At 33.7% G+C, this 288,358-nt stretch overlaps 3 protein-coding genes and 2 long non-coding RNA genes across 6 annotated transcripts in view; 4 read left to right on the top strand and 1 right to left on the bottom strand.

Annotated features, from left to right (window-relative positions):
* The window catches only part of LOC114343198 (nascent polypeptide-associated complex subunit alpha, muscle-specific form), a 122,643-nt gene extending 23,150 nt beyond the window's left edge, over positions 1 to 99,493 (top strand). The window contains exons 3-6 of the mRNA XM_050649313.1: positions 9,311 to 9,672; positions 9,780 to 10,065; positions 51,656 to 51,786; positions 93,242 to 99,493. Of these exons, the coding sequence (XP_050505270.1) occupies positions 9,311 to 9,672; positions 9,780 to 10,065; positions 51,656 to 51,786; positions 93,242 to 94,938 (2,476 nt within the window). The 3' untranslated portion in view covers positions 94,939 to 99,493. The remainder of the gene's footprint in view (positions 1 to 9,310; positions 9,673 to 9,779; positions 10,066 to 51,655; positions 51,787 to 93,241) is intronic.
* A 55,120-nt stretch (positions 99,494 to 154,613) lies between these two features.
* LOC126883910 (uncharacterized) lies at positions 154,614 to 287,361 on the bottom strand. Of its 2 annotated transcripts, XR_007697750.1 has the most exons (4): positions 287,131 to 287,361; positions 236,102 to 236,424; positions 231,046 to 232,057; positions 230,276 to 230,971 (listed from the first exon to the last, which is right to left on the bottom strand). XR_007697750.1 is itself a non-coding variant. In XM_050649624.1 (3 exons), the coding sequence occupies exons 2-3, from the start codon at positions 236,366 to 236,368 to the stop codon at positions 154,654 to 154,656; spliced, it is 423 nt and encodes a 140-aa protein (XP_050505581.1). In that variant the 5' UTR covers positions 236,369 to 236,424; positions 287,131 to 287,353; the 3' UTR covers positions 154,614 to 154,653. The 2 variants fall into 2 exon arrangements, 1 of the variants encoding a protein (XP_050505581.1); XM_050649624.1 differs by lacking the exons at positions 230,276 to 230,971; positions 231,046 to 232,057 and adding an exon at positions 154,614 to 154,809 and having other exon boundaries at positions 287,131 to 287,353.
* Positions 155,195 to 157,546, top strand: LOC126883912 (uncharacterized). Its single transcript, XR_007697752.1, has 3 exons — positions 155,195 to 155,682; positions 156,315 to 156,472; positions 157,411 to 157,546. It is a non-coding gene; the product is annotated as an uncharacterized LOC126883912 (long non-coding RNA).
* Positions 205,086 to 207,168, top strand: LOC126883911 (uncharacterized). The gene is made up of 2 exons (XR_007697751.1): positions 205,086 to 205,483; positions 206,143 to 207,168. It is a non-coding gene; the product is annotated as an uncharacterized LOC126883911 (long non-coding RNA).
* On the top strand, positions 272,932 to 273,741 carry LOC126883657 (uncharacterized). Its single transcript, XM_050649312.1, has one exon. The coding sequence runs from the start codon at positions 272,932 to 272,934 to the stop codon at positions 273,739 to 273,741; it is 810 nt and encodes a 269-aa protein (XP_050505269.1).
* Positions 287,362 to 288,358: the final 997 nt, after the last annotated feature.

Here is a 288,358-nt window from a genome sequence, read left to right as displayed (position 1 = left end):
GGATTTGGTCCTACTACGGTTTCCTCATCACATTCGTAAAATATTTTATCTAAAATAAACATATTTTATTAATGCGAAAGTGCTGACGCATGTTATGATACATAATACCGATCGTAATGGACAACCAGGCCCCATAAACAAAACCAAAAATATTTACATATTTTAAGTACCTAGGTAAACAATTTGATTACCTAATTTATTTAGTCTAGTTTGTTTAGTTACAGTCCATCAGTATAGGCTTTTGTACCAAAATTTGGAGGATAAAAATTAAATATTATAATAATATAAGATACTTGCCTGAATTTTCCTGTATTGCAAGAGCAGCCTTTGAAATCCTAACACTTCGATTACTGTACATTATGCTAAATAAAAAGTGTACTTTCAACCACTTTTTCACTGTATTCAAAGTTCTTTTTAACTATCTAGACAATCTAGACCACTACTAAAACACATTAAACACGCCGGTAATCCAGTAAACCACACACAAAGCAATACATAAAATTATTAGGGTAGGTTATTATAACTAGAGTTGTAGAGCCCAATATTTGCAGAAAGCTACCAACCCACTTGGATGCAAGTGGCGCTTTATTAAAATTCAACCAAGTGGGTTGGAAGGTTTCTGTAAAATAAAAGTATACTACCAAGTGGGTTGGTAGGTTTCTGCAAATTAGAATATCAGATAAATTTAATATGTGGCTTAGCATTTTTATAGTTTTATATGTTATATATTAATCTAGAGATGGTAGGTTTTTACAGAATGCAGAACTCGTATTTTGTTGTCCAAATATGCATCCAACCCAATATTTGATATATTGAGGGTTGGTAGCTTTCTGTATAACGCCGTCCAATTCAAGTTTACTTTCATATAATATATATTATCATGTCACTTACAACCTTCCATTTCAGTAAGTATAGCTTTTATATTATAAAATGAAGTATTTAAATAATTTTTTCTTTTGAAATACATAATAATTAGTACCCGTACTTATTAGTAAGTAATACTTTTTCAATTTCAATACTCTATAATATGATTTGGTATTGCATTTGAAAAAGGAAACAATAAATATTCAAAATGTAGTGGTTGGAATTTTTACTTATGCGAGGATTGTTGCATGTCGGGATTTTGGCCTGTTATGATTCTGGCGTGTCGGTGTTTTGGCCGTCGGGATTTTGGCTGTCGGGATTTTGGGCGCCACAGATCGTAATCACATTGTAGCCGATTTGGGTACTTTTGGTTTACTTTATATCTTTCAGAGAAATCCTCATTGACCATTTATGTTTTTGTTTTTATTTTGTCTATTGTTAGTTTTTAGTAGTAAATAACCTTACAAGTGAACTTTAACCCTTAACTACAGACATCCGGTATTTTTTACCGGCGGGCATTCCCAAAATGTGGATTTCGTGGTAACCTCACAACTTACAAGTTCATGTGTCTCTGTACCTCTCGGGCAGTTTGTATAACAATGCTAGTCAAAGCGTGTATTGTGTATTGTCAATATTTTCTTTTCTGGTACACATCAAAAATCTTAACCGGTAAAAATTACCGGATGTCTGTGTTAAGGGAGTATTTTTATATGAGTACTATATTTGTAAATCTGAAATGTTTACATTATTTTTTTGTGCTTTTGGGGAAAAAGTAAAGAAATGGACTGTGGAAGACATCCTGGACCTTCAATGAAGGTTAAATTTGAAGATAAAAATTTTGAGGCCACTTTGCAAAAATGGAATTGCCATTTAATTTTATTACAATTTTACCCCTTGCAGATTTTTTCATGGATGTAAAAAATTTTCGTGGATGCTATTTTATATTTCCTTTGTGATTCTATGTTACGTTTATTTGTTAAAAAAAAGTTTAAATTTTTGTCCATAGCATTTATGGCCGTTTGTTTCAATAGACCAAAAATGTTACCAAAATTCTGGTTTAATAGATTATTCTTCAAAAATCTTGTATTATATTATTAAAATCACTCATTTTACCATTTTTCCCATATCTGGAGACTCCATAAAACACATAATGCAAAACGTTTTTGTTTTTTATTATTAACTTTATATTTTGACTCTATTTTATAATGACCGGTAAAAAATACCGGGAGTCTGTAGTTACGTGATAATATTGGGATGTCTGTAGTTAAGGGTTAAGGTATGATTTACCAGTTTTTGGTTGAGAAATTTAATTACGCGTCATTTCCAATTGTTAGTGATTTTTAATTCCGTTTCTGACACCAAAGATATTGTTACACGCTTCAAGTACTGGCCTAAGTTTGACCGAAAGTTCAGACAACGACTACACGCAGCAGACGGCAACTTCAAACGTCAGTTTCAGTTGTCGCCGTGACGGGCCTCACTACTTTACACTATTAATTTGTATGAGACTGATTCCGACATTTGACTGCAACTGCTGTCCGGCAGAACGTAAGTTGCTAATAATTATATAAATTAATAGTGCAAAGTAATGACGTCTGTCATGGTAACAACTGAACCTGCCGTCTGCAGTCGTTGTCGGGATCGTACTTTTAAGGTAAGGTAAGACAGAAACTGCAGACAGTAGTTGCAGTTGTCGGCGTGACAGACGTCACTACTTTGCACTATTAATTTATATGAAACTGATTCCGACACCTAAGTGCAATTGCCGTCCGGCAGAACGTCATTTGCTAATAATTATACAAATTAATTTTGACTTTGATGCAGTGACACACACCAGGCGCTCTTAAAATTTTCGTTGGAGCGGCGTTCCCGCGACCCATCCTAGAAACCATATGTCGCCCAAGCGGTTTTGCGACTTCGACGGCATATCATATATGCGTGTTTCGTGGTACAACCCAGACGTTTGAGCTGTTTTCTAGAGAATTTTGTTGTGAGTGTTGCGAAATCTGGTTTAATGATGGAAATTACAGACTCGAACTATATTTTTACTTGAATTTTGTACTCCCATATCAAATTATTTTTATATGGGACTCATTGTATTTTTCATTTTTTTATCTTATAACTTAAAGGGCAACTTAATTAGGTACATTTCTATCTGGAAGAAAAGTAATCTACTAAATAAATTATTTTTCAAAACCTTTGAACCTAATTTCACAAACAGTCAATTAGAATTTTCAAATCTGTAACCATTAACCAGTTTGACTCGACTTGAGTTATTTGTCAGAAGGATTGACTTTAATAAAAATAAAATTATTGACTCCATAAAAATAAAGATAAAAAACAGTTATCTTACCTTATTTATTATTTTATTTATTATGCTCTACATGCCTTGTATTTACAATTTTACATAATACAGTTTATACTAATAACTTATAAATATAATTTTATTTGATGTCTATTATGTAAACATTGCTGAACCATGGTTCTCCACTATATCCTATTTTTCGCCTTCTCTTTCCAGTGTATAATTTCCATCGATACTATATTATATTCCTGAAACTTTCTTGCGCTCTTTTTCTTGGTCTACCTCGTCTCCTAGTCCCAATTGGTCTTCGTAGCAGTACCATCTTTGGCATTCTTTCCTTATCCATCCCCTCGACATGACCTGCCCACCTGATTATTTATGACTTTGTGTATCTTGTTATACTTGGTTCCTTGTAAAGCATCCTTAATTCTTGATTGATGCTTCTATGCCAGCCGTCTTCTCTATCTGTATTCTTTCCCTTAAAAATAGCTCTCAGTATGTTCCGTCCTCAACTCTCTATCATTTCTTCTGTTTTATTTAGCACCCATGTCTCACATCCGTAGGTGACTGTTGCTCTTATTACGGGTTTGTATATTCTGGTTTTCGTCTTTCTCGATACGTACTTTGACTTTATTTTGAATAATTTTTTTGTTAATATTAATTTGTGAAACATCACTATTTCCCAATTAATGGGGTATAATAGAGCGGCATCAATTTAACACCTGTATTTGCTCAGTGGCGTACCATAGAATAGACAGCCTCTTAGCGTTATAAATAGTTTTTCTTAGGTGATATGCTTTCACCCATAATGGCGTTATTTCTTGAACATGGCTCTTTAACACATACTACTAACTCCTGAAAAGATTTTTTAGACATTCTTGTAAAATTAAAAAAACTTCTCTGGGCCTTTATTATATTAATTTCGTTATATAATGTGTAAAAAATTCCTTATACTTTCGTTATTTTATGATAGAATATATCCAATATCTGCGTTTCTTTTTTTCTTTAATCTAAGGTAAAGTAAACTTGCATTTATTTAAAAAGACAAATCGTCATAACTTTGAGACATCGTATCGTACAGCAGCCAACACGCGACTAAATTTGGCAACAACGAAATACAAATACTTTAAATCGTAGCATAGCTGCCGCTGTTACACCGTGCCATGTGTTTTAAGCTGCCTCGACGTCAACACGACGCTCGCCGCCTGGTGTGTCCTTGCTCTAAACCACAGTATAAAGAGGGACAGTAAAACCACTTCTCTGTCGGCATTTTGATCTCAAGAAGTTATACCGGCAGTACGCAATTGATAATTCACCAGTGATGGATGCGGGTTTTCCCTGTTAAAACCCGTATGTTTTTATGCGACTAGCCTTGCGAGAGTGGGGCAAAAGCGACTAAGAGCATTGCGCAGTCGCCGTGCGCGACTACAAATTTTACTTCCAATTTTTCGGAGAGTGGTTCTACTGTCCCTCTTTATACTGTGCTCTAAACCGAGACAATTTCCCAGCTGCCACATAAATTTCGCGTAAACAATTTTTTGTCTAATTAGCGACCGTAGTAGAAAAGTCTAGATGAAGTTCTTTAGTAAATAACTGTTCTTTTGTTATTCTCAGGGCCGGCGATAACGGGCCTGCAAGGGATGCACTGCAGGAGGGCGCCGTTGTTTAGGGGGCGCTATAATGAGCTTTTTTTCTGCTGATGTTACACAAAATACTAATTTTAAAAAACCGAAGGGCCCCTATGTTAGTTTTGCAGGCGGGCACCTTATACCCTAGCACCCGTATTGGTTATTCTAACCAGTTCGTTTAACCTCTTTCCCGAATGTTCGGAAAGTATTTATGTTAGTATAAAATATAAGAAACGATTTTATATTAGAGGACAGTCTAAAAAAATTCGCGATCAGGTATTGTTTTCGAACGTATGTTTTGGCGGTACCTACAGTAGGAAAAATGAAAGAATACCCATGAACGAACATATAAAACACGCTGTATTTTCCTGTCACCGTGACACACAAAAAATTGGCCAGCGCAAGTACATGTAATAATTATTGTTACATGTACTTGCGCTGGCCAATTTTTTGTGTGACACGGTGACAGGAAAATACAGCGTGTTTTATATGTTCGTTCATGGGTATTCTTTCATTTTTCCGACTGTATGTAATTTGTTCTTGTATCTAATATTAAATATGCATTAGCTATTGTAATCCAAGTAATGAATTTTTACAGAATGGATCGATTTGCTTGAAAATTTGAGGCTAAGTAACCAATAATCCAAGGATAATAATCTATATGATGCCGAAAGGTGCTTTTACCATGGGGGTGGTTGCCACCCCATCTCGGGAATGGAAATTTTTTATTATATTTTGACTGCAAAAGTTGGTAAAATCATTCATTCTAAGCAAAAAATGTTCTATACATTTTTTTGAAAAAATTAATAGTTTTCGATTTATTCGCTATCGAAAGTTTTAGTTTAATATCGAAAAAATCAATGTTTATAATCAGTTTTCTGCTAATAACTCAAAAAGTTTTTATTTTATCTAAACAACTTTACTTAACAAAAATGAACCTTGTGAAAAAATAAACAAAACGGTTTTTTTATTTTCTTTAAGGCCAATAGTAATCGAGTTATATTTTATTATATGTTAGCTGTTCTTCGTCAAATGCTAAATATTGTAGTTTCAAAGTCAAAAGACGGATAAACTATGCATTTTTCGAGGATGGCTTGTCCAAACTAATTTAAAGTATTTAAAAATATCTATCTCCAGAAATACAAAAAAGTCTCTGGCTCAAAAATTAAGCGACTTATGATAAAAAGAATGTTAGTACCTATTATTTTCAGCGAAAAAGTGATTGAAGATAACCTCCTAATCACCGCCCTAATTAAAATTAGTCATTTACATTGTTTGGTCTTCTTTATTTATGTAATAGGTTTGTTCTAGCAAACATTCAAACTAGTCAGAAACCATCAGCAAACAGTTGGTCAGTGAGAGAACATAATACAGTCACCAGTGCTATCCCCTCTACTCGCGCTGGTCCGCTATTCGCTGATGGTTTCAAACCGTTTGAAACTGATGGTAGAACAAACTTATTATTAATAAGTTCTAGAAGTTTGGCCGGGTTAGAATGATTAGTTTTTAAAAAAGTGGAGTTAAAAGCAAGTAACGAATTTTTGTAGTTTGGTAAAAAATGTCCTTTTCTTCAGAATAGCAAGATTAACATCAGAGATACGAAAAATGTTTTTAAATGAAATTGTAGTTTATTTAATTCCCAAAAACTTTGTTTGAAAAATTTTTTCTGCGGCAAAAATTGAGTGACCTATTGACAATTAAAACTTGTAATAACATGCAAACACCACCTTGACTAACCCTTTCAAAATCACCTATTTTTGCGACTAAGGTTTTCAAAAGGGTTTAATATTAATAGCCTTATATATCTTATAAAAATCTACAAAATTATTTTTTACCAAACTTTCTAAGATAAAAAATAAAGAAGTTACGGTTAAAAAAATCAATATTTTTTTGAAAAAACAATGGAGAAATCCAATTTGAGGCACAATAATGTAAGTTAGCGGTGTTTTTAATCATTGGACTTATTCAGTCTTCTTTATTTATGTATTATTAATAGATTCTAGAAGTCTGACTGGCTTAGAATGATTAGTTTTTAAAAAACTGGAGTTAAAAGCGAATTTTTGTAGTTTGGTGAAAAGTGTCATTTTCTTCGGAATAGAAAGATTAGTATCAGAGGTACGAAAAAATGATTAAATGTGAAATTGTAGGTTATTTAATTCTCAAGAACTTGGTGTGCAAAAATTTTTTCTATGGCAAAAATTGAGTGAATCGTAAATGAGTACCTATATAGAAAACATTGATATTTTCGATATTAAACTAACACTTTCGATAGCAAATAAATCGAAAACTATTAATTTTATAAAAAAAATGTATAGAACATTTTTTGCTTAGAATGAATGTTTTTATTAAATTTTGCGATCAAAATATCATAAAAAATGTCCACCCCCGAGATGGGGTGGCAACCACCCCCATGGTAAAAGCACCTTTCTGCATCATATAGATTTTGATCCTTGGACTATCCACTACTTATTCTTAAATTTTCAAGCAAATCGATGCATTCTGTAAAAATTGCGAGGTGAAAAGCTTCGGTTCCTGGACTAATATTAGATTTTGTATATGCGAATAGCTAAATCAGTGTAAATATAAATAAGTTTGTAATTAAAGGATATAAATTCAGTGTTTTTATTTATTTAAATGTAAGTTAGTAAAAATAATAACAAAAACAATCGCATAATAATTAGTGCCAAATATAAATCAGTAAAGTCACTCACGCGTAACCATATAATTAAAAATATTAGAAATAAAATATATTTAGTATCTTCGCGCAACAGAATGAATAATACAAGTATAACAAATTATTAATTATAATGGTCACACTTTAATGAACTAAAACAATGAACAAAAAAGTACACCTACAAACGTAAATTAACCATAAAATTATAAAAAAAATATCTTTAAAGGGAGATTTTTCTCCCATTTGTAGATTTTAATTATTATAATTATGAGAAACAGAGTGGTATTGGTTTTATGTATTATAGTTTCATGTTGTTCAAAGGGTAAATTTTTAACTTTAAACTTATTCAGTAGCATAGTATACATAGAAAGTAGGTGTCCGTTATCTAAGATTTTTTTTTATTAAGAGTCTTATTTAAACCAATATTTTTCAATGCAATTTTATTTTTCTTGAGTCTAGTGAATGAGAAAACTATTTTTTCTGTTTTGTGCATTTTTGTTAATGTTTATATTTTTCTTCTATCTATATCTACTTTTAACAAACAGCTATTTTTTATGACTCCACAGTTTCCATTTTTTTCCATTCTTTTTCTACAGGCCTCCCCCTTTTTGTTCCGGGCTTTTCAGTCCCATGCCATACGTTTCATATTGGTCCTGCAATATTTTCAATGTCATCGCTTCACCGGATTTTGGGTTTTCCTAGTGATCTCTTTGTTCCATAAGGTTTCTAATTTACTAATTATCTGTTACATCTACCATTCTCGACATGTTCGTTGTGTTCAGCCCTCTTCTATTTCATTGAAGCTACTTGTTAGAATAGCATTTGTGGATTACAATAATTCATTTGATTCCATATAACTCTGGGCCGTATTAGAAGGAATTAATCATGCAAGGATTGATTCTAGATATAGAATACTCCTCAAATACACATACGACAATGCAACTATACAAATAAATGTATCAGAAGGTCTAATAGTAAGCAAAATTAGAACGGAGAGGGAAGTTAGACAGGGAAACACTATCTTTCCAAGAACCTGAAAAAGTCGGTTTAAAAATGAACTTAAAACCAATGTGATGACAAATCAAGATATTAAAATCAACTTAGATGGAAGTAAGATCGAAAGTGTCGAAGAGTATTTATACCTAGCTCACACCATCAAACTAGGCAAACAGAATCAAACTGGAGAAATAACTAGAAGAATCCGAATGACTTGGCCAGCAGTAGGAAGACTCAGTGATGTGTTGAAAGACAAAAAGATACTAGTAAATCTAAATAAAAGGCGATGACACTTACAGAGGTATCACGCAATAGATTGAGAATGACACAGAGGGCGATAAAACAAGCTATGCTACGAGTATCTCTGAGGAAACATATACAAAATGAGGACGACCGTGCTCGCGTGATCTTAAATGTACAATGTTTCTCGTCTACCTTTCGATGTTTTGTCGTGCCACGTGTCCTAACTAGACCCATTTCATTTGCGCAATTCTACCAATTACGTCTTCCACCTTCGTTCACATAAACGATGGCTAGACGACATCAAAGCAAAAAATAGGGAAAAACTGGCACCAAATAGCACAAAGCAGAGAATAATGGAGAACTCATTAGGACGTCTTTGTCCAGAAGTGGGTGCAAACAGGCTGAAGAAGAAGATTTGTTCGAAAACGTCTGTTACTTTTGATCTTCCACTAATTGATAAATTAATTTATTGTTCCCAAAGTGAAATGCACAGCATTTATCGTTTCATGACCCTTTGAGATTTCCTCATCTTCCAAATCTGATTTTGTAAATATCTATGTCTGAGGTCATATTTTACATAATACAGCTTTCCAAATGCAGCTCATACCATACAGAATCACCTGCGAGTCCTCCAATCCCACCCGTAAACCCTCCTGAGAGACCTTTAAATCCACAGAATCCATCTGTTAATTCTCGAGACCCCACTCTGAGACCACCTGGTTCAAGTAAATCTCTAGAATTCCCTGCGAGTCCTCCAAGTCCATCTGTAAACCCTCTTGACAAACCATTAAGACCGCAAAGTCCATTTGTTAATTCTGAAGACCCAACTCTAAGACCATCTGGTTCGAATCAATATCCAGAATCACCTGTGAGACCTCCAAGCCAAGCTGCAAACCCTCATGAGACACTTTTAAATCCACAAAATCCATTTGTTAATTATCGAGACCCAACTATGAGACCACGTAGTGTAGATGAACCTGATGTCCAACCTTCAGAAGTTGATGAATAAGTACTACCTATTCGAGCTAATTCTGAAGACTTAACTTTAAAACCTCAAATGAATCTCCAGAATCACCTGCGGGTCATCCAACTCCATCTGTAAACCCTCCGAAGATACATTTAAAATCACAGAATAATTCATCTTTTATTCCACCTTCATTGGTAAAATGTCGCGATGGTGATATAACTGCCCCTTATCCTAGGGACTGTACAAAGTACTATATGTGCCCTTTAGACTTTGTAATTTTCTGCGTAGGTGGTACTCACTATAATCCAGAAAAACGAATTTGTGATTTTCCTAGCAGTTCCGGTTGCCAAACAAATGACCAACCAATACCATTTGCAAAAGCTTCTGGGTAATTTCAGAAAGCGCCTCTGACACCTTCTGAGACACATATGTGTGCGTGAGATTCCAGGACTAGAATATAAATATGAAACTTTTATATTTTAACGATAATTTATTTAACAATAAAAAATACTAACCATTAGAACAAAATAACTACACCTCCCAAAAACCAAAATCCTGATATGGTCCTTTTCATGAGCATTTTTCAGTGCGTCACAAATGATAGAAAAAAAGTTAAGTCCGTGATAATACACATTTATAACATTTATTATAACATGAGATTTTAGTTAAGTCTGACAGTTGTCACATTTTATTTGCAATTTCGCATAAAAACAAATCAATTGTGTTTATTGCATTTATAAAATGGTATTTTCTTTGATTTATATAGTCTTATAAATAGTCCTGTCGCCAGGGGGGGTACAACGGCCTCGTTAATTCAGATGGACTTACTCAAGTTTTTTTATGTATTTTGACCCGTAGAACACGAATTTTTTGGGTAACAGTTGATCCGGATGTCGATAAGATTGTTATAGACCAAGAACTTGAGGAATCAAATAACAGCGATTTTTGGCAAAACAAAACAATATTTTGTATTTTGTGGGCCATTTTAAGTAAAAAATATTTCTACAAGTTTTTTCGTAGGATGCACAGTTTTCGAGATAAACGCGGTTGAACTTTAAAAAAATCGAAAAATTGCAATTTTTGAACCCGAATAACTTTTGATTAAAAAATAAAATAGCAAGTCTGCTTACCGCATTTGAAAGTTTAAGTCAAATTATATCGGTTTTGATTATTTGCATTGGTAAAAATTTATTTTTTTATTGTTTAACAAAGCTATAAACACGTAGGGTTTCCCGTGCTTTTACATGCGTTTTAACGCATGTAACGTAGAAATAGTCTTGATTGCACTAGTACCTATTCTACCTACTCGTTCGATTTTAAATGAGAAATCATAGAAACATCACTCACGCACTAGTTGTTTGTAGCTTTGTTTAACAATAACACAATAAATTTTTAGCAATGCAAATAATCAAAACCGACATAATTTGACTTGAACTTTCAAAGGCGCTAAGCAGAATTGCTATTTTATTTTTTAATCAAAAGTTATTCGGGTTTAAAAATTGCAGTTTTTCGATTTTTTGAAAGTTCAACCGCGTTTATCTCGAAAACTGTGCATCCTACTAAAAAACTTGTAGAAATATTTTTTGCTTAAAATGACCCAAAAAATACAAAATATTGTTTTGTTTTGCCAAAAATCGCTGTTATTTGATTCCTCAAGTTCTTGGTCTATAACAATCTTATCGACATCCGGATCAACTGTTACCCAAAAAATTCGTGTTCTACGGGTCAAAATACATAAAAAAAACTTGGGTAAGTCCATCTGAATTAACGAGGCCGTTGTACCCCCCCTGGCGACAGGACTAAAATTGTACAGATTATATTCGTAGAAATATTATACAGGGTGTCCAGAAACTCTACCGACAAACGAAGACAGGAGATTCCTCAGATAATTTTAAGACAATTTAACCCAATTCACTTAGCCCGAAAATGCTTCTTATGGGAGCTAGAGCTCTTTGAAGATGGCGTCAGGAAATTAGTTTTTCTTAAATACCTCCAGAACGCTTCTATTTAGAAAAATGAAAATTGGTATGCATATTTACTTTTCAGAGATGAATCGATTCCATTCATTGCAAATTTCTAGTACCGGTCATAGGCGTCCGTTTTGGGTAGAACAACGGGTATTTTATCACATAACTTTTTTGTCCTTAACTTTTATGCATTTTTGACACCGGATTATTAAATTGTGAGGTATTCCAGTACTAAAAGGTACTCTTGCTTTAAGTCGGTAGGACACACCGTTTTCTAGAAAAATCGATTTGAAAGCTTTTCGTTTTTGGAATTTGAAAAAAAATTGAAAGAACTTTTCAACAAAAAAAGAAGTATTTTACCAACATAAAGTAAGAGTAACTCTTAATATTCGAATACCTCATAATTTAATAATCTAGTGTCAAAAATGCTCAAAAATTCAAGACAAAAAAGTTATGCTATAAAATAACTGTTGACCTACCCAAAACGGACGGCTATGACCAGTACTAGAAATTCGCAATTAATGAAATCGATTTATCTCTGGAATATTAATAAATGTACCAGTTTTCGTCTTTCTAAACAGTTTTTTTTTTGAAATTTTTTTTTTTTATTCAACAAGCGAAAAATTTTCAAATCGATTTTTCTAGAAAACGGTGTGTCCTACCGATTTAAAACAAGAGTACCTTTTAGTACTAAAATACTTCACAATTTAATAATCCAGTGTCAGAAATGCATAAAAGTTAAAGATAAAAAAGTTATGCGATAAAATAACCGTTGCCCTACCCAGAACGGACGCCTATGATCGGTACTAGAAATTTGCAATGGATGGATTAGATTTATATCTTGAATATAAATTCGCGTGCCAATTTTTGTTTTTCTAAATAGAAGCGTTCTGGCCGTATTTAAGAAAAACTAATTACAAGACGCCATCTTCAAAGAGCTCTAGCTCCCTTAGGAAGCATTTTCGGACTAAGTGAATTGGGTCAAATTATCTTAAAATTATCTGAAGAATCTCCTGTCTTCATTTGTCGGTAAAGTTTCTGGACACCCTGTATAATTCGTAAATAATTTTTTTCGATTAAAACGCCATCTGTCGACAACTAGAATAAATGTTACAAATGTCTGTAATCACCGACATGCCTTTTTTCTGTCACATACAATTTAATGCGTTAGAAAGAAATCGAAAAACTGTGACGCACTGAAAGATGCTCATGAGAAAAAGATTATCTATATAATAAGTAATATAATGAGCTAAAAAAGGAATAACGAAATATATACAGTGTGAAAGGCATTTATGAAATAAAATTATTTCTGTCCTTGTTTAAAAAAATTATAAAAGACGCTGGGACCCGTCGATAAAATTTTTATAAATGTGCACTTTTTAAACATTTTACATGTACAGGGTGATTCATGCAAGTCTAGGAAAGTCCATAAGCTTTATTTTTAATGGACGAGTCTGTTTATTTTTATATTTTAAAAGCTGGTTAACAACCTGATTTCAACGAACCGTATCATATAGGGTGTACCTATTGTAAATAATAGAGGGTGAAATTTTGAAATTATAAAGTATGGAAACCATTTATGAAATAAATTTGTTTTGTCCACATTTTAGAGAATTATAAATAGTACTGGTACACGTCAACTTTTAAATTCAAATGAGTGCTTTATAAACATAAATTTAAACATACAGGGTGACTCGGGCAAGTATAGCATAGTCCATGATCTTTAATTTTAATGGATCGCCCTGTATATTTTTATATTATTAGAAGTTACGTAACAACCTTATCTCAAAAAAAGTGTATTATGTGGGGTCTAGCATGAACAATACAAAGTGAAATTTTGAAATTATTTATAAATGTCGTCAAAACATTAAATACAAACAGACGAAGCAATAAAGCACTAAAATCGGCCTTACCTCCGAAAAAAAAAGACAAGATGGATCTTACTAATTCTTTTTCATTCGATTCGTGAATGCGCCAGGAAACTTTGTGAACCGGAGCCATGATATAATATTGAAAAACTGCATACAAAAATGCATTCTTAAAGTGCATCTCAAACAGACAATAAAAAAATTCAGAACTCGTCAATTATCGGCGGAAATGAGTTCAATTTTGTTACTTGGGGGTTTTTGGGGTCGCTGAAAACGAATATGACGTCAAAAGTGATCTCCGGAGTACATGTTTCCAACAGTACCTACTGTTTACCTCGTCATTAAAATTCATTAAAAAATTAGTCAAAAATCATTACTCGGGTGTTTTTGGGACCGTTAACGACGAATATAACATCGGAAGTGATTTCCGGAGTACCTGGTGCACAGGGTAGCTACTGTTTACCTCGTCTTGTGGAGTTTTCGGCAAAAAATTTATTAAAAAATTAGTCAAAAATAATTATTCGGGGATTTTTGGGGTCGCTAACGACGAATATGACATCGGAAGCGATCTCCGAAATACCTGGGGCCCAGGGTATTCACTTCTTATGGAGTTTTCGGCAAATTCATTAAAAAAATTGTCAAAAATCATTACTCGGGGGGTTTTTGGGTCGCTGACGACGAATATGACATCGGAAGTGATCTACGGATAACCAGGTACCCAGGGTATCTACTGTTTAGCTCGTTTTCTAGAGTTTTCGGCAAATTCAATAAAAAATTAGTCAAACATCATTAGTTACGAGATAAACAGTAGGTACCCTGAGGACCAGGTATACTGGAGATCACTTCTGATGTCATATTCGTCGTCAGAGACCTAAAAAACCTCTAAGTAATGAATTTTAACTAATTTTTTAATGAATTGGCCAAAAACTCCAAAAAACGAGTTAAACAGTGGGTACCCTGGGTACCAAGTACTCCGTAGAGCACTTCTGATGTCACATTCGTCGTCAGCGACCCAAAAAACCCGAGTAATGATTTTTGGCTAATTTTTTAATAAATTTTTTTGCCGAAAACTCCACAAGACGAGGTAAACAGTAGGTACCCTGTGCACCAGGTACTCGGGAAATTACATCCGATGTCATATTCGTTGTTAGCGGTCCCAAAAACCCCCGAGTAATGATTTTTGACTAATTTTTAATGAATTTGCCGAAAACTCCACAAGACGAGATACACAGTAGGTACCCTGGGCACCAGGTACTCCGGAGATCACTTTTGACGTCATATTCGTTTTCAGCGACCCCAAAAACCCCCTAGTAACAAAATTGAACTCATTTCCGCCAGTAATTGACGAGTTCTAATTTTTTTTATTTTCTGTTTGAGATGCACTTCAGGAATGCATTTTTTGTATGCATTTTTTCAATATTATATCATAACTCCGATTCACAAAGTTTTCTGGCGCATTTAGGAATCGAATGCAGAAAGAATTATTAAGATCCGTCTTGTCGTTTTTTTTTTTCGGAGGTTCAGTGCTTTATTGCTTCGACTAAAATCCCAATATGGATACTTTTAGTTCTTAGTTCAGAAAATGTATGTCTTTTTTTAGGTAGTTTAAAAAATAATACCATTACTTAAAGTATGATAAACTATTAATTTTAAAATTTTATGTACGTACTTTTAATATCTTGACGAAAATGATAAATGATTTTAAAATTTTATCACAATAGCGATAAACTACCACAGAGAATGGAAATACTATCCTAAAATAATATTTTCATTAAGGCCCAACCTTTATAATCGTAACTGTAAATCTTAGTTGGTTATCCCTATTTCGAAAATTTCTTTCTGCACGTAAACCAAATCTGTTGAAAGCTCAGGTCAAAAATGCTACTGGAGGCGATTAATAAAACGGGAGACCCCCTGGAGTGACAATACAACGATAAACTTGTCATTCTTCTCCTCAATGCGATTATGATTACTTAGAATAACAGACTTTCATAAAATTGTAAATTATAGTAGAAACATGCAAAATTATGTTTTCGAGAACGATATTAATTAACAGTTCAAATTTTTAAATAGAACAAAATTAACAAACTAATGTAAATATAGCGAGATATTTTGAGGTCACGGTATTACTGAATTCCTTTTTTTATAATGTCGTGTATTTTCTTTTGTTTTTTGCCACTTTTTTACGGACACTTACTTTTTCGTGTCAAGATCCGACTACAGTTTTTCTGCCCAGTATCGGGCTACGTCTACACCCTTTGTATTTGCGAGCCATAACTCATCGAGGGTGCACTGTGATGGGCAAAGTCTGCATACTCTAAGGTGCTCCACGTCTCTATTTCCCCACATTCGCAAAGTGCGTCGTTATCTGTCTTGATACCCCATTTAATAAGGTTCTGCTGCCCCATTTAATAACGTATGCGGTTGAGTGTCTGCCAGGTTCTCCAATCCAGGTTCATTCCATTAGGTCGTTCTGGATGTAGAGAGAACAGTTCGGGTGGTTCGACGCTGACATTTCTCATAAACCTTTTTGATTTAAGTCGGCTGGTTCCTGACGGTTCAGCAAACCAGTATAATTGGTGCCTTTCATCGAAAGTTTGCCTGAACTTCTCCACATACTGTGAGGCGCATCTACAGTCGTCTGGTGATGCGAATCCAGCTGCCCGCCAGAATAGGGGTAGGCTTCATACAACCGGTAATTATTCTACATATTTCATTTAACGCCGTGGTGACTTGTTGGGCGTGTCCAGATCTACCCCAGACGGCACAAGCATATTCCCCTGTTGAGAAACATAAGGCTTCAGCAGTTGACTTTAAGACCTGAGGATTTGCACCCCACTTGCTCCCTACAAGTTTCCGGAGAAGGTTGTTTCTCGTACAAACCTTTTGTCTTGTGCTCCGACAGTGGAATTTATACGTTAGTGGCCAGTTTAGTATCACTCCAAGATATTTGGGCCTATCAGTATGTTCCAAGCGTTGTCCCTCCCAAAAAACATTCAATTTTACATGCGCCAGATGGTTGTTGAGATGGAATGCACATACTTGGGTTTTAGTAGGGTTTGGCTTTAATGAGTTTTGTTTGTAGTAAATTGACATCATGTTTAAAGCCTCTTCCATTGTCGACTCTACTTGTGTGAGTGTTTTCCCCTTTACGGCGATGCCAAGGTCGTCAGCGTAAACAAAACTCTCAGTCTAGGGGTGCATTCGTTGGTCGTTGGTGTAGATGCTAAATAGAGACGGCGCTAGAACGCTTCCTTGAGGTAGGCCATTTTTTGGTTTCTCCATCTGCTCTTCTTTCCATTTAGCACAACGTAGAAGCGTCTATTACATAACAGTGATCTAATGATATTTACCAGGTCATAGTCAAGCACAGTGTTATAGATATTAGTTAGCAAGTTTCTGTGGTTATCGTATCATATGCCGCTGTGAGGTCTATCAAGGCCACTTCCACTATATATTTCTGCTCAATTCCCTCCTTTATGTACTCTGTTAGGTTCAGCACTTGGCCTGTGCATGATTTACCTGGCCTGAAGTCTGCTTGTTGTGGGATTAGTTTTGCATCTAATTTTTCCTGGATGCGGTTCAAAATGAGGCGTTCATACAATTTATACAAATGGTATAGGAGAGATATTGGACGGTAGCTACTCGGTAGTTCAGGGTCTTTCCTAGGTTTCAGAAGGGCTACTACTTTTGATTTACGCCAAAGTTTTGGAATCTGGTAGGTAGAGCGACAGATGTTAAATAGATCGAGCACCCATTGTCTCGCTTTTTATCCGAAATGTTTTATCTGCTCTGTTAGACAGGTTATTTTCCATTCTTCATACAGTCCATACCATTTTTGAGCTTTTCGATGGTAAATGGGTTTCGCAAAAGAGTTCTTTCCTGTTCTTGAGTTCTTATAATCTTTGGCGTTTTGCAACGATGGTTTGCTTTGCCATTCAGAAGCAGTTGGTGGGCTATCGGATTTGGCGTTTTTGCACATGGCTCTTTCATTTCTGTGTGATCACCGTTAAGTTTTTTCATCATATTCCAAGCCTTCTTACTGCTGTGCGTCATATCCATTTTACGTAATGTCTCGCTCCACCGTTCTTGTCTGGAGGCAGACAGGAATGGTAGACTTATCTTAGTGTATTTGCTGCAATCTCTCCCCTAACTCTGCCGTAACTTCGCTAAATGGGTCTTTACTATATTCTTCCTTTGTCCTTTACGGACAAATTGTCTCTCTCAATTTTAACGTAGCGTATATTATAGTTTGGAAATGTAATAAATTTGTGTAAAATGTTGAGAATGTGGCGATACAATGCTCTTGTTTTTTGTCATGTCTGGCTCATCTTTGTGACTTTATTATTTTAACTATATCTGGTTAGTTACATTTATAATTCTTCCGAATGGTAGATTCTTATTTTAGTACAGCTGGATACATTCTTGGATTTCATTATTTTTTGTAACGCAAACCAACAATTATTTGCACTTTGTATCTTGTTTTTAATCTCTGTTTATGAGTAAATTTGTTGACAGAGGTGATCGCAGGTTCCAAATGTTTAAACTAATGAACCCTTTTAAAGTTGTACTGGTCCATTTTAATGTTTTGCCCCATTTTGTCTCACTGTTTCGTTCGTATTGTAGCCATATATTTTGTTTTATCCTTATTTATTTGGAGGCCTATTTGTTTTGCGGTATTTTCCAGTCTAATAAAGTCTTCCTTGATACTTATCGTTGTAATTCAACCCCTTTCAAGCCCTTGTGTTATATACAATGTGAGTATCATTATGTGCTTGATTTCCTCACAATAGTCTCTAATACGCTTCTCTTCAACATGAGAGCACAATACGCTCTCATGTGGAAGAGGTGTGGGCATAAGGTATCTCTCTGTTTGAGGCCACTGTTGATTGTAAAAAATGTCGGCAATTTTCCTCAAATTTTTACAGCACTCGTAGATCCCTCTACATCTATGCTTTTGTGAGATTTATTAATTTCTTTGGAATGCGTCGTTCTGCCATGGCATTCCACAGTTCCACTCGTATAATACTATCATATGCCTGCCTAAAATCTATTAAAAGCTGGTGTAATGTTTTGTTGTGTCCCTAATATTACCCCTTCTTTAAGTGACATCTCCGCGACGAAGGTTGGCAATTTTCATGGCTGGCTATTTTGACCTTCGAGGCCGCTGCTCTGAATAGTTGCCTTGAGCTGCAACCAAACCATTATCTCAGGTTCTTCAACCATGAAACGCCTCTCCTTCCTACGGTTCTCCTACCCTCTCTTTTTCCTTGAAGTATGAGTCTCTCATAGACTCAAATATAACATAAGTTATATCTTTCGCCTCTCATCACATGTCCGAGATATTGCAATTTATTTTCTTTTATTGTATTTTCAATATCCCCCTCTCTGCCTATTCTCCTTAACACTTCTATATTCGTGAGTACTGAAATCCCTATCTACCCGTGAAATCCTTATAAAATCTCTGTACCAAAATGTCTCCTCCATTTTTTTAAACATTCTGCAGATAAATATATTTTCGATTCCTGTGCTTTGTGGTTTTTAAGATTATTGATAGCTCTAGAGCAGTGATACTCAACCTGCGGCCCGCGGGCCGCATGCGACCCTCTAGCGTTTTTTATGCGGCCCTAAGGCTAACTAAAGGGCCCGGTAATCAAGTTAATTGTCTTTCACGTGTTTTTTCAAATTATTTGATAGTGTGCCGATGTGTTTGAGGCGTGTTTGGGAGTGAGGCAGACAATTTAATGACTTTAATTTTAAATTATATTGAGATTTTTAAAAACTCTGATTAAAAAGCAAGGTATTATTAACTTTTAATAATACATTATTACAGTTAATGAACAAATACTCATTTTAAAAATAATCAATACTTACTTGCTACATTGCAATGACCTATTTAGTAATCACAAGGAAAATTCAGGTCCGGATTAACAAAAAAAATTAAAATAAATATGACCTGGAAACAACACCCTGTATATTAAAATTTTCAAAATTCGTCTGCACATTTGAAAGAGCACAAAAACTAAGTTTAATTGCTTGCTTCAATTTTTTGCGCAGACAATTTAATGACATTCATTTTGAAATTATATCGAAATGTTTGTTTTAAAAGTTCGAGTTCTTAAAAATTTCGACATAATTTCAAAATTAAAGTCATTGAATTGCCTGCGCAAAAATAGAAGCTCCAGTAAAGCTCTTTTCAAATGTGCAAACGGGTTTTGAAAATTTCAATATACAGGATGTTGTTTCAAGGTCCCGATGGATTTATTATTTTCTTTAATCCGGACCTGGCCTTTTCTTGTGATTAGTAGCTGGGTGGTTTGGGTCGTAAATGTGACATATGTGTACCAAATATCAAAAAAATATACAAAGTGGTTCTAAAGTTATGGGTCCAGAAAGAATTGGGCAAAATCGATAAAACACCCTGTAACTCGGTTATAACGTCGGTGGAGCAATAAATTTAGTATGTCTAGAACCGCCTCATTTACCTCTATTCACCATTCAAGTATTTTCGTTTCCCAATGAAACACCCTGTATACTACTTCATCTTGATTGCGTCCCGCAAGCTGTGGCAATAGCTACTATGTGGCCCAGGATAGAAAAAGGTTGAGTATCGCTGCTCTAGAGACTTCTTCGTGTATTATGTTACACTGTGTTGCAGTATGTTTATGTCGAAGTTGGAATATGTTGGGTGTTTCCATCTTTGGCGGTAAAGATAAAAGTAAATCTTGCCACATTGTGCAATAGCAACAAATGTTAACATCAGTGTGGGCGGCTTATAGCTTGTAACTAGTCATAGTCGCTAGTTGTCGCATTTTGTGGGCTTGTGTGAACTTGGGTTGGATAGGATTCAACACGATAGACTTTTTGAATACATTAGAAATTATTGGAATAGGTGATAAAGATCTGAGACTTTTACGACATCTATATTGGAATAACGAAGCTTATATTGTGGTAGACGGCAAAGAAACAGACAGCACTTGCATTCAAAGAGGTGTCAGAAAGGGTTGTGTATCATCCCCAACTTTGTCTAACGTTTACTCAGAAACAATATATAACGACGCCTTGGAAGGGCAATGTGGAGTTTGAATTGTGAAAATGGAGAATGCTCCAATAACGTACTTAGCATAAATACATCAAAGATTTAGTAAACAAGACCTCGGCTCTATGCTACTAATTGTCAAAAATGAACGGATTACAAAAGTTAACCATATTAAATACCTAGGATTTTTGATAAACGAGACACTATATCATGATGAAGAAATTAAAACTCGGATAGAAACTGCAAGAGGAGCATTTATGAAACAGATCTATACTGAGAAATTATCAGCTGAATTTACAACTAAAAATCAAGTATTATTATATGGATGTGAAACCTGGACCATTAAGGTTATTATTATTATGATGAACAAATTAGCCTTCGAGATGTGGTCATATCATAGAATGCTCAAAATATCATGCGTTAAACGCATTTTAAACATAGAAATCTTATACAGAATAGGTCAAAGCGAAGGTGACTTGATGAAGATGGTAAAATCATCATTTATTCTATGACTGGACGAGCAAGTGGTGAATCAAATTAAATGAAATAAAATTCATGTAGGTATGTAAACTTTACGAACAAAAAGTTTCAAAATAAATTTTAAATAAAAATATAAATAATAATCAAACTCCATAATATTCAAATACTGCAATAGCTATTTGTATAACAATGGAGGAAAGGGAATCCCGAGAATGAAGTTTATTGCCCGACGCGTAGCGGAGGGCAGTAATCATTCAAGGGAGGAAAAGGCACTTTACTCCCATGTTATACATATTGTTTTTCCACCTTCCTCAAATTAATAACAAGTCATTTTTACTTTATTTATTTAACTAACCAACAAAATTTATTAAAACTAAAACTAACAAGTAGGTACAACATAACTGTCAACTGTCAAATATAAGTCAAATTATTAATGTAAACATTGTTAAATCAAAATAACAATTTATTGTTTTTTGCCATTCTGCAAAATACATGTTAAAATTTATAGATACTTAAGTAATAGGAAATAGATTTTGTACAGGGCGTCAATAAGTTATATGTATTTCATGAATGAAATGCCATGACGTCACTTTTACTTTTCCTCCCTAGGGAGGAAAAGCACAACTTTGGTCCCTACAATCAGGTCCTGAAAAGTATACTTTCGGTAGAGGTAGGTGGAAATAGCTATTTGTATAACAAGGGAGGAAAGTGCTACTTTTCCTCCCGAGAATGAAGTTTACTGCCCGACGCGTAGCGGAGGGCAGTAATCATTCAAGGGAGGAAAAGGCACTTTACTCCCATGTTATACATATGGTTTTTCCACCTTCCTCAAATACAAGTCATTTTTTCATTTTTACTTAATTTATTTATGTAACTAACCAACAAAATTTATTAGAACTAAAACTAACAAGTACGTACAATATAACTGTCAACTGTCAAATATAAGTCAAATTAATAATGTAAACATTGTTAAATCAAAATAACAATTTACTGTTTTTTACCATTCTGCAAAATACAGAGTGTTTTATAAATAAACGTTAAAATGTATAGAAACTTAAGTAATAGAAAATAGATATTGTACAGGGCGTCAATAAGTTACATTTCATGAATGAAATACCATGACGTCACTTTTACTTTTCCTCCCTAGGGAGGAAAAATATTTTCCTCCCTAGGGAGGAAAAGTACAACTTTGCTCCCTACAATTAGGTCCGGAAAAGTATACTTTCGGTAGAGGTAGGTGGAAAAATATTTTACTGCAAAATACATGCTCTAAGCTTATGTAAAGAAGAAAAGAAAATAATTCTAATTGAAATACAAAAAAATGTACTGGCTGCAATCTACAATTATTATTAAATAAATAAAACTGAACCATAGTATTTTTATAAAAACAGTATAATGGTAGGGGAGCCCAAGCGGGGATTTTTGCAGTTACTCGAGCGCGTCATATTATCATATGGGGAGAAACGTGGTACCCTGCAGATGTACCTCTGCCATATATTGGCTCTTAACACAGGGGAGTTCGTTTAGGGGGGCCCGAAAAAAAAATCTATCCTTAAAAATACTCGAAATTATCAGATTAAGATAAGGTAAGTTAAGTACATGCAAAACAGTGTATATTTAAAAAATCTGACGATTTGAGCGGGACGTAAGGGAATTGGTGAGTCACAAAGTTTCACAATAAAAAGGCGAATATTTCGCGAAATGAAAGTCAGATCGAAAAACTAAAAACTACACGTTCAATATTTTTCAAAAATCTATCGATAGATACCAAACACGACACCTCGCCGAGAGGGGTGGGGGGTAAATTTTAAATTTTAAATACAAATCCCGCGATATTTAGTAAAATAAACATCAGATCGAAAAACTGCAAAATACACTTATTTAATATTTTTGAAAAATATATCGAATGGTACCAAACGCGACCCCCCACGGAGGTGGGGTGGGGGGTTACTTTAAAATCTTAAATGGGAGCCCCCATTTTTTATTGCAGATTTGAATTCTCTGCATAAAAATAAGCAACTTTTATTCGAAACATTTTTTCGAATTATGGATAGATGGCGCTATATTCGGAAAAAACGATTAATGGAAATGGAAAATTAAATTAAAAAATGGCAAGCGCCCGCTAAAATGGAAAATTTTACTTAACTTTTTTTGGTTTTAGGACCTAATAATCACAATCCAATAGGTCCCCAAAGCGCTCGAGTGACTGCACATTTAGCATACTTTGCTCCCCTACCATAACAATTTAGAAGGAAAATTCCAAAGATCAACAGAAAATATTTCTATTCAAACAAACAATTAAATTAAATAATAGGTACTTCCCATTGTAAAAAGTATATGAACACACTGGTTTGTCAAATGTCTGAATAAGTATTTTCAAAATATTTGTGACTCTACCACGAAAAGAGAGAGTATATATCGTTGTCGATATATTATACCTGTCGGCTAGATATCGACAAGGACAACCTGTGCCGGATCAACAGAGATAAATTTTACCAGAAATTTGAGATTTTTTTAAAAGTTTAAACAAAATATCTGTTTTGTGTTACACTTTATCTTAAAATAAAAACAGATTCGGAAAAATTCTATAGTGCCGTATTTATGTTACTAATTTTTTCTACGAACATGCAAAAATGTCTACTTTCGCGCACGCATTTTAGTTTAGAAAGTTTTACTTTTCCGCACGCGTGTTACTTTTCCGCACGCGTTTTACTTTTCCGCACGCGTTTTACTTTTCCGCATGCGTGTTAATTTAGATATGTTAATATGGCCTTAAAGTACTATATGACCTTAAACTATATATTATTTACTAATGTATTTCACATATATTTTATTGTGTTTATGTTTTAATGAAATCAACGCGAGAATTCGATGAAATAAAATAATTTTGACATAATATTCGAAAGTCAAATCAGGAGACACTAACAGTGGTTTTGAATCGTCGTCATGGAAACCAAGATCGTCGTCATGCTAACCAATTATGCTGAAACTTTGGTTTTGACAACCTTGTCAAAGAATTAATTTGTGTATGTATTTTCATATTAATTAAATTAATTGATTAAGATTTGGTCATTTTTTAAAGACTCGTAGAGAAAATATTGTTCCTAACGCTTGCAGAAAGTCCCTTTTCCGCACTCGACTGCTTGCCGAACTCCCGCTTTGCGTCGTTCAGCAAACTGCAGTCGCGTGCGGAAAAGTATGACTTTCTGCACTTGTTAGGAAAATAACTATTTTACATTAATTTTAAACAAAAAAAATTTTAAAAATATATTGTCTAAACAATTTTATAATTCATAAGCAAATAGTGCACTAGAATATTTTAGGACCTTTCACATAAAAAAAGAATTATCTCAATATCTGCCATAGTTTTTGTGTCATTTTGTTTAAACTTTTACATTGGAATTTAGCTGTGCCCAGAATCGCGAGAAACAGCCGTAACTATGACAGTCACCGTTTATACCCTCCTAGTAGGTCTGGATCCCGCGTATGAAAAAAAAGTTGATTAATAGCAAGCTGAAAATTTGTTAATAGCTTAAGGGTGTCTAATCGGATAAACTTTGATATATGGGAACACTGGAACAGGGGTAGTTTTAATTGTGGAACAGGTTAAAAATTTGGAACGGTCAGACCACGAAAACGGCACATGTATTTTGTCCGACAGAACAGACTTAAACTCTCCGAACAGAGATTAAACTCTCATGCAAAAATCAGACTGCTATTTATCAACAAATGGGCGTTTTAATAAGTGGAACATGCAGAATATGTCAAATGACAGAAATTATGACAGGCGATAAATAGCAGTCTGATTTTTGCATGAGAGTTTAATCTCTGTTCGAAGAGTTTAAGTCTGTTCTGTCGGACAAAATAAATGAGCCGTTTTCGTGGGTGACCGTTCCAAATTTTTAACATGTTTCACAATTAAAACTGCCCCTGTTCCAGTGTTCCCATATATCAAAGTTTATCCGACTAGACACCCTTAAGTTATTAACAAATTTTCAGCTTGCTATTAATCAACTTTTTTTTCATACGCGGGATCCAGACCTATAGTTCATCTCTCAGGTTGTGAGTACGTATTGTCTTAATAAAAAATATGAACAATTAAGATCTAGATTGGGACAAATAAAAGCAATAAGTTAACTAATCATTATATATTTTTCGTTAAAAATATCAAGAAAATGATGTGTTCAATTCAAATCAAATCTTTGCCGAAAGCTATTTACAAGTTAGATCAGGGGTCACCAATTAATTATGTTCCACGAGGGTCCGTTTAGAAAACCTATGACACTTCCTGGGTCCGGATTTAATGCTACGTGTCTGGTTGTTCTGATGGGCCGGTTTGGAAAATATCTCCTATAAACAAATCAGAGGGGTGCCGGGGGAAATTTTTGGGCCGAAAATGTTTAACAATTTTTTTGAACAGAGATTCAAAACATTACCTTGCCTCCGAAAATTTAACATTTTTGGGTCATCTTAGACAAAAAAGATCTTTTGTTATTTTTCCCAAATTATTATTTTTAAGTAAATTATTATTTTTGAGATTGTAAGTACCTAATTTGAATAAACATTCATTTTCAAGATTCTGATCAGCAATCGGGGCTTATTTCAATTTAAACCGTTGTTGTTAATTGTTAATTATGCGCGTCCACTCGACCCTTAAGCCGTCGCTTCGCACTATATGATTGGCGTGTTTAATTAGCACAATGGCAATAATTAATTGAATAAATAAATAAATTATTAAAAAAAACTATGTTAATAATAAACGATGGAATTTTAATAAATGTCAACTATTTGTTGCGAATTCTTCGCCTACGTACGTATAATATAAGTGCAACAGAGACGCACCATAAACTGTGACAGATACGCACCATAAATTACGACTCGAGGCGACGTAAAAGTCGAGTGGAGGCGCATGATTAACAATTAGAAACAACGGTCTATATTGAAATAAGCTCTGATTACTCGTTAGAATATTGAAATTGAATACATAAAGATGAAGTAGTTTTCAATCCTAATAGCAATATTAATAATATTTAAAAATATTAAAATATTACTAAAAGATTTTTAAATTGAAAACTTATTGGTCCATTTCGTTGGTAACACCTCCATGGCTTCTAAAATTTGCAAGCCAGATGGATGCTGAAGCAAAGAAGAAAAGAGGGAATTCAAAAACTTACAATTCACGACCCCGTCTGTTCAGCTGGTAAATTCCAACAGAAAATGGACCTAGTTACTCAAAGAAGTAACGACCAATATAAAAATAAAATAAAAATACCATTTTTATTCAGTTGCAATGCGAATGCAAAACAATCTTATTTTTCAATTAGAATACGGAGCGCAGTCCAGCCCTCTGAATCGACGATTTTCGACTCGTGTTGGAGTCTCATCGGAGAGAACGTAGGCCTGCTACTCCATACTCCAATTGACCAACACCGAGAGTTTATCCGGTACACCGCAACTGAAGTGAATGGACTAGGTGACTAGCGTCATCTGGCAATTGAAAGATGAAGTAATTTTCAATCCTAATAGCAATATTAATAATATTTAAAAATATTAAAATATTACTAAAATGATGGATGAGACTCCAACAAGAGTCGAAAATCGTCGATTCAGAGGGTTGGACTGCGCTTCGTATTCTAATTGAAAAATAAGATTGTTTTGCCTTCGCATTGCAACTGAATAAAAATGTAATTTTCATTTTATTTTTATATTGGTCGTTACTTCTTTGAGCAACTAGGTCCATTTTCTGTTGGAATTTACCAGCTGAACAGACGGGGTCGTGAATTGTAAGTTTTTGAATTCCCTCTTGTCTTCTTCGCTTCAGCATAAATCTGGCTTGCAAATTTTAGAAGCCATGGAGGTGTTACCAAGGAAATGGACCAATAAGTTTTCAATTTAAAAATCTTTTAGTAATATTTGAATATTTTTAAATATTATTAATATTGCTATTAGGATTGAAAACTACTTCATCTTTCCTTTTCAATTGCCAGATGACGCTAGTCACCTAGTCCATTCACTTCATTTGCGGTGTACGGGATAAACTCTCGGTGTTGGTCAATTGGAGTATGGAGTAGCAGGCCTACGTTCTCTCCGATGAGACTCCAACAAGAGTCGAAAATCGTCGATTCAGAGGGCTGGACTGCGCTCCGTATTCTAATTGAAAAATAAGATTGATTTGCCTTCGCATTGCAACTGAACAAAAATGGAATTTTTATTTTATTTTTATATTGGTCGTTACTTCTTTGAGTAACTAGGTCTATTTTCTGTTGGAATTTACCAGCTGAACAGACGGGGTCGTGAATTGTAAGTTTTTGAATTCCCTCTTGTCATCTTCGCTTCAGCATCCATCTGGCTTGCAAATTTTAGAAGCCATGGAGGTGTTACCAAGGAAATGGACCAATAAGTATTCAATTTAAAAATCTTTTAGTAATATTTTAATATTTTTAAATATCATTAATATTGCTATTAGGATTGAAAACTACTTCATCTTTCAATTGCCAGATGACGCTAGTCACCTAGTCCATTCACTTCAGTTGCGGTGTACGGGATAAACTCTCGGTGTTGGTCAATTGGAGTATGGAGTAGCAGGCCTAAGTTCTCTCCGATGAGACTCCAACAAGAGTCGAAAATCGTCGATTCAGAGGGTTGGACTGCGCTCCGTATTCTAATTGAAAAATAAGATTGTTTTGCCTTCGCATTGCAACTGAATAAAAATGAAATTTTTATTTTATTTTTGAATGCTTAAACTTTAATTTAAGCACTGGGTAACCGAAAAACTAATAATTTACATAATGAGTTTTCAAGCCTCGAAAATGCGAATTTTCGAATGTTTCAGATTTTAAATCGCTTTTAACTAGAAAACTATTAGTCCACAAGTACATCGTCCTTTTTGAAATATGAATACAAAAGTCTTAAAAATGGTCTTAACTGCTTCGTTTGAGCGGGTCTACCACTTTCTGAAAAATTTCAGAGTGTAGGTTGGACGCGTTTCCGCGTCCGGCGTCATTAACATATTTACATTATCGGACTAAGGAAACGCGGCTGTAAATTTGTCGGACAAGGGATCGACAATCTTTATTAATTAAATTTAAGTGCTTTAAATTGAGAATTAAGAATTTTGTAATAACAAAATCGTAGAGTCTGACACCCGCAAGATGTCACTCTAGCGCGGTAGTTTTGTTATTATAAAACTCTTAATTTTCAATTTAAAGTACTTATATTTAATTAGTTAAGATTGTCTATCTCTTGTCCGACAAATTTACAGCAGCGTTTTGTTAGTCCGACAACGTAAATATGTTAAAGACGCGGGACGCGGAAACGCGTCCAACCTGCTCTCTAAAATTTTTCAGAAAGTGGTAGACTCACTCAAACGAAGCAGTTAAGACCATTTTTAAGAATTTTGTAATCATCTTCCAAAAAGGACGATGTACTGTGGACTACATCAACTTTTGAGAAAAATGACAAGCGAACTTTTTTGTTTAAAGTTACAGTAAGTTTTTAGGGGCAAAGGATAATTTTCAGTTTGTATAAAAAAAATTGTTTCGCCCGGCACCGTTTGCCCGGCACACTTCTGATTTGTTTAAAGGGGACAGCTTTGAACAAAAATTCGCAAAGAAACCGAATCAGAAAATATTTCTGATATTCTCTGAAAATATCAGAAACTATTGTAAAAGTTAGGAATTTATATTTTGAATATAAATATATACATCTTTCTCAAGTTTTTAGACATCTTCAGGTTTGTACAAAGTTATTAACTTTCTTTAAATCCAGTTATTGAAACTGAGAAATTTAAAATAAATAATCATAGTAAAAATGGTAATAAACATGTTATCTTTTCTACATTAGTTTCAATGCAAGCTGTCTGTTACTTACTTACAGGGGCGTGCGGTCCATGGATGCAAGGGAAGCGTTGCTTCCCTTGGTTTCCGTAGGTAATACCGTACCAACTGAGTAACTGAGATTATTTAAAAAAAATTGAACAAACACATAAGTAGGATTTTAAGTTATATACGAGAATATTTAATTATGTAATACAAGTAATAAGTAATAAGAAAACACAAACGTATTTTACTCTATTTTTGTCATACAGTAAACAACAAAGCAATGAAATACTCGTAAGCAGCGCTGCATGCTTAGTGTGACCAACTCAAATTGAGTCGAATTCGGGACAAAACTGAAAAAACTACCTAAAATCCGGGACTTTTCAATGAAAATCGGGCCATTTTTTTATGTCAATTAAGCTAGAAAGACCATTTCATAAGGGAGCCATGAAACACACCCCATATTTTTTTGCTATTTTATTGCTAATTTATTACGCAAATTAAAAATTTATTGATTCATCCCCTTCAGAGAAACAGGTGGCCATTCCAGCTTAATATTAAGCTAGAAAGGCCAACATTCATATATCCGGAACGAAAGTAGATAGAGAGTTGCTTCCGGTGGCCTATTTTATTGCTAATTAATTGCTAATTTATTACGCAAAACAAAAATTTATTGCTTCATCCCCTTCAGAGAAACAGGTGGCCATTCCAGCTTAATATTAAGCTAGAAAGGCCAACATACATATATCCGGAACGAAAGTAGATAGAGAGTTGCTTCCAGTGGCCTATTTTATTGCTAATTAATTGCTGAAAGATTGAGTTTACCAGAATTTACAAACTCACCCCCTTCAACCCCTACCGATATCATCATTCCCCGGAATCCACAAAAAGTGAAAATAACCAGTTTAAAGAGCTAAAACCAAGTACGTATTTTTTGCTTATTCATTGCTAGAGGTCTAAGCCAAAAATGAATTTTTTGCTTCCTCCCCTAACGAGCCACAATGGCTACTGCGGTTTAATACTTAAGGCTACAATACTCAACACTCCTATTTCAGGAAATAAAGCAGATAGAGGGTCGTTTCTGGCGTCATATTTAATTTTTAATTAATTGCTGAAAGATGGGGTATAGCAGAATTTAAAAACTCACCCCCTCCAACCCCTACCGTTATCATCGTTCCACGGATTTCACAAAGAGTGAAAATAATCAGTTTAAAAACTTAAAACCAAGTGGGTATTTTTTTCTAATTAACAGCTGCAGGTCTACGCCAAAAACCAATTTTTTGCTTCATCCCCTAACGAGAAACAATGGCTACTGCGGTTTGATCCTTATGCTACAATACCCAACACTCCTATTTCAGGAACGAAAACAGATAGAGGGTCGTTTCCAGCGGCATATTTTATTGCTAATTAATTTCTGAAAGATATGGTATACAACAATTTGCAAACACACCCCCTCCAACCCCCACCGTTGTTCTCATTCCCCAGATTTCACAGAAAGTCAAAATTACTAGTTCAAAAACATATGACCAAGCGGGTATTTTTTTCCTAAGCAACTGCTGCAGGTCTACACCAAAAACGATTTTATTACTTCATCCCCTAACGAGCAACAATGGCTAATGCGGTTGAATACTACAACACTCAATTCTCCTGTTTCAGTAACGAAAACAGATAGAGCGTCGCTTCTGGCGGCCTATTTTATTATTAATTAATTGCTTATTTATTACGCAAATTACAAATTTATAGCTTCAACCCCTTCAGAGAAACAGGTGGCTATTCTAGCTTAATATTAAGCTAGAAGAGCCAACATTCATATTTCTGGAAAGAAAGTAGATAGGGAGTAGCTTTCGGCGGTATATTTTATTGCTAATTAATTGCTGAAAGATTGGGTATACCAGAATTTACAAACTCATCCCCTCCAACCCCTACCATTATCATCGCTCAACGGATTTCACAGAAAGTGAAAATTACCAGTTTAAAAATCTAAGACCAAGTGGGTATTTTTTTCCTAAGAAGCAACTGCTGCAGGTCTACGCCAAATTTGATTTTATCGCTTCATCCCCTAACCAGTAAAAATGGCTACTGCGGTTGAATACTTAAGGTACAACACTCAATTCTCCTATTTCAGTAACGAAAGCAGATAGAGGGTCGCTCTATCTGCTTTCGTTCTTGAAATAGGAGTGTTGAATATTGTAGCTTAAGAATTAAACCGCAGTAGCCATTGTTTCTCGTTAGGGGATGAAGCAAAAAATTGGTTTTTGGCGTAGACCTGCAGCCGTTAATTAGAAAAAAATACCCACTTGGTTTTAAGTTTTTAAACTGATTATTTTCACGCTTTTTGAAATCCGTGGAACGATGAAAACGGTAGGGGTTGGAGGGGGTGAGTTTGTAAATACTGGTATTACCCATCTTTCAGCAAGTAATTAAAAATTAAATATGCCGCCAGAAGCGACCCTCTATCTGCTTTCTTTCCTGAAATAGGAGTGTTGAGTATTGCAGCCTTAAGTATTAAACCGCTGCAGCTATTGTGGCTTGTTAGGGGAGGAAGAATTCATTTTTGGCTTAGACATGTAGTAATTAATGAGCAAAAAATACGTACTTGGTTTTAGCTCTTTAAACTGGTTATTTTCACTTTTTGTGGATTCCGGGGAATGATGATAACGGTAGGGGTTGAAGGGGGTGGGTTTGTAAATTCTTGTAAACTCAATCTTTCAGCAATTAATTAGCAATAAAATATGCCGCCGGAAGCTACCCTATATCTACTTTCGTTCCGGAAATATGAATGTTGGCTATTCTAGCATAATATTAAGCTGAAATGGCCACCTGTTTCTCTGAAGGGGATGAAGCAATAAATTTTTGTTTTGCGTAATAAATTAGCAATTAATTAGCAATGAAATAGGCCACCCGAAGCAACACTCTATCTACTTTCGTTCCGGATATATGAATGTTGGCCTTTCTAGCTTACTATTAAGCTGGAATGGCCACCTGTTTCTCTGAAGGGGATGAAGCAATAAATTTTTGTTTTGCGTAATAAATTAGAAATTAATTAGCAATGAAATAGGCCACCCGAAGCAACACTCTATCTACTTTCGTTCCGGATATATGAATGTTGGCCTTTCTAGCTTAATATTAAGCTGGAATCGCCAGCTCTGAAGGGGATGAAGCAATAAATTTTTGTTTTACGTAATAAATTAGCAATTAATTAGCAATAAAATAGGCCGCCAGAAGCAACTCTCTATCTACTTTCGTTCCGGATATATGAATGTTGGCCTTTCTAGCTTAATATTAAGCTGGAATGGCCACCAGTTTCTCTGAAGGGGATGAAGCAATAAATTTTTGTTTTGCGTAATAAATTAGCAATTAATTAGCAATAAAATAGACCACCGGAAGCAACTCTCTATCTACTTTCGTTCCGGATATATGAATGTTGGCCTTTCTAGCTTAATATTAAGCTGGAATGGCCACCTGTTTCTCTGAAGGGGATGAAGCAATAAATTTTTAATTTGCGCAATAAATTAGAAATAAAATAGCAAAAAAATATGGGGTGTGTCTCATGGCTCCCTTATGAAATGGTCTTTCTAGCTTAATAGACATCATTTTTTTTTAATATAAAACTTTAATATCATCATTTTATTGATTATTTAACATTTTTATGTTGACAAAAATTTTTTTGATAGAATGGGTTGTAATGATAATTACAATTTGTTTTTTGACTTTTTTGTTTTTGACGTTTCGACTTTCAAGCCGGAAATCGTTCTCAAAAAAACTAAAAATTGGAAAATCAACTAATGTTGGATTTCCATGTAAATTGAACCTTGGGTTAAAATATAATTATCATTATTTGATATTCATGTTTTTAAATCGTCTTTTCAGAAGACGATAATTAAAATACAGAATCCGGAAAAAGTCCAGAGTTAGAGTTTTCGTAGAACTATAATACGACGATATAAAATGCATGCGTTTTGGATGTGGTATTAGTATAAGTCTAGAAATAGACTTTTTAGAATTGGACTTAGACTTTTTTCGTCCCACCAATTCAATTTGATGTGAATTCTTAGTCTTAAGAATGATATATTAAAAATTTCAATATGAAATTTTATCAAAACGTTGAAAATTCGGATGGCCCGGAAGCCTTGTCCGGGACGCCGGGACACGACTTCGTAATTCGGGCTAGTTGGTCACACTATGCATGCTGCATAATCTAGCTTTCGTTTCGTACGCGGATCCATATGCCATGATCGTATTTCTACGTTTGTATTCGGAGTCATGTCGGCAGATAATCTGATTTCAAATTTGCTTCTCCTTTAAATATTTATTTATATAAATAAATATATATATATATATATATATATATATATATATATATATAAAACAGATGAAATAGAGAATGTGGAAAAATCCCCTTACGAACAATTCACACATCCACCATTTCGGGTTGGGAAAAATTTTTTGAATAGAATCAAAGATCCAAACACCAGTTCTTAGAAATGTGTTTCGCCCTCAAATTTTTCGCCCCAAATTCTATATATATATATATATATATATATATATATATATATATATATATATATATATATATATATATATACATCCCGCTATCATTATGTCATCTTTTCATGTTGCAGTCATTTGGCATCACTAAGAAATACTATCATTTTCGAATTTTAATTCGTGTATGTTTGTTGAGCGCATTTTTTAATGCCCTGTATCGTTCTCAGTTTTCTAAAATTTTGATTTTAAAAATTTAAATTATATACAAAAATTTTTACACTTCACAGCCATTTTGACTTCCACCACATAAAAATGTGTATTTGCGGTGTATTTGCCGTCAAACGATGTTGCCACGAGTTAAAAATATCGATCGTTTGAGGGCAGGTAGAAAAGGTATATTTATAAACTATACAAAAGGTGGGTTCTTTACCTGTTCGGCCGGTTCGGCTGGTAAGGGTCCAAATATTTACGAGTTGAATTGTGTTTATTTTATTTCATCTGTTAAATTATAATTTTCTCATAACGACTTAAAATATTTGTTTGAAAAATTAATTTTGGGTCATTCCATTTCAAATCACTCAATTTTGGAGCAAAAAAAAATTTTACCTCCGATTTGTCTGAAAATTGGTATATAGCTTCTGCGGGACGTAAAAATAAGATATTTAAGGTCAAAAATCTTCTTCTTTTTTTCTCAAAATGTTATTTTATTCGATTTTACAGTGATTTGGTGTTTATTTATACAAATTTCCATTTTCTCTCGTAAAGTATCAATGGAAAACATAATATTTTAATAGAAGGGACTCAAAAATGTCATTATATGGCATTATAACAAGTTACTTTGATTCAAAACAAGCTTTTGATCAAATTTTATAGTGTAGAAAACGTTAAAATACCGTTTTTTTACATTTTTCTCCATTCCCAAAATGCATCATAATCGATTTGGCTGAAAATTTGCCCACAGATAGACAAAACATAGGACTTTAAGTGGTCATAAGTATTTGAATTATATTACAATACCCAAAAAGTTACATGCAATATTATAGTCAAAAATATAGGCGTGTACTGTAAGTAAAATTAACTCGAAAATATCGATCTCACGACAAAAACTGTTAAAAAGAAATTGTAATAATTGTAAATACGATTTATTTGGAACAATTTCAGTTCCTTCCATTTTTGTCGAAAAGTTAAAAATGGCGGAGATATTGAGCAAAACAGGTTCCCCTTTAAAATCAAGATGGCCGCTAACGTAACGGAGGAATTCATTCGCGATTTTAAATTTAGGCTACTATTGACTCCCCTAAAGATCAGAAAAATAAATTTTTGTGCAGCTTGGCATTCAAGGTCAAATGCTATCCCGACTGGACTAATATATACTTTTGAGTATGATATTACTGCATGTAACTTTTTTGGTATTGTAATATAATTCAAATCCTTCTAACCACTTAAAGTCCTATCTTTTAGCTATATGTGGGCAAATTTTTAGCCAAATCGATGATGATGTATTTTGGGAATGGAGGAAAATGTAAACGGTATTTTAACGTTTTTTACACTATAAAATTTGATCAAAAACTTGTTTTGATTCCAAATAACTTGTTATAATGCCATATAATGACATTTTTGAGTCATTTCTATTAAAATATTATGTTTTTCATTGATACTTTACGACAGAAAATGCAAATTTGTTTAAATAAACACCAAATCACTGTAAAATCGCATAAAATAACATTTTGAGAAAAAAAGAAAAAGAAGATTTTTTGACCTTAAATATCTTCTTTTTACGTCCCGCAGAAGCTATATACCAATTTTCAGACAAATCGGAGATCCAAATTTTTTTGCCTGAGTGATTTGACATGGAATGTACCTTTTACATTTTCGTTTAATTTACTTACGGTTTTTGTTCAGAATTTTGAAGAAACGCTTGGTTTGACATAAAATTTGGGACACGCATAGCTAATATGTTAAAGAAAAAAGTGATATTGTGCCGATATGTGCTTTTGATCTGGAGGTGAGTTTCGTCCGTTATCGGGGATGAAAACAAATACGTTGAAATAAGTCCGGAATTGGATAAACTGGCTAATTCTAAGCAACTTCTATTTTATAGAGTTTTTTCACTAAGTCAATACTTTTAGAGATATTTGCGAGTGAATATGTTCATTTTTCAACAAAAAAAAAACACGTTTTTAGACGGTTTTTCGCAAATAACTCAAAAAGTAGGTACCTACTTTATTGAAAAAAAATTAGCAAATAGCAAATATAGCTTATAGAAAAGTGAAAAAATCGTATATGTGTCAGGTCTGTAGACCCAGTAGAAGCAGAGTTATTGCTAAGCTTTGTTTTAAAACCAAGAGGAGTAGGTAAACTAAAAAGACAGATTCACACCCAAGAAAGTCACTAGAAATATCTTCAGATACATCTTCTTTTTTGGTTGATCATATCGGCCTTTGACGGTAATATTGACTAAAAATCTAAAAATAAAAGGAATAACGCAGAAAATACAAAAATCGCTGATAAAATAAATAAACTAACATATGAAATGCCAATAGTGTTAAAATTTTATAAATGTCATTATTGTCAAAATTTGATATGAGTAAAATTGCCTGAGGTTGTACCAATTACAAACAAGGTTTGCGGCGCGGGAAATTTGAATTATTCCTCTTGGTTTAAAAACAGACTATAGTGAAAAATAAGCTCTTATATGTCAAATTCCAAATCGAATATTTTAACGTGAAATAAAAAAAATGAAACACTTTTCTGGGAAAACTTATTACAACTTTTTTAAAGTGTTTAAGAAAACGTTTATTTTTATTTTTTTTTTTAAGTTTCTAGCAGCAAGAGTAAGCAAGTTACGCTCAAAATACAGTTGTTCCTTTTTTTTTGGTTAAAAATATCGTAAAAATCTCCCTCTAATTAACAGCCCAAATGGAATTAATCGTTACCACTTCACAAGTAACTTTATGTATTGTTTGTGTTTGTAAGTTTCATCACTTCAAAGTGCTTATTTGTGAAAAAATTTGGTTTTAAAGTAAATTTTAAATCTTTAATTTTGAAAAAAAAGACTTTTTTCAAAATAACTTAAATTATTAGTGATACCAAATATCTTAAAGAGTAAAAAATGTAGGTTTTGCTTTTTTAAATATTTGGGATTTTTTGATTTTCTGGAAGACAAAAATTGGTTAAGATATGGTTGTTTAAAATTTGCATATACATACTCGTGACTAGTGATTCGTTCGAGCCCTTTCAACAAAACCCCTTTCAAAAATAAGCATTTTGAACCAATGCAACTTACAGATCATATACAGGGTGTCCCCGAAAATAATGCGTTCCTTAAAGGTATAGATAGAAAGCACAATGTAGAGCAAAAAAGTCTTATAACATTTTCAGCCGTTTAAAACTTTTATAGAACAAAATTTGCTTAGAATTAGAATTAGTCAGTTTATCCACTTCCGGACTTATTTTGAACGTATGTTTTTTCACCCCCAAGAAGGGGTGAAAGTCACATCCAGAACAAGAGAACATATCGGCATAATCTCACTTTTTTCTTTGGCATTTTAGCTACGTGTGTGCCAAATTTCATGTCAATCCAAGCGGTTCTTTAAAATCTGGAGGTTTTGCGATATTTTACCGTGAGTGAATGGAATAATTGCCGTTGTCACTTTTAGATAAGAAGTCATTATCACAATGACATAGTCAGGTTAACTGAATTGTATAATTATTATTTTTATCATTAAATGTGAAAACCTAGAATTATCCATGTCTGTCCGTCAATAAACACAACTCCTCTGTTAGTAGGGCAGAAAGAATGACAAATAAGGTGTCAAATGAAAGCCTATAACCAAAGTTTATTCCAACACGACCGAAAACCGTCACGAAACGGTAACGCTCCTGCGCAGTAAACAAAATCCGTTCCAACAAAAATATGATCGTCATCGGATCGTCCTTCCCATTGTTCCAACAAGAATTGTGATCTTTTAGTGACGGTTTCGTGATGATCATTTCAGTAATCGGGAAATAGGGGTTTTCATTGATTGTTATTTGTTTAGAGCTTTTGTCATGTGTCACATAATATTACTATATCTACGGCATACGTCTTTAGCTTTTATCATTGGATATACCAACAACAATATACATATTGATAGATAAATCAGTTATGTCAGGTAACCGTTCCAACATCGGTTTCCAAATTACCGTCATGGGACGATAACTGGGCGATACAATTACGAACATGCGCACAACAAACGGTACAAGTAGTTTCGTGACGGTTTCTGGACCGTCCAAAAGTTTATGTTGGAACAAACCTGATATTACATGTGAGAAGTTTGACCTCGGACTGCCTGTTCCAGAGTTGCAACCGAAAGTACTGTTTTAAATTCGTCGAAATAGTACAAACTATTATTCAACGCGACTAAGAAAGACCAGAACAAATACATACTTCCGGTTTCATGCCTGTCTGTTCGTCCATGTCTGTCGGTGAACAAAATTCATCCGTCATATCAACTGACAAAAAGTTACACGAAGAGTTCAAATATCGACTGCCGGTTCAACTTCCGGTCACTTTGGGTGAAAAATTAGAACTTACGATGTCCAATTGCTTGTTACAATTTGTTTATAAGTGTTCTACTCTATCTATAACTTATAACTCTATCTGACTTTTTCTATAACTTACTTAGATCATATATAATTTAATACAGTTTTGATGTCAGGGTCTTCAAAAATTATGTGGTGAGTCCCGGTATGTGATGAATGAGAAACGACTCCATAAGCAGAAGAAAAAAGTGTTCTTTAAAGTGTTCTCAAGACCTAAGACAATACATCGACTCACAAGAGCGTTGTGACAGTAGCAAAAATTCGAGTTGGGGTTCGAATTACTTTCTCATGCGGCTTACTCTCCTGACTTGGCCCCCTCCAATTATTAAGTGTTCCCAAATCTGAAGAAATGACTCGTAAATAAAAAAATCAGCTGAGATAATTGAAGAAAAAAATAACTATTTTTCAGAGCTTCCAGAATCGTATTATGCGCACGGCATCGACATAAAAAATTTGTAAAACCGTTAAAATCGCTGTATTGAACATATTGAATAAAATTAAAGAATTTTCATGAAAACATGTTTTTCATGATAATATGTCTACTTTTATAGGACGCACTTCAGCAGTTCATAAAAAAAGCTTACAGACTTTCTAATGCTGTTTGCTAAATAGCAAAAATAACAAAAATTTTATTACTCATGAAGAAGATCAAAGCTAAATTTAAAGTAAAATCATTAGATGGCATATAAATAGATATGGAATAGAAGTTGATATCCACTTCTGAACCCACCTCAGAAGAAGTGGACGAAATAGAGTAATTGGGAGTCCTTCAAAGGTCACCTGAGTACTCAGAACCTAGTACCCGTACATGCAGCTGCGATAATATTAAAGAGAAATCCGACAAAAGAATTGAGAGGGAACTCTGGACCAAATATCAAAAACCAGTGTAACCTAACACTTCCAGCTTCATATTAATAATAGAAAATCACCGAAAGATAAATATGTAATGTAAAGAATTAATATCTCAATATTCCGGTCTACTAAACAATAACGACTGGCAAAACATTAGTCTTTAGTCAAGTCGTATATTCAAAAAATAAGACAAGTAGAGTAATAAATGGATAATTAAAAATTGCGAGAAACACCGCAAGAAAATTATTTAATAGACCCGAAGACAAAACAAAAATTAATGTGCTAAATAAAAGTATTGATTCGTTACTGCAGAACTAGAACTGTTATATGGAGATATACTAGTCTGGATCGGTGTAAATTAAATGAGAAAGAAAATAATATAATAAACACACTTTAAGAGCAGATAGAGAAAATATATGGATTATCAGAAGGTTCAAACGGCAGAATTATCAACGATAAACAAGAAAAAGTCAACGAGATAATGATTCTGGACCAACTGTTTTATTATAATTAGGGGTACGGAATAGATGAGAATGTCGGCGAAATTTTGAACAAAAATGAGATAAATGTGAAATATGGAGTTTTTGTTTATTTCCGCGAAATACCTGCAGGTGCTCAACTCGTCCGTAAACAAGTAGGTAGTCACGTAGTAAATAAGGTATGGAAAGATTTTACGGAAGTCGGAAAGTTTTCTATTGTACAAATTTCTATTTTGAAAAGTGTTTATTTTTCTAACACGTGTTGAAACAGAAGGAACTTTCATTGTTCATCATTAAATAGATAAAGATAAGATAAGGAATTGATATTTTTCAATGTTGATTCTTTGAGAAATATAAATAATCCGACTGTTGTTATCTGCATTTCGGTCTTTTGTATTGGTAAAAATCTAAGTAGGAATAAAAGTCGGCTAATTCTTATTTTCTAAACATATAAATTAGTCAAACAGGACAATCAGTGCTCATTCCGTCAATTTTTACTAAGAACATGGTCTATCAAAAAAGTTTTCATAGTAACATAAAGTTACTTAAAGTATCCCCTAAAATGGGATGTCCTAAAACAATTTTGAGTGATCGAGTCAAAGAATTTGCAACAGATGACCTATATCTGTGTGACACAAGACACAATTGCTACACAGTGCAGTTTTTCGTCATTTGCTAAAGCAGCATTACAAAGCATTTGGAGTCCAACGAACAGCATAGACGCAGAACGATTCTTCAGCACATATAATATTGTAGTGACAGTGACAGATCGAAGAACAGCTCTTAAAGAGTCGAATGTCGAAATTACAACGATGTTAGCTTTTAATTAATGTTTTCTGTTGTTTTACTCGTAGTTAAAAATATATGCGAAATTTTGTAATTATAAAAAAGTAAATGCGAAATTCATGTTTTTTATTTGCAAAAATTCCGTACCCCTAATTATAATTAGTTATAAAATAGCTTAAATGGGGAAAAGCTGTAAGCTTAGACCAAACACCAGTAGGGGGCATCCAATTAATTGAGGAAAAAAATTAAATGTATAACAATATTCACTTCATTTACTGAAAAGGCATTGTCCCGCAAGAATGGTTGAAATCACAATTAATAGCCTTACAAAAAGACAATCGCTTAAAAGTGATAAGACCATTGAACAATAAGCCTGTAAGCTACCTTTTAAACACATTCTCAAAAATAATCCATAACGCAAGGATTGTTAGGAAATTCTTTTATAGACTTCAGACAACAAATTCTCCTGATCATGTTTAAAAAACGTACGGAATGTACTAAATAAAAAAATATATTTATCATTTAAAAATATATACCCTTATACTATAACATAATTCTAACGTTGAATATATAATGCTTTCCTGTGGAGTATACAAAGGATGGTTCTGTTTTTCCCGCACACTGCCTTGTTTAGTCTTCTTTGTCGTTTAATTCGTTAAATTCTATCCTCTTATGTCACGGCTTCAGGAAGCAATGGATATATGCAGTGAACGGGAGGCCTATGTCGAACAGTGAACGAAGGGGGCCTTTTCGCGTTTATCATGTAGAGAAGTCACCTGTCAAAAACTGGACGTATGTAATCGTATTCAATTTGTTAAATACTGTCACATAATATGTCATACACCTCTGTGCGTTAATCCATTTTATTTCTACAATTTTAAGGTGCTATTACATGCCGCCATTTTGATTTGTCTACAGTCGCATTCTGCCCGTTAAATCCCATCGTTTGAGGCGCTGTACGTCACGATTGGATCAATTGTAGCGAAGCTGCATGACTAAGGCCCTTTTAACATGATGCTGTATTTGATTTTTCTGTGCCATTTTATATTATTTGTCAAATACTATTATTTGAGGTGCTGTACATCACGATTGGACCAATAGGACCGTAGATACAAGACTAAGGCCCTTTTGACATGCTGCTGTATTTGATTATTTGACAAATCCAGTTATTTGAGGTGCTGTACTCCACGATTGGACCAATAGGAGCGAAGATACGTAAATAAGGCCCTTTTGGCATATTGCTGTATTTGATTATTCTGTGTCATTGTATTCTGTTCGTTAAACCCTATCATTTGAGGTGCTGTATGTCACGATTGGACCAATAGGACCGAAGATACATAACAAAGGCCCTTTTGACTTGTTGCTGTATTTGATTTGTTTGTGTCAAATTTGATTCTATTGGTCAAGTTCTATTATTTAAGATGCCGTACGTCACGATTGGACTAATAGGACCGAAGATACGCTACTAAGGCCCTTTTGACATGCTGTTGTATTTGATTTTTCTATGTCATTGTATTCTGTTTGTCAAATCCTATCATTTGAGGTGCTATACATCACGATTGTACTAACAGGACCGAAGATACATAACTAAGGCCCTTTTGACATGCTACTGTGTTTGATTTTTCTGTGTCATTGTCTTCTATGATGCCTAAGGCATGTCTATGATATGCCTTATTTTTAAATAAAACAAGTAATTGGACTTCGTAAGTCCTAGGTTTTCGCCCAAAGTAATCGAAAGTAGAACTGGAAGACAATATTTGAATTTTACGTGTAACTTTGCGTGGATTGATATACGAATTTACTAATTTTGAGTCATTTTTACTAAACTTTGACATTTGTCACCTCATTTGTAATTCTACCCGGTATAATGGCGGAGGAGTTATATTGTCGGTCGTACGGACCGACAGAAAGATTGCCTAGGTCAAATATCTCACCTTTAGTACCATCCTTGGATTATAAGCTTTCATTTGACACCTCATTTATCATTCTAGCTGGTATAATGATGGAGGAGTTATATTCGCGGTCGGACGGACCGACGGACAGACCGCCTAGGTCAAATATCTCACCTTTAGTACCATCCTTGGATTATCAGCTTTCATTTGACACCTCATTTGTCATTCTACCTGGTATAATGACAGAGAAGTTATATTCGCGGTCGTACGGACCGACGGAAAGACAGCCTAGGTCAAATATCTCACCTTTAGTACCATCCTTGGATCATAAGCTTTCATTTGACACCTCATTTATCATTCAAGCTGGTATAATGATGGAGGAGTTATATTCGCGGTCGTACGGACCGACGGAAAAACAACCTAGGTCAAATATCTCACCTTTAGTACCATCCTTGTATTATAAGCTTTCATTTGACACCTCGTTTGTCATTCTACCTGGTATAATGACGGAGAAGTTATATTCGCGGTCGTACGGACCGACGGAAAGACAGCCTAGGTCAAATATCTCACCTTTAGTACCATACTTGGATCATAAGCTTTCATTTGATGGCTCATTTATCATTCTAGCTGGTATAATGATGGAGGAGTTATATTTGCGGTCGGACGGACCGACGGACAGACCGCCTAGGTCAAATATCTCACCTTTATTACCATCCTTGGATTATCAGCTTTCATTTGACACCTCATTTGTCATTCTACCTGGTATAATGACAGAGAAGTTATATTCGCGGTGGTACGGACCGACGGAAAGACAGAATAGGTCAAATAGCTCACCTTTAGTACCATCCTTGGATCATAAGCTTTCATTTGACACCTCATTTATCATTCAAGCTAGTATAATGATGAAGGAGTTATATTCGCGGTCGTACGGACCGACGGAAAGACAGCCTAGGTCAAATATCTCACCTTTAGTACCATCCTTGGATTATCAGCTTTCATTTGACACCTCATTTGTCATTCTACCTGGTATAATGACGGAGAAGTTATATTCGCGGTCGTACGGACCGACGGAAAGACAACCTAGGTCAAATATCTCACCTTTAGTACCATCCTTGTATTATAAGCTTTCATTTGACACCTCATTTGTCATTCTACCTGGTATAATGATATAGGAGTTATATTCGCGGTCGGACAGACCGACGGACAGACCGCCAAGGTCAAATATCTCACCTTTAGTACCATCCTTGGATTATCAGCTTTCCGTTGACACCTCATTTGTCATTCTAGCTGGTATATTGACGGAGGAGTTGTGATTACAGTCAGACGGACGGACAGACGGACGTGGATAATACAAAGTTTTCACATTTTTTCAAAATTGGGTGAAAACAACATGATGCCAGAATGATTTGTTGATGAAAATAATATATACATTCTCAAATTGCCTATTTTTCGGTGTGGATAATATTGTATTCAACAGTGATGCCAAATTTCTGATGCCAAAATGATTGATAATGAAAGTGGGATATACGTTTTCATGTATATAGCGGCAGCGACAAAACGGTAAAACACTGAACTAAATGTATATAATATTTTCACTGTACCATCATTTTGAACTCAAACATTTTATGGAATAAACTTATATAACTTAGTAAGGGATAAACAAAGAAAGCTGATATATTAAAGTAACATCAAGAAATCAAATCTCTAACTACCGAGTTGATTAGACTTCTGGTAACAAGTGCAGGAAAAAAGTTATTAAGGTAGTGTAAAGTGGCATCGATATACAGATGCCACTTTGCAAGACGATGCCAAATCGATGGTAAATGCATAATGTATCGATGCCAAATTGATAGTAGGATGTATATATATATATATATATATATATATATATATATATATATATATATATATATATATATATATATATATATATATATATAGAATTATTTATATTATAAATACTAAATATTAATTTTAATATATTATAAATATAATATGTATTAGAGTTTTGAAGAATGGCGAAAAAGTGAAAAGTGGGATACAGAAACAGAAATATTTATACAGAAATATTTACATTCTCAGATAATTTATATAATGTATTGCAATGCAAGATAAACGCGATTGGTTTCTGTGTAAAAAAAATTAGCGAATTTAAAGATGTTATTAACAAAAAGAGAGGGATAACTTTGAAAAATGCTGGAATAATATGATAGCAAGAAGTTTTGAGCCTAAAAGGAAACGCATACGCACTGATAATGTTGGACATATCCAATTGTGCTACCGCCGACTATACTATCAGATTTTAGATCAAATATGCCAACGAATGGAAAATAGGTTTAAGAATATTGATGACCGAGACTCTCGTTCAGGTAGAAGATTTGAATTACATTATAAATAGGTGTTTTTACAATTTTTTTATAAATTTCTTCCCCTGTTTCAAATTTCACCGCACGCCCCTGCTTACTTATTAAATCTGAAAATTATTTTAATAATTAAATGCACAGCTGAAAAGTTTTCCCACTTAACATATAGAGCGGAAATGAATATAAAAAACGCACGTGACAATTTTACTAAATTCAAAATTATTGATTATATTAAGTACAGTTGAACCCGCTTATTAGAATACCGGTTAAAGGAATATCCTAGTTTAAGGAATAGAAATTTGAGGTCCCGAAGACTTTTTCTTGGCACGAAGGCTATTCCAATAAGCGGGTTCGACTGTATAGCAATAAGGGGAGAACTCTTTACAAAATTAAGTTATTAGTGAGAAAAATGACATTTTTATTTTGTACAACCTGTCTGAAGTTAGGAGTGAATTAAGTGTAACTAATCTCATTAGGGATCATTACGGAGTTGAGACATTCATCTGTTAGCTGAGATCTGTAACGATTTTCGATAAGTACCAAATTAAGAATATACAGGTTATTAGATCTATAGTAACTTATGCATTAGAGACATGGACTATAATCCTTTAAATTAAATAAAAAGCAAGAAGTGGTGCAGACATGGGAACGAAGTAAGTAGATACTAAGAAAAATATTTAGAGAATAAATGGAGAACGGCGTTTGGATCAGAAGGGCAAATAAAGATCTGAGAGTTATATTTGAATTGGGGTGCCCATAATACTACTATAAGTAATAAGAACCCAACGACTAAGATGGCTAGGACACATAGGTACAGACAGTGCCGCGCCAGCACGTAGTAGCGCCTGTGTGCAAAATATTTAATGGCGCCTAAAATGAACAATTATTTATTGTAACCAAAAAAATAAATAAAAATTCTTACACATTCAACAGGAGAATAAAGTTAGTTAAAATAATTAAATAAAAATAAATCTTTGGCGTAACAGCATAAAAAACTAAAGATATAGGTAGGTAAATATGAAATATTTAGCTATTTTATAAAAAAATTACTTTTCGCGTCTTCAGTTCGAAAAATATTTTTATCGCCAACCGTCACTAAAGTCATTCATTATTGTATCCATTTGCGGCAGTAAAGTAACACTTTATTGTACTGAAAGAAGAATTTTACTTTACCTGCCGCGATCAATCGGAATTGAATGTAAGTGGTCGATGGCAGTAATCGATTATTTATTTGAGTTAACTTACAATTTTACTTTAATTATTAAAAATATTGTACAAAATTTACGACATTGTTAATTAAATTGAGGTCGAAAAGTGAAATTCTGTAGTATTTTGTAATTATACTCATATAAAATAAATTAACACTTTACCGATTTAAAATTATTCAATATTGATAACTACCGATTAAAAATCGAAAGCGGCCATCATGCAGAAGTCACCTGTCATCACTGGCATGAAATTTTTATTACGTTTCAAATTTTAAAAAATTCTTAAATGGTAAATTGTAAGTAAGTATTAAAACCAATATCAAATTGCTGGCGATAAAATTTTGTATGTACCACGTCAGTAAAAACTCTTTATCGAACTCGTCTGTTATTCGCCTCGCTCGTTATGCTCGCTCTGCTCATAATATCAGACTCGTTCGATAAAGAGTAAGGCCGTCCGCACATGGGTCGATCGAAGACCCGTCTCGAAGTTCGCGCGTCTTGCTCGTCTTGTACCAACCCTGCGGTACAAGCGATTGCTCTCCGCACACTAGTCGATTCAGTTTGCTCACATATTTCAACCAAGAAGAACGCATTTTTTATTTATCAACCCAAACGACTATTTAGATCTGTAGAAAGTACGGTATTGTTACATTTTTAGTATCATTTGTATACAATGAGCATTATACAATTGAGGGTTCTATTTTCCCAACGAATTTTATATTAAACACCTAGAAACAGAAGTTCAATATTTTCAGAATTTTATATTACAAACAATATATTTCCACAAAGTTAGTAGGCTACAATCAACGAACATAACATGTACCGATCTTTAAATAAAAGTAAAATTTCATTCAGCGCAAAAAACAACAAAAAACGAAGGAACCAGATAAAATAAACTACCTATATGACTGTAAACATGCGTCTCACTCGAACTTTCTCGTGCACTACGGATCGCAAACGACGAGAGTCGTACAAGACGAAGAGATTTGGAATCCTAAACGCTCCGTGTACGGAGCTCAATGCCACAACGAAGGAACTTTACTGGCGGGGAGAGACCTATGTGACTGGAATCGAGTCGAGTAGTTCGAGCGTCGCCCCATGTGGGGACGGCCTAACTTTACTGACTTGGTACATAAATAACTATTATAATATCGTGAATATAAATTTGATTTAATATTGACGATTCGATAGGGATGGTAGATCAATTTGTCAACCGTTCTTAACTGATGGTCAATCTTAAATAATTTTTTATAAGTTTCAGTTTATAAAAAGGTCGTTCAGTAGTGGCATCAGATATGAGCAAAGTGAGCAGAATTAATTCATTTAAAATTATAAATTTTAAAACTTTACAAACATCATTATTTAATTCTTTTAACAAAGGCTGAAGCTGTATAATTTCTTCAAACAAATCGTCTCCCTCTATATCTACATAGGTGATCATTAAATCTCATTTTTTTACAAATTTCTATACAAACGTTTTAATTGTGAGTTTTCTGTACTTTCGTACAAATTATATAAAATTTTGAAAGAATCAACATGATTCTCCAATATGGAAAATCTTTCATTTACTGAAATTAATGCTTGGTCGAGAACACAATAAAAGAAATGAACTTCGTATGACATTTTAGGATCCAAAATCTGTTCGTGTTTATGTTCGTAATCGAACTGCCTGCTTTTATTCCGACGCCGTAACTGTGTGGCTGGTTGAAAACTGGGCTCCACATCCAGTTTCTCTGCAGTTTCATTTGCTGTAGTAATAACATCATTAAATTTGCTATCTATTCGAAACTAGAGAAAGAATTGTTTTAAGGGCGTAGACGTAAAATTTCGCTTCAATGTGTTTCAAACGAATTATTTTTTTCGAATCCTGAGAAAACTAATAAGTATTTTTGAAAAATTTAAACGGAGAATGATAGATTACATTATTACCGAGGGCCGAAAGTCCCTTAGAATAACCGGAAAGTTTCATTTGAGTGAGATATTTAAAACTAAAAATCACACTAAATTTTCTCATTTTTTCCTCTGTAACTTATTAAAATAAACATTATAGAAGTTTTTAGGGACTTTTGACCCTCGGTAATAATGCAATCTTTCATTCTGGGTTTAAATTTTTAAAAAATACCTATTAGTTTCCTCAGGGATTGAAAAAAATTAATGCATTTAAAACACATTGGAGCGAAATTGTGCCTAGGCCCTTAACTTTTGTAAAGCATTTAGCATATTCATTGTTTTTGATTGTAAACCTTTGCTGACGAAGTTAACTTTCATCAGAACTTCATACCATATAATGTGGGCTGAGCATATAAAAATATAAATGTTGATATTTTATCTCTATCTAACATCTAGCTTGATATTTTGAATCAAGATCAAATTTATCCGAATGTGTTATATTACATAAAGCATCATAATTTCTATCAAATTTTTGTACAATTGCTTTAAAGTATAAATTCTGCTTGACCGGTGGCTGCATGTCTTTACAGTATTTTTCTTGTTTATGCAGATTGTATACATCAATACGCAATGTCAAACTTCAAAAGCCTACCTACCTTTGAAGTTGAGATAGACGCAAGGTCGCTAAATGGTGTTTTAACCTGCGTAAAATTTTAATTGCTGGCGCCTGTATGCGCCGAACATATTGCACACGTGGACGGCGCGGCCCTGCTTACAGATGATGCCAGATGGTAGACTACCGAAAATGCTACTGACAAGTACAGTTGGAGGATGTCATAGAAGAGATCGACCCAGAACAAGGTGGAAAGTGGATGTAGAAGATGATCTAAAAAGACTCAACGTCACAAATTGGAGGATGAAACCAATGGAAAAAGAACGTATGGAGGAGAATGGTCCAAAAAGCCATGGGCGTACTAGGCTCCACGCGGTAATTATTATTATTATTTATTTTATTACCTATTAAAATATATTCATAAAATAAGTATAATAGGCCAGGAAATGAAGCATTTTGGCTCGCAATTTTTTCGCCTACATGAATGTACCTGAAATTTTCACAGAAGGTAGGGAATAGCCCAAAGATCATTTTCTATATCATGCCGCTTTACGCTAAAACCTTGTGGGTGGTTGCCAACCCATCTCGGGGGTGGAAATTTTTCATTGCATTTTAGCCAGGATAAAATTGTTCTTTATAGGCCTGGATCCCGCGTACCCAAAAAAAGTTGATTAGTAGCAAGCTGAAATTTTTTTAATAGCTTAAGGTATCTAGTCGGACAAACTTTAATGTACGGGACACTGGAACAGTGGACGTTTTAATTGTGGAACAGTTTAAAAATTTGGAACGTCAGATTACGAAAACGTCCCATGTAGTTTGTCGGACAGGACATCCAATTGATTTGTTACCCTTTCATTAAACTCTTATGCAAAAATGATATTGACTGTCATTTGACATGTTCTTGTTGACAACATGGTTCTTGTCATTTGACATGTTCTTCGTGTTCCACCCATTAAAATGCCCAGTTGGTGATAAACACCAGTCTGATTTTTGTATGAGAGTTAACGAAATAGTAACAAATCAATTGGAAGTTCTGTCCGACAAAATACATGGAACGTTTTCATAGTCTGACGTTCCAAATTTTTAACCTATTCCACAATTAAATCTTCTCCTGTTCCAGTGTTCTCATACATCAAAGTTTGTCCGACTAGACACCGTTAAGCTATTAACAAATTTTAAGCCTGCTATTAATCAACTTTTTTTGGTACGCGGCATCCAGGTCTATTACGTTTTCTTCGTAAAACTAATATTTTTTGAGTTATTCGCGGTTGAAAGTAACAGTTTTTGGACGAAAAAATCGACTTATTTTACAGGGTTTTTTGAGAATAACTCGAAAAATGTGCATTTAATCAAAAAGACAGTAGATATCAAAATTGTATATTTTAGAAACACAAACAAAATCATTTTTTTGTAATTTTTATACCACCAATAAAAACCGAGATACGGCATGTTAAAGGTTAGCTTTTTTCGTCAAATGCATAAATTGAAATATTTAAAGTAAAGCCAAATAACGGGTAAACTGCATTTTTTAAGGAAAACTTACAGAATCTTAGGATAGTGTTTCAAGTATATAGTTTTTCAAGTATACAATTAGACCTTTCAAAAAAAGTTTCTGGCATAAAAAATGAGCAACTTATGATATATCAATGAATAAATCAGTGAAAACAATCCCCTCACTACCCTACTAATTAAAATTGATCTTCGTCCTTCTGTAATTCTTTTTATATATGTATTATTAATACACCCAAGCAGTTTGACCTATTTAAAAAGACTAATTTTAGAAAAATTGGAATTTAAATATAATTTTATTTTTTTCAATTTCGTATTTTTCACTTTTTTCCAAAATATCTCCTAAAATACTGGAGATACGACAAAAATAATAAAGTACTAAATTGTAGTCTTTATAATAACTAAAATTTTCCTTTGCATAGATTTTCTTTACAGTAAATGTTTAGCGAGGTATGGCTGTTTAAAACCTCTATTTACGAACAAACACCCCCTTATTCGAGCTCTTTATACTTCACTTAAAAACTAAGGAAACTTACAGAATTTAATGTACATAGACTTATAGCTCTTCAAAAAAGTTTTTATTATCAAAAATGAAGGAGCTCGGTTTATAAAACGAATTTTTTTTTTGAAAAGTTCGAATAGCCCCCTTGGGAGTGTAATAGAGCATTTTCAATGTATATAATCCACAGAACCAGTTTTTCAGCAGTAATGCGTTATAATATGTTCCACTTTTTTCATTCAAATCGAAAGACAGAAAAGAAGAAAAATCTCCTCATGTGTTTGCGTGTGTGAGGTTTTTTTTTCTGTATAGATCTACTAAAGTACTTTTAAAAATTGCATTGCTATTAAGGGTGGTTTTTAAGTGTTCAAATACAGTAGACTCTCTCTATAACTGGAACTGAAATGGTAGACTAATTACCTCGTTATAAGCCGATCTCGTTATATCAGACAACAATAATATTGTGCATACATGTAGTCTTCTCTAAGACATTAACTTCCTATATTGACGCCATTCCGAGCAATATAAGATGCTAAATATTGTTTGAATGGCGCTTTTGAAAGAGTCGGATAGACAGAAAGGGGCGGATAAACAGGACGAAGTTGTCAGACGGTAGAGTTTATTAACTAACCGGCCCCGAAAAGTACACAGATTTTAGGAACTTATGTATAGAGGCAAATGGGGTATTTATTTATAGTCACCACCGCGTAAAAAACAGGTAAAGAAACATATTCTTTACCTGTTATAATTTAATAGGAATTTCATGGGACACCTAATGTACCTCGTTATAAGCGAAATCTCGTAATACCCATATTCGTTATAGAGAGAGTATACTGTATTATATTATATACTAAAGCATAAAACAATCATTATTTAACCAATCAAAACCAAATTTTACCCATATTAAGGTTTACAATGTTTTTATATAATTTTTGACAATAAGGGATAGTTCCGCCTTAAAGATCATTCCTTCATCCCTAAAAATAATCAACGCCCTTGATCATGATATAGAATATAAAGTGCATATCCTAATCCCAAATTTTTATGTAAATCGATGCAAGCCGATATCATTATTTTAGGATAAATATTTATATATATATATAGCTCCAACAAGGGTGGTTTTAAGGGTTGAAATATTATGATAATATATTATAAAGCGTAAAATAATCATTATTTAATTGATAAAAACCAAATTTTGACGATATTAAAGTTTAAAATATTATTTTATACAAATTGACAAATTAAATGATTGAGCTATTGATAGTTGAGCTGGTTGAGTTATTTTTCGATTCAGAGGAGTTAATGCTAGCGCTGTTGAGGAAGCCTGAAATGGTGGAAACAGCTGTCCAGCGATTATGCAACCCTCTGAATCGAAAACAAGCAAAACCATCTATTTACTATTTACTTTATTATTTTATAATTTTTTACAATTAGAGGTAGTTTTCTGACTTAAAAAACCAAAAGCGCACAACGGCTCAATATAGAAAAGTAACTAACTAGAGGGTAAAATGAGCCTAATCCCAAATTTTTGTGCAAATCGTTGCAGGACGAAAAAATTGCGAGGTTTTGCCATTTCTTCAGCTTCATGTCCTGGCCTATAATTATTTTTTGTTCGAAACAATGAAAAAGTTTATACGACTATAGAAATAAATCAACCATAAAAATATCAAAATTCATACCTACAAAATCAATTTTTTCTCATGACGTGACATTTTTAGACATGAATAACAAAGTGATATTAGTATTAAGTATTCTAGTCTCATATTGTTCAAAAGGTAAATTTCTGATTTTAAAACTAACACTAACATTCATAGCTTAGGAAAATGACCAAAATAGCTATTTGTATAACAAGGGAGGAAAGTGCTACTTTTCCTTCCGAGAATGAAGGGAGGAAAAGGCACTTTACTCCCATGTTATACATATGGTTTTTCCACCTTCCTCAAATAACAAATAATTTTTTCATTTTTACTTAATTTATTTATGTAACTAACCAACAAAATTTATTAGAACTAGAACTAACAAGTAGGTACAATATAACCGTCAACTGTCAAATATAAGTCAAATTATTAATGTAAACATTGTTAAATCAGAATAACAATTTACTGTTTTTACCATTCTGCAAAATACAGAGTGTTTTTAAATAAACGTTAAAATGTATAGATACTTACATAATAGAAAATAGATATTGTACAGGGCGTCAATAAGATATATTTCATGAATGACAATCCATGACGTCACTTTTACTTTTCCTCCCTAGGGAGGAAAAATATTTCCCTCCGCTACGCGTCGGGCAGTAAACTTCATTCTCGGGAGGAAAAGTAGCACTTTCCTCCCTTGTTATTCAAATAGCTATTATCTACTCTATGTCATATTATGAGTAAACAGTAGCGATCAACAGGTAGCAACAAAATATAACAAATATAACTTCGGGAGCTAGTATCATAAACTTTGGCAACGGTGGTAATCTTTGACGTTATCTAAGATTAATATTTTGACAATATCATAGTCGCGCTAAATGGAAGTAATAGAAAACGATTTTATTATTAATAAATAGATATTTATAAAAATAAACCAAAATGGGTGAAAATTTTATGTTAAGATAGGTATTTAGAAAGGTATTTGCATGAAATATCTAATAATAAAACAATAATAAATAATCATTTTTTGTTGTGAAGTGAAACAAATTTCGATTTTCGCATAATTTTGGCACGGTTTCTAATGGACTTTTTCTTGGAAGGTTTCACTTTATTTTTCGTTTGATTTACTTTTTCCATTTTGTTAAACTATTGATAATATTTTTAGAATAAAAAATCCTCCTAAAACTTTATATACTCGCATTAGAATTCGAAATATTTTTACGTAAAATATACTTATCTACCTACATATAACTAAAACTCACAATTAACAACAATCTATTCTTTCAAAGAGGCCAACAACTTATACAACAACAACAAATATATAATAAATTAATTATCAATAGACACTACTTTCCTATGAAACAACAAAAACGAATTCTTAAATTAACACACTACTGCACTGAACATATATCGATAAAGATGACAGAACAGATTAGAGAAAATCTGACGCAGGTTTGTCAAAATGGCAGTGATAATTTCTCTATGTTGCCTAATTAGTTATTTAGTTAGATTTCTTGTTAGAAATAAAAGATTTTAGTAGTTCCAAGATTACACAAAATCTAGGCATGGAATAAAAAAGTTTATTTGAAGATAGTTTTTTTCTTCTTCTTAATAGCGGTACAGGCTCCTTTTTTAAACATTTTATTTAGTTATAGAGTAATTTCCACGTACTAACATATTTCTGAAATTGGGCTCTGTACCGCCATTCTTTATTATATTACGAATAAGTGTGCCAAATATCTCGACAAAATATTCAAAATTAGAGCCGCAAACTTGGAACGCGTTTGTTGCTACCTGTTGATCGCTACTGTAGCCTCTTAAGTATAAGTTTTTAGTTTTAGTCCAGAGAAATAAGATTTTTATCGTGACACATCCCCCTCCAGGCCGAAACCAAATTTTTTGAGTAGTATGGACATCTATATTAATAACCTATATGTTTCCTGCGGTCGATTTTGATGATATACATTGTTATAAACAAATAAAGATCAAAAAACGGTAAATTTTACTAAAAAAATTATTACTAAAAAGTGAAGCATTCTAAACAAATTTGATAATAAGAAACTCATAAATCATATAAAAAACTTCAATATGGCGTTCGCTGAATATGTCTATATGTGTTGCTTAGAAAATTGCAAAATAAGTAATAAATTTTGAGATTGTATAAATGTTCATAACTTATGTAAAAATTAAGTTAGAACTTTTTATTACACGGAATGCTGAGACTTCTTGTGCTTAAATTATATTTTAAATTTCAAAGCAATTGGTCAAATAGTTTAAAATTTATTTAAGTTGTTTATTCCAAATTGATTTTTTTTGCAACATTATAAGTCAAAAAATTATGAGGGGACAGTAACACTTCGGACAGTTTATGAAAGAAGAACATTTATGCTATTAACTTAATTTAAAAAAAATGACAAAAATAATTTTGAACAGTGTAAAATTATTTTTCAAAAACATGTTGATTTGTTGCTTACTTATAACCAATTAGAATAACTTTTTAACAGTTACCCGTAGAAAAAAATTTTTTTTCGTGTTTAGAAAGACTGAATTTTTATACATATTTAAAAAGAAAAACAATTGTCCTAGGACAATTAAAAACGAAGTTAGCCCCCCTTTTTTAATTCACATGTCCTAGCAAAATAATTTTGCAATATTTAGAATTATTTTTTGTTATTAATTTTTAATTAAATTAATAGTGTAAATCTTCTTCTTTCATAAACTTTCCGAAGCATTATTGTAACTTCATCATTTTCTGACTTATAGTGTTGCAAAAAAAATTAATTTGGGATAAACAAATTAAATAACTTTTAAACTATTTGACCAATCGCTTTGAAATTTATTGTATGATTTAAGCACCAAAAGTCTCAGAATTCCGTGCAATAAGAATGTTTTAAGTTGATTTTTTACATAAGTTATGAATATTTATAAAAACTCAAAATTTATGATTTATTTTGCAATTTCCTAAGCAACAAATAAGGATAGACATATTCAGCGAACGCCATATACAGAATAAGCCAAATAAAAACGGAACATATGCAGTTAATACAGCGTATCGGAACTACGTTTGAAATAGTCGACCAATATAAAAGTTTGACACACATAAATCATAGCAACTCAACTACCTGTCTTCTTTTAGGCTAAGGCTACGGCCGGACCAGCGACAATTTACGGCGCCATAAAAGCAGTAAAATGAAGCACGAACATTGGTCCCGCGGTGAGTGTAGTGGATAACCAGACTGAGTTGTAAAATATCGCGAAGCAATATCGAACGGGTCCATCTTCAGCGTCGTGTCGCAAACAAATGGACCTAGGTCCAAATTTGTAGCTCATGTAGCCACAACCACGACCAAAACACTGTATTTATATCTCGCGACACGCCGTAATTTACATCCCCGTCGTGCCATGTTTTTTACTGCACTTACTGCCACTTCATTTTACTGCTGTTACAGCGCCGTAAGAGCAGTAAAATGAAGCGGCCGTAAAAATCATGACCAGATGGAGATGTAAATTACAGCGTGCCTCGAGATGTAAATACAGTGTTTCGGTCGTTGTTGTGGTTAGATGAGCCACAAATTTGGACCCAGATCCTTCTTACCAGGACCCATTTTCGCGATTCATTTTACTGCTCTTATGGCGCCGTAAATTGTCGCTTGTCTGGTCGTAGCCTTAGCCTAAAAGAAGACAGGTAGTTGAGTTGCTATGATTTATGTTTGTCAAACTTTTATATTGGTAGACTATTTCAAACGTAGGTCCGATACACGTATTAACTGCGTATGTTCCGTTTTTATTTGGCTTATTCTGTAGACCAGTAAGGATTTGTGAAGAAACGTCTATTTTTGGATGTGAAAGGTGGCATTCGGATTTTTTCAGATAAAGTTAGGTGACACCTTCAGTAATAATAATTGACAGTTGAGAAATTTGGTGTGGAATTTTCTTACCGAATACCACGCGAAGTCAAATTAATATCCGGAAATTTTTTTTTGATCATGAATATTTTTAGAAAATTTCCCTCGTCTGCGACTCGGGAAATTTTCAAAATATTCATGATCTCAAAAAAATTTCCGGAAATAATTTGACCTCTAGTGGTATTACTAGTGAAAACACCAACTGTCTTTCAATTCTGATTGGTCTATCAGCTTCGTGTTTTCAACGACGTAACCATGGATACCGATCGCAAAGCAAAGTTTGACGTTTGCCAAAAAAATTATTGTAGCTCTATACGTCAAAATGAGTCGTTTCGGTGGTACTTCAAACGAAGTTATAAACCAAAACATTGAAGAAAATATACCGAGTAACACAAGAAAATCTAAATCTTATATATGGAGACAATTTATGATGTTCTGTGTGGATCGCAACTACAAATTAGATGCAGAAAATAACAACGAAAGACTAGCATTCATTCTAAAAGACTGGGCCTTCAACTATTTATTGTCATAGGTAAAAAATAATTATAACAAATTATTTATAGTTATAATAAATATTTCATGATTATGACTTATTGTGAATTATTCAAAAAATGGGTAGATTTGGGTTACCTAGATCAAATGTATTATTATTAAATTCCTTCCTCTCATTCTACTGAATTTTTGACCTATCACTTTGTTCGTGAAATAGTCTAATAAAATACCACTCGTGATTTAATTTATATTATAAGTCTGTCTTTTATTTCTAAACTCAACTGAGTTGCTTAAAGAAAGCCCCACTCGTCCTACGGACTCGTGGTGTTTTCAAGCAACTCAGTTTCGTTTAGAAGTAAATCGACAGACTTATCGCGAAAATTGAATCACTAGTGGTATTACTATTGAAAATACATACACAAATTCATTCTTTGACAAGGTTGTCAAAACCAAACTTTCAATATAATGGGTTCGCATGACGACGATCTTGGTTTCCATGATGACGATTCAAAACCACTGTTATTGTCTACTGATTTGACTTTCAAATATTATGTTAAAATAATTTTATTTCATTGAATTGTCATCGAAAATAATATCTAAATAAAATATTAGCTTATTGCATGTATTTTAATTATTTTAAGGCCATATTAAAATATCTAAATTCAGTGCGGAGAGGGAATGCGGAAAAGTAAAACTTTCCAAACTAAAACGCGTGCGGAAAAGCAGACTTTCTTGCACGCTCGGAGAAAAAATAATTTTCAGCTTAGTCCATTGATTAAATTTACATAATCTCCAACTATATTTGGAAATTATATTTCAAAGTAAGTAATCCTTTTACTGTTGCTATACCATTCCTTTTAATTGTCCTTTGCCTGTCTTTATAAGGACCTTAGATTAGGATAAGGACAATATCATGTGCATAATTAATTATCAGTTTAATACTTATCTAGATAACCAGGATAAAAGGTTGGGAAATTCGCGTCTGTAATTTTGGCGTCTGTAATTTCTTGGTTGCCATATTACTGAACAACTAGATCCAGATAAAGAGATAAAATGTAGAATCGAGATAGCCCGCACGACATTTTTAAAAATGAGGTCATTCTTCTGTAATGATACCTTGCAACTTCAACTTCGAAAGCGCATGATTAAATGCTACATTTGGTCAGTCCTCTTGTATGGTGTCGAAGCATGGACATTAAAAATATCCACCATTAACCGTTTGGAGGCCTTTGAAATGTGGCTGCACAGACGTATTCTGAAAATACCATGGACGGCTATGCTGACAAATGTGGCAGTCCTTAAGAGAGCAAATGCTACCCGCGAGCTGCTTGATAACATCAAATATAGAAAGATGACCTATTTTGGACACGTAGTAAGGGGAGACCGGTATAATATTCTTCAACTTATTATGATGGGTAAAATCGAAGAACGCAGAGGAATTGGTAGAAAGCAGGCCTCTTGGTTGAAGAATATCCGGGAGTGGACAGGAATAAAGAAAGCAGAACACCTATTTAGAATAGCTCGAGACAGATACAGTTTCGCCATGTTAATCGCCAACGTCAAGGGGACTTGATAGGGCACGTTAAGAAGAAGAATTTTCCGTAGTTGAGCCACTTGTGCTTTGTAGATGACATTGCATTATAGCCGAAAGTTTAAATGAAGCTCACAAAATGATGGAAGAACTAAATCAGGCAATAGAACAAGTAGGTCTGAACTTGAACTTTCCTGAACTTTCCAAAAACAAAGTATGTGCATGACCAATTTAGTTCCAAGTGATGTTATGAGAGTAGGTGGGTACAATAGAAATAAATTCCAGTGGCGAAGAGTTACAGTTTTTTTATTTGTTCATCATAGATAAAATATTGTATGAAACTGTACGTGAAGTACTTTTTGCGAACTTACGCGATGTATAGCACTCGCTCCGTTATCGCTCGTGATCTAAACATTGCGTGCGTTCGCAAAAAGCATACTTCACGAACTGTTTCATAAATAACTATTTTCTACAACCACTATTCAAAATACACTTTTCTGCACAGTTTTATGTTAACAAAGTTGATATTTTCTCACAGTATCAGATATATGACATTAGTGTGCAGATAAGTGACATTTCTGTGCCGGAAAGTTCTTTTCTGTACAGTAGACTACTTCATTTTGAGTAACGTTATATATTCTGTTTACATCTGTAGTAAAAGTGTAGACAAATATATCGTGTAAGACAATTATTATAAAAAAATAAAAAAGATCAAGGCAGGTTTTGTTTATATTTGATTCAGAGTTGGACCACCATCTCCATATAGCTATTTCAGCATCCTTATGCCTCATCGGTGAAGCTCAGAAGTCTCGACTCTCTCAACAATTATTATACTTAATTATCGAATAGAAATTAAATTATGGATGTTACAACTGTTTAATTTTACAATTTTATTCTTAATAAATATTTTATAATTATCAATTAACCAATAAGGATTTAGCAACCTCAGCAAGATACGTCGAATGAAGTAGGTTTGGTGGAAATCCGTGACTGCATAATTATAACGTCAAATGTGACATTATTTTGTAATAATTATTTAAAATAGTTTAAATTCAAACAAATTAAGGTAGCGCATTAATTTTTTAACTGATTTCTGTGTAATTTGTTTAAGTATAAGGAATTTAAATAGATTAGTATTAATTAAACACAGTTTAAAATTTATAATTTATTGATATAATAAATCTTTGATTGGAAATTGTGATTTTTAGTTTTAGCAAAATATGTGCTTGTAGAAAAAGTATGGTGTGTAACACGTACAGAAAGGTAATTTCTCACTCGTTTGAATTGCGGCACTCTCTTGCGCTCGTACCTCAGCCTTTCAAACTCGTGAGAAATTAGTACCTTTCTGCACTTGTTACACAATATACTATTTTCTACAACCACTATTCAAAGTGCACTTTTCTGCACAATTTTATGTTAACAAAGTTGACATTTTCTCACAGTAGGTATAAGATTTATGACATTAGTGTTCAGAAAAGTGACGTTTCTGTGCCGGAAAGTTCTTTTCTGCACAGTACCATTACATTCTACAATAAAATCATAAATATAATTATAACATGTTTAGATGAAATCGTTTTATTTAAGATATAAAGGCGGAGATACATATGCGCTCTGCTCGGTGTGCGAGCCGCTCGCGCGCAGCGTATTCGTCAGATTAGTACGTGTTTTCAAGTGACGCACAAACGGCACGCACACGGCGCACCACGATCTAAATTCTGTCGGTTTTTCAACAAACGCTTTGATGGTTCGCAATACGTATTTGGACGGGTTTGCGAGTGGTTTGTTGGTTTTGGCGCGCATGAGTTGAATATTTGTTAGTAATGGAATAGTCGGAACTGTCGGAAGGAAATTGATGTTTACCGTGGAAAATCATTATTGTGGGATCCTCAATAAAGAACCATTTAATTTAAAGAAACAACTTAAATCCGATCTGAACGGAAATAGAAGCTGAAATAAAAAAATGTACATACGGACCTTTTTAAAACATGTTAGTTCATTGTTGTACTAAAAATAACATGTATTAACAATAAGATTTACTATTTTATTTGTGCATAAGCCACAATTCGAGTTTGAAATCAAGTTTACTTGACGTTTCGACTTTCACTTCGGAAATAGTTATCAATATCAAAAAACATTCATAAGCAGATATATATTATGTGTCACCGGAAAGCGAAATAGGTAATGCACGACTTGGAGAACCTATAGTTTTCCAACTTCGTGTCTGGTGAAGCAACGCAGTTGAAACAAGCGGATATATTATAATTGTGTCACCGGAAAGCGAAAAAGGTAAAGCACAACTTGGAAGACCCAATAGTTTTCTAACTTCGCTTCTGGTGAAACAACAGAGTTGGAACAAGCAGATATATTATAATTGGGTCACCGGAAAGCCAAAAAGGTAACGCACAACTTGGAAGACCCAATAGTTTTCTAACTTCGCTTCTGGTGAAGCAACGGAGTTGGAACAAGCAGATATATTATAATTATGTCACCGGAAAACGAAAAAGGTAACGCATAACTTGGAAGAGCCTATAGTTTCCCAACTTCGCTTCTGGTGAAGCAACGGAGTTGGAACAAGTAGATATGTTATAATTGTGTCGTCGGAAAGCGAAAAAGGTAACGCACATCTTGGAAGAGCCTATAGTTTCCTAACTTCGCTTCTGGTGAAGCAACTGAGTTGGAACAAGCAGATATATTATAATTGGGTCACCGGAAAGCCAAAAAGGTAACGCACAACTTGGAAGACCCAATAGTTTTCTAACTTCGCTTCTGGTGAAGCAACGGAGTTGGAACAAGCAGATATATTATAATTGGGTCACCGGAAAACCAAAAAGGTAACGCACAACTTGGAAGACCCAATAGTTTTCTAACTTCGCTTCTGGTGAAGCAACGTAGTTGGAACAAGCATATATATTATAATTGGGTCACCGGAAAACGAAAAAGGTAACGCACAACTTGGAAGAGCCTATAGTTTCCTAACTTCGCTTCTGGTGAAGCAACGGAGTTGGAACAAATAGATATGTTATAATTGTGTCGTCGGAAAGTAGTGTGTATTTGTATGTCCAAACATGAGGAATATTAATTAGGTGAACATCCGCTAGCGAGGGTGCATATTAATTAGGTAAGAGGGTGAATATTAAGTAGGTAACACCAACACTATTTGAGGAAAGGGAGGGGGAACATATGATATTGTACTAGCAAAATGAGCAGGTCATCGACCTGGCGCATCTGGTGTGTCTAGACAACATCGAGAAGTAGAGGTAGTGGAAAGAGTAGGGGGAGGGTTATTGTGTATAAGAACCCGAGACGTGCAGACATGGATCATAATTCCAAAATGAGTGCTACATATCGAAACGTAGTCCTGGGTGAACGCCGGTTTTACCTGAACCCATCGAACTCAAAATTTGTTTCTGTTTGCCTAGCACATGAATTAAATTTTGAACCGGTAGTTGTTATCAGTGGTAACAAACAAGATCGCGTTTTGTTTAGTGAACCCGAGTGGTTAAACTTTTTATCACATAAAAGTGTAATTGACAGTTTTATGGCAGGGAATCCACAACAATCGATTAATGATGGTAAAGTACAACTAGAATTCATGCATCTGCCCCACATGTCAGTTGTGAAAGTTACCAATGGTGAGTCACAGATAATTTTGGGTGCCAATTCCATTGTATCGCTGTGGACAACACTTCCAATAGTTAACTACCTTTTGGAAACTTTGAAAAAGGAAAACTTTATCAGCTCGTTAAAAATACTAAAGACGGGAGTTGATTCAAATAATCCTATTGAATCTGGGATGCAAATAATGGAACCAATAAAGAATATAAATAAAACAACTTATGGTATGGCGCTAGAGTTAATTCATAGATACCCAGAGCTACTCTATGATCAAATTTAATGAAAATGTTCGTATTCACTACATTGAATCAACTTGTTCCTGCAGAACAAGGTACTGGGAGTTTGTGGCTGCTGACAGAGTAAGATTTCAAAGTAGAATAAAAGAACTTGCTAAAATTATTAATCCTGTATTAGATGTAAGCCATAGAAATAAATATTTATATAAAAATTGAATATATTAATTTACCACACCCCTTCCACTACAGAAATAAATTATTTTATATGTAGGAGCACATCTTTTAAAAACTAATAGTCACCATGTGTCTAGAAGACGAGTCAGACAAACTGAATAGTTTTTATGGAAGGTTATCCACATTTAAAAACTGGAGGGGGTTGGTTCCTTCGATTGAGTTAGCAGCATATGGATTTTACTATCTACAAAAAGAAGATATTGTAAGGTGCTTTTGGTGTCATGTAGAAATTTATCATTGGTTGTCTACTGATGATGTGTATAAAGAACACATCAAATTTAGTCCAAACTGTAGTTTTGCACAAATAATTCACTCCAAATTTCCGAAATACCAGATCACTAAAGAAATCCAAACCGAAAACAATCAACCAAATGGAAAAATTAATTTATATGTAAATGTGCTTTTTAGTGTGGTACATTTTGTGTTTTTGCTATTAAGTATCTACGTAAGTAGAAAAATATGATCCAATATGTAGATATAAACAAAAACTGTGTGTATGTTGAATTATTTACGTAAGTGAAATAAAAATATTTTTTTTTGTAAAAAAGTTTTTTATTTTAATATTATAATACATTATTTTTATTAATCCATGAATTATGAGTAGAATCCATCCCTAACCATTTCACAAACACCTTGTTACCCTTTCTTTTCAATACCTTCTCGACTAAGTAGACATCAGGATGCTGGGTTTTCATTAATTCTTCGCTGTAAAACGCCCCTTGAATTTCTTCTTTGCGTGAATCTTCTAGTAAGTAAGTCACTGGATTTGTCTGCTTGACTTTTCTTATTTTAAAAATCTCATTTGTCCAGTTGGGTAAATAACCCTTAGTAAACAAATTTCTATATCTCGAAATTCGGACGTAATCACCAACTTTGTATTTATTTTTTCGAGGGTCAATGATTTTAAGGTAATTATATGCTGTTATATTCCTGGCATTCTTTTCATTAACTTTGCTAGGAATGGCACCTGTGGTTGAATGTTTAGCATTATTGTACTTTTTAACTATATCAGGAAGATTATTCACCCATTTGTAAGTACCTTGCAAGCTGAACTGCCTCCACAACATTGATTTTATTGTTCTGATGACTCTCTCAGCAATAGAGGCTTTTAAATTCGAGAATGTGCTGTAGTGGTTAATACCATGTGACTTCATGAGCTCATGAAACTGAGAATTGTAAAACTCTTTACCCAAATCTGTTTGAAGGTTTTTTGGTGTCTTCTTCATTTGATTTAAAATTTTTTCCATGGCTTTAGTAATTTCAGCCCCTGTTTTTCTTTTAACCGGTTCCGCCCACACAAATTTACTAAACGCATTAATTACAACGAGAATATATTGGTATCCACTATTTACTTTGGCATAAGGAATCATTATAGCTAAATCTGCTTGAATCAGATCGTTTAATCCTGTGATGATTACATGTCTCCGTCTAAAATTTTTTTTTGCCGGTTTATGCAGTTCGTGTACGACTTGTGATTTAATGTTTGACATCTTTTTCTAAAGGACAACAAAGAGTAATATAAACTACAAAAGTAGAATCTTTATCTAGTTTAAAAGAAATTGTATCACCTTTAAAAATCTTTACTCCTGGTAATTGCTCATATTTATACTCTGTATTAACTGATTTAGAGGTTATCATTACATTTCCACTTGAAACATTAATTTGCACTTGATCAACAATACCACTTAGTGTAAATTGGTATGAAAATAAACCACTTTCTAACATATAATATTGTTTGTTCAATTTTGTTTCTTTCGTTCCTTTGAAAGTTAACACACATTTACTATAGAAAGAAGAAGGATCACACACAAAATATAATGGTGATGGAGATAAATCAGGAATTTGACAACTTTTTAAAAAATGACTTCCAAATCTATTCATAGGCATTACTGTATTATACCACCTTCTCGAAGTTCCTCAATTATAGATATAATTTCATTCACCACTCCGTCGTTTCCTGCAGCCAGTGATGCTAGGAGCAGTTGTAATCTTTCTATTAGTTCATTAAAATCATCAAAGTATTTATACTCTAATTGTTTGCCACTATATTTTTTGTAAAGTGCACCGCCTTTTTTATTCAATAATTCTTTAGCTAGGTTTCGTGTTATTATTCCTGATATATTTCCAGGAAGCGAATTTAAACGAGTTCTAGGTGGTTGAGGTCTAGTCTCCAAAGCTGGTTTAATAATAAAATTATATTTATCCTTTATTTTTGATGGAATACTTTTTGTAGGTAATGCAGGATTATTGTTTCTATGTATCGCATTTGTTCTACGTAATATATCAATATACTCATTAACATCTTCTTTTTTAAACGATACGGGATTAGCTTTAAATAAAAGCTCGTATAAACCAGGTGTTCCGCGATATGTAACGTCGTTGATATTTAAGTCAGGTCCTTCAAAAGTAATTTGAGAATCTCCAATAGAAAATTTTTCAGTTTCAAGGTCGTGGTAAATTCCCAGGTCGTGGTCGAAATTACCTTCAGTGTCTTCAATGTTAGCTTTAATATAATTCTTTGGCAAGGGTGAAGTATAATTTTCATAAAATTTTTTCATTGCAGCTGGATAATTGATCATCTCATTAAATTCTCTAAGTGTATCCTCAAAATACCGATTAATATCCTCATCCGTGGTATTTGCTTGTCCTTCCGACACAAAAGTTTCTTCTGGTTGTATTGTTACTTCCCTCGGAATAATAGATTCATTTCCAAAATTAGTAGGTGTTTTCGATTGTTCATAAGTTACACTCTTATTTGGAGATGAATTTTCAAAAAATACACTCTTATTTGGAGATGAAAATGCTAAACGATAATTAGATTTTCGTATTTTATAGTCCTTTGGTGTGAGTGGTTCGTATTTAATATTTGGTTCTTGTTTAATAGATGGAACAGTATCGAGTTTGTGTAAAAGTTCATTAAGTGGTTGAGTAATTGGCTTATAGTTTTTTTCTAATGTAGACTGAGTTTGAGCTATATCCCTTTTTAAACTGCGATACTTTTTCTTTAATGCTTGTCGCGATAACAGCAGTTTTCGTGCAACTTTGGGATCCATTATGTATTCTAAACCACTTCTTTACAGCCTTATATACTTATCGAACCCACACCGATATCGCCCATTAGATTTGGGGGAGTCTTTATCAATGACAAGAAATCCATGTTTATCTTTCCAGCAGAATGAGCACAAATCCTTAAATTGTTGAAAAGTCATATCAATATTTACATGATCATCAAAGATATGTTTTAAATTCGTAAAGTCTTGTTGAAAAACTACAAGTAAATTAGAATTATCTCTAATTAATTGTTTTGGAATTGCACTGTAAGTTTGACACAGATAAAAACAATCCAAGTGTTTATGTCTTCCGTAACAATAATAATTTTGTATAATTTTTTGATCACATGACGGAATATCGTCAAAAATAACTACTGAATTTTCTTTAATATCATCAGGAGGTGGTACATTAATGGAATCATTATATTCTTCATACCCAATTTCGTTTATAGGCTCAATCAAGTTTCGCAAGTATATATACTTTGGCTGGTACAAAGATTTGGAATATAAATAAATATTTTCAAATCTAAGACCATTTGGATGTTCAATTAAAGACAATAATACGTTAGTCTTGCCACACCCACTTGGTCCAACAATTAGAACCCTTTTGAGCCCATTGAAAAGATAACTATGTTCTACCTGAAGCTCTTTGGTAATATCATCGTGGTTTGTAATGGGAAGAGAGAGTTGTTGTGGTTCAATCTTCATTGTGAAAATGAGTTTAAAACTTTGGGTATATATAGCCCAACACCTATATATATATAAGAGGCAGACCATGAAAAAAAAGTTTCAACGAACTACTAAAAGAAAAGGACGTGGGTTATTAAACTCACTCATTAACAAGCTCCCTCTAGAACTACATCTTCCCGGATATTCATATTGTGGACCAGGAACTCGTTTACAACAGAGATTAGAGCGAGGGGATAAGGGAATCAATAAACTAGACGAGGCTTGTAAACAACACGATATTGAATACTCTAAACATAGTGATTTATCAACCAGACACGAAGCGGATAAGATCTTAGAAAACAAAGCGTGGAATATTGTGAAATCAAAAGACACCCCGTTTGGACAAAATGCAGCCGCCTGGTTTATAACAACAGCTATTAAAGGAAAACGTAAGTTGGGAATGGGTCTTAAACGCAAAAAAGGCGGTTCTCTTCGGAAAAGGATAAATAAAAAAAAACGAATAATTAAAACACCTAAAAAGGGAGGATTTCTACCATTACTTTTACCTTTATTAAGCGCACTCGGAGCCGTCGGAGGAATGGGTGCAGGAATTTACAAGGCCATCGGTGATGCGAAAGCTAATCGAATGAATCTTGAAGAACAAAAACGCCATAATTTAGCCATGGAACAAAAAGGCAAAGGATTGTATTTAAGACCGTATAAAGGGTATGGATTATACTTAAAACCGTATTCAAAAAACTAAACCTTCCTCATCACGCTTTAACAAATACAGATATAATGAAGTATGGTAAAACATTGCCATATTTTAGAGGTGTATTTATGAGAGACATGCTACCTAAAAATATTCATAAAAACGAGTGTGGTGTTATAAATTTAGATTCAAAACGTGGTGAGGGTACACACTGGGTAGCCTATGCAAAATCTAAATCCCATATAATTTACTTTGATTCGTATGGGGATTTGCCTCCACCACAAAATGTAATCAAATATTTTTTAAGTAATGGTGATGTACAAATATATTACAACTATGATAAAATCCAAAACGATTCATACAAGTGCGGTCATTACTCATTAGATTTTCTATTCAACTACTATAAATAGCAAATAATGTTAATTGCCTGCGTAAAATGTCTTTAAACTTTACGCTTACTGGAAGCTCTTCAAATCTGAGCTATAATTTTAATCCTCCAATTTACCTCGACGATGAATTTGATTATGAAATTGGTCTAACCAGTTTCTATAGTTTTAATACTATTCCAAATGTTGATGAAAGCAATAACCTTTTTCTCTGGCATTTTAAAAATTTTACCCATAGCTACAAGTTACCTGAAGGGGCCTATGAGTTGGATGATATTACGAAGCTTATTCAAGAAAACATGAAAAAGATTGATAATGATGCGACTTTAGAAATTACTCCACAATTATCAACTTCAAAAGTTGTTATTAAGAGTAACCGAGAAATTTCTTTTCACCCCGTAAATTCCATCGGACTATTATTTGGTTTTAAATCACGACAACTAGCTCCAAACCAAACACATGTTTCAGATAAACCCGTGGAAATATGGGGGGCAAACACCCTGTGTGTTGATTGTAACATTGCTTCGGGATGCTATTTAAATGGGAATCCAGTTCATATCATCCATCAGTTCTTTCCGACAGTACCGATTGGGTATAAAATAGTGGATGCTCCTCAAAATATTTTGTATTATCCAGTTGGTATCAAGACAATCACCAACCTTACAGTAAAGATTATTAACCAAGCAGGTAAACTTATTAACTTTGGGGGAGAAGAAGTAACAGTAAATTTACATCTTAGAAAACGTATATAAATAATGGTTTTAGTTTTTTCCCACATACCAAAAACATATATAAAGAAATCACCTTCTAAAATAGTAACACCATCTATAAAAAAAACATATAAACGGAGATCACCTTTTAAAAAACCATCTATACCAAAAACATATAAAAGGAGATTACCTTCCAAAACAATAACATCATCAAATCGCCACTTTCTGCAATCGTTGGGACTTAAAGTCTTAATATAATGGAAATTCTACATGTTACTGGTCAACCTTTCAATGACAACACTATTGAAGAGTATCAATTTCACACATATCAACCATACATCCCTGGAAAGTTAGGTTATAATGATGAAATACGTATTCCAATTCAAGATTTAGATGCATACACATATCCGGCAAATAGTTATCTCTATATCGAAGGTCAACTTCTTACCCACGATAATAAAGTCCCAACAAAACTAAAATTTATTAATAATGCTATAGCTTACTTGTTTCGTGAAATACGTTTTGAATTAAATGGGGTAGTAATTGATTCAGTACGTGATGTAGGCTTAGTATCAAGTATTAAAAACTACCTTAGTCTTAACGAAAACCAAAGCCTGCAATTGGAAAACTCGGGATGGTTTCCAAAAAGAGGTAGACTGGAAACTAATAATGAAGTCCCCAAAGACAGTGTGTTGGTGGATTCAAATGGAAACTTTAACGTATGTATACCTCTACGACTGCTATCAGGTTTCTTCGAAGATTTTACGAGAATCATAATGAATTTAAAAATGGAATTAATACTTATTAGATCAAATGATGATATTGATGCTGTAGTAAGCGAAGATGAAAGCGAACGACCAAAGATTGATATTAATAAATTATATTGGGAGGTTCCACATGTAACACCAAGTATACAAGAACAGTTACGGCTTAATAAGATTTCACATACAAATCAAGAACTTCCTATTAAATTTCGCTCATGGCAAATGATTGAATATCCTGCTCTAAACAACTCTACCCGCCATACATGGTCTGTGCGCACTAGTACGAAAATAGAAACACCTCGTCACATCATTGTTGCTTTCCAAAATAACAGAAAATCGAAATTAACAAAAGATATGAGTAAATTTGATCATTGCAATTTAAAAAATATTAAAGTGTTTTTAAATTCTGAAAGATATCCTTATAATGACCTACAAATAGATTTTAAAACAAATAGATTTGCGAAACTTTATGAAATGTTTGCTAATTTTCAAGAAAGTTATTATCACATGGTGCTGAATCAACCTATATTTAATCCACATGACTTTAAAATGATTGCCCCGCTTATACATATTGACTGCTCTCGTCAAAAAGAAATCATTCAATCGGGGTCTGTTGTGTTACGTATAGAATTTGAGACAGATGACCCAACAACCTCTGATATCTCTGCTTATTGTCTGATATTACACGAAAAAGAATTTACGTATAATCCCTTAACTAAAATAGTAAAACAATTATAAAACTAAATATTTATATTATGCTGGACAAGTTAAGGTATATGTACATAATGAAGTCATGAGGCTATGACATTATATGGGGAACCCTCTCATGCGCATGAGTCAAATTAGGTTTATAAATATAGGTTAGACACCATACAAAGACAGACTTTAACATGCACCTAATAATAGATGTACAAGGTTTTAATACCGAGAAAAATAAATTTATCGCAAAAGAGTTGGCCACTTACGATGGTCAAACAATTAGTCATCATTTCTTCAAACCACCATATCCAATGAGGTTGCTGAATCCAGAGTTTCATAAACAAGCTGTATGGTTAATGAATAATTATCATGGTCTTAACTGGAATCATGGATTTACCCCGGTACATCAAGTTCATAATATTATCCAATGCTTGACAAGTAATGTCGATATCGTCTATGTTAAAGGAAGAGAAAAGTCTCAGTATATAAAAAAGTATAGTTTAGCTCCAGTTGTGGAATTTGATGAACAACCAGGTTTGGAAAAAATGGAGCCTAAATGTCCTTACCATATCAATAATAATAGTGTATGTGCGTTATCTAACGTATTTTATTTGTATGATACTTTTATGATGCAATAAAGATTTTTTTTTACATTTTGTTTTATTAATAAAAAACCTTAATAAAAAATAGTACTTTATTTAACCGCTATAATTGTTATATAAATTTTCAAGTGCAAATCTGCATAAACGGCAACTGGATTGAGCAGGAGCAGTACCTTCCTCTGTTCTCCATTCGGGACGATTGAAATGAACAAAACACGGAAGTCGAGTTCGAATTTCAAAATCTTGCACAAATTTCTGGGGTAGGAGATGCCAAGACTGAAGTAGTTCATATGGATCTACAGATTTTCTAATGTATGGTATGGTAAAGTTTTGTAGTTCTGCTTCTGTAAACAGGTATAAAGGTTTTTGCGGGTGTTGATTCATCACAATTCTTTTCTGGCAACATTCCATTATTGTTAAAACGATTAATGTTTTTAAACACCAAATCTATCCACTTTTGCTCCTCGATTGCAGAAACAAAAAATAGTCTATTTTCTTCTTCAGGAGGATAAACTCTTCCACTACGCAAACGCATCACTTATACTAAGTCGTGAAAAGTTTTTAAACATATATTCCTTATCTTTATATTTTCTTATTAACTGGTTAATACTCTTCTCTAACTGTTTAATATTTCTTGTTTTTTCATAAACTAAAATATCACGTTTTATTCTGTTAATACCTTTACTAAATTGTTCAACACGTTCACGAAGCCTTCTTGAGCACATACTGTTTACATTATCGATGTTTCTGTACTCTTATATCCTCCCTTCTCTCATTGACACCAGTTGCAGATGTGTGGGTCACTATCCCCCACTCCTAGACTTTACCAGATACGCGAGACGTGATCAGCTTGCGTGACTCATTCCCTTTGAAACTTGTTAAGCTACATCATAAACCAGATCGTTGTAAGCCACGTGAAACCACGCGTTGTGTTCAATTATGTCACACAAATATGCGGATAATTTTGACGATCTATTTAACTATAGTGGTGACGAGTGGGAAACAAGACTCCCCTTTTATTGTGTACGACAAAAGCTTTGTCTTATTTGTCGTAAAATGTGTGGAACTAAACTTATTCCAAGAAGCTTAATATTTAAAGGGTGGAAATTGGTGTTTGAATTTTGTGGATTTTGTAGTGAGACTAGACCTATGGGGTTATCCCATCGAAGCGTAGGTTATCGTGATGGGCTAATGGAATCTCCACCATATACATGTGACTCCCCACGCCCAAAGTTAGATTTACTATAAATAGATGCTAAAATCTTGGTAGAGATTATTAAGATGGTATCATTAGACTTTATTGTTTTACAAGCAATTCTGCGAAATCTGCTTTTAATTCAGCAACCCATCAATGTTAGAGAAGTTTTTGTGTGCTTTGACAGTAATGGTACTCTAAATGAAACATGGCCTGAGACATGGTCAAGAATGAAATCATATCCGGGAAACAATTTTTTACCAACTTTACAAGCTGAAATACCATTAAATAGCACTAAATATAAATTGCGTTTTCGACATATGAGTGGTAGAAGCAGTGACTCCAAATGGCTAGAACTTTATAATGAAAGACCTAGAAAGGATACAGTCATATCTCCAATATTTTATTATATAGCTCTATGTTCGACTTTTTCAATAATTATGGTATTAATAGAATTGTGTAAGGTTTTAAATAAAAAAATATGTTGATATACATGTGTTTTATTAATACATAAAAATATACAATTTACAAATTTTACAAGTATGAATCATATTGAAAAGAATCGACTTGAAACAATTCTTCAAGAGGAATCTTTTCTAAATCGACCAATTCCGGGGTGTGTAGCAGCTCATTCCCAAACCTAATCAGATCATCTATAGTACCATTATGTGGACTAATTAAAAAATGACCCCAAGCAAGAGTTTTTACGTCACCGTTTATTACACAGCGTTTGTCATCCTTAGAAGATAATGCCACTTTATTCCTAAGTTCAGTATATATGGTATGTAAATTAGACACAAATACATACATTTTTCTAAAAATTACACCACCTTTTTTCACTAATAGTACATAATCACTCTTTTGCAACTGTGTTTTGGTTACGTGTTTTGAAATGCCTTTTGCTTTTTTTATTATTTTATTTGCTTCTATGCAATAAGCTTTAGCACCTGTACCATAGAAACATTTAATGGGTACAGATGCAAATTCATCTTTCATTTTTCCTAGTATTGATTGTGTTTTCGGTATCCTGTGAATATTATCAGTTGGATAGTTGGAGGTGTCGAAATGTTCTAAATTTCTTTTCATATCCTCATAGAAATTGGGGGTATATATCTCCATAATCAGGGAGTCTGTGTCTGTGTATAACAAGTTTGCAGCTTCCCCATATTTCTTTTTGATGTATCCATAATAAAAATCATATATCACTGTTTTTGATAAATCTAAAATTGTGAAACCAACATAGAGAGGCTTGTCATAAACTATTTTGGTTTTACCCAAATGGATCGCCACCAAATTCTCATTAAACACGGAACAAGACTTGAATTCTGGTTTGGAGATAAGTACCCTGGCTCCCAATGACCTTGTTTTTGTTTCCCAGCGGGTGCACAGGCGGATATCTCTTCTTTTTTCAACGTTCTCTAGAGTTTTACCGAATATTGCATTAACCAGAAGCTTAAAAAGATCCCGTTCAAACTCGTTTTTGGCCTTGTTTCTGAGTGATGTGTTTAGGTCAATATATTTTTTTAACCATGGTGATTGCGAAAACTCTAGTATACGATGAATCCTTTTTAGTACCAGACCATACCTAAGACACTGCTTAAGATTGCGATAATGGATAATGTATTTAGTTTTATTGTTGAAATTTGGAATAAGTTTAGGACATTTGCTTCCTGGAGGTACCATGCTCTCGGGACAGAATGGTAAATCATTATGTAAAGAATGTAAATGAGCTGGATATTCCAAATCCACTTCCAACACATACCCTTTATCCTCATCATCCTCCACCGAAAAACAGTTGAAGTTTTCTACATCGGTTACCCATTTAAAATTTCCATATGGAAGATATTGACACATGGCTGCACCATATAAATTTGTGGCGTCTAGATACATGATGTAAGACTCGGGTTGTTGTGGATCATAGTTAGGTACATATTGATTATTTGCCACGGCTTCTCGTTTGCTACATTGTGCCACACCTCCTCTTACTCCTTTCTTTAAAAAGTGTACCATGTCCACATCTGTAAGAAGCTCCAGTTCAATTTCGGTATATCTTAACATAGCATCCCAACTTAATGCAGGAGCAGTTATGTAGTGACAAGGATCCAAATTGTATTCTTTGTGACATATTTTTCTAAAATTTTCAAACACATCAGCCAATAATAAGACATCTGATACTAAGTACACCATAGCATAGTCACTCATAGATTTACAATCAAATGTGTTCCATACATCAATTGCTCTTGCATAATCTTCATCAGAAATGTGTTTGTTGGTTAAATTATTGTAGAAATTTTCTTTAGGTGGTAGTGTTTTTTCTTTAAGTCTATCAAATCCATCCATATATGAATAAGGAAAGACACCCTTGTGTCTCACAAGTTCAAAGTGTTTAGTATTTGGAAAATACTTTCTAATTTCTGTACACTGCTCCGAATTTAAGGTTGTGCTCAGAATATCCAAAGATTTTGCCAAAAATCTGTATGAATCAACAAATTTCAGAGTTATGTATTTATCTAGGCCATTTTTCGACTTTTCTACTAGTATTTTTTTAGAAATTGTGATATATTTTTCTTTCGTCTGTGCAATTACTGAAACTTTTTCACCAGTTGTTGAAAGCTCTTTAATAAAAAGATGACAATCATAATTACTCATGTTGTGAAAGAACACGGGTATTGTATTTGAGAGTTTGTTATTTAGATTACAGGAGTTATGGCTTGGTCCAAGATATAATGAATTGAGATGGTGATGATCTTTCACCTTACGATTGAAAGGATTAAATGGCTTTCCACACAAGTAACACTCGGTAGCAGTCTCATGTTTTTCAATTTCTTCTTTAGTTAACGGCGACATTGGTTTAATATGTTTAAGGTGATTGTTATATAGTTCATGCACTAAATCATCCAATTTCTGTATAAACACTTTGGGAGCATCCTGTCCTTCATATTTTATTAGTTTAGAAAGTGAATCATCATAGTTGCATTTAAGGTAAAATGCAAACGAATATGCTTGGTGTTCAGCAGTTTTAACGGAATATGAATTTCCATTGAAAGGTTCAGCATGGTCTATGGGTTTTAGCAAACTTTCAAAATCAGCATAGATCACAAATGGCACAGGTAACATTCTTTGGATATTTATAAATTTTAGTATATTTTCTGGCACCATTTCACCAAACTTATTAATTTTAGGTTTCGTTGTGGGAAGTTCTGTGTAAATATGAGAACAGTCATTATTTTGGTGATTATGGAGCTTTTCTTCACTGTCAAAGAATTGTAGACATCCATCACATAAGTATTCTTTGCAACAATTTTTTGTTTTTTGACTTTTTACAAGTCTCGACATGTCTAGAATCAGACAATAATGACTTTGTTTATCATTTGTTATAAGCAAAAGGTTTACGTGAGTGGGATGGCGATTACTTGTAAAATGCAATGGTCCAACTATTTCATATTGCCTTTTATTATTTACGAAATTTGATTCTAGCCCATAAACATTTACTGAAATATTATTAAGGGTCTCAAACTTTTTAATGTCTTTTAGTTTCATCGGAAACTCAATTCCTTCAAAATTCAACAAAGTATCGTATGGTGGATATGATTCTGGTTTGGTTGGGTTGCCACTAGCAGGAAAAATAGCTGCAATAATACTCCATGCAAAACACTTATTATCTTTGTTTTCGATATTTAAAATAGCGTGTTTTCGTACTATAGGTATTGGGAGACGAATATATGTTGATGCGGAAATACTACTAAATTTGTTTATGTTAACATCTAAAAACATTATTTCCTGCAATACCCAATTTGAATCTTTCTCTTGAAATTCTGATGCTTGTGTCATCAGTTCTTTCTTAAAATCATCAAATACTTCATCCAGTTCAGTGCTGATAGTTATAATTTTATTACATGTGTTCATGGACTTGATATCTGATAGGTTAGTGTCAGGTTTTAGATAAATACCAAATATTTCAAAATTTACCTTTATGCTATTGTGCTGATGTAAATATTCACTCAAAATGTTCAAAACTTTGGGTTTGACATCGTTTAAAAATCCATGATAATCCAGTTTTTTATCACCACTAAAACGATAAGATGCGATTCTGTTTTTAAACGCGTGTGATAATTTCGAAACAGTTGAATCTATCACTTCCACTCCAAGTGGTCTTAATCTTTTTTTGGGAATATAATAATCCCCATTCTTATCACTATCCACATTTCCGTATTTGCATTTTTTTATATGTCGCGATAGGTTATCCGAACGCGAATACGATTTGTCACACCTGCTGCACGTATTCATGATTCGCGATAAACTACTGAGGAGCTCCACTAATTTGCCTTAAATAGGATGTTACAAGACCACTGCCCTCACACCATGTTACTTTTAGAGCCCCTCCTCTTCATTATTATACCGGATATTCTCCAGACAAACCGGATACTCTGTTTGTTGATGCGTGAACTACGGGTGCCCTGATTGTTGATGCTTGAAGACCACTGCCCTCACACCATGTTACTTTTAGAGCCCAAGTTCATTATTATACCGGATATTCTCCAGACAAACCGGATACCCTGCTTGTTGATGCGTGAACTACGGGCGCTCTGATTGTTGATGTTTGAACTATTTTTAGATGTGAAAAGCAGATGGTTATAACCCCATCCACTGATACATGTCAGACCCCCTCTATCCCTTCTACTTGAAAATACTATGCCAGACCCCCTCTATCTATACTACTTGATAAATATAAATTAATTTTTGTTTGCATTTATTTAGTTATAATTTTTGTAGTAACAGCAACAAAACCTTGAAATTCCAATGGACGACGTGTTAGTAAATCCCTTAGATATCATAGCACCGAGTAACGATGAAAACCTCGAAATTCCCATGGGTGAAGCAAGTGATAGTGACACTAACGACAGTTTTGTTTTTTCGCTATCTACCGAAACTGTATCAGACCTCGAAGACTGTGAAATCCTAGATATGGATTCTCAAGAAGTCGATACCAAAATATTACAAATGAATGATGTCAACAACAGGCGATTTTTGTCTTACGAATGCAGACAGACAGTATGTATGACCCAATGTTATTATGCTGTAGACAATCACACTTTGTGCCCATCGTGCTTTTTTGAGACTCTTCGTGGAATACCACCATACGTTCCTTCTGTCCATGTTACTGAACATTCAACTGGGAATTTGAGTGACATTAGTGCACATATTTGTGCGTGTTGTAATAATAATTTGTTCATTTATTGTTTAACTACATATTGTATTGTTTGCAATAATAAAAATCTACAATAATAAATAGGTTTTTATTTTACCCCTCCTTTTCAATATATATAGCATATGCTTTTTAATGATCAATTTAGAAATAATTTTTATAATAAACCAAGATTTTAAGAAATCTTTTCATAAATGACTTGGAAAATTAATTTTATTCATGTGTTAGTAAAAAAACTACCCCCCTTTGTATCTAATTTAAAAAATGAGCTATATATATTTTTGAATTGTTCATTTTTTTCCCTTTTCATTGATATATAACAATATTATATTGTTTTATGCTAAAATTCACTGTAAGGTAGCCCTGTTTCCAATAGTAAAATAATAAAAATAATATTAGTTTTAGAAAGATATTTCTTTTTAAAACAATAATTAAAAAATCTTTTCTTAATTTTCATAACTAACGTGGAAAATTAATATTTAAATCAATAAATACTTTAGCTAAAAATTTTATGGAGTACGTTCATGGCATTTATATACACCATCGCGAATCGGCTTTCGTTCAACCATGCTGTGTTTTTTACTTTAGCGGAGACAAACGTTCCTTCCCGCATCTAGCAAACAATTTACAACTATGGTGAGTAAAAGCCGATCGGTATATGGTAGATACACTTTTACGTTTAATATGATATATGATTATTATTTTATCAGAGGTTATTATTTTGTAAAAGTCACTCTTTGCTTTAAAAAATTTTTGGTTTTGCAACTTTTTTTGGGTTATGTTTTATGATAAAATTCACTGTAAGGTAGCCCTGTTTCCAATAGTCAAATAATAAAAATAATATTAGTTTTAGAAAGATATTTCTTTTTAAAACTTTAAGACAAAAAATCTTTTCTTAATTTTCATAAATGACTTGGAAAATTAATTTTATTCATGTGTTAGTAAAAAAACTACCCCTTTGTATTGAATTTAAAAATGAGCTATATATATTTTTGAATTGTTCATTTTTTTCCCTTTTCATTGATATACAACAATATTATATTGTTTTATGATAAAATTCCCTGTAAGGTAGCCCTGTTTCCAATAGTCAAATAATAAAAATAATATTAGTTTTAGAAAGATATTTCTTTTTAAAACTTTAAGACAAAAAATCTTTTCTTAATTTTCATAAATGACTTGGAAAATTAATATTTAAATCATAAGATACTTTGACTAAAAATTTTATTAAGTACGCTCATGGCGTTTTCATTCACTATCGAGAATCGGTTTTCGCTCAACTATGCTGGGTTTTTACGTTAGCGGGGCGAATGTATCTTCTCCGCATAATGCAAAAATTTACAGCTGTGGTGAGTAAAAGCCGATCGGTATATGGTAGCTACACTTTTACGTTTAATTGTGGTCGTGAATATTTATTCAGAGGTATATGATTATTATTTTATAAAGAGGTTATTATTTTGCAAAAAGTCACTCTTTGCTTTAAAGAAATTTTTGGTCTACTCATTTTTGGGTTAAAAAATACCTGAAAAATTATTTCCTTTCGGGAAATTTTATTTTTGAAAGTCAGGTGTGAGTTAATTTTCCGAAATGCAAGTAAAATTTATATTTTAGAATATATGTTTGTTTAAATATTTAAATTAATAATAAAATTTTATTACTTCAAATAGTTAAAAAACTGAAATAACTGAAATATTATCTACACTTTTTATTTTATTAAGATTACCATATAGTTTTCGGACATATATCCCGAAAAAAAAATTTTCATTTTAGAATAATATATGTGTTTACCTATTTAAACCAATAACACAATGTTATTAATTTAGATAGTTCCAACAAAGAAAAGTCAGGTGTGGGTTAAGAAAAGAACTGAAATATTATTTAAACTTTTTATTTTATTAAGATTACCTTGTTGTTTTTACATATCCCAAAATGAAAGTTAGACAATACAAACAATACAAATGCTTTTTATGCACCCCGTACACATATTTTTTTTCATTTTCGTATCCAAGCCGACGACGAATTTTTGTTGTCGCGTTTTGATGTTTACATCCACTTGTTAGGCACCCCGTACTATTTTTTGTTCACTTGTCATGTTTTAAGATTTTTTATCACTTTTCATAATCCAAGCCGACGGCACATTTTGTTGTCACGTTTTGATGTTTACATCCACTTGTTAGGCACCCCGTACACATATTCTTTTTCACTTATTTTTTTTTTCATTTTCGTATCCAAGCCGACGACGAATTTTTGTTGTCGCGTTTTGATGTTTACATCCACTTGTTAGGCACCCCGTACACATATTCTTTTTCACTTATTTTTTTTTTCATTTTCGTATCCAAGCCGACGACGAATTTTTGTTGTCGCGTTTTGATGTTTACATCCACTTGTTAGGCACCCCGTACACATATTATTTTTCACTTATTTTTTTTTCATTTTCGTATCCAAGCCGACGACGAATTTTTGTTGTCGCGTTTTGATGTTTACATCCACTTGTTAGGCACCCCGTACACATATTCTTTTTCACTTATTTTTTTTTTTCATTTTCGTATCCAAGCCGACGACGAATTTTTGTTGTCGCGTTTTGATGTTTACATCCACTTGTTAGGCACCCCGTACATATATTCTTTTTCACTTATTTTTTTTTTTCATTTTCGTATCCAAGCCGACGACGAACACTCCACAACTACGGTTTAAGCTGTTTTCTATGTCCACTAGTCCACATCAGGTGACATTTTTAAATGATTTTGGTGACCTTTTACGATCGAAAACTTAGGTACGTGAAAACAAGAAGATGATATTAGTAAAACTACTTGGATAGTACCTACGGTTTTATAGCTTAATGGAATGGGTATGGAATTTTAAAATCCCTGCTTTGATCATGAGCAGGTGACCAGCCAATGAAATGTATGCAGCACCCCCACCTAGTGTGTTTTAAAGTACCAATCTTTACAAATGCATGTGATATCCAACTAAATCTTAAATCATGGTTGGGTACTTTTAATTTATGCAATTATAAAATACAATGTAGTGAAACACACGTATTTTTTAATTATTACTGTTCGCATGCATGAGGTTTTATTTTATTCCCCTTTGTCTTCGATTCTCACTATATGTCTACATGTGTAACTACGTCGATTAAGAGGGAAATATTTCTTAATTTATTCACCCCATTCCATAGCGTTCATTCACAAGCAACAATTATAACATTCCGCTGCTTTTTGCATGTTACAAAAATCATGGTTAATAAAGAAGAGGCATTAGACTGTTACTGTCAGATCTTGAGATATGTACAAAGTCAAGAATATAAGACACACATTACTTTGCGTACAGGAGAAGATGAAGAGCGTTATGGTCACTGATTTTTGTTAATGTGAATTCCTTTGCTAATCATATATATATTGTTGGCGTTACCTAATTAGTATTCACCCTATTACCTAATTAATATTCACCCTAGCCAGCGGATGTTCACCTAATTAATATTCCTCATGTTTGGACATACAAATACACACTACTTCGGAAAGCGAAAAAGGTAACGCACATCTTGGAAGAGCCTATAGTTTCCTAACTTCGCTTCTGGTGAAGCAATTGAGTTGGAACAAGCAGATATATTATAATTGGGTCATCGGAAAGCGAAAAAGTTAACACAGGGCTTGGAAGAACCTATAGTTCTCTAATTTCGTTTCTAGTGAAGCTCCGCAGTTGAAACAAGCAGATACATTACAATTGTGTCACCGGAAAACGAAAAAGGTATCGCATGACTTGGAAGTACCTATAGTTCTCTAAGTTTGTTTCTGGTTGTAGGAACAAGCAGATATATTATGGTAGGGGAGCAAAGTATGCTAAATGTGCAGTCACTCGAGCGCGTTGGGGACCTATTGGGTTGTGATTATTAGGTCCTAAAACCAAAAAAGTTAAGTAAAATTTTCCATTTTAGTGGGGACTTCCCATTTTTTAATTTAATTTTCCATTTCCAACAATCTTTTTTCCGATTATAGCGCCATCTATCCATAATTCAAAAAAATGCTTCGAATAAAAGTTGTTTATTTTTATACAAACAATCCAAATCTGCAATAAGAAACGGGGTCTAGCATTTAAGATTTTAAAGTAACCCCCCACCTCACCTCCGTGGGGGGTCGTGTTTGGAACCATTCGATAGATTTTTCAAAAACATTGATAAAGTGTATTTTGCAGTTTTTCGATATGATGTTTATTTTGCGAAAGATCGCGGGATTTGTATTTAAAATTTTAAATTCACCCCCCACCCCTCTCCGTGGGTGTCAAGTTTGGTATTTTTCGATATATTTTTGAAAAATATTGAACACGTAGTTTTTAGTTTTTCAATCTGACTTTCATTTCGCGAAATATTCGCTTTTTTTTGTGAAACTTTTTGACTCACCCATTTCCGTACGCCCCGCTCAAATCGTCATATTTTTGAAATATAGACTCTTTTGCATGTACTTAACTTACCTTATCTTAATCTGACAATTTCGAGTATTTTAAGGATAAATTTTTTTTCGGGCCCCCCTGAACGAACTCCCCTGTGTTAAGAGCCAATATATGGTGGAGGTACATCTGCAGGGTACCACGTTTCTCCCCATATGATAATCTGACGCGCTCGAGTAACTGCAAAAATCCCCGCTTGGGCTCCCCTACCATTATATTTGTGTTGCCAGGAAGCGAAAAAGGTAGTTCCCGAAATGTTCCCAAACTGTGCCTTATTCCACATAAAATAGTAAATTGCATAAGATAACACAAGAAAATAGTTTCAGAACAATACCAAAATAAGATGTAGTAGAAGTACAGGACAGAGACATGATTATCTACAATTACTAAACGTTCGTAAGTTTCCTCTGGATCGTCAAAATGAAAAATTTTAACGAACAATAACCGCGCCACGAACGCGCGGCGCACACACGGCGCGGAGTTCGCGGCGCGGATATCTGTGTCCGCCTTTAGATTTGAAAGTGCTTCTCAAAAAATATCCGATTTAACTCGTGTCCGAGAAATCTACAAAATTCGCTACTTTAACACATTATTTTTGAACTTTACATTTGGTCTTTTACAAATGACTACCTCATTCTACTATTTATTCTGTTTACATCTATGGTTAAAGTGTAGACAAATATACAACCTGTAAGACAATAATTATTATACTTAAGGTGATACAGTAGCGATCAACAGGTAGCCAAAACGCGTTCCAAGATTGCGGCTGTAATTTTGAATATTTGTTCGAGATATTTGGCACACGTATTCGTAATATAATAAAGAATGACGGTACAGAGCCGAATTTGAAAAATATATTAATATATGGAAATTACTCTGTAATTAAATACAATATTAAAAAACGAGCCTGTACCGCCATTAAGAAGAACAAAAAAATACACTTTCTTCAAATAAACTTTTTTATCCGATGCCTAGATTTTGTGTCATTTTGGAACTACTAATGAAATAAAAAATTTTAGTAGTTCCAAACTGACACAAAATCTAGGCATCGGATAAAAAAGTTTATTTGAAGAAAGTGTATTTTTTTGTTCTTCTTAATGGCGGTACAGGCTCTTTTTTTAATATTGTATTTAATTACAGAGTAATTTCCACATATTAATATATTTTTCAAATTGGGCTCTGTAAGGCCATTCTTTATTATATTACGAATACGTGTGCCAAATATCTCGAAAAAATATTCAAAATTACAGCCGCAATCTTGGAACGCGTTTTCGCTACCTGTTGATCGCTACTGTTTCCTCTTAATTTATCGAATAAAAATTTGCAATTTTATTCTTAGTAAACATTTTATAGTTATCAATTAACCAATAAGGATTTAGCAACCTTAGCAAGATACGTCGAATGAAGTAGGTCTGGTGGAAATCCGTAACTGCATAAATATAACGTCAAATGTGACATTATTTTTTAATAATTAATATTAAAAATAGTTTAAATTCAAACAAATTAAGTCAGTGCATTAATTTTTTAACTGATTTCTGTGTAAATTGTTTAGGTATAAGGATAAATTGATTAGTATTGTTTAAATACAGTTTAAATTTTATAATTTATTATTATAATAAATCTTCGTTTGGAAATTGTGATTTTTATTTTTAGCAAAAACTGTGGTTGTAGAAAAAGTATAGTGTGTAACACGTGCAGAAAGGTAATTTCTTACTCGTTTTAATTGCGGTACTCGCTTGCGCTCGTACCGCAACTTTTCAAACTCGTGAGAAATTAGTACCTTTCTGCACTTGTTGCACAATATACTATTTCTACGGCCGTGCAGCCGTACAGCCACTTTCCCGCAAGCATTTCTTTTCCGAAAGTTGCACTTTCCCTCGTCAGTGCCGGAAATAAATTTTCACGCACGAAGTGCGGAAAAGTAGAACACGTTGTAATATGGCTTTAAAATATATTATAATACATGCAATAAACTAATATTTAGATAGTATTTACTAATTTATTTCAAATGTATTGTATTCATGTTTTAAGGAAATAGTGCGGCAGATTTGTGCAAATATTATAAGAATTGTGCATTTAATGATAGAAACATATAATTTGGACCACATATACTACACATTTAAAGGTTCAAAATTAGATATGAGGCCATCTCAGATTTTACCTGGCAAAAATGGCGGGCATTCACATTGGCGACGATACATTTGTGACTAATAGCACTTTTGAACGAAAAGGCTGATTTCAACCAAATTTGGTATATAGGTTCTTTTTTTGATGTATAAGATCGAGCTCCTGAACCGAAAGAATCGGTTTACCAGAAGTTGTGTTTTTCCTGATTTATTATGTAGAAATATGCTGTTCTTTTTCAAATCTTTTACCCTGCATATATTGATTTTTCAAAAAGGTAATACCGGCATTGAAGATAGCGTAAAAATATATTTTAGGAAATATTTTAAACTTTTTTGTTATGTTAATTACCATGTAATAAATGCATAACATACCTTCACATGTACCTATGTGCGACAGATTCGTGCAAATATTATAAGAATTATTGTGCATTAAACGGTAGAAGAATATAATTTGGACCACATATACTACACATATAAAGGTTCAAACTTAGATAAGAGGCCATCTCAGTTTTTGTCCCTTTTACAAAAAAGGCGAACATTCAAATTGGCGACTATACATATGTGACTAACAGCACGATAACTTTTGAACGAAATGTCCGATTTTAACCAAATTTGGTATATAGGTTTTTTTATGTATAAGATCGAGCTCTTAAACCGAAAGAATCGGTTTACCAGAAGTTGTGTTGTTCCTGATGTTTTTGTAAAAATATGTTGTTTATTTTTCAATATTTTCACCCTTTATATATGAATTTTTCAAAAAGGTAATACCGGCGTTGAAAAGAGCGTAAAAATATTTTTTTATGAAATATTTTGAACTCTTCAGTTATATTAATTACCATTTAATAAATGCATAACCTATCTTCACATGTACGTACCTATGTGCGGTAGATTCTTGCAAATACTAATATAAGAATTATTGTGCATTTAATGGTAGAAGCATATATATTTGGACCACACATACTACACATACAAAGATTCAAATTTAGATATGAGGCCTTCTCAGATTTTGTCTTTTACGAAAATGGCAGGCATTCAAAATGAATCTGCCGCCCATAGATACATGTGAACATAGGTTATGCATTTATTAAATGGTAATTAACATAAATAAAAAGTTTAAAATATTTCCCAAAAAATATTTTTACCCTCTTTTCAATAGCGGTATTACCTTTTTGAAAAATTTATATATACAGGGTGAAAGAATTGAATAATTATTTATATGGGAAATAAGCCACAATTAAAATGAAAAAAATAATTTTATTAACGTTTCGACGCCCAAATCGGTTGCCGTTGTCAAAATACAAAATATTACTAAAATAAACTAAAGTGTTGTTGCTAAGCAAAAAAATTCTTCTAATAATTTATTTAATCTCACTCATTTATATTGGCAATTCAGACATATATTATACATTTTAAAGTAGAAGACTTTAAAATGATATTGCCAATATTTATGAGTTGCGTTCCTGGGACGACTTACTGAAAGATAGTTCATTCGATTACATGAAATTAACCCCAACTCAAGAATATCCGTCATAAAAAATTATAGCATGTGATATGTCTTTAAAAAGACAACCAAATGCAACGACAGTAAAATTCTCGCGTTAGAGACTTCATAGTAAATCACAAGGGAAAATTTGTTTTTTTAAAGGTTGTCTTTTTAAAGACATATCACATGCTATAATTTTTTATGACGGATATTCTTGAGTTGGGGTTAATTTCATGTAATCGAATGAACTATCTTTCAGTAAGTCGTCCCAGGAATGCAACTCATAAATATTGGCAATATCATTTTAAAGTCTTCTACTTTAAAATGTATAATATATGTCTGAATTGCCAATATAAATGAGTGAGATTAAATAAATTATTAGAAGAATTTTTTTGCTTAGCAACAACACTTTAGTTTATTTTAGTAATATTTTGTATTTTGACAACGGCACCCGATTTGGGCGTCGAAACGTTAATAAAATTATTTTTTTCATTTTAATTGTGGCTTATTTCCCATATAAATAATTAATCATAAAAATGCCACAAGGAAATAGCTTCAGAACAACAGAAAGAATTGAAAAAGAAACATATTTTTACAAAAAAAAAACAGTAAAAACACAACTTCTGGTAAACTGATTCTTCCGGCTCAAGACCTCGATGTTATTCATTAAAAAAACCTATATACCAAATTTAGTTGAAATCTGACGTCTCGTTCAAAAGTTATCGTGCTATTAGTCACATATGTATAGGGGAGAATGGGGGAATGGGAACCACTTAACTATATTCTTTAATAAAAAATAAATTTTAGGGTATATAAAAAATCGGTCCAGGCTAGTAGCTACTTTAAAATGTTAATTATCCTTCGCTATTATTATTGCGTAAATTTATTTAGTTATGTTAAAGTTATTATGAAATTACTAAATATAGTGAATGGCTCCAATTGCCCCAATAAGTCGGGTAATAAGAACCACAATTTATTTTAAGTTTTATCTGTATTAAATTTTTAATTTTCATAACAAAAATAGTAATACATTGTTTTTAACTCATTTTGTTTAAACAAAAGTCACAGAGATAATCTTTAGCTGTGTCAACCCCCGAACAATCTGCATGTACCCATCGACCACAAGCTGTACAGCGATACCACAGTTCTGCCACTTTTCCCAAAATCATAGCAGATAAAACATAAATCTGTTTCATCTTCATTATCCGAGTTATCATCACAAAGGTCTTTATCACTGACATTTTCTTCATCCGATGAGTCCCATCTGATGAGTCTTCATAATGGTTCCCATTACTCGTTTTGTTTAGAAAATTTTAACCTATGAAAAAAATTACCAAAACCAGGTGATTAAAAAAACAAATCACATGCAATTATTCTTTAGGTAGTTAAGTTTAGTTTGCATAAAATAGTTTTTAAGAAAAACATGTTGGGACTAACTTACCGTGAATTTTGTAAACCACGTGTATTATAACGATTACTGCAAAAAGTCTACTATGCTCACACAACAATCAAACAACACTGAATAAACATCTGCAACGATGTCGCTGCATCTCTGCATTGTCGGTAACGTGTCACCAGTGTCAGCAAGTATTTAAAAGCGCGTAATTTAAATAAAACTGGGTGGCTCTCATTACCCGATGGCTCCCATTCCCCCAGTCTCCCCTAATCTCCATTTTGAATGCCCGCCATTTTGTAAAAGGCAAAATCTGAGATGGCCTCATATCTAAATTTGAACCTTTATATGTGTAGTATATGTGGTCCAAATTATATACTTCTATCATTAAATGCACAATTGTTTCACATATCGGCTGCACTAAAATTAACAAAATAATTCGATTAAATAAAATTATTTTGACATAATATAGAAAACTCAAATCAGTAGACAATAACAAAGTACGTTGTTTAACGATAAAATATTGCAAAACCTCTAAATTTTAAAGAACCGCTTGGATTAACATGAAATTTGGCATACACATAGCAAACAAGTCAAAGAACAAAAGTGATATTGTGCCGATGTGTGCTTTGCCCTGGGGGTGACTTTCACTTCCTCTGGGGGGTGAAAAAATGTATGTCCAAAATAAGTCCAATACTTTTCGAGTTATTTGCGAGTGAATATGTTCATTTTAAAACAAAATAACCACGTTTTTAGACGGTTTTCGCAAATAACTCAAAAAGTAAGTATTTTGTCGAAAAAAGTATTCTTAGCAAAAATATAGCCTATTAAAAAGTGAAAAAATGGTGGAAATATTAGGTCTTTATACCTAAAAGAAGCAGAGTTAAAGCTAATTAAAAATAGCTTCATATTCGTCAAATTCCAAATTGAATATTTTAACTTGAAATACTCAAAAAATGAAGCACTTTTTGGGTAAAACTCATTTTAACTTTTTTTATAGTTTTTAAACAAAGCTTTGTTATTTTATATAAAAAAAAATTCTAGTATCAAAAGTAAACAGGTTACACTCAAACTAAAGATGGTCCCTTTTTTGGCAAAATAATCGGCAAAATCACCTACTAATTAGCATCTCAAATGAACTTAATCGTTACAACTTCACACGTTTCTTTACTCGTGTATGTATTGTTTATATGATCTGTAAATTTCATCGGCTCAAAGTCCTTATTTTTAAAAGGGCTGCAGTTAAAAGGGCTTGAACGAGTCACTAATCACGAGTGTATGCTAATTTAAAAACACCAAATCTTAACCAATTTTTTTTTACAGAAAAACAGCACAATACAAAATATTTAAAAAGAGAAAGCTGACTTTGTTTATTGTTTGAGATTTTTGATATCTCTAACGAATGTTAAGTTATTTTGAAAAAATTAATTTTTTTCAAAATTAAAAATTTTCAAAATTTTATTTTAAAACCAAATTTTTTCGAAAATAAGCACTTTGAGTCGATGAAACTTACAGATCATATAAACACAACGTAAGTAAAATAACTTGTGAAGCGGTAAGAATTTAATTTCATTTAAGTTGCTAATTAGGGGATGATCTTCCCGATTTTCTTGTCGAAACAAAAGGGACAAACTTTATTTTGAGCGTAAATTGCTTACATTTGATGCTAGAAACTTTTTTTATAAAAACAGTAATAAAGCTTTTAAAACACTTTAAAAAAGTTGTAATGAGTTTTCCGCAAAAGTGCTTCGTTTTCTGGTTATTTCAAGTTAAAATATTCGATTTGGAATTTGACGAATATGAACCTATTTTTCATTAGCTTTAACTCTGCTTCTGTTAGGTATAAAGACCTAATATATACACCATTTTTTTCACTTTTTTACAGGCTATATTTTTATTTAAAATGTTTTTTTCGACAAAATACTTACTTTTTGAGTTATTTGCGACAAACCGTCTAAAAACGTGGTTATTTTGTTGAAAAATGAACATATTCACTCGCAAATATGTAACTCGAAAAGTATTGACTTGGTGAAAAAACTCTATAGTACTTTAGTTATTTATAACTAGTCAGTTTATCCATTTCCGGACTTAATTTAGATATATATTTTTTAGCCCCCGAGAGGGTGTGAAACTCACCCCCATAGTCGAGGCATTGAAGCACAAAACAAGGCCTTACTGTCGATTTTTGCCGCAGTAAGACGGATTTTAATGCAGTTTGGTGCGTTGGATTCGTGAGAATGTCAGGAAACTTTGTGAACTAATTTAATGAATAAGAAATCTCAAATTGCATTTGTACATGAGCAAAAAGCATTTCAAAAGTGCATTTTGAAATAGGCAATTATTATAAATTTGTAACTCGGTAAATAGTAGGAAAAATTGACCCAATTTTCTTCCTGGGGGTTTTTGGGGTCGCTGAAAACGAATATGAGGTCGTTGAGAGTGTGCAAACTACCTGGTGCCTGCAGCGGGTGTAATAAACGTCTTCCTCTGGAGTATTATAGCAATTTATCATATAATTAGTTTAAACTCGTTACTCGGGGGGTTTTTGGGGTCGCTGAAAATGAATATGAGGTCGGCGAGAGTGTGCAAACTACCTGGTGCCTGCAGCGGGTGTAATAAACGTCTTCCTCTGGAGTATTGTGGTAATTTATCATATAATTGGCTTAATCTCGTTACTCGGGGGGTTTTTGGGGTCACTGAAAATGAATATGAGGTCGGTGAGAGTGTGCAAACTACCTGGTGCCTGCAGCGGGTGTAATAAACGTCTTCCTCTGGACTATTTTGTTGTTAATTTTTTGGTAATTTGTTAAATAATTGGCCCACACTTGTTACTCGGGGGTCTTTGGGGTCACTGAAAATAAATATCGAGACGACTAAGTTCTAATTTCATAGGATATTATAAAAAACATGATTATTTTGTTCAGGATCTCCATTTTCTTTAATTTGGCGCTTAAAATTATGTTGGCAGTATTAATACATTCTTGACTAATTTCATTTAGGATTTATTGCCTTTCTCTCTCAAACGTTTGTATACACTAATATAACGGCTACACGTAAAACAAGTTTAAAAACTATTTATAAACACGGTAATTTTGGAGAACAGCAAAAACGGTGTTACTCGCTCAGGTACTCGTGTCGAATTTTTTCGTAAAAAATATTGATTAATATATTTTTGAACAAATCATTTTAGTAATATATTTCTATGATAGTGTTTATAAATTCAAGTGTGTCTTTCATCAATAATTCAGGTAAATAATGGTGCTTACATATAGATGATCTAACTCGTATTTCATCTGAAATTCAAACTTACGATTTTTTTTCAGTTATCTCATTACTGCTCGTATCAAGTAAAAATGATTGATATATAGGGTGAGGCAGATAAAGGGCCTATTAGAAATATCTCGAGAACTAAAGGTAAGAGAATAATGAAAATTGGAATACAGGGGTTTTGAGGTATGAACTATTTAATGAAAATATTTTGGTCACTTTGCTACTTCCGGTTATACCGGAAGTTGATTGTAACTTAGTTTTTTTAAATGGGACACCCTGTATATTTTTACATTTTTGGATTCTGCTCGATGTCTTCTTTCTTTTGTTGTAAGTCAGACTGCGGCAACTCATGCCGGTGCAGGAAGCATGGGTTAGTTTGTAATTTAGCCTGCAAAAATTGTGCAGGCTCTGATTGCACAAATATTGCATTGGACTCGAGAGTGGAAGGCAATAATGAAGAAGAAGATGATAATGATGAAGAAAATGAATTTTAAAGATAAATTACGATAAATTTTGTATAATGAACTTTTTAGCCATAAATATATTATAATAATAAAAATTTATGTTTATTTATAATAAAAATACCACCTTTTTCGATCACTATAGTAACATCGAAGAAAATGGAATAAACCAAAAACCCCGAGTAACGGGTTAAAACTAATTATATGATAAATTGCCATACTACTCCAGAGGAAGACGTTTATTACACCCGCTGCAGGCACCAGGTAGTTTGCACACTCTCACCGACCTCATATTCATTTTCAGCGACCCCAAAAACCCCCGAGTAACGATTTTAAGCCAATTATATGATAAATTACCACAATACTACAAAGGAAGACGTTTATTACACCCGCTGCAGGCACCAGGTAGTTTACACACTCTCGCCGACCTCATATTCATTTTCAGCGACCCCAAAAACTCCCCGAGTAACGAGTTTAAACTAATTATATGATAAATTGCCATAATACTCCAGAGGAAGACGTTTATTACACCCGCTGCAGGCACCAGGTAGTTTACACACTCTCGTTGACCTCATATTCATTTTCAGCGACCCCAAAAACCCCCGAGTAATGAGTTTAAGCCAATTATATGATAAATTACCACAATACTCCAGAGAAAGACGTTTATTACACCGGCTGCAGGCACCAGGTAGTTTGCAGACTCTCGTCGACCTCATATTCGTTTTCAGCGACCCCAAAAACCCCCGAGTAAGAAAATTGAGTCAATTTTTCGTACTATTTACCGAGTTACAAATTTATAATAATTGCCTATTTCAAAATGCACTTCTGAAATGCATTTTTTCATGTACAAATGCAATTTGAGATTTCTTATTCATTAAATTAGTTCACAAAGTTTCCTGACATTCTCACGAATCCAACGCACCAATCCGCATTAAAATCCGTCTTACTGCAAAAAAATCGACACCTCAATCCTTCAATGCCTCGACTACCAGGGCAAAAGTAAACATCGGCACAATATCACTTTTTTTCTTTGACATGTTAACTATACGTATGCCAAATTTCATGTCAGTCCAAGCAGTTCTTTAAAACTTACAGCAAACACCGTCAAAGAATGTACTAACAATGGTTTTGAATCGTCGTGATGAGGTTTGTTCTAACCCGTCACTTTACCGTTTTTGAATGGTTACGCGGGCGCAATAACGAATAATTATGCGCAGTAACACATTTTTCGTTACTGTGCATACTCGTAACCATTCAAGAACGGTAATGTGACGGGTTGGAACAAACCTATGGAAACCAATATCGTCCTCATGGTAACCAATTTTACTGAAAGTATGATTTTGATAACCTTGCCAAAGAAAAGATACAGGCTTTTTCCAAATCGATGGAAGGAAGCCCATGTAATTGTGATACCCAAGCCAAGAAAGAACCACATATTTTCTCAAAATTACAGGCCGATTAGCTTAGTTCCAGCCGTCAGTAAGATAGTAGAGCGGGTCATCCAAACCAGGCTCCAATCAGAGACAGACAGGCTAGGCATAATCCCAGAAGCACAATTTGGATTCAGAGCTCAACATTCCAGCGAACTTCAAATACTAAGGCTTACCGAACATATAGCAGCTGGATTCAACGACCAACAATACACGGGAGCAGCCTTTCTGGATGTAAGCAAAGCCTTTGATAGAGTGTGGCATGAAGGACTAACAAACAAAATGAGAGGTTATGGCTACAGCGGGGCCATGACGAAACTTATCTCCTCGTACCTAAGCGACCTTCAGGATCCGGAAAGGACCAGTTATATCAGAACACGGAATCCCGAAAGCTGGAGTACTACAGGGGACAGTTTTATCGCCTCTTCTGTATAGCATATATACAGCAGATGTTCCAAGAACACTCGAAACATTAATCAGGCTTTATGCAGATGACACTGCAATTGCTGCAAAACACATGAACCTGGATGAGAACCTGTAAGAAATCTACAGACGGCATTAGATACAATAGAAGAATGGAGTATCTAATGGAAAATAGCAATAAATCCAGATAAGACTCAAGCGGTTATCTTAAAAAAAAGAGATGACCCAGAAGAACAGCTATTGCATTGCAAGACAGACCCATAGAATGGCAAAAGAAGCTAAATATTTAGGAGTTACAATGGACCAAGGTCTAACATTCACATCACATGTCAACGCTACAGTCCAGAAACCAGCAGCGGTCAGAGCGGCAACAAGAGGACTCACAAGAAAAAGAAGAAACAAATTAGCTATGAAAACAAAATTAAGACTGATAAATAGCATTATCCTGCCAATAATTGCATACGCATCTCTTGCATGGGGTCACACAAGTCAAAGTAACAAAAAGAAGATACAAGCGGCACACAACAACTGCCTCAGAGAAGCTGCAAAAGTGCCCAGATACGTCGCAGAACGGTTTTTATTTAGAGACCTAAAGCAAATAAGAGTACTGGATATGATAGAGGAAAAAGCCAGAACAAAATTTGCTTAGCTAGAAGACCACCCAAACCGGATCCTGCAAGAGATATTAAGGCATGCTGTGTACCATGGATGGAAACACATAAGACCCAAACAGCAAATATTAGTAAATATATAATAAACGCTAGATAATCGTAGCTCTATCAAAAACGACAACTTTCTCACCTTTGGCATCTCATTATAAACTGCTCGTCAAAAGTTAGGGATATAGAAATTTCTGCAGAATTTTCATAGTAGATTTTTTCGTGAACAGATTAACGGATTCCGCTAATTTTTTTTATTATTTTAGATTTGTCTTTAGTATTTACACAGTTATGCAAAGGTTTACTCAAACTTTTTTTTGTACTTATACCGGGTGGAAGAAAAGAAATGTTTTTCTTATGTTACGATTGAGACGCCCTGTAGGGAGGACGAGGTACAAATGTGAGTATACATCGAAATCGTATTGTAGTCTTATATTTTGTCAAAATTTTATTTTTTGGATATCCCTGATATCTTTAGAAACAAAAAAATAGACGGTTTTGTAATTTAACATGTGTTTTAACCGAAACAAAAGTTTGAGACACCTTGTAGGGAGAAAAAGGCACAAAGGTGAGTAGGCCTCAATATTATGTTGTAGTCTCATATTTTGTGAATATTAAATTTTTTTAATTTCTCTAATATCGTAAATAACAAAGAAACTAGACGGTATTACTCTGACGACATGCATCACATCACACATGTGAAACATATAAATACATATTAAAGAGTAATACCGTCTAGTTTCTTTGTTATTAAAGATATCAGAGAAATTAAAAAAATAAAATATTCACAAAATACGAGACTACAACATAATATTGAGGTATACTCACTTTTGTGCCTTTTTCTCCCTACAAGGTGTCTCAAACTTTTGTTTCGGTTTAAACACATGTTAAATTACAAAATTGTCTATTTTCTTTGTTTCTAAAGATATCAAGGACATTTAAACTAAAACATGTTCACAAAAACATAAGACTACAATACGATTCTGACGTATACTCACATTTGTACCTCGTTCTCCTTACAGCGTGTCTCAAACTTAACATGAGAAAGACATTTCTTTTCTTCCACCCGGTATAACTACAAAAAATAAGTTTGAGTAAACCTTTTCACAGTTGTGTAAATATTAAAGAAAAATCTAAAATAAAACAAAATAGCGGAATCCGTCTGTTCGCGAAAAAATCAACTATGAAAATCAGCATAATTTTCTATATCCCTAAGTTTTGACGAGCAGTTTATTTATTAATGTTGATTTTTATACGTTTCAGACATCCCTCAAAAAAAATCTACAAAAAACTCAAAAAACGACTTCGGCCATTAAAAATATCAATAAAACATTAACAATATGCGCAAGCCATAAAAAAATAGTAACAAAGCCCAAAAAACGTTCATGAGGGGCCCACATCCTCGGCCGCCGAGTCACCGAACTGGACATGGCCCAGAGCGGGGACTCGGCGCCCGAGCAAGCAAAACAGTTTGAAGATAAGTCACTGGAGATAGGAGCAATAGAGCACCCCACGCTAGCCTGCATTGATCAGGGTAGGATTTCATGTGGGATCCGTGCACCCAGGACTCCCATATGATAAGCACTTTTCTGATTGAGAGCACCTATAGTGCATCAGAGTGCTATCAGGGGGGGGAGTGGATGGTCTGGAGCACTGAAGCGGGGTGTGATTCCTGCTTACATGAGTTAATCCTCCTCGCCCCAATGAATTGTATCACCCGAATGTCATTCTCTAGGGGTGAGCAAGTTGACTGCTTGCCCGAACTCCGCTATCGCGTCGTTCGGATCAACGGCAGTCTCGTGCGGGAAAACTTTATTTTAAAACTATTTTACTAATTATTATTACTAGATATTTAAAAATTTATTAAAACTTTCAAAACTTTATAATATACTCTTATTTCAGCTTCTGTGGCACAATGTGGTAAAGGTGATAGGTCGGCCCCTCATCCAAAAGATTGCACAAAGTATTATTTGTGCCCTGGAGACTATGAAATGTCTTGCGGATTTGGAACACACTTTAATCCACAACTACAATTATGTGATTGGCCGCCCAATGTCGGTTGCAAAATGAAGGAACCTATTACACCTCCAAAACAAATCGACCGAGATTTTGAACCTTCAGGCCCACCTGTGATACCTTCTGAGCCAAGTTCGTCTATTATTCCTACTAAGTCACCTGTAGAACCATCGAGACCATCTATAAAACCTCCAGAGCTATATGTTGGACCTCTTGCTCCATCTGTTAAACTACCAGGACCACCAATTGATCTAACACAACCACCCGTTAAATCTCCGATCCCACCTGCAGACCCACCAGAGTCGTCTTTTAAACCCCCATGGCAGCCTATAGATATTTCAGGTCCACCTGTGATACCGTATGAGCCGGGATTGCCTGTGATACTTACTAGGGCACCTGTAGAACCATCAATAGAATATATAAAACATCCAGAGTTACCTGTTATTGAACCTCCAGGTACACCTGTTAAACCATCGATACCACTAATTAATCCTTCTCAACCACCTGTGAAATCTCCGATCCCAGCTGCAGATATACCAGAGTCACCTGTTAAACCTCCAGATACACCTGCTAAACCATCAGGACTACAAATTGAATCAACACAACCACCTGTGAAATCTCCGATCCTATCTGCAGACCTGCTAGAATCGTCTTTTAGACCTCCAGGACAGCCTCTCAATTTTTCAGGTTCACCTGTGATATCTTCTGAGGCGGACTCACTTGTGATACTTACTAAGCCACCTATGGAACCTATGGAGTTACCTGTTGAACGTCCAGGTACACCTGTTGGAGCACTGGGACCATCAATTGATCCTTTACAACCACCTGTAAAATATCCGATTCTACCTGCAAGCCTGGAAGAGTCGCCTGTTAAACCCTCAGTACAACCTATAGGTCTTCCAGATACAACCGTATCTTCTGAGCCTGTTTTGCCTGTGCTACTTACTCAGCCACCTGTGAAACCAACGATACCATCTATAAAAGGTCAAGAGTCACCTGTTAAACTACCGGGACCCCCAACTGATCCGTTACAACCACCTGTGAAATCTCCTATCCTGCCTGCAGATTTACCAGAGTCATCTATTAAATTCCCAGTACAGCCTATAGGTCCTCCAGGCCCACCTGTATCTTTTGAGCCTGGTTTGTCTGTGGTATTTATTAAGCCACCTGCGGAAGTAATGATACCATCTATAAAATATCCAGAGTCACCTTCTGAACCTCCAGGTACAGCTGTTAATTTACCGGGATCTCAACTCGATCCTTCACAACTACCTGTGAAATATCCGATCCCACTTGGAGACCTATCAGAATCGTCTCTGGCTGTGGTACCTCTTGATCCTACTGTAAAATTTCTGGATCCGACACAGTTCAAACCTTCGGTACCATCTGAGATACCTCCTCTGGGTTCGCTTATAGTACCGTCTGAGCCAGATAAGAAACTTTCATCGGAACCAGATATAAATCTCCTGGATCAGATGCAAAAACTTCAAGATCAATTGAACTACCTGCGAAACCAAATAGAAAAGTTTAGGGCAACAGCTAGCAAGATAAAAACCAGTAACCATTTATATTTTAAAATGTGAAGATTTTAATTTTGTCGATGAACAGTTACTAATTAAAAACATACCTATACTATAGACATATGTATACAGAGTGGGCCAAAGAAAAGAGTACACCTCGATATTTGTCAGTAGTTACTAAATTGTAAGAGATTGCCGAAATAGGTCGATTTTTATTTTCAAATTACAATTTTTTGATATATATTTCATACTGGTGACGTCATCCATCTGGCTGCGTTGACGTAATCGATGATTTTTTTAAATGGGGATAGGGGTCGTGTGAAAGCTCATTTTAAAGGGTATTCAGTTCTCTATTCAGTAATATTAACATTAATATCATTATTATTTATACAGGGTGGCCAAAACAATAATTGTTGAATTAAATTAATTGACACCACAAGACGAATTTATGTAATTTATTTAACTCAAAATACATTCTATTGCTGTCGGAAAATAGAAAAAAAGGTTTATTTGGCAAATAGTTCAGAGAAATAAGGAAAAAAAATATCGTGTTGGTGACACATCCCCCTCCAGGCTGAAACCAAATTTTTCGAGTAATATGGTCATCTATAATAATAACCTATATGTTTCCTGCAGCCGATTTTGATGATATACATAATTATAAACAAATGAAGATCAAAAAACGGTAAATTTTCGCTTTTTTCGTCTCTTACTAAAAAATTGGGCATTTTAAACAAATTTGAGAGTAATAATCTCATAAACCGTATAAAAACTTCAATATGGCGTTCGCTGAATATGTCTATCCTTATTGGTTACTTAGAAAATTGCCAAATAAATCATAAATTTTGAGTTTCTATAAATATTCATAACTTATGTAAAAATTAACTTAGAACCTTCTTATTACATGGAATGCTGAGACTTATGGTGCTTAAATTACACCCTAAATTCCAAAGCAATTGCTCAAATAGTTTAAAAGTTATTTAATTTGTTTATCCAAAATTAATTTTTTTTGCAACATTGTAAGTCAGAAAATGATGAAGTCACAGTAATATTTTGGATAGTTTATGAAAGAAGAAAATTTACAGTATTAATTTAATTTAAAAAAAATGACAAAAAATAATTATAGATATTGCAAAATAATTTTGCAAAAACATGTGAATTAAAAAATTGGGGGGGCTAACTTTGTCCCTAAATGTCCTAGAACAGTTGTTTTTCTTTCTAAATGTGTATAAAAATTCAGTCTTTCTAAATATGAAAAAATAATTTTTCTACGGGTAACGGTTAAAAAGTTATTCTAATTGTTTATAAGTAAGCAAAAAATGGACATGTTTTTGCAAAATAATTTTACACTGTTTAAAATTATTTTTTGTCATTTATTTTTAATTAAGGTAATAGTATAAATGTTCTTCTTTCATAAACTGTCCGAAGTATTATTGTAACCTCATAATTTTCTGACTTATAGTGTTGCAAAAAAAATGAATTTGGGAAAAATAAATTAAATAACTTTTAAAATATTTGACCAATTGCTTTGAAATTTAAAATATAATTTAAGTACAAGAAGTCTCGGCATTCCGCGTAATAAGAAGATTCTAAGTTAATTTTTACCTAAGTTACGAATATTTATAAAAACTCAATATTTATGATTTATTTTGCAATTTTCTAAGCAACCAATAAGGTTGGACATATTCAGCGAATGCCATATTGAAGTTTTTTATACGATTTATGAGTTTCTTACTCTTAAATTTGTTTAAAGTGCTTAACTTTTTGGTAATAGACGAAAAAAGCGATAATTTGCCGTTTTTCGATCTTCATTTGTTTATAACTATGTATATCATCAAAATCGGCTGCAGGAAACATATAGGTTAATAATATAGATGTCCATACTACTCAAAAAATTTGGTTTCGGCCTGGAGGGGGATGTGTCACGAGAAAAACCTTATTTCTCTGGACTAAAATAAACGTTGCTTTTCGCTTAAATTAAATGTTCAAACTGCCAAAAGGTTGGTTGGGAGGCTGTGATTTAATTTAATATAAGCGAAAAAATTGTTTATTTGTAAAATAAACATTTTTTTATATTTTCTGACAGCAGTACAGTATTCTGAGTTAAATAAATTACATACATTCTTCCTTTTGCTACAATTAATTCCATTCAAAAAAAAATTTATGTCACCCTGTATAAATAATGATATTATTGTTTATGTTACTGAATAGAGAATTAAACATTATTTCAAATGAGCTACCACACGACCCCTATTCCCATTTAAACAAATCATTGATTGCGTCATCACACTCAGATGGATGACGTCACTAGTATGAAATACATGCCAAATAATTGCAATGTAAAAATTAAAATCGAGCTGTTTCGGCATTTCCTCAAAGGCGTAGCTACCGTCGTATCAATCGTATCAATTATACGGGGCCCCCGACATTCAGGGACCCCAGCGCGTCATGTCGAAACAAAAGTTCCATTTAACAAAAATTGAACAAAATATTCCACAATTTTACTCTTAAAACGCTTTGAAACAGTGTGTATTGTTTGGATATCGACATTTTCGTGTAATGGATTCTTTATATATCTTATTATAAATTGTATATACCTATGTATATACAATGTCAAGAGCCAAGCTCGCATTCCACAACAAAACGACAAGCCAACAAGTGCAATGTAAATTTTAGTGCTCTATTTATGTAATGTTTATTATTATTAAAAGTGCTTATTGAAAATGGCATGTAACCGAAACGTTTAAGCCATAACAAAGTGTTTTATTTATAAGACCGAAAAACCCAGGAATTAAAAAGTTTCTATTTAAAAATTCACGGTCAGGAAATAACAAAACTATATATACCTATGTATATCTATTTGCCGCCGCTCGCGGTTATTTCATAAAAACACAGCTTTTTTGTTTTCAAGCTACTTTTCTTTGTCCATTCACCGTTGGCTAAGTGTGAGACACTGTATAATGTATAATGCCAGATTGCAATTTTTGTAATCGCTATACCTTTGAATATTTTTGAAACAGTACCTATTGTTTGGGTACCTTCTGGGGTATACATTTCTACGGGTTTCGAGGTAACCTGGTTAGAGCAAATAATACTGACATTAATCTCACATACAATGTATGTGAGGTACCACAGGGGTTAGTATTGGGTCCTCTACTTTTTCTTGTCTTTATAAATGACATCACTAATTTAAAAGTCGATGGAAACATTTTTCTTTTTGCTGATGATACGAGTATCACTTGGAGCAACTCAAACATTGCAACTCTTCATGCAACTATAGTTTCTGATCTACTTAAAATAAAAATCTGGTTCGACCCTAATTTACTCTCTTTTAAGGTGGATAAGACAGTAGCATTATTCAGCCATTGCTTCTTAATAACAGCCATATTAGTACCGTTGATTCAGTAAAATTACTTGGTATTTTTTTAGACAGCAAACTAAAGGGTCCCTTCTTATCGGTTTGTTAAGTAAGAAACTCCCCTCAGCTTTCTATGCAATAATATCTGTTTCGAAAGAAATCAATTTAGCATCTTCGAAAATAACATATTTTTCTTTGTTCGAGTCTGATCTTCGATATGGTCTTCCTTTTTGGGGTTCTAGTACAGCTACCGAGTCCGATATTATTTTTAAATTACAAAAAAGAGCAATTAGGTATCTGTTTTAATACCTTAGTGAAGCTCAATACAACAACACTTTGCAGAAGCTACTTGTTTGTTTGCTTAATTTGTAAACACCAAAGTACATCTCTATCTAGCTATACCTAACAATGACTACTCCACCAGAAATTTAACTCTTGATGTCTATTTACCGATCCCGTCCACTGAGTTATACTGTAACATCTTTCCCCAAGTTCAGTAAAATGACCAAAAAAGCCTATCGATCTGAAAAACCATAGTATTCGGGAGAAGAGTTTCTAATAACTAAGAAAGTACATTTTTTACCCCTATGTACAAGTAACTGAAGTATTTTTATCTATATTTGGATGTGATACGGAGAACTTATTAGTACCTAAGGTAGTATTATGCAATTTGAAATTTAAATAAATTTTGCATAGATTGTTTTTGTTTTAGTTTATTATCGTTTATTTTGTAATATTGACGATTTAGGTAATTTCACTAAACTGTATTTGTTGTTTTTTTCCTTCTCTTTGTAATCTTTGTTCAGAAAATTGTAAAACTTTCAGTGATAATAAAGTATATTTCTATTCTAACCTATACAAGCGTTTTTGCTGCTTTTGGTAAACATTGTTTTAGCACTAGTCCATATCAGTCGTGGAAAAGGGCCCCGCGACAAACTTTGATAGGAGACCCCTGTGGGGCTAGCTACGCCACTGCATTTCCTTCAAATTTAATAACTACTGCCAAATATGGAGGTGGACTCTTTTCTTTGGGCCACACTGTATATTTGCAGCTTTTACACTTTTACAACTGACCATTACATATAACAACGTAAATCATCAAACATCATCAACGTGTATACCATCAAACATTGGCTAAGATAATTTGATAACAGATAAACGAATATTTATACTTTAATAAATTTAGAAATATATTCTTTAAAAACATCCAACTAAAAAATTCATGCTTTATAATTATATTCTTCCTTTTGGTTTTTGTTTCTTTCTGTTTCTATATCTATTTGGCCTCACTTCTATCCGCGAACCATGCTGTCTATAAACAACTGAAACCACTCCATCTTCGGAAAAGGCATCCCGAACAAGTTTAATCGGTGAACGAAACATTGGGATGCCTTGTGCAGTCTGGAAATTAGAGAGAACTGGAAAAAATATCCTTACTTAAAAACAATAAGAACCACTTACTTAAATGGGATGGTAAAAAGTGCAGATGTATGTGGCCTGAAAATGGGGAATGTAAAAATACAAAAGGAGGTCATATAAACAGTATACGTGATATAACATTAATTAATTGAACATTAAAAAATTAATTATGGATCTTAAACAAAATAATGTAACTGTTTCGTTTATTTGGACGAAAGGACATTGCGGAGTCGAAGGTAATGAAATTGCGGATATAGCCGCAAAAAGTAGTCACAGTTGCCACCATATGGACAAAGTATTTAATTTAAAAGATTTGAATAATGCTCTCCAACCTAATATCAGAAGGAAATGGGAAACTGATTACAAAAGAATTGCAAATAAATCTACAAACCCTTATTTCAGAATTCACCCTACACTTCCAAAAGACATTCCTCATTTCACCTTTAATTATAATAGAGCACAAATGTCAGTATTGACTCGTTTAAAATTGAATCATGCTCGCTTTCCATCTCACTTATATAAAATTGGAATACTTAACTCTCCTGTCTGTAGTTGTGACAATGTATCCATTGGTGATCTAAATCATATATTTCTAGAATGTTCTCTGAACTCTCAATCTTCTTCAATTCTGTATCAAGAACTAATTCATCACGAGTGTCCATTGCCACTAAATATTACAGCTCTCCTTTCTTCCCCAGATAAAGCGGTACTAGATTCCATCATTAATTTTATCAGAAATTCAAAAATAGCGGTATAGTTTAGAAATAGACAATATGAAATCATTTAATGTAATTAAGAATTTACATGTTTTGTGGCAAATAGATTTTGTCTGATGCCAGGATCTCTCACACACACACACATAGATCTGGCTGTCTATTTCGTGCGTGTATTTCGTGACTTCTCTAAGGGACCATGACAGCACTATATTATATAATTTATCATATCAACCTTGTTTATGTTAAGTCTATACGCTGTGAGCTCGTACGTAGAGGGGATATTTATAAATTCGTGAGCGCCAGTAGTGACAAGTCTGTAAACGTTTACCGGAAATTTGACATAAATGTCAAAGTGATTAATTTTAAATTAAAATTAAAAACATTAATTATAAAAAATATTAGTTGATCAAAGCTGTGATTTATATTTTTACCTTAAATATACTTATGTTTTAAATACTGAATTTGCGTTTTTTAATGTTCTGTAATATGTAATGATCAATTAATCTTGGCGCCATCTACATGATAATTGTGAAAGTATCCGAAGTAAGAAATTAATATTTCATCAATAGAACGTCAAAATGATTAGCAAAATCTTAAAAATTACAACTATTACAATTTAATTACTTTTTAGCGTTGTAAATATTAAGCGATAACAATTAAATAATAAATTTAAAAATTACCGGTAAAAGTTGAATTAGTAACCGCTAGGAGCGACACCAGCGAAGCTCAGAGCATATAGGCTCTGAGCTTCGCTGGTGGCGCTCCTGGCGGATTACTAATTCAACTTTCACCGGTAATTTTTAAATTTATTATTTAATTGTTATCGCTTAATATTTACAACGCAAAAAATTAATTAAATTGTACTCGATTTTTTTAAGATTTTGCTAATCATTTTGACGTTCTATTGATAAAATATTAATTTCTTACTTCGGATACTTTCACAATTATCGTGTAGATGGCGGTAAGATTACCGTTTATTTCAATCAACGATATTACGGAACATTAAAAAAACTTAAATTCAGTATTTAAAACGTAAGTATATTTAAGGTAAAAATATATACCACAGCTTTGACCAACTAATATTTTTTATAATTAATGTTTTTACTTTTAATTTTAAATTAATCACTTTGACGTTTATGTCAAATTTCCGGTAAACGTTTACACTACTGGCGCTCGCAAATTTGTAAATATCCCCTCTACGTACGAGCTCACAGCGTATATGCTGTTTTCACAGTAAGATCAGCGAGAAGTCTAGATCCAAACTTAGCTGTAAGTTGCCTACAACCTCCGCTAAACCCATTGGAACATTGGTGCATTCAATTGAAAATCGGAATGAATCTACATAGATACGTCATAACCACTCATCTTCCAAAAGAGGTTCGGAAGTTCAGAGGGCAAAATGAGGATGTTAAACACACAGAGAGACTGATCCAATCAGACAAAATACTTAGGAGTTCTAATGGACAATGGAATGACATACTCACATATCAATAGACCTATCATTAAGAGCTAGATACAAAGTAGCACGTTAAGACCTCTTATTCTAATAAATAGCAAATTAATGCCTGGTTGCACCAACATATGTTAAGCTTCAGCTTAGCCCAGCTCAGCTGATAGATTATGACTGTTTAGAACTATGTCTTAAAGTCGGACAGTAACTTAAGCTGAGAATAACGGGAAGTTGAGATTAACATCGGTTCAAGCTGAAAATTGATGGTGCAACTCGTATATTTTATAAACTGAGCTTAAGACACGTCTTAAGCTTAAGATATGTTGATGCAACCAGGCATAAGTCTGAAAACTAAGTTAATAATAGCAAACAGCATCATCACTACATACATGGATCAGTAGCTTGAGATCAAATCTGTAAAACCATAAAAAAATATCCAAATAGTCCCATGCCGCATAATAAAAGAGGCTGTGAACATCCTCAAATATGTATCCGAATGGTTGGTATAAGGCTGATACAGAGAAGCCAAAAGGCTCAACACAATTCCTAGAAAAAAGCTATGGAGATATATGAGACGAAATGGGTTCTTGAGAAGTACGTAAAACTCGTGAAGAATATGTATGAGAGAGCGTACACCAAAATAAGGACATGTGTCGAATTGTGTAACGGTGCGTCCCGTTACTCAAGTATTTTTAAAATTCTCTAATTATTTTTATAATTATTTTCCCTTAATCTCTTTTAAATTCTCTAATTTTCTCGTAATTCCCCATTTATAACTATTATTTTCTCTTACATTTTAAAATATTTATTTTTATGTCGACATACCTAAACACACTTAAAACTACCTGTTAGTTTTGTTGGATTGGTGTCCCTGACGTTTAGTTCGTGTTCTACGAATTAAGAACGTTTTGCGCTGTAAAGGAGAGATACTTCACTTGGATCGGGCTGTTTGTGAAGTCGCTCGGATAAAATGGCGGGTTGATTTCCAACTACATTCTGAAGACATTTATTCAACGTCTAAGTTTAATATTAAAGTGAAAAGTTACCGCCAATTGTTGTCTGCAGTAAGGAGACATGTGTGTAACACAACTCCTCTTGGAACCTGAATAAAAATCACCCGATAAAAATTCTTTTTTTCTAATAATTTTTTAGTTCCTTTTAGTTTAGTTTTTAGCCATTGTGATGTTTTTTGTTATGGAATATTTGAAATATTAGTTTCATTGTTAAATTTGCTTAGTCAACCCATTAAGTGAAGTTTATGTACATTATTTCGATCTTTATTGAATAGTCATTCAAGGAAAATTATAGGTATATTAATGTTTTTGGCTATACATAACCAAACATATATGAAGTCCTCAAGTAATATTGGAAATAATTATCATTACTTCTCTGTAGGTTTTAAACTGTTTGAACATCCAATATTTTTATAAATTGTCAAGTAACTATATTTTGCCTGGTTCCATACCAATTCATTAAGGTATAGGTATATGTATGTACACACATGTCCAAAAGTTTGGAATACGTACAAATAATATATCTACGCCTATGGTGGTTTCAAAACTGTTGTTGATATTCATTTTAGAGCGTTTTTACATGAAAATGATAAAAACTTTGAATCGTTTTTGTATCATTTTGCCCATTTTGGTCACATTCAACTGGTTAGCGTATTTACACATTATTTCAGTCTGTGTTTAAATTTGAATTGAGCCGTTTAAAAATGCCGAGAAACGTGATATCTCACTTTTACAGATCTAGAGTAATTGCTTTGTTACAACAGGGCTTGAGTCAAAGTGATATCGCGAATATTGTTGATGTTACTCAGAATGCTGTATCTAAAATTTAAAAAAAATCCAAGAGACAAATGACGTCAAGGATTGTCCCAGAAGTGATAGAAGGCGATGTACAACAGCAGCACAAGATCGGCAGATAACATTGATAGCTCGAAGAAATCGTCTGGAATCCACAAGTGGTATATCCAGAGAAATTTCTAGGCTGCAAGGGCTGAATATTTCACGGCAACACAAAATACATAGTAAGGTTGCAATGTGCTAGAGAAATGGTGCAACATGGTCCTAACTGGAATAACGTGATGTTCTCTGATGAGTCAAAAATTGGCTTGGTATCTGATTCGCGAAGAACACTGGTTTGGAGGGCCCCAGGATGACAAGCCCGACTAGAAACAGCCCATCCGCGTGTCCCGTTTGAAGGTGGCAGTTCTATGGTTTAGGGTGGTATTATGAGTGGTACACGGACGCCACTGCTGGTTTTGGAGAGAAGTGTCACTAGTGCTGTGTACATCGAGGAAGTTTTAAATCCTGTCGTACGTCTATTCCGAGGGGCAGTAGGTGATGAATTTGTGTTTATGCATGACAACGCACCTCCTCATCGAACAGCAGCAGTACAAAATTTTCTGGAAGAAGAAGGAATATCTACATTACAGTGGCCCTCGAATTCCCCCGATATGAACGTTATTCAAGATGCTTGGGACATTCTCAAAACACGCATCAAAAAGCGAAACAATCCCCCTATTACACTTCGCGAACTAAAAGATGCTGCTCGTGAAGAATGGGAAAGAATTCCGCAAGCCCAGCTCGACCAGTTAATCGGCATCATGCCAAATCGCCTACAGGCATGCATACAGGCCAATGATGGAGGAAATACTAATTATTAGTTTTATAGAAAATTATTTTTTTCTTAACTAATTTATTTTTAAATATAAGTTGTACTTTCTAAGTTTACTCCAAGAGAATAAATAATTTTTTTGTATATCGTTTATCTGGTTTTGAGATTTATTTAGTATTGTTAAGAATTGAAACAAAATTATGTTTAAGTATTCAGAAAAGTTTATATGTAAAAATCAATAAAAAGACGAAATGTTCCAATATTCCAAACTTTTGGACATATGTGTAGATATAGGCTATTATTATATTAATATAATATTCTCTCAGATAAATCATATTCTATATTCAAATTTCAAAGTTAAAAGTCTATTATCTGAATCAATGTCGATGTGTTTGTTCATATCTTTACACCCAAATTTGTTCAAGGTTACATTAGATTAGATTTTGTTCCAGTCAGGGCCGCCGAGAGGGCGGTAGAGCCGGTACATTTTACAGGGGTCCGGTGATGTAAGGGGCTCGGCATCGACCAGACCAAAGACGTAATTTTCCTGTTTTTTTTTGCTCTTCACTTAGTGATGCGACTGATAATTTTGAAAAAAATTGACATATTGCGCGAGTTTTATAAAGAAGACATCAGTGAAGAATTGGTAGATGAAATTTTTCATTTGAAAGCGATATACAAGGATAATATTGGTAAATCTCAACTTTCTCCAATCTTCTTCTTTACGTGCCATCTCGACGAAGGTTGGCAATCATCATTTCTATTCTAACTTTTGACACTACAACTCGAAAGAGTTCAGTTGAGCTGGATCCAAACGTGACCCGTCAAAATAGCCCGGTCAAAACAGCCCCGTCAAAAAAGCCCCGTCAAAATAGCCCGGACACAAAATAGCCTCGACAAAATAGCCCGCAAACAAAATAGCCCCGACAAAATAGATCGCACACAAAATAGCCCCGGTCAAAACAGCCCCGGCTAAAACAGCCTCTTAGAAAACACCTGCAATAAAAAGTTTTACCTTTTAACGGAGTACCATTTATTTTAAATTACTATTCTAATTGGGAAATAAGCCACAATTTACTTAAACAAATTATTTTATTAACGTTTCGACTTTCACTTCAGACGTCGTTGTCAAAATACAAAATATTAATAAATTAAACAAAAATCTTGTTGCTCAGTAAAAAAATTCTTCTAATAATTTAATTTAATCTGACACATTCATATCAGCAATTCAGACGTACAGTATGGTACAAATGGAAGGAATAAATTCGTTATTTCGTAAACCCGCGACGTTAAGGAAAAATCCTGAAATAGATAGATTTTTATTTTTAATCTCATTTGAAAGGTTATTTAATTCTCTATTTAGTAATATAAACAATTACATAATTATTTATACAAGGTGTCCAAAAACTTTTTTTTAATTTAAATTATTTGACAAAAAGGAAGAATGTATTTAATTTATTTAATTTAAAATGCATTTTACTGTTGCCCGAAGACAGAAAAAAATGTTTTGCATCATAAATAAACATTGATTTTCGCTTAAATTAAATGTTCAAACTTCCAAGAGGCAGAGAAGACAGGACTCGAGTTCTCTGAAAAGACCATTTTTATTTAATGTGGTTAAGATAAACATCTGAATAGAGGATAATTACCAATTCCGAAAAAATGTATTTTTAATGAATTATTCCATAATGAATTCTGAAGGGAGCTTTTTTGTCGGGGCTATTTTGTCGGGGCTATTTTGTCGGCGTGCTATTATTCCGCGGCTATTTTGTCTGCAGGCTATTTTGTCGGAGCTATTTTGTGTGCAGGATATTATGTCGGGGCTATTTTGTCGGAGCTTTTTAGACGGGGCTTTTTTGACGGGGTACCGGATCCAAATTATTCTCTGAGATTTCTCTGACAGGACATTTTTCTTCTACCTATGCTGCGCCTTCCTTGAATCTTTCCCTGCAATTTCTCCAATAGATTTACTTAATAAAATTAAACATCTCAAATTAGATTCATTATTTCCTATCGTCGTTATTGCGTTAAGAATATTTTGCACATTGTCGGTGACAGTCGCAGAAGCGAAAAGATCCTTTAGTTTTCTTTCATGCATAAAGAATGCTGTAATATTTACAATGAAACAGGATTGGTTAACTCGCCTATCAACTTTGTGAATTGATAATGATTTGGTTTTTCGAAAGTTATAGACATCTTTTTCAATCAGAAAGCTCGAAAAGCACCTGTATTATAAATATTTTTTATAAAAAGTAAAAACGGAGAAAGTAAAAACGGCAGTCGTTAAATCAGTAGTTAGACCAACAATCATGTATAGTAGCGAGACCTGGACATTGACGGGGAGACAAAAATCCAGAGTCAATGCTATGGAAATGAGGTTCCTGAGCAAAATAGCAAACAGAAAGAGGACAGACAAAATACGAAACGAAACAATTAGACAAAACCTAAAACTGGAACCAATCAATGAAAAAATAGTGGAGGGACAATTTAGATGGTTCGGGCACGTGTGTAGAATGTCGAATGAGAGGCTTACAAAACGAGTGTTCGAAACGAGAGTGCAGGGAAAAACAAAAGAGGAAGACCAAGAGTTATGTGGGTAGATGAAATCAGGAAAGAAGTCGAGAAGAAGGGATTGACATTGGAAAGTGCAAGAAACCTAACGCAAGATCGGAAAGCATGGAGACTACAATGCCAAACTCAACTCCACCAGCCTTACACCTAAAGGTAGAAAGGCTTAGGACTAAGTAAGTCTTCTTCTTCTTTATGTGCCGTCTTCTACCGAAGGTTGGCGACCATCAAACGATAGGTTTCTCTGTTTTGTGCCGCATGTATTATGTTCGCAGCTTCTGGTATTTGAAACCATTCTCTCAAGTTTCTCAGCCAGGATTTCTTCTTCCTGCCCAAACCTCTTCTACCTTCAATCTTGCCTTCGACGATAAGCTGTAGCAGACTGTACTTATCATTACGGAACACATGGCCCAGGTATGACGCTTTCCTCCTTTTAACAGTTGTTAACAATTCCAACTCTTTACCCATTCGTCTCAATACCTCTGTGTTGGTCACTCTGTCTGTCCAAGGAATTCTCAGTATGCGTCGATACAGCCACATTTCTAGAGCCGCTAACTTCTTTATAGTTGCTGCTGTTAACGTCCACCCTTCTACTCCGTAAAGTAGCGTAGAGAGTACATAGCATTTTGTGGCGCGCCATCGGAGGTTAACGCTTAGGTTGAGGTTGCTTAAGAGCTTCCTCATTTTTATGAATTTGGATCTTGCTATTTTAATTCGGATCCTAATCTCTACGTCTGGGTCCCACTTATCATTTACTGTATATCCCAGATATTTAAATCGGTGTACTCTTTCAATACGTTCGGCTTCAATATTCAGGTCGATATGTTGAATGTTCTTTTACTGATCACCATTTTAGTTTTCTTTCTATTGATCTTCAGTCCAAATTGGTTGCCAGTTGTATTTACTCTATTTAGCATCATCTGTAAATCTTCGATGTTATCGGCTAGTATAACAGTATCATCTGCATATCGAAAATTACTTATTGGTACGCCATTAATTTTGATGCCCTCATTGTACTCTTCTAGTGCCTCTAGAAATATTTGTTCCGTGTACAGGTTGAAAAACAGTGGCGAAAGAATACAGCCCTGTCTAACCCCTCTAGAAATGGTTATGTTTTCACTCACCATATGTCCATTCTTTATGTGGGCTGTTTGATTCCAATATAGATTTTTTATAATCTGGATGTCCTTAGTGTCAAGTCCTGAAAGATGTAATAGTTCTATGAGTTTGTCATGTTTGATAGTATCAAATGCTTTCTCATAGTCGATAAAACAGGCGTAAACATCTTTCTGTTGATCCAGGCATTTTTGAATCAAGACTTGTATTGCAAATAGGGGCTCTCGAGTTCCAAAACCGCATCTAAAACCGAACTGTGTTTTACCTATGCTGTGTTCTAATTTTGCTCGTGTTCTGGAATGTAAGTAAGTAACTAACTAAGTAAGTAACTTATGTACTTACGTTAAGAATGTAAGTAAGAAACTAAGTAAGTAAGTAAGATAAATCATTTTAAGTGTTATCATTAATTATTATCATTTTCTACACAACTTTATAAAAATTGTACTTTGATTTTAGCAGTGGTTAAAATCTTTCTTGTCCTTAGTCAATGTCATTACTTTTGTTTATTGTTGACACTCAACAGATTGCAAAATACTTTTAAATTAAATTAAATAAAAATCAAAATTTAATAAAATTTATATTTGAAATGTTTCGTATTACATATTTTTACTGTTAATAATTTAATTTCTATAAAAGTTGAACAATTTTTTTCGCTCTTCTTTTTTTGCCGGGGGGCCGCTCCTCCCTCTCGGCGGCCCTGGTTCCAGTTAATGGTCGCTTTCTTCAGTAGTATTTCTTTAAAAAAAACTTCTAATTTATTTCTTCTCCTCTTTACCGTTTTTGCTCACATGTTTATATGGAAAATAAAACTAGGGATATGTTTTTAGCCATTTGGAAGAAAGGTGGAACCATTTTGTGAAGTCGTAGCCCTTTGACACATACAGCCACCGTCAAGTCACCTGGGAGTATGTCATTTGGGAAACACACTATGGGGCGTTCCTGCTCCTGATTTTCTATTTTACACCTGGACCTATAGGATGTACAGTTTGGCACACCATGGTGCTCATTTTCCGGTATAGAGCAGCAACCTTTTGAGAAGTTGATTGGGTTTGTTTGGGAACAATGAGTTTTGTGATAGTAACTTTCTGTATATGGTGTTTCATATCACAGACATTTGGTTGATGTACTATGTTAATAATTACTTTTTTTTTTCAGATTTAGCTTACCTTTGTTTTTTTTATATAACATATTTTTATATTAATGTATGTATTAGGTTCCCAAACTTATTTACGATCCTACGGTACGTTACATTGTGCATAAGGTAATAAGCCCAGAAAATTAGGTTTTTATACTTTATTATTGATTTAATTGGTTTAGATAATTTGTGTAAATTTATTTTGTCATATTAATTGCTTGTTTCCCAGATATATTTTATTGTTAATTTGCTTCATTTCATGTTTGTTCGGTCAATTCAAGTCGTTGTATAGGTATTTATCTTAACTTCAACTTATTTCACGTTCATTTGCATATTTAGCTTTGCTTAATTCATTTTATTGTATTTTATTTAGTTAGGCTTATGCCTGCTGATTTATATATTTTTCATATTTGTCGGTTTTTAGTTTAGTTGTACGTAGCAAGCGTACTATAACCATTTGATAAAGGTATTCTCATGTGAGTTGTACCCTATTTATAAGTAAGAGGTATATAATTTTGTAACATACATATAACAGGACTATTGTTATATTGTATATCCTGTTAAAGTATAACCTTGTCATTTTAGAGTCACATAATATTCACTGTGTGTAACTCAGAGATTGTGAAAATCTAAGTAGTCATGTTTAATAAATTTGTTCTTCTTTAGCAATTATTCATGTTTACCCATGTTCAGTACATCATTCTTATTTTAATATTTCCATTCTTAATCATCATCACTATCTACTTTGAGTATCACTATCTACCTGTCTTTGACAGGCATGCAAATTGGCCGCATCCATCCTTGAGTGTCAAGTTGTCGTTCTCTTACATATATCGCTAGCCTAACTCCATTCAGTTTGCCTCTGTCTATTTATACTTTTATTATCAATTCATCCCACTTTTCAATTTTCATTCCCCATACAAGTACTACTGCAAAAGTAGTATTTTTGTTACTTCAGCTTCTCTAACGAGAAGCTAGTTTCTTTCTATTCTCATTTTTTGTTCCATTAGCTACAGTACGAATTTTGGATTTCGAAAAATGAAATCGGTTTTTAAAAAATATTTTTATTTCTAAACTACAATTTTAAATATGACTGGACTCGACAAGACCAAGAATAATAATGAATCATGAATCTAACCTAACAATACACTTAAAATAAACTAGTAAAGAGAACTTGATGAAAACTGTAGAGTCAGCTGCAGGTGTTGGCTTGGATTGTGCCAGGTCTGGACTTTCGTACCATGTAACTCCTCCGTCCTTAAGAGGAAAAAATAACGGAGGTATTTTTGGATTCCAAATTTTGGGGACATCTTTCTTCCAATGGGATTTCGTCAGGAACCTTCTTATTTTTGTAATATTTTCGGCATCTAATAGTAATGACATGAATTATAACGATTAGTATTAATATAGTTAGGATGACTGAACCAGTGCTGATAATGGGTGTAGTTGGAAAGCCAATTTCTTCTACAGGTGAAAGATTTCTGGTGATTCTGTTAATTTCGTATAGTCCTTCCATATCGATTTTGCTTAAATTGGTTACTTGATAATTTACCTTTTCAGTCGAAAAATGTTCTAATTTTGGTAATATAATGATTTTTCCAGATTGGATAAGTGGGTTGTTTGAAAATTTTAAGGTTCCAACCTCTATTTCACATTTTGGTGGGATTTCTATTAACGAAGGTTCTTTTATTTCCAAAAACGAATTGGACACACATTTTCAGATGAATTTGACAGTACTGGACGGAATTATCAAGATTTGGTTATCCATAACGTGTTCAATAATGGGTTCTTGTAGATTTATTTCAGTGGCGTAGCATTTCTCTGGATTACTTCCATCAATCAATTTATAGGTGCAGGTATCTATTTGGGTGTAGTCCTGTTGACAGTAGTATCTGGTTTCGAGGATGGGACATTCTTCTTTTATCGATAGTGATTTTTCTCCTTTTGCCAAGTAGGGATATAAAGGAATATATGTTTGATGATTTTGTATTACGGGGTAAACATGGAAAAAGTCGTAATTTTCTGATTTGAATATAGGAACATGGATAGCGAATATAAGTTTGGATTCATAAAAGGTTACTTGGGTACTGAGAAAGAGATAGTATGTTAGCACTTTGTTAAATTTTGCGATTTGTTCTTCTTTGTAGATATGTGATAAATATGACATCATTTCTGAGATTTCTTGGGTAGATATTATTGAATTGTGAAGAGTATTTAATTTAGAGAAAACGATCGAATTTTAAATATCGTCAATAAATGTTATTAAATTTTGGCAATCGAGATTAATTTGGTAAAGGATACTTTGATAAGTTATGTAGTTATCCAAAGTAATTATTTTGGTTTCTAATGAATATTTAAATTTTTCAATATTGTCTTGCAATTTTTGTTGATTTTGCCACAAGGTTGATAAAGACTGATTATAATGATTAACAAGCTTTTTGTACAAACTTTTGACTGGAGTTTAAGTTCATGAATTACATTTTTCTGATTTAATTGTAAAATATTGATTGCTTTATCGTATCGTTCTCTATCGTCGGCATCTAAAGTTCCAAAAGCCCATTTATTAATTTTGCCTATTCCATCTATTAAACCTCTTTTAGAGCGAATATGTGGATTTAAATTTTCAAATTTTCTTTCAAGAATTTTTATTAAGAATTCGGTTCTTTTTGTCATTTGTTCAGCTAAGTTATGAAAAGATATAGAATTAGAAGCATTACTTACTATTAAACTATTCTTAAGGCTATAAAAATGTTTAGTTAAACTAGTTATCTGTTTAGTTACTTCTCTTAAATCTAGATAGTGTATAAAAGTATGCTTAGTGTAAATAATTTTACAGGGTCCTAATAATATGGGTAACAAAGAGTTCGATATAGGAGTAATTTTACATCTTCTCCTTCACATCTATGTTGGAGTGCCAGGAATATCAGGAGCAAACACGTTGTCCGGATTTTCATTTTCCTGAAAAGATATTTTTGGTTTTATTTTGGGTTTTCTGATTATATTTTTATGGTAATTTCCTTTATTACTTTGTAATATAAGACATGAATCTTGAACAATTTCAGTCTTTTTAAATTTGGGTGCCTTTTTATCGCGCAATTTTGTTTTGACGTATGCAACGTCTTGGTTAGAAAAATCTGGAGGGTCATTTCGATTTTCATTTAATTTATTAATTATTTTTTCTTTTGTTTCTTCGTTTCTAGTTTTTATTATTTCATATAACTGTTTACTTGCTTTTTGATGATTTTGTACATAGTAAGATAATATAAGGTTATCGTCCAAGTCAAAAGGATCTGGACTATTAATATGTCCTTTTATGATTTCAAATGGGGTAAATTTAGTGATGGAATGAATTGAATTATTATAACTTGGAATAGCATGTTTTATTAATTGATTAGGGGTTAATTCTTTATTTTCCTCTCTAAGACATCGAAAGCATTCTATTAATGTAGAATGAAACCTTTCTACGGGAGAGTTGGAATTACTATTTTTAGAAGTTGTGAAATGTAGTTCTATATGGTGAAGTTTACAAAAATCTTTAAGGTCATTATTTTTGAATTCTGTGCCACAATCGGCGGTAATTTTATATGGTAAACCATGGTGGCTTACAAAGGGAAGTAAATTTTCCACTACAGAGGTGCCATTGACACTAGGTAAAGGGTATGCTTGGGCATATCTCGAAAATGAATCTATAATCGCTAAAAATATGATTGATTAGAAATTTTAAAGACATCTACATGAATATGTTCAAAGGGTTTTGATGCAGTGGGAGTTAAACTAAATTTTATAATTGGAGGATTTCTATCGTATTTATTTTTAAGACAGGTTTCGCAATTATTTATAAATTGTTCGATATCTTCTGCCATTTTTGGCCAATAGTAACGTGATCCTAAAGACATTTTTACTTCATTTATATTACGATGTCCTTTTTTGTGTACATGATAATATTCTAATTTTTCTTTTTGTTCCTGCGTATTTATTATGTCAGTTAAAAATTTTGTGGAATGTACAAATTTAAAAGCAGAATTTTTAAAATAATTCTGAACTATTACTACAAATGTTTCTGGTAAAATATTTTCTCCAAAATACAATGCATAAATCTTTTTGGGGTCTATATATTCTTTTACAAATTTAAAAATACTTTCTTCAATATTTCTTTGGGGTAAAGTAACATAAAATCTATTATTATCAAATATTTTTTCATTTTTGCATTTTATTTTATTTATTTCTCCATCTGTTATTATAATTTGATTTTTATAAGTATTTAAAGCTCTTTCGGTTATGGGTATACCTAGAATTGGATTTTCTAAAGAAGTATGACACGTTTCTAAATCTGAGTCTTCTGTTTCTGGATTTTCGAAAGGGGGTCGAACTTGTATGTCCGAAATAATATTTATTTTATTTGTTGATCCACCATTCAGTAAGGAGTCAAGGTCTCCTTCTGAAAGTTGCGGTAAATCGTCTAAGTTGCTTAGTTCATTATCTATTATTTCATTTATGTCGCCTAAATTAACATCCATCGATTCCGTCTCGATAGCATTCAAGTCGGAATCTATTTTAATTCTAGAAAGTGCGTCGGCTACTTTTTATTATTTTTTTCCTTTTAAATATTGAATATTATAATCAAATTCTTCGAGCTTAAGTCTCCACCTTACTAAGCGAGAGTTTGGCTCTTTAAGTGAGAACAACCACTGAAGGGGTTTATGATCAGTTAAAATTTGGAATCTGCGACCGAAAAGATAAGGTCGAAAATATTTGCAACCATATACAATCGCTAATAACTCTTTTTCTATGGTTGAATAATTAATTTCGGCTGAATTCAAAGTACGTGAGGCGTAACATATAGGATGGTTATCTTGCATTAGAACAGAGCCTATTGCGAAATTAGAGGCATCTGTTATTAATTGAAAAGTTTTATTAAAGTCAGGATAAGCTAAAATAGGTTCTGAAGTTAAAAGATTTTTACAAATATTAAAACAGTCTAAGAATTCTTTATTGTGGATAACTTTCTGATCCTTTTTCAAACACATGGTCATAGGTTTAGTTATAGCTGCAAAGTTTTTAATAAATTTTCTATAGTATCCTAACAAACCTAAAAATGATTTTATTTCTTTTTGCGTACGAGGGATAGGAAAATTTTTAATAGCTTTAATCTTTTTTGGATTAGGCTTAACTCCGTTTGGGGTCACTATATGCCCTAAAAATTCAACTTCCTTTCTAAGGAATTCGCATTTATCAATTTGTATTTTTAATTGTGCATCTTTTAGTTTTGCAAATACTAATTTTAAATTTTGAATGTGCTCTTGGAGACTTGTGCTAAAAATAATTATATTGTCCATATATACCATACAGATTTTATTTTGTAAATCCTTTAATATTTCATCCATTACCCTTTGGAAAGTGGATGGTGCGTTTTTTTAGCCAAAAGGCATTCTTAAAAATTCGTAGTGTCCATTATTAACGCTGAATGCTGTTTTTTCTATGCAGCAGGGGCTCATCTCGATTTGATGAAAACCGCTAGCTAAATCAAGAGTAGTAAAATATTGTGCTCGTCCTAATTTGTCCAATATTTCGGTAATATTGGGTATCGGATATCGATCACTAATGGTTTTATCGTTAAGTTTCCTATAATCTATAACGCAACGAAATTTTTGTTGATTGGAAGAATCGAGTTTCTTCTTTACGATCCAAAGTGGCGATCCCCAAGGACTGCTGCTGGGTCTAATAATCCCGTCGTCTAACATTTTGTCAATTTGCTTTTTAATTTCTTCTTTGTGGACATAAGGATATCTGTACGACTTTACATGTACAGGTTCCTCGTCGGTTGTTTTAATAACATGTTTTACTTTTGACGTAAATGTAAGTGGGTCACCGGGTTTCATAAATATATCTTTATATTGAGAGCATAATTTAATAATTTCGGATTTTTCTTCTGAGTTCATATGATCCGTTCTAACAAGATTTTGTATTTGCATTTTATCTATTTTATGTTTATTTTGTCTATTAGAAAACTCAAATTTATAACATTGATAAACATTAGAATTATATGGATAAGCGTATAGGGGTTTTAATAAAGTTATAGATAAATTTTTATTTGTTTCATTGACAAATTCTACTAAAGCTAAACCATTATTTGCTACAGTTAGCATTTCTAGTACATACATATTATCACCTAAAATTATCTTATCAATTAATATTTCACCGTTTGGTACGGTCACAGGGACTTCCTTTAAAATCTTTTCATAAGGGCCAACAGATATTTCAAACTTTATGTCTGATGGTTTTCTAAATTTAATAGGGATTATTGCGTTAGTGCTAACAAGACATTTATTATTAAGGTCAGTATTAAACCTCATTGATAATAGGTCATTTATACGGACCACGCCGTCGAAAAATTCGTGGAAGTCGTATAATATGAAATTTAAGATATTGTCGCGGTTAAATTCTTGAAACGCTGGTATCGCAGCTTGGTATTAATTTGATATTTTTCGTACCGAGAGACGTGGAAATTGAAACGTTGGAATGAAATATACAATCTGAATAAAATTATTCAGCAATACTTGGTTTTAAGATTGACTTAGTACTACCGGTATCTACCAATAATTTTAATGGAGGATTAGAAATAGTAATATATGGTAAAGGGTTATTAGAGGTTAAATTAAATTCGATTAAGTTATTTGGTTTTCTGAGACGGTTTCCTGAAAATTCTGAGGAAAATAATCTAAATCTACTTGCTCACTGGAATGGATATCTGCGTCGACGTCGCTATGCGTCTCTTCGCATTCCTGTCCATCGTAATCATTATTATATAATTCTTCAGCTATTATATTTGGCTTTTGCCCATTATTTTGAAAATAGTTTCTCCTAAAATTATTTGTTCTTCTATTGAACGTTGAAGGGAATCTAGAATTTGTAGACATATTCATCGGTTCCGGCTTTGGAAGGCGATGCTGGGGAATTTGATTTGGTCTGAAAATATTCGTATTTTGGGAAGGTCCGAAGATTTCTGAGTTCGTTGGGAGATTTTTTTGGGGTAACTGTTGAGGTTGTACGTTAATAGGTTGGCGAGGCCATGGGGGATTTTGAAAATAATTATTATTTGTATTAAAGTTTGGATTTGGGGGAATAGAAGAATTTGGTTGAAAATATTGATTGTTCATAGGATTATAAAATTGCCTGTTTGGATTAGGGAAATTCTGCTTTCTGAAATTGTTTTTATTTTGGTGTGATTTATTGTCATTAATATCATTCATTTACATAAGCTATGGCGTGTTCTAAAGAAGCTGGTGCTTTTAAAGGCATATTATTTCTTAATGTGCCGGTACAACCCGCAATAAAAGTATTTAGTGCTGTATTTTCGCAAAATTGTATAAAAACAACTTTTTGATTTGCATCAAGGTAAGTATCATTGCTAATTCTTTGTACTATACTACTTCTCAATAGTTGTAATCTATTTCCAAATTCTATTAAATTTTCATTTCTTTGTGGCCTAGCTCTAGTGAGTTCTTGTGTTAAACATTCTAAATTACGTTTATCAGAAAAACATTGTATAAGCGCGGCTTTTAAAAGTGTCCAATCATTTAATTCTACCCTATTTCCTATCATAAGCTCAGCCTTTCCTACAAGTTTATTTTGAATACATTCAAAAATAAGATTATTTAATTCTTGGTCATTATATGCTCTATATGCAATAACTAAATTATCGCAAAGAGAAATAAATTTGTTTAAGGTATTAGTATCGCCATCATAAGGTCTAATATTTGAAATTTTTGACTTAAATAATTCTCAATTAATAGGACGTCGTTAGAACGTCGGCGTCGCTTGATTAGCTTGAACAGCTTGATTAGTTGCCATTTTAATATTTTTCTTATCTTTATTCTTTTTACTTTTAAAGCTAACTTTTAAATTCTTAAGAGATTCTACCAAGGAATCTTCATCAATCATAAAAATTAAAATATCGTGTCATAAACAATGTCTTCACAAAACTATCTTCCGAATTTATGAAAAATAAATAAGGAAGGCAAGAAGGAAACTTGGCACTCACCTCGATAGTCTTTGCCAACTACTTCTCCAAATTCGTCCACCCAAATGAAGGTCTGCTGTCACTGAAGGGCTGCTTTCCACTGGGGCTGCTTTCCACAAAACGGAATGTTCGTTTGGATTTGCACTTAAGGTGTTAAAACGCCAAAGTCCCGAAAAGTTCTGTTTTCCGATAAATACGAAATTCACAGTTTCGCGACTCGCACAAATCCTACTGACTGCGCCAATTTTGGATTTCGAAAAATGAAATCGGTTTTTAAAAAATATTTTTATTTCTAAACTACAATTTTAAATATGACTGAACTCGACAAGACCAAGAATAATAATGAATCTAACAATACCATTAAAATAAACTAGTAAAGAGAACTTGATGAAAACTGTAGAGTCAGCTGCAGGTGTTGGCTTGGATTGTGCCAGGTCTGGACTTTCGTACCATGTAACTTACGCTTATTTTTTCTTTTTCTACTTCTGTTGGAGTTTATCATCCTCTTCACTTTTACTCCAACAGAAGTTCTCTTTATTTTGTTACATTGGCGCCAACGTGGGGCACGAACCCACGACCCTAAGCTAGCCGGGCACTTGACCGAAAGTTTTCCAGATTGGTTTGCATCAAGGCTCTTCACTGAGGCTCTACCTGTTTCCTGAGGGTAGGGACCTGAGTCCCTATTGAGAGAGAAGGTAAGAAAGGAGGCTCCTTGGTAAATACTCTTTGCTGATGATACCGTGTTAGTAGAGGAGAGCAGAGAAATGTTGGAGGAAAGGTTGGAGAGTTGGAGAAAGGCTATTAAAGAGAGACGCTTTAAGAATAGTAAGTCGAAAACGGAGTATGTGTGTTTGGGAGGAACCGGAATGGTTAGAGACATATTATAATTACTTGGAAAAGAACTAGGACGAGTAGGAGAGTTCAAATATATTGGCACCTGCATAACGGAAAATGGGAAACCAGGTCAAGAAATTTCGAATAATCAGAGAAGGGCTGAAAGAAAACATATTGTTATGATGTATGAAATCCTCTGACCCTAGGAGCCGTCATGACCATGACAGATAGCGGGTCCAACGAGTTTCTAGCCGCCAACATTCTGCGTAAACACCTTTTTATGCCTAAGCGAAAAGTCTCGATCAAAGATAGGGTTGTTCTCGTCCAAATCGAAAAGGATGGAAACATAATATACCTTCGCTATGAACTGGTTTGAAGAGCTACGAACCGAAACGGAAGATTATTAAACAGTTACATAGAAAACAACGAAGATACAGTGGCAATGGGCCCAGAAGATCCAACACATTTCCCAGGAAATGGACTTCCCACCCACATAGACATCGTTGTTGCTAAAAACCTAGGACTCCAAACAGAATTAATCACACTAAATGAAGGAACCACAGATCACAACCCCATTCTACTAGAAATAGGAACATGGGAAGAAACAAACAAACCGAAGAGAACTAAAAAGAAAATAAAGTGGACAAATTACAAAAGACTAGTTAGTGAAAGAATAAATATAGTACCAATTCTAATCGACCCAGAACAAATAGAAGAAAAAGTCCTAGAATTAGAAAACATCATACAAGAAGCAATCAGAAACAGCACAACGGAAGAAGAAGTCGAGATCCACACGGGAAGGTTCAAAGACATAACACAAGAAATAAAAGATCTTATAAGGGAAAAGAACAGAGCGAAGCAAATAGCCAGAAGAACGAGAAACAGAGTAGACAAAACCTGGGCAAATACACTAAATAGAGAGGTGAAGACGGCTCTTCGACTACACCGCAGCAAAAAATGGGAAAACTACGTACAAGAGATGGAAGAAACAGACTCAAACATGAAAAACGTCTGGAAGCTTCAGAAAATGCTAAAAAGCGATAGAAAACCCATCCCCCATTACACGGAGTAAACGGCATAGTATACTCCATAGAAGAAAAAGCTGAGGCGATGAGGTCCACACTCGAAAGTGAATGCAGGCTAAACTTCCATGTAGACGAAGACGATGACTTCTTGGAAGAAGTAGAAGAGCAAGAAGAGGTACCAGAGGATCCGGAAGACATTATTCCCCCAACATCACCGGAAGAAATTAACGAACATATAAGAAACAGTTCTCCGAGAAAAGCGCCTGGTCTAGACCAAATATCAAATAGAGCTCTGAAATACCTTCCCAGAAAAGCTATAGTGTATTTTACAAACATAGTGAACGCTATACTCAGATATAAAAGATTCCCAAACAGATGGAAAGAGGCCCATGTCATCATGATCCCAAAACCTGGCAAAAACCACACGTTCCCGCAGAACTACAGGCCAATCAGCTTACTCCCAGCTATCAGCAAGATAGTGGAAAGAATCATCCTCAGCAGACTGCAAGCGGAAACAAATAGATTACAGATAATCCCTGAAGCTCAATTTGGATTCAGAGCAGAGCACTCCAGTGAGCTACAAGTACTCAGACTAACTGAGTACATAGCAGCTGGTTTCAATGATAAGCAGTACACTGGAGCGGCATTCCTGGACGTAAGCAAAGCTTTCGACAGAGTATGGCATAAGGGGCTCATTTATAAAATGCGAGGATATGGGTACAGCGGGGCGATGACGAGACTGATCTCTTCGTACTTGGGCGACCGGAGTTTCAGGGTTCGGATAGGACAAGTCCTGTCCGAGCTCGGGAGCCCGGAAGCTGGAGTGCCACAGGGAGCGGTCCTGTCACCTCTGCTGTACACAATATACACCGCTGACGTACCTAGAACACCAGGGACCCTAATGAGCCTCTACGCCGATGATACAGCGATAGCGGCCAAACACAGAAATGTAGAAATAGCAGTGACCAACCTGCAAACAGCGTTAGAAGACATCGAGGAATGGAGTATAAAATGGAAGATAGCCATCAACTCAGAAAAGACGCAAGCGGTACTATACAAGAAGGGAAGACAACAGCCAGAAGAACAGCTGACAGTGCAGAACACCCCCATCGAGTGGAAAAATGAAGCTAAATACCTAGGTGTCATCATGGACAAAGGATTAACCTTCCAAAAACATGTAGAAGCCACAGTCCAGAAGGCCAACATAGCGAGAGCAACATTAAGAGGACTCACAGGCAGAAAAAGTAAACTAAGACTAAAAACAAGGTTAAGATTAATAAACAGCATAATATTACCGGTATTAACATACGCATCTCTCGCATGGGGCCAAGTAGGTAACACCCACAAAAAGAAGATACAAGCGGTCCATAACAGCAGCTTAAGAGAAGCAGCCAGAGTCCCAAGATACGTAGCAGAAAGATTCCTGTTCAGAGAACTTCAACAGGTGAGAGTCACCGAAATGATGACAGACAAGGCAAGGGTCAAATTCGCGGAACTGGAGCACCACCCAAGTCACATACTGCGAGAGATGCTAGGGTACGATGCGTTCCACCGATGGAAGCACAAACGTCCAAAACAGCAAATATTGTGAAATGGGAAAAATAGTGAAAACAGTGAACGGTTCGTAGCTCGAAAACAACAAGTGCCGAAGATAACGTAACACACGTAGGTTCAATACCACGATCACCTCAAGGTAAGACAGTAATACAAAATTACAGAAGGGCGTAAGCCCCCAAAAAAATATATAAAATACAAAAAAGGCGTAAGCCCCCAAAAAAATATAAAAAACCAAAAAACACTCAAAAAAAAACTCGAGCAACAAGTCATTGGACAGAGCTCAATGGGGGCTCGGTACAATGACTTGGGGCCCAAGCAAGCAATTTTAGTTTCCGCGGATAAGTAAGTAAGAAGATAAAGGCACAGAGCGCTTCACGCTGGCCTAGTTTTTTGCATTCGATTAGGGTACCACATGGAATCTTATTACCCAGGATTCCATTGTGAAGAGCACTTGGCTACGATAGTTGTGCCCCCATCGCGCATCAGCGTGCTATGGGGGGGAAAGGGATGGCCTGGGGCATTGGAGCGAGGTGGGGTGATCCCTGTTCATACTCGGGTCAAAACACCTCGCTCCAATGAATTGTTACACCCGAATGTACTTTTTCGATAGGGTGGACACATCCCACAGGTCGGGTTGAATCAAATTGCTTGCTTGCTTGAACTGGTTTGAATCTTCGGGAAAAATCTGGAAATCTCCAAATTGGCGGATGATAGAAATAGCCGAAAAATTGTTTTGTAAATTCAGTAATTATCGGCGCGTAAATTGTAACGAATTCGAGTTGTGACTTAAATTAATGTTTTTTTTTATTTAAACAATATAAATACACCTAATCTACAAGTTTAATCAGTATTTTTCTTTAACCTAATTTCCCTAAAAATGTTTGTAAACTAGATGTCACCTGGTCCGTCCTAGCTTTTTTTTACATGAAATGCCTACTTCTTTGTTGTGGCTACACAGCACAGCACTGACTCTGCTTTTCACTAATTGCTCACGTCTTTGTTGTGGCTACAATACAATGCACAACACTAACTAAGCCCTACACAGCCGCATAACAGCAGCTTAAGAGAAGCATAGAAGCAGCTTAAGTTCATAATTCTGAACTATTACTACAAATGTTTCTGGTAAAATATTTTCTCCAAAATACAATGCATAAATCTTTTTGGGGTCTATATATTCTTTTACAAATTTAAAAATACTTTCTTCAATATTTCTTTGGGGTAAAGTAACATAAAATCTATTATTATCAAATATTTTTTCATTTTTGCATTTTATTTTATTTATTTCTCCATCTGTTATTATAATTTGATTTTTATAAGTATTTAAAGCTCTTTCGGTTATGGGTATACCTAGAATTGGATTTTCTAAAGAAGTATGACACGTTTCTAAATCTGAGTCTTCTGTTTCTGGATTTTCGAAAGGGGGTCGAACTTGTATGTCCGAAATAATATTTATTTTATTTGTTGATCCACCATTCAGTAAGGAGTCAAGGTCTCCTTCTGAAAGTTGCGGTAAATCGTCTAAGTTGCTTAGTTCATTATCTATTATTTCATTTATGTCGCCTAAATTAACATCCATCGATTCCGTCTCGATAGCATTCAAGTCGGAATCTATTTTAATTCTAGAAAGTGCGTCGGCTACTTTTTATTATTTTTTTCCTTTTAAATATTGAATATTATAATCAAATTCTTCGAGCTTAAGTCTCCACCTTACTAAGCGAGAGTTTGGCTCTTTAAGTGAGAACAACCACTGAAGGGGTTTATGATCAGTTAAAATTTGGAATCTGCGACCGAAAAGATAAGGTCGAAAATATTTGCAACCATATACAATCGCTAATAACTCTTTTTCTATGGTTGAATAATTAATTTCGGCTGAATTCAAAGTACGTGAGGCGTAACATATAGGATGGTTATCTTGCATTAGAACAGAGCCTATTGCGAAATTAGAGGCATCTGTTATTAATTGAAAAGTTTTATTAAAGTCAGGATAAGCTAAAATAGGTTCTGAAGTTAAAAGATTTTTACAAATATTAAAACAGTCTAAGAATTCTTTATTGTGGATAACTTTCTGATCCTTTTTCAAACACATGGTCATAGGTTTAGTTATAGCTGCAAAGTTTTTAATAAATTTTCTATAGTATCCTAACAAACCTAAAAATGATTTTATTTCTTTTTGCGTACGAGGGATAGGAAAATTTTTAATAGCTTTAATCTTTTTTGGATTAGGCTTAACTCCGTTTGGGGTCACTATATGCCCTAAAAATTCAACTTCCTTTCTAAGGAATTCGCATTTATCAATTTGTATTTTTAATTGTGCATCTTTTAGTTTTGCAAATACTAATTTTAAATTTTGAATGTGCTCTTGGAGACTTGTGCTAAAAATAATTATATTGTCCATATATACCATACAGATTTTATTTTGTAAATCCTTTAATATTTCATCCATTACCCTTTGGAAAGTGGATGGTGCGTTTTTTTAGCCAAAAGGCATTCTTAAAAATTCGTAGTGTCCATTATTAACGCTGAATGCTGTTTTTTCTATGCAGCAGGGGCTCATCTCGATTTGATGAAAACCGCTAGCTAAATCAAGAGTAGTAAAATATTGTGCTCGTCCTAATTTGTCCAATATTTCGGTAATATTGGGTATCGGATATCGATCACTAATGGTTTTATCGTTAAGTTTCCTATAATCTATAACGCAACGAAATTTTTGTTGATTGGAAGAATCGAGTTTCTTCTTTACGATCCAAAGTGGCGATCCCCAAGGACTGCTGCTGGGTCTAATAATCCCGTCGTCTAACATTTTGTCAATTTGCTTTTTAATTTCTTCTTTGTGGACATAAGGATATCTGTACGACTTTACATGTACAGGTTCCTCGTCGGTTGTTTTAATAACATGTTTTACTTTTGACGTAAATGTAAGTGGGTCACCGGGTTTCATAAATATATCTTTATATTGAGAGCATAATTTAATAATTTCGGATTTTTCTTCTGAGTTCATATGATCCGTTCTAACAAGATTTTGTATTTGCATTTTATCTATTTTATGTTTATTTTGTCTATTAGAAAACTCAAATTTATAACATTGATAAACATTAGAATTATATGGATAAGCGTATAGGGGTTTTAATAAAGTTATAGATAAATTTTTATTTGTTTCATTGACAAATTCTACTAAAGCTAAACCATTATTTGCTACAGTTAGCATTTCTAGTACATACATATTATCACCTAAAATTATCTTATCAATTAATATTTCACCGTTTGGTACGGTCACAGGGACTTCCTTTAAAATCTTTTCATAAGGGCCAACAGATATTTCAAACTTTATGTCTGATGGTTTTCTAAATTTAATAGGGATTATTGCGTTAGTGCTAACAAGACATTTATTATTAAGGTCAGTATTAAACCTCATTGATAATAGGTCATTTATACGGACCACGCCGTCGAAAAATTCGTGGAAGTCGTATAATATGAAATTTAAGATATTGTCGCGGTTAAATTCTTGAAACGCTGGTATCGCAGCTTGGTATTAATTTGATATTTTTCGTACCGAGAGACGTGGAAATTGAAACGTTGGAATGAAATATACAATCTGAATAAAATTATTCAGCAATACTTGGTTTTAAGATTGACTTAGTACTACCGGTATCTACCAATAATTTTAATGGAGGATTAGAAATAGTAATATATGGTAAAGGGTTATTAGAGGTTAAATTAAATTCGATTAAGTTATTTGGTTTTCTGAGACGGTTTCCTGAAAATTCTGAGGAAAATAATCTAAATCTACTTGCTCACTGGAATGGATATCTGCGTCGACGTCGCTATGCGTCTCTTCGCATTCCTGTCCATCGTAATCATTATTATATAATTCTTCAGCTATTATATTTGGCTTTTGCCCATTATTTTGAAAATAGTTTCTCCTAAAATTATTTGTTCTTCTATTGAACGTTGAAGGGAATCTAGAATTTGTAGACATATTCATCGGTTCCGGCTTTGGAAGGCGATGCTGGGGAATTTGATTTGGTCTGAAAATATTCGTATTTTGGGAAGGTCCGAAGATTTCTGAGTTCGTTGGGAGATTTTTTTGGGGTAACTGTTGAGGTTGTACGTTAATAGGTTGGCGAGGCCATGGGGGATTTTGAAAATAATTATTATTTGTATTAAAGTTTGGATTTGGGGGAATAGAAGAATTTGGTTGAAAATATTGATTGTTCATAGGATTATAAAATTGCCTGTTTGGATTAGGGAAATTCTGCTTTCTGAAATTGTTTTTATTTTGGTGTGATTTATTGTCATTAATATCATTCATTTACATAAGCTATGGCGTGTTCTAAAGAAGCTGGTGCTTTTAAAGGCATATTATTTCTTAATGTGCCGGTACAACCCGCAATAAAAGTATTTAGTGCTGTATTTTCGCAAAATTGTATAAAAACAACTTTTTGATTTGCATCAAGGTTAGTATCATTGCTAATTCTTTGTACTATACTACTTCTCAATAGTTGTAATCTATTTCCAAATTCTATTAAATTTTCATTTCTTTGTGGCCTAGCTCTAGTGAGTTCTTGTGTTAAACATTCTAAATTACGTTTATCAGAAAAACATTGTATAAGCGCGGCTTTTAAAAGTGTCCAATCATTTAATTCTACCCTATTTCCTATCATAAGCTCAGCCTTTCCTACAAGTTTATTTTGAATACATTCAAAAATAAGATTATTTAATTCTTGGTCATTATATGCTCTATATGCAATAACTAAATTATCGCAAAGAGAAATAAATTTGTTTAAGGTATTAGTATCGCCATCATAAGGTCTAATATTTGAAATTTTTGACTTAAATAATTCTCAATTAATAGGACGTCGTTAGAACGTCGGCGTCGCTTGATTAGCTTGAACAGCTTGATTAGTTGCCATTTTAATATTTTTCTTATCTTTATTCTTTTTACTTTTAAAGCTAACTTTTAAATTCTTAAGAGATTCTACCAAGGAATCTTCATCAATCATAAAAATTAAAATATCGTGTCATAAACAATGTCTTCACAAAACTATCTTCCGAATTTATGAAAAATAAATAAGGAAGGCAAGAAGGAAACTTGGCACTCACCTCGATAGTCTTTGCCAACTACTTCTCCAAATTCGTCCACCCAAATGAAGGTCTGCTGTCACTGAAGGGCTGCTTTCCACTGGGGCTGCTTTCCACAAAACGGAATGTTCGTTTGGATTTGCACTTAAGGTGTTAAAACGCCAAAGTCCCGAAAAGTTCTGTTTTCCGATAAATACGAAATTCACAGTTTCGCGACTCGCACAAATCCTACTGACTGCGCCAATTTTGGATTTCGAAAAATGAAATCGGTTTTTAAAAAATATTTTTATTTCTAAACTACAATTTTAAATATGACTGAACTCGACAAGACCAAGAATAATAATGAATCTAACAATACCATTAAAATAAACTAGTAAAGAGAACTTGATGAAAACTGTAGAGTCAGCTGCAGGTGTTGGCTTGGATTGTGCCAGGTCTGGACTTTCGTACCATGTAACTTACGCTTATTTTTTCTTTTTCTACTTCTGTTGGAGTTTATCATCCTCTTCACTTTTACTCCAACAGAAGTTCTCTTTATTTTGTTACATTGGCGCCAACGTGGGGCACGAACCCACGACCCTAAGCTAGCCGGGCACTTGACCGAAAGTTTTCCAGATTGGTTTGCATCAAGGCTCTTCACTGAGGCTCTACCTGTTTCCTGAGGGTAGGGACCTGAGTCCCTATTGAGAGAGAAGGTAAGAAAGGAGGCTCCTTGGTAAATACTCTTTGCTGATGATACCGTGTTAGTAGAGGAGAGCAGAGAAATGTTGGAGGAAAGGTTGGAGAGTTGGAGAAAGGCTATTAAAGAGAGACGCTTTAAGAATAGTAAGTCGAAAACGGAGTATGTGTGTTTGGGAGGAACCGGAATGGTTAGAGACATATTATAATTACTTGGAAAAGAACTAGGACGAGTAGGAGAGTTCAAATATATTGGCACCTGCATAACGGAAAATGGGAAACCAGGTCAAGAAATTTCGAATAATCAGAGAAGGGCTGAAAGAAAACATATTGTTATGATGTATGAAATCCTCTGACCCTAGGAGCCGTCATGACCATGACAGATAGCGGGTCCAACGAGTTTCTAGCCGCCAACATTCTGCGTAAACACCTTTTTATGCCTAAGCGAAAAGTCTCGATCAAAGATAGGGTTGTTCTCGTCCAAATCGAAAAGGATGGAAACATAATATACCTTCGCTATGAACTGGTTTGAAGAGCTACGAACCGAAACGGAAGATTATTAAACAGTTACATAGAAAACAACGAAGATACAGTGGCAATGGGCCCAGAAGATCCAACACATTTCCCAGGAAATGGACTTCCCACCCACATAGACATCGTTGTTGCTAAAAACCTAGGACTCCAAACAGAATTAATCACACTAAATGAAGGAACCACAGATCACAACCCCATTCTACTAGAAATAGGAACATGGGAAGAAACAAACAAACCGAAGAGAACTAAAAAGAAAATAAAGTGGACAAATTACAAAAGACTAGTTAGTGAAAGAATAAATATAGTACCAATTCTAATCGACCCAGAACAAATAGAAGAAAAAGTCCTAGAATTAGAAAACATCATACAAGAAGCAATCAGAAACAGCACAACGGAAGAAGAAGTCGAGATCCACACGGGAAGGTTCAAAGACATAACACAAGAAATAAAAGATCTTATAAGGGAAAAGAACAGAGCGAAGCAAATAGCCAGAAGAACGAGAAACAGAGTAGACAAAACCTGGGCAAATACACTAAATAGAGAGGTGAAGACAGCTCTTCGACTACACCGCAGCAAAAAATGGGAAAACTACGTACAAGAGATGGAAGAAACAGACTCAAACATGAAAAACGTCTGGAAGCTTCAGAAAATGCTAAAAAGCGATAGAAAACCCATCCCCCATTACACGGAGTAAACGGCATAGTATACTCCATAGAAGAAAAAGCTGAGGCGATGAGGTCCACACTCGAAAGTGAATGCAGGCTAAACTTCCATGTAGACGAAGACGATGACTTCTTGGAAGAAGTAGAAGAGCAAGAAGAGGTACCAGAGGATCCGGAAGACATTATTCCCCCAACATCACCGGAAGAAATTAACGAACATATAAGAAACAGTTCTCCGAGAAAAGCGCCTGGTCTAGACCAAATATCAAATAGAGCTCTGAAATACCTTCCCAGAAAAGCTATAGTGTATTTTACAAACATAGTGAACGCTATACTCAGATATAAAAGATTCCCAAACAGATGGAAAGAGGCCCATGTCATCATGATCCCAAAACCTGGCAAAAACCACACGTTCCCGCAGAACTACAGGCCAATCAGCTTACTCCCAGCTATCAGCAAGATAGTGGAAAGAATCATCCTCAGCAGACTGCAAGCGGAAACAAATAGATTACAGATAATCCCTGAAGCTCAATTTGGATTCAGAGCAGAGCACTCCAGTGAGCTACAAGTACTCAGACTAACTGAGTACATAGCAGCTGGTTTCAATGATAAGCAGTACACTGGAGCGGCATTCCTGGACGTAAGCAAAGCTTTCGACAGAGTATGGCATAAGGGGCTCATTTATAAAATGCGAGGATATGGGTACAGCGGGGCGATGACGAGACTGATCTCTTCGTACTTGGGCGACCGGAGTTTCAGGGTTCGGATAGGACAAGTCCTGTCCGAGCTCGGGAGCCCGGAAGCTGGAGTGCCACAGGGAGCGGTCCTGTCACCTCTGCTGTACACAATATACACCGCTGACGTACCTAGAACACCAGGGACCCTAATGAGCCTCTACGCCGATGATACAGCGATAGCGGCCAAACACAGAAATGTAGAAATAGCAGTGACCAACCTGCAAACAGCGTTAGAAGACATCGAGGAATGGAGTATAAAATGGAAGATAGCCATCAACTCAGAAAAGACGCAAGCGGTACTATACAAGAAGGGAAGACAACAGCCAGAAGAACAGCTGACAGTGCAGAACACCCCCATCGAGTGGAAAAATGAAGCTAAATACCTAGGTGTCATCATGGACAAAGGATTAACCTTCCAAAAACATGTAGAAGCCACAGTCCAGAAGGCCAACATAGCGAGAGCAACATTAAGAGGACTCACAGGCAGAAAAAGTAAACTAAGACTAAAAACAAGGTTAAGATTAATAAACAGCATAATATTACCGGTATTAACATACGCATCTCTCGCATGGGGCCAAGTAGGTAACACCCACAAAAAGAAGATACAAGCGGTCCATAACAGCAGCTTAAGAGAAGCAGCCAGAGTCCCAAGATACGTAGCAGAAAGATTCCTGTTCAGAGAACTTCAACAGGTGAGAGTCACCGAAATGATGACAGACAAGGCAAGGGTCAAATTCGCGGAACTGGAGCACCACCCAAGTCACATACTGCGAGAGATGCTAGGGTACGATGCGTTCCACCGATGGAAGCACAAACGTCCAAAACAGCAAATATTGTGAAATGGGAAAAATAGTGAAAACAGTGAACGGTTCGTAGCTCGAAAACAACAAGTGCCGAAGATAACGTAACACACGTAGGTTCAATACCACGATCACCTCAAGGTAAGACAGTAATACAAAATTACAGAAGGGCGTAAGCCCCCAAAAAAATATATAAAATACAAAAAAGGCGTAAGCCCCCAAAAAAATATAAAAAACCAAAAAACACTCAAAAAAAAACTCGAGCAACAAGTCATTGGACAGAGCTCAATGGGGGCTCGGTACAATGACTTGGGGCCCAAGCAAGCAATTTTAGTTTCCGCGGATAAGTAAGTAAGAAGATAAAGGCACAGAGCGCTTCACGCTGGCCTAGTTTTTTGCATTCGATTAGGGTACCACATGGAATCTTATTACCCAGGATTCCATTGTGAAGAGCACTTGGCTACGATAGTTGTGCCCCCATCGCGCATCAGCGTGCTATGGGGGGGAAAGGGATGGCCTGGGGCATTGGAGCGAGGTGGGGTGATCCCTGTTCATACTCGGGTCAAAACACCTCGCTCCAATGAATTGTTACACCCGAATGTACTTTTTCGATAGGGTGGACACATCCCACAGGTCGGGTTGAATCAAATTGCTTGCTTGCTTGAACTGGTTTGAATCTTCGGGAAAAATCTGGAAATCTCCAAATTGGCGGATGATAGAAATAGCCGAAAAATTGTTTTGTAAATTCAGTAATTATCGGCGCGTAAATTGTAACGAATTCGAGTTGTGACTTAAATTAATGTTTTTTTTTTATTTAAACAATATAAATACACCTAATCTACAAGTTTAATCAGTATTTTTTCTTTAACCTAATTTCCCTAAAAATGTTTGTAAACTAGATGTCACCTGGTCCGTCCTAGCTTTTTTTTACATGAAATGCCTACTTCTTTGTTGTGGCTACACAGCACAGCACTGACTCTGCTTTTCACTAATTGCTCACGTCTTTGTTGTGGCTACAATACAATGCACAACACTAACTAAGCCCGGCATAACTTCACACATTACACGAGCCCGAACGGTTTAGTCCTCTTGAGCCCTTGCATCTGGGGTTCGTTCACAAGGAGCTGAAGTGCTTCATGGTTGGGATGCTTATGGAGCCTCTCTTCATGTCTCCTGGCGACTTTCTTAATTTCAGTTGGAATAGATTCGATTTTAAGATCTCTACGCAAATCGTCATTCCGAACATACCAAGGAGCACATACAATATTCCTTAATATTCGGTTCTGGAGCGTTTCTAAATTTCGGTAATTGCTTTTTTTTGGTACAGCCCCATAATTTTAGGCCATAGGTCCACACCGGTTTCAATATCTGTTGGTAAATTAGTACTTTGTTCTGGATGGAATGTTGAGAGTACCTACCTATTAGCCAATACATATTTTTGTACTTTATCTTCAACTGTTCAGTTTTCTTTTTAACGTGCTCATTCCATTTTAGTTTGACGTCGAGATTTAAACCCAGCTTTTTGGCTGTTTTTTTATTAGGAACAACGTTGTTGTTTAGGATAATTGGAAGATTATTGATTTTCTTGTTAGTGAAGTTAATATGAACTGACTTATGTTCATTAAACTTTATACGCCATTTTTTGGACCAGCCTTCTATGCCATTAATTGCATTTTGTAAGTTAATCGTAGATTCCTCTATAGTTGCTCCTATTGTCAGGACTGCTGTATCATCAGCAAATGTGGCCAGTTGGATGTTTTCCCTCTCCGGAATGTCAGATGTGTACAAAAGGTATAGTATTGGTCCAAGGACGCTACCTTGCGGAACCCCGGCCTTTATTTGCTTTGACTCAGAGTACTCGTTTTCCATTTTAACTCTAAGTGTTCGCTGGTGTAGGTATGACTGCAATATTTCAACTAGTTGCATAGAAAATATTTTTTTAGCTTCATTAACAGACCGTCGTACCACACTTTGTCAAATGCTTTTGCGATATCCAGGAATACTGCTGAACAAATTGTGTCCCCTTCCAATGCTTTTTCTATTTCAGTTACTGTTCGATGGATCTGGTCAATTGTGGAGTGTTTATCACGAAATCCAAATTGGTGCGTTGGAATGATATTTTTGTGTTTAATTATATGGTTCATTCTTCGTAGTAGTAATTTTTCAAATACCTTTGAGATTATGGATAGTAAGGAGATTGGCCTGTATGATGTTAATTCATGGTTATCTTGTCCTACTTTGGGTATCATTATAACCTCTGCAGTTTTCCAAAGGATGGGAACATATCTAAGCCTAAAGGATGCATTTATTAGTGTAGTAAGCTTTACTATGGCTTTTCTAGGTAATTTTTTTAGTATCTCACCATTGATCAGGTCAAACTCAGGCGCTTTTTTTGTATTGACGTTCTTGATTAATTTTTGAACTTCTTTTGTAGTAGTCAGTTGATGTTAACAGAATCAGTAGCTATTCGTTTATTGTCTACATGAGTTTCCCCAGGGTTTGGTTGAAATATGTTTTCTAAATAATCAGCGAACGCATCCACTTTCTCTTTGGGATTTCTTGCCCATGTTCTCTTTTCTTTACGTAAAGGAGATATATGCTGAACTGGCTTATTTATCTTTTTGGCTGCCTTCCAGAGGGAGTAATCGGTGCATTCATCATCAGTTAGTTCTTTCAGGTACTTATTGATTGATTCGTTTTTAATATTCGAGATTTCTCTTTGCAGCTGTTGTGTGAGCCTATTTAGCTTATTTTTATTTTTTGTAATTCGAGTTCTTTGCCATACCTTCCGAGCCTTTCTATTTTCCTGTATCAAGTCTCTAATTTCTTTGGGATAATAGTTTCCTACTGTTTTTCTTTGGATTATAGGTGTGTTGGTCTACGCTGCCTGCTGGATGTTTATCATAAATAGCTCGGTTTCTTGTTCCAATTCTTCTATCGTTTGAATAAATCCACTGAACTCAATTTTCTTATTCATTTGTGATTGGAAGTTTACCCAGTCCGTAAACTTATTGGTCAACGCGGGTTTCATTTCAGTGGTAACAATTTGCTCACTAATTGTTAGTAGAATTGGAGAGTGGTCAGATATTAGCTCCTCGACATCCTCTACCTTTATAAAATTTGTTGCTACACCTCTGGATATGAAAAAATCTAGGAGGTCCGGGATTCTGTTTGCATCACTTGGCCAGTAAGTGGGTTTCTCAGTAGAGTGCCATCTACAATTGTGTCCGGTCACAACATGCTGCAATTCTTTACCTTTAGGTGTTGAGAGTCTGGAGCCCCAACAGGTATTTTTTGCATTAAAGTCTGCGCTAATTATGTATTTTTCACCCAAGGTTGACAAGAAATTAGCATAGTCTTCTCTTTTGAGGTTATGTCTAGGAGAGAAATATGCAGCTGCAATGTTAAGTGTGTATTTCTTAGTTTTAACACTGATAGAGGCACATTGTATTTCTTCAGTTTCAATTTTTTCACGTTCTTAGTGGAGAATACTATTTTTAACAGCGACAGCAGCTCCGCCTCGGGCTGAATTTTGTGGATGTACGGCATGATAGATTTGATAACCTTGCAGCTTAATAAATGATTGTCTAGTTAGATGTGTTTCTGCAATTAGGCATGTGTCTATTTTTTGTGTTTGTAGGGTTACTAATAACTCTTGTTGTATTCATTTGTATTCCATTGGAGTATCCTAAGGTCCGGGGCCATTATAGTCTGATTATGAACGGCTTCTGATATTTTCAAGTCTGTCCAGCCTTTCAAGTACTTTTTTGTTAAATTCTTCTTGTTTGCTCATTTTCTCCATTATTTTTTGCAGCATTTCAGTTACTGTGTCTGTATTATTTTCTGTTTCTGGTTGTGTTACTTGAGCATAAGATACTCCAGCTCTTCTTAAAGTTCGGTGTCTATCTTCCATATTTTCTATATTTAATCTGCTCTCAGGAGCCTTGTTATTTATATTTTTATGTCTTAGTGTTTGCAGAGCTTTTGCAGTGCTACATCCTCTATAATTAGCTGGATGGTCATTGCTGCAGTGAACACATTTTGGGGATATATTTTTGGGTTTTTGACAGTCTTGAATTTGGAGGTACGCCACTGTATCGATAAACATTGCAAATTATTTGCTCCGCTATTTTCTCCGTATTTCGGATAGTAACGAGCTTTTTAATTTACAAAAGTGTTTTAGGGAAAAAGTTAATATTAAAACTTATCAGTGAGAGTGTTAGTGAACAAATAAACCATCAAATAATAAACCATCGAATAAGGACGAAAAGTTAACAAACTGTGTGAATATAAGGTGTTGTGACGTCGATTGGTAGAAATTACTCATCCGCAATAGTGTTGGGAACTATCGAATAAAACTATCGAATAATTCGATAGTAATTGAAGTATTCGAATTATTCGATGGTTGAAAAATCATTCATTACTTTTTTTTAATACGCATACGTCTATTTTATATTCGAATGTTTTTAGTAGAATGAATAGTTTTTAATGGACGAATGTTTTTATTCGAATGTTTTAAGTGAATAGTTTTAGTAATAGTAATGGACGAATGTTTTTAGTCGAATGTTTTAAGTGAATAGTTTTAGTAATGGACGGACGAATGTTTTTAGTCGAATGTTTTAAGTGAATAGTTTTAGTAATGGACGAATGTTTTAAGTCGAATGTTTTATGTGAATAGTTTTAGTAATGGACGCATGGTTTCAGTCGAATATTATTTTAAGTAGCATGAATCCTTTTAGTAAACTCAGATGAATGAATTTTATTAGTTGAAATGAAAACCTGTTACAGAGGTAGATGAAAAAAGGAATAAAAAAAATAACAAAGGAATTAAATTTAATTTAATATTGATTTAATAAAGTTTATATAAAGTAGAAAATAAATAAATGTGTTGTTTTTGGTAAAATATTTAAAATGCCTTTATAGGTACCTATTAAATAATCTAAAAAAACTTATTTCTGTGCTTACAATTTGGAAATTTAATCTAATCTAATAAAAGAATTGAATACTTGGTTTTATGCCCAATCTAAAAAATAAATAGGTAAACCTTGACTTTCATAAGTTTTTTGGTCTTTAAGTGTTGTATTTTTTATAGTCTTGTATGTTAAGAAATATACTTGATCCTATTTAAATTTCTACCTGAAAGTTTATTTCTGTGGTTCTTTATTATTTTTCTTTATTTGTATTAAATAATAGAAATTGGTAGATGCATTTGTCATTTTTAGCCTTAAAATATTAAATGATGTATTTTATTGATTATACACGATAATAATATTGTTGGTAATTATTAATATTTTGGCAAGTAATGAAAATCAAGTATAAATACAGTTATAATATAAGATAAATACAAACCAAGGTCCCTATACCATAGGTTGTATGGTAACTTTGACATTGACAAATGAAATATTGTCATCGTGACGTCACCCAGACGATCAATTTTACGAATTGTTTGTAAACATAATAGGATACGTGGTTTGGAGGCTATATTTTGTTATTAAATATCGTTAGTGTCTTAATTTGTGTTTATATCTTGAGATATAATGTATCTATAGATATCATTAAGTGTTTTTAGTATAATAACTTAAACCCAAAACTCTTTTACAAGAAGTGTTATATACGTTGACGCCTAGCCCTATTTCTTTCGCATTTTCTTTAAGCTCCACATACAGTTCTGTAATATCTCTTGCGGTTCTTCACATCAAGTTTACATCATTTGTGTACGTTACAATCTGCTTAGACTTATTGAACAATATATCTAATTAAGTCTATAGATAATAGATCTATTATATCTGTACCATCCGTGAATAAGTGGATAAGTCGAATCTTAAATTTTTATTCTTCAAAACTAATAAAATGTTTAAAATGGCCATACCGAAAAATTGCATTTTTGAGTTATCGACTTATTCACAGATGGTACAGATATGTACCTAATTGTTTCATAAAAAATTATAACCTAATATTGCAGTCATCTGAAGATCGTTTGAATAAACAATTATAAAGCAAATGAATATATAAAATAGGGAAAATTCCCTTTGTTGCACTGAAATTGTATTTTTTTTTTATAATTTACTGTTAATGTAAAACTTCACAGGTACCTATTGAATGGAATCATAATGTTTTAATAGTTTTAGATATTATAATCCAGTACCTAACGTAATCAGATGCTCTTATGTTAAACTTAAGGAAAAACTACTAATTTTGATAGGTACATAAATCTTTACTTAAATCTCTTTTTCACCATGGTTTACACGTTAGAAGGAATTTATAATAATGCACTACATGCATTATCCCCAATTCAAAATGATTATATACCTACTCAAAATCATTTAAAAAAGTAAATTGTATTCAACCCATTATTAATATACCTAGGATATTTGAATGATTTAGTCCCATATATAAACACAAGAAACAATCTACTTCTGCTTTAATTAATAGTAATGCTATTCTACTGCATATATTTAATTGCAATTATATTCTATGATTTTTGTAACTCTACAGGTATCTACCACATTTTTTGAAGAATATATTAAATAAATAGTCATTAAAAATCCAAACGTATTTTTTTTAAATATACATATATTTTCAATCATTAAAAACATTCCTATTTTCCGAGTTCATTTCAATGAGTGAAGTGAATGAATTTGAATGCAGCATTCTAGGTGACGTCACTCCCGCCATTAGATTCTCGACGCTGATTGGTGGAAAGTTACCATGCAACCTGTCTATTTATGAACCTTGAATACAAACGATGTAATAATGCCGTTATAATCCCTAACGCATCAATAATATTGATCATCACAGTAGAAAACTGTAATTCAACATGGTGGCTGTGCATGAGCTCGTCACATGATAAATGATAAAAAGTCCTGTAGAGGGACATACTAAATTATTAAATTAGCAATGATTAAATAAATTGATTGACATCATTAATTGGGATAAAAAATTATATGCCTAACCTCTCTATCTTCATTGTTGATCTAAATCTTAGAATATAAAATTTATTTTATATTGCTAGATCAAAATAGTAGGAAACTACTGTTTCAAAATGGCGGCTGCGCATGCGCTCAATTAAATTAGTAACGAATAGATTTATTCGAATGAATTCATTCGATAGTTAAATTCATTCATTTAGTAATTATTCGATAGTTCAAATCATTCGATAGTTCCCAACACTAATCCGCAAGGTTGAATTGTGGGTAATTTTTGGCGCCGGTCGATAGGCAACACATTTTACACTAGACCTGTATAGTAATTTGCATACATATTCCAAAGGCCTCATTTGCGAGTATATTCAGCACCAATTGATAGGCAACATATTATACATTAGACACTAGGAATTCTGGCGCTGGGTGAGTGATAATCCACAAAAACAACTAATCGATACCCAACAAAATAAAAAGTAAACAATTAGCTTTTTAACTACATAATTATTGATAAATAAATTCACAAATTAATATAATCCTTAAAAATGGCCAGTGGTGGAGGTGGAGCAATTAAGAAGACGGGACCGGCAAGAGTGGAGTATGAAAGCAGCAGCGAAGAGAACGGGAATAAGAGAAGTAGGGATGGGTACGATGCGGAAGATTTATTCAGAAAAAGCAAGGTAACGAGGAGAACACCGACTAAGAGTGATAACCAAAATGAACAGATGATACAAATGATGCAGACAATTATGTCAAGAAATGAAGATATGATGATTGAAATAAAAAACTTGCGCAGAGAGCAACAAGAAACCTTGGATTGCGTCAGACAGCTGGAGAAAAAGAATAAGGAGTTAGAAAAACGACTCAATGAAGCAAATGACAGAATAGAACGAATTGAGAAGGATAAAAGAAAAAAAGAACATAATAATTAAAGGATTAACTTTAGATAGCAATGATAACAGGTCTACTAAACAAAAACTAGAACAGTTTATTGAAGCAAATCTGCAACTAAAGGTTAAACTGAGGGAAGGAAATAAAATTGGTGATAAATCATTTCTGGCAGAAATGGAAAATATGACGGATAAAATCTCGGTATTAAGGAACAAAAGTAAACTTAGAAACATAACAGGACAAGGAGTATATATAGAGTCTGACATGACAAAAATGGAAAGAGAGATAGGGGAGAATGGGGGAATGGGAACCACTTAACTATATTCTTTAATAAAAAAACAAATTTTAAGTTATATAAAAAATCGGTCCTGGTTAAGAGCTAGTTTAAAATGTTAATTATCCTTCCCTATTATTATTGCGTCAATTTATTTAGTTATGTTAAAGTTATTATGGAATTACTAAAAATAGTGAATGGCTCCAATTGCCCCAATAGGTCGGGTAATAGGAACCACAATTTATTTTCAGTTTTATCTGTATTAAATTTCTAATTTTCATAACAAAAATAGTAATAAATTGTTTTCAACTCATTTTGTTTAAACAAAAGTCACAGAGATAATATTTAGCTGTGTCAACCCCCGAACAATCTGCACGTACCCATCGACCACAAGCTGTACAGCGATACGACAGTTCTGCCACTAAACGCCTAATGGTTCCCATTACCCGTTTTGTTTAGAAAATTTTAACCTATGAAAAAAATTACCAAAACCAAGTGATTAAAAAACAAATCACATGTAGTTATTCTCTAGGTAGTTAAGTTTAGTTTGCATAAAATAGTTTTGAGGAAAAACATATTGGGACCAACTTACCGTGAATTTTGTAAACCACGTGTATTATAACGATTACTGCAAAAAGTCTATTATGCTCACACAAGAATCAAACAACACTGAATAAACATCTGCAACGATGTCGCTGCTTCTCTGCATTGTTGGTAGCGTGTCGCCAGTGTCAGCAAGTATTTAAAAGCGCGTAATTTAAATAAAACTGGGTGGTTCTCATTACCCGATGGCTCCCATTCCCCCATTCTCCCCTACAGGCTATAATTAGGAAAATAGCGAAGGAGGAAAAAGATAAGGGTAATACAGCAAAAATAGGGTATATGAAGCTAAATATTATTTGAAATGGGATAAGGATAATGGTAAACTGACAGAAAGCACACAGAACAGCCAGAGAGGACTCCCAAAAAACTAAAAAGGAATGCAGAAACGACTCCAATAAGTATAACGACTAAAGCAACGGACAAGTACATGAGATTGCAAAATGATAATACGAAGTATAAACAAGATAACGAGGCAAAACAAAACCATAAGTCAGAAAAGCCAAGAGATCAAAAGTCTGACTCCGTAGAGAATGATGAAAAAGGTAAAGAAATGGGTAAAGAAAAAAGAAGAGTGGAAAAAGGGAAAAAAGAGAAAATAAGAATGGCAACATGGAATGTACGCGGCACCTATGAGGAAGGAGCCATGAAGGAATTAGTAAAAGAAGTAGGGAGATATAAATTGGATATTGTAGCGGTACAAGAAACAAAACAATTGAGGTCAGAAATATCGGAATTAGAAAATGTGGTTTTTTTCAAAAGTGGAGGAGCAGATAGGATGTTGGGAACAGGTTTTATTATAAGAAAAGGTCTAAAAGAATAGATTATGAGTTTTAATCCCATATCGGAGAGGATGTGTCATATACGACTAAAAGGGAAAAAAATAAATATAAGCATTTTAAATGTACACGCCCCTACCGAAGAAAAAGATGAAGAGATAAAAGACATATATTATGAAAAAATGGAGATTGAATATGAAAGGATACCGAAACATGACGTCCAAATTATAATGGGGGATGTAAATGCAAAAGTGGGGAAAGAGGCAATCTACAGAAATACAGTAGGAAAGCATAGCAAACACGACGAGTCAAATGACAACGGACAGAGACTGATAAGTTTTGCAATGGAAAAAAATATGGTGGTAAGAAGTACACAGCTACAGCGGAAAGAGATACATAAGGGTACGTGGACATCTCCGGACGGAACAACCTTTAACCAATTTGATCATGTAATGATAGAAAAACGACACGCGGAATTTATTACAAATGTCAGAAGTATGAGAGGAGCAGACTGCAGTTCAGACCATTTTTTAGTAAAAATTGAATGTAAAAGTGAAGTAGAAGAAAAAATAGTTGCAAAAAAGGATGCAAAAAGAACAAAATCATACGAAATAGCTGAACTGAAAAAAGAAACAACCAGGCAAAAGTATCAAGAAGAAATAGAAAAATTGTTTTTGGAAACAAAGAATGAAGCCACAGATGTAGAAGAAAGATGGGAACAAATAAAACACATTACAAAAGAAGTAAGCAGAAAATTGATACCCAGAATTAAAAAACAGACAAGAACTAAGGAGTGGTTTGATAGGGAGTGTGTAGAGCTGTCAGAAGAAAAGAAAAAGTTAAGAATACGTATGTTGACAACGACAACCCTAACGACAAAAACAGAGAAGAGTATAACTACGTACGAAAACAGTTAAAGAAAAGTTGCAGGAAGAAAAAGAGAAAATTCAATGAAAAAAAGTTGCAGGAGATAGAAGAAAAATTTAAAAACAATGAAATAAGATCATTTTACCAAGAGGTAAAAAAAGTAGAAAAAGGTTACCAAAGCAAAACAAGCTACATAAAGACCATAGAAGGAGAGCTAGTAAGTGAGCCGGGAAAAGTTATGAAAGAATGGAAAATGTATTTCGAAACGTAACTAAACAGTGATGATGAAGATCAGGGAGAGGACGAAGACAGAACAGAGGATGCAGATATAAGAATAGCCGAACCAACCAAAGACGAAGTGCAAAGAGTTGTAAGCAAATTGAAAAACAGTAAAAGTCAAGGTCCAAATGAAATAAGTGCAGAAATGCTGAAAGCAGGGGGAAGAAAACTACTGGAAAAGGTGTATGAACTGATAGAACTTACATGGAAAGAAGAAAAGATGCCTGAAGAGTGGGCCAGAGCCTGGATAATCCCATTACATAAAAAAGGGGATGCAACGATGTTGCAGAATTACAGGGGTATTGCTTTGCTGGACGTGTGCTATAAGATATTTGCTAGGATTGTTAGAGAAAGATTAGAGGTATAGGCAGAGAAACTAATAGGAGAATACCAAGCAGGCTTTAGAAACAATAGATCGACGACAGAGCAAATATTTAACATAAAAGAAATCCAAACAAGCTGCTACGAACATAAAATGGTTTTATATGCACTATTCATAGATTTTAAGCAGGCCTATGACAAAATTAATAGAAAAAAAATGTATGAAGCCCTACGGCAAATGGAAATACCAGAAAAACTAATCAAGTTAATAAGAATTGCCTTAAATATGCCATCTAACGAAATAGTGTGGAACAGTCACAAATCGGAAGAGTTTATAGTCAAAAAAGGACTTAGACAAGGTGACCCTCTATTAACTGTGTTATTTAACCTATTTTGGAAACAATTGTAAGGAACAGCAGAATAGAAACACAAGAAACGATCTACCGTAGCGAACATCAATGCATGGCCTACGCCGACGACCTTACACTGCTAGCAAAAACTAATACCGAATTAAAGAAAATCATGGGAAGATTAGTCAGAGAGGCAAAAAAATTCGGCCTAGAAATAAATGAAGAAAAGACGGAGTATATGGTGCTAGGCAACACAGAAAGAGAACCAGTAGATATGCTAAAGTTAACAGCGTTCGATGGAAAAGAATATAAATTTAAACGAGTAAATCACTTTACATATCTAGGTGCCATTATAGAAGAAAACGGACACGAGCAAAACGAACTAAAGCACAGGATAGCTAAAGGTAACCGAAAGGTCGGCAGTTTAAAAAAATTATTAAAGTCAAATTACGTATCAAGAAAGACGAAAATTAGAATATACCAAACTGTAATAAAAGCAACAGTCACCTACGGATGTGAAACATGGGTACTAAACAAAACAGAAGAAGAAATGATAGAGAGATGGGAACGCAAGGTACTGAGGACTATTTTCGGGGGAAATATACGGCAGATGGTTGGCAAAGAAGAACTAATCAGGAATTAAGGATGCTTTACAAGGAACCAACTATAACAAGATACACAAAGGCACAAAGAGTCAGGTGGGCAGGTCATGTCGAGAGGATGGATAGGTCAAGAATGCCAAAGAAGATACTATTAAGAAAACCAGTTGGGACAAGGAGACGAGGTAGACCAAGAAAAATATGGCACGAAAAGTTTCAAGAAGATATAGGATCGATGGAAATTACAGACTGGAAAGAGAAAGCGAAAAACAGGATACAGTGGAGAAACATAGTGCAGCAATTTTTACATAGACATTAAATCAAATTATATAATAAATATAAGACATTAGTATATATTGTCATTTGTATTATGTAAAATTGTTATTGTTAAGTTGTAAAGCCCTAGGCCTCCAAGGCCTGTAGAGCATGTTAAATAAAAAATTTTGACAGTCTTTGGTTAGATGTTTTCCAATGCATTTGACACATCTTAGTTCCCTTTTGCAGTAATTCTGTGTGTGCCCATATTCCTGGCAGCGCTTGCATTAGGGCAGCAATTTTGGTTTTCTGAAAGCCTCTATTTGTACTCTCATATTTAATATTTCATTAATGGCATAGATTTTTTTATATCTTCATCTTTATCAAAAGGTAAAGTAAAAAAGCGGAAGTGGCGTTTTATCTTTCCCGGTTAGTATTTGATTTACCTCCAGTGTATTGAAGCCTTTGTTCTTTAGGTCTTTTAAGATTTGTTCAACTTTGCATGACTGGTGTAAGTTTCTTGCAACTACCTTGACAGGTATTGACTGTTTGTTTTCAAATGAAAACCATTCCATTTTTGTATTGATTAAGACTTCAGTTAGACTCCTGTATGCATCTGAGTCAGTGACATTGATTTTCATATTCCCTCCAGCCAACATGGTTGCCTGGAATTGTATCTTGTTTTTATGTAGATAATCCGATAATTCGTCTTATTTTTGTACTTTATTAATTATAATTGGTGGAGGTTTTATATTAACCGGTTGAAGTTTGTTACTTTTGGTGTTCGTTTCAGGGGATTGTACCTGCGGCGAGTTGCTAGCTTTTCTTTTTTTTTTTAGTTTCTAACCCTAATCCATTCTGTCTCTCTACTTAGTTCTTCTTCATCTGCATGATATTCAGTTTGGTCTTTTTTAGTGTTCTCCTCAACTGGTTCTATTTTATTTTGAATTATCTCAACTTGTATTTGAAGCTGTTTAATAGTGACTTCTAATTTCTCTCTTAATTGTTTTTCACTCATCCAAGCATTATACAACGCCTGCTCATTTTGACTGCGGGCTTGATTTTGTTGAACTAGCAGCGCCTCGTTCGAGGTAGACTGCTGCATGTACCCATCCATTTGAATATTCTGATTATCATTATCAGTAGAACAAATAATGATTTAACCACTATTTATTAAATAAAAATTAACTACGTACTCAGTTTATCACTAATCACTTTCGATATTATTAATTACACGATAAAAAAACATCCTTCACTTCAACCGTTCGGAAAAGATGTCTTTTTAATTGTTTATTAATAGCTGTTAATTACAGAACTAAAAAACTGAGTGTAAACACGTCCGTTTTGTTTCGCTGCTCGATTGGAAGTGATAAATTAATGTAAATTTATGTTTTGATTGTATAGCTCTTTATTTTCTTTTATCTTCTTCTTTTAAAGGTGCCTATCTTATGGAGATGTTGGCGACCACATTGACCCATCTTATTTTATTTACAGCAGCTCGAAATAGATCAGTTGACGTTAGACCAGTCCACTTCCTAAGATTGGCTAGCCAGGATATATGTCTACGTCCAGGGTCTCTCTTGCCCTCAATTTTGCCTTGTAGAATCAACTGTATTTATCATTACGCATAACGTGGTCGAAATAAGCCAATTTTCTGTTCTTTACGATGTTAATTATTTCTTTTTCTTTTCTTAGCCTCTATATATTCTTAGCATCTATACTAGGGAATAGTTGTATTAGTTGTGGTGTGTGTGTATATGAGAATCTCAACATACGTCGGTAGTACCACATTTCAAACGCCTCTAACCGTTTTATGGTATCTTCTGTAAGACTCCAGCTTTCAACTCCGTAGAGGAGGACACTAAGACGTAACATCTAAGAATTCTTATGCGTATATTGATACTTAAAGGCAAGTTGCAGATAATCTTCCTAAGACTGTTAAAAGAGCTTCTGGCTTTTTCAATTCGAGTTTTTATTTCGTAGCTATGATCCCAAGTATCCTTATTGTTGCAGCCCAGATAACATATTTTCTGTACTCTCTCTAGGGGTGTATTGTTTACGGTAATTTGGGCGTTTGTGTTGGTGTTCTTAATAATGATCATTATTTTTGTCTTCTTACAATTTAGTTTTAGGCCGTATTTGTTACATGTTTCTACAACATTATCCATGATTTTTTGGAGCCCCTGAGCACTATCTGCCAGCAATACTGTATCGAATTTTATTTTATAAATGTATAAAAATTAAGTTTTAAAATTAAATAAAACAAAGGATAATTCTTCTTCTTCTTCTTTTTGTATAGTCATGACTCTGTCTGTTTTTTCAATGTGCCTCTAGTAAGTTGTCGTTCCATCGTTTTCGTGGTCTTCCCACTGATCGTCTTCCTATTGGGGAACCGTCCCTTGCTGTCCTGACTATCATATTTGTTGTCATTCGGTTTATATGGTCATTCCATTCTATTCTTCTGTTTCTTACCCAGTTATTAATGTTATACACCTTGCATCTCCGTCGTATATCTGTACTTCTAGCTCTGTCCCATATAGTCTTACCATCGATTTTTCGAAGGGTTTTCATCTTCGCTGTTTCCAGCAATCTTTTTGTCCTCTCTGTGTCGGGTCGTGTTTCTGCCGTGTTTGTCATTATTGGTCTGATGACTGTTTTGTAAATTCTGTCTTTAATTTGTTTCCCGATATTTTTATTTCTCCATATTGTACCATTCAGGCAACCTGCGGCTCTGTTTGCTCTATTCACTTGATCTTCCACTTCTGTTTCGAGCCTTCCGTGGCAAGATAGTGTGATGTCTAGGTATGTAAACTCCATCACTTGTTCTATTATCTGACCTTCCAGCTCCAATTTACATCTTATTAGATCTGCTGTTATAACCATGCATTTTGTCTTTTGTGAGGAAATTAACATGTTAAATTTTCTGGCGATTATGTTGAATTGGTGCAGCATGGTTGTAAATCATCTTCACTTTGAGAGATTAGTATTGCATCATCCGCATAGCAGATTATTTTAAGTTGTTTTTCTCCCATTTTCTCACTTTTTTAGTTCTTACTTTTTTTATTAATTCATCGTCCACTATTACTTTTATTGTGTTGTTCTGGTAGATGTTTTCGATCTTTCTAATTATTCCTAAAGGTACCTCTCTCTTCTTCTTCTTTTTATATAGACATTACTCTGTCTCTTTTTCAATGTGCCTCCAGTAAGTTGTCATTCAATCTTTTTCGTGGTCTTCCCACTGATCGTCTTCCTATTGGGGAACCGTCTCTCGCCGTCCTTACTACTCTATTTGCTGTCATTCGGCTTATGTGGTCGTTCCATTCTACTCTTCTGCTTTTCACCCAGTTATTAACCACTTTGCATCTCCTTCGTATAGCTGCACTTATAGCTCTATCCCACAGCGTCTTACCATCGATTTTTCGCAATGTTTTCATCTCTGCTGTTTCTAGCATTCTTTTTGTCCTTTCTGTATCAGGTCGTGTTTCTGCCGCGTATGTCGTTATTGGTCTGATGACTGTTTTTTAAATTCTGCCTTTCACTTCTTTTCCGATGTTTTTATTTCTCCATATTGTTTCATTCAGGCAACCTGCGGCTCTGTTTGCTTTATTCACCTGATCTTTCACTTCTGTTTCGAGCTTTACGTATGTGCATAGTGTGATGCCTAGATATTTAAACTCCATGACTTGTTCTATTATTTGACCCTCCAGCTCTAATTTACACCTTATTAGATCTGCTGTTATAACCATGCATTTAGTCTTTTTTGGGGAAATTAACATGTTAAATTTTCTAGCGGTTATATTAAATTCGTGCAGCATACGTTGTAAATCATCTTCACTTTGAGAGATTAGTATTGCGTCGTCTGCATAGCAGATTATTGTAAGTTGTTTTTCTCCCATTTGGTATCCTTTTTTTGTTCTTACTTTTTTATTATTTCGTCCATGATCAGGCTGAACAACAGGGGACTCAGGGAATCTTCCTGTCTTGTCCCATTGCCAGCTTCAATTGGGTCAGTTAGTTCTTCATCTACTTTTACTTTTATTGTGTTGTTCTGGTAGATATTTTCGATCGTTTTAATTATTTCTAGAGGTACCTCTCTTGCGTACAATAAATGGATAACGTCCTTTAATTTGACCCTGTCAAATGCCTTCTTAAGGTCCACGAAACATAAGTAAGCCGGTTTGTTGTATTCTAACGATTTTTCTTGAATTTGCCTCATTATAAATATAGCGTCGGTGCATGATCTTCCCGACCTAAAACCTTGTTGTTCTTCAAATAATGTTATAATTTTATTCAGTTTGTTTGTTATCACTTTTTTGGATTAGTTTTATTAACTGTTTGGTCAGGTCTTGTCCTCCATACTTTGGGAGTTCATTCGATATTCTGTCCTCTCCTGGTGATTTTCTATTTTTTAATTTCCTTAATGCTTCCGTTACCTCTGCTTCTTCAATATTTATTTCTTCGTTTGTTGTCACTTCAGGTGTTGGTGGTTCGTTATCGTTATCTTTAGCAAACAGAGATCGAATATAGTCTGCCCAAGTTTCATTCTGAATATACCTCTTTCGAGTATAACAAATGGATAACGTCCTTTAATGTGACCCTGTCAAATGCTTTCTTAAGGTCCACGAAACATAAATAGGCCGGTTTGTTGTATTCCAACGATTTCTCTTGAACTTACTTTATTATACATATAGCGTCAGTGCATGACCTTCCCGACCTAAAACCTTGTTGTTCTTCTGCTAATGTTATAATTTCATTCAATTTGTTTGTTATCACTTTGGTTGTCAATTTTAATGTTGTGTTTAATAAGTTAATTCCTCTGTAATTCTCCGGGTCCGATTTGTCTCCTTTTTTTAAGAGAGGTATTAGGATGCTTGATCTCCATTCTTGTGGTATTCTGTTTTGTTTTATTATTTTTTGTATTAGTTGTAATAGTTGTTTAGTTAGATCTTGTCCTCCGGACTTTAGGAGTTCGTTCGATATTCTGTCCTCTCCTGGAGATTTTTTATTTTTAAGTTTTCTTAATGCTTCCTTTACCTCTCCCTCCTCGATATTTATTTCTTCGTTTGTTGTAACTTCAGGTGTTGGTGGCTCATTATCATCGCCTTTAGCAAGTAGCGATCAGAAGTGGTCTGCCCATGTTTCCTTCTGAATGTGTTTTGCTTTTATTAATTCATTCATCTCCTTTCTTTGCCCTCTGATTATTCTCCATACTTCGTTTTGTGTTCCGTAGAAGTCGTGTTCCATCTGTTTTGAGAAACTCTGCCAGTGCTCCCTTTTTATTTGCCTCACTAAAGTATTCGTTTCTGATTAGTTTATAGTGGTTGTATGCCTGTTGTGTTTGTTTCGTTCTGTATTGTAAAAAGGCTTTCTTCTTTTCTTCACATTTTATCTTAAGTTCCTCTCTAAACCACGGGGTTTTCTTCTTTAATATGTGAGTTTTCGTTACTTTTCTCTCTTCAAGTGATTCTGAGAAAGGATAATTCTAAATCTTGTAAATAATAAATAAAATCTATTTCAGTAATTTGATTTAATACAAGTCTCTAATAAAAATATAACTAATAATCAAAGCACTCGATACGTGTAACAATTTACAAGAGTGTGGTGGGACCTGCGTTAATGTATAGCGGTAAAATGTGGCCTATAAAGAAAATTTAGGAGAAGGAGATGGAGGAACCTAGCTGAAATGAAATTGTCACGGTGGATATTGGGTAAGACTAGAAGGGACCGCATCAGGAACGAATTAATTAGGGAAAGTGTCGGGAAGACAACAGTCTCAACATTCAAGAACAAAGACTGCAATGGTTAGGTCACGTTAGAGGTAGGGCGTTAGTAGCCCAGTAAATGAACGGGAAATTCGGCGATACCGTGTAACTTTCAGGGGCAACTCAGAATTGCATGAAAATTTGGATTTAGGTTCTACTTACCCTCCACTTCAAAGTTGAAATTGTGCCGTTGGTTGCTTTTACTTGGGGGGTAACAGTCACCCCTTCTCGGGGGTGAAAAAACATACGTTCAAGATAAGACCGGAAATGGATAAATTGACTGATTTTAAGCAACTTTTGTTCTATAAAGCTTTTTACGTAAGTCAATACTTTTCGAGTTATTTGCCTTTGAAAATGTTGATTTTTCGACAAAAAAAACTTCGTTTTCAGACGGTTTTTCGCAAATAACTCAAAAAGTAAACATTTTATCGAAAAAAATATTCTTAGAGGTGTAGCTTATAAAAATCCCAAAAAAATGGTGTATCAGTAAAGTCTATCAATCAAATAAAAACAAAGTTGTAGCTTATGAAAAATACGTTCTTATTCGTCTAATTCCAAATCGAATATTTCAAGGTGAAATCACCGAAAAATTAAGCACTTTTCGGGAAAAAACCCATTTAAACTTTTTTAAAGTGTTTATAAAAAGCTTTGTTGAAATTGTTAACAAAAGTTTTAGCATTAAAAATAAGCGAGTTACGCTCAAAATAAAGTTGGCCCTCTTTTTTTTTGTAAAAAATCATGAAAATCTCGCCGTGTTTAGTTCCCCAAATGAAATTAATCGCTACCGCTTTACAAACAATTTACTTACCTACCCTAATAGCACACGACGTCCAATGGACGTCCAAAATAGGTCCATTTTTGGTCCTAACGTCCATGGAGTATAAATGGACGTCCTTTGGACGTCCCATGTTGGACGTCCTTCGGAAGGAATAAATATGGACGTCCTTTGGACGTCCGACGTTGGACGTCCTTCGGACGGAATAAAAATGGACGTCCTTTGGACGTCCGACGTTGGACGTCCTTCGGAAGGAATAAATATGGACGTCCTTTGGACGTCCGACGTTGGACGTCCTTCGGACGGAATAAAAATGGACGTCCTTTGGACGTCCGACGTTGGACGTCCTTCGGAAGGAATAAATATGGACGTCCGACGTTGGACGTCCTTCGGAAGGAATAAATATGGACGTCCTTTGGACGTCCGACGTTGGACATTCTTCGGACGGAATAAAAATGGACGTCCGACGTTGGACGTCCTTCGGATGGAACAAATATGGACGTATATATACTGGACGAAATACGGACAATTCCCTAATAGCACACGACGTCATTTGGACGTCCAAAATAGGTCCATTTTTGGTCCTAACGTCCATGGACTATAAACGGACGTCCCATGTTGGACGTCCTTCGGAAGGAATAAATATGGACGTCCTTCGGACGGAATAAATATGGACGTCCTTTGGACGTCCGACTTTGGACGTCCATACTGGACGAAATACGGACGTTTTATGAACGCTTATATTGGACACATTATACCAATTACGAGATCAAATAGCAAAATAATTCAATAAAATATTAACTTGCGTTAACTTTACGTTAATGAAATACAGTCAAACCTGTCACTAACGGCCACTAAAATGAAAGAACTATTGGCCGATATAGAAAAGTGGTCGTTATTGCCAGTTTTTGTAGCCTAGATATACAGTACAACCTGTGTTACTGGCCACCTGTACTAACGGCCAGTTTAAAAATTCCCCAAACCAATTATATCTAGACTACAAAAACTGGCAATACCGGTCACCTTTCTATATCGGCCAATAGCTTTTTCATTTTTAGCGGCCGTTACTGACAGGTTTTACTGTAATTAGTGTGGGGAATTTTTAAACTGGCCGTTAGTACAGGTGGCCGGTGTTGGCAGGGGGCCGGTAACACAAGTTTTACTGTAGTTTAAATCGATTAGATCGAAAGATTAAATCTTAATTCAAAATTGTATATTAAATTATTACAATTATAAAACTATATAGTTTAATATCCAAAACATGTTTTGATTTCATGTAATGTAATGAAAATCTTATTTGTAAATTATTGGTTACAATGTTTAACAACAGGAAATATTCAAGAATAAATAAAATAAAAGTTTCCCCTAACAACAAAACATTCCAGGAATTCTACTATCAAAGTTCTATTCCGTGAACATCTGATTAAATTATGGCTGGAAAGTTACCACAAGATATTCTATGAAAAGAGTACAATGTCCTCCTGGAGGGGTAAAATTTTCCATACTCTAAAGAGAGGCCATTTACTATTCAATTTGCGTTCATTTTCAAATTTGCCGCGCGAGTATCTATGTAGCGTCGCGTGGTCATTGGTCATCAAGTCATCAATTATTTCATTTTCATCATAAGATAACCTAAAAATTTAGTAACAATTTTGATTGGAAAAAAATGCATCGATAAGGGGGTGAAAAATGGAAATTAGTGGCTTTTTTTGCTGTACTCAACTGTACTGTTTAGTATGCTAGTTTTGGCTATGGCTGGATCTCTTAAACAATTATGTAAGTATTATAAAATCCGTTTTCAATTTTCTTTATGAAACGAATCATTTATGCATGTATTACCTGTAAATATTTTGATTTTTAATTGTAAAGAATAGAAAAATTACCGTTCATTTTAATTTTTTTTAGAATCAGCTGAAAGTGGTCTACAAAAAACCAGATATAACCAAAATAAAGATATAAAAAGTGTATTGGCTAATTGGAAGAAACAACATTGTCCATGCATAATAAGTTATTACTTTATAAACAAATATTAATACCTAGGAATGGAACCTGGATATAATCATCAAGAAGATAGCAGGAATCCCGACAAACAACTTAAATAAGTACAAGAATATTGAGGAAATCCTCCTCGATACTACTGGGCAAACTAGAAGATTGAAGAGGACAAAGCCTTTTGAACTAGTTTGAGTGATAGGTGATAGTGAAAAGCAGAGCATAGTGCGTGATGTGGCTGTGTATGTTAGAATAGTGCACGATCTTGTTAGATTAGATAAGAGACGCTATCGGGTAAGCTCTTCATTTTAAGAAACATTAGTAATTTAGGTTAAATTAAAATTGCTCATTGGTCAGTTATGACCAGATTGCTTTTTTTATGTTTGGCAAAAAGGGCGTAAGTCAGAATTGCACATTGCTAATGTTTTGATGATTTCTGGACCAGCAAAAAACTGTTGTAGACGTAAACTGTATGTACCAATAAAAAGAGCCGATTTTTCTGGTCCAGAAATCATCAAAACATTATCGATGTGCATTTCTGACTTAAGCCCTTTTTCCCAAACATCAGAGAATTGTAATGTACAAATTCTCCTATCTGATTTTTCATGAATTTTGTAGGAGACGAAAAACCATTTTTAGGATCATCTCCTGCTTTCACATGTAAATTTTGACATGTCTTGTAGTAAATAGATAGTTGAATTTACTACAAAACATGTCAAAAAATATATGAAAACAGGAGGTAACCATAAAAAAGTTTTTAGTCTCTCTTACAAAACTCATGAAAAAACAAATCGGAGGTATGTCACATCAGTGACTATATCCAGGGAATGTCTAAAAAATATACTTTGATGTCCCAAGAACCAAATATAACCTTTATATATATACAGGGTGTAACAAAAATACAGGTCATAAATTTAATCACATATCCTGGGACCAAAAATAGTTTGATTGGACCTAACTTACCTTAGTACAAATGTGCACAAAAGAAAAGTTACAGCCCTTTGAAGTTATATATTAATAGCACCAAGGGCCTTAGAGGCCCATGGCTTGAAAAGTTTGTTTTTTCTTCATTTTCACGTTTCTTTATGTACTGAGATCTTCTCTGGCTTGATATGTGATTTTTCTCCATTCCTTCCTCTTATTCATTTTTCTTTTCTGACCCTGTAACACCATTCTTTCCAAATCTTTTTCGACCTCTTGCTTCCATCTATTTTCCGGTCTTCCTCTTCTCTTTCTTGAAGCTATAGTGTAGTTTAGTACCCTTTTCGGAGTCCTCGTTTTTGGCATCCTTTCAATGTGACCTCGTGATCTAAGTCTCTGTGCCTTTATCACTCATTTGAAGTTACAAAATGAAAAGTGATTTTTTCCAATGTATCGAAAACAATGTGCTTTTGTGCACGTTTCAATTTAATTATTATTGTAGTACCTACCATTTAAACAACGTTTTAAAAACTTTTTTGCCTCTTATTGCTTTTTCGAAAAGTCAATTTTTATCGAAATATTGTGAATATTTGTCAAATCCACCACATATTTGTATATGGTTAAGTACGATTATGGAGACTTGGTAATAATATGCAAACTTATTTATGCTTTACATTTTTAGGTATATTTTGAACCATATTAAAAAAGAAGCCAGACTCGATAAAACGTGCCTTATCGAAAAAATACAGAGGCAAAAAAGTTTTGAAAACACTCTGTTTAACTAATGGTACCTCAGTAATAGTTTAATTGGAACATACAACATTGGGGGGGTTTAAAGGAACAAAACCCCCATAAAATTTTTACGTGGACATATTAAAAAAGAAGTCGCAACTCGATAAAAACTGCCTTATCTGAAAAATACTAAGAAACAAAAATATTGAATTTAACTAATGGTACCACAATAATAAAATTGAATTGGAACATACACAAAAGTTTGGGAGGATTTAAGGGATCAAAACCCCCATAAAATTTTTATGGGGTGCACAAATTTCACCATAATTTTTCTTTAAGATATTCCTGCCATAATAATGCCACATGTCACATGTCCATTTTCAATAAAAAATCGCTAATAGTTTTCGATATAATCGAAAAAATCCATTTTCATTTTGTAATTTCAAAGGGCTGTAACTTTTTATGTGCATATTTGTACAAGGTAAGTTAGGTTCATTTGAACTATTTTTGGTCCCAGAATAATGTGATTTAATTTATGACCTGTATTTTTGTTACACCCTGTATATACAGCCCATTACGCACCACCTTAAAAATTGGGCATTTTTGATGTCTCGAATTTCCTAAACCTGTTGTTGCATCTAAGTGATTTTTTTTATAATATTCTAGCCTAGGCCCTAGAATATGTTACCTCCTTATGCTTGTCATGCACAGGGAGCTATACTGTAATATATATTATATCACATTACTATAGAGAGCGATATGATATAATATACATATATTACAGCATGACAAGCTTAAGGAGGTAACCTATAGCCTAGGCTATAAAAACATCACTTAGATGGGACAACAGGTTTAGGAAATACGAGACATCAAATATACCCCATATTTAAGGTGGTGCGTTAATTTCTTGGAGAAGTGTATTGTAATTTAATGTAAATACTGTAATATCCAATAATTGTAATTTGATATAAGATGAAATATAAGTTCCTTAAAAAATATATTTTTTATTTCCCACAATACATTCTCCACAGGTCTAAATATCGTCGCTAGACGTCCACCGAATGACCTTCCAGGACGTTAGATGGATGTTCAGCAGCAAGACATTGGACCAAACTGGGACATCCTATGAATGCCCAAATGACGTCCACCGAACGTCCCCTCCGACGTTAGGTGGACCTCCATTGGATGTTTAACAACTTGGCCTTTGGACCAAAATTGGACGTCCTGTTAAGGTCCAATTCACGTCCCCTAGGACGTCCGATTAAGGTCCAATTCACGTCCCCTAGGACGTCCGATTAAGGTCCAATTTACGTCCGATTAAGGTACAATTTACGTCCGCTTAAGGTCCCATTTACGTCCGATTAAAGTCCAATTTACGTCCGATTAAGGTCCAATTTACGTCCGATTAAGGTCCAATTTACGTCCGATTAAGGTCCAATTTACGTCCGATTAAGGTCAAATTTACGTCCTATTAAGGTCCAATTTATGTCCGATTAAGGTCCAATTTACGTCCGATTAAGGTCCAATTTACGTCCGATTAAGGTCCAATTTACGTCCCCTAGGACGTCCGATTAAGGTCCAATTTATGTCCGATTAAGGTCCAATTTACGTCCGATTAAGGTCCAATTTACGTCCCCTAGGACGTCCGATTAAGGTCCAATTTGCGTCCGATTAAGTTCCAATATACGTCCCCTCGGACCTTAGATGGACGTCCAATGGACGTTCGGTAGCGCGACATTTGGACCAAAATAGGACGTATAAAGGACGTTCCTCGGACGAAAACGGACGTCCAAAGGACGTCCGTAAAGTCCGTGAAGGACGTCCAATGGACGTCCTTGTGCTATTAGGGTATCTATTTTTTATATGATCTGTCAGTCTCACCGGTTTAAAGTGTTTATTTTTGAAAGGGTTATAATTGAGAAAGCTTGAATGGGTCACTAATAACGAGTGTATGCAAATTTTGAACAGCCATATCTTAACCAATTTTTGTCTTAAGGAGAAACAAAATGAAACTAACATATTTATAATAGCAAAACCTACATTTTTTTACTCTTTAAGATTTTTCTTATCACTAATACTTTTTAAGTTATTTTGAAAAAATTAAATTTTTCAAAAATTTTTAGAAAATTTTTTTTTACTATAAAACCAAATGTTTCCATAAAGAAGCACTTCAAACTAATCAAACTTGCAGATCATATAAACAATACACATACAGTTAAAATAGATGGTAAAGCCAAACGATTAATTTTATTTAGAGTGCTAAATAGAGGGAGGTTTTCACGATTTTTTTACCAAAAAAAAAGGGAAAACTTTTTTTCAGTGTAACTCGTTTATTTTTGATGCTGTAAACTTTTGTAAAAAACAAATAATAAGCTTTTTTTCAATACTTCAAAAATGTAAATAAGGTTTTCCCGAAAAACGCTTCTTTCTTCGGTGATTTCGCGTTGAATTATTCGATTTGGAATTAGACGAATAAGAACGTATTTTTCATGAGCTACAACTTTGCTTCTACTAAATTTGTAGACTTTACTGGTACACCATTTTTTTCGTTTTTTTATAGGCTACTTTTGATAAAATATTTTTTTCGATAAAATATTTACTTTTTGAGTTATTTGGAAAAAACTGTCTGAAAACGTAGTTTTTTTGTCGAAAAATCAACATTTTAAATCGCCCATAACTCGAAAAGTATTAACTTACGTAAAAAACTTTATAGAACAAAAGGTGCTTAAAATAAGTCAATTTATCCATTTCCGAGGAGGGGTAAATATTGCCCCCCAAGTAAAAGCAACCAACGGCACAAATTCAACTTTGAAGTGGAGGGTAAGTAGAACCTAAATCCAAATTTTCATGCAATTCGGAGTTACCCCTGGAAATTACACTCCAAAACGGTCATTTATTGGGCTATAGACGTAGGAATGAAAACTATGTGGGATGAAGAACTGCTAGAAGTTCATGGAAGGAGAGGTAGAGGAAAACCGAGGTGAATATGGAAGGGCTGTGTGGCAGGGGACATGAGAGAGAAAGGTTTAGTTGAAGAGGACATGATGGATACAAATGAGTGGCGAAAAAGAGTAAGAAACAGCGACTTCTCAAAAGAAAAAAGCTGAGGAGTAAGACAAAGAATTTATTTTAACCTACACTAAACTTTATTTCAAGCACCGTGTTGAGGCTTGATTAACTCGGGGTGTACGAAGATAAAAAACACGTACATTAAAGGAAAAACTACAATTGCAATAACCATGCAACCGATTAGAGCTTTCAAAGAAATATCGGCGTCAGCTCCCCTACAGCCTAAGCTAGGCTCAACCTGTAACAAAAAAATTTAGTTAAATTGCAATATCCAAAACAAAAAAAGATATTTTACGACCCAATATTATTCAATTCCGGTGAGTATACATACACCCTAACAACACACAACATTCCAGGAATGTACTACCAAAGTTCTATCAATATTTGAATGTCCTGGACATTTAGGGAACATTCGGTGAACATCTGTTTAAATTATTCCTGGAATGTTACCATAAGACATTCTGTGAACATACTACCAATGTTCCTATATTTTAAGTTGCGAAATAATACATACGTGTAAGAGATACAACATTACTTATAACATACCAGACAAACTAAGTGACATTTTAGGCCTACAGTGCAATAATATGTCAAATTTAAAGAGTTTCCCAAGATTATAAATATACAAATGTAATAAAAATTATTGTTCGCGAATATTCAATTTGGAATGCGATTTTATTAATAAAAAAATACTTATAACTTATGCAAAACCCAAGAGAGGCATTTATATTTATTTCTTTTGCGTTCATTTTCAAATTCGCCGTGCATATATTTTTGTGCATGGCGCTTGAGAGGGCATCACGTGACTAAAAACGACCAACCAACGACTTCGCTTCGGCCATCTTGGCATCTTCATCTTGGCGACCTTGCCTTGCCGTGGATTGTTTTTAGTTGCTTGTATTATTTGTGCTTTTTAAGAATATTTTTTTAATTCGGATACTTTTATAATAGCTTTAATAGTATTATTAACATAGTGCATAAAATGGTGTCCTGTTTTTAACGCAGTTGGAGTAGCAGAAACAAATGTAGATAAAAAAATCTGCAGGAATAACGTTTCAATTATGACAGAAGCTCAAAACAAATGACTGTGAATGAAAAGCCCTATTAAAAGGTTAGTATGCAAATATGTAAACGAAAGCATGCCCTGTATTTCAGAAAATAAATTAATACTATTAATACCCTAATAATACTATTCATAAAAAATCTTTTAAGTAACGTAGATATAACAAAGTGAATAAAAGGCATAAATCAGAAGAATTATTATTTTATTTTATAAGTTAATAATTGGTCATATCCATTTATTTTAATAATAATTGTGAATAAGCCACAAACTTCGCTTATTCCTAACTAAAATAGTAAATAGAGATAGGTAATAACAAAAGGATTTGTAAAACTAAAATAATTCTTTTTGCGTTTTTGCTAGTGTATGCCTTTATAAATAGGATGGTAGACCACACACTATAATATGCAGTACCAACTAATGAATACACAGAATATTATAGTCGATTTGCTAAACTCAGTCTCAGTACTAATTACTGTAATTTTGGCAAAATTGGCCAAAAACAAAAAAAATTACCTACTAAAATCACTAGCCAGTTGTGTCTGAGTTTGGGGAACCGACTATACTAATAAACAATTTCTAAGCTGTTTTATAATAATTTTGTGAGTTCATTAATCATATTTTTTATTTAAAACTAAAATTTGTTAATAATGCTTAGTAATGCATATATTTTGTATTTTTAGCTTTCCAGAAGATCCTGCGAAGAAGACATGAAGTATAGATCAGATTTGTTAATAGAGGAGTATGTTCAAAACACTTTTTAGAAAAAGATATTGACATAACTTCACTTTCATCTGTTCGTTTGAGAGACTGTGCTGTTCCAATAGCTTATGTCACACAGGTATATGCATAACCTAATTAATAATACAGTCCGTACAATATAGATACTGTTGTAATTCATTATCTACATCGGAGATCTAAGTTGACATTGTTGCCCAACTACAAAAAATTTTTGAATTCATTTTAAGTCAAATATATCACATAATTATTGCGAAGTAGATTATACAACAAAACAGATTAATATTCAATGTAAATAAATAAAAACATCAGAAATCGAAAACAAGAATTAAGGTATAATCTTATGTTACAGTTATTAAGGTACCAAGGGTATTATAGGGATATACGTTGACCGAAAGCGTTATTATTATAATACCTGTGGTGCCTTCAACGTTTAATGCCCGACTAAATTATTCTTTATATGCGAAAAATTTGAATGAATTTTGAATTGATTAGTTTTTAAATAAGTACATTTACCAGTAACAGTAGTAACGTAATTGTGGTAACCATAGTTTTACTTAGGTTGATATTTGTCAACTTGACAGTATCTAAGTCGTTATTTAAATTTAATGCCCAAGGGCGTTATATCGTACTTAACAGACTTCGAAATGTCATTATTTGTCAAATAATGTACCAGTAGGACATTAAAGTAAATAATAAAAACAATAAATATAATGAATACTAAATACTTATTTGTTTGTGAAAAATCTATTTCTTTGTGGCTTTTTTGTAATTAATTATTCTAATGGGGAAATAAGCCACAATTTACTTGAAAAAATAATTTTATTAAGGTTTCTACTTCCACATCGGATGTCGTTGTCAAAATACAAAATGTTCATTATTATTATTTTATTTATTAAATATTATTTATTATTTATTTAAATATTATTTAATATTTATTTTTTTATTATTATTTATGCATATTATTACCTGTAAATAATATTTCTTCTGATTGTTAATTGTAAATATAGAAAAATTACCTTTTATTTTATTTTCTTTTAGAATCAGCTGAGAGAAGTGGTCTACAAAAAACCAGAAAGGAAACGGAATATGTGGCTACGAAAAGCAAAAGAAAGGTTTACAAAGCAAATGTGACACATTTTTTTATAATATTTAGGAATGTCAGCAAATTACATTAAAAAATGTATGTAAAGATTTTTTGCAATAAAAATGTTTATATTTATCAAGGATGTATTATTTGGTATGGCCATATATCGTCAGTGATGTGACAGTACCTCCTATCTGTTTTTTTCAAGAGATTTGTAAGATAGACTAAAAACTTGTTTCGGCCACCTCCTGTTTTCATATATTTTTTGACTTGTTTTGCAGTAAATTCAACTATCTATTTACTACAAAAAAAGTCAGAATACGTACGAAACCAGAAAGTGACCTTAAAAAATGTTTTTCGTCTCCTGCAAACCTCATGAAAAAACATATAGGAGGTATTAGTCACATTACTGACTATATATTTCAGTGAATGTCTAAAAAATATACTGTGAATGTTCAAAGAACGTTCGTAGACATTCATGGAATGTTCTAACAAGACATTCAGTCTAAAAATATACTGTGAATGTCCAAAGAACATTCATGGAATGTTCCAACAAGACATTCAGTCTAAAAAATAGACTGTGAATGTCCAAAGAACATTCGTAGACATTCATGGAATGTTCCAACAGAACATTCTAAGAATATTTAAAATGCTGACACAGCACTTTCCTGGTACTTTCCAGGGACATTCGTGTGCATTTGGGGACATTCCAGGAATGTTTTCAATGTCCTGTGTGTACATTCTAGGAACATTCATGGAATGTTTTGTGTTATTAGGGCAGCGTGCAGTATTAGTGTGACAAAGTTCAATTACTCGTTTGTCGCAAGAGATGCGAAAAAAGTTATTTAGGTAAAAGTTGGGGTACAGATAGGACCATAATTTAACAATATATCAAATAGTTGGGTATGACGCTAAATTTACTTAAACATTTGTTATTATATCTACTATTTTTATAGTTCCAGTTGCTTTTTCTTACTAGTTTAGCCGCTGTTCCTTACTAATATAACTTTTCCTAATATGAACTAATTAATATAGATTTTGTGCTAGAACTGTATAAAAAAATGTACTACTAGCAATAAGAATTTATCTTAAGCAATTCCCTGATAGACGATAACCAAGAAGAGAAACTTTTGAAAGTTTAGTAGAACGGTTTCAACGGACTGGACACTTTAGATTACGAGAAAAAACTTATCGAACAAAAACTATTGTAAATGAATAAAATGAATTAAATAATTAAATCTAATCCTTAGTGTCACTGAGGTTCTCATAATTTAAGTGTCTAGTCTATTGAAACAGTTTTAGTATACTTTAAAAAGTTTCTCTTCTTGGTTGTCGTCTATCGGGGAATTGCTGATGATAAATTCTTATTGCTCGTAGCAGTAGCACATTTTTGGTATACTCTTCTAGTACCAAAATCATATTAATCAGTTCCTCATTGGAAAAATTTGTACTATAGTCCATCCTTCTATGACTTTACAGTATAAGGAACATAGGCAATGTAGTTCTGAGTTTTTAGTGCGGTAATGCCGATTTTATTAAAAAGAATTTGTAATCAAACATTAGAGATATTAAATTAAACCTATTTTGGAAAGGCAATCTACAATTTTAGGATTCATATGCGTTTAGCTTATTTGATATATTATATTTATTACTCATATGAATCCTAAAATTGTAGATTGAATTTCTAAAACAGTTTTAATTTAATCTCTTTAATGTTCGATTACAAATTATTTTTGATATAATCGGCATCACCGCGCTAAGAACTCTCATAATGACTGCATTGCCTATGTTCCTTATACTGTAAAGTCAAGGTGGGACGGACTATAGTAATGGTAATAAAGCTACTGGAACTATAAAAATAGTATAAAATCAAATGTTTAAGCAAATTAGGTGTCATAGTCAACTAGGTAGACTATTGTATGTTTTTATTAATATTTTATCCACCAACAAGCTTAATTACGTAGGTATTTTGACATATCATTCAATATTAATAAATTAATGACCTGAATTTTTTTTGTTCGAAAAATTATTTGTGATCGAATATTTTCACGACAACCTAATAAAATTTCACGTAATTTTTGTTGCAATTAATGTTTGGCTTAAATAATCATGAATAACTCACACATTAAAGCAGTTAGGTATAGGAAATGCTTAAGAAATAATAAAGTACCATATAATATCGTCTCATTACAAAACTAAAATACAGGGTGTTCCATTTAAGAAAACTCCGAAAATACTCATTCCTAGTTTCGATCAACCCTGTATACTAAAATTAAACATTTCGCTATATTAATAATGTTTAAAAATAACAGACTATCTTAAAAATGGTTTTGAACTTGAATAGAAATTTTGATATCAAATCTCTACAATTCTACAGGGTGTGAATGTTGCTACGAAATTAACAAATAAACGTAATTATCACTACCTCGTATAATATCACAAAACCCCAAAAGTGTAAAAATATACTGGATGTTCCATTTAAAAAAACATAAGTTTGTGTCACCCTGTCAATACGGCCCTGTATTTTTGAAAACATTTTTAAATTATGGTCCTATCTGTAGCCCAACCTAAACAACTTTTTTTCGTATCTCTTACGACAAACGAGTAACTGGACTTTGTCACACTAATGCCCCACCCTGTATACGGCAAAATACACCCACCTTGTATTTCATTCAATTTGCAGACATTGTCAATCTTGGACCACATTTAGAATAGAATAGAATTTATTCATCCACAAAGTTTACACAATTCTTACAAAAAAATGTATAAATCTTATCGGACTAGTCAAAGTTTTAGTACAATATATAGTAAAAATACATATGATTAAAATAAAACAGTGATTACAATAAAATAAATAAGAAATAAAAGTTACAAATAAAAATTTAGAACTGTTGTTGCAAAAATGTTAAAAATTTAAAAATCCATCAATACTATAGAATGTGTTGTCCATTAAAAATGAGTACACAGTTTGGCGAAAACCTTTATGTGAAGAATTACTGAGATTTAATATATTGACTATTTTATTATAACATTTTATTCCAATATATTCAGGTGCATGTTGGGATACACCTAATCTAGAGAAAGGTTGTCGAAAATTTGATTTACCTCTAGTATCATGTGAGTGAATTTCCTCATTTCTGTCAAACTTAAGCTTTTTAGCATTTTATGAAAGATACGATGAAAACCACCTTTTGATTGGTAAAACAAAACAGTAAGATTTTTGAAAAACTGTCATTTAACAAGGGTCCCTTATCAAAACTCCAATGTCTAAAAATCTTTAAAATTCAAACAAACAAAATTTTAAAAATCATAGTCTAATTAAAAAAATATGGGTAATAATAATGGGTTTTGCAGCCTTTTTCCCAATGCTTTCCCAATGCTTTAAAATGCTTTCCCAATAAAATTTGATTTCATTAATAATACCATAGCATATTTATTTCGAGAAATGAGATTTGAGTTAAACGGTATAATAATTAATTCTGTACGAAATGTCGGACTGACATCTACAATAAAATACTATCTCTCTTTAAGTGAAAACGGAAGTAAGCTTAGATATGCAAAACTCTGGATGGTGTCCAAAAACTAACGATAAACTTCTGATAGATAATAAAGGGAATTTTAATGTATGTATACCACTTAAATTATGGTCTAGATTTAAGATTTCCGTAAAATTATTGTTAATATGCGTCAAGAGTTGGTTTTAATAAGAGTTAAAAAGATGATTTAGATGCGATTATCGCCACAGATGAAACAGAGAAGCCCACAATTACTCTTTCCAAAATATTTTGGAATGTGCCACACGTGTCAATTAACTTTGAACAGCAAGTAAGACTAAATAAGCTAGTTCGCAACAATACAGAACTTCTTCTTAAATTTAGGGCCTGGGAATTAATCGAGTACCCCACCCTAAATGATAGTACTAGACACACATGGAGTGTGAAAACCTCAACAAAATTGGAAAGTCCTAAACACATAATTGTAGCGTTCCAAAATGGGAGAAAAGGATATATATGTATCGGTTTTAGAACGTCTTTCGACGTTGTACGATGCCTAACTTCCATGTCCTTCTATCATCCCAGATGGCCAATGGGAGAAAAGGATCATTACTAAAAGACATGAGCAAGTTCGATCATAACAATCTTACAAACATTCCAGTGTGTTTAAATTCTGAGCGCTATCCCTACAGCGATTTACACTTAGACTTTGATACAAACCGATTTACTACTTTGTATGAGATGTTTGCTAACTTTCAAGAAAGCTATTACCATTTACACTCAAGCCAACCTATTTATAAACCGCTTGAATTTAAAGAAAATTCTCCTCTGGTCTATATTGATTGCTCCAGACAAAAAGAAGTGCTTCAATCGGGTTCAGTTGTTCTTAGAATAGAATTTGAGACTAGTAAAACTACTGGCAATAACACCTCAGCTTATCTTATTTTGCATGAAAAAGAATTTTGGTATAATCCTCTAACAAAAATTGTGAGACAGGCCTAATAACTTTAGTATAAATACAGGAATACACTCTGATATCGTTAATTATTGTCATAGCTAGCGAGTATGCGGGTATACTTCAGCAGTTTTTACAAGCATTATCAGTTCTGAAAGCTAACATAGTCTTGTATGAGCAAAAAAAATTATACTAAAAAACTTCAAAATCTCTCAATATGCGACTTGTAGTAGATATACAGGGATTTACAATTAGACGCAATAAATTTGCAGTGTAGGAGTTTGCTTGGTACGATGGGTTACCTGTTAGCCACTACGTTTTTAAACCACCATTTTCATTAAATTTGATGCCTCCAGAATTTCATAAACAAGCAACTTGGTTAATAAATAACCACCATCACATTGATTGGTCTAGCGGGTGGACCCCTGTACACAAGTTTATCGACATTTTTTAATAACTATCCAGTAAAGCCGACATGATTTATGCTAAAGGGCGCGGGAAGTGTAATTTTTTAATACAATACACTTCAGTTCTAGTATGTGAACTAGATGAGCACCCACCTTTAAAGAAGTCTGAGCCAAAATGTTTTTATCACACCAACAATGTATCATGTTGCGCTTTATCAAATGTATTCTTTTTATATGAAAATTTTTTTAATGAGCGAATAATAAAAGTAAAAAATATATTATGTTTATTTCTTTATTTAGTATATAAACAAGTTATTTTCAGAATCATCCCTCAGTTATAACTATACTACCCTCACCACAAATAACTGAATATATAAGAATATTGGTAGATGAAAAACTGAACGCAGTTGACTGGGTATCTTGGTATACAGCAGCGTACCACAATTTTAAGTAATTATATTGTATTTCGACTATTAAAAAAGAGATGTCTGAAGAACACATATGGAACCTAATCGATGACCATCGTAATACTAGGATCTCTTTAAAGCTATTTACACCAGAAGAACTTAAGTGTTTTCCTTTGGAATATCTTATCCACTATGCAGATGTGTGCGAATTAAGCTCTGTTTGGCACCTACTGCCAAAAATTTACACACAAAATCCACGCCTGCAGAGACAATTACCTTGCAACAAGCACTATGTTAACAATACTTCATCAGGTGATCAAATTGATGGACCTCCACCGCCTATATCAAGATGTCAAATTTGTAATTTAAAATAAAATTATAAGTCTTATTAAATAAATAAAATACAAAAAATGTTTGACTTTTTTATTTTTTTTACAATTAGAAATTAATTAATACATCTTCTACATTAGTGTTTAATAAACTATTAATATCTACATTTATATTTCCTAATTCATTCGCAATATCAAACAAATCATCTAACGAGCCTTTACATTTTACTGGATTTAGAAGAAAATGTCCCCAAGCCAATGTTTCACCGCTTCCATGTGGAATCACATATCGCTTATCGTCTGTACCAGAGAGAGCTACTTTATGTTTTAATTCTGTATAGACGGTATGTGATATTGATTTAAATATATACATCTTTCGATAAATAAAATCACCATTTTCAACAACTTGTACATAATCCGATAAAGATAGGTTGTTTTTAATCACGCTTGTAGAAATGTCATTTGCTTTTTTTACTAGATCTATGTTTTTAAATAATGCTGATAACTTTACACAAAAAGCTTTTGCCCCTGTTCCATAAAAACTTCGTATAGGCGTTCCAGCAAATTCATCTTTCATTTTTCCAATAGAAGATTTTGTCTTTTGAATTTTGTGTTGGTTATTTTCACCATAATTGAATGTATCAAAATACTGAATAATATCTTGTATATCATTGTATATGTTACAGTTCAAGCTGATTATCCAGTTGGAGTTGACTTTTCCTAGTTCGAGTCGACTCAAACGGCTAGTTTTAGTAAAAGTTGATTATAAATATAAAATGAAGATTTTTATTCAACATTTACTAGTAAAAGTAGACTCCAACTAGTTAAAGTATACTCTTCCCAATGCCATTTAGTAAAAGTTGATTCACACAAACAGCCGATTCTAGAAATTAAATGTTACTGTATATTATGTTCAAATCGTGATATTTATAGTTCAGGCTGTATCGTCGCCCCCGTTAGGTAAATTATTCCAGTTCGATTTTTTGCACAAACTTACTCAAAAAGAGGTCCTTATAACGAATCCACAGGGTGTCAGGTGGTACCGTAATCGAAAAATTGTTTAAACAATTTTTTTAAACAAATTCACAAAAAAATTCACTTCGGACATTTTTTTTACATCATTAATTTGGGTCATTCGGAGCAAAAGAGGTCTTTTGTGATTTTTCTCTAAAATTTATTGTTCTCGAGTTATACGCAATTTAAAATTTGAAAAATGCGAAAATGACCATTTTCAAGGCTTAATAACTCAGTTAAAAATTATTATTATCAAAGTCAGAGAGTCACCAAATCAAAATTTAACGACCCCCTACAAGGTACTGAAGAAATATTTGTCATTATTGTATTACTAAGCTGTTATTTTTAATTATTAACAATGAGCGCTAGGAGCGTATTGAGGCGGCTGTCAATGTGAGTGCGACTGAGATGCACCATTGGGCGGTCGAAATGGAGGACCTTACTTGCACTCACATTGACGGCCGCCTCAATACGCTTTTAGCGCTCATTGTTGATAATTAAAAATAACAGCTTAAAGGAGGAAAGTTACAGTAGTGGTGTAGTTCCACTACTGCAACTTATTTAAATCTGGCAACTGTTTGGCAAATATAAGGCACTGGAGATATGCAGGACACATAAACGACTTGGAGGAGTGGGGGGGAGAAATTGACATAGAAGATTGGGTAATGGAAGGAGGAAAGGAGGAAAGTTACAGTAGTGGTGTAGTTCCACTACTGCAACTTATTTAAATCTGGCAACTGTTTGGCAAATATAAGGCACTGGAGATATGCAGGACACATAAACGACTTGGAGGAGTGGGGGGGGGGAGAAATTGACATAGAAGATTGGGTAATGGAAGGAGGAAAGTTGCAGTAGTAGCACAGTCGTACTACTGCAACTTATTTAAATCTGGCAGGTGTTGGTGGCGAATCCTCTCCACCTGCCTAAAAATCTTTTTTTGGCTTTTTGATAATTTTGGCGGCGGAGTTCTAATGATAGGTTTTGATAACGCGATATACGGTATATGCTCTAAATATGATTGATGATGGGGTTCATTATTCCAATTTTCGTCCTCATGTACCAAATCGGACAGAGAAGATCTCGGGAAGAAAGTACCAAATCTCAGCGCGAACTGCAGATTTGGGGGGGAAAGAATCGGACACCACAGAATCGGAAACAACAGATTTGGGGAGAAAAGAATCGGATGATAAAGATTTGGTAGAGGCAGAATCGGAAACTTTGATGATGGAAGAAGAATTTTTAAGGTCATTTGTTAGGAATTGCAATGTCATTTTATATCTCCCAGAAATTTTACTTGCCATTATAATCTTTCCCTTCGAAGTTGTTATCTAGAAGTTAAACAAAAAGTATTTTACTGATATTTTCTAAATAATTTAGTTAAATAAAACACATTCAGAAAAAACATGGGCAGACTATTTTCGGTATCTATTCGCTAAATGCGATGATAATGAAGCACAAACACCTGAAATAATGTTAAACGAAATAAACATTAAAGAAAGAGACATGAAGGAAGCATTAAAAAATCACCAGAAGAGGACGGACTATAGAATAAATTCCCAAAGCACAAAGAACAAAACAACATTAAGATTAATAATAAAAGTAATAAACTGAATAAAAATTATAATGAGATAAGTTCAAGAGAAGACATTATAGACACAGCATTAAAATAACATTAGCAAAAGAACAACAAGGTTTTAGGTCGGGAAGATGAACTGTAGCTATATTTATGAGGCAAAATCAAAAGAAATCGTTAGAATAAAACAAACCAGCATATTTAACTTTCGTGGACCGTAATAAATCATATGACAGGATCAAATTAAAAGACGTTATTCATTTGTTATACCTAAGACATTAATAATTAACGCGATCGAGAACATCTACCAAAACAACACAATAAAAGTAGAAAATGAACTAACTGACCCAATTGAAGCTGGCGCTGGAGTAAGACAGGGGGTTCCTTGTACTTGTAAAAAAGTAAGAACTCAAAATGATGCAAAAAGGGAGAAAAACAACTTAAAATAATCTGCTATGTAGACGATGCAATATTTAAAGTGAATGAATAAAGCAAACAAAGGCGCAGGTTGCCTGAATAACACAATACGAAGAAATATCGGAAAAGAAATAAAAGGCACACAAAAGTCATCAGACCAATATTGACATAGGCGGTAGAAACAGTACTCGACACAGAGGGGACGAAAAAATTGCTAGAAACAGCGAAGAGGTAAGACTGGACAGAGCTAGAAGTACAGATAAACGACGAAGATGCAACGTGGACAGCATTGGATAAGAAACAGAAGAGTAGACTGGACTGAAAGACCCGAAAACGATGTTGTTCTAAAGCTATTTTCTTGTGGCATTTTTATAATCAAGTATATTCAAATGGGAAATAAGCCACAATTTTACCTAAAAATGATTTTATTAACGTTTCGACGCCCAAGTCGGGTGTCGTTGTCAAAATACCAAAAAAAAAAAAAGTTTGTTTGTCAAAAAAAAGTATTTTGACAACGACACCCGACTTGGGCGTCGAAACGTTAATAAAATCATTTTTAGGTAAAATTGTGGCTTATTTCCCATTTGAATATACCCGAAAACGATGGAGCGACAACTTCCTGGAGAAACATTGAAAAAATATTATTATTTCGCGGGGCGTAAGAAGGCATTTAATAAAGTTAAATTAAAGGACGTTATCTATTTATTTGTTAGAGCAGGCTTGAGCGAATTTTAACCAAATAAAAAACTGGCTAATTAGAGATAGAAGAAAGGTTGGCTAGGAGCTTCGTTTTCTCGACTATGTTTTACGGAATGAAAGCTGGACCTTGAATGCACCATCAATAAAACAATTGGAATCATTTGAGTTGTGAGTATATAGTAGAATTCTAAAAATATGGACAGAACATGTCACACAAAGGTTCTTAGAGATATGAACACAGAAATACAAGACTTAAATACAATCAAAATTAGCTTAAAGTTGGCATTAGGATTTATAATTTTCAATACTTAGGAGTTACAATAAACAAAAATAACAGAAACAGAGAGCTTACTACCACAATGTTGGCATACGAGTCATAAATTATGAGACTAACAAAAAGAAAAGTTTTTATGAAAAACAGTTTATAAACTACACTAAAACAAATGCACAGAGATTAGGAAATTTTCCTAAATTTAGCATTATAAGATACGCTAGGAGGCAAGGAAAAAGCTACAAATCCCACGAGACAACGGTTGCATCAACACTTACAAAGAATGGGAAAAACTACTACTAAGTTACAATTAAAAAAAAATATATAGGGAAAACGCGGCGCGTAAGAAGGCATTTAATAAAGTTAAATTAAAAGACGTTATCTATTTATTTGTTAGAGCAGGCTTGAGTGAATTTTAACCAAATACAAAAACTGGCAATGCACAAGAGATTTAAAGCTAGAGCTAGAAGTAAGGTTGGCTAGGAGCTACGTTTTCTCGACTATGTTTTACGGAATGGTAGCTGGACCTTGAATGCACCATCAATAAAAAACTTGGAATCATTTGAGTTGTGAGTATACATATAGAATAATTCTAAAAATATGGACAGAACACCTCACACAAAGGTTCTAAGAGATATGAAAACAGAAATACAAGACTTAAATACAATCAAAATTAACATAAAGCTGGCATTAGGATTTATAATCTTCAATACTTAGGAGTTACAATAAACAAAAATAAAAGAAACAGAGGGCTTACTACCACAATGTTGGAATAAGAGCCATAAATTATTAGACTAACAAAAAGAAAAGATTTTTATGAAAAACAGTTTATAAACTACACTAAAATAAATGCACAGAGATTATGAAATTTTCCTAAATTTAGCATTATAAGATACGCTAGAAGGCAAGGAAAAAACTACAAATCCCACGAGACAACGGTTGCATCAACACTTACAAAGAATGGGAAAAAATATGTAATGAAAGTTACAATTCAAAAAGTATATAGGGAAAACGCGGCGCGTAAGAAGGCATTTAATAAAGTAAAATTAAAGGACGTTATCTATTTATTTGTTAGAGCTAGAAGTAAGGTTGGCTAGGAGCTACGTTATCTCGACTATGTTTTACGGAATGGAAGCTGGACCTTGAATGCACCATCAATGAAAAAATTGGAATCATTTGAGTTGTAAGTATCTAGAAGAATTCTAAAAATATGGACAGAACACGTCACACAAAGGTTCTAAGAGATATAAATACAGAAATACAAGACTTAAATACAATCAAAATTAACTTAAAGTTGGCATTAGGATTTATAATTTTCAATACTTAGGAGTTACAATAAACAAAAATAAAAGAAACAGAGAGCTTACTACCACAATGTTGGCACACGAGTCATAAATTATGAGACTAACAAAAAGAAAAGTTTTTATGAAAAACAGTTTATAAACTACACTAAAATAAATGCACAGAGATTATGAAATTTTCCTAAATTTAGCATTATAAGATACGCTAGGAGGCAAGGAAAAAGCCACAAATCCCAAGAAACAACGGTTGCATCAACACTTACAAAGAATGGGAAAAAATATGTAATGAAAGTTACAATTCAAAAAGTATATACGGAGAACTGAATATTGGTTTCTAGATTAGACTAGTTAACGGGGAAATAAACAAAAACTTGAATATCTAAGCCACATATTGCAATGACATATATAGCAGACATAAACAATAATGCATTTAAAGTGATTACGCCCACAAAAAATTAATCAGATAGAAAATTTTGTATAAAATAGTTAGACTTACAGTCAAATCGAGATCTTCCTCAAATCCAAAAATCTCAGTACTGAAGTTTTATGCCATTTTGTAGTCGTTCACTCTTAAAATTTAGTAAATAACTGATAAAAATTGTTTTCAAAATTTCGAATTTATTTGAAATAAATCCGAGCCCCTTCCTATAAGCACGCTAGTGTATGTCACAGCGAGGTAATCAGATCGCTCAATTAAGGGCAGCGAAAACATGTTGCTCAAATAACTGCATTTTGGCTCTTCTTCGTTGCAAGAAAGTGGGTCAACAATTTAAAATTTTGCTCGGAGATTAACGGTGAATTTAATTAAGTCGGCGGCTATCTGGCCAAATTTAATTAAGTTGGTGGCTATCTGGCCAATGTGGACCAATTGAGTTAACGAAAATTGAATCACGAGGCCTTTTCAGTTCTCATCGGAATCTTGTTACTGTAAAGTGAAATTTAAGTGCGAGTTTAGTTAACGAAAGTTGCATTAAGATGCACTCTCAAAATTCATAAGAAAGTGAAACTTTTTGCATGCATATATGATTCGAAAGTAATATCTCACACAGTTGTCGACCGGATGTGCAAAATAAAAGTGACTTTTTGAAGGTTTCTTTGTTTCTTATCGGCCACTTTTCGCTCATAACCGATTCACACTTCACACGGGGCAATGTCTTTTAAGTATGTATTGTGTAAATATTAGTGTTTTTTATGAAGCATTATTCTAACAGTAAGTCAACTAATTTTATTTCTATAAAAGAGTTTTTTTACATTTTTATAAAAAGTAACAAAAGTTTTTTGAAGAATTTTTGTCTGTGAGTTCGATATTCTGTCTAAATGCGTACCGTACCATTTCCTTTCTCCAATACATCCTACTCAAAATATATACAGATTTGAAATTTTGCAGTCATACAGGGTGATATTTCACAATTTTTAAAATAGTCAACTGAACTTTAAATTTGAATCGCGGCTTACTGCAAATCCACTAACAGGGTGAATCTTCGATATGCGATTCGATTTGCTTCGCGTTAGAGATATCGAAAAAAGTTATTTGAAAAAGTTGTTTCAAATATTATTATAACCCCACATACCAAATTTTATGACAAAATTCACACTAGTAGTTTTTTATTCAGTTTAGTCAGGATCCTAAATCCTAAAATTGGCTGTCCCGAGATGCATCTCGAGACAGCCAAAAACGGTTTTTTCGATTTTTTCTTTCCGCTAAGATATTAAAAATTCTGCCTCTGCCATTCAAAAGAACAGCAAAAAGTACACAAAAAAATACTATTTAAAAGTTGGCCAAATCATATTATCATAACCTAAAAATTTTTTGAAAATTTCAAAAATTTTTCCTGTGCTCATTTTTTATTACAAAAATCTGAAAAAATCAGCTTGTTTTGTATTCAAAAGATACAATCTCTTGGATTTTTTCAGATTTTTTAAAGTAAAATTGCGCTCACAAAAAAATAAACCTAAAAATTCTTCTTTTCTCGATTTAAGACGTTCTAGGACCTCTGGGAAGCTAAAAATTTGCATGAGGGCATAATTTTATATCCGTTATCGAAAACATAAGTAGCGGGGCTGATCGATGCGGGGGCATTTTTGACCATCTTATCCCGCTATAGCCTTTAATGCCGTCTTGCCCAGTTTTATATCAAACTAAAACGCCTAAGGCATGTCGTCAACCTCCAAAAAATTGCATCTGAAAATCAGCGCACCTCAAGTCAAGTTAGTCTGGAGTCTTTTGTCTGGAGAAAATGACCTTATTGAATGCACTTTTTAGGTATAAAAAGCAGACGGGTTTTCATATGATTCACCAGTCATGTCGCGACTTTAAATACTGCAGTGAAATAAGTATGTTTTTATGAAGGCTTATTGGTGAGTAAGTACTATTTTATGTTTAATTTTCTATTTCTATAGGATTCAATTTTTTATGTGAATTCGATATTATCTGTTTGATATATTTATACAGGGTGACTTAAAGTACGTAAAATTATTATTTCTGATATTTTTTATAACTATGTGCACATGGAATTTTTTTCTGTGATTTCGATATTAGCTGCTTGATATATTTTTTATAAGTGTATTTCTGATTTTTCTTGTAATATTTATACAGGGTGATTTTTAATATTACTAAAAGTTTTATACCAAAGCAGAAGGAATAAGGGGACCCAATTGGCACGGCACGGTGAATGACCTGTCATTGCCATTAGTCAAGACCGAAAGCATATATGACGTCATATATGACGTTTTGACGTCCTTACTACCTTAACGGTCAATGACCTAGAAGAGAGAGCAAGTAAATGACCTAGAAGAGAGAGAGCACATCAATGACCTAAAACAGAGTGCAAGTCAATGACCTACAAGAGAAAGCAATTAAAAACCGATTATTCCGGTTAGGGACAAGTTTATTTATGTTGTAAATCAAGTACAATTTCCTCTACGCGCCAACTATTAAGGCATGCGCAGTACTTTAAACGTAGACTACATAGATTTCGGATAGTAGTATATCTGTACCCCACCCCCTGATGGTGGATGTAAACTATTTAACCAGTTGAGAAGCTGTATTGTAATACAGTAAAGCTTAAAATACGAATCAAGTATGTGGATGTGCTACGTGTCAGAAATTGAAGTAGTTGATTTAAAAAGTGGTGTGCAAAACTTGCGACAAACATTCGAAAATCTTGCGTGGGATGCTGATCATGAGACAATGTATGGAGCAATACGAATATGTGCATCGTATACAAGTAAAGAATGTACCGAATTATATGAGAAATATAATAAAGGTGAAGAAATTTGTAATTTATTTTTAGATAACCAAATTTGTTTGCACGCATTTATTTCTCTTTTAAAAGAGGTAAACTTAGATCGATATTTATATAGAATAAAGAAGTATATTCCAAAAGTGTTATACCAATTTGATGAGGACTCTACTAGTAATGATCAGAATGGTAAACTTTCTAAGGATGATGATGATATTGATGATGATGATGATGCTGATATTACAACACCAACTAAGAAATTTAAAATAAAGGAAGAGCCCAAATTTTCAGATGATGGTGATAGTGATGATGGTTAAAAAAGAACTAAGTTGTTTAATATGAAGCAAAATAGTTGTTTAAAAATATAGTAAAATTTTGTGTGTATATGTTAAATTTATTATTTAGAGGTTTGTACGTAGATGGAGGGGATAATGCTGTAGATAAAAAGGGCTAACTTTTTAAAGAAACCAGTCAGTGTTCAAAATGAGTTTCACCATTGTAGAGAGCAAATTAAAAAATGTGTTTTTGGGTGAACATCGCTACTACTTAAACAATTCAAACACAAAGTATGTATCAATTAGCCTGTCGGTTGATCATAATTATATGCCAGTGATTGCAATATCAGGATGTAAAAACGACTGCGTAGTATTCAACGAAAAACAATGGTGTGAATTTTTATCTTTTAAACAAAATATTGATATATTTCTGAATAATGGTGCTCCACATGATGATCCCATAGATGCTACTCAATTCAATATAGAATTTAAAGAGTTCCAACAGTCGAGAGCTCTAAAAATATGTACAGGAGATTCATGTGTATTTTTAGGAGCAAAATCAGTTGAATCATTATGGAGATATATACCAATCATTCAAGGAAGATTGGAGATTTTAAAAAAGCAAGAATTTACCAATTCACTAAAAATTCTCCAAGCAGGTGTAAGAGGAGTGGTGGATATATCTTCTTCAGCGATGCAGGTTTTGGAACCAATCAAACATATCAACAGTGAAATGTACTCAATATTTTTGGAAATTGTATATAAGTTCCCAGAATTGTTGAAAGACGATGTTGAAGCATGAAAAACGTAAGTTTTCGAGAAGACTTAAATAAAATTTACAATTTACACGTCTGGAGCTTTGCATATCAAGATGCTAGGAAAAGTTCATGGGACTCAATTGCCCGAGACCGTTTACGATTTTTACGTCGCATAGAACAAACTGCTTTATGTATTAACCCTATTTTAAATGTAGAACATAGAAATAAATTATATAAGAAAATAAACGAAATTAGATAGAACATATGTCTTTTTGTTATAACAAATATAATATACCCATTAATTTTAAGTTTTCGAATAAAAGACATATATAAATATAATTATAAGGTTTTATTAAAAAAATATATAATAAAATACATTATTACAATAAGTTGTTTTTATTTATCCATGATGTATTGTTTATTCCAAGTCATTTTACCAACACCTTATTACCTTTACGTTTTACCACTTTTTCAATCAGAAACACATCTGGATACTTGGCTTTTTGCAATTCCTCAGAATAAAATGCTCCTTGGATTTGTTCTTTGTCTTCCAAAAGGTACGTAGTTGGATTTGTTAGTTTAACTTTTTTAATCTTGAATATTTCAGTAGTCCAATTAGGTGTATATCCTTTCGTGAAAGCGTGACGATACTTACTGATGCGCACATAATCTCTGCTGTGAAATTTTGGTTTTTTAGGATCTACGGTTTTTAAATGATTATATGCCGTAATATATTTGGCATTCCGATCATTTACCTTACTAGGTATAGCGTGTGTAGTAGAATGTGTAGAGTTGTTATATTGATCTAGAATTTTTGGTAATACATCTAACCACTTATATGACCCCTGCATGCTGAACTCTTTCCACAGTCGCGATTTGAGGGTACGAATTACTCGTTCAGCAATACTTGCTTTAAGGTTGGAAAACGTACCATAATGATTAATGTTGTATTTTTTTATTAATAATTGGAAATCTTTATTGTAAAACTCTGTTCCTTGATCAGTCTGCAAATTTTTAGGAACTGTCTTCATTTGAGATAATATACCCTTCATCGCATTCGTGACGTCTTTCCCCGTTTTAGTTTTAACAGGTGCAGCCCAGACATATTTACTAAATGCATTAATTACCACTAAAATATAATTAAATCCTCTGTTTTCTTTAGTAAATGTTTTCATAATAGCCAAATCTGCTTGTATAAGGTCATGCAATCCCTTAATAATAACATGCCTTCGTCGGTAATGAATTCGAGCCGGAGCGTGGAGTTCATGAACAACTTGGGCCTTAGACATTTTTTTCCAAAGGACACTGCAACAATAGCTCAATGCATATATTATTCGTTCTTCCTAGTTTAAACAGTATCACGTCACCTTTTTTAATCACAACACCAACCAACTCATGAAATTTATATGTTTTTGAACTAATTTCAACTTCCCCATCTGCCGCATAATGTGCAACACTGTCAATTTTCGCTGTTAAAGGAGACTTAAATCCCGTTCCACCGTTATCGAGCACGTAGTATGTTTTATTTAGGCTCGTTTTTTTTTCCCCTTTAAACGAAGTAGACACTTTACATGAAAGTCAAATGAATCGCAAATATAAAATGCTGATTTTAATTGTGGTAAAGGTGATGAGACAATATCATCAGATGAACAAGTAGGTGATGATGCAAGATAATGTTGATTAAACTTGTTTAAAGGCATTTCAAGAATAAGTCGTTTTAGAGAACGCAACAACCCTTTATATATATGCCAACATTAAGAAGGGAGCTAACGTCTAAACAGAGAACGAGAACAATTATCATCTTTAAAGTGGGGGTTGGATATATATATATATATATATATATATATATATATATATATATATATATATATATATATATATATATATACAGATATATTCTGTCAATCTGGCACCATTTTTAAGCAAAACATGTCAATGTCGCACCCAATTTGACGATGTGGCACCCGATTTTGGGTGCCAGTACGACAGCGTGTATATTTTCGTCCTAGGAGAATACTAGTGTTCCTAATGCAGAATATGTAAAAAACGTAATGGTGCCAGATTGACACTTTTTCCAAACGGACATATTGATTTGTTCAGGCATTTTTCGATAGAGGGCGCTCTACTATATACAACTGTATGTAACTATATAATTGTAGTCAATGTGGCACCAATAGAAAAAGTGGCATAGTGGCACCATAAATCTGACAACACCGCCTTTCCCTAATATAACCTCACTTGTATTATTTAGCGCCGATTTGTAATACCGTTAAAATCGCTGCGATCAATGCAGATTATATCTCCGGTTCTATAATAATAAAATATTTTCAAAGGTGATCTTTGTGTGCAATAAATCATAGTGTGTGCAATAAACAATAAATTGGGTGTTAACATTACCATGAGAGACAGAACGAAACGAATACTTAAATTATTAGACGACAATGTACAAGGTAAGTATCCTAATTTAACTATAATAATAATAATTATAAAGTATTAACCCTTTAATGTTTAGTAGTTATATTTGGAGTCACTAGAGAATACTCTGAAAGCATTAATTTTTTTCTTGTAAGAACTGAGTCATTCTATTGTGGAGTGAAATAGAGGAAAAAACGGGGTTTTGTATTTACTGAAATTTTTTATTTGATTAAATAGCATAGCTAAGGTAAATGCACAGATTTATAATCCATATTACTTATATAGCAACAGTGGCTATACATATTAAGTACAGTTATTAGTGTTTAATGGGTGGAAAGTGACTTTATTTTCGTCATAAGTCAGTCAGTTCTTATGCAAAAAAACTTGTCAGAGCTTTTTATTTGCAAAGGTATTTTAATGAACTTTAAAAGATTTCTGTTAAGTTTTTCCAAAAAATTGCACGAAATTCGAGTTATTTGAGATTAAAGGTTCTCCATTTCGATGTTCTTCGAAAAAATAACCATCCTTTAAAGATTAAATAACAACCTCAGTTGTTATTGTGTGTACATATAGGTCTTTCAGACGCGCATCTCTTTGTTTTTTATTAGCTACAATTTAGTTTTTTATGTTTTTTTTTCTATAAAATTAAATTTTTTAAAGTTATTCCTAAAAAACGGTTATAAAACGTGAGCCATTGTCATAGTTTTACGTGAGAAAAATGCATAGTTTCAATCGCAAATAACTTGGAAAGTGTCAATTTTGCAAAGAAATTTTATAAAACAAAATTTACTCAGAATTGGTCACTCTATCGATTTCCGTAGTCATTTTGATTAAAAAATTTTCATCCCCTAGATAGGGTTGTTTACACCCCCAGGGCAAAAGCACACTTCGGCATAGAGTAGATTTCGATAAAGGTTATAATTACTACCTAAATCCAAATTTTCAAGGAAATCTACCTTGGTTCTCAAAATTCCACGAGAAAATGGCTGTTGATTGGACTATAATATACTTGGAAAGCAAAATTTTTTTAGAAAATTATATTAAATAATCAAATTTTTGTCTTTAGCTGTTTAGGTACAATAAAGTAAACAAGTTTTCAATTAACATTGTGGCCTAGCAGTAATTAATTATAAATAAAAATTGAATTATCTCAGTTTCAAAGTTGAAAAAAATTAGCGGTTTTTACAGTTTTCAAAGTTATACACAATGTCAAAAAAACGTCAAAAGTGAAAACCAATATTTTAAATTTCTCCGAAGAAAATATTAGTTTTTAGCGTTTTTTTTTTCATTAAAGTTCTACTGTAGTTCACCTACGATTCAGACGTGTTTATCGGCAAGAGTAAAACCAAATTAAACAATATCCGATTAAAATTGTGTCTTAAAATAGTTGTTCAAATTTGGTGGTATATAAGGAAGTTTGGATAGAGTGTTCAAAACCAATTAAATGGACCTGCAAGTCGGGAGGAAACCCCCTGACCCTGTACCCCCAGATATACCTCAAAAAAAGATAAGTTTAATTAAAGATGTAAGTATGGATATTTATCCAGTCGGACAGGTGACAACCTTTAATAAAAATAACATTTGTAATGAAAATAATCCGGTAAGTACTGATAATAATTTATTAATTAATCAAAATTCGTCAACAAATGATAAAATCGACAATATTATGTCAAAAGAAAGAGAGGAATTTGTGTATGTAAGTACTGATTTAGGGCCATACCATATTTATGTTGAAAATAATACAGCTGAATTCAAAGGCAAATTAAATGCTCTCAAAATTGGAGATATAATTCTCTCTAACTTCCCGCAAATAGATAACAAAATTATTAGTATTGATTCTATAGGTCGGAATAGGATTAGAATCAAGTTAAAAGATTATAAATCAGCGAATTTTCCAATAACTCGTAAAAACGATAACATTTTTGTTAAAAATAACTTTGTATTGTACATTCCAAAATTTATTCTCCATAGACAGGGCGTCATTAGAGATATTGAACAAGACTTTTCGGATGAGTATATAAAAGGTAAAATAAAACCATTTGATCAACATTGCAATTTTGAAGTTTCTAACGTCAAAAGAATAAACCGTAAAGTAGAAAAAATTACAGATGAAGGTAAGTCAATAGAATATGTTGCTACTAAGTCTTGCATTGTTACTTTTAAATCCCAGATTTTGCCAAAATATATTTCTATTAATAAGGTTATTAAGGAAGTAGAACCCTACAAACAAAAGGTACTATTATGTTATAACTGCCTCCGTTTCGGCCACCTAGGTAGTCAGTGTAGAAGTAGACCGAGATGTAGTAAATGTCAGGAATCCCACACCACAAAAGATTGCACTAGTACTGACTACCTACCACGTTGCTTTAGCTGTCAAGGAAATCACCTTACAACTAATTTATCTTCTTGTCCAGAATTTAAAAGGCAAAAAATTGTGAAGGAAACCATGAGCTCTTCCAATGTTAATTTCTTTGATGCAAATAAACAGGTCCCAAAAAATACATACGCCAACATAGTCGCTCTTAATACCTCTGCCATGGAAAATAGTGTAATTTCCTCGACAAATTATCCCCAACGGATTCAATCTGGACTTACCCCATCTAGCATAATACAGTCTCATTCTTCTCAACCACAATTCTCGCAGACCCAGAATTTACAACCCAAATCGTATAAAAATAATTTTACTAATTACATGTTTTCTTCTCCTACATCTTCAAGCCCAAACAAAAGGCACAGGCCAATTCAAGACAAGAAATTCTTTCTCAACCAAACTCATCTTTTGTCTCGGGAGGAATTTTTAATAGTCAACATTATTTAAAAAACTCAGTTGGAGTAAAATCACAATCAGAGGAATTAAATTCAACAATAAGTTTAGTTTTAGAAGTAGTTCTCAATATTATAAATAATATAAAACAAACAAACAATTTTAATGTATCAGAGTCAGAAATAGTTCAATTAATTAGTAATCATGTAAACCAACCCTTGTCTTCAAATTCGCAGACATCACAAATATGAATATGCTGCAATGGAATTGTCGTTCAGCAGTAGCTAATAAAGTAAATTTAGAATATCTGCTATATCAAAATCAAATTTCCATAGCATTACTCTCAGAAACCTGGTTTAAATCAAAATACTATTATAATTTTAAAGGTTATAATTGCTTTAGATCAGATCGTGCAGACGGGTATGGTGGAACTGCCATTTTATTAAAATCAAACATAAGATGTGAAGAAATAAATCTTAAAAATAGACATCCTTTCACTCATAAATGTATTTCAGTTCAAATTTTTCGAAACAAAAATCCTATTACTATTGTCTCAGTATACATTGAACCAAAAACCCAGATATCTGAAAGACAATGGTTGGAATTCTTTACAGATATTCCTAAGCCTTTTATTATTGGTGGCGATTTTAATGCCCACAGTATCGCATGGGGCTGTGAAATTGAAGACAATTATGGTAAAAAACTTTTAGAAAGTATTGATCATTGTAATTTGATATGTCTGAATGATGGGTCGCCCACATTAGCAACTAGTAACAGTCCATCTGCTATTGACTTAACATTTTGTACTCAAGATCTTTCAAATTTTTTAACGTGGAGTGTCTTACAAGATCCTCATGGATCCAATCATCTTCCGATTATCATAAACATGGAAACAGATAATACAACTTCATCTCCAACTGAAAACTTTCATAAGATCTGGAATCTTAACAAGGCCGATTGGAACTTATACACCTCTGTACTAGAAGCTGAAAATTCTCCCGGTAATTATCAACAGTTAATAGCAAACATCAATAAAGCAGCCAATTTAGCAATACCGAAGTTTTCATCTAACGTCATACATAAGAGACAAATCTCAAACCAATGGTGGTGCGAAAGTTGTAAAACTGCTGCTGATAACCGTAAAATTGCATACGGAAAATATAAACAAAACCCTACAAGGAATAATTTATTTGAATTTAAGAGACTTGATGCTGTCGCAAAAAAACTCTTCAAGCAAAAGAAAAAACAGAATTGGATAGAGTACTGCGAAAGCCTTAACTCCAAAACAAAAATCAGTGAAGTATGGAAGAAAGTAAACGCCTTTAAAAACCGCAAACAGTCCAACAAGTTTCCAATAAATCCAAATTCAAGCTGGCTAGATGAATTTCATAATAAAATATCTCCTCAGTGGGTACCTTCCCAATATTTTCCAGAATACAGCGAAACAGTTTCAAGGGATAAGTTTGGCTTAGAACAACCATTTAAATTGTGGGAGTTAGATCGAGTACTTAGTCAACAAAATAGCAGTGCTCCAGGTAAAGACAATATTTCATATTCCATGATATACCATATACCACTTCAATATAAAATATCATTATTACATATTTTTAATGAAATTTGGAATGACACGTCACAAATTCCAGAGAGTTGGAAGGAATATATTCTAATACCTATTAAAAAACCTGGAAAACCAGAAAATTCTTATAGTTCATATAGACCAATATCCCTAGCTTCTTGCTTCCTAAAGACGTTAGAAAGATTAATAAAAAATAGAATTGAACACTGGTTAGAGCAAGAAGATATTTTCCCAAAATCTCAATATGGATTTCGAAAATCAAAATCAACTCAAGATGCGATAACTTCCTTAGTCTCATCTATACTAATAAACTTTACTGATAATGCGTATACTATGGCTGCTTTTCTAGATGTCTCTTCTGCATTCGATACCGTTAATTTGGACATTATGTATAAAAAACTAGTAGACATTGGTTTTCCCATCAACTTAGCTAGATTTCTGAGGACACTGTACACTAATAGATGGACGGTTTTAAAAATCAACAATTCCATCTCCACTCCACGTCTTACAAAAATATAGGACTACCACAGGGTAGCATATTAAGTCCAATGTTATATATTTTATATAATATTGATTTAGAAAATTGTATTAATAGCACAACAAAGATTATTCAATATGCTGATGATGTAGTAGTTTACACATCCCACAAATCATTGGATATATGTAAAAATAATTTTAATGTCTCAATTAAGGCTGTTCTTAATCACTATCAAAATATTGGTTTAGCAATATCAGAATCTAAAACAGAAATTTGCATTTTCTCCAGAAATCGTCAAATTCCACAAGGTCATTTGGCAGTAGGTCAAATTCAATATCCTATTAAAAATTGTATAAAATATCTCGGTACTTATTTGGATAGAAAACTTCTATGGAAAGATCACATGCATCATATCATAAAAAAGTCTGAAAATGCAATGAATATTCTACGAGCCTTTTGTAGAACTAATTGGGGTGCCGATCCAAATATAGCACTTTTATTTTACCGTACTATGATTCGTCCTATTTTCGATTACAGTTGTCATCTGTATGGAACTGCTGCAAACACACATTTGAATAAATTAGAAATACAAAAAAATAAATGTCTTCGACTTTGTCTTGGATATTTGAAGTCTACACCCGTTAATATAATGGAAGTTGAGGCGATAGAACCACCCCTGGAATTTCGACGACAGTTTTTAAGTGATAAATTTATTACTAGAGCTATAGGAAAAAATACAAACTATCTGCAGGATATACATAAGTTATCAATTTTAGATCTAACTCATAAATATTGGACAAAGAAAAAATGTCCCCTTCTTGTAGATAGTTACTTGAAAATATCTCAATACCGAAGTACTTTCTATACTTATGAAAATCAAGTTTCACCTATGTATTCCCATGTATTAGAAGAAATTTTCTCAAAACAAATTAATACTTTTTTTATGGATATTAATTTAAATCCAGCCGTTTTTCAATCATTTATACTTCATAAATGGCCACATTATCAGTTTTACTATACAGATGGATCCAAAGTACAAAACAAAGTAGGATGTGCAATAATCAATATTCAAAGTGGATTTAAAAAATTATTCAAATTGCCTTGTGAATCATCGATATACACCGCTGAAATGATAGCGATACTTTTTGCTTTAAGACACATATTTAGTAACGAACCCTATAGCTGCATAATATTTACAGACAGTAAGAGTGTCGTTGATAGACTAACTAACGTACATAAGTACCAACAACTCAATCATATAGAACTGGAAATTATGACTCTTTATAATAAAATTGCAAATTTAGGAAAAAACATCATTATATCATGGATAAAGGGACACGCAGGCATTAGGGGTAACGAAATAGTAGACAGGCTAGCCAAATCCGCCCTAGAAATAGGCGAAGAACTTCCCATGAACTTACTACCCATTTCGGATATTGATATTATTAGTAGACGACACCAAAAAGAAAATTGGCAAAGGTATTATCGAAACACGAGAACTGGTAGTAATTACAAACAAATGCGACCTGAAATTCCCATTAAAAGATGGTTTCATTCTGTATCAAATCGCCATTTCATAAGAGTTATAAATAGATTGAGATGTTATAATGCTCTTACCCCCCTTCATATGTACAGTCTGGGTCTCACAGAGTCACCTAACTGTGAGTGTGGAAAAGAAGGTAATCTACTACATATTCTCCTCGAATGTTCACATCAATCAGTAAATATAAACAAATTTTATGATAATCTTAATATATTAAAAATTCCACTTCCCGTCTACCTGAACAATTAGATTTTTTCTGAAGAGATTAATATATTAAAAACAACTTACGAACATATCAAAAATTGTAAATATAGATTGTAGCAATAAAATTTACCCTGTATTTAAGAAATTTTGTTAAAACAAAGCAGGCATGTTTGTTAAAACAAAACAAACATGTTTGTTTTGTTGTTATTTTGTTTTAAATCCTGTAGATTTAAGTAATTATTGTATATTATAATTGAAAAAAGAAAAGAACAAAAAAAAAGAGAAAAAGAAAAGAAAAAAAAAACAAAAAAAAAATAAAAAATGCAAAAAAAAACTAAGAAGATGTAAACCTCCGCGAGGATGAATCGGGTTTACGTCTTAGCGTAGTAAAAAAAACAATTTAAAAAAAATAACAATAAAAAAAATTAATAAAAAAAAACAAATTAACAATATAAAAAAAAATGCAAAAAAAAATACAAAAAAAAATAAAAATTTACAAAAAAAAATGAACAACCAAAACAGAGTATTATTTAGATAATAATTGTAGATAATAATGTTAGTTTGTTATGTATTTAGAGTTAGAAATACAGAAAAAATTCCTCTGATTGAAAAATCAAATTTGTTTGTTTTTAAAATAACAAAATGTCTGGCTAACTGGCTCGGCCAAGGCCATCAAATTCACTCAAAAAAAAAAAAAGTTATACACAGCTTTTTTGCGTAAATTATGAGTATAATCAAAAAAACTTATTCTTTTTATTTCTAAAAAAGTGTTAAAAATTTTGCAGATAATGGAAAAGGGAAATGCAGCTGAATTTAAAAATAAAACACTGGAAGAGATAGATATTAATATGGATGAACTATATGTAGGGAATGAACCACGCCATATGGAATTTAACGAATCTATGCAATCCGAAACTGAATTCTTTGAGTCGCAAACAGAATATATAGAAAATAAAGAAAAAGGACAAGAGGAATCAATGAAAATACAATCAAAGAAAATGTATCAAAAAGACGAAAAAGAAAAATATTTTGGTATATTATGTATGTCTCTTAAATATACTAGAAACTAATTGTTGTTTGTTTGTTTTTTTTTAGATAAAGTAGATATACACCAAATTGTTGATGTACCAGAAATACAACAATCCGATGACAACTTTTCACAAAAAAAGGTAGCTCTTTTGTAAAGTATTGTGTTCATGTGTTATTGAATTTGTTGTTTTTAGGTGAAAGACTAAAATGGACTTGTAACCAAAAACGTATTATGCGAAGATTTTTTTCAAACCAAATAGCATCGAAGAAAGCATTAAGAAAAGTTGAATGCGAAGATTTTATTAAGAAACATCAGCCTAATTTCGAAAATATTTGTTGGTTAAAGGATAAGACATTTATTTTCAATGAGTCAAGAATGAGAAAGGAGGATTCTTAATTAATCTAAAATTCAACATTAAATGGACTTTTGTTAAAAAAGACATTTTTGTTTTATATTTTTTATGCAGTGTGTCTGCGTAACTTGGGTAACGTGTAATATGGGAAACTTTTTTAATATCAATTTTACGAAAAAAAGTTATACTCTATAAAGTGCTCTGCATAGTCCAAAACCTAAGATGCAATTATCAGATATCAAATTTTATCAATAATATACGAGGTATGTCAAAAAATATGAATTTCGCTCAAGAGTAAAATACCTTTGTAGTTCACAATATTTCAACAAGAATGATGCAATTGCATATTGAAACATAGTCTTTAATTCTGAACAACTTTTTAGAACAGATTGCAATATTTTGAAAAATAAAGGTACTTTACTTCGAAATTCATAACGAAATTTTTTGACATACCTCGTATAAAATTGACAAAATTTAATATCTTATAATTTTATCTTAGTTGCTAGACTATGCAGAACGTTTTATAAAGGTTAACTTTTTTTCGTAAAGTTAATAATAACGGAGCTATCATAAATAAAAATGATGCTGGGTGTCCGCGATTTGAAAAAAAAATTCAAAAACATTTTTGTTTAATTAGAAGAGTGTAAAATGCAGATTATAACATAATTTTTAATTACAAACAACTTTCCTCAATGACAATTTTCGATATTGTGAAATATAAAAGCACTTTACTCTTGTGCGAAATTCATACTTTTTGACATACCTCGTATACTGTTGATAAAATTTGATATCTCATGATTGCTTCTTAGGTTTTAGACTATGCAGAGTACTTTATAAAGAATAACTTTTTTTCGTAAAATTGATATAAAAAAAGTTTCCCGTATGGTTCCAAGTTACGCAGACACACTGTATATTTTTAACTTGTAATTATTAAGTGTTTAATACAAGCTTTGAAAAATATTCGTTAATTTTATTGTTCGTGCTCCAAACGAGGATTTTTTAATATTAATTTTCATTTTATAAGACTTTTGTTTAAATCTTTTAATCAGAGATTTGTTAAATAAGCAAACAAATATAAGAATATTATAAAGTAAAAGATAAATAAAAATAAAATCAATGAAGATTTGTCATATTCCGTAGTTTACTATTATTTATTTTGTTTTTAGTATACATTTTGTTTGTTCAGCAAGTATGTCTTTCTCTTATGCAGTTTTGATAGTTTATTTTTGATAAAAATATAAGCACAAATTTAAAATAAAATAAAGTTTAAAACGTTTAAGGTCTTTCTTCACTCGAATAAAATTGCATTTTTTTATTGCGATAATTACTTGCACCCACCTTTACATACATAGGATGAACATGTAAACTCAGTGTCAAGTTTAAATAACTAATATACATTTTAAGCACAAAAACAGTTAATGTGACCCCCATAAATGTGGCAACGCTGCGTGGTGCCTGTTTGTAATTTATTATCAAAATTTTATACAACTTGGATGCCTCTTTATCAGATATTTTCGGGGTGCCGAAATATCAATATTTATTATATACAATATACACCGGGAGCTACATTGACGTCGGTTTACTGGGTGCCTGTAGCTACAGTTACTATGTATATATATATATATATATATATATATATATATATATATATATACATCCCGCTATCATTATGTCATCTTTTCATGTTGCAGTCATTTGGCATCACCAAGAAATAATATCATTTTCGAATTTTAATTCGTGTATGTTTGTTGAGCGCATTTTTTAACGCCCTGTATCGTTCTCAGTTTTCTAAAATTTTAATTTTAAAAATTTAAATTATATACAAAAATTTTTACACTTCATAACCATTTTGACTTCCACCACATAAAAATGTGTATTTCCCATCATTTTGCCGCTTTTCGACGTTGCCACGAGTTAAAAATACCGATCTTTTGAGGACAGGTAGAAAAGGTCTATTGTAAACTTAGAGGATGGAATATTTTGGTAAAATATTCCATCCTCTCAGATTATAAACTACATAAAAGGTAGGTTCTTTACCTGTTCAGCTGGATTACCAAGCAAGGGTCTAAATATTTTACGAGTTGAATTGTGTTTATTTGATTTCATCTGTTAAATTAAAATTTCTCATACCGACTTAAAATATTTGTTTGAAAAATTCATTTTATATTTTCGTTTAATTTACTTAGGGTTTTTGGTCAGAATTTTGAAGAAACGCTTGGTTTGACATAAAATTTGGGACACGTACCTATAGCTAATATGTTAAAGAAAAAAAGTGATATTGTGCCGATATGTGCTTTTGATCTGGAGGTGAGTTTCGTCGGTTATAGGGTATGAAAACAAATACGTTCAAATAAGTCCGGAATTGGATAAACTGACTAATTCTAAGCAACTTCTATTTTATAGCGTTTTTCACTAAGTCAATACTTTTAGAGATATTTGCGAGTGAATATGTTCATTTTTCAACAAAAAAAAAAAACGTTTTTATACGGTTTTTCGCAAATAACTCAAAAAGTAGGTACTTTATTGAAAAAAAATTAGCAAATAGTAAATATAGCTTATAAAAAAGTGAAAAAATGGTATATGTGTCAGGTCTGTAGACCCAGTAGAAGCAGAGTTATTGCTAAGCTTTGTTTTAAAACCAAGAGGAGTAGGTAAACTAAATGGCAGATTCACACCCAAGAAAGTCACTAGAAATATCATCAGATAAATCTTCTTTTTTGGTTGATCATATCGGCCTTTGACGATAATCTTGACTAAAAATCTAAAAATAAAAGGAAGAACGCAGAAAATACAAAAATTGCTGATAAAATAAATAAACTAACCTATGAAATGCCAATAGTGTCAAAATTTGATATGAGTAAAATTGCCTGAGGTTGTACCAATTACAAACAAGGTGTACGGCGCGGGAAATTTGAATGACTCCTTTTGTTTAAAAACAGACTATAGTGAAAAATAAGCTCTTATATCTCAAATTCCAAATCGAATATTTTAACGTGAAATAAAAAAAATGAAACACTTTTCTGGGAAAACTTATTACAACTTTCTTAAAGTGTTTAAGAAAACGTTTATTTTTATTTTTTTTTTAAGTTTCCAGCAGCAAGAGTAAGCAGGTTACGCTCAAAATACAGTTGTTCCTTTTTTTTTGGTTAAAAATATTCTAAAAACTCCCTCTAATTAACAGCCCAAATGTAATTAATCGTTACCACTTCACAAGTAACTTTATGTATTGTTTGTGTTTGTAAGTTTCATCAGTTCAAAGAGCTTATTTGTGGAAAAATTTGGTTTTAAAGTAAATTTTTTTAAATCTTTAATTTTGAAAAAAAGACTTTTGTCAAAATAACTTAAAAATTATTAGTGATACCAAATATCTTAAAGAGTAAAAAATGTAGGTGTTGCTTTTTTAAATATTTGGAATTTTTTGATTTTCTGGAAGACAAAAATTGGTTAAGATATGGCTGTTCAAAATTTGCATATACATACTCGTGACTAGTGATTCGTTCGAGGCCTTTCAACAAAACCCCTTTCAAAAATAAGCATTTTGAACCAATGCAACTTACAGATCATATACAGGGTTTCCCCGAAAATAGTGCGTTCCTTAAAGGTATAGATAGAAAGCACAATGTAGAGCAAAAAAGTCTTATAACATTTTATTCTAAATTCAGCCGTTTGACCAAAAAACGAAAATACATTTTGATATGCAAATTGATACTCAATTAGTAAATAAACAAGGGGTCCCATTAGATTAAATTTCACAGTCACAGGTTCTTCTACGCCATGTTGCCAGGTCATATAAATTTATGAAAATAAAAATTTACTCTTATGGAGAACAACGTAATTTTTGTTGAAACGGTTAACTTTAGGAAAAAATGTTACAACACCTTTTTGTTCTAAATTGTGTATTATATCCACACCTTAAAGGAACGCACTATTTTCGGAGACACCCTGTATAAACAATACATTTATCTAAAGTAACGTGTGAAGCGGTAACAATTAATTTTCATGACTTTCTTTTGCCAAAAAAAAGGGAACGATTTTATTTTCAGCGTAACTTGCTTACTTTTCACGCTAGAAACTGTTTTAAAAACACCAAAAAAAATTTTTTTTAAACACTTTAAAAGAGTTATGATGAGTGTTTCCCGAAAAGTGCTTTATTTTTTTGGTTATTTTACGTTGAAATATTCGATTTGGTATTTGACGAATAAGAACCTATTTTTCATTAGCTGCAACCCTGCTTCTACTGGGTCTACAGACCTTATACTGACACCTCTTTTTCATAAGCTATATTATTGGTAGGAATATTTTCTTCGATAAAATATGTACATACTTACTTTTTGAGTTATTTGCGAAAATCCGTCCAAAACGTGTTTTTCTATGAAAAATAAACATATTCACTCGCACATACCTCGAAAAGTATTGACCTAAAACTTTTATAGAACAAAATTTGCTTAGAATTAGAATTAGTCAGTTTATCCACTTCCGGACTTATTTTGCACGTATGTTTTTTCACCTCCAAGAAGGGGTGAAAGTCACATCCAGGACAAGAGAACATATCGGCATAATCTCACTTTTTTCTTTGGCATTTTAGCTACGTGTGTGCCAAATTTTATGTCAATCCAAGCGGTTCTTTAAAATCTGGAGGTTTTGCGATATTTTATCGTGAGTGAATGGAATAATAATTATTACAACGGCAATTATTGCCGTTGTCACTTTTAGATAAGAAGTCATTATCACAATGATATAGTCAGGTTAACTGAATTGTATAATTATTGTTTTTATCATTAAATGTGAAAACCTAGAATTATCCATGTCTGTCCGTCAATAAACACAACTCGTCTATTAGTAGGACAGAAAGAATGACAAATAAGGTGTCAAATGAAAGCCTATAACCAAAATATGATATTACATGTGAGAAGTTTGACCTCGGACTGCCTGTTCCAGAGTTGCAACCGAAAGTACTGTTTTAAATTCGTCGAAATAGTACAAACTATTGGTCAACACGACTAAGAAAGACCAGAACAAATACATACTTCCGGTTTCATGCCTGTCTGTTCGTCCATATCTGTAGGTGAACAAAATTCATCCGTCATATCAGCTGACAAAAAGTTACACGAAGGGTTCAAATATCGACTGCCGGTTCAACTTCCGGTCACTTTTTGTGAAAAATTAGAACTTACGATGTCCAATTGCTTGTTACAATTTTTTTTATAAGTGTTCTACTCTATCTATTCTGACTTTTCATTAACTTACTTAGATCACATATAATTTAATACAGTTTTGATGTCAGGGTCTTCAAAATTTATGTGGTGAGTTCCGGTATGTGATGAATGAAAAACGACTCCATAAGCAGAAGAAAAAAGTGTTCTCAAGACCTAAGACAATACATCGACTCACAAGAGCGTTGTGACAGTAGCAAAAATTCGAGTTGGGGTTCTAATTACTTTCTCATGCGGCTTACTCTCCTGACTTGGCCCCCTCCGATTATTAAGTGTTCCCAAATCTGAAGAAATGATGGGCGAGTCACAAAGTTTCACAAAAAAGCGAATATTTCGCGAAATGAACGTCAGATCGAAAAACTAAAAAATGCGTGTTCAATATTTTTCAAAAGTCTATCGAATGATACCAAAAACGAACCCCCACGGAAAGGGGTGAGGAGTAAATTAAAAATTTTAAATACGAACCCTGCGATATTTCGCGAAATGAACATCAGAGTGCCAGTGTGTGCTTTTTTTCTGGGGATGAGTACCACCCCCTTCTCGAGTGTGAAAAAATATAGGTCCAAATAAGTCCGTAAGTGGATAAACTAATTAAATTCCTTGTAACTTTTGTTTTTAGATGGTTTTTCGCAAATAAATCAAAAAGTAAGTATTTGATCGAAAAACTATTCCTAGCAAATATAAAGCTTATAAAACAGTAAAAAAAATGATGTATGTATGAAGTCTGGACACACAATAAAAACAGAGTTGGAGCTAATCAAAAGTTGGTTCTTATTCGTCAAATTCCAAATCGACTAGTTCAACGTAAAATGTCCAAAAAATAACGCACTTTTCGGGGAAAACCCGCCACAAATTTTTTAAAGAGTTTAAAAAAAGTTTTATTTTTGTTATATAAAAAGTATCTATTCTATCACCATCAGCATCAAAAGTAGACCGGGCAGTATCGTCGCCCCCGCTAGCGAAATTATTCCGATTCGATTTTTTTGCACAAACTTACTCAAAAAGAGGTCCTTATAACATATCCAAAGGGTGCCGGGCGGTGCATTGGTCGAAAAATTGTTTAAAAAATTTTTTTGAAACAAATTCACAAAAACAATTTTTTCATTTCGAACAATTTTTTTTAGATAACTTGTGTCATTCTGGGCAAAAAAGGTGTCTTGCCATTTTTGTTTAAAATTGATTGCTGTCGAGTTATATCCGATTAAAAATTTGAAAAATGCGAAAATGGCCATTTTTAAGTCTTAATAACTCGATTAAAAGTTATTATTATGAAATTAAAAAGTGAGCAGATCAAGTTTCAAACCCTTGCTTCAAGGTCCTTAAGAGATTTTTGTCATTATTTTATTACAAAGCTGTTATTTTTAATTATTAATAATTAGCGCTATAGTCCCGGATTTATCGTCGCCCCTGTTAGTGAAATTATTCCGATTCGATTTTTTTGCACAAACTTACTCAAAAAGAGGTCCTTATAACATATTCACAAGGTGCCGTGGTCGAAAAATTGTTTAAACAATTTTTTAAACAAATCCACAAAAATAATTTTTTCACTTTGAACAATTTTTTTTTAGATAATTTTGGACATTCTGAACAAAAAAGGTCTCTTGTTAATTTTCTCTAAAATTGATTGTTGTCGAGTTATACGCGATTTAAAACCTGAAAAATGCGAAAATGGCCATATAACTCGACAAAAATCAATTTTAGAGAAAAATCTCAAGATACCTTTTTTGCTCAGAATAACCCAACTTATCTAAAAAATCGTTCGTAATGAAAAAATTATTTTTGTGAATTTGTTTAAAAAATTGTTTAAGGTGATACAATAGCGATCAACAGGTAGCCAAAACGCGTTCCAAGATTGCGGCTGTAATTTTGAATATTTTTTCAAGATATTTGGCACACGTATCCGTAATATAATAAAGAATGGCGGTACAGAGCCCAATTTGAAAAATATATTAGGTAATATTTGAAAATTATTCTGTAATTAAATACAATATTAAAAAAACGAGCCTGTACCGCCATTAAGAAGAACAAAAAAATACACTTTCTTCAAATAAACTTTTTTATCCGATGCCTAGATTTTGTGTCATTTTGGAACTACTAAAATGTTTTATTTCATTAGTCCAAAACAAAATTTAAATTTTTTAATTCGACAAAATATTTCCACGCACAGGCTGTGGTCTGTATTAATTCGAGAACCAAGAGAGACAGCTCATTAACCGCCTTTCATTTTTTCTTAGAAAATAAACGATCTCTACACAAAGTACTTATAGGATAATACGCCGCCGTTATGAAATGATTGTAGGATGTTAAAATGACGAAGGATGTTTTACCCGGAAATCCGAATTTTATATACTTTTGTTATATTTAATACCCTAATAGCACACGACGTCCTTTGGACGTCCAAAATAGGTCAATTTTTGGTCCTAACGTCCATGGACCATAAACGGACGTCCTTTGGACGTCCGACGCTGGACGTACTTCGGGTGTACTAAATATGTACGTCCTTTGGACGTCCGGCGTTGGACGTCCTTCAGGTGGACTAAATATGTACGTCCTTTGGACGTCCGGCGTTGGACGTCCTTCGGGTGGACTAAATATGTACGTCCTTCGGACGTCCGGTGATGGATGTCCTTCGGGTGGAATAAATATGAACGTCCTTTGGACGTCCGTACTCGGACGAAATACGGACCTTTTCCAATCGTCCATATTGGACATATTCTACCAATAAGGGGATTAAACAGCAAAATTATTTAATAAAATATTAACTTAATTATGTTAATAAAATAGTTTAAATGGAAAAGATTATAAATCATATTTAATTCAAAACTGTATATGTAGTTTAATATCTAATACATGTTTTTGTTTTTATGTAAAGTGTGAAAATCTGATCGGTAAATTATTCGTTATGTCCACTCTACATAACAATAAATTGAACAAGAAATTGACTAAGTTATTCAAGGCCAAATTTGACGAGTACAAAATGTATGATTTGTAAAAGAAAATGAAGGAATTTGATGAAATAGAACAATTGGATATGTTTTATTTTGTCAAATTTCTTTATTTTCTGTTTATTCACGGCAAAATTGGAAGTAGAATTGTGTTTTGTATAAGCCAAATTTGACCTTGAATAACTTGTCGTCAATTTCTTGTTCAATTATTGTTGATGTAAAGTGGACTTTATAATGTTTTATTATTCCCGTTACCAAGATGATAGAAGTTTGGTGGTTAATTCTAATAAGCAAAAATATAATTTTTATCAATGTATCCTTACTACAGATGAATATTGAGAGCATCTTTTTGAAGTTGAGCGTACGTGTGCCCAAAATAGGTCCAGTTTTAGTCCTAATGCGGATGGACTATAAATGAACGTCCTTCGGACGTCCGACGTTGGACGTACTTACGTGTTGAATAAATATGAACGTCCTTTGGACGTCCATTGGACGTCCGTGCTCGGACGTCCGTTGGACATTGACATCGATCCGTGAGCGTCATCTGCAAAGAAGAAAATCACAAGCCAGGACAACCAATCCAAATAGTGAGTGTTTCAAACTTTTGTGTTGTGTTGTCAAAAGTTTATTTAATTATTTATGTTTTTCCTTACATACTTACATATTTTTTCAAGCTTTTTGGTATATTTTTCATATTTTTTACTATATTTCGATAAAAAAATTCTTCGCAGTTTTATCCTAATCAACATCATCATCATTCTATCCAAAAAGGCAAATCGCCAAAATCGCAATTTTATCATAATATGATATGTATATTTGCATTTTACCACATTTTTTCGATGTTTTGAAACATTTTTGTATATCTTTTGTGTATCTATCTATATTTTGTATATCACCCCTCCTCGGGGTGAAACTCACCCCCCAAATTCACATACTAATTTGTAAGTACACATACTTTGTAAGTATGGAATAAAGGTTGCTTAATATTAATCAGTTTATCGAAGTCCGGACTTATTTTGAACGTTTTTCACCCCAGAGAAAGAGTGAAACTCACCCCAGGGCAATAGCACACATTGGCACAATATCACTTTTTTTCTTTGGCATGTTAGCTATGCGTATGCCAAATGTCATGTCAATCCTTTAAAATTTACAGCAAAAACCATCAAAGAATGTAGTAATACTTGTTTTCATGAAGTCGGTGATAGAGTTTGACAAATCTTTATGGTTGTTAAATATCTTTTAATTTGTGTATTCGATTTTTAAAGGTAGGTACTATATACGTCCATTTGGCACAATAAAAAATAACCTTCGACCGGTACATATTGCTTGTATCGATGCTCGGTGCATTGTTCAGTCATAAATTTTACCTGTCCCTATAGCGTCGGCCGTCGGGTCCTATTGTAAATTATTATAATAATAGTCCGTCTCGGTATTTTATTATTTCTGTCATAAGTATCTCTGTGGAAATGCAAATGCTGCTTGTAACATCCCAAAAACCAGCTCTACTATTAATTGTACTCGTATAAATAAGTGTATAATATGTACCTACCTACTTATTTATTGTATTCATTTATAGACCTGGATCCCGCGTAAAAAAAAAAGTTGATTAACAGCAAGCTGAAAATTTGTTAATAGCTTCACGGTGTCTAGTCGGACAAACTTTGATGTACGGGAATACTGGAACCGGGGAAGTTTTAATTGTGGAACAGGTTAAAAACTTGGAACATCAGACTACCGAAAACGTTCCATGTATTTTGTCGGACAGAACTTCCAATTGATTTGTTACCATTTCATTAAACTCTTATGCAAAAATCAGACTGCGTACCAGTCTACTTTTATTCTCTTAATATTTTTACTTAAAAAAAGTGTACTACAATCATCTCGCTAAACTTAATATAACTGTTTTCGAGATAAACCCATTTTAAATCTGCGATATAACATAATTTTTTGCATAATATTGTAGTTAAATCCGAAAAATCAACTTAAAACCATAATAATAATTGTGCCAATTCTCATTTATGTCATTTATATTTTTGGAGATTTTTATGGTTTATAAGTTATTTTTCGAGTTTAGCGAGACGAATGTAGTATATATTTTTTAAGTAATAATATTAAGAGAATAAAAGTTTTGATTCGAAAAGTATATGTAATGTAGAGTTCCCTCAGCGATGTGATATAATATTATTACAGTATAGCTCCCCGTGCATGACAAGCTTATGGAGGTAGCCCATATAGCCTAGGCTATAATATTATTAAAAAAATCACTTAGATGGGACAATGGCTTTAGGAAATTCGAGACATCAAAAATGGCCCATTTTTAAGGTGGTGCGTTAATTTCTTGGAGAAATGTAATTATAATTTAATGTAAATAATCTAATATCCAATAATTGTAAATTAATATAAGATGTAATATAAGTTCCTTAAAAAATATATTTTTTATTTCCCACAATACATTCTCCACAGGTATAAATATCGTCTCTAGACGTCCACCGAACGTCCTCCCAGGACGTTAGATGGATGATCGGCAGCAATACATTGGACCAAACTGGGACGTCCTATGAAGGCCCAATTGACGTCCACCGAACGTCCCTTCGGACGTTAGGTGGACCTCCATTGGGCGTTTGGCAACGTGGAATTTGGACCAAAATTGGACGTCCTGTTAAGGTCCAATTCACGTCCCCTAAGACGTCCGATTAAGATCCAATTTACTCCGATTAAGGTCCAATTTACGTCCAATTAAGGTCCCATTTACGTCCGATTAAGGTCCAATTTACGTCCGATTAAAGTCCAATTTACGTCCGATTAAGGTTCAATTTACGTCCGATTAAGGTCCAATTTACGTCCGATTAAGGTGCAATTTACGTCCGATTAAGGTCCAATTTACGTCCGATTAGGGTCCAATTTACGTCCCCTAGGACGTCCGATTAAGGTCCAATTTACGTCCGATTAAGATCCAATATATGTCCCCTCGGACATTAGATGGACGTCCAATGGACGTTCGGTAGCGCGACATTTGGACCAAAATAGGACGTATAAAGGACGTTCCTCGGACGAAAACGGACGTCCAATGGACGTCCCTAAAGTCCGTGAAGGACGTCCATTGGACGTCCTTGTGCTATTAGGGTAGGTACCTACCTATAATTCTGGTGATTTTTTAAATCCTCTATTGTTAAGAGAATTTACACCTTTAGCCAAAGTTTTACGATTTTCTAACGGAAATTAACAAGTTATTTTAAATACGCACCAATTATCGATGTTGAAAGGAGTTTTTCAAGTTATAAAAATATTTTGTCTGATCAAAGAATATGTTTCCTCGTAAAGAATTTGGAAAAACACATTGTAGTGAATTATAATCGAAGATATATTTATAGTGATATTGTTGTTTTATTTTAAATAGGTAACTATTGGTAGCAGTTTTTGTAAAAACTGTGAATAAATTGCATATATAAAAAATGATTTTATTTGAAAAATAATAAATAAGATTACTAAATAAGACAGAAAATTTGTGGTTTCCCGAAATGCGCATTTTTTGAATTTTTGTGCATATCTTGCGCATATTTCGTAATTTTTTACCGCATATATATGCGAATATTTCATCAAAATTGATCGCATATAAATCCGCTCCCTAGTCATTGTATTCTGTTGGCTGATTCCAATGATTTGAGCCGCCGTACGACACGTTGGGACCAATGGGAGTGAAGATACGTAACTAATACCTATCAAGAGGTTTACTCAAACTTCTTTTCTGTACTTATACCTACCACTCGGTATAAGTACAAAAAAGAAGTTTGTGTAAACCTTTGCACAACTGTGTAAATACTAAAGAAAAATCTAAAATATTAAAAAAAAATAGTAGAATCCGTTAATCCGTTAATGAGCATAATTTTCTATATCCCTAACTTTTGACGAGCAGTTTAGCTTAAATGGGGAAAAGCGGTAAGCTTAGACCAAACACCAGTAGGAGGCATTCAATTAATTGAGGAAAAAAATTAAATGGATAACAATATTCATTTCAGTTATAGAAAAGGCATTGCCCCGCTAGAATGGTTGAAATCGCAAGTAACAATTAATAGTCCTACAAAAAAGACAGGCGCTTGAAAGTGATAAGACCATTGAACAATAAGCCTGCGAACTGCCTTTTAAACACATTCTTAAAAATAATCCATAACACAATTAAAAAAAGGTTTGTTAAGAAATTCTTTTATAGACTTCAGAAATTCAACAACTTCTCCTGATTATGTTTAAAAAACGTACGGAATGCACTAAATGAAAAAAAGAAGAAAAAGATTTATCATACCGTTATACTCTAATATATTCTTACGTTGAATATTTGATGCTTCCCTGTAGAGTATAAAACGGACAGTTGTGTTTTTCCCGTGAGCTGCCTTGTTTAGTCTTCTTTGTCGTTCTATTCGTTAAATCCTATCCTCTCAAGTCACAGCGTCAGAAAGCAGTGGGTATATGCAGTGAACGGGAGGCCTATGTCGAGCAGTGAACGTTGGGGCCCTTTCGCGTTTATCATATGTAGAGAAGTCGCTTGTCAAAACCTGGACGTATGTAATCGTATTCTATTTGTTAAATACTCTCATCTAATATGTCATACCATGTGTGTTAATCCATTTTATTTCTACAATTTTAAAGTGTTATTACATGCCGTCATTTTTATTTGTCTACACCATCTTATTCTGCCAGTTAAATCCCATCATTTCAGACGCTGTACGTCACGATTGAACCAATAGAACCTTAGATACAAGACTAAGGCCCTTTTGACATGATGCTGTAATTGATTTTCATACGTCATTGTATTATATTGGTCAAATCCAGTTATTTTAGGTGCTGTACGCCACGATTGGACCAATAGGAGCGAAGATACGTAAATAAGGCCCTTTTGACATATTGCTGTATTTGATTTTTCTGTGTCATTGTATTCTGTTCATTAAACCCTACCATTTGAGCTGCTGTACGTCACAATTGGACCAATAGGACTAGATATACATAACTAGGGCCCTTTTGACTTGTTGCTGTATTTGATTTTTCTGTGTCATTGTATTTTATTTGTCAAGTCCTATTATTTGAGATGCCGTACGTCACGATTGGTCTTATAGGACCGAAGATACGCGACTAAGGCCCTTTTGACATGAGGTTGTATTTGATTTTTCTCTCATTGTATTCTGTTTGTCAAATCCTATCATTTGAGGTGCTATACATCACGATTGGACCAACAGGACCGAAGATACATAACTAAGGCCCTTTTGACATATTGCTTGTTTGATTTTTCTGTGTCATTGTCTTCTATGATGTCTAAGGCATATCTCTGATATGCCCTATTTTTAAATTGGACTTCGTAAGTCCTATGTTTTCACCCACAAGCTTTTATTTGACACCTTATTTGTCATTCTACCCGGTATAATGGCGGAGGAGTTATATTGGCGGTCGTACGGACCGACAGAAAGAGTACCCAGCTCAAATATCTCACCTTTAGTACCATCCTTGGATTATAAGCTTTCATTTGACACCTCATTTATTATTATAGCTGGTATAATGATAGAGGAGTTACATTCGCGGTCGGACGGACCCACCGACAGACCGCCTAGGTCAAATATCTCACCTTTAGTACCATCCTTGTATTACCAGCTTACATTTGACACCTTATTTGTCATTCTACCTGGTATAATGACGGAGAAGTTATATTCGCGGTCGTACGGACCGACAGAAAGATTTTCTAGGCCAAATATCTCACTTTTAGTACCATCCTTGGATTATAAGCTTTCATTTGACACCTTATTTATCATTCTACTTGGTATAAAGACGCAGAAGTTATAGTCGCGGTCGTACGGACCGGCGGAAAGACAGCTTAGGTCAAATCGCTCACCTGTAGTACCATCATTGGATTATCAGCTTTCATTTGACACCTCATTTGTCATTCTACTTGGTATAAAGACGCAGAAGTTATAGTCGCGGTCGTACGGACCGGCGGAAAGACAGCCTAGGTCAAATCGCTCACCTGTAGTACTATCATTGGATTATCAGCTTTCATTTGACACCTCATTTGTCATTCTACCTGGTATAACGACGGAGGGGTTATATGCGCGGTCGTACGGACCGACGGAAAGACAGCCTGGGTCAAATATCTCACCTTTAGTACCATCCTTGGAATATAAGCTTTCATTTGACACCTCATTTATTATTATGGCTGGTATAATGATAGAGGAGTTACATTCGCGGTCGGACGGACCCACCGACAGACCGCCTAGGTCAAATATCTCACCTTTAGTACCATCCTTGTATTACCAGCTTACATTTGACACCTTATTTGTCATTCTACCTGGTATAATGACGGAGAAGTTATATTCGCGGTCGTACGGACCGACAGAAAGATTGTCTAGGCCAAATATCTCACTTTTAGTACCATCCTTGGATTATAAGCTTTCATTTGACACCTTATTTATCATTCTACTTGGTATAAAGACGCAGAAGTTATAGTCGCGGTCGTACGGACCGGCGGAAAGACAGCTTAGGTCAAATCGCTCACCTGTAGTACCATCATTGGATTATCAGCTTTCATTTGACACCTCATTTGTCATTCTACTTGGTATAAAGACGCAGAAGTTATAGTCGCGGTCGTACGGACCGGCGGAAAGAGAGCCTAGGTCAAATCGCTCACCTGTAGTACTATCATTGGATTATCAGCTTTCATTTGACACCTCATTTGTCATTCTACCTGGTATAACGACGGAGGGGTTATATGCGCGGTCGTACGGACCGACGGAAAGACAGCCTGGGTCAAATATCTCACATTTAGTACCATCCTTGGAATATAAGCTTTCATTTGACACCTCATTTGTCATTCTACCTGGTATAATGACGGAGAAGTTATATTCGCGGTCGTACGGACCGACAGAAAGATTGCCTAGGCCAAATATCTCACCTTTAGTACCATCCTTGGATTATAAGCTTTCATTTGACACCTCATTTATCATTCTACCTGGTATAATGATTGAGGAGTTATACTCGCGGTCGGACGGACCGACGGACAGACCATGTAGGTCAAATATTTCACCTTTAGTACCATCCTTGGAATATCAGCCTTCATTTGACACCTCATTTCTCATTCTACATGGTATAATGACGGAGGAGTTATATTCCCGGTCGTACGGACCGTCGGAAAGACAGCCTAGGTCAAATATCTCACCTTTATTACCATCCTTGGAATATAAGCTTTCATTTGACACCTCATTTGTCATTCTACCTGGTATAATGATGGAGGAGTTATATTGGCGGTCGGAGGGACCGGCGCACAGATCGCCTAAGTTAAATATCTCACCTTTAGTACCATCCTTGTATTATAAGCTTTCTTTTGACACCTCATTTGTCATTCTACCTGGTATAATGACGGAGGAGTTATATTCGCGGTCGGAGGGACCGACGGAAAGACAGCCTAGGTCAAATATCTCACCTTTAGTACCATCCTAGGATTATCAGCTTTCATTTAACACCTCATTTGTCATTCTACCTGGTATAATGACGGATAAGTTATATTCGCGGTCGGAGGGACCGAGTCACAGACCGCCTAAGTCAAATATCTCACCTTTAGTACCATCCTTGTATTATAAGCTTTCTTTTCACACCTCATTTGTCATTCTACCTGGTATAATGACGGAGGAGTTATATTTGCGGTCGGAGGGACCGACGGAAAGACAGCCTAGGTCAAATATCTCACCGTTAGTACCATCCTTGGATTATATGCTTTCATTTGACACCTCATTTGTCATTCTACCTGGTATAATGATGGAGGAGTTATATTCGCGGTCGTAAAGACCGACGGACAGACCGCCAAGGTCAAATATCTCACCTTTAGTACCATCCTTGGATTATCAGCTTTCATTTGATACCTCATTTGTCATTCTAGCTGGTATATTGACGGAGGAGTTGTGGTTACAGACAGACGGACGTGGATAATACAAAGTTTTCACATTTTTTCAAAATTGGGTGAAAACAATAAAACATGATGCCAGACTGATTTCTTTATGAAAATAATATATACATTCTCAAATTGTCTATTTTTCGTTGTGAATAATATTGTATTCAACAGTGATGCCAAATTTCTGATGCCAAAATGATTGATAATGAAAGTGGGATATACGTTTTCATGTATATAACGGCAGCGACAAAACGGTAAAACACTGAACTAAATGTATATAATATTTTCACTGTACGATCATTTTGGACTCAAACATTTTATGGAATAAACTTATATAACTTAGTAAGAGGTAAACAAGGAAAGCTGATATATTAAAGTAACATCAAGGAATCAAATCTCTAACTACCGAGCTGATTAGACTTCTGGTAGCAAGTACAGGAATAAAGTTATTAAGGTAGTGTAAAGTGGCATCGATATACAGATGCCACTTTGCGAGACGATGCCAAATCGATGGTAAATGCATAATGTATCGATGCCAAATTGATAGTAGGATGTATATATATATATATATATATATATATATATATATATATATATATATATATATATATATCTGTGAGAGAGACTAAAGTAAATAGTAGTGTATAAAAGTTATAACCATGTATACGCCACTGTATTCAAACGATATACCTGTTACAGACATTGATAGTGGCGTTGAAAGTATAAGACAAGTATTCAGAAATCTCGAATGGCAGTCTGAACACGAGCAAATATATGGAGGAAAGTTATTTGACGATGAGGAATATCAATACCTCATTAAAGAAAAAGAGCTGTATAGAAATGGATGGAAAATTTGTGATCTTTTCTTGAAGAAAAAAATATGTCTTTATGGATCATGGACTTGACTCGTTTTTGGGTAGAGTAAAAGATCATATCCCATCAGTCTTATAAGATTCTAATTAAAAATGAATAACCATTTTCAATTTCGTTGCAAAACGAAAATACAGCCGAACCATATTCCAGTCCAATCAGAGAGTGCTGCAAGCACCTCTACCGGTTTCGAAACTTATTAGTCTCTCATCAGGAGGCACATATGCTGCTCTCCCTGATCCAACCAAAACAAACCCCAGCGTGCAGTCCCGAATTGCAACGAACGAAATGGCATAGATGCCCTAGCAGCAACTGCTAGCAAAAGACTAAGTTTTCACTCTAATGGCATATAACATATCCCACCAGAATGAAAACAATGGGAACCTTCTCTGGTTACACCTCCGAGGCTTCTACAATTTGCAAGCCATACGGATGCTGAGACTAAGGAAGATGAGGGAATTCTACAATTTACAATTCACGTCACATCTGCTCAGCGCGGTAAACTTCCAACGAGACTGGTTCCCTTCATACTCCACACAGAGTAAATGTAAATCAAAAATGACTAACCATTTTCAATTTCATTGCAAAACGAAAATACAGCCGAACCATATTCCAGTCCAATTAGAGAGTGCTGCAAGCACCTCTACCGGTTTCGAAACTTATTAGTCTTTTATCAGGAGGCACATATGCTGCTCTCCCTGATCCAACCAAAACAAACCCCAGCGTGCAGTCCCGAATTGCAACGTTCCCATTGTTTTCATTCTGGTGGGATATGTTATATGCCATTAGAGTGAAAACTTAGTCTTAAGATTCTAATTCTGATAACACTGAAGATACTGATTTCGACATTGATCTGAATATTCCAAAATCTGATAATAATTCTGAAGCTTCAAGTAAACAAAAAAAGAAAAGTTAGAAAGTAGGAATATATTTGTAAATCTAGGTTATTTATTATAAGTTGAAAAAAGTTTCTACTATTAATTGTTTTTTATTAAAGGACAATATACTTTCTCGAAGTAAAATTAATTTTTGTGTTTCGCAAGAGGAAATTGGGTAATCATAATTACCAATATGTAAATGTGTTTATGTGGTATCCTATCCATTTTTTGCTAGCGGACAATGTAATGTAAATTGGATATAAATTTCATCTGCTGCTTTGGTTTGAACAAGGGGGACTGCAAAGATATCATTTTTAGTAATACCGTTATCGTTAACCAACTCATATATAATGTTAGATCGCTGCTGGTATCTTACTTGTAGCAGCTGAGGATAACATACAATGTCTTTTACTATTCCACTTACAGGCATAGTATAACCAACACTTTTATTTTCCAATACAAAGTAATCTTTGCTCACGTTAAGATCTTTATGCCCCCGAATCGTGATTATACACACGCTGTGAAAATCTGCAGGCTGACAAATATAGAATTGTGATTGTGGTTCTGAGACGATGTCATCATCATTACAGGTTTGGGATGTGAGGTAGTGTTGGTTGAACTTGTTTAAAGGCATATTTAGCACTGAATAATATTTAACATGTGTTGCTTATTTATGCAATAATTCCACCTTCCCGCAGTTCCTCAATTATTGAAATAATTTCATTGCTGTGGCCGTTATTACCCGCTTGTTGAGATGCCACAAGTAACATTAATCTCTTAACCAGTTTATTGTAATTATTGAAGTATTTGTAGTCAACTGATTTTGTTGTATAATCCATCATAGTCATTTTTCCACCTAGTTTGGATTTCATTCCGCGTGTTAGTACTCCTGTTAATAATGATGATGATACGGAGCCAGATCTAGGACGTGAAGGGCTATTCAGAACGGGTCTGACAATGTATAAATATTTGTCTAGTATATCGTTTGGAAATCTACGAACTGCTAAATCCCCTCTATTATCTCTACGGTAAGCATTGGTCTTCCTAATAATATCAACAAAATTATTAACATCTTCTGTTTTATATGTAATGGGATTTTTTAAAAATAGTAATTCATATAGACCCGGTGTTCCGGGGTACTTTACTCCTTTTATTTTTATATCGGCCCCATCAAAAACAACTTCTGAATCACCGATATAAAATTTTGCTTCTCGAGGATTGTGAAAGATTCCCAAGACGTGATCATATTTGTTTTCTGAATCACGCAACATACCTTCAATATAATTTCTTGGAAGCGGTGATGCAAAGTTTTCCAAATACTCACGCAAAAGATTAGGATTGTTTACTGCCTGATAATATTCTGAAACAGTATCATCTATAAATTGATCTATAAATTCATCTTGACGCGTTCTGTCAGGTAAATCACCTTCTCTATTTCTTGATTCATATGTTGTTTCATTTGTGATAAACTGAGTTGGCTCCAGACGGGTGCTATCTAATTGAGATCTATCTTGCGGTGACAAAAATGTTAATCGTCTAAACGTTGTTGGATCTCTTTTAATGGGAGTTAATTTAGAAGTGGGAATGGGACTATCTGAGATTTCTTTTTTAATAGAAGGCTGCTTAAACGCAGTAACCAATTCTTTGATAGGCTTTGTAAGAGGAGCATAGCTTTTTTCCAGTTCAATTTGAGAAGTAGTCATACCACTTTTTAAACGTTTATATTTTTCTTTTAAGGCTTTTCTACCTTTAAGTAGTTGTTTAGTAAGCTGAAGATCCATTGTGACTAAGACCATATTAGGTGACTATATGCTTATATATGCATCAAAGCCTTTTCGATACCGACCTGATGACAATAAGCAATCTTTATCGATTGTTAAAAAACCAAAGTTATCCTTCCAACAGTGGGAACACATATCTTTAAAATCTTGAAAGGACATATCAATATTTACATGATCGTCGTATATATGTTTGAAATTTCTCAGATCTTGTTTGAAAATTATTAGGAAATTTGCATTATCTCTAATTAGTTGTTTGGGAATTGCTGAATAGGTTTGGCACAAATAAAAAGAGTCTGTAGATCTATGGCGGCCAGAAGAATTAATAAGAATTATATTATGGAATTATCCTTTATAGCTTCGGGAGCGATGATATCTTCTGCATTGTTATATTCCTCATAACCTATTTCTTTTATAGGGCTAATTAAATTTCGCAAATAAGTATATTTTGGTTGATGTAAACTTTTAGAATACACATAAATATTTTCAAACCTTAACCCATTAGGGTGATCAATTAAAGATAACATGGCATTGGTTTTCCCTGAGCCACTGGATCCAACAATAAGCCCTCTTTTCGAATCCCCACCAAACAAGCACCCATGTTTTCCTATTTTAAGTTTATCTGTGTTATCATGATCTTGAATAGGCAAGCGACTTTTTTGCTGAACGATCTTTATTAGAATACTCTCAATTGGCTACTGAACGTATAAATAGAGTGCATGATGCATATAAACAGCATAATGGCCAAGCGTTCGAAGGTAAAAACACGTCAACGACTAGGAAAGGGAATAGTCAACCGTCTAATTAACAAACTTTCATTCGAAGCACATTTACCTGGATATAGATTTTGCGGACCTGGTACGCGGTTGCAGGAAAGATTAGAGCGAGGAGATAAAGGTGTTAATGTCTTAGACACAGCTTGTAAGGAGCACGATATTGAATATTCGCAACATAAAAATTTAAGTGAAAGACACGAAGCAGATAAAGTTTTAGAGAATAAAGCGTGGGAACGGGTAAAATCCAAAGACGCGAAGCTAGGTGAAAAGGTAGCAGCTTGGTTTGTAACAACAGCAATGAAAGGTAAACGTAAACTGGGTATGGGTCTTTCGAACAAGTCAAAAAAGGGAGGTGCGATGAAAAAAAAGAAGCGGATTATTCGAGTTCCCAAGAAAGGTGGTTTTTTACCTTTTTTATTACCCTTACTAGTGGCATTGGGCGCTGTTGGGGGAGGTGCAGCATCAATTGCAAGCGCAGTGAATAAAGCTAAAGTGGATCGTCAACAACTGGCAGAACAGCAAAGACATAACTTGGCTATGGAGCAAAATTCAAAAATGGGCAAAGGATTTTATTTGCGACCGTATAAAGGATATGGGGTAAAAAAACGTAAAAATAAATGTAAAAAGGGAGTGGGGTTTTACTTGAAACCGTATTCAAAAAACTACCAGTAAAATTACCACAAAAGAGTATGACCAACATTGATATTATGAAGTATGCAAAAATCCTACGCATTCCTTACTATCGCGGTGTCTTTATGCGTGATGCTTTACCAAAAACAATAAGATCGTGTGAATCTGGAGTTGTAAACTTAGATTGTTCAAGTGGTGAAGGTACTCATTGGACTGCATATATAAAACAAAAGAACACTGTTGTTTATTACAATAGTTACGGCAATTTACCCCCACCTGAAGAACTTGTGAAGTATTTTCAAAGCAAAGGTGATGTGCTTATTAAGTACAATTATGATGCTAATCAAAAATTCAACTCTTACCAAGGCGGACAATTTTGTTTGAAATTTTTATATAGCTACTATAAATAAAACAATTGCTTCATTTGTAGGTTAACCATTAGACATGTCGCTCACATTTACTTTAAGTGGAACGTCTTCCGTTCTAGTGGCTGATTTTAACCCACCAATATACAGAGAGAGTCTGTAATTTGGAATAAATTGAATATCTCAAATACTAATTGTTTTTTTGGAAAATGCCCAGACCCGTCGATTAGTATTTCAAATTGTGGTTTTTGACATACAATAATAATGTATACAGGGTGTCCCAATTTAGAGATATGACGTCGTTGTTGATTTTCTTAAATGGCAACACTGTCATTTTGATAGCTATTTTGATAGGGTGTGTAAAGTTATACACAACTGTAAAATATCAAATTTTAATTCTTTACCATTTACAAGATAATAGAAAATAACAAAGTTATGCCTGTAGTTTGGAATAAATTCAATAATTAAAATACTGATTGTTTTTTTGAAAAACACCCAGACCCGTCGATTAGTATTTCAAATTGTCATTTTTGACATACAATAATAATGTATACAGGGTGTCCCAATTTAGAGATATGACGTCATCGTTGATTTTTTTAAATGGCAACACTGTCATTTTGATAGCTATTTTGATAGGGTGTGTAAAGTTATACACAACTGCAAAATTTCAAATTTTTATTCCTTACCATTTACAAGATAATAAAAAATATCAAAGTTTATAACATTCCGTTAACTTCGAATCATTTTTATTGTTATGCGATTTAAATTTTAATAATGTTCTGTTATTAAATTCTACTTGAAACAATTACTAATAAATATTTCGTCTTTCACTGACGTCATCACAAACCTATAGATTAGCAGACCTGTACGTTTTGTACCTTGTGTACTCCTGGCGGTAAACCCATGAACCGTATTGTGACATGGTCGGCGTAGAACGGAAAATAAGATATCACTTTTGGTCGGAGCCTTCAACCGAATAAGTACCTAGTGGCAGATAACCTATCCACGTAAAAGTGGCGAATATTTCATTCTTGTTTCAAGTCATAGTATTATTTTGAAAATAAATTATCCAAGTTTATTACGTATGTGTTTAGTGGGCTGAAGAAACGAGGTTGGAGGTTCGCAGCAGTGATTTGTGGTTTATCTGGTAAATAATTTTTTGTTTTTATACGCTACTATAACGCCATATTTGCTTTTTGTCTTATTTGACGTCAAAAAAAAAAAATTACTATTAAATCTTGCAGTGAGCTTATTAATTCAGGCTGGTATCTTTTAACTATTTCATTGTCTGGAATATCCACTAAGAGGGAAAGTATTTTGTCATAAATCTTAAAAAAATTATCTCTCTTAATTTGTGGGGTTATGTTACATCACATATTACCCAATTCCAATTTTATATATTATAATCATGAAGTTCTGAAACATAGTAAATTCCGTACATCATATCCACCGATCCTGTTCCGATATTTGGTATTTTCATAAATTCTTACACTACTTTGGCATTATTCCATATCATTTAATAACTATACTATTTTTTATGAGAAGCTATTTCCAAAATAAATATATTCAGCATTTAAATTTTAGACTTACTTGTCTACATATTATCGAGTCAAGGCCATTTTATATGCCAATCTTATGACAAGGTCACCAAACAGTCTAGTGGAAGATTGTTTTTTCCTTTCTAATGAGATAGCTTTTTCTGATTCTTCTTTATTCTAAATAAAAACTTCCTGATTTTTTTTTCTTTCTCTGACTTTTCCCTACATTATTACAAGGAAGTAAAACCAGGATTCTATTTGTTTTTAGCCACTGGGGAAAATCTTTTAACTACTCCTACCACCTGAGAAGGACCGCTTTTCGACCAAGTCACCTAGGGGACAAGTACTAGAGGAACATGTAATTTTTGTTCTTCATTATCCTGCATTTTGGAGAATTGCCGTGTTACGGTTGACTGCGTAGCACCATTCTGTGCTTAAGACTTTACTGAGAAGTAGTACGGAAAACTTGTGGGGACAATATCAGGTCAATTGGGTTTGTTTCGGGAACTTTTTATATTTAACAGTGCAATAGTTATCTACCTATACCAGTACACTTATACACTTATTTTTTTTATAATATCCAGAACATTTAAGTAATTAACATACACATAGTTCAATAGCGCTCCCACACCTGTATGTCTCTTTGTAAAAGAGGATAATTTGGGCCCAAATAACCTTTTCCCATACAGTAGTTCCTTACATTTATTTTTTATTAATATTATTAGACTTGTTTCCCATATTTTGCATATAACTATATATATATTTTAATATTATTAGCTTGTTTCTTGTAATTTAAATTCCCAATCTGTTTGCTTAACTTAAATTCATTTGTTATTAAATTAAATTCAATCCCTAATCCCTATCCCTTCAGGATAGCTATTAGTTTTACTTGGTCATTATTAAAAACCACGAGTCAGAAAAAGGATCTTTATCATCCAGGACTGCGTTGGTTCAGTTAGGTGTTGCCTATTCAACTCATTGAGTTATATATATTTGTATGGTTCATCCTAGGTAGGTATTTTAGTATTGATTTCTTGTAGTATTTAACGTTGCTGTACGTATTACAATCGTACAATTATTTGGTGAAGGTTGTTGTTTAACCTTAGTGTAAGTTGGGGGTACGCTCCATATAAGAGCTACCCCAGTACTAATGTAATTATAGTTGTATACTCATATTCAGATAAGTAGTTAAGTCAAATTGTCATTTTAGAGTTACATAGGTTGTATTTTTTCTAACTCAGAGGTTGTCAATAATCTAGGTAGTTATATTTTAATAAATATTTATTTGTTTGTATATCAATTATTTTTTTTTCCCATTTTTTGAATTTAATAATTTAATATATTGAATAATTTACAGCAGTGTAAGATACCTGGAAGTTTGGTCCATTCCAACTTCTGGCGCCCATAATTCAGTCTATTTTATTTATCTTCTATATTCTTCTATTTTTATTATATTATTATATTTATCTAATTTATTTTCTGAACATATATTTTTATCTTAAGATTTCCCTTTTCTAGTCATCATCTCTCTTTAGGTTGAGCTACTGTTCTTCGACAGGCATGCAAATGAGCCATACCCATCCTTGAGTGTCAAGCTGTTCTTTTGCATCTCTTGCTAGCCAATTCTATTTAGTTTGCCTCTGTCTCCCCATACTTCTATTATCAGTTCCTCACCCACTTACCCATTTCACCTTAGCATTCTAGTTCTACAAATACTACTGCAAAGTAGTATTTTTGTTACATCGGCAGCCCAACTTGGTGCCAACCTTTTATAGGTTCTAAGACAGTAGTTCTTTTAGTTCATTTTTTTTCTTTTATTTATATTATTCCCTTCTGATATCTTTTTATACATTCTGTTCTGATTTATTTTGTCTTTAACTATTTACTAATACTAAACAGGTACACTGTCACTGCTGTATCTATTAATTAGTTGAGATTTTGAAAGCTCGTTTATAGTTTTGTTATACAGCTTACATTCTGGGTTGAATTTGAAACGAAGTATAAGTAACTAACATATATTAGATTATATTATTTTACTCTTTCAGCCAGTGTTGTATTTGTACGTACAGTAATCGTTAATACTTACATATTTTTTTTCTAGTACAAGTATAATAACTATTTTTTTTCCAATATTTAGGTACTATATTTACTTGATTATACCTTATTTACTTTATTTATTTGATACATATATTTTGCTGGCCATTTTTGATTTTGTTGGTGTGTTGCTAATATTTTCTCCGAACTTATATATTTTGTGTACAAATTTAAGTATATTTCGTATTTCTGACCTTTGGATTGCTTGTCAATAATTTTTGTTTCAACATGTGTGCTTTTAAAGTTGAACATCTTCTGGTGGACGAATTGGACTATGAGTTAAAAATTAGGGACATAGTAACAGAGGAGTCGGCAACAGTCGATAGAAAACGCAATCTTTTGCGGGGTGCTTTGAAGCAAGAAGCAGGCAATAGGAGTTTCACTCAACTTTCAGCTGTACATATCCCTTTTGAGGACCAACGGAAAGGAATATCCGAAACGTTGGATAGCTTGTCTAAGAAAATAGAGAAGTTTAGGGGAACTGTACAAGACACTGAATATGCTCGATTAATATCTCGTCTAACTCATATTTCTGGCCGTGTACACTTGTTACATTGTACTACGGAAGAGCAGGAACCTTTTAAAAAGTCTGTTTCTCTTAAAATCCTTACATTGGAGGGTGAGCTTGATTCTAAGGTTAACCCCATAGCCACATCTACTCCTAATGCTCCAGTAAGTGTCGTTCCTAGTTTCACATACTCCAAACCCGTTCAAGTACACAAATGGGGTGTTTCATTTTCAGGTGAAAAACAGCACACGGATGTGATTTCATTTTTAGAAAAGGTTGAGTGTCTTCGTGTATCTAGAGGGGTCTCCGAGGAAAATTTGTTTGCGGCTTCAGCCGAATTGTTTACCGGTCCTGCTTTCACCTGGTTCATGAATAATAGGGGTAATTTGTCTTGCTGGTCTGATCTCGTTCGCAAGTTGAGGTCAGATTTTCTTCCTTACTCATACCAGGATGATCTCTTGGATGAAATCAAAAACCGTAAGCAGAAACCAGGAGAGTCTGTCACTATGTTCATTAATACTATATTAGGCATGTGTAGCCGTTTAGATACTCCTTTATCTGATTTGTCCAAAATAAAAATCATCTTAAAATGTTTATTGCCTTTTTACCATCAACAGTTAGCTCTTATGGACATCCAGAGTATTGATGATCTCACTGTAAAGTGCAAACGTTTGGAGGAAACGTTATCCTGGTCTTCTCAGCCTTCATCTTCATCTCGACCCTCTTCTAATTCCTCTTCTCAGCCAACTTCCTATAGACAACGTTCTTGGCAAAATAAGGGCCATGAACATAATGTTTCTGTTTTTAGTTCTGTTGTTTGCTGGAATTGTCACCAGTCTAATCATAAGTTCAATGATTGTGGTATCCCACAAACTCGTATTTTCTGCCACGGTTGCGGTAGGGAAAATACTCTCAAAAGAAATTGTTTTAAGTGTTCGGGAAACGAAATGTCGGAGGTCCGTCCCCTGAGCGTTTCTCCGTCCAACACCCAATCAGGGAATCAAACCCCATCAGAAAACGAGACCGCTGGCCCAAGCACACCCAGCAACTCAAACCCATCTTCCAGTCGGAAAGGGAAGAGAGTATCATTCAAGAAACAAGCACACACCACCAATCAAAATCAGTCCAGAAATTAACTTTGAGTCAGGATACGTTGAATTCGCAGGATTCACATGATTACGAACCCACAAATTCTTCTTTAATGAGTAGTGTTAAGTATAATAATGTTTTTGATAGTGAAGTAGTTCCATATAACGGTTGTAGCCAACCAAATATTTTAGATTTAGATATTAATTCTTTATTGGTTAGGAAACAAAATGATAATAGGCCATATTTACCTATCCAAATTTTAGGACAATCGTGTTTAGCTTTATTAGATAGTGGCTCTAATATTTCGTTGATAGGAGCACATTCATTAAATTTATTGAAAAATGCTAATATTCCCATTATGCCCATTTCATCCTTGCAAGTATCTACAGCAGATGGTACAGTTCAGTCTATTACAGGCAAACTACAAATTGAAATCACAGTGGCAAATTTATGTAGGCAAATTACATTTTATGTTATTCCTTCTGTACAGAATTCTATAATTTTAGGTATGGACTTTTTCAATGCTTTTAATAGCACTTTAAGTTGTTCTGATTTTTCTTTTTCCATATCTGAATTCAATCTGTCTACCCTTAGTGCTATACATGATTTTTCCAGTTTATCTAGTTCTGAACAAAGGCAATTGGAGAATATGATCTCTCAGTTTACTACTATTTCTTCAAATGACAAACTAGGCCGTACTTCATTAATATCTCACACTATTGAGGTGGGAAATCCTACTCCTTTCAGATTATATCAGTATCCCATACCTCAAGCCTGGCAGGCAGATTTAGAAAAAGAAGTAGATTCGATGCTTGCTTTAAATATCATAGAACATTCAACGTCGTCCTATTGTTCCCCACTCTGGTTAACAAAGAAGAAGGATGGATCCTTCAGGATCTGCTTTGATGGTCGAAAACTAAACAGTATCACCACTAACAGGGATGCTTATCCAATTCCCCGAATTGATGTGATTTTGAGCAAACTTCAGAATGCCAAATACATCTCTTCGATAGATTTGTCTAAGGCCTTCTTACAGATCCCATTGAGTGAAGAGAGCAAGAAATAAACTGCTTTCGCTGTCAGTGGTAAAGGATTATTCCAGTTTGTCACCATGCCTTTTGGTCTTGTTTCTGCTCCTCAGACAATGTGTCGTCTGATGGATTTAGTCATTGGTCCACAGTTAGAGCCCTATGTTTTCTATTATTTGGACGATATTTTAGTAGTCACTCCCGATTTTTCCCTTCATATGGAAATTTTGGATAAATTGTTTTTACGTCTTAAGGAAGCTAATCTAACAATTAATCTGGATAAGTGTCAGTTTTGTCGCCCTAGTTTTAAGTTTTTGGGTTATGTTGTTGATAATCAGGGTCTAAGGACTGATCCTGAGAAAATAGTTGCTATTAAGAATTTTACTATACCTAAGACCACCACCCAAGTCCGTAGGATATTGGGAATGTGTGGATATTACCGCCGGTTTGTACCTTCGTACTCTACCTTGTTATCACCTCTTACGGATCTTTTGAAGAACAGGAAAAAGGGGCAGACCATTACCTGGACTCCTGAGGCTGATAAAGCTTTTAGGCGCGTTAAAGAGGCTTTAACTAGCGCACCAGTCATGATGTCACCTAATTTTAATGAACATTTTTATTTGATGACTGATTGCTCTAATACTGCTTCTGGTGGCGTATTGTTCCAGTTGAAAGATGGCTCGGAACATCCCATAGCTTATACGAGTAAGAAATTGAATAAGGCCCAGAAAAACTATTCCACCACTGAGAAAGAACTCTTAGCTATCATACATGGGTTGGAAGCATTTCGTTATTATTTAGAGGGCCGTAATTTCACCATAATTACGGACCACAGTTCCTTGGTATGGCTTCATAGTATGAAAAACCCATCTCAGAGACTTTCCCGATGGATATGCAAACTGGCTGCCTATTCCTATAAGATTGTTCATCGAAAGGCCAACGGGGTAGTGGTTGCTGATGCTCTTTCCCGTGTTCATGATCTTAATGTATTAGATTTGTCCACCTTAACTCCTGACGAGTGGTATCAGAATATGATTGATAGGGTTACTCAAGACCCACAAAATTATCCTGATTTTAAGGTAGAGAACAATATACTGTACAAACATATCTTAAGTCCTATAGAGGCCTTATCCAATATGTCAGATTGGAAAATAGTTGTACCTACGCCAAATAGGGAGAACATATTACGTATGTTTCATGATGAAGTTACTGCTGGACATTTTGGTTTTTATAAAACTTTTCATCGTATTGCCGAATTATATTATTGGCCTGGCATGCGCAAGTCTATCAAAAAGTATATTTCTAAGTGTTTAGTTTGTGCGACTTGTAAACCCAGTAATTTACCACAAGCTGGACTCATGGGTTCCTTTAGGAACATTAATTTTCCTTGGCAGATGATCTCGTTGGATCTCATTGGACCCTATCCTCGTAGTTATAAGGGTAATACTTACTGCTTGGTAGTTGTGGATTATTTCACCAAATTTCCTGTAGTTTGTCCTCTTCGTCAGGCCACAACTCCAGCAATTTTGAAACATTTAGAGGAACAAGTCTTTTTGTTGTTTGGTGTTCCCCAAATTGTGTCATGTGACAATGGTCCTCAGTTTGTTTCGAAGGCTTTTAAAGACCTTCTAACTAAATATAAGGTTCAGAAGACCTTCTATAATGCTGCCTACCATCCTCAAGCCAATCATACTGAGAGAGTGAATCGCAGTATTGTCACAGTCCTAAGGTCCTATACATTCCCAGATCACAGAGCTTGGGATCAATATATCCATTCCATAGCTCAAGCCATAAGGACCTCTGTCCATGAGGTTACCCAATGTTCTCCTGCATATCTCAATTTTGGTAGAAATGTTGCTTTATCTGGTGACTATTTTGGTGCAATTTCAGACACTTCCACAAATCTACCTCAGATATCCGATAACCTTCATCGCTTAGATGATCTCCAGACTCTACCTCAAATTTTTTCTGACATTCGCAAGAAGTTAAAAACTTCCTATCTAAGGAACCAGCAGCAGTATAACTTGAGGAAAAGAGATCTGCGATTCTTCGTTGGAGATAGAGTGTTGAAGCGAAACTTTGTGAAGTCCAATAAGGGTGATGCTATTTCGGCAAAATTTTGCCAGAAATATATTCCTTGTACGGTCGTGAAGGTAATATCTCCGTTAGTTTATGAATTGAAGGACAATGCGACTAACAAACGAATTGGACAATTTCACGTAAAGGATTTACTGCCTGATAACACCAGGGATGAAGTTGATTCGTCATCTTCGGAAGAAGATTAACTCTATAGGGTTTTTAGAGCTAACCTCTTCCTCTATTTGTCTTTAGCTCAATCCTTATTATGATTTGATATTTTAGTTTAATATTTTATTCACCAGATAGAGCAGGTACAATTTTTATCTTTTGGCATTGTTGTTAGATGACTTCCAATTTATGAATCATTAGGTTAATTATTTATGTAGTACTCTTATGCATGAGCTTATCAATTTTTTTTTCATTATTAATGTTGCACTTTAATTATTATGAATCAACATTTTTAATTACTAACCCTGTCAGTTGAATCATCTAGTTAATAAGAACCTACTTGTATTTTTTAGTATGTGCACATCACCCCTTAGCATAGGAGGGATGTTGATTATTGTATATTTAAGTATATATTTGAATATGTAGGCTCATACAAGTACGTTGGTTTAATATTCATATTTATTATGGAACTATGGAACTAACAATATTATACACTACCTACTTATCTTAGGTTGTATGTTGTATTTTTGATATTTGATTACATCCTATTTTTTTTATATATCTTTTATCTTGTTATTGGATTTGCCATATTGGAAAGATGTTGTGGTTTTTAATTTGATATTGGTTTACTTTATCCACATTTGTCACGGATATCTTTGTAATCATTTATATCGTTATGCCCTACACTGTATGATTCTGTAATTAGGTTGGAATTTTGATGTATGTATGGATTTCTTCTTATGAACTAGTCTGCCAATGCTTTGTCAATGCTAGCTAATGAATCCGTGGGTTCGAAGTTCAGCAACTGGCCATTGCTATACGACTTCGTAATCTGTGTTTTCATGGCAGAGTACAGCAGAAGTCTATTCGTCATCACATAGTGTATTTAGTCCAATTATTCCATTTACCTTTTTATAGGTTGATAGGGAAGTTTACTTAGTTTATATTTTATCTCCTATTTCATAGTATGTTAAACCTTGACCGTTGATGGTAAATATTCTAGTGTACACGTATTTATCAATCAATGCTTTGTTTTTCCCTATACATCGTAGGTTTATTTAATTCAGTATTGAGGGTGTTTCGACAAATTAATTGTTTCTTTTTATTTCATTCCCTCTTCTTTCCTGAGGCATTAGTTTTGTCATTTAGATTCAGGGATATTTCCTGGATAATTCTATGTATGCGAGAGCGCATAAATCTACAGTTTTATTCAAAATTGGTTGCTCGTTCTCGTTATATTTTTTTTTCTATCATGTATCATGGTGTCATAGCCCTTGTCAGTTCACCATTTAGATTTTATTATTACAATTGGTACGTTATCTGTATCTCTTATTCCCATGCATCTATTGTAGCTACATGCTATAGCTAGTGAACAACAACACGTACCAATTTTTGTTAGTCAACGACTTACTTTAGTCGATAGACCTAATTTAATTTATCTAGTATTAGTGAGAATTGGTACACAAATCTTCCTGATCGTTCTTCTTTGGATATGCTCTTATAAATCTGGTGTCCATTGATAGTCTGATTTTGGATAAAGCGTCCGAGTCCTCACTTATTTTGTTTATTTAGTTGTATAGGCTCGTATACCAGTTGTGGTTGTACATAGGCCTAATTAATTTATGTGATTTAGTATTGGTTGATTTAGTATTGGTGCGAATTGGTCCATAAATCTTCCTGGTCGTCCTTCTATGGATATGCTTTATGAATCTGGTGTCCATTGATAGTCCGACTTTGGATTAAGTGTCCGATTCCACATTTATTTTGATTAATGAGTTTTGGATAACTTTGATATGCTTACTATTTGTATTATTTGGCACTGGTGAGAATTGTTCCATAAATATTCCTGATTGTTCTTCTCTGGATATGCTATTATGAATCTGGTGTCCATTGGTAGTTCAATTTTGGATTAAGTGTTCGATTCTTCACTGATTTTAGTTTTGATTTCTTTTGTCATACTTTAGTATATTTACTTGTGTTATGGTGCGAATTGGCTCATACCTTGGCCTGGTTGTTCGTCCTTGGATATACCCTCTATAAATTTGATGTCCATGGATAGTTCAATTTTGGATTTAGTGCCAGTTCGACATTTATTTGTCATTATGAACTTTAGTATATTATTTAGCTTATGTTTAGGCTTTCAGACAAAATGTCGATGACATTTTAATATGACTTCAAGTCATCTTTTGCGATTCATAGTTTTGGTGTAGTGATCATCCTTCTTTCCCTTGATCCTTAATTTGTGGTTACTCATAGTCTTGCGGATCACCGTAGAATGATAGATTATTACCACTTAGTTATGATAATTTGAATGTAAAAAAAAATGTTTGCTTAAAAATTTTTTTTTCTCCCAGTAGGAGGGGATTATAACATTCCGTTAACTTCTAATCATTTTTATTGTTATGCGATTTAAATTTTAATAATGTTCTGTTATTAAATTCTACTTGAAACAATTACTAATAAATATTTCGTCTTTCACTGACGTCATCACAAACCTATAGATTAGCAGACCTGTACGTTTTGTACCTTGTGTACTCCTGGCGGTAAACCCATGAACCGTATTGTGACATGGTCGGCGTAGAACGGAAAATAAGATATCACTTTTGGTCGGAGCCTTCAACCGAATAAGTACCTAGTGGCAGATAACCTATCCACGTAAAAGTGGCGAATATTTCATTCTTGTTTCAAGTCATAGTATTATTTTGAAAATAAATTATCCAAGTTTATTACGTATGTGTTTAGTGGGCTGAAGAAACGAGGTTGGAGGTTCGCAGCAGTGATTTGTGGTTTATCTGGTAAATAATTTTTTGTTTTTATACGCTACTATAACGCCATATTTGCTTTTTGTCTTATTTGACGTCAAAAAAAAAAAAATTACTATTAAATCTTGCAGTGAGCTTATTAATTCAGGCTGGTATCTTTTAACTATTTCATTGTCTGGAATATTCACTAAGAGGGAAAGTATTTTGTCATAAATCTTAAAAAAATTATCTCTCTTAATTTGTGGGGTTATGTTACATCACATATTACCCAATTCCAATTTTATATATTATAATCATGAAGTTCTGAAACATAGTAAATTCCGTACATCATATCCACCGATCCTGTTCCGATATTTGGTATTTTCATAAATTCTTACACTACTTTGGCATTATTCCATATCATTTAATAACTATACTATTTTTTATGAGAAGCTATTTCCAAAATAAATATATTCAGCATTTAAATTTTAGACTTACTTGTCTACATATTATCGAGTCAAGGCCATTTTATATGCCAATCTTATGACAAGGTCACCAAACAGTCTAGTGGAAGATTGTTTTTTCCTTTCTAATGAGATAGCTTTTTCTGATTCTTCTTTATTCTAAATAAAAACTTCCTGATTTTTTTTCTTTCTCTGACTTTTCCCTACATTATTACAAGGAAGTAAAACCAGGATTCTATTTGTTTTTAGCCACTGGGGAAAATCTTTTAACTACTCCTACCACCTGAGAAGGACCGCTTTTCGACCAAGTCACCTAGGGGACAAGTACTAGAGGAACATGTAATTTTTGTTCTTCATTATCCTGCATTTTGGAGAATTGCCGTGTTACGGTTGACTGCGTAGCACCATTCTGTGCTTAAGACTTTACTGAGAAGTAGTACGGAAAACTTGTGGGGACAATATCAGGTCAATTGGGTTTGTTTCGGGAACTTTTTATATTTAACAGTGCAATAGTTATCTACCTATACCAGTACACTTATACACTTATTTTTTTTATAATATCCAGAACATTTAAGTAATTAACATACACATAGTTCAATAGCGCTCCCACACCTGTATGTCTCTTTGTAAAAGAGGATAATTTGGGCCCAAATAACCTTTTCCCATACAGTAGTTCCTTACATTTATTTTTTATTAATATTATTAGACTTGTTTCCCATATTTTGCATATAACTATATATATATTTTAATATTATTAGCTTGTTTCTTGTAATTTAAATTCCCAATCTGTTTGCTTAACTTAAATTCATTTGTTATTAAATTAAATTCAATCCCTAATCCCTATCCCTTCAGGATAGCTATTAGTTTTACTTGGTCATTATTAAAAACCACGAGTCAGAAAAAGGATCTTTATCATCCAGGACTGCGTTGGTTCAGTTAGGTGTTGCCTATTCAACTCATTGAGTTATATATTTGTATGGTTCATCCTAGGTAGGTATTTTAGTATTGATTTCTTGTAGTATTTAACGTTGCTGTACGTATTACAATCGTACAATTATTTGGTGAAGGTTGTTGTTTAACCTTAGTGTAAGTTGGGGGTACGCTCCATATAAGAGCTACCCCAGTACTAATGTAATTATAGTTGTATACTCATATTCAGATAAGTAGTTAAGTCAAATGGTCATTTTAGAGTTACATAGGTTGTATTTTTTCTAACTCAGAGGTTGTCAATAATCTAGGTAGTTATATTTTAATAAATATTTATTTGTTTGTATATCAATTATTTTTTTTCCCATTTTTTGAATTTAATAATTTAATATATTGAATAATTTACAGCAGTGTAAGATACCTGGAAGTTTGGTCCATTCCAACTTCTGGCGCCCATAATTCAGTCTATTTTATTTATCTTCTATATTCTTCTATTTTTATTATATTATTATATTTATCTAATTTATTTTCTGAACATATATTTTTATCTTAAGATTTCCCTTTTCTAGTCATCATCTCTCTTTAGGTTGAGCTACTGTTCTTCGACAGGCATGCAAATGAGCCATACCCATCCTTGAGTGTCAAGCTGTTCTTTTGCATCTCTTGCTAGCCAATTCTATTTAGTTTGCCTCTGTCTCCCCATACTTCTATTATCAGTTCCTCACCCACTTACCCATTTCACCTTAGCATTCTAGTTCTACAAATACTACTGCAAAGTAGTATTTTTGTTACAAGTTATGAAAAACAAGTAATCAAAAATAATTGAATTTAATTATTTCAAATAAGCAAATGCTCATAACGTTGCCCATTGACAATTTGACAATAATTGAGGGCAACATTATGAGTATTTGCTTAATTGAAATAATTAAATTCAATTATTATTTGATTATTTGTTTTTCATAACTTTGTTATTTTTTATTAACTTGTAAATCGTAGGGAACAAAATTTTTAATTTTTGCAGTTGTGTATAACTTTACACACCCTATCAAAATAGCTATCAAAATGACAGTGTTGCCATTTAAGAAAATCAACGATGACGCCATATCTCTAAATTGGGACACCCTGTATACATTATTATTGTACGTCAAAAATGCAATTAGAAATACTAATCGACGGGTCTGAACATTTTTCAAAAAAAAACAATTAGTATTTTAATTATTGAATTTATTCCATATTACAGACATAACTTGATTATTTTCTATTATCTTGTAAATGGTAAAGAATAAAAATTTTAAATTTTGCAGTTGTGTATAACTTTACACATCCTATCAAAATAGCTATCAAAATGACAGTGTTGCCATTTAAGAAAATCAACGATGACGTCATATCTCTGAATTGGGACACCCTGTATACACTATTATTGTATGCCAAAAAGGACAATTTGAAATACTAATCGACGGGTCTGAGCGTTTTTCTAAAAAACAATTAGTATTTGAGATATTGAATTTATTCCAAATTACAGACTCTCTCTGTATTTGGATGAGAGTGCAGATTATGAAATTGGGGTAGCTAACTTCGATACATTTAATTCTATTTCAAATATTAACGACACCAACAACGTGCTTGTATGGGGGAAACATAGTGAATATAAGTATGTAATTCCAACCGGTGCATATGAAATTAATGAAATTATAAAAATCATCAAAAACAGAATGTTTGATATTGGTGGTACTACTATTCACATAACCGCAGAACCAAAGACCTCGACAATTTCTTTTAAAAGCACTGACTGGCTTGATTTTATTGTACAGAATTCAGTGAACACGATTTGTATTGATTGCAACATTGCTGTAGGATCTTACTTAAATGGCCAGCCAGTGCACTACATCCACAATTTTTTTCCTAAGGTGCCCAACGGGTATAAAATCACCGAACAACCTGTAACAATACTTTATTATCCCGTCACCATCAAAACGATCAACAACATTACAGTCAAAGTTCTTGACCAGGACGGTAATTTAATCGATTTTAGAAACGAAGTTATTACGATCCGTCTACATTTAAGAAAATCTGAATAGATATGGTATTACGCTTTCACCACACGTCGCACGGAGTGTCAAAGTATAAAAGACATCGAAACAAAAAACCAAGCAGTTATGAAATAACCACGGCGTTGTTAACATCTCAAAATCGCCAGTTTCTAAAAAGTTTAGGCTTGCAAGTACAGTCAAACCCGCTTATTAGAATACCTCTTAAAGGAATATCCCGGTTTAAGGAATAGAAATTTGAGGTCCCGAAATGTTTCTATTAGCGACCAATGATCGGTTATTAGAATATCCCTATTATACGAATACTTTTGATTGGCACGAACGCTATTCCAATAAGCGGGCTCGACTGTATTGATATAATGGAAATTTTACACATTACAGGTCAGCCTTTCAATGACACAACAATCGAAAATTATCAGTTTCATCCATACGCCCTCTACAACTCAGCAAATCTAAACTACAATGACGAAATACGTATTGCTATACAAGACCTTGATGCATATACTTTACCATGCAATTGCCATATTATACATAGAAGGTAAAATCATGACGGACACAAATGCTTTCACAACAAAATTTGCTTTCATTAATAATGCAATAGCATATTTATTTCGAGAAATGAGATTTGAGTTAAACGGTATAATAATTGATTCTGTACGAAATGTCGGACTGACATCTACAATAAAAAACTATCTCTCTTTAAGTGAAAACGAAAGTAAGCTTATGCAAAACTCTGGATGGTGTCCAAAAGCTAACGATAAGCTTCTGATAGATAGCAAAGGAAATTTTAATGTGTGTATACCACTTAAATTATGGTCAGGATTTTTTTAAGATTTCCGTAAAATTATTGTTAATATGCGTCAAGAGTTGGTTTTAATAAGAGAAAAAGATGATTTAGATGCGAATATCGCCACAGACGAAACAGAGAAGCCCAAAATTACTCTTTCCAAAATATTTTGGAATGTGCTACACGTATCAATTAACGTTGAACAGCAAGTAAGACTAAACAAGCTAGTTCGCAACAATACAGAACTTCCACTTAAATTTAGGGCCTGGGAATTAATCGAGTACCCCACCCTAAATGATAGTACTAGACACACATGGAGTGTGAAAACCTCAACAAAATTGGAAAGTCCTAAACACATAATTGTAGCATTCCAAAATGGGAGAAAAGGATCATTACTAAAAGACATGAGCAAGTTCGATCATAACAATCTTACAAACATTCGAGTGTTTTTAAATTCAGAGCGCTATCCCTACAGTGATTTACACTTAGACTTTGATACAAACCGATTTACTACTTTGTATGAGATGTTTGCTAACTTTCAAGAAAGCTATTACCATTTACACTCAAGCCAACCTATTTATAAACCGCTTGAATTTAAAGAAAATTCTCCTCTGGTCCATATTGACTGCTCCAGACAAAAAGAAGTGCTACAGTCTGGTTCAGTGGTTCTTAGAATAGAATTTGAGACTAGTAAAACTACTGGCAATAACACCTCAGCTTATTGCCTAATCTTGCATGAAAAAGAATTTTGGTATAATCCCCTAACAAAAATTGTGAGACAGGCATAATAACTTTAGTATAAATACGGGAATACACTCTGATATCGTTAATTATCATGGTTAGCGAGTATGCGGGTAGACTTCAGCAGTTTTTACAAGCATTATCAGTTCTGAAGGCTAATATAGTCCTGTATGAGCAAAAAAAAATTGTACTAAGAAAACTTCAAAGTCTCTCAATATGCGACTTGTAGTAGATATACAGGGGTTTCCAATTGGACGCAATAAATTTGCAGTAAAGGAGTTTGCATGCTACGATGGGTTACATGTCAGCCACTACGTTTTTAAACCACCATTTTCATTAAATTTGATGCCTCCAGAATGTCATAAACAAGCAACTTGGTTAATAAATAACCACCATCACATTGCTTGGTCTAGCGGGTGGACCCCTGTACACAAGTTTGTCGACATTTTTCAAGAACTATCCAGTAAAGCCGACATGATTTATGCTAAAGGGCGCGAGAAGTGTAATTTTTTAAAACAATACACTTCAGTTCCAGTATGTGAACTAGATGAGCACCCACCTTTAAAGAAGTCTCAGCCAAAATGCTTTTACCACACCAACAATGTAACATGTTGCGCTTTGTCAGATGTATTCTTTTTATATGAAAATTTTTTAATGAGCGAATAATAACAGTAAAAAATATATTATGTTTATTGCTTTATGTAGTTTATAAATATTTTAAAATAAATATTATATAAATATTATTATTATATAAATATATTAAATATTATATAGTTATTTTTAGAATCATCCTTCAGTTATCACACTACCCCCACCACAAATACCTGCATATATAAGAATATTGGTAGATAGAAACTGAACGCAGTTGACTGGGTATCGTGGTATACAGCAATGTGTACCACATTGTTAAGTAATTCTATTATATTTCGACTATTCAAAAAAAAGATGTCTGAAGAACACATATGGAACCTAATCGATGACCATCGTAATACTAGGATATCTTTAAAGCTATCTACACCAGAAGAACTTAAGTGTTTTCCTTTGGAATATCTTATCCGATATGCAAGGGTGTGCGAATTAAGCTCTGTTTGGCACCTACTGCCAAAAATTTACACACAAAATCCACTCTTGCAAAACAATTACCTTGCGACAAACACTATGGTAACAATACTTCATCAGGTGATCAAATTGATGGACCTCCACCACCTATATCAAGATGTCAGATGTGTAATTTAAAAGAACATTATAATTCTTATTAAATAAATAAATAAAATACAAAAAACGTTTGAGTTTTTTATTTTTTTTACAATTAGAAATTACTTCATACATCTTCTACATTAGTGTCTTCTAAACTATCAATATCTACATTTGTATTTCCTAATTCATTCGCAATATCAAGCAAATCATCTAACGAGCCTTTACATTTTACTGGATTTAAAAGCAAATGCCCCCAAGGCAATGTTTTACCGTTTCCATGTGGGATCACATATCGCTTATCGTCTGTACCGGAGAGAGCTACTTTATGTTTTAATTCTGTATAGACGGTGTGTAATATTGATTTAAATATATACATCTTTCGATAAATAAAATCACCATTTTCAACAACTTGTACATAATCCGATAAAGATAGGTTGTTTTTAATCACTCTTGTAGAAATGCCTTTGCTTTTTTTACTAGATCTATGTTTTTAAATAATGCTGATAACTTTACACAATACGCTTTTGCCCCTGTTCCATAAAAACTGTGTATAGGAGTGCCAGCAAATTCATCTTTCATTTTTCCAATAGAAGATTTTGTTTTTTGAATTTTGTGTTGGTTATTTTCATCATAATTGGATGTGTCAAAATACTGAATATTATCTTGTATATCATTGCATACGCTATCTGTAAATATCTCAAGTATCAAAGAATCTGTATCCATGTATGCTAATTGCGCCTTGTCACCATATTTGTGTTTAATGTACCCATAAAAAAACTCATACATTATTGTTTTTGAAATATCCAAAATTGAAAATCCAACATATATTGGTTTATCGTATGTTACTTTTAACTTTTTCAAATGCACTGCTACCAAATTTTCACTAAAAACAGAGCATGACTTGAAATGCGGTTGTGCAATTAAAGATTTAGCACCTCTGGATCTTCCCTTATCCTCCCAGCGTGTGCACAGGTATATGTTTTGTCTTTTATCCATTGATTCCATTGTCTTCCCAAAAATTGAGTTTGTTAAATACTTAAACAACTCCCTGTCAAAGTCATTCTTTGCAGCATTGCGCAGATTAGTGTAAAAATCGATATATATTTTCAACCATGAGGATTGTGAAAACTCCAATATTCTGTGAATTGTGCGTTTTTAACCCATACTTTAAACACTGTTTAAGATTTTTGTAATGAATAATATATTTTGTTTTGTCATTAAGGCTGCAAATTAATTTTGGTAATTTTGAACCAGGTGGAATCGTATGTTCTGGGCAAAACGGTAAATCGTTGTGTGTGTTACTGAGTGTGGGTGGGTAATGCAAGTCTACTTCTAATACATACCCTGTATCACACTCATCATCTATAGTGTGACAATTAAAGGTATCAATTTCATGTCTTTCCATTCATCTAAATTTGCCTGTTGGAAGTTTTTGACTCATTGCTGCACCGTACAAGTTTGTCGCGTCAAGATAAAGGAGATAGGACGTTGGTTTTGAAGGATCGTTTGTAGAAAGAAACTTGTTATTAGCGATAACTTTTCTTTTAGGAAGCTCTCATAGCAAATGCAACACATAAAATAAAATTCATACGTAAAATGTTGCACAGTTCATAATTAATAGCGTACATCTGCTTACACTCAACAGAGATAACGTCGCATCACACATTTTATATATTATGTAGAATACAGGAGCGTGCCAATTTTGAAACTTCAGTAAACTGCAACTTTAAGCTTTTTGACTTAAACTGGAACAGAAAACAAGTGTCAGTAGGAGATTCGAAGCTCGGGTTAAATGATGCCATAAAAATGATGCCATAAACTTTTGTCTGTCAAGAGGAGGCAGTTCAAAATAAAAAACATTTGGAATCAATACTTTTTCTTTCATTAAAAAGGGCCTACCTACCTATCTTCCAAGGACCAATGGCCCAGTCAAAAAAATAACCACATACGGTTTCAGAGTGTCGCTAGAAAACAGAACAATACAAATAAATATACTATTTACGAAGTAAAAAATATAAAGGGCTCCATACACGAAAAAAAAATATTAGAGGAATTAGAGAATACCAAAAAAGTACAAAAAAAAAACAGTATACAAGAAAGTCTAAGCAAAATCTTGAAAAGCCTTAATGATAAAATTAAGCAATTGGAGAATGAAAAGCTCTGGGCAGTATGCGAATAAGAATAAGTTGTAAAAGAATCATATTATATTAGTAGGATTAATTTCACTGGGGATGCTGATTAGGTGGTGATTTTCACGATTTCTTTTTACGAAAACAGGAAGGGACCAACGTTATTTTAAGTGTAACTTGCTTACTTTAGCTACTAAAACAAAATTAAAGTTTTTTAAACAATTTAAAAAAGTGGTTTTGGCGAGTATCAACGTGTTTTTCATTACTTATAACTCTTCTTTTACTAGGTGATCTCATACTTAAACCATTTTTTTCACTTTTTTATGGGATATATTTTTGCTAAGAATGTTATTTTTTCGATAAAATACTTACTTTTTAAGTTAGTTGCAAGAAACCGTCTGGAAATGTGTTTTTTCATGAACACACTTACTCGCAAATAACTCGAAAAGTTTTAACTTAATGAAAAAATGCTATGAAACAAAAGTTGCTTAGAATTAGTTAGTTTATCCATTTCCGGTCTTATTTTGAACGTATATTTTTTCACCCTCGAGAAGGGATGAAACTCGCCCCTATGCTACCTATATATGTTTATGCCAAATTTCATGTCAATCTAAGCGGATCTTTAAAATTTATAGGTTTTGCATTATTTTACCGTCAGCGAACAAACTATCAATTGCCCATAAACTTAAAAAATATCACTTAACTTAATTTGTATAAAAAATTATTTTTTTGTATTATTAGGGAAAGAAATATGAAAATAAACATGGAGAAAACAAAGATAATGGTCATGGGAAATGAGGATAATCAAGTAAATATAGAGATAAATAACCAAAAACTAGAACAAGTAACAACATATACATAAATACCTGGGTGTGAAAATAGAAAATGGAGGAAGATCAGAAGAATAAGTCAACGAAAGGATAACCATGACTTCCAGAATGTACTACAGCTTAAACAGAGCATTCATTGGAAAGAAAGAAGTAAGCAGTAGGACGAAGATGGGGGTGTATAAAATGATCTTCAGGCCGATCCCCACCTATGGTAGTGAGAGCTGGGTGCTAACACAATCATCGAAAAATAGAATAAACTCAATGGACATTAAGTACTCATGAAAAGTAAAAGGAATTACAAGACGCGATAGAATAAGAAACAGCATTGTAAGAGAAGAACTACAAGTCGAACCAAAAACACAAATACTAGATAAGAACAAGCTTAAATCTTTTTGGGTTTTGTGTAGAAATAACGACAATAGACAAGTAAAACGCGTATGGGAGGCATCAGTACAAAACAAGGGAGAAAAAGGGAGACCAAAGAAAACCTGGAACGATGAAGTGGTAAGAATTCTGAAGAAAAATACAACTTGGACTGAAGCGAAACGAAGGTCCAAGAATAAGCAAGAGTGGAGACGATTTGTATATGATATAGATGCATGAAATGTATTTTTCAAACACCTTAAGAAAGGTTTAGATATAGATTATATATATAAAATGATTTACTAATTGGAATAAATAAAAAAGGGATTTGTGTACCAATTTAACAAAAAATTATACTAGAAAAAATGATTTGTCAAAAAACTGTAAATATTAATCTGTAAACATTAGATAGATAAGTCAAAAAGCATGTTTATTCTTTTAAGACTTTTTTAAGTTTATTGTGTAAGTAAACAAATTATTGTAAAAAATTGATTTCAATAAACCTATTATCTCAAAAATTATTATGCCCTAGGATCCCTCTCGTTCTACGCTTTCAATCCCAAATATGTATACACATCTGGGCATATGCAACGGCACACTCTGACCTTTTTTGAGTATCCGACCCCGAACGACGTTTCAAAGAATTCTAGGTAATAGTTTAAGTGCATTGAATACATATATTAACGGCTGATATTTATTAGACCCTGCTGTATCGTTGCCCCCGTTAGGTAAATTATTCAGATTCGTTTTCTTTGCACAAACTTACTGAAAAAGAGGTCCTCATAATAAATCCACAGGGTGCCGGGAGGTGCCGCGATCGGAAAATAGTTTAAACATTTTTTTTAAACAAATTCAAAAAATCAATTTTCTAACTTCGTACAATTTTTTTAGATTCTTTGGGTCATTATGGGCAAAAAAGGTTTCTTGTAATTTTTCTCTAAAATTGATTGTTTTTGAGTTATACGCGATTTACAATTTGAAAAACGCTGAATCCTCTTTTCAAAGCGTCTGGATTTTCCATATTCCCTTCGTTAAATTCATTGTATTATGATTGTCAAATAACTATTTTATATTTTAATTTGAAATATTATTATAAATTGATTGATCGTTCTTAAGATTTGGTCATTAATATTATGTAGACGATTTTATATTGAAATGGGGGTTGGACTTCCTATATTAACAAGTTCCTGATACAGGTCAAATTGATTTATTTTGTAATTGGGCATTCAAGTAACATATGAGTTATACTTCCTATTTGTCAACATTCACAAAAAGGAGTATCACTACAATTGATTTTAAACAAATAATGATCTGGTGTGAGGCCCAGGGCCTATTTTACCACTAGGCCAGTGAGGCACCTGCCTCGGGCCCGCATTTAATTGGGGCCCGGAAAGATCATCAAAAAATGTTGATTGCAATAAAACAAGATAAATTTTCAAATTTGTCAACTGTGGTCTTAGAACCACATGAGCCACACTTTGAAAATCTTTCTAAGTATCATCCACAGTAGAATCAGAGATAAATGTGAAGAAGACCAGGATGAAACACAATAATTTGGCTTCAGAAATGGACTGGGAACCCGGGTCGCAATCTTTGCACTAAATGTATTATTGCATTTACTATTGCATTTACACTAAATGCAAAATACTTCCTATTTGTCAACATTCACAAAAAGGAGTATCACTATAATTGATTTTAAACAAGTAATGATCTGGTGTGAGGCATTGACCCGTTCGCAAGTGCCTTCGATTAACAAATGTGAATTTGTGGAACCAAGGGTTTGTAGAAAAATCACTTTGGTATTGTGTTTCATCACATCACTCAAACTACAATTTTGTGTTTAATGAAAGGTAAAAAGTCAAATTTATATATTTCAATGTCTGCAGAAACGTTTAAAGTCTTGCCTATATTTGCCAATTTATCAGCCTCTTATTCCCCTTTACTCCAGTATGGCCTGGAATCCAAGCTAAGATTATATATAACACCAAAATGACCATTTTCAAGGCTTAACAACTCAGTTAAAAATTATTATTATGAAAGACAAAAAGTGACTAAATAAAAGTTTAAAGCCCCCCCCCCTACATGATCTTGCAGAAATTTGTGTCATTAATGTATTACTAAGTTGTTATTTTTAATTATTATCAATGAGCGCTAACAGTGTATTGAGACGGCCGTCAATGTGAGTGCGAAAGAGATGCACCATTCCGGCAACCAATGGTGCATCTTACTCGCACTCACATTGACGGCCGCCTCAATACGCTGTTAGTGCTAATAGTTAAAAACAGTTTAGTAATAAATTAATGACAAAAATTTCTTCAGGATCACGTAGGGTGGCTTTAAACTTTGATTTAGTCACTTTCTGACTTTCATAATAAAAATTTTTAACGGAGTTAAAGCCTTGGGTTTTCAAATTTTAAATCGCGTATAACTCGACAACAATTAATTTTCGAGAAAAATCATAAGAGAACTTTTTTGCTCATAATGTCCCAAATAATCTAAAAAAACTGGTACGAAGTGAAAAAATTGATTTTTTAAATTTGTTTAAAAAAATTGTTTAAACAATTATCCGACCGCGGCACCTCCCGGCACCGAGTATTTGTTATTAGGACCTTTTTTTAAGTAAAAACGTTTGTGCAAAAAAAGACGGATCGAAATAATTTACCTAACGGGGACGACGATACAGTCTGGACTATATGGGATGTTGCGTGTTACATATATCGATCGGATATCGCTTTTGGTATGAGAGCTTCCTTACAACATTGACATATACCACCTCTTATTCCTTTTTTAAAAAAGTTGAAAATGTCAATATCTGTAATTAATTCAAGCTCAACCTGTGTCATACGCAGCATAGCATCCCAACTAAATGATGGTGCTGTGATATACTTTGCTGGATCTAATTTGTAGTTATCTAAACATACTTCTCTAAAATTTTCAAATATATCAGCTAAAAGTAAAACATCTGATTTTAAGTAAATGTCGCTATAGTCCCCTAAAGTTTTACAATTGAATGTCTGCCACACAACACCAGCTCTTTGATAATCCTCATCTGAGATTGCCTCATTTAGTAAAGTGTTGTAAAAGTCTTCTTTTTTAGGAAGAAATTCCTCGTGTAATTTTTCGGTAGACGTAATATATGAATATGGAAAGACACCTTTTTGACGAATTAACTTAAACTGTTCCTCATTAGGAAAGTATTTTCTCACCTCTCTACACTGCTCTGGCTTTAAGGTTTTACTAAGTTTATCGAGTGATTTTGGCAAAAAGCGAAACGAACCCACAAATCTTAATTGTATAAGTTTAGCCAGCATATTTGGGAATTTTTCAACGAGAATTGACTTGGAAAATGTGATGTACTTTTCTTTATTCTGTGCAAGAACTGTCACTTTTTCACCAGATGTTGTCAGGTTCTTAATAAACATATGACAATCATAATTTGTTAAATTATGCAGGAAAACTGGTATGAAGTGTGGAAGTTGAAAATTCAAGTTACAAACTTGGTGTGCTATGCCTCGAAATCTGCCTGTCATATGACAATGGTCATACACTCTAACGTCATTAACCTTGAACTCTTTTTCACATATGTGACATTTCGATTTTTTGCTCAACATTTTTTCATAAGGTGTTAAAGGTAACATGTCGCGAATATTTTTGAAATGGTTGTTGTATACATAATGTACCATCTCCTCTAATTTTTGAATAAACACTTTAGAAACGTTTGTTCCGCTGTAAGAAAAATATTTGGAATACTTATCATTAAAAGTACATTTGAAATATAAGGCAAATGAGTGAGGCTCATGTTCACATATTTGAACTGTAAATGATTTGGTTGTAAGAGGTTCATTGTGGTGAATTGGTTTTAAGAGTGACTCGAAATCAGCATACACAACAAAGGGCGCTGATAATTGATTTTGAATATTTTCAAATTTTAAAATGTTTTGCATAATACGTTCACCAAATTTATTTATCTTAGGCTCACACGTGGGCATTTCCGTACAAGTGTGATTACAATCAAACTGTTCATGCTGGTTTAATTTTTCAACGGTCTTAAAGAATAGCAAACAACCATTACATATATACGTAGCCTCTTTGTGTTTAGTTTTTTGTGATGTTACCAAGCGCGATAAATTTTTAATTAAACAATAATGTGACACCAATATCATTTGATAGCAGTAGCAAGTTTACATGAGTGGGCATTTTCCTCGACGTAAAATGTAAAGGCCCAACAACTTCAGTATACATCTTTTTTTCTTTATAATAAGTTTCAAGTCCAAACACATTCACCGATATATTGTTCATCACTTCAAATTTTGAAATGTCTTTTAACTTCATGGGTACCTCGATGTTGTCCAAATTTAAGTTTTCTTTATAATCAGGGTATGAGTCTGGGGTTACAGGATTCCCTTCTCTCGGAAAAAGGGCCGCCATAATACACCAAAAAAAAAACATGCATCGTCATTATTCTGAATATTAAGAACAGCATGTTTCCTGATAATAGAAAGTGGTAATTTCAAGTGCTTCTTGCCACTAATTAGAGCACATCGATTAATATTAATATCTAAAAATAAAATTTCTTGTAAAGCCCAATTGCTTTCTTTTTCCTGGAATTCGCTGGCCTTGTTAAAGATCTCATCAGTAAAATCTTTAAAAATATTGTTTAAATCGGAGGAGATTGTTATTATTTTATTTTTAGTGTTCATTGATTTAATATCACTCATGTCTTTCTCGGGTATCACATATACGGCAAACACTTCCATATTTATTTTAACAGTTGCATGTTTTTCAACCTCTTGCTCAATAAGTTGTATACTTGCTGGCTGCACGTTTTTCATAAAAGTCTTGTAGTCAAGTGTTTCCTCGTCAGTTATACGATAAGATACAATTCTGCTTTTAAATGCATGATGTATTTTACTCACATTTCTACTGAGTGGTTCAGAAGCTACCATTCTACGTTTTTTACCTGGAATTGAGCACATAGGTCGTTTCCCACACACTTTCCTCTTATGCCGGTTTAGAGTAGAGGTGCTCGAGAAATTTTTTCTGCACTGGTGGCACTGCATTTTTATTACATTTACTGTACACACTTGGATTAGTTATATTCTTTTATATATACTTCTTTACAGCACATGCCCCCACCCCTCTTAACATCAGCTCGGTTTTTATTTTTCTTTAAGATTTTTTATTTTTACTTTTCTTTAAGATAAAAACTCATACAAAAATTAATTTATTCAAACATTAAGGTATAAAAATTAATTTATTCAAACATTACGGTATAAAAAAGAAGCTTTTTCAGTTATAGGGGTGGGTGTCCTGTAGCAGTAATTTCCTCATTCGCTTAATTTTCGGAAGCATACTTGCTTTGGCATTTACCAACTTTTTTCTCTGTAATTTTAAAGCTTGCACGTTCTGCTCAGCAATTTTTAACTCTGCTTCGATTTCCAGTGTCTGCTGTTGATTCTTCTTATAGTTTTGGTTCAACGTTTGCGATTCCTTTATTGTACTACTTAAATCATCTACAATGTGTTGAGCATTCTTCCTTCTGTCCAATGCTTTTGAAATGGCAAAATCTAGATCTTCGTCTGTTTTGATTTTTACTACCAAATTGGCAATGGTGTCCTGTTTTTTATTACTCCCAGGATGATGTTCTCTGCTTTTCGGTCTTGTTGGCTGCTGGGGCTGAAAGTGGTTTGTGATTGATACTTCATTATTTGGATTCTTTCCGCTTGTGGATGGCTCAGTTGATTCCGATGACGCCCAGAGTTGAATTTCACTATGTGGTGGATTGGTAGGCTGGCTCTCATTTAATAGATTACTTAGACTATTCTCCTCATCATTTTCCTTTGGAGGAACTCCTTTTTTCGCCAATAGGCCGTCAAATACTTGGGAGAACTCTACTTGGGAGAACTGTAAAGACAAATATGAATTAGTATAAAAAAAAAATAAAAAATAAAAGCTATGAATCCATAATGAGAACTTACTCTATTTTTTCTTTCTCGCAGGCATACTTGGTTTTGCCATATCTTCTAGGATTTGAAGGACCTCGATATAAAACTCTACAGGGCAAAATCAAAAGCCACCACATCAGCGAAAACAAGCGATCGACACCGCTGGAGTTATGCAGGACATATGACAGATAATTTTTGAAGAGTGTGGGGAGAAATTGGCATAGAACTTAGCATAGAAAAGATACCAGAAATATACAGAACACATATAAATGCAAATTACTTTTTGGAAGAGTGGGGGAGAATTGGCATAGAAGAATAATGAAGGGCAGGAGAAGAGGTGCTTAAACTTAAACAAGTTGCTTACTGCAACTTGTTTAATTCTGGCAAGTGTTGGTGTCGAATTCTCTCCACCTGCCTAAATATTTTTTTCTCCGTTTTAGATAATTTTGGTGGGGGCGTCCTGATAATTGGCTTGGATAATGCGATGTATTTTATCTGTTCTAAATATGAGGGATGATGACATTCATCATCCCAATTTTCATCGTCAGCATATAAAGAAGCTGGTGTGGAGATTGGTGGCGGAAAATACGCAGTAGACTGTGTGGGGAACGAGGTCGAAGGTTTACAGATTTGGTCAGGAACAGGCGCAGTAGACTGTGGGAAGAACGAGCCAGAAGGTCTACAGATTGGGGCAGTTACAGGAGCAGTAGACTGTGGGGGGAACGAGTCAGAAGGTCTACATATTGGGGCAGGAACAGGCACAGTAGATGGTGGGGGGGAACGAGGCAGAAGGCCTACAAATTGGGTGAGGTAGCACAGGTTCTGACCTGAGCGGGGCAGAAAGTATACCGATTGGGGGAGGTAGCACAGGTTCTGAGCTGAGCGGAGCAGAAGGTCTACCGATTGGGGGAGGCACTGACGACGAGGAGTGGGGGAGATGCGCGACAATGCCAACGCTTAAACTGCTCGCTAAAAATTGTAGAGTTATATCTACCGGCCCACAAACTTTTTGGGAAAATACTATGTCTCCTTTTGCAGTTGTTATCTAAAAGTTAAACAAACAATATTTTACTGTAAATATTTCAATACTTTCATGATAACAAATACACATTGAGGGATAGAAACAGAAAGTATGGAAAATAATTGAATCGGTCTCTTGAGAAATCCCACATGTAAGCATGTTGTGGAAAACATCTCGGAATAGCCGGGTTTCTCTTGATTCTGACAAATTTCTCAAGTCTCTAGCTTCGTTTAGAATGTTACATAGGTTCGGGTTTCTTTTGAAACATACGACTCTATGTCTAAGGTTAGCAAAAAAAAACTGATTTTTGAACATATCGGGTTTCTCAAACGACCGATTCGCTTAGATGACATAAAAAACAGATGGGTGAACTAATAACAACGAAACCATTGCCAAAAAAAATATGTGCAGACTAGTTTCGATTTCTATTTTTATAAGTGACGATAATAAGCCTGAATACCTAAAGTGATGGCACACTAAGAATTAAAAAGAAGAAAATTAACAAATGGGGCTAACCCAAAAAAATAATAAAACAAATGAGAATACTAGAAGAACGGAGATCACACATTTTATAACCTCTCTACACATCGAACTGGAAAAACTCTAGAATATATTTATATTACAGAGGTAAATTTTTTCTGGTGGGAGGGAAGTATGCGTTGTTGGGTGTCTTTCGATGGAGTTTTTACAGTCGAGTCGACAACAGTTTTTATCTTCTTCCTACAACGTCGGGATATAACCGATATGAGAAAATTAACTTTTCGCACAGAAAAATTAACTTTTTTCCCTGACTTCGTAGGTATATGGTGTAGGGTATCTATGGAAAAGTCTTGTAATTTCCTATCCAACGGTACTTTTTTCATCTTAATACGACGTTCCGTTCAAAAGTTATCCACTTTCAAAGGAGCGTAAAACTCTTTTAATTTTTGATATTCTAATACTAGAAATCCACTTTTTAACAAAATTTCCATTTTAATGAGATTTTTGGTTACGAATGTGTTGATAACGGATAGTGGGGGGTTATTCGAGTCAGTTAACCCTTTTTTACCAACTCGATTGTCGTGATTAATTTATATAAGGGCCTAAATTAAGATATTAGGATTTTAACTGATTTCACCCAAAAAGTAATGAAAGGTGTTACTATTTAAGACAATATATTGCCCCCCTGAGAGGCCGAATAGCTAATACAGAATTGAGCCATAAATAGGGAGTACCCGACGCACTCAAAAAAATCTCGACCTTTAAATGGAAGTGGGCGAGAACGGAGACGCCTTTCGAAATAGAGGACGACCACCTGGCCTGATGAGAAGACACCAAATTGGATGCAAGCGGTTTAGGATAGGAAATTGTGGGGTACGGGAGGCCTACGTTTAGCGTGGACACATATTGGCTGAGTGATGATTGATCTACTTGTATAAAATATGTTGACAGAGTCACTCTAATAAAAAATTAACAGTCAAAGCCTAGATTAATTAAGTGCAATTGATTATTACGGGAAAAATAGGCACTAAACGCGGACCAGGTAAAAGAAAACACTAGCGACTAAAAATCTGCGAAAATGGTTACATTGTTCGAAAATTTAATCGATAATTACTAGGTAAATCCTATTTAAAAAATTATATGAAAAATTTGGCGAATTCGCTAGGTATATCTATGAAAAAGTTTTGCCTGCATGAAAAACAGCAGAGTACATAATAACATCAATTGCAGCATATTAGGCATAAAAATAAAAACAAAAGTACGTACTGTAACATCTAAATCGTCATCAAACATAATTTCGCTGGACATTTTTTTGTTGGTCACTAATGGAATACAGCTGGATACAGGAGATACTGATAAATGTACCCGCCGTCTTGACCAGTTTTATATTAAATTAAAACGCCTTAGGCATGTCGCGGGCTTCCCAAAAATTGCATCTTAAAAACAATTTTTTGAAAACAAATTTTTTAAAAACAATAACAAGGTAATTAAGGTGTCTGCAGACCTGGCGGAATACACAGGTATAAAAACCCCGCCGATTTGGATATGATTTCACAGTCTGTCGTGAATTTAAAAAATATCTTGGTAAAAATCAGTACATGTTTTTATGATGACCTATGGTGAGTGTTAATTTAATGTTTGATTTTCTATATGATTCTATACGATTTTTTTTATTGAGATTTCGATATATTATCTGGTTGGTATAATTTTTATGTATCAATGTTTTACTATACGAGGTAACTCTAAAGTTTTCTAAAAATTTTTATGTGATATTCTGTTCGATCTATTTATTTATTTAGGGTGACTTGTAAGTAAAATTATTATTTCAGATATTTTTTCTAACTATGCGCACATGGACTTTTTCTCTTAATTTCGAGATTATCTGCTTTGTGTATTTTTTACTCTACGAGGTGGCTATAAAGTTTTATACACAATTTTTTCTGTGATTTCGATATTAGCCGCTTGATATATTTTTTATGAGTGTATTTTTGATTTTTCTTTTAATATTTATACAGGGTGATTTTTAATATTACTACAAGTTTTAAACCAAAGTTTTTTCGTGCTCTCGATATTACCTGTTGAGACAGTGCAATGACTGTACCGTACAATTTGCTCCCTTTATACATATAGGGAGTAACTCTGAATATAACAAAAATTTTCTCGATTGGAATTTTTTTCTGTAAATTCAATATTAGCTCCTAGGGCAATGACAGTTCATTGACAGTTCTTTACTTTAAAAATTTAATTAATTTAAAAAAATTGCGAGACTGCGCGGTTAATACAAAGGATTGACATTACAAGTATAAGGTGACGTCATAACGTCATATATGACGTCATATATGCTTTCGGTCTTGACTAATGGCAATGACAGGTCATTCACCGTGCCGTGCCAATTGGGTCCCCTTATTCCTTCTGCTTACCAAAGTTTTTCCGTGCTTTAGATATTGCGTGTTATGACAGGGCAATGGCAGGGCAATGACTGTACCGTACCATTTGCTCCGTTTATACATACAGGGAGTACCTCTGAATATAACGAAAATTTTCTCGATTGGAATTTTTTTTCTGTAAATTCGATATTAGCTGCTTGATATATTTTTTATGAGTGTATTTCTGATTTTTCTTATAATATTTATACAGGGTGATTTTTAATATTACTAAAAGTTTTATACCAAAGTTTTTTCAGTGCTTTAGATATTAGCTGTTGAGACAGAGCAATGACAGGGCAATGACTCTACCGTACCATTTGCTCCCTTTATACATACAGGGAGTAACTCTGAATATAACGAAAATTTTCTCGATTGGAATTTTTTTTCTGTAAATTCGATATTAGCTGTTAGGACAATGGCAGTTCATTGAACGTGCCGTGCCGCTTGTGACCCCGATCCTTTCTACTAATAACTAAAAAAAGTAGTCAGCTACCTGGATATTTGAGTGTCCTGAGAAAATCATAGATCCTTCGTGGAGATGGTTCGGCAATCCATTCATGATATCCTGGATATCCGATTGGGGGATGATGTGTTACTCCTCTACCGCAGCTCTCTTGAGCTCTCCGAAGGATGTACAGGCTGGTACTCTTGCTCTTACTCATTTTTTGAGGTTGTCCCAAATGTGTTCAATTGGGTTAAGGGGACTACGATCTTTTAATGCGAGTTAATAGTAAAATCAAGGTAGGAGGTATATATCGGCATGTCTCGCAACAAGGATGAAAAAAAAACAAAATATATATTATATATGAGATGGAATGCAACTGTAGACACGTGTTTCTGACTCATTAGTCGCCATCAGTGTGGTATAGCCAAGTTAGAATATATAGGTGTATGTTAACTTGGGAAAGGATCACTATAGGAGCAATGCAACCAATTTGTGGCAATAATCAATAATGTTAGAAGACCCCGACGATTCCAGAGCTAAACTAACACATCCTCAATGGAAAGCTACAGATACCTGGGAAAAGGAATGCCAAACGTTTAGAACGTTTCAAACAATCAAATAAGCAAAGGTTAATGCGAGTTTATTGTAAAAATTAAGGTAGGCATAGGAGGTATATGTCGACATGTCGCGCAATAAGAAATAATGTTAAGAACTTACTGAACCTCTTTTTCTCACGGTATGTTGTGGTAACAAACTAACTGCCTCCTTTTCTACATCCCGGCTTAACTTGTAATTGTATTTTTTGGCAACTCGCCTATTAAAAATGGTTTCGATGATTTCGTCTATTGCTGATGATTTACTTTCTGCCAATTCCGAATCAACTGAATCTCCTTTGTCCACGGGTGGTACAGCTTCTTGATCTGAAGAACTGATTCCACTAGTGTGAACCCTCGCTAAGGTTGATGTAAAGGGTTTATACGACATTGAAATTATTTTACCTCTGAAAATTTCCTGTTGCTTATTCAACTTAGCTCATCAATCTAAGATATAAAAAAATATATTAATGGAGAACTACCAAGACCTTATAATTATTGCCTATGAATATAGAAAAATGATGCCAGTAAAACAAAAATACACAGAAAAACTTTCTTCTTCCTTATTTTATTGTTTGTTGCTATATGTTTATGTTCATGTAGTTTATATGCTGGCTATACCATTTTTCTCATTAATTGTTCTTTTAACAAGACAAAAGAGAATACAGAAGGCAAACTTATGAAAGAAAAAAAGAGATAAAGAGCAGAAAAAGCAATTTTAGCAAAAAAAAGTGTAGATATAAATAGAATTATGGGAAGCTCAAAAACAAGGTAGGCATGGAAATGGAAAAGGTTGAAGAAATTCAGAGAGAATACCAATGAAAGGGTGAAGATAGAACCAATACAAATGGCCGAATGAGTAACATATTACTCAGAGGTATTACACAAGAAATTCTAATCGGGTTGCTGATGACGCCAAAAAGAAGAAACATTCATGGAATTTATAGGAATAAAAGGCACATGTCGAGCATCTAGTTTAATTAAATCTTGCCCAAGTATACTTTCGCTAACTTAACATCATCAGGGGCATCTGAAATAAGCCAAAAAACTCCATTGTGGCAAAAGAAATAGGTGGAAAAAACTTTGACAAAAAATCAAAATTGATGTTTTTTGTCAAAGTTCGATTGTCAAACATCAACTTCGATTTTTTGTCAGTTTTTGCCACCTGTTTCTTTTGCTACAATGGCGTTTTTTGGCTTATTTCAGATGCCCCTGATGATGCTAAGTTAGCGAAAGTATACTTGGGCAAGATTTAATTAAACTAGATGCTCGACATCTGCCTTTTATTCCTATAAATTCCATATATTCGAACATTCAACCTACTTATATTTTAGAAACATTCATGCATCACCCTATTAAATACCAATTCATAACCAGAAGGAAAACGATGTGTGCAGTTGTACCAATTATTATTTAATTATTTGTAAGTATGAAAATGAAGTAACTAAACTACGCATCATCAAATCAGGAGTCCCACAAGGAAGTGTCTTAGGCCCAGTCTTATACCTACTCTTCACGGCTGATCTGCCATGTACTAATAACACAGTCACCTCTATCTTTGCTGATGACACAGCTATATTAGCAGTAAACAGAAATCCTGAAGTAGCAGCGACAACACTACAAACCAGTCTCAACAATATAGCAACGTGGGCAAGGAAATGGCGAATTACAATAAATGAAAGTAAATCTGCACACATAACATTCACAAAACGCCATGGTGAAACGCCAAGCATCACATTCAACAATTAACGAATATCTAAAACAGACAGCGTAAAATATTTGGGGATACACCTGGACAAACATCTAACCTGGCGTACCCACATATGGAAAAAAAGAAAGCAGCTGGATACTAAATGGAAAAAGCTGTACTGGCTCCTTGGCAGAAAATCACAATTATCATTGCGGAACAAATTACTAGCTTACAATACCGTTCTCAAACTAGTATGGACCTATGGAATCCAGTTATGGGGAACAGCATCTAAATCGAACATTGCTATCATCGAGAGACTCCAGTCAAAAGCCCTGCGCAGTATAGTAGATGCTCCTTGGTTCGTAACAAACCGAGACGTTTATAATGATCTAGAGATGCCTACGGTTACTGCAGTGACTAAACAGCTTAGCACAAACCACCTAAGACGCTGAGAGCAACATCCAAACACACTGGCAATTAATCTGCTTGACAACAGTGAAGAAACCCGAAGGCTGAAGATAATAACACCCTTGGATCTACCATTCTAACAGCAATAATTGTACATATGAAATTAATTTTAAATTGTGATAGTTTTATTTCATTTTTTAATATCGATGTAATAATGTAAAGTTACAAATTTTTATTGTTTTTAACATAAATGTAAGAATGTAAAAGTGCATACAGAGAGTGGATCATTGGACAAACTCTCTCTCACGACATTGTACCAGTCAACATGTATGCTTATTGTTATTATATGATGTAACAGATTGCAAAATAAACATTAAACATTTGTAAGTACGGTACAAGAGATATTTTTCGAGGCGGCCTGTTGCACAGCCATCAGAGTAGATGGCGCTCTTGTATCTTTCACTGAAATTGTTCCAGGACGCATTGGTTCCTTCTGGTTATGTATTCTGGATATGAACTTTATCATATAGGGTGTATTATGAATAATACACCGAGAAATTTTGAAATTATAAAGTATGGAAACCACTTATGGAATAAAAATGTTTGTGTCCTTATTTTAGAAAATTATAAAAAATACTGGAACACATGAACTTTTAAATTTAAGTGGGCACTTTATGAACATAAATTTAAATATACAGGGCGATTCACGCAAGTATAGCCACAGTCCATGATCTTAAGTTTTACTGAATCACCCTGTATATTTTTATATTCTTAGAAGCTACTTAACAACCTGACAAAAAAATGTATGTTTTTATCCAGCTAATTTAAAAAATAATACGAATATTTAAAATATGTTAAACATAATATATGTTAAACAATTAATTTCAAAATTTTCTTAACGAAAATTATACCTAATTTTAAAATTTCACCTTGTATTATTCATAATAGACCCTACATATTACACTTTTTTGAGATGAAGTTGTTTAGCAGTATCTAATAAAATATATAGGGAGTTTCATTACAATTAAAGATCATGGACTATGTTAGACTTGCGAGAATCATCCTGTATATTTAAATGTATGCTTAAGCAGTGCATATTTAAATTTAAAAGTTTGCATGTCCTAGCGTACAATTTTCTAAATTTTAGTTTAAAAAGCTCATATTTATACAGTGTGTCCATTGTCCAATTAAGTCGGCATAGTATGGGAAACTTTTTTATTCTTAGTTTTATGAAAAAAAGTTATTCTTTATAAAAAGTTTTGCTTGGTCTAAAACTTAAAATACAACTATCAATATCAAATTTTATGAATATTATACGAGGTATGTCAAAAAATATGAATTTCGCTCAGCAGTAAAGTACTTAGTTATTGAAAATTGTTATTATGAAAAGTTGTTTAAATTAAGAACCATATTCTAATATGCAATTATTTCATCCTTCTAATTGAAAAACATTATTTTTAGAATTTTCCTTAAATTACGGATAACCAACATTATTTTCAGTTATTTCAATTATGATAACTCTTTTATTATTAATTTTACGAAAAAAAGTTATTCTTTATAAAATGTTCTGCACGGTCTAAAACTTAAAATACAACCATATTATATTAAATTTTATCAATTTTATACGAGGTCTGTCAGAAAATATGAATTTCGATCAAGAGTAAATAAAAATACAGTCAAAATCGTTTACAACGACACCGGCTATAACGTACAATCAGATATAACAAACAAACTTGTAGGTCCCGTAAAGTGACATATAACAAAAAGCATTTACTTATATGTATTGCTTATAACGAACAAGTCGGTTAGAGCAAACATATTTCTTGGAACACTAGCAGTAGCAGTTGAAATTGAAATGTTGGTTACAGCGTACATATCTGTACCACGGTGAGATACAACATCCATTTTTTTTTCAATTATGACCTTTTTACACATGTATACAGGGTAAGGCAAATAAAGGGCCTATTAGAAATATCTCGAGAACTAAAGACAACAGAATCATGAAAATTGGAATAAAGGGATTTTGAAGGATGATCTATTAAATGAAAATATTTTCATATATTTTCAACTTCCGGTTATACCGGAAGTTGCTTATAACTTCGTTTTTTTAAATGGGATACCCTGTATATTTTTACATTTTTGGATTCTCTTCGATGTCTTCTTTCTTAAAATATGAGGTTTTGTAATATTATACAGGGTATTTTAAAAGATAATTACGTTTTTTTAATTATTTCGTAGCAAAATTAACACCCTGTAGAATTGTAGTAGTTTGACATCTAAAAATCTACTTACGTTCAAATGATTTTTAATATACTCTACTATTGTTAAGAATCATTAGTATAGCTAAATTTTTAATTTTAGTATACAGGGTTGGTCGAAACTCGGAATGAGTATTTTCTGAGTTTTCTTAAATGGAACACCCTGTATTTTAGTATTGTAATGAAATGATATTTTATGGAACTTTTTTATTTCTTAAGCATTCCCTATACCTAACTGCTTTAATTTGTGCTTAATTGTTAATCGCACCAACAATCTTAACTACGTAGGTATTTTGATAGCTAAACCATTATTGGTAATTTTAAGGACCAGTCTGGATTATTATATATTTATTTCTGAAAAATTATTTGGGATTGAGTATTTTCACGGCCAACCTAATAAAATTTTACGTATTTTTTGTTGAAATTAATGTTTAGCTTGAATCACCAATAACTCACAAATTAAAGCAGTTAGGTATAGGGAATGCTTAAGAAGCAAAAAAGTACTATAAAATATTATTTCATTACAATACAAAAATACAGGGTGTTCCATTTAAGAAAACTCAGAAAATACTCATTCCGAGTTTCGACGAACCCTGTATACTAAAATTAAAAATTTAGCTATACTAATTATTCTTAACAATAGTAGAGTATATTAAAAATCATTTAAACGTAAGTAGAGTTTGGATGTCAAACTACTACAATTCTACAGGGTGTGAATATTGCTACGAAATTAATAAAAAAACGTAATTTTTAATAAAACGTATACAAAACCTATTTTAAGAAAGAAGACATCGAAGAGAATCCAAAAATGTAAAAATATACAGGGTGTCCTATTTAAAAAAACGAAGTTATAAGCAACTTCCGGTATAACCGGAAGTTGCAAAGAGATGAAAATATTTTCATTTAATAGATCATCCTTCAAAACCCCTTTATTCCAATTTTCATGATTCTGTTGCCTTTAGTCCTCGAGATATTTCTAATAGGCCAGTTATCTGCCTCACCCTATATAGTGTGTGTACAATGTTCTAATATAATATTGTTTCCACATTTCAATAAATAGCTGTAGCAATAACACTTTTTGATGAAAAAAGTTTAAAATTGCTTTCCTGTAAAGTTATGAAAATGGACATTGTATATTGTATATTATATTGTACTGATATTATCACGAAATGAAAAGAAAGGTTTTATTAATTTATGGTTATGGTGGAACATCCGGGTAGGGTCCACTTGTAAGTTGTAAGTCCATTATCACAAGATTTTGTTTACATTATTACACCATTTGGGCCATTTGGCCCAAGATGCCAAATGGTGTAATTTACATTATTTGGTCTTTTTAAAAATACAAGTGTATTGTATGCCTACATTTTTATAGTACAACGATTTTGAGAACCCGTTATATTATGAGTATTGTTTATGGACTAAACTGTAATTCCAATACATATTATTATACAGAGTGCTGGAATAAGTCCCCCCCTTATTAACTTACTTATTTTTAGCACATAAGCAAAACGCTCGGACAGGTCGATTTTCAAAATAATTAAAGTATATTATAACATCAATGTTTCGAACTTTGCGCGATCCCTCTTCAGGTGAGAGGCACAAGTTTGATTTCTTTAAATAGGAAAGTACATCATGTGACAGTTCATTTAAAAGCTTTCGAAATACTGATTACAAAAATGTATAATACTTTAATCATTTTTAAGAGCGTAGGCGCAAAATTTCGATCGAATTATTTTTAAACGCGTTAAATTTTTTTTTCGAATCCTGAGAAAACTAGTGAAAAACCTGAGAAAAAGTATTTTTGAAAAATTTAAACGCAGAATAAAAGAATACATTATTACCGAGGGCTGAAAGTCCTTTAGAATAAACAAAAAGTTTCTTTTGAATGATATATTTGACATTAAAAATCAGACTAAATTTTCTCTTTTTTTCACCCTTGTAACTTATTAAAATAATCATTATAGAAGTTCTCAGGGATTTTCGACCCTAAATAATACTGTAATATTTTATTCTGAGTCTAAATTTTTCAAAAATACTTATTAGTTTTCTCAGGATTCGATAAAAATGAATACATTTAAAAATAATTCGACCGGAATTTTGCGCCAACGGTCTCAAAAAGGATTAAAGTATTATACATTTTTGTAATCAGTATTTTAATAGCTTTTAAACGAGGTGTAACATGATGTAGTTTCCCATTTAAAAAAATCAAAGTTATGCCTGTCACCTGAAGAGGGATTGCGTAAAGTTCGAAACATTGATGTTATAATATACTATGATTATTTTAAAAATCGACTTATCCAAGCGTTTTGCTAATGATATGTGCTAAAAATAAATAAGTTAGTAAGGGGGGTAATACTTATTCCAGTGCACTGTATATATGTACCTACATATTTAGATTTACGTACAAGTACAATAAACGAACATTAACTTACAACGAACTGACTGTTGCTACCTACTACCAGTGTAATATCGTTTATAGCAACCTGTTCGTTATAACAGATAGAACCGCTTACAGAGAACACTGGTTACAAGTTACAACGTACAAAAACCACCAGTCCCCTGAAGTTCGTTATTCGCAGTGTGCAAGTACTTGGAGGGGATACGAGAAACGATCGTGCGCTAATAGCGGAGAAATCTTGCAACTTTCTTAAATAATTCATATTGTCAATTGAAATTGTCAAATTGACGTATATTTCATACCTACTGTCATTGAAGAAGAAAATAGTTATTTTCCTAACTAGTGCCGAAAGTGATACTTTCACGCACGAGACTGCCGTTGCGTTGACCCGAACGACGAGGCGACAGAGTCGTATTTTACATAAAAAGCTGGCCAAAACGAAAATTTGTTGTCCCTAAAGCAGGTAGTTATATGTGACGTCATCTGACACTACCCCCTCCCCAAATAAAATCTCCAAACAAATTTGACAGTTGTGACTTCGTAATACGTTTTGACTGCGTTTAGATTTGAGATTTTACTACACTTTCTTGTACGCGATGCAATTGCTGAATTTTTATAATTCAAGTAATTTTTGTGAAAGAGGCAGTTATGATATACCAGGTGAAGGTAATTACACAATATTAAACCATTTTTAAAATTTTAACTTTTTAGAACTTTAATCACAATTAATCGAATTTTCAGTAGTAATTGCAAAACAGCTCTAAAATTCTATATTAATTTTAGAGATCGAGTGCAATTTGTTGCGATTATTTCATGAATAAAACTGTTCAAAACCAAAATTTTATTGTAATTTATTTATGTAAGTACAAATTAGTACAATTAAACACACAGTTGTTATAAATATGTATTTGACGGTTGAAAGTCATCACTTTTATAATTTTTAAAACATTTGTCATTAATGTCACTGAATGTATTTTTTCGTAGCAACGAAGGGCATCTGACGTAATATGCTTGACGACGGGCAATTATCAAAAAAGTTATCAGTTTAATTTAGATTTCTGTAGCTTTCTATTGGTCAGAATCTCATATGAATGAAATAATCAGTAGTAATTGCACAAGAGCTCTGAAATTATTGAATTTTTCCCGAGTGACACTTTGACAGTTTTAATTTCACGAGCCAAAGGCGAGTGAAATTATGTCAAAGTGTCACGAGAGCAAAAATTCTATATTAATTTCAGAGGTCGAGTGCAATTTGTTGCGATTATTTCATGAATAAAACTGTTCAAAACCAAAATTTTATTGTAATTTATTTATGTAAGTACCATTAAACACACAGTTTTTATAAATATTTGACGATTGAACGTCATCACTTTTATAATTTTTAAAACATTAATTGTCATTAATGTCACTGAATGTATTTTTTCGTAGCAACGGAGGGCATCTGACGTAATATACTTAACGACGGGAGATTATCAAAAATTATCGATTTAATTCAGATTTCTGTAGCTTTCTATTGGTCAGAATCTCCTATTAATGAAATAATCTGTATAATCTTCAATATAAACGAATGTTTACTCTAATGTAGTTACTCTCTACTCATCGATACTGCACATGAGTTATTTTATTATAAAGATTAGACTATCTGTTTTCATAAACCGTTTTCAAAGTTTCCACATGTTTCCACCAAATTAAATAAAAAGGAAAATACTGTGAATAGTAGTACAAGATAATTTATGAATTTGTTATTAAACACCATACATTCAAATGTACAAAAATATTTGAAAAAATAATAGCATTTAGGTTTTTTGACCTGTACTTGAATCTAAAAGACCTAACCTAGCCTAACGTTCTAACACTTCCGTTCATACCATAGAGTGCCATAGACATAAAGTACCTAGACTGTGCGCTGCAATGAAAAACTTGCTAAAACTGTGCGACAGAGAAAATTTTTGTATTTAGGTAGGCGTATCTGTCTAATTGGCGGGATTTATCAAATCGGCAGAAGTGGGAAAGTTACGTGGTCGATAAACCCAACGTCATTCGACAAACCCCGCTGATTAGAAAGAGACACCTACCTTAAATACAAACTTTTTTTCGAGTGTGGTCTAGTTAGAGAAGTGTTAGAACGTTAGGCTAGGTTAGGTCTTTTAGATTGAAGTATGTACAAGTCAAAAAACATAAATTCTATTATGTTTTCAAATACTTTTGTACATTTGAATGCATGGTGTTTAATAACAAATTCATAAATTAGCTTGTATCTACTACTATTTTCCTTTTTATTTAATTTGGTGGAAACATGTGGAAACTTTGAAAACATTTTATGAAAATAGATAGTCTAATCTTTATAATGAGATAACTCATATGCAGTATCAATGGGTAGAGAGTAACTACAAACACTCGTTTATATTGAAGATTATACATAAAATTCGATTAATTTTGATTGAAGTTCTAAAAAGTTAAGATTAAAAAAAATGGTTTAATATTGTGTACTTAACTTCACCTGGTATATTCATTACTGAGCCTTTCACAAAAATTACTTGTAATTTATAAAAATTCAGCAATCGCATCTCGTACAAAAAAGTGTAGTAAAATCTCAAATCTAAACGCAGTCAAAACGTATTACGAAGTGACAGCTGTCAAATTTGTTTGGAGAAGTTATTTGAGAAGGGAATAGTGTCAGATGACGTCACATATTATAACTACCCGCCTTAGGGACAACAATTGGCCCGAAATGCTAGTTTTCGAAATTTTCGTTCTGGCCAGCTTTTTATGTAAAATACTACTTTGTGCTACGTGATAGCGGAGTTCGGGCAAGCAGTCGAGTGCGGGGAAGACACTTTCCGCATGAGTTAGGAACAATATTTTTTCTAGGGCCGTACGTTTGGAGTTGGGAAAAAAACCATAAAAATTGAAGTTATATCAATTTTTATTTAGAAGTGAAATTACACAAATTAATTCTTTGACAAGGTTGTCAAAACCAAACTTTCAATATAATGGGTTACCACGACGACGATATTGGTTTCCATGACGACGATTCAAAACCATTGTAATTGTCTACTGATCTGACTTTTAAATATTATGTCAAAATAATTTTATTTCATCGAATTATCGCGCTAATTTCTTTAAAACATGAACACATTAAGATAAATTTGAAATAAATTAGTAAATAATATGTAAATATTAGTTTATTGCATTATGATAATATATAATAATGCCATATTACAAAACATTTTACTTTCCCGCACGCCGTGTGGGAAAATTTGCTTTCACGCACGCCGTGCGGGAAAGTGCAACTTTCGGAAACGAAATGCGTGCGTGAAAGTGGCTGTTTTAGCACGGCCGTAAAAAAATTATATGTTACTCCACAATATTGAGATGATATGCAATTATTATATAAAAGTAAATTTAATTAATTGTATTTTGCTTGCAGTATTGCATTTTAATAATTAATTTTATTTACTACATACCTTATAATAACATAACCTCAGTCTTACTTTTTCTTCTTATAATTTTTTGGGCTATGGCCTTGACAATTGGCCTTGACAACCAGGACTAATATAATTGGCCAATATAATTAAAAGTGCTGAAAATGATGCTGAGCTATGAAACGAGGTGCCGCTTTTCCGAACTTGCACGGTCCCAAAAAACGGTTTTGACTGTACCTTTACTTTTCACAATATTGAAAGTTGTGGTTATAAAAGTTGTTTAGAATTAAAATCTATGTTCCAATATTTAATTACATGAAATATTTTGAACTATAAAGGTACTTTACCCTTGATCGAAATTCATCTTTTTTGACATCCCTAGTATAATATTCATAAAATTTGATATTTGATGTTTGTATTTTAAGTTTTAGACCATGCACAACTTTTTATAAAGAATAACTTTTTTTCATAAAACTAAGAATAAAAAAGTTTCCCATATGATGCCGACTCAATTGGACACACTGTATATAAAAATCCACGGGTCTCAGTATTTTTATTAAACATTTCCTAAAAAGGGCAGAAATCATTTTATTCCATAAGAGTGTATTTCATAAGAATGTCCATTCTCTGAGTTGTAGATTCTAGAACTCAAAATATTATGATTTAACCCAAATAATCGAGGAAATGAAGCATTTTGGCTCGCAATTTTTTCGTCCAGCATGGATTTACTTGAAATTTTCACAGAAAGTAGGGAATAGTCCAAGGATCATTTTCTATATCATGCCGCTGTACGCTAAAACCTTGGGGTGGCACTATTTTTTTCGTAAAATCAATATTTTTCGAGTTATTCGCGGTTGAAAGTAACAGTTTTTCGACGAAAAAATCCACTTTTTTAGAGAGTTTTTTGAGAACAACTCGAAAAATGTGCATTTAATCAATAAAACTATTGCTACCTAAATTGTGTCTGTTAGTAACGCAAACCAAATTCTTTTTCTATAATATTTTTCCGACCAATACAAACCGAGATACAGCATGTTAAATGCTAGCTTTTTTCGTCAAATGTATCATTTGAAATATTCAAAGCCAAATAACGGGAAAACTTTGCATTTATCGAGGAAAACTTTTTTTTTCAATGATATAATTGGACCTTTTAAAAGGAAAACACAAAAAGTTTCTAGCATAAAAATTGAGTGACTGATGATCAAAAAAAGTCGGTACCTGCTTTACTTTATGAAAAAATCAGTGAAAACAACCCCCTAACTACCCTCCTAATTAAAAATTGGTCTTCACCTTTCTGTAATTCCTTTTATATTTGTATTATCAATACACCCAAGAAGTTTGACCCATTCAAAAAGCCTAGTTTTAGAAAAATGGGAGTTTTAAGAAAAATTGATTTTTTGCAATTTCGTATTTTTCACCATTTTCTTCAAAATATCTCTGAAAATACTAGAGATACGAAAAAAATGATAGATCACTAAATTGTAGCTTTTTACATAACTAAAATTTCCTTGTGCATATATTTTCATCCCAGTGAATAGTTAGCAACATATAGCTGTTTAAAACCTCTATTTACGAGCAAACACCCCCTTATCGAGCCCTTTAAAGCCACCCCAATTAAAAAGTAAGGGATCTTACGGAATTTAATTTACATAGTCTTATAGCTCTTCAAAAATCCTATAAAATAATTTTTGAAAAAAATTATCTCCAAAAATTAGGAAGCTATGTGGGGGAAGTTCATATACTGGAAAATTACTAAAAAACTATTTGTATTTGTATTTGTACATATTTGTAAATTCGTATTTTTGTGTAAATAAATGTTTTTGTAATTCTTTAATTCTACTTTTTTTTCTGTATAGATCTATTAAATTATCTACTTATAAAAATTGCAATGTTATTAAGGGTGGTTTTGAGGGTTGAAATATGATATATATGATATATCCTTTAGCATAAAACAAGCATTATTTAACGATTTAACCAATTAAAACCAAATTTTACCCATATTAAAGTTTACAATGTTTGTATAAAATTTTTGACAATAAGGGCTAGTTTACACCCCTAAAAATAATCAACCCCCTTGAACATGATATAGAATATGAAGTACAGGGTGAGATGATCCTAATCTCAAATTTTTATGTAAATCGATGCAAGCCGAAATTATTCTTTTGGGATAAGTCAATTTTTTATATATAGCTCCAACAAGGGTGGTTATAAGGGTTGAAATATTATGATATTATATCTTAAACCATAAAACAATCATTATGTAACTAATAAGAACGAAATGTTGACAATATTAAAGTTTAAAATGTTATTTTATAATTTTTTACAATTAGGGGTAGTTTTCACCCTTAAAAAACCAAAAGCGTACAACGGCTCAATATAGAAAATGAACTAGCGGGTGAAATGAACCTAATCCCAAATTTTTGTACAAATCGATGCTTAACGAGAAAACTGCGAGGTTTTGCCATTTTTTCAGTTTCATTTCCTCGACTAAAATCATTTTAATAAAATATGAGTCATTACTGAGTTACAGTGTGTTTTAGTTAAAAATTTAATAACTATTTTTACTCAGAACTTTAAAACTATTTGACATATCCTTGTCATACTTTGCAGAAAGTGTAGTTACCGTACACCCTACTAAATTATGATCAACGTTTCTAGCTACTACCAGAGGCATACCACAGGGGACAGGGAATGGTTTACCCTTTCCAAATTGTACGCCACTGACGGAATTGCTATTTTAGCACAATATTTCGATCCTCCAATAGTTTCTAGGTAAATAATACACTCTTTATTCGTAACGATAAAGTCATTAATATTCCAGATATTTGAAGTTGAAAATGAAACGACACAGCTATTTTGATTAACGTATTGCGCTCTTTCCTTTTTAACTTCAAATATTTCGATAACTAATGATTTTATCGTTCCAAATGAAGAGTATATTATTTGCATAGAAAGATTTGGAGAATCTAAAAATTATGTTAAAAGAGCAATTCCATCAGTGGCGTAGAATTTGGGAAGGGCCAACCATTCACTTTCCCCTGCACGCCGCTGGTAGTAGTTAGAAACGTTTATTTAACATTTATTAAATCAGTAGGGTGAAAAGTACCTGCACTTCTTGGCAAGTAAGATAAGTATATTTCAAATACTATTAAAGTAGTGGGTGCAAATAATTTTTAAATTTTAAGGCCATCGGTACATAATTCGCAAATATTTTACGGGTATCCCTACTTTTTCTGTCTTTACACGGCAAATTACGTGTAATAAAATTAACACTGGTATGGATATGTAAACATTACTGGAATGTCATTCTACTTGAAAATGTCATCATTAATTTAAAGAGATGGCTTTGGAATGTTTTTGGATAACTGTTATTTTAATAATTGCAAATTATTAATTCAGTTAATAAATGTAAAATTTTTTCACTAACTATGTATTCACTGATTGTAATAATTTATATGTACAACAAAAACTAATACTCAAACGAGAAAAGAGGAAAAGTGTTGGAGTGATTTTTTTAATAATATATTGTTACTATGGAATGCTTACAATTTTGAACATCTTTAACAACAAAATACTTCGATCACAGAATATATTATCCTGATGTATTCTCTGCTTGGATCTTCCACAAATAATGCACAATAAATAACTTTTTATTAAGTTCACGTCTTAAATCAATTATTTATCAAATACACTATATATTAATATTATTTAATCAACAACTCAAAATATTCCCGATGCCATGTCAAATATTTAAAATTGTCACACTGATTGTCACTGTCTGACTAACAGTATGCTGACAATATTCTATTCGACTGAGTGCGTTGTATGACAAAGATAGATTTGGAAATATTACCACGGACATTGTGTTCATTTTTTTCGAATCCTGAAGAAACCAATAAATATTTTTGAAAAATTTTGACTCAGAATGAAAGAATATATTATTACCGAGGGCAGAAAGTCCCTTAGAATAAACAAAAAGTTTATTTTGAATGAGATATTTTAAATTAAATATCACACTAAATTTTCTCTTAGTTTTTCACCCCTGTAGCTTATTAAAATAAACATTATAGAAGTTCTTAGGGACTTTCGGCCCTCGCCAATAACGTAATCTTTCATTCTGCGTTTAAATTTTTCAAAAATATTTATTAGTTTTCTCAGGATTCGAAAAAAATGAATCCCCATTTGAATAGCATTGCAGCAGAAAATACGTACCCATCTTCTTAAATCAAACATCCCTATTACATAAATTTTACCTATTTGTATCCAGTCCTTTAAAATAATTTGACATATACTTATCATACTTGGCACAAAGTGTACTACCAGAGGCGAACGACAGGGGAAAGTGAATGGTTGACCCTTTCCAAATTCTACGCCACTGGTGGAATTACTATTTTAGTGCAATTTTTCTATTCTCCAATACTTTCTATGTAAATAATATACTCTTCATTCATACCGATAAAATCATTAAGTTTTCGAGATATTTGAAGCTAGAAATGAAGGGGAACAATATATTAATCAAAATACTGCCGTGCTTAGTCAAAACGCCGTATCTACAGAGACATCACATTCGAGTAAAATCGATTTTTGTTTAAGAATTCGTATACATTTACACAGGATACGGCATAAGATGCGGTGTGCTTAATGTATTTTGGCTTAACTTATGTCATTTTTAGTAAGCAAATAAGATAGATATGCACATTTGGGTTAGAAAGAAGTAAAAATTTAATTTTTTCAGATTTTTGCAGATACGGCGTTTTCGTTAACAACGGCAGAATAGCTGTGCCGTTTAATTGTCAACTTCAAATATCTCGAAAACTAATGACTTTAACGTAACAAAATTTGTAACGTTATAATACGCAATAACTCTTCATTTAATGAAGAGCGTATTATTTTCATAGAAAGTATTGGAGAATCGAAATATTGCGCTAAAATAGCAATTCCACCAGTGCCGTAGAATTTGGGAAGGGTAAACCATTCAATGCCCCCTGTCGTACGCATCTGGTAGTATGCTTCTTTTCATGAGCATTTTTCAGTGCGTCACAAATGATAGAAAAAAAGGTAAGTCCGTGATAATATACATTTTAGTGACATAACATTTTTGTTAAATCTGACAGTTGTCAAATTTTATTTGCAATTTGGCATAAAAACAAATCAAAAACAAACAATCAATAAAATGGTATTTTTTATATTTGTATAGTCTTATAAATTGTAGAGATTATATTCGTAGATATATTATATAATTCGAAAATAATTTTTATTTCGATTATAGCGCCATATATTGACAACTAGAATAACTGTTATAAATGTCACCGACGAAATGTAATCACCGACGTGCGTTTTTTTCTGTCACATGCAATTTAACGCGTTAGAAAGAAATCGAAAAACTGTGACGCACTGAAAGATTCTCATGAGAAAAAGCATAGCCAGAAACGTTTATTTATTATAATTTAGTAGGATGTACACTATGTACAGTACATACGTTTTCTGTCAAGTATGACAAGGATAGGTCAAATAGTTTTAAAGCGCTGGGTAAAAATATTTATTAAATATTTAAATAAAACACCCTGTACCTCAGTAACTAGCCACATTTTATTTAAGTGATTTGGGTTAAATCTTAATATTTTGAGGTCTAGAATCTTCAACTCAGAGATTGGACATTCTTAATGAATCACCCTGTACCTATATACCAGAACAACACAATTAAAGTAAAAACTGGAACAAGAACTAAAAGAGCCAATTGAGGCTGGCAATGAGATAAGGCAAGTGTGTTACCTGAGCCACGTATTGTTCAACCTGATCATGGGAATTATTTACTGTGAATTGTCCCGCTTTAACTTAATAAAAGAAGTAAAATAATAATCATATTACAAAAACGAGGTATAACGGAAACATCGGTCGTTACTCAACAAAATTTGTGTCAAATTACATCAAAGCCCTAACAAAATTTAAGATCAGAATCATGGAATTACTTCTCGACATTATAGCCTAATAAAATAAAATAAAATCAAAATATAATTCCGTACAGTTTGGAACAAATTTAATATTAAAGTTGAGGCGAATACAATCGTTATTTTCCTAACTAGTGCGGAAGTGATACTTTCCCGCACGAGACTGCAGTTGACCCGATCGACGCGAGAGCGGAGTTCGGGCAAGCAGTCGAGTGCGGGGAAGACACTTTCCACATGAGTTAGGAACAATATTTTTCCTAGGGCCGTACATTTGGAAAAAAGCCACAAAAATAGAGCCATATCAATTTTTATTTAGGAGTGAAAATACACAAATTAATTCTTTGACAAGGTTGTCAAAACCCAACTTTCAATATAATAGGTTACCACGACGACTATATTGGTTTCCATGACGACGATTCAAAACCATTGTAATTGTCTACTGATTTGACTTTTAAATATTATGTCAAAATAATTTTATTTCATCAAATTATCGCGTTAATTTCATTAAAACATGAACACAATAAGATACATTTGAAATAAATTAGTAAATAATATCTAAATATTAGTTTATTGCATGTATTATAGTATATTATAATATCATATTAAAAGGTATTCTACTTTCCCGCACGCCGTGCGGTAAAATTTACTTTCACGCACGCCGTGCGGGAAAGTGAAACTTTCGAAAACGAAATAGTGCGGGAAAGTGGCTGTTTGAGGACGGCCGTAGAAAAAAGATATTTTCAACAAAGTACCTATCCAAATTATATGAGGGGATCGTTGTTTAAATAATTAAAAAGGGGTAATTTTTGCACAATATTTACTTTTTTAACTGCTGAGATAATTTACATTTTAATTAAACGCCTTTCGGATTTTTTTCTGCAAAGTTGAAGGATAAATCTTTTACATGGAAATTTAAAAATCAAATTTGCAAAAAATTATTATTTGCGTTTTAAATAAGCACTATAAATTATTTTATAGAAAAAGTTGCGCTATGTTACCAGAATTCAGCAAAAAAAATTGGTTGAAAAATATGTAATACTTAATATTACCTATCGTACTTTTATCCTACTTAATTTATTTAAGAATTAACCATTGGTCAGTGGCAGTGCCGCGCCAGCAGGTGGTAGCGCCTGTGTGTAAAACATTTAATGGCGCCCAAAAACATAGGTGTAACCAGGGGGGGTTGGGGGTTATAACCACGCCATTTGGATGTACTTCGAGCTCTACACCATTACTATTCCTATTATTTTTATTACCAGATTTAGCCGTACGGCTCACACTCCCTCTAAGGGGAAAATTGACTCATCCCAGATACCTACGGTATCAAAAGGATTGAGCTCTGGTGGGACTCTTTCCGTGTTATCGAGCCCTAGGTGACTTGGAATGCAGGTGTATCTCCCAAAAATTTTCGTACACTTCTGGCCGTCGCGAGTAGTACAGCTTTCTGCATGGTCTTATAAAGATGTTCATTCAGACCCAGCTTTTTGATGCTTTCGAGGAGGGTCTTCGGAATGACTCCAGTAGTAGACATGATAATCGATATCGTCTGGGTACTTTGCATTCTCCATTGCCTTCGTATTTGAATTTCCAGATCTCTGTACTTGGCGATCTTTTCAGTAAATTTACTACGTAGATTATTGTTGTTAGGTATTGCCACATCAATTAGTGTTGTTTGTTTTGTTAATTTATTAACTAGTACAAGATCTGGTCTATTATGTGCCACTGTTGGTCTGTGAGCACAGTGCGGTCCCAGTATAGCTTGTAGTTGCCATCCTCAAGCATACTCTCAGGGTCGTATTGATAATACGGGAGATGGTCCGTTTGGAGAAGTCCCAGCTTGATAGCTATCTCCTGATGAAGGATTTTTCCCACTGCGTCATGCCGTTCCTTGTATTCAGTAGCAGCAAATGCCTGGCAGCCCCCTGTAATATGTTGGATGGTTTCTTGGGCTTGACATCCATATCGGCATCTGTCGTTTTGAACCTGAGGATCTTTGACGATATATTTCAGGTAATTTCTGGTTGGTATAACCTGATCCTGAATGGCCAGTAATGAACCCTCCGTTTCAGGGAACATCTTTCCTGATGTCAACCAATAGTTCGACGCTGTATTGTCGACATAGTCTTGGCTGACCTCATTGGGATGTCGCCCGTGCAGAGGTTTACCCATCCAGGTGTGCATTTTTTCGTCTTTAGTGAGGTGGTTTATGCGCATTTCTGGTTCCCTCAGTTTGATCGGTGTTGTGTCATCTACTGCGCAAATAGCGCGATGTAAAGTAGATGTCTCAGCTTGCAACTGAAAATAATTTCTTAAATTAGCAATTTGTTTATCTAATTGCTCACCTATATCCCTAAGTCCTCTTCCTCCTAGATTCCGTGGTAATGTTGTTCTTTCTACTGCACTTTTAGGATGGTGTTTTTGTGCCTTTGTGAGGTGTGTTCTTACTTTTCGCTGAAGATTCTCTATGTCCGTTTTTGTCCACTTAACAATGCCAAACGAATAGCTAAGCGCGGAACATGCGTAGGTGTTTAGTGCCTTAAACAAATTTCTACTGTTAAGTTGTGAGCGAAGCAGCTGTTTTACCCTTCGTATAAACTCTGTAGTTATCTCTGTTTTCATTTGTTTATGGTCAATTTTCCGCGCTTGCTTTACTCCAAGATATTTATACATATCGTTTTCACCCATGGCCTCGATGTTCTGGCCATTTTGCATATCGAATCCTCCGGGCTGTACTTTTCCTCTGACTATATTTAAAATACGGCACTTGTCTAGTCCGAAGTGCATACTAATATCATTAGAAAAAGTTTCTACAGTTTTTAGCATCTCATCGAGTTGGTTTCGAGTGGAAGCCATTAATTTCAAATCATCCATGTACAACAGATGATTAAGCTTCGCTACTACAGTATTGTTGTTTTTAATGCTAAAACCTGCGTCTGTGGAGTTCAATAGCTGAGATAGTGGGTTCATAGCTAGACAGAACCACAGAGGACTCAACGAATCTCCTTGAAACAGGCCCCGGCTGATTGCGATATTTTCAGTTTCGATGTTAATTTCACCAGGTATTTGAAGGTGAATTCTAGTTTTCCACTCTGTCATTATATGCTCTAAAAAGGTCACTATATTATCATCGACTTTATATATTCTCAATATATCTATAAGCCATTCATGCGGAACTGAATCAAAGGCTTTCTTGTAATCAATGAAGGCAGTAAAAAGATTCCTCTTTTTGGAATATGCCTGGTTAGAAATGACCGAGTCAATGATGAGTTGTTCTTTGCATCCCATGGAACCCTTAGCGCATCCTTTCTGTTGAGGTTCTATGATATTGTTCAGAGCACAGTGTTGGTAGATACGCCGGGCTACACAGGATGTGACCAATTTATACAAAGTTGGAAGACAAGTAAGTGGGCGCTATTTGGCTGGATCTTGGGTGTTATTTTGATCCTTCGGTATTAAATAAGTGGCACCTTGAGTTAGGAATGCTGGTATATCCTGCGGATTAGAAATAACATGATAAATTAATGTTGATAAGCATTCATGAACACTCCAAAACTTCTTGAGCCAAAAGTTTTGAACTCCATCTGGTCCAGGAGATTTCCAGTTATGAAGCTCTTTGATGATATTTGAGACTTCTTCAGTAGTGAAGGGTTCGTAAAGGGTAGTAATGTAGTGTCGGCAGTTCAGTGTCGTATCTTCTATCCATCCAGTATTGTTGTTAAGAGCAGCTGGTGTGGAAAGTTGATTTCCCCAAAACTCATGAATTTCTTCTTGGCTTGGGTAAGTCTTATCGACACGTTCTACAGTGGAATTGAGTTTTCGATAGAACGCCTTCTCAGAACTCTCAAAAAGAGCATTGCCGCTTTTGCGGTTGTTACTAACTTTGTACCTCCTTAGTCGCCCTGAATAAATGGAGAGTTTTTGTTTTAATGTATCCAGACACTGATGGGCTGTGTTGTTTTCTGGATCATATCTTGAGTGTCTTGCGGTACTCAGCGTACTCTTATTTTTATTATTATTATATTATTATTATTTTTATTTTTATTTTTATTATTACTATTCCTATTATTATATCATTACTATTCTCAGGGACTTTTGACCTTCGATAATACTGTAATATTTCATTCTGCGTTTAAAGTTTTCAAAAATACTTATTAGTTTTCTCAGGATTCGAAAAAATTTAAAGCGTTTAAAAATAATTCGAAAGAAATTTTGCGCCTGCGGTCTTAAAATGGATTAAAGTATTATACATTTTTGTAAACAGTACTTCAAAAGCTTTTAAATGAGGCGTCACATGATGTACTTTCTCATTTAAAAAAATAAATTTTGTGCCTGTCACCTGAAGAGGGATCGCGTAAAGTTCGAAACATTGATGGTATAATATACTATGAAAATTTTAAAAATCGACCTGTCCGATCGTTTTGCTTATGTGCTAAAAATAATTAAGTTAATAAGGTGGTAACCCTTATTCCAGCGCACTGTATATGCCGAAATTATTTTAAACACTTTAATGTCCGACTGGTCTATTACTTGACAAATAATGACATTATTTCGAAGTCTATTAAGTACGATATAACGCCCAAGGGCGTGTTATTGAAAAATAACGCCCTAGGACCTATTAAATTTAAATAACGAGTTAAATACTCTCAAGTTGGCAAATAAAACTCTAAGTAAAACTATGGTTACCACAATTACGTTACAACTATTTCTGGTAAATGTACTTATTTGAAAACTAATTAATTCAAAATTCATTCAAATTTTTTGCATATAAAGAATAATTTAGTCGGACGTTAAACGTTGAAGGTACCACGGGTATTATAATAATAACGCTTTCGGCCAACGTACCTATATACCTCGGGCCCAAGGGCCTCGGTCTATACACCATTGACTTCAAGCGTTATTATCCTTATAATACCCTTGGTAACTTAATAACTATAACGTCACTGTGTTTGTTATTAATGTCATTAGCTATGTTTTACAATCTCACCGGAGAGACCGCAGACGTTCGGATACAAGACGTCGACTTTGCAAAGTAACAAGACACTTACTCAACACACACACTACACATGACACTAAGTATCTCATGTTGTGACTGGCTAATTGACATAAATAGGTCTGGATCCCGCGTATGAAAAAAAAGTTGATTAATAGCAAGTAAGGGTGTCTAGTCGGATAAACTTTGATATATGGGAACACTGTAATAAGGGCAGTTTTAATTGTGGAACAGGTTAAAAATTTGGAACGGTCAGAACACGAAAACGGCACATTTATTTTGTCCGACAGAACAGACTTAAACTCTCCGAACAGAGATTAAACTCTCATGCAAAAATCAGACTGCTATTTATCACCTGTCATAATTCCTGTCATTTGACATATTCTACATGTTCCACTCATTACAACGCCCATTTGGTGATAAATAGCAGTCTGATTTTTGCATGAGAGTTTAATCTCTGTTCGGAGAGTTTAAGTCTGTTCTGTCGGACAAAATACATGTGCCGTTTTCGTGGTCTGATCGTTCCAAATTTTTAACCTGTTCCACAATTAAAACGTCCCCTGTTCCAGTGTTCCCATATATCAAAGTTTATCCGACTAGACACCCTTAAGCTATTAACAAATTTTCAGCTTACTATTAATCAACTTTTTTTTTCATACGGGATCCAGACCTAAAAGTCCATGCCATTAAAAAAATGTTTTACAATGAATTAATCAAATCAATGTTATACGTACCATAGTCAACGATGTAATAAATCTAATATAATATGTTATTATATTTAAATTGAATGAAGAGTTTCACTTAAAACAACTAACCACTAACCGGATTAGTACATTCAAGATAGCTATTAACATTAACAGGAAAAAATAAATCAACAATAATATTCGTTGTGAATTTCGAACAGTAATAAAGTACTTCTTAGTCCTAATTCGCGGTACCTAAGGGTTTCAATAATAAAAGATGAACTTTGGTTTATCATAGAAAGAACAGGTCAAAGAAAAACCTTTCGATTTTTTATGATTTTCTTTTAAAAAGCCGCATATCTAGGCCATGGTCAATAACAACACATGGTGTCAGCCTGTCACTTCCCTCAAAAACATAATATAAAAGTATTTTTTTTGAAAGGTTACGCTTGTTAAAGGTTTTTTCCATTTTAAATCTTAAATTTCATGACGAAGTAGTTTTCAATCTTAATAGTAAATTATTAATATTGAAAATATTAAAAATATTACTAAAAGATTTTTAAATTGAAAACTTATTGGTACACTTTCCTGGTGACACCTCCAAGACTTCTACAATTTGCAAGTCAAATGGATGCTGCAGTGAAGACGAGAGGGAAGGAATTCTACACTATGCAATTCACATCCCCCGTCTGCAGCTGGTAAAGTTCCAACGGAAAAATGCACCTAGTTACTCTACGGAGTAATACGACTAGTTTTAAATTTCATGTACTGTAACTACAGCCTACCCACTGATGATTATACTTTACATAAAAAAGAAAAGATTTAAAAATAATTGAGTAATACTAATAATGGTAGGGGAGCCCAAGCTTGGATTTTTGCAGTTACTCGAGCGCGTCAGATTATCATATGGGGAGAAACCTGGTGCCCTGCTGATGTACCTCTACCATATATTGGCTCTTAACACAGGGGAGTTCGTTAAGGGGGGCCCGAAAACAAAATCTATCCTTAAAAGTACTCGAAATTGTCAGATTAAGATAAAAAGTAAGTTAAGTACATGCAAAAGAGTGTATATTTAAAAAATCTGACGATTTGAGCGGGGCGTAAGATGGGCGAGTTAAAAAGTTTCACAAAAGAAAAGCGAATATTTCGCGAAATGAACGTTAGATCGAAAAACTAAAAAATACGTGTTCAATATTTTTCAAAAGTCTATCGAATGATACCAAACATCACCCCCCACGGAGAGGGTGGGGGATAAATTTAAAATTTGAAATACAAATCCCGCGATATTTCGCAAAATAAACATTAGATGGTACAATACTACTAATAACCTAAGATGATACTACTCTGGCGTCAATTGTAACGTCACTGGCGAAATTGCCAAATTAGCACAATTTTAGATTCTACAATACTCTCTATGTAAATAACAGGCTCTTCACTCGTAACGATAAAGTCATTAATTTTCGAGATAAACTCTCGTCAAAAGTTAGGGATATAGAAAATTCTGCTGAATTTTCATAGTAGATTTTTTCGTGAACAGATTAACGGATTCCGCTAATTTTTTTTATTATTTTAGATTTTTCTTTAGTATTTACACAGGTATGCAAAGGTTTACTCAAACTTTTTTTTTGTACTTATACCGGGTGGAAGAAAATAAATGTTTTTCTTATGTTAGGTTTGAGACGCCCTGTAGGGAGGACGAGGTACAAATGTGAGTATACATCGAAATCGTATTGTAGTCTTATGTTTTGTGAACATTATGTTTTTTAAATGTCCCTGATATCTTTAGAAACAAAAAAATAGACGGTTTTGTAATTTAACATGTGTTTTAACCGAAACAAAAGTTTGAGACACCTTGTAGGGAGAAAAAGGCACAAAGGTGAGTATACCTCGATATTGTGTTGTAGTCTCATATTTTGAGAATATTTTGTTTTTTTAATTTCTCTATCTTTAATAACAAAGAAACTAGACGGTATTACTCTTTAATATGTGTTTTAATTGACGACATGCATCACATCACATGTGCAATATAGAAACACATATTAAAGAGTAATACCGTCTAGTTTCTTTGTTATTAAAGATAGAGGAATTAAAAAAATAAAATATTTACAAAATACAAAACTACAACATAATATCGAGATATACTCACCTTTGTGCCTTTTCCACCCTACAAGGCGTCTCAAACTTCTGTTTCGGTTAAAACACATGTTAAATTACAATACTGTCTATTTTTTTTGTTTCTAAAGATATAGGGGACATTCAAACAACAACATGTTCAAAAAACATAAGACTACAATACGATTCTGATGTATACTCACATTTGTACCTCGTTCTCCCTACAGGGTGTCTCAAACTTAACATAAGAAAAACATTTCTTTTCTTCCACCCGGTATAAGTACAAAAAATAAGTTTGAGTAAACCTTTTCACAATTGTGTACATACTTAAGAAAAATCTAAAATAAAAAAAAAATACCGGAATCCGTCTGTTCGCGAAAAAATCAACTATGAAATTCAGCATAATTTTCTATATCCCTAACTTTTGACGAGCAGTTTATTTGGTGCAACGGCAACATGCAACGGCACAGTTATTTTGATTAATGTATTGTACCGCTTAATTTTTACTTTCAAATATCTCGAAAACTAACGGTTTTATCGTTAAGAATGAATAATTATTACACTCTTCAGTGAATAATTATACTCTTCAGTATGAATAATTACAGTCGAACCCTCTTATTGAAATAGCCTTCGTGTCAAGCAAAAGCAAAAATTTTCCTATAACCGGGATATTCTAATAACCGATTATCGGTGGCTAGTGGAAACGTTTCGGGACCTCAAAGTTTCGGGATATTCCTTTAACATGGATTCTAATAAAAGCGGGTTCGACTGTAGGTATACACTTTCTGCCAAGCATGAAAAGAATACGTCGAATAGTTTTAAAATACTGAGCAAAAATAGTTTTTAAATTTTTAAATAACACCCTGTAACTCAATAAAGAGCCATATTTTATTTGAGTGATTTTGGTCAAATCTTAATATTTTGAGGTCTAGAATCTACAGCTCACAGATTCGACATGATTAATGAAACACCCTGTATCAGCAAAACCATTTTTTTCCTAATGTAGCCTCCCCACTGACCAATGGTTAATTCTTAAATAAATTAAGCAGGATAAAAGTACGATAGGTAATATTAAGTATAGGAAAATATATTGTAAAATGGTGTATTGGCGAATGAGCCTTAAAGGGCCCGTAGTCATATAACTCCAAGGAAAAAAAAAGAAGAAAAAACGACAAAAAAAAATTGTTAATTAGTGAAAAATTCCCAGGAGCCCGAATATCGAAACAGCAGTTCAAAATGTTTAATCCCCGCGACGTTATTAAAAATAGTTATTTATGTATTAAGAGCGAAAAGTGATACATTATTGCTTGAGAGGTAATTACTCGAAAGCAATAATGTCACTTTTTGCTTGTAATAGGTACATAAGTACAACATTTTTTCTACAATCACTTAATAAAATGAAACTATTATTTTTAAATCATTAACTTTATGAGTTTGAATATTCAATTTGTTTGTATTGTATATGTTACAGTTCAAGTTGATTCTCAGTTAGAGTTGACTCCAACTAGTTGGAGTCAACTCCAACTGAAACGAGCAGTAAAAGTTGATTTTAAAAATTTAAATCAACTTTTACTAGTTGGAGTTGACTCTTACTGGATCGATTCAGTAAATTTTGATTATACGAGAATCTCAAGTGCATTTTTTATGAGTGTGCATTTCTTTGTTTTGACCGTTTCAACTACTTATTAGTATAGTCTGTAACGTTGCCCCCGTTAGGTAAATTATTCTGATTCGATTTTTTGCACAAACTTACTCAAAGAAATATGTACATCCGTATTACAAGCCTTATAACAAATACACAGGGTGTCACGCGGTACCGCGGTCGAAAAATTGTTTAACCAATTTTTGTTAACCAAATTCACAAAAATAATTTTTATCTACTCTACAGCGGTTCTCAATCTGTGGTACATGTACCACTGGTGGTACATATAATTATTTGCGGTGGTACACAAAACACACAAAAACTTAAAATAGTAGTACATAGTAAATCTTGATTATACAATCTAAAAATATAGAAATACAATAAAATAAACTTTAGATGGTACATGACTCATAAAGATTGAGAACCGCTGATGTAAAGGTTTTGTTGTGTTTGTTTAAAGTGTGTCTGAAGTAACAATGTATTTTAAATGGGTTTTACTTTTTCGCACTGTTTTTTAGCACACTGTCATATAATTAAACATCCTTAACTTTCGCCTTCGGGAGGAAATCAGACACGCCCTTGCAACGGCAACTGAAATGCTCACAAAACAGCGACCACGGAAGCAAAGATGGATGACAAAGGAAATATTGGATTTAATGGATGAAAGAAAAAAATGAATATTACCATCCTTGGATTATAAGCTTTCATTTGACACATCATTTGTCATATCGGAAAAGAAATGAAAGGCAGAATTTACAAATCAGTCATCAGACCAATAATAACATACGCGGCAGAAACACAACCCGACACAGAGAGGACAAAAAGATTGCTCGAAACAACCGAGATGAAAACCCTTCGAAAAATCGATAGTACGACTCTATGGGACAGAGCTAGAAGTACAGATATACGACGGAGATGCAAGGTGGATAACATTAATAACTGGGTAAGAAACAGAAGAATAGAATAGAATGTAGTCAGGACAGCGAGAGACGGTTCCTCACTAGGAGGACGTTCAGTGGAAAGACCACGAAAACGATGGAACGACAACTTACTAGAGGCACATTGAAAAAACAGACAAAGTAATCTCTATACAAAAAGAAGAAGAAGAATATTTGTCATTCTACCTGTTATAATGACGGAGGAGTTATATTCGCGGACGGACGGATAGACAGCCTAGGTTAAATTTGTCACCTTTAGTATCATCCTTGGATATTAATATTTCCTTTGACGCCTCATTTGTCATTCTACCTGTTATAATTAACGAGGAGTTATACTCGCTGTCGGACAGATGGTACTAGGCAGTACCGTGGTCGAAAAATTGTTTAATAGTTATTTATGTACCAAGTCAGTAAAGTGGCTCTTTATCGAACGAGTCTGATATTACGAGCAGATGAAGCGAAGCGAGCAACAGACGCGTTCGATAAAGAGTATTGAGGTGGTGCGTACAAAATTGTATCGTCAATCATAAAAAACATTAACACTTACTTACAACTTTGAGGAATTTTTTTTTAATTTTAGACAAAATAAAAAATTCGTATGACAGTAATGACAGATGACTTTTGCACGATGGCCGGTTTTGATGTTTAATCGATAGGTATCAATATTGTATACCTACCTAATTACTAAATCTGTAAAGTTTTGACTTATTTTGTATGAATATAATTGCGAAATACTACAGAATATTACTTTTTGACACAAATTTTATTAATAAGATAAATTTTGTACAATATTTTTAATAATTAAAGTAAATAAATTTTAATTTCACTCAAATAAATAATCGATTGCTGCCATTGACCACTTACATTCAATCTCGGTTAATTTGATTAATAATCGCGGCAGGTAAAGTAACATTCTTCTTTCAATACAACAAAGTGATACTTTACTGCCGAAAATGAGGGCAAATGAGTACAATAATGAATGATTTTAGTGAAGTTTGGCGATAAACAATGATTTTAAACAAATTCGCAAAAATAATTTTTTCACTTCGTACAAATTTTTTTTAGATCCTTTGGGCCTTTTTTTCTTTAAAATTGACTGTTGTCGAGTTATTAGCGACTTAAAATTTGAAAATCGTCAAAATAACCATTTTCAATGTTTAATAACTCGGTTAAAGATAATTATTGTGAAAGTCGAGCGAGCGGCCGTGGAGTAACGGCATAATCGCTGGCCTCATACGCCAGTGCACGTGGGTTCGAGCCCTGCCAAAGACAAACCATTTTCATTTCCAATAATGATACGAGCCGTCTCACCGTGCCTCGGAGAGCACGTTAAGCCGTAGGTCCCCCTGCGCTAGTGTACATCGACACTAGTTACTTGAAACAGGGTTAAAGGTGTAATTGGCGCCGGAACTGTCCGAAAGGCAAAAATGCCATACGATATTATATATTATGAAAGTCAGAAACTAAAAAAAAAATCAAAGATTAAAGCTACCTCTATCAGATCCTGAAGACATTTTTGTCATTATTTCATTAATAAGATATTATTTTTAATTATCAACAATGAGCGCTAACCGTGTATTGAGGCGGCCGTCAATGTGAGTGCGAGTGAGATTCACCATTGGACGGCTGGAATGGTGCATCTCTTTAGCACTCACCATTGACGGCCGCCTAATACGCACTTGGCGCTCATTGTTAATAATTAAAGATAAAGCTTAGTAATAAAATAGTGACAAAAATTTCTGCTGGATCTTGTAGAGGGGGCTATAAACTTGGTCACTTTCTGACTTTCATAATAATGGATTTTAACCGAGTTATTAAGCCTTGAAAATGGCTATTTTCGCATTTTTCAAATTTTAAATCGCGTATAACTCGACAACAATCAATTTTAGAGAAAAATCACAAAATACCTTTTTTCTACGAGCATGCAAAAATGTCTACTTTCGCGAACGCGTTTTAGTTTAGAAAGTTTTACTTTTCCGCACGCGTGTTACTTTTCCGCACGCGTTTTACTTTTCCGCAAGCGTTTTACTTTTCCCTACGCGTGTTAATTTAGATATGTTAATATGGCCTTAAAGTAATTATAATACATACAATAAACTAATATTTAGATATTATTTACTAATTTATTTCAAATATATCTTATTGTGTTCATGTTTTAATGAAATTAACGAGAATGAACGAGAATTAAATTTAATGAAATTAAATTTAATGAGAATTCGATGAAATAAAATAATTTTGACATAATATTCGAAAGTCAAATCAGTAGACAATAACAGTGGTTTTGAATCGTCGTCATGGAAACCAAGATCGTAGTCATGCTAACCAATTATGCTGAAAGTTTGGTTTTGACAACCTTGTCAAAGAATTAATTTGTGTATGTATTTTCATATTAATTAAATTAATTGATTAGGATTTGGTCATTTTTTAAAGACTCGTAGAAAAAATATTGTTCCTAACGCTTGCAGAAGGTCTCTTTTCCGCACTCGACTGCTTGCCGAACTCCGCGTCATTCGGCAAACTGCAGTCGCGTGCGGAAAAGTATGACTTTCTGCACTTGTTAGGAAGATTATTTTGTGAAGTGAAAAAATTATTTTTGTGAATTTGTCTAAAAAAAATTGTTTAAACAATTTATCGATCAAGGTACTGCCCGACACCCAGTAGATTTGTTATAAGGACCTCTTTTTGAGTAAGTTTGTGCAAAAAATTCGAATCGGAGTAATTTACCTAACGCGGGCGAGGATACAGACTAGACTAATTTGAACATATTCAGTAACATTTAATTTCTAGAATCGGCTGTTTGTGTGAATCAGAATCAACTTTTACTAAATGGCATTGGGAAGAGTATACTTTTCCTAGTTGGAGTCTACTTTTACTAGTAAATGTTGAATATAAATCTTCATTTTATATTTATAATCAACTTTTACTGAAACCAGCCGTTAGAGTTGACTCCAACTAGTTGGAGTCAACTCCAACTGGATAATCAACTTGAACTGTAACATATATATTATGTATGGTTGCTACGGACGACGCGCGTTTTTTAAACTTTAACGCGCTAGAGCAATAGTGTGATCTTTTTTATCAAGTCTTCTTCTTCTTCTTCCTTCTTGTATATAGGCTTTAAAGCCTGCTTCTTCTTCAATATTAGCCTCCTAAATTGTTTAAGTTATCGCACCATCTTTTTCTTGGTCTGCCAATACTTCTTCGTCCATTTGGGGACTTACCTCGTACTATTCGTACTATCCTATCATCCTCTTCCATTCTACTAATGTGTTCGTTCCACTCCTGTTTCCGTTTTTTCACCCATCCATTTATGTCTTCTACATTGCATGATCTTCTTATATTTTCGCTTCTCTCCCTATCCAACAGACTTTTCCCTGATATTCGTCGGAGTATTTTCATGTCTGTTATTTCTAGTAGTCGTCTCGTTTTAGATGTGTCAGGTCTTATCTCCGCCGTGTATGTCAATATAGGTCTAATTGCTGCTTTATAGATTCTTGCTTTTGTGTCTTGTCTTAGGAGTTTGTTCTTCCAGATTGTGTCATTAAAAAATCTCGCCGCTTTACTTGCTCTTAAGCTTTGTTGTCGTACTTCCTCTTCAACATCTCCGTAACTGGTTATATCTATTCCCAGATATCTAAACCTTGCTTCCAGCTTTATTATTTTCCCATCAATTTCGATTTTACATCGAAGTGGGTATTTAAATGTTGTCATACATTTGGTTTTTTCTGCTGATATTATCAGCATTTTATTATCAGCATATTATCATTTTTATCAAGTAATTGTAGAAAAAATAAATTATGAACAAATTAGAACAATTTTCAAATGCCATTTTAGAGATGCCAATTTATCAATACATTTATCGAAAATATAGGTAGATACATAAAAATAAAAGTAGTGACACAGATTTATATTCTTTTGGGAACAACTGCGTTTTTGCAATTGAAAATATTTTTGAAATTTCTTTTTGCTTAATACTGGCATTGTTTAAGAAAGGATTCTAGTAATAGTCTGTCTGTGTATATAATATGTCTAGTTATACAATGATACTACTAACATAGCTCAACTTCTATAAAATAAAATAATTTATAGTGCTTATTTAAAACGCAAATAATTTTGCTAATTTGATTTTTAAATTTTTTATATTATAATTATTTAAATATATAGGAGGTCAAATTTAATTTAGTAAGTCTCATGTGAAAGATTTATCCTTCAACCTTGCAGCGAAAAATCCTAAAGACCTTCATTAAAATGTAAATTGCCTCAGCAGTTAAAAAGTAAATAGGGGAAAGTCGCCTATGATGGCATACCTAATTTTAACTCAATTTTTAAGCGTATTTAAAATTTTGTAAGCATTTTTGTGGTGCCAAATGATTCGAACTTAGCTACATTTTGAAGTTTGTACAATATAATATTGATTTTGAACGTTTTTTGCACGCTTATAATTTTTTTTTTGAATTAGCAAGTATGCCATCATAGGTGACACACGTTTCCTATGATGGCACACCATTTATTTTAAAACAAAAGAACTTAATTTTTATGTTTTATTACGAAAAATACAAAAATTAAAAAATAAATTCGTAATATTAATATTCCTTTAACTTAACTAAAATGTCATTAAGCAAATAATATTATTTATAAACACAATTCTCATAATATAAACTGTTTTACTTTTTTTCCACATCCGCACATTATGCATGGCACCATGAATGGCATGCCTGACACCGAATCCATATTTCTTTTGATTTAGATAGGGAGTACAGTTCATTACAATAAAAACAATCGATATCAGTGTTTTCGTCTTTAGATCATTCCAGAATTCCGCTTGCTCTTCTTCTTCTTAACTGCTATTTTTTCCACGAAAACTTTCTTCGAGACCCTTCTTGGCAGTTTTTTTCTTTATTAAATTGCATTTTCTTCTTACTTCTGTCTGAGCTTAAATCAGGTCTGGAGTAGAATTGAGCGTACCGTTCTTCCCACGTTTTCGCTTTTATTCATTTTCTGGTTCACTAGAGATTTATAATTTTATAATACTGGTCCTTATTTTTTGTACAAATGAAGGTCCACGCACATTAGATAGGTAGCTTTTGGCATTTTAATTTCAGATTTCGAAGATATTTAATCATTAGTATTTATATAGTGAATAATGGATGCTTATAAACGCTTTTCTTCTAGATTTTTTATAATGGCATACGTATGCCATCATTGGATACCCTGAAGTGTGCCATCATAGGCAAAAGTCGGCATTTTATTAAAAGAAGGCAAACAAACTCAAATCGAAAGATAACTTCAAAATAACGCACACAACAAACATAATATGTCTAACAAATATATTCAAGGCATTATTTAAGCTTTTCCTCTATTTACTGTACTGGATTCTCAATTTTAAATTTGTGTAATATTACAACGGAACTTGCCGAAAAATGTATAATTTTCCTACTCTCACAAAAAGCATCAGAGCAGCATAAACTTTATAGCTCTTAGGCCCACATATAAAATTATTATTTATAACCACACCGTTGAAACTTTTTGTACTTCTTATTTGGGTGGAGTCGGACAAATTTGGAGCTTAGCGCATTATGGCAGTGGGGCGTTTGTCTGTCAAGCGGTCACGAAGTTGTCAATTTTATGCAAGAAAAAAATTTATGACCACATTGGTCATTTTATTTTAATCAATGGTGTTTATCATATAAACAGTGAAAACAATTTTGTCGGACAAAAATATTGGGGCATATGACGCGTCGGACACGCTAAATATGTCAAATTTATAAAAATAATAAATTTATTACCACATGGATAATTCTAACGGTATCTACCATAAAACCTTTTTACAATAATGTGGTAACCTTGTCGGACAATTTTCACGGGGCATATGCGCAGTCGGATGCGCCGAAGATGTCAATTTCCTGGAATTTTTTTATTTATTACTAAAGATGTTATTTTTATTTTGTACTGTTTTTTACATGTGTAATGCATATTGGATCACTTGTCGGAAAAAAATAATGGGGCGTTTTGGTACAATTAAAAAAAAAGTAGGTAATTTTTATACATTTTTGACTTCATATTAAGTATATTACGTATTTTTCGGCTCATATTACCCGTATGTGCGCCAATGGTGAATATTAAATTCTTAACTGTAGTTAAAAAATGTGCAATAACTACCTCTTAAAACCCACCAAATTTCATTTGCATATCTCAACCGGTTTTAAAGCAATAAATAAATCGTCAGTTTGTCAGAAAAACTTCAACACCCCCTATCTCGGAAACCAAGCATTTGTGGACATACGTTTTTCTCGTAAAGCAAACTGACTTTATTTTGTCATGCAAAATTACTCCTTAAAGTTTGCCATACTTATTTAAAAACACCCTGTGTCTATGAAAAACATGGCTAGTTGTTAAAGTCCTTAACTTTTTTATTATCCAACATAAACGAATAAATGAAAAAACAGAATGTTGAGAAGACATGAGGCTATAGTTAGGTTTTAATTTTAGTATTTTATAGATGGTAGAATATTCCACAGGGTGATGCGAACTTTAAGAAAAAAACGCAGTTTGATTCATACACTAGGTTTGCAATGAAAAATTATGTGTGTACCAACAATATTATTACAGGGATATTGCTAAAGAATAAGGCACTAATGTATTGAAAAAATCACTTAAATCGGACAAGAGGTTTATAAAATACAAGCCATCAAAAATGACCCATTTTTAAGGTGGGCGATTAATTTTGGTCCAGAGTGTACATATACGGGGTGTTTGGTAAAGAATGGGCCATAGCTTAACCTTAGATTCCTGAGGTTAAAATAGGTCGATATAAGCTAACTTACCTTAGTACGAAAGTTGATAATAACCGAAATACAAGGTGACCAAGTTAAACTTTTATTTTATTTATTCTTGAATATTTCCTAACAGACATGAGATAATAACACGAAATTTGGTAAGCAGGGGTTTTTCGGGACAAGAAATCTATATTTGCCACCAAAAATGATATACTATCCAGAGGGCGCCACATACGCCTTTCAGCGCTCATTTAATAGGTTCATTTTTTTTTATTTCTCACTCTACATACTTTTTGAATCAACACTTATATTCTCTTAACATTTTTACTTAAAAAAGGTTACCACATTCATCTCGCTAAACTCAACCGTTTTCGAGATAAACGCCTATTAGTCCAGGGCTCATCTGTTTTGAGATGGACGTTGAGAGGTGACTCAAATTTTTTTGCAGAAATTGCTTAAAAATAACTCAAATAATAATATTTGAGTTATCCTCCCACTCAAAATGGTCCGGAACATTGTTTAAATAATCAAAATGTCAAAATATGAAGGAAAAATTCGATTTTTTTATTGGTTTCTTGAATATAACTTTAAAACTGTTCATTTCTGAGAAAAGTTGTACTGACATAAAAGTTGCGTAATTAAATTTCCTACAATATAGAATTGGTTAAAAATTTAAAAAATAGTCACCCTTGTTGCAAAATAGCAATACTTGCGAAAAACCCATACAAAAACAAGTATTCGCATTTTACGTTTTTCAACCATTTATGCTACACTTAGGACCTTCATATTTTACCCAGAAAAACTTTATGATATAGTAAAACAACACTGTAAATTTCATTAAGATCGGTTTAATAGATTTTGCAAAATAAATTTTGCAATCCAGCTTTCGCAAAAAAAAATTTATTTTTTAAAAATGTTGCAGGACTGAAAATAAAGCAGATAGTAAGTTGAATTTTTTTTTGCTTATAGAAGTGTACTGTACCTTTCATTTGCAATTTGCAAAATTAAAATCGAATAATTATCACGGCGTCAGGAAATTTTTTAAATAAACATTAATTTTTGGTGCTACGCGCAGGACAGCGGTGTTCGATTCACACAAGTTGATTTCACCAAAATTTCTTCTAATCTTTATCTAATATATTATTTTCTTACTCTATATTTTGTTTTATTTTAATATTTTAATTCCACAAAAATCAAACTAATTCTATTATTGTTTGTGAAATATTGTTTAAACAATTGCATATGTTTAAAAATAATAAACTTTTATTCTATAAGTTAAAATATATGAACAAAGAAAGTTTTTGCTAAAAAAAGTGTTATTTCAAAGGATAGAGTATGTGTTTTTATTTTGCAATAAACAAATTTATTTATTTATATCGAAATGTAATAAAAATTCAAATGTATCATTATCAAAGGTCATTGAAATGCCCAATCGGAGCAAACTATCCGCTGTCCTGCGCGTAGCACCAATAATTAATGTTTATTTAAAAAAATTCCTGACGCCGTGGCAGTTAATCAATTTTAATTTTACAAATTGAAAATAAAAGATACAGTACACTTCTATACGAAAAAAAAATTTCAACTTGCTATCTGCTTTATTTTCAGTCCTGTAACAATTAAAAAAAAGGAATTTTTTTGCGAAAGCTAGATTGCAAAATTTATTTTGCAAAATCTATTGAACCGATCCTAATGAAATTTACAGTATTGTTTTACTGTATCATAAAGTTTTTCTGGGTGAAATATGAAGGTCCTAGGTGTAGCATAAATGGTTAAAAAAAACGTAAAATGCGAATACTTGTTTTTGTATAGTTTTTTTCGCAATTATTGCTTTTTTGCAACAAGGGTGAATATTTTTTAATTTAACCAATTTTATATTGTAGGAAATTTAATTATGCAACTTTTATGTCAGTGCAACTTTTCTCGGAAATGAACACTTTTAAAGTTATAATCAAAAAACGAATAAAAAAATCGACTTTTTCATTCATTTTTTGACATTTTGATTATTTAAACAATGTTCCGGACCTTTTTGAGAGGGAGGATAACTCAAATATTATTACTTGAGTTATTCTCAAGCAACTTCTGCGAAAAATTTTGAGTCACCTCTCAACGTCCAAATGTACTAATATTTTTACAGATCCGCCCTGGTCTATATTAAGTCTGCGAGGCAATATAATTTTTTGCATAATATTGTAATTACAGCCGAAAAATAACTTTTTTTTTGGCACAAGCTTTTGCCATTCAGCCAGTCACAACTTTTTTAAGTTCTTCCTAAAGCAAAGAAAAGAAAGTAATTATCACAATACCTATTTAATTATCAGTAAGGAATAACATGGTTACTCGCTTCTCGTCTAGAAACCCATCAAGACATTAAATTAATACACACACTAGACTGGGTCACGGAAAGAAGGTTTTAAACAAATGGGGTAAAACAGAAAAATAATAACTTAAAACCATAAAGAATTTTAAAAATGTATCGCAATTTCTTCAAATGGAATTTGCGATGCACTGACATAAATATGAAAACTGGCACAATTATTATGGTTTCAAGATGATGTTTCGGGTGTAACTACAACGATATTATGCAAAAAATTATGTTGTGTCGCAAATTTAAAATGCGTCTATCTCAAAAACAGTTGAGTTTAGCGAGATGAATGTAGTATACATTTTTAAGTAAAAATATTAAGAAAATAAAAGTTTTGATTCAAAAAGTATGTACAGTGGGGGATAAAAAAATTGAACATATTAAATTAGCGCTGAAAGACGTACGTAGCGCCCTCTGGGTAATACATCATTTTTGTTAGCGAATTTAGATTTCTCATCCGAAAAAACCCCCGCTTGCCAAATTTTGTGTCGTAATCCCATGCCTGTCAGGAGATATTCAACAATAAATAAAATAAAAGATTCACTTTGACACCCTGTATTTCGGTTATTATCAACTTTCGTACTAAGGTAAGTTAGCTTAAATCGACCTAATAGAATAAAAAAATATTGGAATGGCCGGTAAATGAACTCGGATTGCTCTATTAAATTTAGCGTCGCAACCACTGCAACTACATAAACCATTTCGGCGATAATGGTCAAATGGATTATACTTATAGCGATACGCTTTAATTACTATTTTTGCTAATTGTAATTTTAATATTTTTTCTCAAAAACAAAACAACGTTAGTCATTCAAACTGCATATTCAAATACGAAGGTTATGGCCTTACCCTGTGACATCTGTTGTTCGTCTATGCGGCAACAAACTGCACCCTCATTAATTAAGTATTTTATCAGACAGTTAATGTGTCAACACTAGCTATGCATTCGAAATTGTTTTTCTTAAAACCGTAAAAGTAGACGCCAGACTTGATAGTGATTTATGTGAGCATCTGGTCAGGGGAAAAGGAATACAAACATTATCATCGTTTGTGGTTGCTTTCTTTAGTCACTACGCAGCATGCGAACCATTCACACATACCGACGCGACCCTCTCCGAGAGACCTAAACGAACACATTTTCGTTGCAAAAATAAAATTACCGTTTGTTTTATTATATCCATTTTTAATTAAATTCCGCAACTCACCCATCGGAATATTGGTGACCCTCGCGAGTATTTTAAACCGCCGCGAAAATTTAAAAAAGAGTTAGTGTTAATAATATTACATTTTTGCCGGTTTTTTTTAAATACAGTGAATATCGAAAATGACGGACGCTAACACCAGTACCAATACCAGTGCCTCAGTGGATCGGATTTCAGTTAAAATCCCACCTTTCTGGCCCAACGATCCTGAAATATGGTTCCTGCAAGTAGAAAACCAATTTACACTGGCAAATATAACAAGTGACGCAACCAAATTCAACTATATAGTTGCCAATTTAGACACAGCCTACATATTAGAAGTAAGGGACATCATTGTTTCACCACCAGCCACAGAGAGGTATGAAAAATTAAAATCAGAATTAATTAAGAGACTTAGTGCATCACAGCAACAAAAGATTAAAAGACTACTCGAGCATGAAGAACTGGGCGATCGAAGACCTTCGCAGTTCTTACGACATTTACAGTCTTTAGCAGGCACAACGGTACCAGAAAATATTGTAAGGTCTCTGTGGTTAGGTAGACTGCCAGCGTCTACACAGGCTATTTTAGCTACTCAAGCTAAAGCTAGTTTGGACGCAGTTGCCGAGCTAGCTGACACAATATCTGAAGCGATAGCTCCTAGGGCCCAAATTTCAGAAGCTTCTAACGCTCTTGAAAGTACCATAGAGAAATTGACAGCCGAATTAGCTGAAATGAAAATCCAGCTATCCAGCTTGTCAAATACTCAAGCACAAGCTAACACATACCGTCGAAACCGCAGCAACTCAAGAGGCAGACCTTATCCTAGAGACAGGAGCTACAGCAGGAAACGTAATAGTGATATTTGTTGGTACCACTACCGTTTTGGTGACCAGGCTCAAAAGTGCTCTCCTCCGTGCAAGCACCAGGGAAACGTCGCGGGCAGTCGGTAGATGCGGCATCCGATCGAAGCCCAAAGTCTCGCCGCCTTTACGTAACAGACTATGATACAAAAAGACAGTTTTTAGTCGACACCGGTGCCGATCTGTGCGTTTTCCCGCGGAAATATGTACGGGGTGCACGCGAAAAGACTTCATACGAACTATACGCGGCCAATGACACTAAAATCGCGACATACGGCTATGTGAACTTGACATTAAACATCGGACTACGGCGTGATTTTACGTGGCGATTCGTAGTGGCGGACATTTCAAAGCCCATTATCGGAGCCGATTTTCTTTCCCATTTCGCGCTCCTAGTGGACATTGCTAACCAGTGCTTAGTAGACAGTACGACAACCCTTCGAACAAAGGGACTCGTTAAAGAGTGTTTCGACGGCAGCATAAAGACTATCGCGGAAGCGTCGCGTTACCACGAACTGCTGCTACGATTTCCGGAAATCACGCGACCCGCCGGTATCGTGAAAGACATTCAACATCAAACGAAGCACCACATCGATACAACACCAGGTCCACCCGTTTTTTCGAAGCCTCGACGATTAGCACCTGACAAACTGCAATGGGCTAAAAAAGAGTTCGAAAATCTTCTACGGCTAGGCATCATAAGACCATCGAAAAGTAACTGGTCTACTCCACTGCACATGGTCCCGAAGAAAGGTGAGGAATGGAGACCCTGCGGAGATTATCGACGTCTCAACCAAAAAACAGTTCCAGATCGATATCCAATTCCGCACATCGAAGATTTCGGTCAGGCGCTAGCTGGTAAGACAATTTTCTCTACAATAGATTTAGTGAGAGCATACAACCAGATACCAGTAGCCACCGATGACATACCAAAAACCGCCGTTACCACACCATTTGGGCTGTACGAATACTTATATATGCCTTTTGGTTTACGAAACGCAGGACAGACATTCCAGCGTTTCATAGACGAGATTTTACGTGGTCTAGACTTCGCCTACGCCTACATCGATGACATTCTCATTGCATCAGAATCCAAAGAGCAGCATATGTCGCATTTAGAAGAGATTTTCAAAAGGCTCAAGCAGTTTGGCGTTGCGATAAATCCAGCGAAGTGTCAATTCGGCAAAAACGAGATTACCTTTTTGGGATACACAGTATCAGACGGAGGACTCACACCTCCACAAGAAAAAGTAGCAGCTGTACAGAATTTCACTCAGCCAAAAACAGTGAAAGACCTACGCAGATTTCTAGGTATGTTAAACTTCTACCGAAGGTTCATACCCAATGCAGCTGAGCTACAAGCACCACTACATGATGCCCTAAAAGGTAATGTCAAAGGAAAAGCACCAATCGAATGGACACCACAGCGAATCCAAGCCTTTGACGACTGCAAAAACAGTTTAGCTAACGCTGCTTTACTGAGCCACCCTGTAAACGATGTTGATATCTCCATCACTTGTGACGCTTCTGATTTTTGTGCGGGAGCTGTACTACAACAAAAAACGAATACAGGTATGAAACCTTTAGCTTTCTTTTCTAAGAAATTCTCACCTAGCGAAAAGAAATATAGTGCATACGACAGAGAACTATTAGCTATATATCTAGCCATAAAACACTTCAGACATATGATCGAAGGCAAGGACATAACGATATACACAGACCAGAAACCAATCACCTTCGCCTTTACTCAGAAGCTAGATAAATGTAGTCCTAGACAGTTTAGATATTTAGACTATATAGGACAGTTTTGCACTAACATTCAGCACATTTCTGGTTTAACAAATATTGTGGCAGACGCACTATCTCGAGTCGATAGCATCAAGAAAGATATCGACATCACTGACTTAGCTCTCGCACAAGAAACTGATCCAGAACTGCAAACTTTCTTAAGTGAGAAAACATCACTACAAATGAAGAAAATACGTTTTTCCGAGCAAAACGTGAGTTTGTACTGCGACATAGCAACATCTACAGCCAGACCATTTATACCGAAACCACTTCGAATGGCAATTTTTCGCACCATGCATAACCTAGCACATCCCGGAATCAACAGTTCTGTGAAGATGATCACACAGCGATATGTTTGGCCATCCATTAAATCAGATGTGAGGAAATGGACTCGAGCGTGTCTACAGTGCCAAAAAGCGAAAATATCGCGCCACATTGTTTCACCTAGTGGAAGTTATTTACCACCTTCCAGCCGATTCGAACATGTCCACATAGACATTATAGTGATTCCGATTTCAGAAGGAAACAGATACTGTTTAACATGTGTCGATCGTTTCACACGTTGGCCAGAAGCTTTCCCGATGCCTAATCAAGAAGCCGACACAGTAGCCAGAACATTTTTTTCTGGTTGGATAGCTCGTTTCGGCACTCCCAAGCGCATCACAACAGATCAAGGCCGACAATTCGAATCGCATCTTTTCAAGTCATTATGCAAATTAACTGGAACTTCCCATTTAAGGAAAACCGCCTATCATCCGCAAGCAAATGGTATGGTAGAAAGGTTTCATCGACAGTTAAAAGCAGCAATTCGATGTCATGAAAACATCCGATGGACCGAAAGCCTACCTTCAGTGTTACTGGGCATACGAGCAGCGTGGAGAGAAGATTTAGGTACTTCCGCCGCCGAACTCGTGTACGGAGAACCATTGTGTTTGCCAGGTGAACTATTGTTTTCGTCACAAAGAAACACCGACGACAATGCTCACATTTATTTAAAAACACTTCGAAACCATTTCGCAAACCTCCGTCCTACGCAACCGTCGCATCATGGATCCAAAAGTACCTTCATTTTCAAAGACATGAAAACCACCTCTCACGTTTTCATCTGCCGTGATACAATCAAAAGCAGCTTAGAAAACCCATATCACGGTCCTTTTCCAGTTGTTAAGCGAGATGACAAGACTTTTTTAGTCCGGGTAAACGGGACTTTGGCTTCAGTACATGCGACCATCTTCACACACTAAAGCTCCTAATGAAAAAAGTTAACGAGTACAACTTACCAATCTGCTTAGCATTTATAGATTACGAAAAAGCTTTTGACAGCATAGAATTATGGGCTATTGAGGAAGCACTAGTCAATAGCAGAATCGATTCTAGATATAGGATATTAATACATAATATATACAAACATGCTGAAATGGTAGTCACGATGGATAACGACATGAAAACTAGGCCAATCAAAATCAACCGAGGAGTAAGACAGGGAGACACCATATCTCCAAAACTATTTACTGCCGCACTTGAAGACATCTTTAAATCATTAAATTGGGAAACAAAGGGACTCTCGATAAATGGAAAGTATTTAAACCACCTAAGATATGCAGATGACGTGGTACTAATAGCCGACAGCTGGAAAGAACTGCAGGTGATGATCGATGAGCTTCATAGAGAATCCTTAAAAAAAGGACTAAAAATGAACTTGAGCAAAACTAAGCTAATGTCTAACAAAGATGATCAACCAACGATAACCATCCAAGGAACAAAAGTGGAACATGTAAAAGAATATATATATATCTAGGTCAGAATATCAAGGTAAACAAAGAAAATCAAACTACCGAAATAAGCAGACGAGTAAGAATGGGATGGGCTGCATTCGGAAAACTCTCATATATACTAAAAGACAAAAAGATACCACAATACCTTCGAACCAAAGTGTTCGATTCTTGTATCCTTCCCGTTCTCACTTACGGAGCTCAAACCTGGACATTCACAAAAATGAACATGGACAAGATTAGAAAAACTCAAAGAGCCATGGAACGACAGATGCTTGGTATCTCACTAATAGATCGGCAAACAAACGAAGCAACCCGAAACAAAACAAAAGTAAGGGATGCCGTGGAACAAGCGGCTAAATTAAAATGGAAATGGGCTGGACACAACGAACGTCTCGAAAATGGTAGATGGAGCAAGGAAGTTGGAAACTGGCGACCGTACGAAGCGAAGAGACCAAGAGGAAGACCTCAAATGCGCTGGAGCGATGACATCAGAAGAGTCGCAGGACCAATGTGGAAACGCCTCACACACAACAGAGATGAATGGCGAGAAATGGGAGAGGCCTTTATTCGACATTTCGAATAGAAAAAAAGGCTATATATAAACGGGAAGGAATCAACAATTTCCATAGACAGATTGAAACCTGCTTACGAACTTCACGACTCTACCCATCACGAAACAAAAGAAATGACCAGCAAAAAAAACAAAAACAGACCGAAGAGGAAAGCAAGATTTACTGGAACTTACCAAGAAAATGTTAGTTCCAAGTGAATCAAGTGATTTTTTTCTTTCTCCTTGTATAAACTTTGCATTATTTTTTTTTCCTATTTTCAATTTTCATTATATGTAATTTGTATATATTATATATTATCTATCGTTTTATCTCTATCGTCTATTATATTATCTATCGTATTATATATTATCTATCACCATCGGAATATCAATTCCAATAATTAGATCATATCCTCGACCCAGGTGGAATCTTAGAAAAGCAAACTGGAAGAAGTTCTCTGAACAACTAGACCGGACCTTGAGCTGGGTCCCTCCAACCAGCAAACATTACGAGAGGTTTGTGGGCGCAGTAATAAGCACTGCCAAGAAAACCATCCCTAGGGGGTATCGCAAAGAATATGTGCCTGGATGGACTGAAACATGTGAAGACTTATACACGAAGTTTCTCGAAAGTGGTGACCGAGAAATAGCCGATGAGCTTTTACACAACATTGATACAGCTAGACGCCAAAAATGGACAAAGACTGTCGAAAACCTTGACTTCAAAAAATCAAGCCGGCAGGCATGGTCCTTGTTGCGGAAAATTGGAGGAGCTAACCAGCTGGAATCCACAGAGTCTAAAATGTCTCCTAACAAGGTTGCCTCCCATATAGTATCTCTATCCAGAGCTCCACGAGATCGAACACATACTACCAACGTGAAAAGAGACTTAAGGGAATTAAAACAAATGAACAGAACGAACTCCGAATATTCAGCAAGAATACTTATTTCTGAAATCACACATGCGCTGAAAGAAATGAAATCAGGTAAAGCACCTGGCTTTGATGGTATCCATCCAGAGTTCTTGATACACAGTGGTGCATACACGAAACAGTGGCTTGCAATGTTCTTTAATGATATACTTCAGTCAGGTAACATTCCTTTCTCACTTAAGCGAACAAAGATAATTGCAATTCCGAAACCGGGCAAATCAAACGATAAGCCAGAAAACTACCGCCCCATAGCTCTACTCAGCATGGTATATAAACTATTAGAAAAGCTTCTCCTCAACAGAATTAGTCACAGGATACTAGAAAATGTCCCCATTGAACAAGCTGGTTTCCGCCCTCATCGAAGCTGTACGGACCAAGTGCTGTCATTAACAACTTTTATAGAAGCTAGTTTTCAAAAGAAACAAAAGACAGCAACAGTATTTATAGATCTAACAGCAGCATATGATACTGTTTGGAGACAGGGATTAATATATAAACTGGCCCGCATTATCCCCTGCAGAAAGATAATTAACCTCATTGACAACATGCTGACCAACAGAGCCTTCCAGGTTATAATGGGAAAGGAGACGAGTAGACAGATGAAACTTAACAATGGTCTTCCACAGGGTTCTGTCCTTGCCCCTTTACTTTTCAGCCTCTATATTGCTGACATGCCTGAAACCGAATCTCGGAAGTTTGGATATGCTGACGACTGGGCCCTTGCAACAAGCCATCAATCTTTAGAAACTACAGAAATCACTCTCACGAATGACTTATCCATCCTCAGCGAATACCTTAAGAAATGGAGACTACAGCCAAGTACTACAAAAACTGAAGTATCAGCTTTTCATCTAAACAACAAGTTGGCAAACAGAGAATTGCGAGTGTATTTTAATAACAAGCTGTTAAAACACAATAAATACCCGAAATACCTTGGGGTTACTCTAGACAGAACGCTCACATTCAGAGAACACCTGACGAAAACAGCAGCAAAATTGAAAACACGCAACAATATAATACAGAAACTCTGCGGCACTACATGGGGGTCCACAGCATCAACATTAAGATCCTCTGCTCTTGGCCTGATATATCCGGTGGCAGAATACTGTGCTCCAGTGTGGCTAAATAGCAGGCATACCCACCTGGTCGACACCCAACTAAACCGTACTATGCGTATGATAACAGGCACAATTAAGCCCACCCCTACAATGTGGCTACCTACCCTTAGTAATATAGCACCACCCAACCTACGCCGCGAACATGCATTGGTTAAAGAATATAACAAAATAATGGACAGTCGCCAGCTTCTAGTCCACAACGACATCCCCGATATTCTTGGAAACCGTCTCCGATCCAGGTTACCCCCTCTACAATCTGCTCAAGCATTGCAGCAATCCAACTTTGACTTAAATACCCGATGGAGAGAAGATTGGGAAAGTAGGACAGATCCGCATTACCATAGTCTACCGGACATCATAGGAAAACCTGGCGAATTTGAACGTCCCCGTAAGATTTGGGCAGCCCTTAATCGAATTCGAACAAACTGTGGAAGATGCGCCGACTCCCTCCACAGATGGGGTAAACTCCCCTCGCCTTCTTGTGACTGCGGCGCTGCAAGACAGACGATCAGTCACATTGTTCAGGACTGCCCACGCAGAGCATACACAGGCGACCCTATAGACTTTGTAATGGCAACCGAAGGGTCAATCGAATATATAAAAAAATTGGACATCTGTTTGTGATGCATTGTATAATGCATAAATCTAAATATATTCTGTGATATACAGTGGAACCCCGATAAGTCGGCCCCCGATAACCCGGAAGTCCGGCTAACCCGGACCGATTTTCATCAGATAAACATTTTGATTTTCAATATTTTGTATTTTTCAATTTAATTGTGGCTTATTTCCAATCAAAATAGTTAATTATCAGACAATCCTTTCAACAATAAAAGTGTATGTAATATAATATTTGAGAGATAATGTGTCTAGACTCTCTGTGTCGTGTACTTATGTGTGTAATTTGAACACGAGATTAAAAATTACTCATAGTACACGCCGCAGAAACAACAGCCAGCTGTCTGTAGTATCTATTCCTTGTTATTTCAAACTGTCAGCATTGTTTAGGAAAGACTATTTAAAAAATTCTTTTATAAACAATGGTCTTTAGTATTGTGTGTCTTGTATTGTTTGGGTTTGGTGTTTTTTTTAGAATTGTAATGAGTAGGTAATATGTACTGTGCATATTTATAAAAATATTTCATGTTATTTCAATTCTAACGGAGTTTATCTGTAAGTATACCGTATTTTATTAATTTTTACCATATTCTCCGGCTATCTCGGATTTTCGATAACCCGGATCGGTCGTGGTCCCGATTAATCCGAGTTATCGAGGTTCCACTGTACTTAAGCCATACGCTAAATAAAAATAAAATCTATCGTTTTAGTCTCTCAGAAGGGGGTGTATAGCGATACGCTTTAATTACTATTTTTGCTAATTGTAATTTTAATATTTTTTCTCAAAAACAAAACAACGTTAGTCATTCAAACTGCATATTCAAATACGAAGGTTATGGCCTTACCCTGTGACATCTGTTGTTCGTCTATGCGGCAACAAACTGCACCCTCATTAATTAAGTATTTTATCAGACAGTTAATGTGTCAACACTAGCTATGCATTCGAAATTGTTTTTCTTAAAACCGTAAAAGTAGACGCCAGACTTGATAGTGATTTATGTGATCATCTGGTCAGGGGAAAAGGAATACAAACATTATCATCCTTTGTGGTTGCTTTCTTTAGTCACTACGCAGCATGCGAACCATTCACACATACCGACGCGACCCTCTCCGAGAGACCTAAATGAACACATTTTCGTTGCAAAAATAAAATTACCGTTTGTTTTATTATATCCATTTTTAATTAAATTCCGCAACTCACCCATCGGAATATACTTTTGGAACTAGATACCTTCTAATCGGTATAACCGATTTTGTTCACTAAATATGAGTTTGAAACGTATTGAGAAGTAGTGTCTGATGCATCCAAGGTCAAGTATGATAACTGAAGGTATTATAGGAACTACTGAGCTTGAAAAACCGCTTTTCCCATAGGAAATAGATTTGATCACATTTATGAAGGCTATAATTTAAAAATTCGAATTTTCCCAGATATGAAGTATACATCGTTAGACGCTTCTAGAGTCCTCCTCAGTTATTGGCGCAATTCGTAGGTTGAAATTTTGAGTAATTGTCGAAAAACCAAAATTTTCAAAGTTTAGTTTTTCAGTTTTTCAGCTGTACTGAGCCGTGTGTATCTCTGATCCTAACCACTTAGGCATTATTTGAAAGCTTAACTCAACGCTATTAATTTGGTGTATTTGCGGTTTTCCTGTCTCTCCTTGAACCTAAGATATATACCTCCAAAAAATATGCCGTTTTGTACCTACCAAGTCCTATAGCTGGCTTAGGGGTGGTCGAAAGTCACAAGCTACACCGGTTCTGAATCGGCCCTGACCCCCTCTTGAAACATTGAAAAAAAATTCAGATCGGTGTAACTTTTCCACAAACATACACACATACAACGTTTTCCCCTTTATAAATAGAAATTGAATAAAATTTCTGAGATCGGTAACTTTTGAATGGTATAACCAATTTTCAAAATTAAAAATGCTTTGGAAAGGTAATGATCAGTACTATAAGAAGCCGTAAAGGTCAGACTTAAATTTTCGAAATTTTTGGGAGTTTTTGTGAAGAGAACGAAAAACAGACCCTAAATGGGAAGTGCCGTAAAATCCACACCCTTGACCAAAATGGATGGTTGACATATGGATGGGCGAGTCTTTTCCTATACTTTAAGATTGGATTTGGCCCAATTTTTTCAATTCTGTCACATTTAGAAAATCGAAAATTTCTTGTATATATAGTGTCGCATGTACGGGAACAGCCGTTCTCTGGGATATAAAAAATAATAAGCATCAATGAGGCCAAAGCGAACTATAAACAATTTTTCTCGGTTTTACATAGATCAAACTGAAAATTTGTAGAAATACTCCTTATAATATTTATACGGGCGTAACGTAGAGAACTTTCCAAAATTTTAGAAAAATTTTTGGAAATTTTCCCTCGTCGGAAATTTTTTTAAAAATTCGAAAAAAATAACTACAGAACGACGTTTGTCATTGTTCGGGGAGTATGTGCACAAATTTTCAGATCATAATTTTTCCTAAATTTTCCCTCTTGTCGGAACATTTTTTTGGAAAATTTTGGGTACAACTCTACGTCATGCCCTTTTAAGTGTTGTACTTAGTGTGTGTACCAATTTTTAGCTAAATTGATTCAAATGTAACCCAGAAAAACTGTTTTAAAAAATTAGTTGACAATACCTACTCGTCGATAGCCTAAAAGAATTAAGTTTTCTGTTCGTTTGCCCCAACATTTTTGTCAGACAATTACATTTTTTGTTTAAGAATGTAATTACGTATAACTTACTACGTTTGTCGGAAAAATGGTTGAAAAGATAAGGGATGCACGAACCCAGCATAGTTTAAAAGTTTATTACCCAGTTTATTAATAAAAATTAAATTTTTTGTCCGACTTTCGATTTGTCCCAATATTTTTGTCAGTCACTTAGATTTTTTGATTTTGAATATAACTACATACTTAAAACCTCCTACTTGTGTCGGAATTTTTTTTTAAATTCGAGAAAAAAACTACAGAACGATGTTTGTCATTGTTCAAGGAGTATGTACACAAATTATCATATCAAAATTTTTCTAAAATTTTCCCTCTTGTCGAAAAAATTTTTTGGACAATTTTGGGTACAGCTTTACATCATACCCTTTTAAATATTTTACTGAGTGTGTGTACCAATTTTCAGCTAAATCGATTCAAAAATAACCGAGAAAAACTGTTTTAAAAATTTTTTTGATAATACCTCCTCGTCGATAGCCTAAAAGAATTAAGTTTTCTGTTCGTTTGCCCCAACATTTTTGTCAGACAATTACATTTTTTGTTTAAGAATGTAATTATTTATAACTTACTACTTTTGTCGGAAAAATGGTTGTAAAGATAAGGGAGGCACGAACCCAGCATAGTTTAAAAGTATAGTTTATTAATAAAAATTAAATTTTTTGTACGACTTTCGATTTGCCCCAACATTTTTTAGGACACTTAGATTTTTTGATTTAGAATATAACTACTTATAACCTGATACTTGTGTCGGATTTTTTTTAATTCGAGAAAAAAAAACTACAGAACGATGTTTGTCGTTGTTCACGGAGTATGTACACAAATTTTCAGATCAAAATTTTTCCAAAATTTTTCATCATGTCGGAAATTTTTTTTGGAAAATTTCGGGCACAACTCTACGTCACGCCCTTTTAAATGTTGTGCTTAGTGTATGTACCAATTTTCAGCTAAATCGATTCAGATGTAACCGAAAAAAAAAAAACTGTTTTAAAATTTTTTTTGACAATACCTCCTCGTCGAGAGCCTAAAAGAATTAAGTTTTCTGTTCGTTTGCCCCAACATTTTTGTCAGACAATTACATTTTTTGTTTAAGAATGTAATTATTTATAACTTACTACTTTTGTCGGAAAAATGGTTGTAAAGATAAGGGAGGCACGAACCCAGCATAGTTTAAAAGTATAGTTTATTAATAAAAATTAAATTTTTTGTACGACTTTCGATTTGCCCCAACATTTTTTAGGACACTTAGATTTTTTGATTTAGAATATAACTACTTATAACCTGATACTTGTGTCGGATTTTTTTTAATTCGAGAAAAAAAAACTACAGAACGATGTTTGTCGTTGTTCACGGAGTATGTACACAAATTTTCAGATCAAAATTTTTCCAAAATTTTTCATCATGTCGGAAATTTTTTTTGGAAAATTTCGGGCACAACTCTACGTCACGCCCTTTTAAATGTTGTGCTTAGTGTATGTACCAATTTTCAGCTAAATCGATTCAGATGTAACCGAAAAAAAAAAACTGTTTTAAATTTTTTTTTGACAATACCTCCTCGTCGAGAGCCTAAAAGAATTAAGTTTTCTGTTCGTTTGCCCCAACATTTTTGTCAGACAATTACATTTTTTGTTTAAGAATGTAATTACTTATAACTTACTACTTTTGTCGGAAAAATGGTTGTAAAGATAAGGGATGCACGAACCCAGCATAATTTAAAAGTAGGTATAGTTTATTAATAAAAATTAAATTTTTTGTCCGACTGTCGATTTACCCCAAAATTTTTGTCGGAAACTTAGATTTTTTTGATTTAGAATATAATTACTTTTAACCTCCTACTTTTGTCGGAATTTTTTTTAAAAATTCGAGAAAAAAACTACAGAAAGATGTTTGTCATTATTCAAGGAGCATGTACATACATTTCCAGATCACAATTTTTCCAAAATTTTCCTCCTTGTCGGAAAAATTTTTTGAAAAATTTTGAGTACAACTCTACGTCATGCCCTTTAAATGTTGTACTTAAATTTTCAGCTAAATCGATTCAAAAGTAACCGAGAAAATCTGTTTAAAAATTTTTTTTACAATACCTCCTCGTCGATAGTCTAAAAGAATAAAGTTTTCTGTTCGTTTTCCCCAACATTTTTGTCAGACAATTACCTACATTTTTTAGTTAAAAATATAATTACTTGTAACCTACTACTTTTGTCGGAGAAAATGGTTGTAAAGATAAGGGATGCACGAAGCCAGCATAGTTTAAAAGTATAGTTTATTAATAAAAATTAAATTTTTTGTCCGACTTTCGATTTGCCTCAATATTTTTGTAAGTCACTTAGATTTTTTGATTTAGAATATAACTACTTATAACGTCCTACTTGTGTCGGAATTTTTGTTTAAATTCGAGAAAAAAAACTACAGAACGATGTTTGTCATTGTTCAAGGAGTATGTACACAAATTATCAGACCACAATTTTTCCAAAATTTTCCTTCTTGACGGAAAATTTTTTTTGGAAAATTTTGGGTACAGCTCTACGTCATGCCCTTTTAAATGATGTACTTCGTGTGTGTACCAATTTTCAACTAAATCGATTCAAATATTACCGAGAAAAACTGTTTTAAAATTTTTTTTGACAATACCTCTTCGTCAATAGCCTAAAAGAATTAAATTTTCTGTTCGTTTGCCCCAACATTTGTTTAAGAATATAATTACTTGTAACCTACTACTTTTGTCGGAAAAATGGCTGGGAAGATAAGTGCTGCACGAACCCAGCATAGTTTAAAAGTATAGTTTACTAATAAAAATTAAATTTTTTCTCCGACTGTCGATTTGCCCCAATATTTTTGTCCGACACTTAGATTTTTTTATTTAGAATAAAATTACTTATAACCTCCTATTTTTGTCGGAAAAATGGCTGTAAATAGGGCCGGCGTAGCCGAGTGGTAGTGTGCTAGGCTAGCGTGCCGGTGGTCCGGAGTTCAAATCCTACCGCCGGCAAGAACAACTAGACATTTTTAAAATGCTTATAGGCCCCAGATTGACTCAGCCTGAATAAAATGAGTACAACTCCTTGTACCTTGGGTAAAACCAGGGGTAATAATAGGCGGTTGAAGCGTAGCACTGGCCCTGTTACCTTCCTTGTATACCGTAGGCCCTAGATATAGCAGACTACCCTGCTATACTCCCAAAGCCACGTGAGCGGTATAAAACGGGAGACTATTATTATTAAATGGTTGTAAAAAGGTTTTATGGTAGATTCAGTTAAAATTATCCATGTGGTAATAAATTTATTTTTTTCATAAATTTGACATATTTAGCGTGTCCGACGCGTCATATGGCCCAATATTTTTGTTCGACAAAATTGTTTTCGCTGTTTATATGATAAAAACCATTGATTAAAATAAAATGACCAATGTGGTTATAAATTTTTTTCTTGCATAAAATTGACAACTTCGTCACCGCTTGACAGACAAACGCCCCACTACCATAATGCGCCAAACTCCAAATTTGTCCGACTCCACCCAAATAACAAGTACAAAAAGTTTCAACGGTGTGGTCATAAATAATAATTTTATATGTGGGCCCAAGACCTATTATATGAAACTGAAACTACAAACCGACTATCTAGCATATACTAATACATTAGTTTTCAGAATAAGTGGGCTGTGTTTCAAAATACACTCACTATGCCATCATAGGCACTATGCCATCATTGGCGATTTTCCCCTACATAATTTGCAAAAATGACCCCTTTTTAATTATTTAAACAATGATCGCCTTATATAATTTGGATACTTTCTTGAAAATATCTTTTGTACTCACCTAAACTTTGATATAAAATTTGTTTCAACCTGTACGAATTTACATTTTGATTAACGTGTAGTGTACCGTATTTTACTAGTCTATTATAGGAGAACGTGGCCATTATACCTACTTAAGAATTTAATAAAGTTACAAAACATATAAAAATACTTACGTGCTTCTAGCTGTCCCACTACACCAAAACAACAATCAGAATAATCACAAAATTAACATATTTTACCTAACTACAACTAAACAATCAGTTAAAACAAGGAGATGTTATAAGCTCTTAGGAATAATATTTTACCTACAAGTTCAACAGTAGGTAGATATCGACGATGTTAGTGAAGATGTTGTTTTTTGTTACTGGGAATTCTACTCTACTCCTTTTGCAGTCAATGAATGCCAACAAAATTATTTAAAATAGAATGTGTTCTAAATCTTCGTCAAGAGGTACCTCGTAGGTACCCAACAGAGCAAATTTTATTCTTTGGAAAAACCCGTTTCTACGGCGTCACAAGTGGGGCGGCATAATCAGTAAAATCAAAATACAAATTGAAATTGAACCATTCAATAATTAAAAATATATATAGGATCAAGTGTCAACGGAAAGTATAAATACTATATCCACAGAGAACGACAGTTCTCACCAGTGGCGCACAACACCCCTACAAGCGACACTATATATACACGAAATTTTCGATTTTCTAAACCTGACTGAATTGAAAATTGGGCCAAATCCCATCTTAAAGTTTAGGAAAAGACTCGTCCATCCATATGTTACCTCTCCATTTTGGTCCAAGGGTGTGGATTTTACGGCCCTTCCCATTTAAAGCCTGTTTTTCGTTCTCGTCCCCAAAACTCCCAAAAATTTCAAAAATTTAAGCCGGACCTTTGCGGCTTCTGATAGCACAGATCATTACCTTTCCAACGCATGTTTAATTTTGAAAATCGGTTATACCATTCAAAAGTTATCGAGCTCAGAAATATGACTCAATTTTTATTTAAAAAATGGAAAATGTTTGTGGATATGTATGTATGTGTGTGGAAAAGTTACACCGATCTGAATTTTTTTTTCTGTGTTTCAAGAAGGTGTGAGGGCCGATTCAGAACCGGTCTAATTTTTGACTTCTGACTACCCGTAAGCCAGCTAGAGGACTAGGTAGATACAAAATAGCATATATTGTGGGCGTATATATCTTGGGTTCAAGGAAAGACAGGAAAACCGCAAATACACCAAATCAATAGGGTTGAGTTAAGCTTTCAAGTGGCGCCTAAGCGATCAAGCTGAGACATACACACTGCTCGCCATTTCCAAAAAACTGAAAAATTAAACTTTGAAAATTTTGGTTTTTCGACAATTACTCAAAATTTCAACCTACGAATTGCGCTAATAACTGAGC

This window comes from Diabrotica virgifera, chromosome 4 (genome assembly GCF_917563875.1).
Source record: "Diabrotica virgifera virgifera chromosome 4, PGI_DIABVI_V3a".
Classification (NCBI taxonomy): Eukaryota; Metazoa; Arthropoda; class Insecta; order Coleoptera; family Chrysomelidae; genus Diabrotica; species Diabrotica virgifera.
This window is presented reverse-complemented; position numbering and strand designations above follow the sequence as displayed.

Bases quoted from the DNA above. Each gene is read 5' to 3' on its own strand.
- LOC126883910 (XM_050649624.1), bottom strand. From the start codon at position 236,368: ATGTCGTATAAACCCTTTACATCAACCTTAGCGAGGGTTCACACTAGT. The intron at 154,810-236,101 runs GTAAGTTCTTAA...TTTTTGTTACAG, and splicing joins CCGTGAGAAAAAGAGGTTCA to GTTGAGCCTAGCTTAGGCTG.
- LOC126883657 (XM_050649312.1), top strand. From the start codon at position 272,932: ATGACGGACGCTAACACCAGTACCAATACCAGTGCCTCAGTGGATCGG.